The sequence below is a fragment of the Salmo salar genome, chromosome ssa22, assembly GCF_905237065.1.
Source record: "Salmo salar chromosome ssa22, Ssal_v3.1, whole genome shotgun sequence".
In the NCBI taxonomy this organism is placed as follows: Eukaryota; Metazoa; Chordata; class Actinopteri; order Salmoniformes; family Salmonidae; genus Salmo; species Salmo salar.
Genome location: NC_059463.1, coordinates 7,242,504 through 7,530,861, shown reverse-complemented (window position 1 = coordinate 7,530,861; position 288,358 = coordinate 7,242,504). Strand labels below are relative to the sequence as shown.

Genomic DNA, 288,358 nt, shown 5'->3' with positions numbered 1-288,358 from the left:
TGTGACCAGACAACTGGAATGTCATAGGGAAACAGTTGATGATAGTAACACTCCCAGGGTGATGCTGTGTTTGAGTAATGATGGACAGGCACTTCTCATTACACTGGACATGTTCACATAAGTACGGGTGGTGATTCAATGGTCTTATTTACAACAATGCACACAGAATACACTGAGAAGGTATTGCATGTATTATTTCCACTTTCAAAACTGTTCAATTGTGACTCTAAAAGGAATGTTCATGCGCTTTCTTATTCACTTTCTCCAGTCTATGATCCTTTTAGCATGAATTCAGTCATAAAGGTACATCTGTTTGTCCCTGTCAATTGCAACATGGTAAAATGCAGGAGCAGGGAAAGTGTCAGTGAGTGTCGTTCAGTGTGCCAGAGGTAAAGAGTAGTAACCCTGGTCGCTGGTTTGTTTCATGATCAGGGCTCAGTTTCCCAAAAGTTCTTAAGGTTAAGTTCATCGTTAGAACCTTCGTTGGAGCATCGTTAAAGCTCAGAGCTGTTTCCTAAAACCGTCGTTATTAACGTCACACTTGGAATCGTTAGGAATTTAACTCCTGTATGGAACGATTTTAGTGCCAACAGAGATTGTATTTGCATTTTATGTTTAATTTGTGTATTAGGATATTGCATTTAATGTTTTTGAATGTTTAATGCAAAATGTAATCATTGAATTAATAAATGGAACTTGTATTTCATGATTTGAAACTGAATTGAATGAATGTGGTTTCATTATGGTAGATATTGCATTCATTGTTTGTGTATCAAACCATCATTTCAAAGTTTCATATATTTAAATGTCTCAGATGCATTCAGATTCAGTTTTCAAATTCAGATTCAAAACCAACATCTGAGTACTTTTCCAGACTGGAAACCTAGAGGAGAACAGATAAAAACAAAAGCTCTCTGTGGTAAACAGAAGCTTCTGGCAGTTTCTGAAGCCAATGTGGCATGTTGAATTTATTTTCTTCCTATGAATTTAGCTCTAGTGTTTGAACCACTTTTGCTATAAGCTATTGACCCCATTCCTAAAAGCTAATATACTCTGGAACATGGACGTGCTTTCTGTTCTATGATTATCACAGGCTGCATTAGTAGAGAGTGTCACAAAATTTGACCCACAAGAATATATACTGAATTAAAAAAATATAAACACATCCAACAATTTCAAAGATTTTACTGAGTTACAGTTCATATAAGGAAATCAGTCAATTGAAATAAATTAATTAGAAATAAAGAAACCGGCAAAGTTTCTGTTTACCGCAGTGATTATGTTCTCCTAATTTCCTTGCTGGCAGGCAAAGGATGTTGACTGGTTTTGAATCTGAATTTAGAGAACTGAATATATCCAACATTGATAAACTTGAAATTATGGTTTATAAACTTGATACTCATACAATATCTACCATATTGAAACTGAATATATAAATATTGAACTTGAATATTAAATTAAATAGGTAATTTGATAAATTGATCATTTGTTTAGGATTCCGTTTTTTTTTAATTCAAAAATATAACATTCAAATTCAATATCCTAATAAAAATGTAAAATGATGGAAATCAAATACTATATCTGTTGGCACTGAGATCGCTCCTAATTAACGCCTGCCTCAGACCACTCGTAGAACAGCTAAGTGTGCCGTTAGATGTTTTTTTGTGCCCTCCCGCGTCACTTTATACACAGAAGATCTCCGCTAAACATAAAATCACATGGTTTATCTGTCTTTATGTGGCCGCTGTTAACGTCAGAACAAAGTTCTAGAAATACAAAGTTGCCAACGTTTTTGCAATTGATACAGACAAGCGATGTATAAAAATATGCTTTAAAATGAAAACAGAGATGGCTGCATAGAAATATAAACAGTAGGCTATCGGCCCATTTCAATAATATTGGTACATTTCATGTTCAATCAATTGAGTTCTATTTTGCTACTTGTAGGCTATTGTCTGTAATTTGTCTCAACATTTTTCATGATATGTAGCCTAATGTACGCAATGACGTGCCAAATCGGTGATTCAGTGCATTTTCATTGGGTAAGCGTTATAATAAGCTGCCTCAATATTTGCAGCCATAGGTAGTAATATCTCCAGCAGTTGTGAAATAATTCTTAAGTCAAGGAAATATTGAATGGTATGGAAGTCCAGAGCGGACAAATTATATATATATATAAAAAAAAATAGATTGCTACTCTAAGGTACATTTCATGCTAGCATCGTGCTTGGAGCTCATTATCAGTTTATAAGTTAGAATGTTAGCCAGCTAAATACCTTGAGCTAAGAGCTGGTGGGACATTTAAGCCCTAAACAATGCCTGACAGGCAATTTCCACCCAGGCCGTATGCCCCAAGACCACAGCCAATCGCATGCAAGCAACAACGCAGCTAACTGGGCTAGTCTTGTGAGCTAGCTAGCTATCTAGCTTTTTATCTATGCTGGTAGTTAGCTTGATCAGATTCAATAGCAGCCTAAGAGGTTGATAAGTCAGGATGATGCCTTGTAGGCTGTTTTATAGGTAAAGCACATTGCAGACAGATTAGCAGTCAGTGCATTATTTATATGATCAAGAGTGGGTGTGCTCTATTCATGCCAGGCTGATCAGATTCAAAAGCAGCTTCAGAGGCTGATAAGTCAGAATGCTGTATTGTAGGCTGTCTGCAAGGAGCCTTACACATGAAAGAGCCTACAAGGCAGCTTCTTGACTTATCAGCTTCTGAGGCTGAAATTGAAATTGATCAGCCTGTCCCCCATTGTAAATGACAATATTATCGACAAAACATGTAGTGTCCCTTATAATTATACACATGAGTTATGCAAGCTGACAACCATCAATTTGTAAGTCGCTCTGGATAAGAGCGTCTGCTAAATGACTTAAATGTAAATGTAAATGCATTATAGATAACAATCTAGCTTGCTAGCTAGCTAGCAAGACTAAGTAGCCAACTAGCTAGCTCACAAGACTTGCCAACTTACTGTGTTGTTCCTTGCATGTGATTGGCTGTGGTCTTGGGTACGGCACGCAGCCTGGGAGACAGTGCATGTTCAGGGCTTAAATGCCCCATGAGCGCATTGCGATTAACGAAGGGCCCCTTGATGAGGTAGGTGGTTATTTTAGGGCTCCCGAGTGGCGCAGCGGTCTAAGGCACTGTATCTCAGTGCTAGAGGTGTCACTACAGACCCTGGTTCGATTCCAGGCTGTATCACAACTGGCTGTGATTGGGAATCCCATAGGGCGGAATACGTCGTCCGGGTTTGCCCGGGGTAGGCCATCATTGTAAATAAGAATTTGTTCTTAACTGACTTGCCTAGTTAAATAAAGGTCAAATATATATTTTTTAAGTTATCGTATAAATGAAAGATGCATGGTATTTTTGTTATTCTCGTGATCTCAATAAAACTTTAATGTCGTGATCGTGATCTCAAAGTAATGAGGGAATTGTTTTTTTATTATTCGTATGTCCTCTCTGGACTTCCCTAGAAGGAGAAAGCTGATTGAAGAGCAGCACTCCCTTTCTTTAGATCCTATCAGTATCGACACATGCTGAAACGATGCACTTAGCGATCGTTAATTCTCTCTGCATGTTTTGGGAAAGGTATGTTACATCTTCGGACGTTGTAGGAAAGAAGCATGTTAAAACACTGGTAAGCCTAAGTTCCATCACTATCGGGAAACCGGGCCCAGGTATTTATAGCAGGGGAGGTATAAATAGAAGTGGCGACGTGTCATTCATGACTGAAATCGACCGACCGGCCCGCCACAAGGAGTCGGTAGAGCACGATGAGACAAGGATAACCTGTTTTGAGGCTCACCTGTTTAGCTTAAAAAATATAAATTCAAACAAACAATGTACATTTTTTTACAACTCATTGAGTTCATAAAGCCGCATACAAACATGGTCTCTTTTTTTGCTTTCTTGAGTAAGGCAGCTCCAAAATGCAGGTGTTTCAGCCTAGTTCAGTGCTTTCTGTGGTGGTGGGGCAGCCAGCGGAAAATACGGAGCGCAGGGGTTGGTAATGACCTCCAGTTGCGCTGTGATTGGCTCAGTGTTCTGTCACTCATGGGGACACTACGTCACTGCAAAATCTACGGGTAGAGCAAAGAAATTCAAGCCCCTTGGGTGCTGCCATAGACTTACATTAGAAGTGCCCATCCAGGAAGGCTCAAGGGGGCCAGAAAAGTTTGAATACATTGGCAATGCTGTCAGTCTTCCCTGTGGCTCAGTTGGTAGAGCATGGTGTTTGCAACGCCAGCATGGTGTGTCCAACGCCAGGGTTGTGGGTTCGATTCCCATGGGGGGCCAGTACAAAAAAAAGAAGAAAAAAAGAAATGTATGTATTCACTACTGTAAGTCGCTCTGGATAAGAGCGTCTGCTAAATGACTAAAATGTAAAATGTAATCCAGGATGACTTCAGCCGCATAAAAAAAACTGGAAACTCGGATATGGGAAATCTCAGACTTCAGTGAGTTCAAGACAACTGAGAACTTGGAAGTATCCATCCAAGAAGTCTCAAGGTAATTTTCCACAGGTAAAATGTCATCAAATCATGTTATATCTACCTTAGCTTTGATTGAATTGATCATGCCAACATCATTCTTTCAAAATCTTAGCTAGCAAGCTAGACAAGTCAACATAAATGCATCAAGTCGACAATCTATTGGCAAATCCTTGTCATATGAAGAGAAATTATACATAAAACATATCGGTGCTCATCGGCCATTGGACATAAACATTACACAACAAGTTTGAAATTGCAAATTCAACAATGAGTGCTGGGGTGCGACTGCAGCCTTGGGTTCGATCCAAGGCTGTGTCACAGCCGGCCGTGACCGGGAGATCCATGGCCCAGCGCAATTGTCCCAGCGTCGTCCGGGTTAGGGGAGGGTTTGCCCGGCCGGGATGTCCTTGTCTCATCGTGCTCTAGGGACTCCTTGTGGCGGGCCGGTCGGTGGACTTCGGTCGTCAGTTTGACAGTGTTTCCTCCGACACATTGGTGCGACTGGCTTCCGGGTTAAGCGAGTAGTGTATCAAGGAGCAGTGCGGCTTGGCTCTCGACCTTCGGCGAGTCCGTAGGCAAATTGCAGCAATGAGACAAGATCGTAACTACCAATTGGATATCACGAGAAAGGGGGTAACGCCATGGGCCAGAAAAGTTTGAATACATTGGCAATGCTGTCAATCCAGGATGACTTCTGCCACATAAAAAAAAACTGGAAACTCGGATATGGGAAATCTCAGACTTCAGTGAGTTCAAGACAACTGGGAACTTGGATAAAAGTAGCTCCGACTGAGAAAATACGGAAAATATTTTTGAATAATCATTTAGATTTTGGGCCTCTTTCGCTACAAGATTGGTAAACCTGTATTTGTGGAGTTTCTCTCATTCTTCTCTGCAGATCCTCTCAAGCTCTGTCAGGTTAGATGGGGAGCATTGCTTCACAGCTATTTTCAGGTCTCTCCAGAGATGTTCGATCAGGTTCAAGTCCGGGCTCTGGCTGGGCCGCTCAAGGACATTCAAAGACTTGTCCTGAAGCCACTCCTGCGTCGTCTTGGCTGTGTGCTTAGGGTTGTTGTCCTGCTGGAAGGTGAACCTTCGCCCAAGTCTGAGGTCCTGAGTGCTCTGGAGTAGGTTTACTTCAAGGATCTCCCTGTACTTTGCTCCGTTCATCTTTGCCTTGTTCCTGACTAGTCTCCCAGTCCCTGCCGCTGAAAAACATCCCCACAGCATGATGCTTCCACCACCATGCTTCACCATAGGGATGGTGCCAGGTTTCCTCCAGATGTGGTGCTTGGCATTCAGGCCAAAGAGTTCAATCTTGGTTTCATCAGAACAGAGAATCTTGTTTCTCATGGTCTGAGAGTCTTTAGGTCCCTTTTGGGAAACTCCAAGCTGGCTGTCATGTGCCTTTTACTGAGGAGTGGCTTCTGGAAGAGTCTAGGACGAGTCTTGGTGGTTCCAAACTTCTTCCATGATGGAGGCCACTGTGTTCTTGGGGATCTTCAATGCTGCAGACATTCTTTGGTACCCTTCCTCAGATCTGTGCCTTGACACAATCCTGTCTTGGAGCTCTACACACAACCTCATGGCTTGGTTTTTGCTCTGACATGCACTGTCAACTGTGGGACCTTATATAGACAGGTGTGAGCCTTTCCAAATCATGTCCAAACAATTAAATGTACCACAGGTGGACTCCAATCAAGTTGTAGAAACATCTCAAGGATGATCAATGGAAACAGGATGCACCTGAGCTCAATTTCGAGTCTCATAGCAAAGGATCTGAATACTTATGTAAATAAAGTATTTCTGTTATTTATTTATTTTTCAAAAATGTATAAAAACCTGTTTTTGCTTTGTCATTATGGGGTATTGTTTGTAGATTTCTGAGGATTTTTTTTTCATTTATAACACATTTTAGAATAAGACTGTAACGTAACAAAATGTGGAAAAAGTAAAGGGGTCTGAATACTTTCCGAAGGCACTGTATATTATTTGAATGTTTTGTATATTTAAGTATACTTTAGTATACTTGTAATATATTAAAATATAATTTTTTCCCCTCGCTTGGGCAGATATATTGCTCATTACAATCTCAGAGATCTACAGACAATTCATTGGACTTCATGGTATAGTTTCTGCTCTTACATGCACTTCTTCGGTGGAGTTTAACCGGCGGTTGGCATCCAATATGTTGCATTAGCGCCACCAACTGAACTATAGTATAAATCCATTACACTTTGTGATACAAAATGGGAAAACGGAAAAACAAAATAAAAATATTTAATTACCCTACCAACTAACCCTACACTCATTAAAACCTGCTAACCTTTTCCACTACTTTAATCCTATCTGAACCTACCCCATGCCAATGACCTGAGAGGACGGTACACTTCCCCTCAACACATCCTGTAACTCTTCTGAAGTCAAATCTCTTCCCCCAAGTACTTTTCTGAAGCTGCCACCACAACATCTATTTTCTGTGACTCACGTTCCATCTCTGCGGTACAGTTGATAACCATTGCTATGAAAGCTAAGAAGCCAGCCTTACTGAAACATATCACTCATTGGCCTAACCCTCTGTTCTGGCACAGATCTCCTATTCAGAAGGATCCTCTCAGAATCCCTCACCTTTGATCAACCCTCCTCTACTTTCTTCACTGCCTCAGCATACGACATCTTCTGCACTACTCTGACCCTGGCCACCTCAACCTGCCCCTCTCACACCGGACACCTCCGATCCCCAGCAACATGGGCACCCCTGCAGTGAACACACACAACTTTTCCCACCAAAACTACACATTCCTCTGTCCCATGTTCTCCTGCATCTTGAAATCTCCCTCCTACACTCTGCTGCCCATAAACGTGACACCTATAACACCGCAGTGTATTTGGCACATAAGCTCTAACAGAATAACTCATCTATCCTAACATTACTTTGTCGGCTAAAGATTCTGGATCAATGCTTGAAAGAACAGACTGCCCAAAGCAGCTATAGCCTTTAACATATTCTTACCTCTTTGTTGATTGATATCCATTGAATTTTAAAAGGGAGAAAGTGTCAAACAACACAGCCATTTGCACAAATATGAAAAGGCATATAACATTATTACACCCCTACATATATACAATACAACATGTATTGTGTATATATAGGCTTTACTCAAAGCCAGTGGCTTGTCGATAGTAAAGATTGAAAAAAGTAAGGGGCCTAAACAGCTGCCATGGGGAATTCCTGATTCTACCTGGATTATGTTGAAGAGGCTTCCATTAACCTTTTGAAGCGTAAGTTCTAAATATTAATAACGACCCTTAAAGCGTGAGTTCTTTTTGCACGCGTTACCAGGATTATATGCTGCTGTTCTAGAATTTGATTGCTGCATTTTGCTGCTATTCTCTGCACCCCTCATTGTATCAATACCACAATGTCTGCTTCATGAGGCTTTATAAAACATTCTTCCTATAGTAGTAGCAGTGAGTATCTATAGTATTATTGATAATTATATAATTATTATCTGTAAGAGGCTTTGGTATTAATCTGTCTGCGTGTGTGGCTGCGTGTGTGAGATAGGGCGGTACAATAGTGGCATACAAAAAGTGAGAGCGGGGTATGAACATGTATTACATATGCCGACCATGGCTAAGGCCGGGAAAGGCTGGCATCCTAAATACTATTTCTTCATTTTGAAAAATGTTTTTCATTTATCACCACTGGACGTGTAGCCTACAGATGCCTGACTCGTCACCAAGCAAGGAAGATTTCTCATAAAATGCGGTGAGCATTATGGCTTGGATAGGTTTTAGCCTGGTCGAGGCGGAGGATAATGAGAACAGGGTGGTGGACAAAGTCCTGTAAGCAACAAAGTGAGGTAGTTTGTGCGTGCAATCAGACTGACTGGTGTGCATGTGTAATCAGCTATATTCTGTGCAGAGACTGTGGCATGAGTAAAGCGAGGTTGTAGATATAATTGGTTATCAAATACTATGGAGCTACACAGGATTATCTAGGTTTATACTTTGGCGCCATCTACAGGCTGAATGTTACGTTGGTGGACCAGTTATCGCTCTCCTTCCAAAACGTGGTTACATATACACTGCTCAAAAAAATAAAGGGAACACTTAAACAACACAATGTAACTCCAAGTCAATCACACTTCTGTGAAATAAAACTGTCCACTTAGGAAGCAACACTGATTGACAATAAATTTCACATGCTGTTGTGCAAATGGAATAGACAACAGGTGGAAATTATAGGCAATTAGCAAGACACCCCCAATAAAGGAGTGGTTCTGCAGGTGGTGACCACAGACCACTTCTCAGTTCCTATGCTTCCTGGCTGATGTTTTGGTCATTTTTTAATGCTGGCGGTGCTTTCACTCTAGTGGTAGCATGAGACGGAGTCTACAACCCACACAAGTGGCTCAGGTAGTGCAGCTCATCCAGGATGGCACATCAATGCGAGCTGTGGCAAGAAGGTTTGCTGTGTCTGTCAGCGTAGTGTCCAGAGCATGGAGGCGCTACCAGGAGACAGGCCAGTACATCAGGAGACGTGGAGGAGGCCGTAGGAGGGCAACAACCCAGCAGCAGGACCGCTACCTCCGCCTTTGTGCAAGGAGGAGCAGGAGAAACACTGCCAGAGCCCTGCAAAATGACCTCCAGCAGGCCACAAATGTGCATGCGTCTGCTCAAACGGTCAGAAACAGACTCCATGAGGGTGGTATGAGGCATTTGGCATTTGCCAGAGAACACCAAAATTGGCAAATTCGCCACTAGCGCCCTGTGCTCTTCACAGATGAAAGCAGGTTCACACTGAGCACGTGACAGACGTGACAGAGTCTGGAGACGCCGTGGAAAACGTTCTGCTGCCTGCAACATCCTCCAGCATGACCGGTTTGGCGGTGGGTCAGTCATGGTGTGGGGTGGCATTTCTTTGGGGGGCCGCACAGCCCTCCATGTGCTCGCCAGAGGTAGCCTGACTGCCATTAGGTACCGAGATGAGATCCTCAGACCCCTTGTGAGACCATATGCTGGTGCGGTTGGCCCTGGGTTCCTCCTAATGCAAGACAATGCTAGACCTCATGTGGCTGGAGTGTGTCAGCAGTTCCTGCAAGAGGAAGGCATTGATGCTATGGACTGGCCTGCCCGTTCCCCAGACCTGAATCCAATTGAGCACATCTGGGACATCATGTCTCGCTCCATCCACCAACGCCACGTTGCACCACAGACTGTCCAGGAGTTGGCGGATGCTTTAGTCCAGGTCTGGGAGGAGATCCCTCAGGAGACCATCCACCACCTCATCAGGAGCATGCCCAGGCATTGTAGGGAGGTCATACAGGCACGTGGAGGCCACACACACTACTGAGCCTCATTTTGACTTGTTTTAAGGACATTACATCAAAGTTGGATCAGCCTGTAGTGTGGTTTTCCACTTTAATTTTGAGTGTGACTCCAAATCCAGACCTCCATGGGTTGATAAATTGGATTTCCATTGATTATTTTTGTGTGATTTTGTTGTCAGCACATTCAACTATGTAAAGAAAAAAGTATTTAATAAGATTATTTCTTTCATTCAGATCTAGGATGTGTTGTTTAAGTGTTCCCTTTATTTTTTTGAGCAGTATATATAAACTTCAAGTATTACTAACTATACAGTATATTCCTAGGAAAAGTCTATGTAAATTAACAAACCAAATCGTACTCTTCGGACTACAGATTAGGCTAAATTTGTTGGCTAGGGAAAATATTATTTGATTGAAATAATCAAATCATATTTCCACTAGCCAACAACCATTTGGCCAAATGATAAAACATAATTGCTAGAATGCATTAGAAATCAAGTAATAACAAAAGTTGATTACATACTTTTCTTTTTCATTTCAGAAATGTAGCCCAGGAGTCCATTTCCAGGGGTATTATTTTTATTCAGCTTATAAACTTCTCCTGTGTTTGCCTCTCATTTATTGATAAATCCCCCATCATAGTAATATTTCCTCCATCATATCCCCCCACGATACCTTCCCCCATTTCCAGCACTCATGCACCTGAAATGACCCCCCCCCCTAGATTTGTAATATGCTGAAAAGTGGCCAAACTAAATTGATATTTTCTGGGCAATGGGCGGAGCCATCTTTGACTTTGTTTATTTGCCTCTTATGTTGGTTCAAAACAACTGGGAACTCTGAAAAATACAAGGTAAATTCATGACATCAGTGATCTTCAGGTCGGAAAGTTGGAGGTATAGAAAGAGCCCAGAGTTGGAATTCCGAATTGGATTACCGTTCAAATCTATGTTTCCCAGTCTGAGCTCATTTTTTTCAGAGATCACAGTTGTTTTGAAATCACTGAAGTTGGAGATTTCCGAGTTTCCAGTTGTTTTGAATGCGGCATTACATTAGTCCCTTTACATTAGTCTCTTGTGCTCACCAGATATGTGGGATATTGTAAACTGTAAAATCATTCCAAACAATGTCAAAATGACTTTGTAATGTTATCTACCCACTAAATAAAACCCACAGATATTATAGACAATAATTCTGATCATAAAGTACTTTTAAGATCTTCATGGGGGTCATATTGAGGTCATTTTGACCATAATCCAGCGGCTACACAATTTTTGGGGGAACTTTGTGATAGAGCATCACATTTCACACACAACTAGGGCATGTCGAAAGATGTATATTTGGCTTTTGTGTCATTGCAGATTTTGTCCATTACCACCCTGGTGGCCATTTGGGGTTTCCACTAAATAGCACAGCCACAAAGTCAAAATTTATGAAAACAAAGATTATCTTTTTGGTCTTCATTTAAGGTTAGGGTTAGGCGTAAGGTTAGCAGTGTGGTTAAGGTTAGAGTTACATGCTGACCACACCAGCTGCGTTGCGTGCGCGAGCATTGAAAATAAATGTACACATACATGTTATTCAATAATTTCATCCAAACTGCTCATGCGCGTCAACAAGCGCTGCAAATCCCGTATCTCCCATCTCCTCATTGGTTTTTAGGAGCATATACCAACGTGGGTGATTGAAAGATGAATGAGGTCCACACTCCAGTCCAGTTGGTTGCAGTAATGCAACTTAGAGTTGATTGCAAACAGCCATATAAAACCCACAGAAGAAGAAGACTGAACAAGGAGAGATTGCTAGAAACGAACTGTTTTCCATTTTATTTGTAGATTCATTGTTGGAGTAGAGAACACATTTTGTGTGACAAAATGGGTTGATATTCTACAAAGATCCAGCAAAAAAGGACCTTGTACATTTCAGGTAAAATAACAACCAAATGTTTATATTGCAGGACAAATTAGCTAGCAACTGCGAGCTTGCTAGCTAAATATCCATGAATGTTTTAAATGTGTTTCGACCTGTCTGGTGTGGATGGACAAAATCAACATGCGCGCGATGTTGCACTCATGTGGCCGGTGTACTCAGCATGTTGGGTTTAAAATTACATTTTAAGAAGATACATTTTAGAAATAGGCAGGGTTTATAACATTGTGGCTATGGTAACTAGTGACAACCACTGTATGGGGACATATTGGACAGGATTCCAATGGCCATATCTCTCTCTGTGCAGCAAACACTGGACAAGCCAGAAGCTTCACAGATTAAAATTATTTTAAAGCAGATTGACAAACCTCTAAAGTTGATTTCCAAATTGTATAAAGGGTTGATAGAGGCTTTTCCCGATGACACAAAACATGTAAAACAAAAATGTGAGGAAGACCTGGGAGACACTACTGATGATGATGAATGGATACAGATATGTTTGAATGCCTAGCCATGTTCATACAATCTCAGTCATAAATTACTGTAGTTTAAGACCATCCATAGAACGTACTATTTGCCTATGAAACGGAATATCAAGCACTCAGAAATGTAATTCCTCTGCTGGAGGTGTAAAACACAAAAGGGGCCATACAGTGAATTCGGAAAGTATTCAGACAATTTAACTTTTTCCACATTTTGTTACGTTATAGCCTTATTCTAAAATAGATTAAATAAATATTGTTCCTCCTCAATCTACACACAATACCCCATAATGGCGAAGTTAAAACAGGTTTTTATAAATGTTTGCAAATGTATTAAAAATAAAAAACAGAAATACCTTATTTACATAAGTATTCAGACCCTTTGCGATGAGACTCTAAATTGAGCTCAGGTACATCCTGTTTCCATTGATCATCCTTGAGATGTTTCTACAACTTGATTGGAGTCCACCTGTTGTAATTTCAATTCATTGGACATGATTTGGAAAGGCACACACCTGTCTATATAAGGTCCCACAGTTGACAGTGCATGTCAGAGAAAAAAACAAGCCACATGATTGTGTCGAGGCACAGATCTGGAGAAGGGACACCAAAACATTTCTGCAGCATCGAAGGTCCCAAGAACACAGTGGCCTCAACCATTCTTAAATAGAAGACGTTTGGAACCACCAAGACTCTTCCTTGAGCTGACTGGCCGCCCGGCCAAACTGAGCAATCGGGGTAGAAAGGCCTTGGTCAGGAAGGTGACCAAGAACCCAATGGTCACTCTGAAGGAGCTCCAGAATTCCTCTGTGGCGATGGGAGAATCTTCCAGAAGGACATCCATCTCTGCAGCACTCCAACAATCAGGCCTTTATGGTAGAGTGGCCAGACGGAAGCCACTCCTTCGTAAAAAGGCACATGACAGCCTGCTTGGAGTTTGCCAAAAGGCTCTGAAGACTCTCAGACCATGAGAAACAAGATTCTCTGGTCCGATGAAACCAAGATTGAACTCTTTGGCCTGTATGCCAAGCGTCACATCTGGAGGAAACCTGGCACCATCCCTACGGTGAAGCATGCTGGTGGCAGCATCATGCTGTGGGGATGTTTTTCAGCGGCAGGGAATGGGAGACTAGTCAGGATCGAGGGAAAGATGAACGGAGCACAGTATAGAGAGATCCTTGATGAAAACTTCCTCCAGAACGCTCAGGACCTCAGGCTGGGGCGAAGGTTCACCTTCCAACAGGACAATGACACCAAGCACACAGCCAAGACAACACAGGAGTGGTTTTGGGACAAGTCTCTGAATGTCCTTGAGTGGCCCAGCCAGAGCCCAGACTTGAACCCGATTGAACATCTCTGGAGAGACTTGAAAATAGCTGTGCAACGATGCTTCCCATCCAACCTGACAGAGCTTGAGAGGATCTGCAGAGAACAATGGGAAAAACTCCCCAAATACAGGTGTGCCAAGCTTGTAGCGTCATACCCATGAAGACTCGAGGCTAGAATCAATGCCAAAGGTGCTTCAACAAAGTACTGAGTAAAGGGTCTGAATACTTATGTAAATTTCATATTTCAGTGTTTTATTTTTAATAACTTAGCAAAAACATGTTTTTTACATTTGTGTTATGGGGTATTGTGTGTAGATTGATGAGGGGAAATAAACATTTAATCAATTGTACAGTAAGGCTGTAACGTAAAAAAATGTGGAAAAAGTCAAGGGGTCTGAATACTTTCCGAATGGACTGTATTTCAATATGTTATGCTCTTGTAAAGGCTAGCCAAATTCTGGGAAAGAGTATGTTATTTTATCTCAGCATGTCTACAGAATCTCCCTTCTCCCTGTTTTTGTTTGCTTGGAAATGATACTGGAGACTGTTATCAGAAGAAACTGTGTCACCTAGCATTTATAGTGGCTAAGAAATGCATTGCCATTAATTGGAAGATTGGTTATCTTCCCACAATGTCACAATGAATGGCAGAAATGTCATGTTATGTGTCACTAGATTCGATTTATTACAAGATTAAGGGTATACTGTGCAACTTTCATAAGGTCTGTATGCCTTATAAGGAGTCTGTATCGAAAACATGCCCACGTCAGGGGAGATACCTGTTTAGGCAATCCCTAGCTTCTAGCTGCTGGGCTGCTCAGTCCTGGCCCTGGGGGTCTGCCGAACTGTTGGTTGTCACTCTGGCCTCGGCCTAACACACCTGAAACCAACAATAATAAATGTTTCACTAAGATACTAAAGCTGAGTGGGATGTGTTGGGTTGGGGTGTTGCAGAGCAATGGACAGTGCTATTAGGCCTAGGATATAAATTACACTGCCCTCCGTAATTATTGGGACAGTGAAGCATTTTTTCTTCTGTTGGCTCTATACTCCCAAAGTTTGGATTTGAAATCAATGAAGTTAAAGTGCTGATGGTCAGCTTTGTTTTGAGGGTATCTTCATCCATATCGGGTGAACCATTTAGAAATTACAGCACTTTTTGTACGTAGTCCCCTTATTTTAGGGGACCAAAAATATTGGGACAAATTTACTAGTATGTGTATTAAAGTATTAAAAAGTTAAGTATTTTGTCCCACATTTATAGCACGCAATGACTACATCAAGCTTGTTACTCAACACATTTGTTGGATACATTTTCTGTTTGTTTTGGTTGTGTTTCAGATTAATTTCTATCGGGCACAAAATAATGTTAAATAATGTATTGTGCCATTTTGGAGTCACTTTTATTGTAAATAAGAACATAATGTTTCTAAACACTTCTACATTAATGTGGATGCTACCACGATTACAGATCATCCTGAATGAATAGTGAATAATGATGAGTGAGAAAGTTACAGATGCACAAATAAACTCAGCATAAAAAGAAACGTCTCCTTTTCAGGACCCTGTCTTTCAAAGATAATTCGTAAAAATCCAAATAACTTCACAGATCTTCATTGTAAAGAGTTTAAACACTGTTTCCCATGTTCGATGAACAAGCATGGGGCAGCAGGTACCCTAGTGGTTAGAGCGTTGGACTATTAACCAAAAGGTTGCAAGATCAAATCCCTGAGCTGACAAGGTAAAAATATGTTTTTCTGCCCCTGAACAAGGCAGTTCCTAGGCCGTCATTGCACTGTTCCTAGGCCATCATTGAAAATAAGAATTTGTTCTTAACTGACTTGCCAGGTTAAATAAAGGTAAATATATATTTTTTAAATGAACCATTAACAATTAATGAACATGCACCTGTGGAACAGTCGTTAAGACACTAACAGCTTACAGACCGTAGGCAATTAAGGTCACAGTTATAAAAACTTAGACTTAGGCCTTTCTACTGACTCTAAAAAACACCAAAAGAAAGATGCCCAGGGTCCCTGCTCATCTGCGTGAACGTGCTTTAGGCGTGCTGCAAGGAGGCATGAGGACTGCAGATGTGTCCAGAGCAATAAACTGCAATGTCCGTACTGTGAGACGCCTAAGACAGCGCTACAGGGAGACAGGACGGACAGCTGATCGTCCTCGCAGTGGCAGACCATGTGTAACAACACCTGCACAGGATCAGTACATCCGAACATCACACCTGCAGGACAGGTACAGGATGGCAACAACAACTGCCCGAGTTACACCAGGAATGCACAATCAGTGCTCAGACTGTCCGCAATAGGCTGAGAGAGGCTGGACTGAGGGCTTGTAAGCCTGTTGTAAGGCAGGTATTCACCTGGCAACAACGTCGCCTATGGGCACAAACCCACTGTCGCTGGACCAGACAGGACTGGCAAAAAGTGCTCTTCACTGACGAGTCGGGCTTTTGTCTCACCAGGGGTGATGGTCGGATTTGCGTTTATCTTCGAAGGAATGAGCGTTACACCGAGGCCTGTACTCTGGAGCTGGATCGATTTGGAGTTGGAGGGTCCGTCATGGTCTGGGGCGGTGTGTCACAGCATCATCGGACTGAGCTTGTTGTCATTGCAGGCAATCTCAACGCTGTGCGTTATAGGGAAGACATCCTCCTCCCTCATGTGGTACCCTTCCTGCAAGCTCATCCTGACATGACCCTCCAGCATGACAATGCCACCAGCCATACTGCTCGTTCTGTGCATGATTTCCTGCAAGACAGGAATGTCAGTGTTCTGCCATGGCCAGCGAAGAGCCCGGATCCCAGTCCCATTGAGCACGTCTGGGACCGGAGGGTCAGGGCTAGGGCCATTCCCCCCAGCAATGTCCGGGAACTTGCAGGTGCCTTGGTGGAAGAGTGGGGCAACATCTCACAGCAAGAACGGGCAAATCTGGTGCAGTCCATGAGGAGGAGATGCACTGCAGTACTTAATGCAGCTGGTGGCCACACCAGATACTGACTGTTACTTTTGATTTTGACCCCCCCTTTGTTCAGGGATACATTATTCCATGTCTGTTAGTCACATGTCTGTGGAACTTGTTCAGTTTATGTCTCAGTTGTTGAATCTTGTTATGTTCATACAAATATTTACACGTTAAGTTTGATGAAAATAAACACAGTTGACAGTGAGAGTTCTTTTTTTGCTGAGTTTATCATACCAAGACATGCGAACCTCTTAGCATTTTATAGACACACAAATATCATAACCCCCCCCCAAAAAAAAAAGCTAACCTCCATATTAGATTGTGTAGAAACGGCAAAAATTAGCTTTAGATGCCCCAAAAATTCTGAGGGAGGTTATGTCCCCCCAGTTCTAAAACAAACTTGCGCACCTGGATCTGAGGAACCATTTAAGCAGCTACAGAGTAACTTGCTTGGCCCTAACCACTGTTCCATAATGGCTGTGTGTCAACCTCCCTCTCCTCATGGTGTGCCAGTTGGGGTTGGTGCGCTGTCCAACAGTTGCCTGTCGAATAGCCTCCTGCTGCTCCACCGACAGCGCCATGCCAGCTAGGTGCCCTTGTTTTTTATCAGACAGGGATGACAGGGAGGGTAGCGGTTGTTCTGGCTCAAGTTCAAGGAGCCATGCCATTCCACTGAAAATGCCCTTGTAGAGTGTTGACAGCTGTGTAGAACACATTGTATTGCTAAGATGCTCAAACTTAACTTAATAGCTACACTCACTGACACAGGAGAAACTTTATCCCTCATGCTGGCCCTGACCAAACCGGTTAGTTGCCTCTCACTATAGCTGCATTTTCCACATGGCCAGAGTTATAGAGGTCTTCTCCCTTTTTAATGCTCTTATGCTCATCCTTGAAAAATGCCATAAGTTCTGAAATAAACACCAAAGTCAACATACTGTACAAACAATTACAGTATCGAGGCTAAGTAATACACAAATATTTTTTGATCTACTGCTCTGCTAACTAGCTAGCTAAAGTGTAATCAGTGGCTAGATAAGACAGAGAAAGGGGTCGGGAAGAAGTTTCACACTTCAATTCATTTCAATACATCACATGGATTCTGCATGGATTGGGCACAGGTCTCTGATTGCGCTGGTGAACGGTAGCTGACAGTGTCGACTAGAGATAACGTGCAGGAGCTTCCTACAGGAATTCATAGTCTTGATGAGGTCTTCTCTGTCGCTAAAAGTGGAAGCTCCTCAGAGGAGGAAGGGGAGGACCATCCTCCTCAGTGAATTTCATAAAAAATAAACATAGTGAAACATTAAAGTTATCCTTTTTAGGCAAAACTATACTAAATATATTTGCATGTCACTAAATAATTTATTAAAACACATTGTTCTACAATGAAGGTCTACATTAGCCTCACCAGCACTCTGTAGGGTAGCACCATGGTGTAGCCGGAGGACAGCTAGTTTTCGTCCTCTTCTGGGTACATAGGCAATACAAAACCTAGGAGGCTCGTGCTTGTCACCCCCTTCCATAGACTTACACAGTAATTAGAACAATTTATAGAGGACGTCCTCCAACCTATCAGAGCTCTTGCAGTATGAACTGACATGTTGTCCAACCAATGGAATGTATCAGAGAATTAATCAATGGCAGGTATTGCAACCCAAGTTGCAACCCACCATAAGAATGACCATCGGATGTCCTGGTTTGTGGATCAGCATAGCAGTCCCCCCCCCCGGTGGTTTACCCTGGTAGGCTTTCTGAAAGCTGCAAACCACCACAAGAATGGCCAGGGGATGTCCTGGTTGGAGATTGCCGTTGTGGCCCCCCTCTGGTGGTTTACCCTAGTAGGATTTCTGCAAGCTGCCGACCACCACAAGAATGGCCAGGGGATGTCCTGGTTGGTGATCGCCGTTGTGGTCCCCCTCTGGTGGTTTACCCTGGTAGGCTTTCTGCCAACGGAGCAGTCCATCACCAGGATGGGCAGCGGATGTCCAGATTGGGATCGCCGTTCCGGACCCGTCGTCTGGTCGTCCAGGCTGGTAGATCTGGGCAGTAACTTTGGCAGATGTTAACAACACACTCACAAAATATATAATTACATTTCTTTACAAATGAGCGGCATTGTGGCACTAACTGATGGTTGTATGGGGAACTTGTTAATGGCTCTATCACTTCCTAAGTGTCAAAGGAAATTAAATGAAAAGGAATAAAATAATAAACAAAAGATATACAAAATATAGTTACACCTTAATCATCTAATTGGACTGTACAGTATTCTATATACATCCAAGGTCTTGGCAAAATTACCTAATCATGGCATTGTCTAATGTCATTTCTAGGGAATTCCTAATTTGTGGTGTGTTGCTTAGGGTACTATCCTAAGTTGATAACTACATGACAAGCCCACAGCTGTAAGGCACCAGCTTTTATTTGTTAACAAACTATAGGTTTGGCAAGTCGGTTAGGACATCTACTTTGTGAATGACACAAGTAATCTTTCCAACAATTGTTTACAGACAGATTATTACACATATAATTCACTGTATCACAATTCCAGTGGGTCAGAAGTTTACATACACTAAGTTGACTGTGCCTTTAAACAGCTTGGAAAATTCCAGGAAATGATGTCATGGCTTTAGAAGCTTCTGATAGGCTAATTGACATCATTTGTATTTTTTTACGATCCAATACGTAATATGGTACACTTGTCATAATTAGGTTTTAATCCAGAGAGGCTACAATAGTGATCAAGATCTTCAATGAGACTGTGCAGGGATCCAGATTGTGGACTTAAGAAAAAACTAGAGTCATCGGCACACATTGACACTTTTGTTTTTATCCCCCTGGATTTATTGATGGATCCAATTTTAATAGCTAGCATTGCAATGGCCATAATAAATAGATATGGAGACAATGGACAGCCTTGTTTAACTCCTCTTAAAAGCTCAATACTTTCTGATAAGTAACCATTATTTACAATTTTACATCTGGGGTTGCTGTACATAACTTTAACCCATTGTATAAGCGATTCACCAAAATTGAAGTAATCCAGGCATTTATATATAAATTCTAGTCGTACTTTATCAAATGCCTTTTCAAAATCTGCCATGAAGATCAGACCTGTTAAATGTCTGACCCACTGGGAATGTGATGAAAGAAATAAAAGCTGAAATAAATCATTCTCTCTACTATTATTCTAACATTTCACATTCTTAAAATAAAGCGGTGATCCTAACTGACCTAAAACAGGGAATGTTTATAAGGATTAAATGTCAGGAATTGTAAAAAACTGAGTTTAAATGTATTTGGATAAGGTGTATGTAAACTTCTGACTTCAACTGTAAGTTATCCTGTACAAGATTTTGTACCGAATACATTACGTTGTTACAGGTGTCAAGCTTATGGGCATGTGGCAGCAGTGTGTAGGAGGGAGGTTCCTAGGTGTGAGAAGTGTGCAGAAGTGTCCACTTAATTTGAGGGCTGAGGGGATAGGGTGTGGATTTTAAGTGTTTGGAATGCAGACATGGACTTAATGGTCGTTTCTCGCCGAATTGTTCATGTACAGGCCGTCAAATCAAGGGCACTCCTTCGATTTAAAGTTGGGTTTGACGAAAATCTAAAAGTGTAAGTTTGTCACTTTCACGAGGTTGGAGTAATATCATGTTCAACTACATAAGACATTGGCGCGAATGTAGGTTGTGCCTTTAGATTTCAAGAAAATGAACAACTACGGAATCTTTTTTCACTTCTCATATTGACTTCTCAAACCCCGGCATGGTCTGTTTCTCAAGCGTTCCCGGAAGTATCGCGATGTTGCGCCTCTGGGTTTAGAAACTCTGTGGTTTAGCCATAATTATGACTTCGTGGCTGTGGTAACTAGTGACTACCGACCGCTCCAAGTGTGTCTCATATCCGCATGTGGGAGGAGCTGTTTGGGGTGTTGTAGATCTATCTGTAAAGGGGAAAAAATTCAGTGGGAGTGATAGTCAGCGCTTTTGTTTGTTATTGACATATTACAGTTCATATTGATACGACTTGAAATAGCTAGCTATAGCCATGCCTGGAATAGATAAATTACCGATAGAGGAGACATTCGAGGACAGTCCGCAGGTAATATATTTCACGCTATGCTCTGTAGCCTGCTAGCTTTATCTCTCTCGTCTTTGTGCCGTGCAAAAGCGCAGCAAAAGCTAGCCCTGTTAACTCGCTCGAGCAAGCATCAAGAGTTGTCAAATGGCTCAAAAAGTGATAACTGGCCTCGTCATATTTGCCAGCTGTCAATGGTATTATCTATTTATGCAACATTATTAATATCGGCCTTTGCACCACCTGCTAAAAGTATGCACGCTAATGGTTTTCTAGTGAAACACATCACACCCTTGTGTTGATGAACACATAAATGAGCTACTGCCAGGTTACGTAACCATCCTTACTCTAGCTGGCTGGCTACTGTTAGTCTCTGGCAGGGTGCACCACTTTCTCCTGTCTAGGGACGAGGTTGCCTAATAACAAACCACAGAATGTTTAATGAAATTACGTTTGGACATACTCTACCAGTTGTCTGTGTGGTTGGTCCTTCAGCTGGTCGACACTTTTTAAAAATATATATCCACAAGAAACTATTATTCACCCGACTTTTTGGAGCGCATGTACTGAGGTTGAAATTTCTATCACCTGGTACATGCGCAAACATTCCTTACCCCAGGATACTTCAACTGGTGACTATCCGGGAGAATAAAGAAAAGGAGCACTCTGTTGCTGCGTAAATCTGGTAGATTTATTGACGGGACAAGTAAACAATCAGATTTATGCAGCAACAAAGTGCTCCTTTTTTTATTATCCTGGATAGTCACCAGTTGAAGTATCCTGGGGTAAGGAATGTTTTGGGGATTTTCAAGTCCCTCAGTCTAGTACCTGATTTCCCCTTTTTACATTTTAGTCATTTAGCAGACACTCTTATCCAGAGCGACTTACAGTAGTGAATGCATACATTTCATACATTTTTTTTCCTGTGCTGGCCCCCCGTGGGAACCAAACCCACAACCCTGGCGTTGCAAACACCATGCTCTACCAACAGAGCCACAGGGAAGGCCTTTTCATTTAAGCTGGGCTGAATCGTGTTTGGTATACCTTCGTTCCATTGATATACAGTACCAGTCAAAAGTTTGGACACACCTACTTATTCAAGGGTTTTTCTTTATTCTTTACTATTTTCTACATTGTAAAATAATAGTGAAGACAAAACTATGAAATAACACATATGGAATCATGTAGTAACCAAAAAAGTGTTAAACAAATAAAAATATATATGAGATCCTTCAAAGCAGCCACCCTTTGCCTCTATGACAACTTTGCAAACTGGAATGGAATGCATTTCAATTAACAGGTGTGCCTTGTTAATTTATGGAATTTCTTTCCTTAATGCATTTGAGCCAATCAGTTGTGTTGTGACATGGTAAGGGTGTTATACAGAAGATAGCCCTATTTGATAAAATACTAAGTCCATATTATGGCAAGAACAGCTCAAAAAAGCAAAGAGAAATGACATTCCATCATTACTTTAAGACATAAAGGTCAGTCATTCTGGAAAATGTCAAGAACTTTGAAAGTTTCTTCTAGTGCAGTCCCAAAAACCATCAAGCACTATGATGAAACTGGCTCTCATGAGGACTGCCACAGGAAAGGAAGACCCAGAGTTACCTCTGCTGCAGAGGATAAGTTCATTAGAGTTACCAGCCTCAGAAATTGCAACCCAAATAAGTAACAGACACATCTCAACATCAACTTTTCAGAGGAGACTGTGAATCAGGCCTTCATGGTCGAATTGCTGCAAAGAAACCACTACCAAAGGACACCAATAATAATAAGATACTTGTTTGGGCCAAGAAACACAAGCAATAGACATTAGCCTAGTGGAAATCTGTCCTTTGGTCTGATGAGTCCAGATTTTTGGTTCCAACCTCCTTGTTTTTGTGAGATGCAGATCAGGTGAACGGATGATCTCCGCATGTGTGGTTCCAACCGTGAAGCATGGAGGAGGTGTGATGGTGTGGGGATGCTTTGCCGGTGACACTGATTGTGATTTATTTAGAATTCAAGGCACACTTAACCAGCATAGCCTTCACAGCATTCTGCAGGGATATGCCATCCCATCTGGTTTGTGCTTAGTGGGACTATCATTTGTTTTTCAACAGGACAATGACCCAACACACCTCCAGGCTGTGTAAGGGCTATTTGACCAAGAAGCAGGGTGATGGAGTGCTGCATCAGATGACCTGGCCTCCACAATCACCCAACCTCAACCCAATTGAGATGGTTTGAGATGAGAATCTAAAATATATTTTGATTTGTTTTACACTTTTTTGGTTACTACATGGTTTCATATGTGTTATTTCATAGTTTTGATGTCTTCACTATTATTCTTCAAAGTAGAAAATAGTAAAAAATTAAGAAATACCCTTGAATGAGTAGGTGTGTCCAAACATTTGACTGGTACTGTATATTCATGTCACCAGTCAACTCCATTACACTCAAGTTACTTTAACTTCAACCAGTGAATTCTAGCGATGGCTAGCTATGCTAGTTATTCTACCAGTCTGTCTTAGTGAGTGTTAGCATGCTAATAGCACACCCTGCACATGAAGCTGTTATTTTTTAAGGGGTATGCAGTAGGTTGATAACTATGTCACCAACGTGTGTTGTATCAGACATTTCAAACAACATCCCCAGCTAATGCAATTACAGTCAATGTATTTAATTTAAGAGAATGAACAAGATTTATCAAGGCAACCTTCGGCCTTATTTGACTGGGTGCCAACTGCAGATTTCTGTGTTTTTTTTCATCTGTACCCCCAGTATGATCCATGTGAGCGCAGCGAAAGTTCACTCCGTGAGGAACTAATGTGCAGCGCTGTAGTTGGTCTCCACCGCCTAGCTCACGCAGCAACGCTGCTCTAAGAACAAAGGAATGTTTGGCCAAAAAGATGGTCCGACCACTGAGAGTTGAGCTAATTATCACCATCTATATAGGTGTGAATTGCAGTACATTACCACGTCCCATGTGCTCAGGTAGAAGAGCCTAGTCCAAACAAAGAAAACCATGTTTCAGAGTTGACACGTGCATCCAGGTATAATTGTGTGGGTGTGTCAATTTATTTTAACGACATTATTTACCATGATTTAATACATGTTATTAACAGTGTGCTCCATTTGAAGTAGACATTTAAAATAAACTTTATTACATGAAACAAAATGTTTAGCCTAAGGGCATTTCCATCGAAAAGGACCCATGAGCACCAACATGTAAAGTTCCTAGGAGCATATCAAATTGGGTGTTAAATGAAAGCGAAGAGTCTATGTTTTTGGTAAATGAAGACATACAGTGGGGGGAAAAGTATTTGATACCCTGCTGATTTTGTACGTTTGCCCACTGACAAAGAAATGATCAGTCTATAATTTTAATAGTAGGTCTATTTGAACAGTGAGAGACAGAATAACAACAAAAAAATACAGAAAAATGCACGTCAAAAATGCATGTTAAAATGATTTGCATTTTAATGAGGGAAATAAGTATTTGACCCCTCTGCAAAACATGACTTAGTACTTGGTGGCAAAACCCTTGTTGGCAATCACAGAGGTCAGATGTTTCTTGTAGTTGGCCACCAGGTTTGCACACATCTCAGGAGGGATTTTGTCCCACTCCTCTTTGCAGATCTTCTCCAAGTCATTAAGGTTTCAAGGCTGACGTTTGGCAACTCGAACCTTCAGCTCCCTCCACAGATTTTCTATGGGATTAAGGTCTGGAGACTGGCTAGGCCACTCCAGGACCTCTCAGTCATCTGACTCCATATGCTCTTATTCTCTCCCCATTCACAGTAGAAGCATGAAACAACGTTCTAAAGACTTAACATCTAGTGGAAGCCTTAGGAAGTGCAAAATGACCCCACAGACACTGTGTATTAGATAGGCAATCACTTGAAAAACTACAAACCTCAGATTTCCACACTTCCTGGTTGGATTTTTTCTCAGGTTTTTGCCTGCGATATGAGTTCTGTTATACTCACAGACATCATTCAAACAGTTTTAGAAACTTCAGAGTGTTTTCTATCCAAATCTACTAATAGTATGCATATCCTATGCTTTTCATGCGGACGTCAAAATACTGCCCCCTACCCAAGAGAGGTTAAACAGCTTGAAAAATTCCAGAAAATTATGTCATGGCTTTAGAAGCTTTTGATAGGCTAATTGACATAATTTGAGTCAATTGGAAGTGTATCTGTGGATGTATTTCAAGGCCTACCTTCAAACTCGGTGCCTCTGCTTGACATCATGGGAAAATCAAAAGAAATCAGCCAAGACCTCAGGAAAAAAAATTGTAGACCTTCACAAGTCTGGTTCATCCTTGGGAGCAATTTCCAAATGCCTGAAGGTACCACGTTCATCTGTACAAACAATAGTATGCAGGTATAAACACCATGGGACCACACAGCCGTCATACCACTCAGGAATGAGACGCGTTCTGTCTCCTAGAGATGAATGTATTTTGGTGCAAAAAGTGCAAATCAATCCCAGAACAACAGCAAAGGACATTGTGAAGATGCTGGAGGAAACAGGTACAAAAGTATCTATATCCACAGTAAAACGAGCCTTATATCGACATAACCTAAAGGTTGCTCAGCAAGGAAGAAGCCACTGCTCCAAAACCGCCATAAAAAAGCCAGACTACGGTTTGCAACTGCACATGGGGACAAAGATCATACTTTTTGGAGAAATGTCCTCTGGTCTGATGAAACAAAAATAGTGGATATATTGAAGCAACATCTCAAGACATCAGTCAGGAAGTTGAAGCTTGGTCGCAAATGGGTCTTCCAAATGGACGATGACCCCAAGCATACTTCCAAAGTTGTGGCAAAATGGCTTAAGGACAACAAAGTTAAGGTATTGGAGTGGCCATCACAAAGCCCTGACCTCAATCCTATAGAAAAGTTGTGGGCAGAACTGAAAAAGCGTGTGCGATCAAGGAGGCCTACAAACCTGACTCAGTTACACCAGCTCTGTCAGGAGGAATGGGCCAAAATTCACCCAACTTATTGTGGGAAGCTTGTGGAAGGCTACCCAAAACGTTTGACCCAATTTAAACAATTTTAAAGGCAATGTTACCAAATACTAAGTGTATGTAAACTTGTATGTATGTAAGTGTATGTAAACTTCTGACCCACTGGGAATGTGCTGAAATAAATAAAAGCTGAAATAAATCATTCTCTCTACAATTATTCTGACATTGCACATTCTTAAAATAAAGTGGTGATCCTAACTGCCTTCAGACAGGGAATTTTTACTAGGATTAAATGTCAGGAATTGTGAAACTGAGTTTAAATGTCTTTGGCTAAGGTGTATGTAAACTTCCGACTTCAACTGTATGTACATATAGGTAGAGTTATTAAAGAGACTATGCATAGATGATAACAATAGAGAGTAGCAGCGGTGTAAAAGGGGGAAGGGGGGGCAATGCAAATAGTCTGGGTAGCCATTTCATTAGATTTTCAGGAGTCTTATGGCTTGGAAGTAAAAAACTGTTTCGAAGCCTCTTGGACCTAGACTTGTCGCTCCGGTACCGCTTGCCATGTGGTAGCAGAGAGAACAGAGTATGACTAGGGTGGCTGGAGTCTGACAATTTTTAGGGCCTTCCTCTGACACCGCCTGGTATAGAGGTCCTGGATGGCAGGAAGCTTTGCTCCAGTGATGTACTGGGCTGTACGCACTACCCTTAGTAGTGCCTTGCGGTTGGAGGCCAAGTGGTTGCCATACCAGACAGTGATGCAACAAGTCAGGATGCTGTTGATAGTGCAGCTGTAGAACCTTTTGAGGACCCATGCCAAATCTTTTCAGTCTCCTGAGGGGGAATAGGTTTTGTCGTGCCCTGTTCATCACTCTCCTTCTTGGTCAAATAGCCCTTACACAGCCTGGAGGTGTGTTGGGTCATTGTCCTGTTGAAAAACAAACAATAGTCCCAATAAGCGCAAACCAGCATGGCTACCACAGCATTCTGCAGCAATTAAACCATCCCATCTGGTTTGTGCTTAGTGGGACTATCATTTGTTTGAGTAGGTGTGTCCAAACCTTTGACTGGTACTGTATGTATTTTGCGAAATTTGTGTTTTGAGAAGACAACTACATTTTAAAAACACATTTACTCTTTTACAAAAGGCCACAGACTTCTGTGTCTTGTGGACTCTGTTTTGAAAATCGACAACATTGTTCTGAAAAATGCTCGTACACGATTGAGAAAAACTGTAATATCTTATAATCTATTGAAACCTGGGCATCCTGCTTTACTTTTGACATTACTGTTCTTTTACTTTCATTGGAACATATTCTCAAACTTTCCGTCATTGGCTGGTAGGGAAGAATGGGGGAAATTGTTTGAAAGTTGCACACTTACATACATGAAGGGCACATTTTGGCATTTGCTGTATGATTGATGAGAAACTCCATATTGCAAATGTACTAGACGTCCGCGAATGTCTGTAAAATTCGCAGACGGCAGCGGGCCGTGCACCGGGGCCAGATCTTCCGGGAAGTCATCGAACGAATTCTCTCGGACATTCTGTTTCCGTTTTATAAAATGTTCACATTTTGGTCATTTTTCCGCTGTCCCGGTAAATTCCAGCAGATGGCGAATGGAATCTTATTGCAAATGTACAAAACATCACCAATCACGACATGGCCATTTCTCCTAAACGGAAAAGACTTTGAAGACAAAACTTGGTGAGCATAGGTTTGGCATAATGGGTAGTTAGCCCCGAGTTTAGGCCATTTTTCTGGGTTTAAAGGTCAAAAATGAAAATAGAGTGCTAATTTGACCGCTTCACGTCAAAGTACATGAACCTACGGTGTCAGGAAAAAAAGAACCAGACATTTATCTATTGTAATTTAAAAGACATCGTACAATGTACAATTGGTGATGCTCAAAGAAATGTTTTTTTTTTTAAGTTACAGATCCAGTTGCGGCATGTTCAGACGAATCCGTTAAGGTGGGTTTCGGAACTCTACGTGATTTCTGTGATTTTCTGAAATAACACTCAATCATTCAACCCTCTGTAAATAAGTCAGTTCTTAACATAAAGACTTAAAACTCAGAACTCTGTAAAAGCCTACCCCAATGAGGATATGTGTTTACTTTAAGCTTCCTGTGCCAACCGGAAGTGCCTTTAATTGGGGTCACAGGGGCTGTTTCGAAGGGTTAAAAAGTCACATCTTTCCAAAACTTCACGTGTGACTAGGTAACCCTCATGAACTGTAAATCAGTAATTTCTCCCATCAGATTTCCATGAAAAGCTCACACACAAACACAGCAAGGACAGAGTGACATAGTGTGGGGCTTACAGACACACAGAGCCTGCAATAGTTACCTTTGTTCAAACTATCAAAGAACCGTCAGACCTAGAGCTCTGAAACTTTAGAAACCTGTTCTAGAGCTCAAGTCGATAGTGCACAGTGAGTTATGTGGCTCTAGAAGGTTCTCAGACCGAGAAACAGCCTCGTACATTTGCAATAACTTCAATTCATTTTGACCATCACGAAAATGATGACATTTAGAAAAGTCCCAGAGTCGCAAGACTAGGCGCATTGAAACCGCCTCGGCCCATAGAGATGGACCCTAACATTTCTGTCCGATAGCTCATTCATGGACCCCGTAGCAACGCCCAGAAAATGTGGATTTTCAGCACCAATTAAGGTCTCTGCTCGGGCTCCAAATGATGACATGGTTCACTGACTTTTGGGTTTGGAAACTGACTTCCTATGATCGTACATGGCAAATGGACATAACATCCTGATTTGGCACTTTCAATACTTTCATATTACATTTAGACATGTCTTATTGCATTTGGCAATGGTTCACTGACTTTTGACTTCGACTTTTGACTTCCTATGAAATCATATTTCAAATGGACAAAACATATGCCTTATGGACAAATATATTTTTTTTGACAAAATATTACAAAATTATGTTCATACAGATCTTATACATGTATAATTGACAATTTTTTTTAAAAATAATTTCAAAAAACAGTCCAGAAAGCACTTTTTTAAGGGGGTGATAAGTTTTTGATTTTTTTTTTCTTCAAATTTTTTGCAATATGAAAATGTACGGTCGAGCGCGCTCGCCATCTATTGGATTTTTGCTGTGTGACACTTGGCATTTGCCATATGGCATTTGCAATATGTTTTGAATGAAACGGCATCCATTTGAGTGATATTGTACATCGTGTATATGTTTCATACGGTGCCAATAAGATCCCATTCATTTTTATCCATTTCAGGGGGTCTTCCCTTACTATTATTAGGGGAGACCGGGGGAAGTTGTAACATATTTAGTCTTCATCTATTATGGACCTGTTTGGGAATTTTTGTACTTGTTTCATTCCGTTGCATCTGTTTAAGAAACATTTTGCAACAGAATCAGCAGAATGAATACACCCCTGATCACACGCGCACACAGTTCACTTTCATTGCAGTCACATAAAGCATCACTTTTCTCGTTGTATAATTCCTTCTTGCATCTACACGCTCTCCTCTCTTCTTCTCCCTTCACTTGTGGACTTCACTACATAACACAACAGCTGTCTGTGACCAAGCGCAAAAACCTCTCCAAGCCAAACCTTCATACCATAACTGCTAACTAGCCTACATCGTTGTTACCATATTAACTTTATAGTCAACATACTAGAACTAACGCATTAGTAAACACACAATCTAATCCATGTGTACAATCATGAAGTACAGTGTACAGCAAGCAGTTTAACAGTTACAATGGTGGTCCCCGGTGGCAATAAATTAATAAAACCGAAAGCTTACCTTGACTTGGAAGAGTTGCGTTGTTGGATAGCCTTAGCCAGCTAGCTAACATAAATAGCATTCCTCTCTGTTTGAGCCAGGTTGAGTAGGCTAAATTAGCTGCATTAGCGAAGTAAGTGAAAGGTAAGCTAAGAAGAAGAAAAATACAATGAAATATCTCTCTTTTTCTGCTGCTTCTCAATTTTTTAAGAAAATAATTTGTTCAAAACTGTTCAACTATTGTCTTCCTCTCTCTTTGAGTCAACTACTCACCACATTTTATGCACTGCAGTGCTAGCTAGCTGTAGCTTATGCTTTCAGTACTAGATTCATTCTCTGATCCTTTGATTGGATGGGCGAAATGTTAGTTCATACTGCAAGAGATCTGATAGGTTGGAACACGTCGTCATATTTACTCTATAAGTCCATGGAAGAAGGTGTGAACCATGAGCCTCCTAGGTTTTGTATTGAAGTCAATGTACCCAGAGGAGGGTGCTGTTGAGGCTACTGTAGAACTTCATTGCGAAACTGTTTTTAATCGGTTATGTAGTATTTAGTATAATTTAATTTTAAAAGGATAACATTTTTTATGTTCATTATTTCAATTTTTATGAAATTCACTGAGTAGGATGGTCCTCCCATTCCTCAGAGGAGCCTCCACCCGTGGCGTGACTACAATAGTCAGAGGGGTTGGCTAAAGCTACAGATCTGGGACCAGATTAGCCTTGCACAAGGGTGACATAAGTGTGCCATCTAAGCTACCTACTTCAGGTAAGCCTAACCTGAATGTTTCCTGAGTTGAGTGCTTCCTTCATCCAATGTGTTTCTCTGTTGCCAGACGCGCTCCCTGCTCGGTGTGTTTGAGGAGGATGCAGCTGCTATATCTAAATACTCCCAGCAGCTCTTCCAGGCCATGCACAGAATCTACGATGCACAGGTGAGCAATGACCTCTGGGATACGCTCATGCCAGTTAGTGTCCAGGCTTTTAAAAACGAGCAAAAAAATGCAAGCATGCACACGCTCATACTCTCACTCGCACACACACACCTTTTCTTTATATTGCTCCTACAGCTAATTAGATGAAACTGACATGACTCTTTTTTTTTCAGAATGAGTTGAGTGCTGCCACCCATCTCACCTCCAAACTTCTGAAGGAGTATGAGAAACAGGTAGGCCTATGTTCTCATTGTCAACATGCTGGAATGATGTACAGTTTGTTTGTATTTAATTTTCATGCATCTTCCAAGAAACCCTTACGGTTTGAACATTAGTTGAATGCGCTGACTATGTCCCTCCAGATAAGAGCGTCTGATAAATGACTGAAACGCGAATGTAAAATGGATTAGGGCTGACTGGGCTGTCTTTGCAGCGTTTCCCTCTTTGCTGCGATGACGAGGTCATGAGCTCCACTCTGCAGCAGTTTGCCAAAGTCATAGATGAGGTGAGAACACACACAGCAGGTCCGCTGCTCTGCCCTCATTAACTCCTCCTCCTCGCTGTGGCACGCTGCTGCTCAAATAGGATTACACTGTCTTAACCTTTTTAATCTCTACCTTTCTTAATTACACTACACTATACACACTCTCTCACTTTGCACTTTCACCTCTCCCTACTCTTCTTTCCTCCATTCTCTTCAGCTTAACCTCTTTCTTCTCTCCTTTCCTTTTCTTCCTTCTTTCTTTCTCTCTGTGTCTTAACCTTCATTAATTACACTACACTGTAAACACTCACACTATCTTCTCTCTTCCTTTCTCTTTCTTTCATCTATTGCTTCCTCCATTCCGTCCATCTTAACCTCTACATTTCTTCTCTCCTTTCCTTCTCTCTGTCTTAACCTTTTAAGTCCCTCTCCTTAAACTGAGGCTCCCATCATTCACTCCACATAAGCTACTCCCTCACTCTTCACTTCAAGCCATCCCTTTCTTCCTTCTCTCTCTTCATCTCTCTAACCTCCCCCACCTCTCCTCTCCACCTGTCTGATGAGAAACACAAGACAAATTTCCCCGAAGAGATTCAGTAATGTAACTAACCTATCTTCTCTCCCACAGCTGAGTTCCTGTCATGCAGTGCTGTCCACTCAGCTGGCTGATGCCATGATGTTTCCCATCACTCAGTTTAAGGAGAGGGACTTAAAAGGTAATACTCTGAAAGAGTTCCATTCTCATTTTGTATTGTTTATATAGAGATAATGTACATTTATGAGAGATGGAGACAGATTACAGGGATGAGTGGTGAAGAGGTGGGACTGGGGATCGAACCCTGGTCCCCAAGGGCATGTCGTTCGAAGGTGGCTGCGCTTGGTAGTGGCAGAATGTGAGCAGTTTGAAATGGACGTTAACCTTCTCTCTCCCCTACAGAGATCCTGACCCTGAAGGAAGTGTTCCAGATAGCCAGCGATGGTGAGTCAGAACTACAGTGAGGGGGAAAAAGTATTTGATCCCCTGCTGATTTTGTACGTTTGCCCACTGACAAAGAAATTATCAGTCTATAATTTTAATGATAGGTTTATTTGAACAGTGAGAGACAGAATAACAACAAAAAAATCCAGAAAAATGCATGTTAAAAATTTTATAAATTGATTTGCATTTTAATGAGGGCAATAAGTATTTGACCCCCTCTCAATCAGAAAGATTTCTGGCTCCCAGGTGTCTTTTATACAGGTAATGAGCTGAGACTAGGAGCACACTCTTAAAGGGAGTGCTCCTAATCTCAGTTTGTTACCTGGATAAAAGACACCTGTCCACAGAAGCAATCAATCAATCAGATTCCAAACTCTCCACCATGATCAAGACCAAAGAGCTCTCCAAGGATGTCAGGGACAAGATTGTAGACTTACACAAGGCTGGAATGGGCTGGAATCGGCCTGGGGCTCCATGCAAGATCTCACCTCGTGGAGTTGCAATGATCATGAGAACGGTGAGGAATCAGCCCAGAAATACACGGGAGGATCTTGTCAATGATCTCAAGGCAGCTGGGACCATTGTCACCAAGAAAACAATTGGTAACACACTATGCCGTGAAGGACTAAAATCCTGCAGCGCCTGCTCAAGAAAGCACATATACATGCCCTCTGAAGTTTGCCAATGAACATCTGAATGACTCAGAGGACAACTGGTGAAAGTGTTGTGGTCAGATGAGACCAAAATGGAGCTCTTTGGCATCAACTCGCCGTGTTTGGAGGAGGAGGAATGCTGCCTATGACCCCAAGCACACCATCCCCACCGTCAAACATGGAGGTGAAAACATTATGCTTTGAGGGTGTTTTTCTGCTAAGGGGACAGGACAACTTCACCGCATCAAAGGGACGATGGACGGGGCCATGTACCGTCAAATCTTGGGTGAAAACCTCCTTCCCTCAGCCAGGGCATTGAAAATGGGTCGTGGATGGGTATTCCAGCATGACAATGACCCAAAACACACAGCCAAGGCAACAAAGGAGTGGCTCAAGAAGCACATTAAGGTCCTGGAGTGGCCTAACCAGTCCCCAGACCTTAATCCCATAGAAAATCTGTGGAGGGAGCTGAAGTTTTGAGTTGCCAAACATCAGCCTCGAAACCTTAATGACTTGGAGAAGATCTGCAAAGAGGAGCGGGACAAAATCCCTCCTGAGATGTGTGCAAACCTGGTGGCCAACTACAAGAAACGTCTGACCTCTGTGATTGCCAACAAGGGTTTTGCCACCAAGTACTAAGTCATATTTTGCAGAGGGGTCAAATACTTATTTCCCTCATTAAAATGCAAATCAATTTCAAAAATCTTTGACATGCGTTTTTCAGGATTCTTTTGTTGTTATTCTGTCTCTCACTGTTCAAATAAACCTACCATTAAAATTATAGACTGATCATTTCAGTGGGCAAACGTACAAAATCAGCAGGGGATCAAATACTTTTTTCCCTCACTGTATTCAGTAAAACATGAAAACAAATGTTGTGATGTTGGCATGATGTCTTGTTACAAGCCCATGTTGTAAATGTAATAACCACTCTTCACATTTTCTGTCTACAGATCACGACATGGCCGTCAACAGATACAGCCGTCTCTCTAAAAGGAGGGACAATGAGAAGGTAAGGTTTCTTAATATAACATCACATTGTTGTAACAATAACTTCCTCACCAAATAAAACCTGACATTTGTGTGTGCGCATCCGTGTGTATGTCTGTGTACGTTTGGTGTGTGTGTGTGTGTGTGTGTGTGTGTGTGTGTGTGTGTGTGTGTGTGTGTCTTCTCTCCAGGTGAAGGGCGAGGTGATGGAGGATGTGTACACCTCCAGGAAGAAGCAGCACCAGACCATGATGCACTACTTCACAGCCCTCAACACGCTGCAGTACAAGAAGAAGATGTCCCTGCTGGAGCCACTGCTGGGATACATGCAAGCGCAGGTACATCAGCCTTACTTCTCTCTCTCTCTCTCTCTCTCTCTCTCTCTCTCGCTCACTCTATGTCTTTATCTCGCTCGCTCGCTCTCTGTATTTCTTTCTCTCTCTCTCTCTGTTCGAGCATATATTCTGATCAGCATGTCTGTCTCTCTGTATATCCCAGATCAGCTTCTTCAAGCTGGGATCAGAGAACCTCACCCAGCAGTGGGAAGACTTCCTCATCGACATAGGAACCAGTGTTCAGAAGTAAGCTTCATCTCCTAGCCCCCAGCCCCTTGGGAAATGTAGAGATCTGAAAAGATTGGATAGCCTTCAGCAATGGTGGTAGCTCCATCTTGCCCTCTATTAGGCCAAGTGGAATTGTCATATTGCTTACAATGTTTGTAAGGCCGGGCGTGTAATGTGTGTGGTTGTGTCCAGTGTCCGCAGGGAGATGACCGGGGAGGTGGATGTGATGCAAAAGACCATCGAGGATATGGAGCAGGCCAATGACCTCCTCTACATGCCCGACCCTGACCCCAGCCTGGTTCCTGTCAACCGCAACCTCACACGCAAGGCCGGCTACCTCAACACTCGCAAGTAAGAAATGACTGCCTAGCCAAACAAACTGACCTTCCTCAGTCCTGCAACACTGTAGACAAATAAATATTTTAAATAAACACCTGCCTTAGTAAATCAAATATAAAGTCTGTTTTTAAACTGATGGTTTTATTCATTTCTAGTGAAAGTGAATACGGTCTAAAATGCCTTAATCAGAACGACAATATGTTTCTACCATGTTTTTACTCCTAAATGTGTTTCCTAAGTAAAACGGGCTTAGTGTCTTCATCCTGGGAGCGGCAGTACTTCTTCACCCAGGGAGGGAACCTGATGAGCCAGGCGCGGGCGGACGTGGCGGGGGGTCTTGTCATGGATATAGACAACTGCTCCGTCATGGCCGTGGACTGTGAGGACCGACGCTTCTGCTTCCAGATCACATCCTTCGACGGCAAGAAGTAATTGACTGCATATTAAAGCTTTTTTTAAACTAGTGATAACCGCTTTATGAAGTTTTGTTGTTACCTGAGGCTTTCTAACTTAGTCACACAAAAAAAAATTGGATTTCCACAGAAGTTACTGATGCGCTCGGTCTTTGTTTCAGAGTGGCCATCTTGCAGGCAGAGAGCAGGAAGGATTGTGAAGAGGTGAGACAGTAGTTTTAATGAAATGTATTGTGGCTGTGTTTATGTATTGTATGAATGTATAATGTAGCTGTGGTATCTCCTAATAACACTATCCTGTGCTCCTCTTTCCTCCCTCAGTGGATTGCAACGATTAACAACATCTCAAAGAGGATATATCTCAGTGAGAACCCAGAGGTGAGTATCTTGCTATGCTCTGGAAAAGCCTGTGCTTGCATCATCTTTATATTTAGTTCATATTATCATAGATGGAGCAATGCTCCAACACCCCTGTGTGTGTCTATAGTGTGACATTCACCTAGCCAGTGCTGGATGTCTGGGATGGGATGTGGTTAGTGTGAATCTCATCTCCCTTCTTTCTCTCTGTTGCCGAGCTGTTGTCAAGCGCATTTCCTCTTTGCTGAAATGCCCTCTTTCTATTGGCAGGAAATCGCAGCCAGAGTGAACCAATCAGCTCTTGAGGCTGTGACACCGTCTCCCTCATTCCAGCAGAGGCATGAGAGTATGCGGCCGAGCACGTGGGTTTCTGAACTGTCTCTCCTCACACAATCATACACTTCATTATTTGGGCCTGGAGTTTTTCCTGATCTGACTACGAAAATCTCTAGGCTTGGTTATTCACAGTACAGCCTATAACTAGCCTAGGCTAGCTCACCCTGTAACTTGGAGACAAGTGTTTTTCCTGGTTGAGTCACATGGTCTGGAAAAACTCCTGACCCTACTGTAGTGAAAGGTTTCTTGATTTCTTTTCTTATGTTCAATGCAGCTAGCATCCCTCTTTTCCATCTCTGTAACCTCCATCTCTTTTCTGTTCCCTGGGACTCGTCCATCCGTCTCTACATCTATCCGTCCCGTGTAGACAAGGGCGGCCACCGGCAGCGCGGGCCAGCAGTGTGAGCTCGGCAGGCTCTGAGACGGCCTCCCCGGCCCCTTCCGTCCTCTACTTGGACGCACTGGTGGCTCCAAACACGCCCATCCAGTTTGACATCATCTCTCCAGTCAGCGAGGAGGACGCAGGACAGGCCAAGGCTGCCGGACTGGGAAGGTCGGTACTTACCAGGGTTTCCTTAACGTTGTATATGTGCAGCCCATGGTGTGTGTTGAATGGAAAATAGTTCTGAGTCTGCTACACTGTGCCAGTCATGTTCTTAAGATGTGGGTGTGTTTCTTTGCTCCCCATTTTTGAAAGAAGGACCAATCCTTTTGGTGAATCAGGAGGCAAACCAGCTGAGGAGAGTGAAGGTAGGTGTCCTGTGTGTGTGTGTGTGTGTGTGTGTGTGTGTGTGTGTGTGTGTGTGTGTGTGTGTGTGTGTGTGTGTGTGTGTGTGAAATGTATGCATTCACTACTGTAAGTCGCTCTGGATAAGAGCGTCTGCTAAATGAATAAAATGTAAAAAAAAATGTAAAATGCGTATGTGTGTTTCTCAGGTGGTCAGGTTAAAAGCTAAAGAAGAATTTCCGTGAAAAAGAAAATTGACAATATGTGTCTATCCAGGCTCTATCCTGCACCAGCTGTTCATTGCGCGTTTCCTGGGCTGTATGGAGGTGAAGAATGCGGACAGCTCTGACGTCATCTATGAGACCATGAGACAGATCCTAGCAGCCAGAGCCATACACAACATCTTCAGGATGACGGAGTCTCACCTGCTGGTCACCTGCGAATGCCTCAAGTGAGACACAAGCTCTTTGCCCTTATTATACAGGCATGGAAATTCATTCAATTCATAGACTTATCCTGTGTGTTTTGTTTTCAGGCTAATCGATCCTCAGACACAAGTCACACGGCTGAGGGTAGGCATGTGACTGATTGATTGTACAACTGAAGTTCGGAAGTTTACATACACTTAGGTTGGAGTCATTAAAACTAGTTTTTCGACCACTCCACAAATTTCTTGTTAACAAACTATAGTTTTGGCAAGTCGGTTAGGACATCTACTGTGTGCATGACAAAAGTCATTTTTCCAACAATTGTTTACAGACCGATTATTTCACTTATAATTCACTGTATCACAATTCCTATGGGTCAGAAGTTTACATACACAAAGTGGACTGTGCCTTTAAACAGCTTGGAAAATTCAAGGAAATTATGTCATGGCTTTAGAAGCTTCTGATAGGCTAATTGACATAATTTGAGTCAATTGGAGGTGTATCTGGGGATGTATTTCAAGGCCTACCTTCAAACTCAGTGCCTCTTTGCTTGACACCATGGGAAAATCAAAAGAAATCAGCCGAGTCCTCAGAAATAAAATTGTAGACCTCCACAAGTCTGGTTCATCCTTGGGAGCAATTTCCAAATGCCTGAAGGTACCACATTCATCTGTACAAACAATAGTACGCAAGTATAAACACCATGGGACCACGCAGGCCTCATACCGCTCAGGAAGGAGACTGTCTCTTAGAGATTAACGTACTTTAGCGAAAAGTGCAAATCAATCCCAGAACAGCAGCAAAGGACCTTGTGAAGATGCTGGAGGAAACGGGCACAAAAGTATCTATATCTACAGTAAAATGAGTCCTGTATCGACATAACCTGAAAGGTCGCTCAGCAAGGAAGAAACCACTGCTCAGAAACCGCCATAAAAAAGCCAGACTACGGTTTGCAACTGCACATGGGGACAAAGATCGTACTTTTTGGAGAAATGTGCTCTGGTCTGATGAAACAAAAATAGAACAGTTTGGCTATAATGTCCATCGTTATGTTTGGAGGAAAAGGGGGGAGGCTTGCAAGCTGAAGAGCACATCCCAACCGTGAAGCACGGGGTTGGCAGCATCATGTTGTGGGGGTGCTTTGCTGCAGGAGGGACTGGTGACCTTCACAAAATAGATGGCATCATGAGGAAAGAAAATGATGTGGATATATTGAAGCAACATCTCAAGACATCAGTCAGGAAGTTGAAGCTTGGTCGCAAATGGCTCTTCCAAATGGACAATGACCCCAAGCATACTTCCAAAGTTGTGGCAAAATGGCTTAAGGACAACAAAGTTAAGGTATTGGAGTGGCCATCACAAAGCCCTGACCTCAATCCTATAGAAAATTTGTGGGCAGAACTGATAAAGCGTGTGCGAGCAGTTACACCAGCTCTGTCAGGAGGAATGGGCCAAAATTCATCCAACTTATTGTGGGAAGCTTGTGGAAGGCTAGCTGAAACGTTTGACCCAAGTTGAACAATTTAAAGGCAATGCTACCAAATACTAATTGAGTGTATGTAAACTTCTGACCCACTGGGAATGTGATGAAAGAAATAAATGCTGAAATAAATCATTCTCTCTACTATTATTCTGACCTAAGACAGGGAATTTTTACTAGGATTAAATGTCAGGAATTGTGAAAAACTGAGTTTAAATGTATTTGGCTAAGGTGTATGTAAACCTCTAACTTCAACTGAATGTAGTATCATTGTCAAGATACATGAGATTGTCTAGACCTGACGTGACTTCCTGATTTCCTTCTCTCTCTGCCCCTCTCCCTGCTGCCCTCCTCCTTCACCCACCCTCCCCCAGTTCCCTCTCTCCAGCATGGTGTTATGTGCTGCCCACCAGGAGAACAAGCGTCTGTTTGGATTTGTTCTGCAGACAGCAGAAGGCAGGGTGGACGGACAACCGATCATTGTCTGCTACATCTTTGAGTCCAACAATGACGGGGAAAAGGTACATTCTGCTCTGCTGTGTAGCCTTTCTTATTCCATGATATGTAGGTAGAGCCAGTAGTTTAAGGCGGTAACTAGGGCATAGTTACACCACATTTTCCTGGTAAACCACACATGCAAATGTATTTTTATGGTCAGGAACAAGTCCTGGCTAGGAATAAGCATATTGTGTCTGTGTAGTAATGGCACTATCAGTTAAAACAGCTTATAGGTTCCATGTGGAGACAAAATGAAGACATTTGCGTGTGTGTGTACTGTTACCCGTGGTCATTTCTCGTTATCTCTGAGTGTATGTTGTTGTGTTCTCCTTTCAGATCTGTGACAGTGTGGGGCTGGCCAAACAGATAGCTTTCCATTCAGAGATGGTAAGAAATGTGAGAACTAGAGCTCTCTGTTCTAGTGGAATTCATTTGTTAAGATGAACCTTCGTTGCTCATGTGGGACCTTTACTGTTTTCATTTGTTTTGCTGATTCAGGATCGCAAAGCCACGGAGAAGAAGAAGGAGCAGGACAAGGCCAAGGAGAAACAGCAGGAGGAGCTGAGTAAACAGAAACAGATAGAAAAGGTGTCCCAGGAAATCTATCAAAATCACAATGTAGTATCCTATTCTCGTTGACTTATAAATCAACGCCTATCTTGACCAGTTTCTTGTCTGTAATCATAACTGTATTACATTCGGTATTCAATGATGTTACAGAAAACTGAATGATTTGATTGATTAATCAATGAATTTTAATGAACCCACAGGACCTAGAGGAACAGAGCCGTTTGATTGCCGCCTTCAGTCGCCCCACCCCCCTTGCCACTGGCACTGATGGACAGTCCCTGGTGCTGAGCAACAGCCAGTCAGAGGACAGCGATGCAGGAGTGGAGGGGCGGGAGAAGGGTGAGTCAGAGGCCTAACAGAATGGAACCGAGAGATGTTACTGTTGGCTTTCACTGAATACTACTTTGGATGACCAAACCACTGGAAGTCAGTCATTTTCAATGGAGGGAGGCAGCTTGAAGAGGTGACTTGAGGAGACCTTGAGAGATGCAACTGTTGAGGACAATTTCACCAAGTTGAGCCAAAGTTCAACCTTTACGCAAATCATCAGCGATGCAACTGCTGGCTTTGATCCTCTGCTGGATAGGCTACCCCCCCCCATGTGCTGTTCAGAAGAAACACCCACGAGAGACATAGCCTTGTCCCAGATCTGTTTGTGCTTTTGCCTACTCCATTGTCATTGTCGAACCAAACAATTGCATGACAATTCCATAAGGAGTTGGAAGAGAGCAGAAACAGACTCGCACCGAGGCTACAAGGGACAGGTTTGACTATGTGTTACCACAAAGTAGTATCCCATGAAAACAGACAGTTAGAGGTGGACTTGGTTCCTCTCCAGACCCCCACCTTGGCTCCTCAACCCTGGGCCTGCACAGATACAGCCTCTCTCTGGGTTCACCTCTGTCTCCTACTGTTGGTCAATAAAGGACCAGGATTCAGAGTACAGATAGACTTGATCAATAAAGGGCAAAAAAATACTTCATAACATAAAAAAACGAGAGAAAAAAGACCCCACTAGCTAAGAAAAGAAGAGTAGAAAAAGAACCGTGTGACTGAACAATCAAAAGAATCCTTCCGGATTATTCTCCACCTTGTGTAAATGATAATGTATTTTATACTCGCAATTATATAGAAGTATACTGGCAGAAAATATGTAAGAAGAAAAATAATGCTTTTCTGGTTTTGTTTATTTGGAAAGTCAGGTGCAGTTCTGACTGAATACTATGGCTTTCTAAAAATGAGAGATTATAGAGTGTATTAATATGGTTGGAAGACATTGCACATGTTAAAACTGTAATAATAGATTTCTGTATTGTTTATGTAAACAGTATACATATTGTCTAATTTAAGCAATAAGGTCTGAAGGGGTGTGGTATATGGCCAATATACCATAGCTAAGGGCTGTTGTTATGCACGAAGCAACACCAAGTGCCTGGTGTATTGGCCGTATACCACAACCCCCCCCCCCCCAAGGTGCCTTATTTCTATTATAAACTATTTACCGACATAATTATAGCAGTAAAACGTGTTTGTCAAACTCGTGGTATGCGGTCTGATATACCATGGCTGTCAGCCAATCAGAATTCAGAGCTCGAAGCACCCAGTTTATAATCTACAGTGCTGTGAAAAAGTACTTGCCCCTTTATGATTTTTTTCTGTTTTTGCATATTTTTGATACTAAATGTTATCAGATCTTCAAACAAAACCTACTATTATATAAAGGGAACCTGAGTTTACAAATACCAAAAAAAGTAATACTTATTTTATTTATTTAATTAACAAAGTTATGCAATACCCAATTCCCCGGTGTGAAAAAGTAATTGTCCCCTTACACTCAATAACTGGTTGTGCCACCTTTACCTGCAATGACTGCAACCAAATGCTTCCTGTAGTTGTTGATCAGTCTCTCACATCACTGTGGAGGAATGTTGGCCCACTCTTGCCTGCAGAACTGCTTTAACTCCGCAACATTTGTGGGTTTTCATGCATGAACTGCTCGTTTCAAGTCCTGCCACAACATCTCAATTAGGATTAGGTCTGGACTTTGACTAGGCCTTTCCAAAACTTCAAATGTATTGCTTTTTAGCCATGTTCATGTAGACTTGTTTTGGATCATTGTCTTGCTGAATGACACAGCTTCAACTCACAGACGGATGGCCTGACATTCTCCTGTAGAATCATGGTTCCTTCTATTAAGGCAAGTCGTCCAGGTCCTGAGGCAGCAAAGCATTCCCAAACCATCACACTACCACCACCATGCTTGACCGTTGGTATGAGGTTCTTACTGTGGAATGCAGTGTTTGGTTTTCGCCAGACATAAAAGGACCCATCTCTTCCAAAAGGTTGACTCAAGTTTGCCAAAAAGCACCTGGATGATCATCAAGACTCTTTGAAGAATGATTTATGGACAGATGAGTCAAAAGTATGACTTTTTGGATGGCACTGGACCCATTATGCCTGGCGAAAACCTAACACTGCATTCCGCAGTAAGAACCTTGGTTCTTGGTGGAGGTATGATGGTTTGGGGATGCTTTGCTGCCTCAGGACCTTGTCTACACTCAGCCTCTCGTCGTTAGCTAACAGGTTTGCATGTGCTTTGGATCCTCATGAAGATAAATAATTGTCACATACATCCTTGTCAGTTCTTTTTTCATAACATTATTACTACCATTTCAATGAACCATGTTTTGTTTCAAGATGATGATGTTGATCTTGTACCCCTAACACCAATAGTGGTATGCTCATAAATTAATCAATGTATTGCTATACCTTCTTCCTGAGGTGTCAATGTATTCATCTACTAGGTTGAAGCAAGAACAATACTGTATTACAAAGTGCTAAATTAGGGCGGTGGCTATACGTTTTTTTTTTTTTACCCGTTATGTACATTAATCTGTAATGTATTGGAATGGTTTGTATGCTTCCCAGATCATTTCTGTATAAAGAAGTGCACTACATATGTATGCTATGTATGGGACATTTTTCCAGAGGTGTTCGTCAACCTTTACCCATTGCTCAGATGTAAATTTGTTCTGAGCTGTGACCACAAATTGTATCAGCTCATAGAGAAATGTATCAACTCATAGAGAATACAACTATCATATCAACAAAGTGAAATTGATTCGGTTTATATAAATAGAACTGATATCCCAGAAGGGTTGAGAATATGTATTATTTCGATTTTGGGGAAAGGTTTTGGGAGTGGTAAACTGGGTTACCTAGACGTTAATATGGGGGACTGCACTTTAGTACTTTATGCAGTGGGGGATATGAACGTATTTAATGTATATACTTCAGTGATTACTGTTTCGGTGTCCTAAAATAGCTTTCCAACAATAAATATACACTAATTCATGGGTTAGGGTTGTGTTTTATCGCTCCTGGTTCAAAGTGTGCGTGCGTGTGTGTGTGTGTGCGCGCGCGCGCCTATAGACTGCAAATAAGCCCTATTCTTTCTTAGAGTAGCCTATTAAGTATTGCTCTTCTTTCAAAACAAAAAGACTGGGCGCGCCCGTGCACATTGACGTCCCTTGTGTCCAAATCCTCTCCGTTCCATTCAGAGCGAAAAGTAAACAAGTGAGCTATTTGTTTAAAGCTCCCGTTGTTCTGTTCGTTAAGGCGAGCGAGCACTAATCTGCTGTTGAATAGGTCGATTCGAGGAGGAACAAATGTTACACACGGTTTTCCAGCAACACGCCAACCTGCCGCTTTGACGGCTTTTGTTTGTCCCCAACATAATTCACCGTCCTATATGCATCACAACGGCAGGATGAGAGAATATTCATCAGGATTAAACCTAATAGTATTAGAGGATTATTATTAGGATTGGAATTATGTGATACTTGACTGGTCCCGCATAATGATGCCTGCAGACAGTAGGCCTATGTAAAATAGTTGAAAAGGTGCCCAGGTTTGGCGACATGTGGGAATGGGTTTGATTTTCTACCTTGGTAGTTTTGAAGAAAAGGATGGCATAGCTTTTTTGTTTCAGTTATAAAATTAAGTTTGACGAATCCACTGTCCTTAAGAGATAACACCTTTATGCCTAGGCCTATTTACCCCCCCCCCCCTAATCTGAATCCCTGCGACTCATCGCGCCCAGTGGTGGGGGGTATTCGATTCACATGCTAAACTTTTTAGAACCTCTGATTTTAATTTGTGACGTATAAAAATCCCCGATTCGTTAAAGTCGTCACCTGAGCAGCCAGCATTCAGAGGCCAGTAACTTTTCAGAAGAGAGTTGGTTGACAGTATGGCTGCGTCTACCGTTAGTTGCCAGATCAGGCTGGTTGACGCAAAGCCAGTTTTCACCATAGACAGCATCCTTGGGTTGAATTTGGACAGGCCAGGACTACAAAATGTGTCTGTGAAGCTGTATCGACCTTGGACAGGTAAAATACTATTTATTTCTCTCAAGTAAATTCTGACAATGTATGTCATTGTCTGTGGAGTTCGAGGTTTTGTCTGGTGTTTTTCAGAATTGGAACCAACGCAACAGAGAAGTCACACCATAGTCAATAGACCGTCGGAGCCTTCCTCAGAGATAAAGGGGACAGAAGATGAACAGAAGCTCAACTGTAAACAACACTTTACGGAGTCCTACAGGAGAACATTAAACTGGTACATTGGGCGCAGGCCGCGGACGGCTTTCAGTAGCACACAGGTAAAAAAAAAAAAAAAAAATGTTTCATGCGCAGTGTTCACCTCCATCGTGGTGCATCAGTAACAAAACATTTTAATAACATATTTATTGTCGATATTAGCCTATATATCGGCTGAAGTGTAGTTGGTGTTTTATTTTACCAACATTTTTTTGTTTGTATGATGTCATAACTGTGGGATTTTGTTGCAGGGTTACAGTTATCAGTATTTATATGTATTAGTATATACATTTCTGATAAATGTGTATCAATTTGTGACAAATGTTTTCATGGAAATACAATTTGATTGATATGATTTATTGATATGATTTCTTCTTGGGGGACAGATTGAAGTCTTGGAGAGTGTGTTTCTCATCAACTCATATCCGGGTATTGACATCAGAGAAGAGCTGGCTCAAAGGTTACATCTGGATGAGGATAGAATACAGGTAGGCCTAAAATCAACTTTTTTCGAAATTACATTTAAAATGGGGATGTTTTTAACCTAAGGCCTAACAGAGTTAATTTACTGTTCAACAGATGCCCCACATCACATAAAAAATAAAATGCACGTTTTTTAACCATTCATTTTATTCATGTTAATTTATATACAGTTGAAGTCAGAAGTTTACATACACTTAGGTTGGTGTCATTAAAACTCGTTTTTCAACCACTCCACAAATTTCTTGTTAACAAACTACAGTTTTGGCAAGTCGGTTAGGACATCTACTTTGTGCATGACACAAGTCATTTTTCCAACAATTGTTTACAGACCGATTATTTCACTTATAATTCACTGTATCACAATTCCAATGGGTCAGAAGTTTACATACAGTAAGTTGACTGTGCCTTTAAACAGCTTGGAAAATTCCACAAAGTGTTGTCATGGCTTTAGAATCTTCTGATAGGCTAATTGACATCATTTGAGTCAAATGGAGGTGTAACTGTGGATGTATTTCAAGGCCTACCTTCAACCTCAGTGCCTCTTTGCTTGACATCATGGGAAAATCAAAAGAAATCAGCCAAGACCTCAGAAAAAACTGTAGACCTCCACAAGTCTGGTTCATTCTTGGGAGCAATTTCCAAATGCCTGAAGGTACCACGTTCACCTGTACAAACAATAGTACGCAAGTATAAACACCATGGGACCACGCAGGCCTCATACCGCTCAGGAAGGAGATGCATTCTGTCTCCTAGAGATGAATGTACTTTGGTGCGAAAAGTGCAATCCCAGAACAACAGCAAACAGCACCCCTGAACAAGGCAGTTAACCCACTGTTCCCCGGTAGGCCATCATTGTAAATAAGAATTTGTTCTTAACTGACTTGCCTAGTTAAATAAAGGTTAAATATTATTATTATATTTTTTTTTTAACTGGACAGAGGAACTCTGCCTAGAAGGCCAGCATCCCGGAGTCGCCTCTTCACTGTTGACGTTGAGACTGGTGTTTTGCGGGTACTATTTAATGAAGCTGCCAGTTGAGGACTTGTGAGGCGTCTGTTTCTCAAACTAGACACTAATGTACTTGTCCTCTTGCTCAGTTGGGCCTCCAACTCATCTTTCTATTCTGGTTAGGGCCAGTTTGCGCTGTTCTGTGACGGGAGTAGTACACGGCGTTGTACGAGATCTTCAGTTTCTTGGCAATCTCTTGCATGGAATAGCATTGGTTTCTCAGAACAAGAATAGACTGACGAGTTTCAGAAGAAAGTTCTTTGTTTCTGGCCATTTTGAGCCTGTAATCAAACCCACAAATGCTGATGCTCCAGATACTCAACTAGTCTAAAGAAGGCCAGTTTTATTGCTTCTTTAATCAGCTTTCAGCTGTGCTAACATAATTGCAAAATGGTTTTCTAATGATCAGTTAGCCTTTTAAAATGATAAACTTGGATTAGCTAACACAACATGCCATTGGAACACAGGAGGGATGGTTGCTGATAATGGGCCTCTGTACGCCTATGTAGACATTCCATAAGAAAACAGCCGTTTCCAGATACAATAGTCATTTACAACATTAACAATGTCTACACTGTATTTCTGATCAATTTGATGTTATTTTAATGGACAAAAAGTTTGCTTTTCTTTCAAAAACAAGGACATTTCTAAGTGACCCCAAATTGTTGAACGGTAGTGTGTATATGCAATTATATATATTTTAAAAAGTATTCGCTCGATCGCCTCACTTTACAAAATATTAATTTATATAAATTTGTTAAACAGTAAATCAACTTTGCAAGGCCTAACTTAATTGTTTTGGGATTCTACTTTTGATTATTGCATTACAATTGCATTGTAACAGCTTTCAGCAGTTCTTGTTATTACACAGAATGGGGACTCTTTCTACTTGTAACAAACATGAAAGAAAAAATCTGTTAATTACAATGTAACATGTAAAAAAAATTAAATGCCTGAGTAATTACAGCAATAGCCTACTAGACAGGCATCTTCATGCTCTAAAACTAAAGCTCATTTTTTGTTGATAAAATCCACATGATTTACACCATAAAGACTGTTCTTAAAAGCTCTGTTGACACTGTTCCGTTCTCCACAGATCTGGTTTCAGAACCGCAGGGCCAAGCTGAAACGTTCTCACAGAGAGTCACAGTTCCTCATGGTGAAAAAAGCCTTCGCAGATCTCAAGGACAAAGAAGAGGAATAGTCCTGATGATAAACACAGACCTTATAGGGGCCTTAAATACCTTAATTAAGGACTGCTCGCTCTCTCTCTCTCTCCCTCTATATATATATATATATTTAATATATTCTGATGTAAATGTACAGCGTTTCCCAAACTCGGTCCACAAGGTGTGCACGTTTTGCTTTTTGCCTTAGCGCTCCTAACACTACACAGCTGCTTCAAATAATCCAAGCTTGATGATGAGTTGATTATATGAATCAGCTGTGTAGTGCTAGGGCAAAAAGTCAACAAAACGTGCACCGAGTTTGGGAAACCCTGTTCTAGGGTATGTTCATTTTTATAAACAGATAAGACCATTGTCAAATACATTTGTGGGTACGGCGTTTATTGAGCTATATTGGCAAACATGTTTATTTTCTCCAACAATAGAATACATTTCTGAAAGTTTAGATTATTCAATTATTTAGTTTGCAAGCAGCTGCAGGTTGTGGGTGTTTCCAGAACATCCAGAGATAAGCTCTCCTTATTGTTCGAGAAACACCCCGGTATGAACCAATTTGTCTCCTTCAGTAGCGCCTCAGCAAGCCAATTAAGTTTAGGGGAGTGAGAGACAAAAGAGTAGCAGTGAGGCAGCCTGCCCTGCAGGCAACAGGAAGGAGATAGTATAAAGGTTTAGATCGTAGAGAAAGCTTTGAGGAAAGAAAGAAAAGTATATTTAAGATAATTGCATTTATGCTTGGCAGGCACCCGCACCTCTCTTTTCTGACTAAAGAAGTAGGCCCATATATCTCTACTTGTGGTGTCATTCTGTAAAATAAAGATAAGGAACAGGGATTTAAGTTTACAACTCAAACCAATAGGCAACCTCTTGACTAACCCACTACTCTACTAACATGGTATGGCTGCAGTTTCACTGCCTTAACACAGGAGGGTGCTAAAGAATATCAAACGATTCTCTCTGTCTCCCTCTCCTCCCCCATTTCTCTCTGTCTAGTCCTTTGCCCCCTACTCTGACTCTCTGAGTCTATTCTACACCAATAAAATACAATTTCCCACAGAAAGACTGAGTGATTCTGTGTTTTGCCCACATGTAGGCTACTGGACTCGTGTGATAATGTTTCCAATGCTCAGCGTTCATGCAGCAGTAAAGATGATTTTTTTTTCATGATGACTTCAAATGAAACTTTATTTGTCACATGCGCCGAATACAACAAGTGTAGACTTTACCGTGAAATGCTTACTTACCAGTCCTTAAACCTACAGTGCAGTTCAAGAAGAGTTAAGAAAATATTTACCAAGTAGACTAAAATAAAAAGTAACACAATAAGAATAACGAGGCTATATACAGAGGGCACCGGTACCGAGTCAGTGTGTGGGGGTACAGGTTAGTTGAGGTAATTTGTACATATAGATGGGGGTGAAGTGACTATGCATAGATAATAAACAGCAAGTAGCAGCAGTATACAAAAGGGAGCGGGGGTCAATGTAAATTGTCCGGAGGCGATTTTATTAATTGTTCAATGGAGACACCAGATCACCTGAAATGTGTGATGGGTGTAACTACACAGATACTGTCCCACATGCATCACTTTCCCATTAGATTCTGAGTCAATTCCCACTTTGATCTCTACATCTTATTTCTGTAGAAATCAGAGAACCTTGGCCAGCAGGAGTGCCACCATTTTTATGTCTCTGCATCCAGAATGAAGGAAGTTGGAGGTCGTTTCGAATCCACAACTCTGGTGTTGCTAGTGCCATACTCTTACTACACTTTTTTTTTCTCTCACTCTGGTGCAATTTTCACAAGTATGTGGTACATTTTCACAACTCTATGAACAGAAATCAAAACGGATCAAAATGGTTCATGTTTCAAAACTCTAAGCACATTTTCAATTGACTTTTCACTGCACCAAATCACTCTTTAAATTGATACATATTCAATCTAAGTATAGTTTTTCAAACTGCAATATTCCCTTTACTTTGATTTTCTTGTCATGTGTGAATACATTTACACTGTAGTGTCACGTCCTGACCATAGAAAGCTGTTATTTTCTGTGGTAGAGTAGGTCAGGGCGTGACGGGGGTTTTCTAGTTTAGTTTTTCTATGTTATGTTCTAGTTTTGTATTTCTATGTTGGGTTTTGTTTGGGATGATGTCCAATTAGAGGCAGCCGGTCATCGTTGTCTCTAATTGGAAATCATACTTATGTAGGTGTTTTTCCCACCTGGGTTTGTGGGAGATTGTTTTTGAGTACGTGTATGTTAACTCTTCGTCACGGTTTGTTGTTTTTGTTTATTCAGTTTATTTTGTATGTATTGCATAGTTTCACAGTTCAATAAAATATGTGGAACGATAATCACGCTGCACTTTGGTCCGCTTCATCCTACGACAATCGTGACATGTAGAATTTTTAGTTTTACCTCAAATGTATCAATTTGGCATACATTTATGTTGGAAGTTGAAACAAAATTATATATGGATGAGCCTGTAAATACTACATCATTCTCCATCACCCAGTGTGTTACAATAAGACAAAGTGGAAAGAGTCACTATGTCAAATCAAATTTTATTGGTCACATACACATGGTTAGCAGATGTTAATGTGAGTGTAGCGAAATGCTTGTGCTTCTAGTTCCGATAGTGGAGTAATATCTAACAAGTAATCTAACAATTCCGCAACAACTACCTAATACACACAAATCTAAGTAAAGGGATGCAATAAGAATATGTACATATAAATATATGGATGACCGAGCGGCATAGGCGAGATGCAATAGATGGTATAGAGTACAGTATATACACATTAGATGAGTAATGCAGGATATGTAAACATTATTAAAGTGTCATTATTAAAGTGACTAGTGATCCATTTTTTAAAGTGGTCAATGATTTCGAATCTGTATGTAGGCGGCAGCCGCTCTGTCAGTGATGGCTGTGGAACAGTCTGATGGCCTTGAGATAGAAGCTGTTTTTCAGTCTCTCGGTCCCAGCTTTGATGCACCTGTACTGACTTCACCTTCTGGATGGTAGTGGGGTGAACAGGCAGTGGCTCGGTGGTGGTTGTCCTTGATGATCTTTTTGGCCTTCCTGTGACAGGTGCTGTAGGTGTCCTGGAGGGCAGGTAGTTTGCCCCCGGTGATGCACTGTGCAGACTGCACCACCCTCTGGAGAGCCTTGCGGTTGTGGGCAGTGCAGTTGCCGTACCAGGCGGTGATACAGCCCGACAGGATGCTCTCAATTGTGCATCTGTAAAAGTTTGTGAGGGTTTTAGGTGACAAGACACATTTCTTAAGCCTCTTGAGGTTCAAACTGTGGGTTAACTGCCTTGTTCAGGAGCAGAACGACAGATTTTTACCTTGTCAGCTCGGGGATTCGATCTAGCAATCTTTCGGTTACTGGCCCAACGCTCTAACCACTAGGGTACCTGCGGTTCACCACACTGTCTGTGTGGGTGGACCATTTCAGTTTGTCCGTGATGTATACGCCGAGGCCATCGTGAAGCATGTGGTGACAACAGACTGGAATAGGGAGAGATTGAATATGTCTGTAAACACATCAGCCAGCTTGTCTGCACATGCTCTGAGGACGCAGCTAAGGATGCCGTCTGGGCTGGCAGTCTTGCGAGGGTTAACACGTTTAAATGTCTTACACATGTCGGCCACAGAGAAGGAGAGGGGGGCCCTGCAGTCCTTGGTAACGGGCCGCATCGGTGTCACTGTATTATCCTTAAAAGCATGATTTACATTATTCATTATTCATTACCGCACGGCAAGCGGGACCGGAGCGCCAAGACTAGGTCCAAGAGGCTTCTAAATAGCTTCTCCTGAACATCTAATCAAATGGCTACCCAGACTATTTGCATGTCCCCCCCCCCCTTACTCTGCTGCTACTCTCTGTTATTTGGGGCGGCAGGTATCCTAGTGGTTAGAGCGTTGGGCCAGTAACCGAAAGATTGCTAGATCGAATCCCCGAGCTGACAAGGTAAAAATCTGTCATTCTGCCCCTGAAAAAGGCAGTTAACCCACAGTTCCTAGGCCGTCATTGTAAATAAGAATTTGTTCTTAACTGACTTGCCTAGTTAAATAAACAAAAAAATCATAATGTACTGCTTTTATAAATAAACATTGCTGATATGGCTGACTTACTTAAACAAATGTGGTTTCTACTGACAATTGAGATGTACAAACTGTGGCATAAGGGGACGGCGTGCGGATAAGAGGCAATCTGTAATTTTGATTAAGACATCCTTGAGATGTTTCTACAACTTGATTGGAGTCCACGTTGCAAGTTCAATTGATTGGACATTATTTGGATAGGCACACACCTGTCAATAAAAGGTCCTACAGTTGACAGTGCATGTCAGAGCAAAAACCAAACCATGAGGTCGAAGGAATTGTCCTTGGGTACCAAAGGGTACCAAAACATTTCTGCAGCATTGAAGGTCCCCAAGAACACAGTGTCCTCCATCATTCTTAAATGGAAGAAGTGTGAAACCACCAAGACTCTTTCTGGAGCTGGCCGCCCGGCCAAACTGAGCAATTGGGGGAGAAGGACCTTGGTCAGGAAGGTGATTAAGAACCCGTTGGTCACTCTGACGGAGCTCTAGAGATCCTTTATGGAGATGGGAGAACCTTCCAGAAGAACAACCATCTCTGCAACACTCCACCAATCAGGCCTTTATAGTAGAGTGGCCAGACGGAAGCTACTCCTCAGTAAAAGGGACATGACAGCCCGCTTGGAGTTTGCCAAAAGGCACCTAATGACTCTCAGACCGTGAGAAACAAGATTCTCTGGTCTGATGAAAAAAATATTGAACTCTTTGGCCTGAATGCCAAGCGTCACGTCTGGAGGAAACCTGGCACCATCCCTACGGTGAAGCATGCTGGTGGCAGCATCATGCTGTGGGGATGTTTTTCAGAGGCAGGGACTGGGAGACTAGTCAGGATCGAGGGAAAGATGAACTGAGCAAAGTACAGAGAGATCCTTGATGTAAACCTGCTCCAGAGCACTCAGGACCTCAGACTGGGGCGAAGGTTCCCCTTCCGACAGGACAACAACCCTAAGCATACAGCTAAGACAACACTGGAGTGGCTTCAGGACAAGTTTCTGAATGTCCTTGAGTGGCCCAGCCAGAGCCCAGACTTAAACCCGATTGAACATCTCTGGAAATACCTGAAAATAGCTTTGCAGCAATGCTCCCCATACAACCTGACAGAGCTTGAGAGGATCTGCAGAGAATAATTGGAGAAAATCCCCAAATACAGGTGTGCCAAGCTTGTAGCGTCATACTCAAGAAGACTCGAGGCTGTAATTGCAGCTAAAGGTGCTTCAACAAAGTACTGAGTAAAGTCGCTTGGGTTTGGTGGCAGGGCTTGCAAACCATTACAGACTACAAAGGGAAGCACAGCCGAGAGCTGCCCAGGGACATGAACATACCAGAAGGGCTAAATAACTTGTATGCTCACTTTGAGGAAATTAACTTTGAAACATGTCTGAGAGCATCAGCTGTTCCGGACGACTGTGTGATCACGCTCTCCGACAGCCAACTTGAGTAAAACCTTTAAACAGGTCAACATTCACAAGGCCGCAAGGCCAGACAGATTACCAGGACGTGTACTCCGAGCATGCGGTGACGAACTGGCAAATGTCTTCTCTGACATTTTCAAACTCTCCCTGTCTGAGTCTGTAATACCAACATGTTTCAAGCAGACCACCTTAGTCTCTGTGCCCAAGAACACTAAGGTAACCTGCCTAAATGACTACCGACCCGTAGCACTCACGTCTGTAGCCATGAAGGGCTTTGAAAGGCTGGTCAACACCATTATCCCAGAAACCCTAGACCCACTCCAATTTGCATACCGCCCCAACAGATCCACAAATGATACAATCTCTATTGCACTCCACACTGCCCTTTCCCATCTGGACAAAAGGAACACCTATGTGAGAATGCTATTCATTGACAACAGCGCAGCGTTCAACACTATAGTGCCCTCAAAGCTCATCACGAAGCTAAGGACCCTGGGACTAAACACCTCCCTCTGCAACTGGATCCTGGACTTCCTGACAGACCGCCCACAGGTGGTAAGGGTAGGTAACAGCACATCCGCCACGCTGATCCTCAACACGGGGGCCCCTCAGGGGTGCATGCTCAGTCCCCTCCTGTACTCCCTGTTCACTCATGACTGCACGGCCAGGCACGACTCCAACACCATCATTAAGTTTGCCGATGACACAACAGTGTTGATCACCGACAACAACAAGACAGCCTACAGGGAGGAGGTCAGAGACCTGACCGTGTGGTGCAAGGACAACAACCTCTCCCTTAATGTGATCAAGACGATTGTGGACTACAGGAAAAGGAGGACTGAGCACGCCCACATTGTCATCGACGGGGCTGTAGTGGAGCAGGTTGAGAGTTTCAAGTTCCTTGGCGTCCACATCACCAACAAACAAACATGGTCCAAGCACACCAAGACAGTTGTGAAGAGGGCACGACAAAACCTATTCCCCCTCAGGAGACAAAAAAAGATTTGACATGGGTTCTCAGATCCTCAAAAGGTTCTACAGCTGCACCATCAACAGCATCCTGACTGATTGCATCACTGCCTGGTATGGCAACTGCTCGGCCTTCGACTGCAAGGCACTACAGAGGGTAGTACGTACGGCCCAGTACATCACCAGGGCCAAGCTTCCTGCCATCCAGGACCTCTATACCAGGCAGTGTCAGAGGAAGGCCCTAAAAATTGTCAAAGACTCCAGCCACCCTGTTCTCTCTGCTACCGACTGTTCTTTCTGCGGTACTAGAGTGCCAAGTTAGGTCCAAGAGGCTTCTAAACAGCTTCTACCCCCAAGCCATAAGACTCCTGAACATCTAATGAAATGGCAATCCAGATATATTACCTCAATTACCTCAACTAACCGGTGCCCCCGCATATTGACTCTTTACCGGTACCCCCTGTATATACTGTTGCCTCGGTATTGTTATTTTACTGCTGCTTAATTATTTGTTAATTTTATTTCTTACTTTTTTAGGTATTTTCTTTAAACTGCATTGTTGGTTAAGGGCATGTAAGTAAGCATTTCACTATAAGGTCTACACCTGTTGTATTCGCCCATGTGACAAATAACATTTGATTTGATTTACTTATGTAAATGTGACATTTCATTTTTTTTTATACATTTGCTAACATTTCAAAAAAACATTTTGTTGCTTTGTCATTATGGGATATTGTGTGTAGATTGATGAGAAAAAAACAGCAATTTAATCAATTTTAGAGGTCTGAATACTTTCTGAAGTCGCTGTATGGTTTATTATGTGTAGGTCTCTGTGAGTCACATGTTGAATGCAAGAGTCATGACTTTACTTAGGCCTACAAGACTATTTGGTCTGTAAAGCTAAATCACAAGTTAGATGGGTTGTTGTGTGTGATTGATTACAGTAGGGTATAGGGTAGGCTTTTATAATTGAATGATGATTTGGGTGCCCATTTTGGCCCACCTACATTTTTTTGAATGGATGTCTGCCTACGCCACTGCTTTTGTAGTTTATCCCTGGCTGAACATGTTGGGCAACATCAGGAAATAGCGTAGCATTAGCCACCCTAGCATGGGGGTGGAAAATTGTGTTTTATTAAGACAGTATGCATATTTTCCCTGTTTTTTCCACCGACAAGCCATTAAATACATTTTCATGTGTTTTGTATATTTTTCCACACTATGTGGTTGGAATAATACTGTGAAATTGTCAAAAATTATGATAATGCCCTTTAAGTGTAAAATTTTGAAAATACTTGTTCTCATCATGTTTTGTTGGGAGGGAGTTTTGCCCTTCCATGGTGACATCACCATGCGGTAAATTCATTTTAGACCAATAAGAAAGAGAGTTCTAAACCTCTCTGCCAATTTAAACGCATTTTCAGTTTTCCTCTCCACATCAAACCACTCTCAGGCAAAATTCTTACTTGGGAAATTGCTCTTTGCTAAGAAACTATTTTTGTTTATTTCAGACCATTTTATATGAAGAAAAACAAATCACTGTAAGGTACTCAATTGCTACCCAGAAATTATTTTATATTGACATAAATACAGCTGCATTGGACCTTTAAAGTCAGATGTAAGATGACAAACTAGGTAAATGCAGAAGCCCACTCCATCCATTCTATAGTTTTTTGATGAAAAGTAACTCTCTTCTGACGTGTATTTGGGTTATTTGAGATTCCCTGTGAGGGCCTTCGTGTCCAAACCCATGCAGTGTGATAAATGTAAATTATTTGGTTATGTGTCGTGTTAGGGTGCAGGAGACAGAGGTGGCAAGAATAAGGGCTGTCCAGAATGTCTCCTATCCGGAGGCATTGAGAAGAGTGGAAGAAAGGCTTGAAGTTGATGAAGTAATGGTAGTAGGAGTAGAGACACAAGATGATGTTCCTTGTCAACAGAGGGATCCTGACATGTTGCATGTTAAGAAGGTGGACTTTGTAGTGTTTATTGCTTTAGTTATCAACTTCACAGTGCAAACGGAGAGGAATTCTGAGAAAATAGGCATCATTGTGAGTGCGGCGGAGCGTTTTTTGGGACTCAGGATCTTTTCTTTAGAGGCACTACAGGTAATCCTGTCGATGAATGCTCCGTCCTCACAGGCACCTGAGCCTGTGTAGGGATGTGATTTGAATGTGACTGAAGGAGTGGAATGGTTGTTTTGATTTATTTTTGTATTTTGTATTATCTCAAAACCCGTCTAGTAGGTGGTGGCAATACACCAATAGGTGTAGTCTGCCATAAAACTTTAAAGAAGAAGAACAAACATGAGCTGTGTTCGAATAACTATACTAACATACTGTATACTGTACTACATACTTAATGGGTTTGTACTACATACTATAAGTTAATTTTAGTATACTGTAAACGAACTGTATCATTTCAGTTGAGCGTACTAGAGCTTTGCCTGTCTACAGGAAGTTGATGCTGTTTCTCAGTGGCGGATTTAGTTATAGGCGACATGGGCAGCCGCCCATGGCGGGGCACGGGGCGCCCGCACAAAAACATTTGGAATGGTGACATTTGCGCGATCGCTTTTGTATCGCTCATTTGCACGTCACGTCAATTATATCATGTCACCATGTGGGACTGTGGGTCAATTAACCTTATTGGAGTGGGTGCTCTGATTCTAGTTTGTGAGCTAGGCAGGCTACTGCCTGGGAAGGTCTCCCACTCAGAAGTATGAGATGGGCAGGGGCGAGGGTAGGTTGACCTCAGATCTCCCCACTGGAAGTCCAAGAGTAGGGGGAGCGGGGGAATCTATCAAATAGCGCACCTCTAACTTTGTACAGTATTAATGCAATTAGTAAAATCAGTCACCCTACGAAATGCTACCAAATATACCACAATTCATTCATAATACTGTGAATATATAGTTTCACAGACATATATTGTTGCATTTTTTTCTGGTTTGTACGAAGTAGTTAACAGTAATATAAAACTAGTCTGCACACCACCAAGTTGAATTGGTTTAGTCTTGACTCTTGGTTGACAGTGTTGGGTGATGGGTAATGTATTGATGCTCGAGTGCCAAATCAACACAAATTTGTTTCTATTTGTCTTTGTTACTTCTTTTTGATATTTATGTGTCTTATTTTTGCATATATTTGTATATTTATATAGTTTTAAATGTTATGATTATTTATTTGTGTTGTTCCAAATGTCTGAATAAAAATGACAGTTAGTGCAGAATGGTGCTTTTTTTGAGGGGGACGGAGGGACGGGGGGGCGGTTCGCCCAGGGAGCCATACAAGTTAGAACCGCCACTGCTGTTGCTATGCAACCTCTTGCTAGCTTGTTAGCATAACAAATGACTAGGTAAACATTTTACGATTTCGGGTGTGTTCGTAAATTCAATCTGCAGTGCCAGAGTGTGCTCTGGGCGTTCCAGAGCGTTATCAGATTGTAAATTCAGAGCGTTTCGCTCTTGGAGAGTTCAGAGCGCACACTGGACTCTCTGGGCGAGGAGTAGGGTTGATCCGAGCGTTCAACAGCAGTCAAGCATCCAAGCCAACTGGCTAACGTTGGCTAGCTACTTCCAGACACAAATGAGAGAACACCTCACTCTGACCATTTTACTTGCCATAGCAGAGCTGGTTAGGCTGTTTTCATGTTATCTAGAGCGTTGGTGACTGTAACTGTGCTGCTGGCAAAAATGTATTACACTTTGTTCCCCCCGCGTTTACTGACACCGGACATATTCAACGGGGCGCTAGAGTGCTCTGAAATTTAACCAGGAAAAGCACATTGAGACCCAGAGTCTCTTTTTCAAGGGAGACCTGGCCAAGAAGGCAGCAACAATCAATACATTACATAACTAAAACATACAACAATACAATACAACAACATTTTTAAAAAGCATTTACACTCCTCTGTAACAGAGTCTCCCATCCATATTTTTTTATTAATTCAGTGGCAGTAACATATCTATATGAAGCATGGATTGTAGATTATTCCATGCATCTAGTGCACAAGAAGAGAAGGCAGTCTTGCCTAATACTGTGACTGTCCTGGGGACTTTAAGTAGCAACCACCTAGCAGACCGGGTATGGTAACTGCTGGTGGTGAAGGAGACTAGACCCAAAAGTGCTTTGTAGATGAACACATACAAATGTATCTTTCTGCGCATATAAAGTGAGGTCCAACCTACCATTTGGTACAATGTGCAAATGGTGGGTGAGTGACTTGGCATTTGTAATAAAGTGCAAAGATGCATGATAAACAGAGTCCAGTCTCTGTAAGACGGAGGAGGTTGCATGCATGTACAACAAGTCACCATAATCAATTACAGAGAGAAAAGTGGCCTGAATAAAGCTTCTTTCTAGCCATAAGTGTGAAGCAAGCCTTATTACAAAAAATAAAAATCCAATTTAATTTTAAGCTTTGTCACAAGATTATCCACATGAACTTCAAAGGACAACTTGTCATCCAACAAAATACCTAGGTATTTGTAGGTTGACACTTTTTCAACGGATAAGCCACCAGATGTGACAATGCTAACGTTCTCAATGTCCATTGAAACGCACAACGACTATACCACTTAGCTAAGAATGATGTGAATAAGTCAATAAACATTGGTTAGTTAGTTAGATAGCAGATAGTTAATATACTGCCTGGCAAGTTTGATGTATTAGTATCCAACTAATGTTAGGTAACTAGCTAACATACCTGTACATACTGCTGCAATGCTATGCAGGGATAGTGTGGCTAACAAATTGTCAGCCAACATAACGTGTAACATAACTTATTTGAAAAGTCATGCCCACTTTCGGAAGAATTGCATTATGGGCCCTAAAAGTACGAAATAGTGTCCTCTGCATGTATACTTTGTATTTTGGTGAATTTAGTACAACATCCGGGAACTTTTGGCATACTAACTATATCCATACTATGACCAATAAGCATACTATATACTCAATTCACGTCACAAATAGTATGGTTAGTGCGGTGAGTATGAGATTAGTATGAGTATTCGAATGTAGGCTGCAGATACCGGTAGCCCTTATGGAAACTTGAAAATGTAAGGTTTTCAACCCATAGGAGTCAAATGTTCTCTGTATTTGCGTAAGTCAACAGCCTTGGGGTGCTTCAAGACATATTACAGGTTGAAAGGGGGCGTATACCTGAGGAGCTTGTGAGCAGGTGGTGACAATTTAGTAACTTTATTGGAGATTTCCAAGAAGAGGTCTGTGTGATTCCAGAGTGAAAGAACATGATATCACATATTTACGGTGGGCAGATAGAAAGTGACCAAATAGCCTACTAACTTTATGCAAACCAACTTCAAGAGCTGTAGGTAGGCTACTACAGGCCACAGCCCCACTTTGGGGGGGAGACACTACACCACACCAGCATAACAGAGACAACATTCTGGGACGGATCGAGCTCCACAGTAGATAGTCTGCATGGACTAGAGAGGGTATGGCTGCGCGAGCGAGACTATTTAATCTAGCCACAATTGTATTCCTGTTTTCGAACTACTACTCCGCCTCACAGGCACCAGGCACCAAGAAAGGAAACTCGGAAAAATGCAACAATAAGGTAAGAGATTTCTGAAAAAGCTGCAGATTAACGTCGTGTCATGAGTGCGCGTCAAATTCCAAATGTCGTAGTTTGCTGAGTTCTTCTCATGTTCAATTTGACATTTTGTTAAAACCTAAATGTGGAAATGATAGCAATTATAGCTAAACATTTTGGCCGGAAGTTTTTTAAACAAATGATGTGAACACTTCAAGAAGTCCAAGCTTTGGTTGAAAGATATGTATATTCTACTTTACCTTTTTTCCCGTCAGTGATCTTTTCTAATAATAGACTATCCCAATAAACCCACGAAGGATTTACATACAACCATGTTACCAGTGGTGGGAAAAGTACCCAATTGTCCTACTTGAGTAAAAGTAAAGAACTTGTTTTTAATTTATGGATAGGCAGGGTATTTGTGTTTAGTGCGTCCTCCAGGTCAGAGGCGGTAGGGATGACCAAGGATGTTCTCTTGATAAATGTGTGAATTGGAACATTTTCTTGTCCTGCTAAGCATTCAAAATGTAACGAGTACTTTTGGGTGTCAGGGAAAATTGAGTAAAAAGTACGTTCTTTTCTTTAGGAAATGTAGTGAAGTAAAAGTTAAATAGTAAAGTACAGATACTACTTAAGTAGTACTTTAAAGTGTTTTTACACAAGTACTTTACACCTACAAAAAGGTGGAATCTAGTCAGTAGTGGACAGTTTGTAGCCCAACTACAGTTGGAAATGGCTATTAGTTGTAAAAGGTGAAACTGTTGCAGGTGAGAAGTGGTGTGTGTGTGTGTGTGTCAGATCCATTGTCTCCAAAAAGGTGTTAACCATAGTACAGTCCCATTTCACTGCCAATTGTCATTATAATGTTGTGACAGTAGACATGGCACAAGGGGTGTCACGGACCTATTATTTTAGAGGGGGCATGAAGTATAATGATTAGAGAATAATCATTGTCATTATGCCTAATTCTGTGTAATAATAATGAAAAAAGTGCCACGAAACGTTCAAAGTTCTTGAAATTTTCCGGATTGACTGACCTTCATGTCTTAAAGTAATGATGCACTGTCGTTTTCTCTTTGCTTATTTGAGCTGTTCTTGGTCTTTTACCAAATAGGGCTATCTTCTGTATACCACCCCTACCTTGTCACAATACAACTGATTGGCTCAAACGCATTTAGAAGGAAAGAAATTCCAGAAATTTAAATTTAACAAAAATCTATCATGTTTAAAAATGCTTGTTAGAACTGTTTCACCGACGGCACAAACCGTCATTCTGTAATGTCAGCCAAACTATGAAACATATTCGTTTGCAAGTGATCGACAGTTGAAGAATGTAACTTTTTCATAATGGATAAATCTGGGAATTGCATCCTTGGTTTCAGTGGAAGTCTGGAGGAAAAATGCAATCAACACACTTATATAACAGGTCATGTGTCCCAAATGGCACCCTATTCCCTATATAGTACACAACTTTTGACACAGTGAAAGTAGTGCACTATAACGGGAATAAGGTTCCATTTGGGACGCAGGCCAGGTGAAATCACCCCTTTGGTTTCCTTTTGTGCTTACAACCACAAAGTCCCGCCATACTACCTGGGACAACGAGAGTTGTTTGAAGAGGGTCCCTCTCTTACCTCTATGGGCCAGTTAAAATGTTTAAAAACATTGCAGAGAACTCAACACATACTGTAACGTTTCTCTGAACTAAATGTAATAAGGGAAATGCATTAGTCTATTTTGAAGAGTACACGGTCCACACACAATGTGTATTTTGTTGGCATAAAATAAATGTTCTGATTGTAATTTGGAAGACTGCTGCCCAATTGTTTCAATGGTCTGCTGTACTTCCTTTTATGTGGACAGCCATGCGATCAGAGGCAACAATAACATTGATAGCAGCAATAGCACTAATCACAATACGACTCTGTTTTAGGTTCCTTGTTGTGAATAGACTCCAAAAGACAAAACCATAAAACAAGATGTCAATTTGTGTCTGATGTATGAGAAAAGACTGAATTGTGAATTCCTGGAGTGTAACCCTACGTAGTGTGTTTTGCACCCATTGTCAATGTCCTTATGATTCCTAGTCATGCCTTGATTTACAGTGTCAAAGGGATGGAAAGAAAAAGGACAATGTTTTACAATGTCTCCAGACGTACACAAACAGTGGCCTGGCCAAGTCTTTTATTGTGGTGGCCTTGGGATCTCTTACCAGCCCTGGCTTGACTGCACATGTGGGACACATGTTTCCTTCACTTTGTCTTTGTTAATCACAAACTCCAAAGAGAAAACCCGCTCTTGTTCTCTCTTTTCTTATGTCTGTAACATCTGGCTGCAGATGAATGATGTCGGGAAGGGAGGTGCATTTGCTTCATAGGGTTGATGGTGTGTGGAGGGAGAGAGAGTTTGTAAGAGGGAGAGTGTGTGTTCATGCTGGAATTTGTTCTGTGTTTATTTATTTTTTTATTTAACCAGGTAGGCCAGTTGAGAACACGTTCTCATTTACAACTGCGACCTGGCCAAGATAAAGTAAAGCAGTGCGACACAAACGACAACGCAGAGTTACACATGGAAACTGTGTGCTCCATGCTCGCACCTGTGTGTGTATTGTGGTAACAAGGTTTAGAGTTATTCCTCTCCAGCACCTTGAGGGAGCATTGAAAACCACCCAACCAGCTCGTATCCTTGGAGGCAGTTTTGTGTCTGTTCTGTGGGAAAGTTCCTGGTTGGCTAGCTCTGAATCGGGACAGAGCCATCGCCCCGGAGCTTTTCTCAATGAGGAGGCCTGGGCCTTTCAGATGCATGGCTGCCTGCCTTTGACTGGCAGGGAGGGAGGGAATCCTGCTGCTAGGGAAGAATGGCTGCTTGGCCCTGGTAAACGGGAGGTATGTTAAAAGTGAATTAAAAGTCCAGTGTGTCTGTCCACCCTACCAGGGTGCACTGCATTGTTGATGGGCTGCTCAGAAGCTAGCTTTATGAATGAACCCGTGCAAGAAATGAATAAATAATGAAATGGTCAGAGTTAGAAATAAGTTTTGCTTTTGTGTAGAATTGTTTATCTAATTAGATTTTGTAGAAACGTGCGCAGCCGCGCGCGCACACACACTTTCAATGACTGGCCGTGTCCGAATACCCATATTAGCGTATTAAATAGTATGCGAAAAAAAGAATGTGAAATTTGGAAAATAGTACTCTGAATGCGTCATCTAATGCGCGATTGCGTTGAGTCCCGCCATTCGTTCATTTTGGTACAGCGTGTAAATGTATCTGATTATCAACTGTAGTGAAACACGCAAGTCGGGAAAGACCAGTGACTTCTACTATATCAAACGCCGAATTAGTATGCAGTTTAAGTGTGTAGTACGCTAGTATGGGTATTCAGACACAGCGACTGTATGAGTCTGACAGACTGAAGTCATTACCACCAATTATCCAATCTTTCCTCTTTACCTCATCAGTGATCTGCTACCCGGGGCACTTCCTACTTCCTGCCAAAGGCTCAGAGCCCAGAATGAGATTATACAGTGGTCTCTTCAAAAGCTCCAGAGTCAGACATCTCTATGAAGTTACGATACAAGGTACTCTCCTGTGTTTCAATATGACCCGACTGACCAGTATTTTAATTATGACTACTGTGACACAAAGGCGCAGACCCCCAGAGTGAGATTATACAGTGGTCCCTTCAAATGCTAAAGAAACACAAGGTACACTCCGGTGTTCATTGTTAGTCCTCAGTAGTTATTTTATGACTACCACCATACAACGTGAGCATCCACAGAGGTTAGGGTGCTCAATATAGTAGTTTTGTTACCTTGTGTTGCCGTAGGAAGTGTTACTGCACTTTATGTTGATTTGGTGGCTCAATATCCACAATTTTAGATATAATGTATGCATTTATTCAAGTGACAGCTTAATGTGAGCTCTCACATTTTTCAACATGTTTTTTTTTTTTTTTTACAAAAAGATAGATTTGGAGTGAGAGAAACTTGGATTTTTCAGCAGGTACATATGCAAGATGCTACACTCCACAGCATGGCCTTTGCTCCAGATCAATTCCAAACCTACAACTTAATTTTGACCATAATTAACTGGAGAAATTACTGCTTCCAAGTTTTTATTTAATTTTGCAAGCTATACGGAGGGTGTTCTAGTCAACAAACAGCAGAGACCGGAGGACACCATTCTAACCTTGAACTGAGCCAGATACAAATTCAATTAGCACTAAGGTGTGAAGTAAAAGGTATTTGGACCCAACAAGTGTGAGCCTTTGACGTGTCCTCTGAAGCCCCCTCCTACTGTTCAAAGACCATTCATTGGCATCTTCAACAAGAAATCTGCCTCCAGAAATAAAAGCTTCTCCCAAGTGGGTGTGACACCTACTCCCTTTGCCTGCTGCACTGCTGCTTGGATTCCGCCTGGTGATCTGTTTACTGTCTGTCCTGGCCCGTCTCCCCATCTGGTACAGGTGCCCCCACCACACTCCCGCCTCTCTCCTGAGCTTTCACTCGCCTCCAGCACACACGCACTGTTGGGGCAAGTGACTCTGAACTTACGATGGCTAGCTCCAAGTCGTTTTATATATTTAATTTTTTTCTTGTGCATTTTGCTTTTTGCCTCATGACTCCTGCATACTTTGACTAGAAACTTTCTTTACCCAACCGTGGGACAGACTGATTGTTCCCACACTCGGGACGCTGACTCTCTATTGGTTAGACTTTTGGCCTCCACATCCTATTCTATCCACCTCTCGCTGACTTTGTATTCATGTCACCTGATGAAATTGCTGTACAAAATGATCTTGTTTCCATCTGATGCACATTGATGTCATAAATCAACACTGCAGAGCTCTCCCTGTCCTCTGCCGTGCCCTGATTCTATTACTGTTGATATCTGGAAATGGTCCAGGTGTACATGCACATCTACTGTTGCTAGCCCCAATTCTGACTTGTGCTCTATCTGCTTCACTGATTTCTGCTCTTGTAAAAGCCTGTGTTTTCTGCATGTTAGCACTAGATGCTTATTACCTAAAATGGATCAATTGAAAGTGTGGGTTCACAGCTCCAATCCAGATGTTGGTCATTACTGAGATGTGGTTAAGAGTGTTATGAATACTGATGTTAACCTTTCTGTCTTGCCGAAAAAGGTTAGAACCAGATCTTCCAAAGGTGGGTGAGTGGCAGTCTTTACCAAGGATCACCTTCAGTGCTCGGTTGTCTCCACCAAGTCTGTCCCCAAACAATTTGATTTGCTGGTTTTAAGATTTAAACTTTCTAATAGCTCTTTGTTGACTGTTGCTGGGTGCTATCGTCCTCCATCAGCACTGGCCTGTACCCTACCTGCCCTAAGCTCTCTCCTGGTCCCTTACACTAAGTCTGAATTTGTCCTGCTAGGTGACCTAAACTGGGACATGCTTAAACCACCTGACCATGTCCTAAAGCAATGGGACTCCCTAAATCTTTCTGATTGTCACCAATCCCACAAGGTATGACTCCAACCACCCAGAAAAGGCTACTCAACGTTATCCTCACAAATAATCCTTATAGGTATCAGTCTGGTGTTTTCTGTAATGACCTTAGTGATTACTGTTTTACAGCCTGTGTTCGTAATGGCTGCTCAGTGAAACGACCTGTCCTGATTTGTCATAGACGCTTGCTAAAAAAAACTTTAATGAGCAAGCCTTCCTTCATGAACTGGCCCCTGTAAAATGGTATAGAATCAGCTTGATCCCCTCTGTCGAAGACGCTTGGACCTTATTAAAAATAAGAAGATTTTCAGTGGTGTTAACACGCCCCCATAAAGAAAATGAGAATTAAAAACAGGTTCAGCCCCTGGTTTGACCGTGATCTTGCAGTTACTCTACCTTAAGAATTGCATTTGGCGAAAGGCTTGGCACACGCATACTCGGGCTGACTGGCTCGCGTTCAGGCAAATGAGAAATAAGTGCACTCAGGCTATCCAGAACGCCAAAGTTAGTTACTTTAAGGAGCAGTTCTCTCTCTCTGGGTCTAACCCCAAGAAGTTCTGGAAAACGGTTAAAGACCTGGAGAATAAACCCTCCTTCTCACAGCTGCCCATGTCCCTTAATATTGATGTCGTTGTTACTGACAAGAAGCACATGGCTGAGCTCTGTAATCACCACTTCATTAAGTCAGGATTCCTATTTAACTCAGCCATGCCTCCTTGCCCGTTCAACATTTGCTCATCTCCCACCCCTTCTAATGTGACTATCCCCGATGCTTCTCCCCCCCCCCCCCCGCCCCGCTACAAAGTTTCTCCCTGCAGGCAGTTACTGAGTCCGGGGTGCTAAAGGAGCTCCTTATACCCCAAAAAACATCAGGGTCAGATGGTTTAGACCCTTTCCTCTTTACGGTTGCTGCCCCTATCATCGCCAAGCCTATCTCCAACCTTTTTAACTTGTCTCTCCTTCTTGGGGAGGTTCCCATTGCTTGGAAGGCAGCCACAGTTCATCCTTTATTTAAAGGGGGAGATCAAGCTGATCCTAACTGTTATAGACCTATTTTAATTTCCCCTGTTTATCAAAAGTGTTGGAAAAACTTGTCAATAATCAACTGACTGGCTTTCTTGATGTCTATAGTATTCTCTCTGATATGCAATCTGGTTTCCACTCAGGTTATGGATGAGTCACTGCAACCTTAAATTGTCACCATTGCCCTTGATTCTAAGCAATATTTTGTTGCTGTTTTTATTGACTTGACCAAAGCGTTTGATACGGTAGACCATTCCATCCTGTGGGCTGGCTAAGGTGTATTGGTGTCTCTGAGGGGTCTTTGGCCTGGTTTGCTAACTACCTCTCAAAGAGTGCAGTGTATATAGTCAGAAACTCTGCTGTCTCAGCCACTGCCTGTCACCAAGGGAGTACCCCAAGGCTCAATCCTAGGCCCCACACTCTTCTCAATTTACATCAACTACATAGATCAGGCAGTAGGAAGCTCTCTCATCCATTTATATGCAGATGATAGTCTTATACTCAGCTGGCCCCTCCCTGGATTTTGTGATAAATGCTCTACAACAAAGCTTTCTTAGTGTCCAGCAAGCTTTCTCTACCCTTAACCTTGTTCTGAACACCTCCAAAACAAAGGTCATGTGGTTTGGTAAGAAGAATGCCCCTCGTCCCACAGGTGTTAGTACTACCTCTGAGGGTTTAGAGCTTGAGGCAGTCACCTCATACAAGTATTTGGGAGTATGGCTAGACGGTGCACTGTCCTCCTCTCAGCACATATCAAAGCTGCAGGCTAAAGTTAAATGTAGACTTTGTTTCCTTGATTGTAATTGCTCCTCTTTCACCCCAGCTGCCAAACTAACCCTGATTCAGATGACCATCCTACCCATGATAGATTACGGAGACATAATTTATAGCTTGGCAGGTAAGGGTGCTCTTGAGCGGCTAGACGTTCTTTACCATTCGGCCATCAGATTTGCCTCAATGCTTCTTATAGGATACATCACTGCACTCTATTATACTCTGTAAACTGGTCATCTCTGTGTACCTGTCGCAAGATCCACTGGTTGATGCTTATTTATAAAACCCTCTTAGGCCTCCCTCCTATCTGATATCTACTGCAGCCCTCATCCTCCACATACAAAACCTGTTCTGCCAGTCACATTCTGTTAATGGTCCCCAAAGCACACACATCCCTGGGTCGCTCCTCTTTTCAGTTCACTGCAGCTACGACTGGAACGAGCTGCATCAAACATTACATCTGGCGAGTTTTATCTCAATCTCTTCATTCAAAGACTCAATCATGGACACTCTTACTGACAGTTGTGGCTGCTTTGTGTGATGTATTGTTGTCTCTACCTTTTTGACCTTTGTGCTGTTGACTGTGCCCAATAATGTTTGTACCATGTTTTGTGCTGCTACCATGCTGTGTTGTCATGTGTTGCTGCCTTGCTATGTTGTCTTAGGTATCTCTTTATGTAGTGTTGTCTGTTTGTGCCCTATATTTGTTGTATTTATTTATTTTAATCCCAGGCCCCCGTCCCCGCAGGAGGCCTTTTGCATTTTGGTAGGCCGTCACTGTGAATAAGAATTTGTTCTTAGCTGACTTGCCTAGTTAAATTAAAAAAAATATATATATATAAAATAAATATTGAGTCAGAGGAGAGGAGCGAGCCGCTTTCTTGTCATTATCCAGCATTCTTACAGCATGAACCACAGCACTCCAAATCCCACTGTCCCTCACCATGCAGACATTTACTTGCTGTGTGTTTGTGTTGTAACGGTGTGTTTGGTAATGTCATTTTGCAGATTAGCTCTCTCTCTCTCAGCTAAACCTGGCTGGCCAGGACTAGAACAGACAGGAAGCCCTTCAGCTCTTTAGTACCTGGATCACTGGATCAGGCTTTGGATCATCACTCCGCAGTGTCCTGCTTTAGCAAAGCACACATTGAGAAACCACGTTGTTTATTTATAAGGCTCTCTTTCAGCCCACCATAGGGCTACAGTCTTCAAAAAGCCTGAGTCCAAGACTATATTCTTTTCACAATGTCTTCACATATAAGGAAATGTGTTTTATTTTTAATTAAAACAATTAAATTGAATGTTTTATTGGCGTCTAAAGCTTCCCTTTATGGCTTTCTCCCTTTAAAAGGTCTGTCTGAACTTGCCACAGCTTCAAACTTTAATTGAATGTAAAATCCTAATTGACTAAACACAGTTATTGTGTCAACTTTGAGCAGCTGGGGGCAGGTCAGCCCTGCTCTCCCCCTGTCTGCTGGGTGAAACAGAGGAGTCAGCCTTGCTCTGCCCTTGTTTGCTACATGGACCAGGGGGTCAGCCAATCTCTGCCCCTGTCCACTGTGAATACCAAGGGGTCAGCTCTGCCTCTGGCCCTGTCTGCTGGGCTATGTCCCAAATGGCATCCTATTTCCTATATAGTGCACTATGCTCTGGCCCTGTCTGCTGGTCAGGATATGGGGTTAGCGACCATCCTCAACAGGCACGTGTGGTGTGACTGCTAAGGTCAACTGTGCAGAAGCTCCCTAAATCCATTTAACATGGAGAGGGGAGAGAAGAGACTGTGTGTGGTTTCAAAGCTGGAAAAGCCATCAGCTTAGCAGAGAAGCCTGACAAAGTCAAGCTTTCATGGAAGGATAGGACTGTGTCTGGTAAAGGCATGAGTGTTAAAACACGTGTTCACTTGCACTTGGCATCCCTCCTCCTGAGGGTAGTTGGGGCCATTCTTCACTGCCACGGAGATTTGTCTCTCGCGGATACCAAGGAGGCCCACATATTTGTGTGTGTGTGTGTGTGTGATCATTCCTCTGTGTCTAAGCACCTGTTTTTGCCTTTGTGTGAGAAACTTGGCCCCTCCGCAGGTTAAAAACAGGCCCTCTGTTTACAAAAATTATCCAGTGAGTTCTTGCTCAGTAATGTCATAGCATATGGTAATGTTTCAGACCGAGGGTCAGGCATGCAGGCTGGAAACAAAATGCATCCAATTCCCTATATTTAGTGCACTACTTTTATCAGGGCCTATACGCCTCTAGTCAAAAGTAGTGCACTTTGTAGGGACACTGGCGTACCGGACAACGCCGCAGCCATTCATAAACCTTTTTAATTTCCGTATGTACTAGGAAGCTAAATATTTGTTTCTTGGGCTTCAAGAATGTAACTGATCAAAGTGCCTCAGGCCTTGAAAAATAAATAATTTAACTGATTGAATGTAAGGGGATATCGGTAAACAAATTCCTTGGTCAAGGCTACGACGACAGCGCAGTAGGTGGAGCTCCCTCATGTTCAAAAGCGCATATCAGACCGAGAGGCTGATGCTTCTTAGGTAGACCTTTTTAGTTTAGAAGGCGATCTCCTCGCAGAAGTGACAGTTACAAGGATGGTTAAAAACAGCTTGATTGCCATAGCAACATCAGAGAATCAGGGAAGAAGGGAGTGGTGTATGCAGAACTGCTGTATTTGAAGCATCTTTAATTGAGCCCCTCACATTTGAGGGCAACTCGAGGTAAGCAACCTGTATTCGAAATAAAGCTGTGATTTTATAGTTGATCAGAAGCAAATTATAGTTTCATGCATGTTTCAATAGCGTACACAGTTCTTAATGATCGCTACCTGACCTTAGCTAGTTTACGTTAGCTACGTTAGCTTCTAAGTTGGCATGTTTACATTACCACCCGCTTTCCTCAGAACTTTGTTGCCTCCGCTTACTTCACTTCTGTGTAATAACCCACGGAACACTTATAAGCAAGGGAGTAGATTTATAAGCTTGGTTTCTGTATTACGTAGCACAGGTAGGCAGCTGCACAAAAACGGTGTAGGTTGGGGGTGTGACGTTCCAATACTCTAACAATGAATAATGGTGTTTCTCATATCAAAATGAATGACTGAGCACAGAATGCATCCCTATGCGTCCTACAAATAGAATATCAGAGTAAAGAGCGTGATGTCATATCAGAATGAGTGCTTCAACCACTGCCATAGAGGAGCACGGTGACTGTCATGCTTGCACCTTTTACATAACTGAAAACCGCAAGTTTCTAACCCAAACTACTCAAAAGTTACGCTCCATAATACCGGAGCTACCTTACCGCGAATTGGCGCAGATTTTACATTTTATAACCATGTCACCGGCCGTTTCAAACTACTCGCAGGCTGTGAGTTTTTAGTTTATCAAAAACGATCATGTTTAGTCATGTTACCTGGCTAGCTAGCTAACATGGTACCTTGGCTATGCACAAATTTGGATGGTACAGGGAAAAATAGCCTACTCAATGAGATGCTTCAAAGTTAGGATGCATATGCCTAATGTATTCTAAGTTAAATCTGAATTAAAAAGAATCTCTTATGGTGTGAAATTCTGTTGGATGCCTAACTTTTTGAAGCTGTGTGTGTGTTTGCAGTTTATGTATCAACTTTTTTTTGACCCTGAAGTTTGCATCCCTGTAGGGAATAGTGCGTAGCGTGTAAAAAAAATAAAAAAAATAAAACATCTGTCCTCGGTTGCAGCACCCACTACTGAGTTCCAAACTGCCTCTGGAAACAACGTCAGCACAAGAACTATTCGTGGGGAGCTTCATGAAATGGGTTTTGATGGCCGAGCAGCTGCACACAAGCCTAAGATCATAATGCGCAATGCTAAGCGTCTGCTGGAGGAGTGTAAAACTCGCTGCCATTGGACACTGGAGCAGTGGAAACGTGTTCTCTGGAGTAATGAATCACGCTTCACCATCTGGCAGTCCAACAGACGAATCTGGGTTTGGCGGATGCCAAGAGAACGCTACCTGCCCGAATGCATAGGGTCAAGTTTGGTGGAGGAGGAATAATGGTCTGGGGCTGTTTTTCATGGTTCGGGTTAGGCCCCTTAGTTCCAGTGAAGGGAAATCTTAACGCTACAGCCTACAGTTACATTCTAGACGATTCTGTGCTTCCAACTTTGTGGCAACAGTTTGGGGAAGGCCCTTTCCTGTTTCAGCATGACAATGCCCCCGTGCACAAAGCGAGGTCCATACAGAAATGGTTTGTCGAGATCAGTATGGCCTGCACAGAGTCCTGACCTCAACCAAATCGAACACCTTTGGGATGAATTGGAATGCGAACTGACAGCCAGGCCTAATCGCCCAACATGGGTGCCCAACCTCACTAATGAATGGAAGGACATCCCAGCAATGTTCTAACATCTAGTGGAAAGCCTTTGCAAGAAGGCTGTTATAGCAGCAAAGGGGGACAACAGACACTGCCACATCCATTTGGGATATTACAACAACAAACTTATTTTTTATAAAAACAATTCCCCTTGGACATCTATGTATTGCAAAAAAAACATTAACATAGGTGCGGGGCAAACAGTGGTGGCGTTTTCCCCAAATGCAGATTCCATCTTTAAGACGACTTAACTTATTCAACCTTATCCCGAATCCAGAGAGAATTCAGTCTGGATTTCATGTGATGCATGCCTATTCATGTTCTTACCAGTCGAGGCCACATAGGGGAGGACGGCTCATAATATTAACGGAGCAAATGGAATGGCTTCAAACACATGGAAACCATATATTTTGACGTATTTGATACCATTCCAGCCATTTCCACGAGCCCGTCCTCCCCAATTAAGGTGCCACCAACCTTATGTGGTTCTTACATCGTCTGGATGAAATACCAAGTGGAGAATTTTTATTTATCATCTCTGCATATGAATGTGGCGGTTTAAGACGTCCATTACATTTTCATTAATGCTAGTCTGTCAGTGTGAAGAACGTATTGGGTTTTGACATGGGTCTACGGAGCGGTTTCTTGAACCAGAACCCTAGAGAGATGGAACTGGGCCTCCAGTGAAGCATATACCACTCCTGGAGCATACATCCATTCATGCACGTATACACACACATTTGCACACACAGCCGTGGGAAAAGGAGGGGAGTAAAGAACAAGTGATTTAATTAGCGTTAATAAAGGACACAGGCAATTGTCCCAGGAAAAAAGGTTGGGAATGTGAAATTGGAGCCATATGTTGGGGTAATGAGAACCGCATGGTGGATAGGTACTGGAGAGCAGAGCAGGGAGGGAGAACTCTGATTAGTCCAACCCTGCCCTGTTGGAGGACAGCCTGGGATGGGACTGGAGTTAGGGGAAGAACCACAGAGAACCATAGACCACTAGCGTTGGGATAGGGCTGAAATAAAACCGTATAGCCAGGGGAGGGTTAGGGGAAGGACTGAAACCAGCATGGACATCTATGGTAGGGGCTGGGATAAGGATTGTATCATTCATTTTGTTTATTTAACTAGGCAAGTCGGTTAAGAACAAATTTCTTATTTACAATGACGGCCTACCAAAAGGCCTCCTACAGGGGCTGGGATTAAAATAAAAAATATAGGACGAAACACACATCACAACATTTGTAGAGCGGGTCAGGGGTGGAATGATTTTATTAGAAATGGCTTTCAGTACCATAAGTATCTACAATTTGGATCTGTCGTTACCATTCAGCTGTCAAGCCATCAGAATCACATCTGCTGCAGTGAAGCTCTGATTAACTGTCTATAAGACGGATCCTTCAGGCCAACCTTTCTCAGGCATAATCTACTATGATTATTTATACTGCCTCACAGATAAATAAACACTGTTGAACCTTCCATTTAATCAAACAATCCAGGTGTGAAAGTAAGTAGATGTGGCTGCTGCATGTTTTTTCCGTTGTTGTTTTGCTGTTCCTGGTGATTTGTTGGACAAACAGAGGCGTGGTCTAGCGTTTTTGGGTTTGTTCGTTTTTCTTTGATCAGTTCAGCCTTGGACTTAGTCCCTCTGGGAACTGGCTAGCTAAGAATGTCATTATCTGAGCAGACCAATCAGGGCCTGGTTTCCCAAAAGCGTCTTAAGGCTACGTTCGTTAGAACCTTCGTAGGAGCATTGTGAGATTCTGAGTTTCCCAAAACCATTGTTACTAAAGTTGATCTTGAAATCGATCGTTATTTAACGACTGCCTCAGACCAGTGGTGGGAAAAGTATCCAATTGACCCGAAGCTAAACTCTGCCACTGAACAGTGATTGCCCAATCAGAGATTAGCAACCGTAACCAGTCACTTGGACCTCAGACACTTTTTGCAAAAAATCTTCATGGTGTCTATGGGCTGCAGGCAGAAGTCCTTTCTCTGCTACAAGTGAACAGAAAATTTGTAAAACGGTGTGCCTGGGGCACATGTAAAGGCTGGTTTACAGTTCATCTATCAACATGTCTGTAGACAATTGTCATAGCTACATCATGAACAATCTACTGTTGTCCGACATCACTTGTCATTGCAGTTTAAAAAAGTGTAAGTACAAAACGTCAGCCTCTGCATGACATCAGCAGCCCGGTGCTCCAGATAGAAAGTACACTATTTTAATACCAGTAAACTACGCCGTTTTAAAAAGGAATTCAGTAAATGTCAACCTAACAAGCCAGGCAACTAAAAGCAATTTTCTAAGTGTTTTGGTTCGTTCCTAGCTAGCTGGATAGCCAGTTCAAATAAGGACAAGAGTATAGCTGACAATGTCTTCAGCTGCTTTTTTTTAATTATTAATTATTACAGGAAAATACACCCACAACATTATTTACAAGGTAATGGAGAGCTTACAGAAAATAGCTCCACAATGTGACTAAATAAAAGTAGGTCATTCTATCTGAGAATTTTAGAACTCCTGCATCTTGTCACAAGAAGATTTGGTCTGGTTGCTGTGGCAGTCTGGTAACCATGACAACATACCATGACAGTTGCAGAGACTTAGTGGCAATATGTAACTTTTTGGGCGACCTGACCAAATTCACATAGAAATGTGAGTTATAGATCTATCATTTTACTTGAAAGAAAGTCTAAGAAGCGGTAGGTATGTTCTGTGTGCTATTTCTATTCATCCCGTTCCTAAGTTTTGTTTTTGCGTCTTTTACTTTCGATTTTGTACACCAGCTTGAAACAGCTGAAACAACACTATTTTAGTTCATGGAAAATTTATACTGAACAAAAATATAAACGTAACATGCAACAATTTAATATAAGGAAATCAGTCAATTGAAATATATAAAACAGCTCTGGTGGACATTCCTGCAGTCAGCATGCCAATTGCACGCTTCCTCAACTTGAGACTTCTGTGGCGTTGTGACACAACTGCACATTTTTAAAGTGTCTTTTTATTGTCCCCAGCACAAGGTGCACCTGTGTAATTGTGCTGTTTAATCAGCTTCTAGATATGCCAAACCTGTCAGGTGGATGGTGAATCTTGGCAAAGGAGAAGTGCTCACTAACAGGGATGTAAACACATTTCTGCACAACATTTTGAGAGAGATGAGCTTTTTGTGCATATGAAACATTTCTGGAATTTATTTCAGCTCATGAAACATGGGACCAACACTTTTACATGTTGCGTTTATTTTTGTTCAGTGTAGATTGCACAGAGTTAAAGATGGAGTAACCAAGCTCACTGCTACTGTAAAATCAAACTTATTACAACTACAAGTCTACCAACACACTGAAGCCTCTGATAATATGTGATCCACATGACTCAGTTATATTTGCATCCACCCTCTACACAGGATCCATTTCTGACAGAGAAATATTTAAAGTGCAGTAACTCTGATGTTACAAAGTCTGCTTCAATGTGGCTACCTTAAGATAGGTGATGGGCTCATGGCAGACAAGGGGTTTGTCATTGAGAAAGGTGAGGAGGAAATTGGCCTGAGATTGAACATTCCTTCCAACCTACAAATGCCAGAACCAGATGTCAAGATGACAAAGAGCAAAGCATAGGGTGCACATGGAAAGGACAATAGCCAAAATTAAGATTGATTTTTTTTTTTTTTGTTATACAGTATATGGTAAGATTCCAGATTCGAAACATAAACCAGATATGATTTGCGGTTAGTACGCTGTCCAACTTCCAGCCACACATTCTTAAGAAGTAGGTTAGTCCTCACACACCCATGCAGACAGAAATCTGTATAGGTATTCTTCCTAACATACAGTTGAAGTCAGAAGTTTACATACACCTTAGCTAAATACATTTAAACTCAGTTTTTCACAATTCCTGACATTTAATCCTAGTAAAAATTCCCTGTCTTGATGATCCTGAATTTAGGATCACCACTTTATTTTAAGAATGTGAAATGCCAGAATAATAATTATTTAATCTTTTATTTCTTTCATCACATTCCCAGTGGGTCAGAAGTCTACATACACTCAATTGGTATTTGGTAGCCTTGCCTTTTAAATTGTTTAACTTGGGACAAATGTTTCAGGTAACCTTCCACAAGCTTCTCACAATAAGTTGGGTGAATTTTGGCCCATTCCTCCCGACAGAGCTGATGTAACTGAGTCAGGTTTGTAGGCCTCCTTGCTAGCACACGCTTTTTCAGTTCTGCCTACATATTTTCTATAGGATTGAGGTCAGGGCTTTGTGATGGCCACTCCAATACCTTGATTTTGTTGTCCTTCAGCTATTTTTCCACAACTTTGGAAGTATGCTTGGGGTCATTGTCCATTTGGAAGACCCATTTGCGACCAAGCTTTAACTTCCTGACTGATGTCTTGAGTTGTTGCTTCAATATATCCCAATAATTTTCCTACCTCATGATGCCATCTATTTTGTAAAGTGCACCAGTCCTTCCTGCAGCAAAGCACCCCCACAACATGATGCTGCCACCCCCGTGCTTCACGGTTGGGATGGTGTTCTTCGGCTTGCAAGCCTTCCCCTTTTTCCTCCAAACATAGTGATGGTCATTATGATCAAACAGTTCTATTTTTTTTTCATCAGACCAGAGGACATTTCTCCAAAAAGTACGATCTTTGTCCCCATGTGCAGTTGCAAACTGTAGTCTGGCTTTTTTATGGCAGTTTTTGGAGCAGTGGCTTCTTCCTTGCTGAGCGGCCTTTCAGGTTATGTCGATTTATAGGACTCGTTTTACTGTGGATATAGATACTTTTGTACCCGTTTCCTCCTGCATCTTCACAAGGTACTTTGCTGTTATTCTGGGATTGATTTGCACTTTTCGTGCCAAAGTACGTTCATCTCTAGGAGACAGGACGCGTCTCCTTCCTGAGAGGTATGACTGCTGCGTGGTCCCATGGTGTTTATATTTGCGTACTATTGTTTGTACAGATGAACGTGGTACCTTCAGGTGTTTTGGAAATTGCTCCCAAGGATGAACCAGACTTGTGGAGGTCTACAATTTTTCTGCTGTCTTGGCTGATTTCTTTTGATTTTCCCATGATGTCAAGCAAAGAGGCACTGAGTTTGAAGGTAGGCCTTGAAATACATCCACAGATACACCTCCAATTGACTCAAATGATGTCAATTAGCCTATCAGAAGCTTCTAAAGCCATGACATAACTTTCTGGAAATAATTTGTCTGTAAACAATTGTTGGAAAAATGACTTGTCATGCACAAAGTAGATGTCCTAACCGACTTTCCAAAACTATAGTTTGTTAAGAAGAAATTTGTGGAGTGGTTGAAAAACGAGTTTTGATGACTCCAACCTAAGTATGTAAACTTCATACATACATACATGCACACATACATACATGAGGGGACTGAGGATGCACCCTGTGGGGCGTCCCCGTGTTGATAATCTATGTCAGGTAATGTTGCTTATCTTCACCCCCTGTGGTCCAGGACCTAGTTGCATAGGAAGGAGTTCAGACCCAGGGCCATGAGTTTATAGGGCACTATGGTATTGAAGACTGAGCTCTAGTCTGAACAGCATCCTCACATATGCATTCCTTTTTTCTGGGCGGGTAAGAGCATTGTGCAGTGTAATGGCGGTTGTGTTGTCCATAGATCTTTCAGGGCTGTAGGCGAATTGGAGAGGGTTGAGTGTCGGGGAGCGAGGAGGTGATATGGTCTTTGACTAGCCTCTTGAAGCACTTCTTGATGACGGAAGTTAGTACTACTGGTTGGTAGTCATCCAGTTCAGTTACTTTCCCTTTCTTGGCACTGGGATGATCGTGGACATCTTGAAGCAGGTGGGTATAGCGGCCTGAGCTAGAGAGATTTGAATAATGTCTGAGAACACACCAGCCAGCTGGTCTGCACATGCTTTGAGGGCACAGCTAGGGAAGCAGTTTGGGCTGGCAGCCTTGCGAGGGTTAGCACGTTTTAATGACTTGCGTACATCCTCAGTGTGTACCTGAACTGTAGTTTGCACGTTTTGTTATTACTTTGAAGCATTTTGTATCACATTGGCCAGCAAGCAGATTCCCTTTGACAGCTAGGCGTATTACTGAAGAGAAACCTTGCCTGTTTTGAAGACCAGAATTGCATATGGTAACACTACTATGGTAGTACTATAGCTCACTAGCAAGCCAAACTTGTATAGTTAGCGAGTAACTGCTACTTGCTAGCTAGGAAAACTCTTGCTGTAGCACCACCATGCACACGTCTCCTGAAACAAGGCATCCCAGCTGTTTACATTTCACCTATACACTTCCACTCATCAGAATAATATACTGTAGGTCTTTTCTTACTCACCGTTTCACCAGCCCATCCAACATCTCCCAACAGTCGAAGTGCATTGCAGACCGCAGTATGCCACAGTAGCAACAGGTTAACAGGAAATAAGGAGCCCACACGGGTCGTATTTACTTACCAAAGTCATAAACCCCACCTATTTCTACAACTTATTTTCTTAAAATCTGATTTTTAACCTAACCATAAACTTAACCACACTGCTAACCTTAAATAAATCAAGACCAAAAAGCTACTTTTTTTTGTTTTCCTTAATTTGTACTAAATAGCCAATTTGACTTTGTTGCTGTGGTAACTAGTGACAATGCCCACATGTGTTAGCTCTAACATGTTTGTACGTAGGTGGTTCCAAATGAACTAAAGCCAGCCCTATAACTAACACGTAAGTCAGAAAACACTTACACGTACTTCCGCAAAGTTCCTACTTCAGATTTCCGACTTCAAGCATAAATATATCATACTTTTACTAAAAGGTTGAAACATGGTGAAACTGCAACGTCCGTTTGCGGTATTACATCAATAAAGAAGGTACAGCAAACATTGAGCGTCCCCCCCTTAGACGGCATTTCATACGCGATAGAAGAGCACAATGTCATACTGCTCGAAGTTCCTTAGCTCTGCACAAAAAGCAATAATAGTGGTGGGGCGGCCAGTGGCTCTATTTCCCAGCTACTTTAGATGGGTTTAATTTTCTATTTTATTTCTTATTTGTGTTGTCCATTTTTTATTTCTGATTAACAGTCATATTGCTCACACAAACAAGGTCTGCCTGTCCCTTTTCAAAAGTGGGGTGATTTGTAGTTTTAGGACAAGGGGGTTAGTTGAACCTTACAACACACAACCAACAAATGTTACTGATTTTAATTAAGAGCAAGTCTTTCTTTCCTTCCCTCCAGGCAGTAAGATTAGTTGCCCCCCCCTCCCCTTTTCCTGCCTACCTCTCTTCTTCCTGCCCTCTCCTACGCCCCCCCCTCCACCCTCTCCCTCTCCTCCCCTTTCCCTACTCCACAGTGGTGTAAAGTACTTAAGTAGTACTTTAGTATTTTACTTTTTTTTTTGTATCTGTACTTTACTATTTATATTGTCCAACTTTTCCTTTTACTCCACTACATTCCTAAAGAAAATAATTTACTTTTTACTACATACATTTTCCCTGACACCCAAAAGTACTCTTTACATTATGAATGTTCAGCAGGACAGGAACATTTTCTCATTTACACACTTAACAAGAGAATATCCCTGGTCATCCCTACTTCCTCTCCTCTGGCGGACTCACTAAACACAATCTTAATTTGTAAATTAAGTTTAAGTGTTGGAGTGTGCCTCTGGCTATCCGTTAAAAAAAATAATAAGAAAATGGTGCCGTCTGTTTTGCTTAATATAAGGAATTTGAAATGATTTACTTTTGATTAAGTATATTTTAGCAATTACATTTACTTTTGATATTTAAAACAAAATACTTTTAGACTTACTCAAGTTATATTTTACTGGGTGACTTTTAAGTCATTTTCTAATAAGGTATCTTTTACTCAATGACAATTGTGTACTTTTTCCACCACTGCTCCTCACCCTCCATCTCTCCCTCCCTCCTTCCAAGGGTGAAGCTGTAATTTAAGTGTAATTAATCAGTGTTTGGGATTTCTCTCAACGAGGCGTGCATTCTATTTACCAAATGAGAGATGATAGTGTACATGTTTCTTCAAAAAAAAAAAAAAAAAAAGTCTCTGATCTTCAGGAGAAGAAATGGATGGGGGCAGAACATAGGCAGGGGATCAAAGAAATAGTTGCCTTTTTACAGATTTCTCAGTTGCTTTGTGTGGAGTTGTCTCCATATGTTCAGCTGCTAATGGGTGATTTTGAAAGGGAACCATCGCCACCTGTAATAATGCTGGATCTGCTCAGTTCTGCTGTGTTCTCCTCAATTAATTACACGTGTTGTGAGGTTATATCACGCCAGAAAGAAAAAGAAGTTGTCTTTTAATCCTCTTGGCTCTTCTGAACACTTTGCGCAACTGTGACCAACCGATGGAATAATATTCTAATCTTTTTGCTATTAACTACATTCTAATTTTGACCAACTAAACATCTGTCCTTGTGAGTGGATTTAGCATAGAGGCCTGTGTTTTAACGATATCCTAACAGGGTGAGAGACGCTCATGTTTTCCTTAAATGAACAAGCATCTTGAAGGGTTTTGCTGGGCTCGGGGCAGAAGGCTGGTGTGTGTGTTGTGTGTGTGTGTGTGTGTGTGTGTGTGTGTGTGTGCGTGAGAAGCGGCTGTCTCTCAGATGATATAATTATTGTTATTCTGGAGAGAGGAGCAGGAAGGAACACCTGGTTTTGATAGGTCTGGTTCCGGCAGCTAGAGAGGAGGACGCCCATAGCAGACCTGGGTTCAAATTGTATTTGAAATCATTCCAAAAACTTTAGCTGTGCTTGATTTGAGAACTGGAGACAGGCTAATTACAAACGTGAAAGTATTTGAACGCATTCAAACAGTATTTGAACCCAAGTCTGGCCCATAGATAGCAGCCCTCAGCTACTGTCTACCTGCTGCTGCAGAGCTGTATTCAGACAAGTCCCCACTGAGATTTTGCACTCTCCTTATGATCATACGCTGTCCTGGCTACAAAGCTACTGCTGCCCAAATGTCTGTATAGTGGTGCAGGTTGGGTGTAGAATAAGTGCCTTTATGTCTTTATTCCTATTGTGTACAACCACAACTTCCTGTTTTTTGTCTCTTTTGATCTTGGAACTCATTCAGTAGTAGTTAGGAGACCTCTAAAGCACTTTGAGGACCTGTTGAAAAAGCACTATATGAATCAAAATATATATTTTAAATGATAATGATTTTAGTTGGAATTGTGGGCCTGCATTATCAGTTGATCCACAACAACTAACTAAACCCCTTCCCTCCCCTCCCGGCTCCAGAGAGTATGGTATGTTATTAGTCCGGCCCAGCCCCCCTGTGTCCTCTACAGCCCTATAATATTCAGGGAGCAGTGTGACCGGGGCCTGACCCTCCCCTCCATCTACCTCACGCTCAGCCAACAACATGGGACCCCGCTGGTCTGCCACATGGGATACAGCCAGTTAATTGCACCACAACACCACCCCATCCCCTCTCACCCTGAGCTGTTCATTTGAAGTTTTAAGATGCCAGTTGACTCTTGAGGCCATTTGACACACAGGGGGAGAGAAGGAGAGGGAACATCAGAAGGAAGTAAGGAGTGCTGGAGTCTCCCCTGCCTCTCTCAATTCCCCCTCCCTCTCAATTCAACTCAAGGGCTTTATTGGCATGGGAAACATATGTTTACACTGCCAAAGCAAGTGAAGTAAATGATAAACCAAAGTGAAATAAACAATACAAATTAACAGTGAACATTACACACAAAGTTCCAAAAGAATAAAGATGTTTCAAATGTCATTATGTCTATACACAGCGTTGTAAAAATGTACAAAGGGGAAAATAAATAAACACAAATATGGGTTGTATTTACAATGGTGTTTGTTCTTCACTGGTTGCCCTTGTGGCAACAGGTCACAAATCTTGCTGCTGTGATGGTACACTGTGGTATTTCACCCAGTAGATATGGGAGTTTATTCTTTTTATTTATTTTTTATTTCACCTTTATTTAACCAGGTAGGCTAGTTGAGAACAAGTTCTCATTTGCAACTGCGATCTGGCCAAGATAAAGCAAAGCAGTTCGACACATACAACAACACAGTTACACATGGAATAAACAAACATACAATCAATAATACAGTAGAAAAATCTATATACAGCATGTGCAAATGAGGTAGGATAAGAGGTAAGGCAATAAATAGGCCATGGTGGTGAAGTAATTACAATATAGCAATTAAACACTGGAATGGTAGGATGTGCCGAAGATGAATGTGCAAGTTGAGATACTGGGGTGCAAAGGAGCAAGATAAATAAATACAGTATGGGGATGAGGTAGATTAGATGGGCTATTTACAGTGATCTGTGAGCTGCTCTGACAGCTGGTGCTTAAAGCTTGTGAGGGAGGTAAGAGTCTCCAGCTTCAGAGATTTTTGCAGTTCGTTCCAGTCATTGGCAGCAGAGAACTGGAAGGAGAGGCGGCCAAAGGAAGAATTGGCTTTGGGGGTGGCCAGTGAGATTTTCCTGCTGGAGCGCGTGCTACGGGTGGGTGCTGCTATGGTGACCAGTGAGCTGAGATAAGGCGGGGCTTTACCTAGCAGAGACTTGTAGATGACCTGGAGCCAATGGGTCTGGCAACGAGTATGAAGCGAGGGCCAGCCAACAAGATCATACAGGTCGCAGTGGTGGGTAGTATATGGGGCTTTGGTGACAAAACAGATGGCACTGTGATATACTGCATCCAATTTGTTGAGTAGAGTGTTGGAGGCTATTCTGTAAATGACATCGTCGAGGATCGGAAGGATGGTCAGTTTTACGAGGGTACGTTTGGCAGCATTAGTGAAGGATGCTTTGTTGTGAAATAGGAAGCCGATTCTAGATTTAATTTTGGATTGGAGATGTTTAATGTGAGTCTGGTTGAAGAGCATGCAGTTAGTTTACTTGCATTTAAGAGCAGTCGGAGGCCCCGGAAGGAGAGTAAAATGGCACTGAAGCTCATCTGGAGGTTAGTTAACACGGTGTCCAACGAAGGGCCAGAGGTATACAGAATGGTGTCGTCTGCGTAGAGGTGGATCAAATAATCACCAGCAGCGAGAGCGACATCATTGATGTATACAGAGAAGAGTCGGCCCGAGAATTGAACCGTATGGCACCCCCATAGACACTGCCAGAGGTCCGGACAACAGACCCTCCGAATTGACATACTGAACTCTATCGGAGAAAGTAGTTGGTGAACCAAGCGAGGCAATCATTTGAGAAACCAAGGCTTTTGAGTCTGCCAATAAGAATGTGGTGATTGACAGAGTCGAAAGCCTTAGCCAGGTCGATGAATACGGCTGCACGGTAATGTCTCTTATCGATGGCGGTTATGATATCGTTTAGGACCTTGAGCGTGGCTGAGGTGCACCCATGACCAGCTCTGAAACCAGATTGCATAGCGGAGAAGGTACGGTGGGATTCGAAATGGTCGGTAATCTGTTTGTTAACTTGGCTTTCGAAGACCTTAGAAAGACAGGGTAGGATAGATATAGGTCTGTGGCAGTTTGGGTCTAGAGTGTCACCCCCTTTTGAAAGCTGCTGCGGTCATCCCCCTCTTCAATCTATGGGTATCTCAGACGATACAAAAGAGGTCGAACAGGCTTGTAATAGTTGCAATAATTTTGGCAGATCATTTTAGAACGAGAGGGTCCAGATTGTCTAGTCCGGCTGATTTTATAGGGGACCAGATTTTGCAGCTCTTTCAGAACATCAGCTATCTGAATTTGAGTGAAGGAGAAGTGGGGGAGGTTTGGGCGAGTTGCTGTGGGAAGCGCAGGGCTGTTGACCGGGGTAGGGGTAGCCAGGTGGAAAGCATGGCCAGCCGTAGAAAAATGCTTATTGACATTCTCAATTATTGTGGATTTATCAGTAGTGACAGTGTTTCCTAGCCTCAGTGCAGTGGGCAGCACAAAATTGGGTTTGTTTTTGAATTCATCTGTGTAATCTGAGAGAAATATATGTCTGATATGGTCATACATTTGGCAGGAGGCTGGGGAGTGCCCATCTCCCCCTATCCCCCTGGAAGGGAGGCAGGGAGGACCAAACCAACATCCTCTAGCAGCAGGAACAAAGGCATGTATATGGAGGCTGTAAATGGCCATTGTGTAGACAGAGGGGGGGAGGGAGGGTGTTGTAGAGTGCGGTGTTGTCGACCCTCCACACACACACACACACACACACACCCACCCACCCCTCGGCCTGTATCAGAGGTGTGATGCTGTGGTCGGGGCTGTAAGCCTACTGATTGGATACAGGGGTTACTGCAGGTTACTGTGTGTTTGTCGTCTGTGTGTGAGAGTTGTGACCTCCTGCTGAGAGCAGGGTGTTAAACCCCAGGACGGCAGGCCCAGGAGCCCATAAGTACAACCCCAAGGCACCACTTCATTCCCCTGCTAAATGAGAAATTAGGGAGCTACCGCCTTCCTCTCTGTGGCAGTAAACATTTTGTTAGTTAGTAGTTAGCCTTGTAGCTACCTCTGAAAATGTCCCTTTTAAAACTTTGAAAAAGCCGTGAGCAACGTTCATTTGACTCACAATAAAATGTCAGGTCTTTGCTCTGAAGATTTGAATTAAGAGGAGTAAAGCCCAAATCGCACAGATATATGCTGTCAACTGAGTAAAAATGTGCACGCGATAGTAGAGAACGTCAATCCACATACACTACACAGTGTATGCCAATGTAATTGTCACCAGCACCCATAATAAACAGTTGTAATTATGTTCGCTATGTAGTCCTTGTGCATTATTGTTGTGTGTTCCTTTTTGACTCCCCTTACATCCTACGGGAGACCCTACCTGTCTGCTTTAAACAGTATATAAAGAATTTAGCTAGTCTCGTTCTTTCTTCTAAAAGTATTCTCTATTTGAAATTGGACTTCATGGAGTTTCCCAGCCGTAGCCTGCCTCGGCTATATGCCTGTGATCCAATCAACACCGGTAGGCATAACGTTGTTTTCAAATATGTATTATTATTATTATTATTATTATTATTATTATTATCATCATCAACACTAAATAGACACTTTAACTAAACATGTCACAATTCCAGACGTCACAGTGCACAAAGTCTATTTCTCTGGCAATTTATCCTCATATTTTTCCAGCATTGCTTTGCATAGCCGTGAGAATATGCTTGCTTTCTAATTTGACACGCAATGACACTCACGGCCTGTCTATTTTCTGTCCTTTACTACCATGCATTCTAATTCCAGCGTTCACACGCGTAAAAAAAAAAAGAAAAGCTTTTTGTTTGATTTGATTGTTTAATTCATCCACGATGGAAGGGTTACGGTTCAACAAACGCCTTGCAGGCCTGAGGGTTTTCCATGGCTTGTCACATAATGCACTTCAGATTGGTCGGTACAGAACTACCCATACTTCAAATATGGCGTTAACAGAGCGCTGACTGACAAGGTACTTCAAAATAAATGGTTCAAATTGGTCAACAACTCAAGTTTCCTCTCCAGGAGAATGCGTCTTGGTCAGCAACCTTACTACCCAGAATAGGCAGAGCTCGCTTCCAGAAGAATTCCTCTGCGGAGTGGCCCTTTCTAGCACATCCTCACCACAAGTGATGGGTTAAAACGCACACGGTATCTGACATGCCCAGTACTTGAGTTCTCTATAGGGATATACAGTATGTTGGATTAGAATAATTAAGGATAATTTGCTTCAGCTCCTTGTAAAAGACTGAGGTGTGTCTTTAGCCTAAAGTGTGGGATGGAGAGACTGGGAGAGAAAAAAAAGTGTTGAAATGTGGAAAAACCTGTAAGAGCATGGAGCCTCTCCTGTATGACCTTTGGGAAATCTATTGATGAATAGGTAATGGTTGGGTTAAGAACACATGGAAGTGATGCTAATGGTGGTGGAAGGTGGATACCACAGTTAATGGCTTTTCCTGTTCAGCCATGGTGGTCTAGTCTCTAGCCGGTCTCCCTCTTTCTGCTTCACTCCAAACACACGCACACTTTTAATTTATTTAACCTTTATTTAACTAGGCAAGTCAGTTGAGAACAAATTCTTATTTACAATGACTTGCCAAACCCGGACGATGCTGGGCCAATTGTGCACCGCCCTATGGGACTCCCAATCACGGCCAGATGTGATACAGCCTGGATTCGAACCAGGGACTGTAGTGACGACTCTTGCACTGAGATGAGGTGCCTTAGACCGCTGGGCCACTCGGGAGCCCACATCTGGAGGTGCAGGTCGAAATCTGTGGGTGGGGGCAGGGAGAGGTGGGAGTTTGTGTGTATGTTGATGGGAGCGTGTGTATGGGTGTGTGTTGATGGGAGCCGTGTGTGTGTTGGTGGGAGAAAGGTTTGAACTAGTTGGGGGCCTCAACACACATCCTGAGAGGAGGAGAGAAACGGGCAAGTTAAAGACGTGCTTAAATCCTGCATTGTGGAACATTTTTGCAAGAACTCAAGTTCCACATGGGGATCTGAAGTTAGGACTCAGGGTTTTGTCAATTTGATAAGTGAATAAATGAACGGATGCAAATTCCGCTCCATTACATGTATTTACTTAATGCTGTTTAACTACCATAGGCTTCACAGTAACAAGGCTTACTATGGTCTGAATGGTCTGTTATTGTTTCCCAGGCTTTGTATAAATCTATTTCCCTAGTTGGGGTTAATTGTGTGGCATTCTGTCTCAGCGATAAGGGCATCCTTTTCTAAAACAGCATGATGGATAAGATCTTTGATATACTGGCAGTGCCAGCCAGCTATCCAGACTGTCAGTCAGCTATACAGTAGGGACAGGACTCTTTAGTAGCATGGCAAGGAAACAAAACATGAAGCGGATTTAACTTATTTAGGAAAACAGCCCTAATGTTTGAAACGTACATCATGTCATCCAGAGTCATGTATTTATTTTTGACAAGCTATAACACACAATACTTTACATACTGCAGGTTTTTGAAGAACCAGAGTTTGGTCCACTTTATTAGAATTTTTGCCCTGGAAAAAATATTGCGATACTGGAATCTTCCCGGCCCTACTATACAGTCAGCCAGTTATACAGCCAGGTAGCCGATCCCCATCCCTCAACTGTAGGGTCTAGTTTACATTGCGTTTTCCTTTATATTGTAGAATTGTTTTGAGTTTTTACCTTTTAAATTGTAGTAACAGCAGTGGTGTAAAAATACTTTGAAGTACTAAAGTAGTTTTTGGGGGTATATGTACTTTACTATTTATATTTTTAACTACTTTTACATCACTACATTCCTTAAGAAAATAATGCACTTTTTAATCCATACATTGTCATTGACATCCAAAAGTACTAGTTACATTTAGAATGCTTAGCAGGACAGGAAAATGGTCCAATTCACGCATTTATCAACAGAACATCCCTACTGCCTGTTTTTGTCTCCCCCCCCCAGAAACACAAATGAGCATACAAGTATGTTTTAAGCATACATGACTGTTGGGAGTGTGTTGCCATACCTTTTTAGCCCCAGGTGCAGCAGAGCCGACACACTAAAGATGAACTTGCAGCAGATGTCTTGACCAAACCCTGGCTGTTGTCCAGACAGCGGTAGCGCTGGAAGGTGTGTCCATGTCACCTCCCTCAGAACCAGGGAATTATCTCCAGGTTCTTACAGCGAGGCATCAGCATAATCTATAGAGTGCAGAACAATACAGGATATGGAATTAGGTTTAGTCTCAATTTTAAAATCCTTAGACATAGGTAAATAGGTAAACAAATGTAGGGCACTAGAGTTTGAGGAAGGTTGAGCGATTACAGTATGTGCTAAGTTGTGTATGTAAGGCATTAGAAGACTTGGTGATTCACTGGTCCAAACCTGGCGTGCTCTCAGCGCAATGAAGCAGAAGCCTGACTCCACCTGGTCAAGCGTGTTATCTCTACAGAAACTGACCTGTCTCCTGAGAACTGGAGTGAGAGAAAGGAAAATAAGATGTCAGAAAATGTCGGAGTTTAAATGTTTTAACATCTTTAATGTCCAGTCCATTTCAAGACTGCTGTGGCTGTATCAAAGGAGGCAACTATGGATAATCATTTAGTTAAATGAGTGATAACGCGACGTAGGACTGAATCGAGCTGTAGGGCAATTCCATTCCCGTAGAGTTATGCTACATTCAGATTTTTCAAACACACATTTTAAAAGGGAAAAATCTGAGTCTCAGCATCACTCCGTTTATCATGGAATTTCCCTGTACCAATCCACGCCACTTGTCAGTCAGCATGGCTCAGAATTTAACAGCTTGCTGTCCTTTCATGCCCAACCCACCTCGTGGAGAGCTATCCTCCTATAGGTTTTCACTTCATCCCTTACCTACACTACTCATTGCTGTGCATTAGCTAGGTTTCTATCCAACAGGTGACAGATTTTCATGCAAATATTCCAAAATCTGCATTAAGAAAATCTGCATATTTTCCCACCAGTGGTATGTTTCCACCAAACTGATGAGGTAGTGCACACAAAATGTACTTTTTCTGCTTAAGTTTTCATGTACCGAATATTCAATGTGTTAACATCTCATTGTCAACTTGAACGATAGTTTTGTTACAAACTGTTGCCTGTGCATACTCTGGTCTTGGCACGTGCGCTCTAGCCAACAGCTTGCAGAAAGGCCTACAGTGCGGGGTAGGCTAGTCTATATGATGAGATTATTATGGATAATATTTGTATTTGTCAAACGGCATCAAATCATCCATCATGTCACCAGAATAAGACCCTTGACATTTATTCGAAAGGAGCATCAAACTCACACCGAGCACTTTCACCATCCAGTGAAATTATTTATTTTTCATTTTATTTCACCTGTAAATAAATAATCTGTAGCCTAATGAACTGCATGGTTTCCAGAGTCGTAAGTGGGAGGACCACACATTTCATCACATGACTCCCAAGTTTACTTCGATATGATGGTTATTATACAAGATACATTTTTACAGACACAATGTGTCACGCTTGTCGTTGGAAATGGAGGACCAAAACGCAGCAGGTATGTGTATGCTCATCTTGCTCTTTTAATAAATACAAAATGAACACCAAAATAACAAGAACGAACGATCAACAAAAACAGTCTGGTAAGGCACAAGGCTAAACACAGAATAATCACCCACAAATAACAAACACAAACACACCCTCATATATGGGACTCTCAATCAAAGGCAGATAGACAACACCTGCCTTCAACTGAGAGTCCCAACCCCAATTAACCAAACACAGAAACAGACATGCTAGACAAAATCATAGAATACCTGAAAACCAAACAGTGCCCAAAAACCCCGGAATACTTAAACCAAATGCCCCTTAAACAAAACACACCACCCCGAACCACATAAAACGAATGCCCTCTGCCACGTCCTGACCAAACTACAATACCAATTAACCTTATACTGGCCAGGACGTGACAGTACCCCCCCCTTAAAGGTGCTAACCCCGGAAGCACCTTAACAAAAATAACCCCAAGCAACACCAAAAATAAAAATTCCCCCTTACTAAAGGGAGGGTGGCTGCCGTCAACGACGGCACTGTGCTACACCCCCCCTCCCCAACCCACCCATCTCTGGAGGTGGCTCCGGCTCAGGCCGTTCCAGGCTGTCGGGGCAGCCTGGCAACTCGGGGCAGCCTGGCAACTCGGGGCAGCCTGGCAACTCGGGGCAGTCGGGGCAGCCTGGCAATTCGGGACAGTCGGGGCAACTCGGGACAGTCGGGGCAGCCTGGCAACTCGGGGCAGCCTGGCAACTCGGGACAGTCGGGGCAGCCTGGCAACTCGGGACAGTCGGGGCAGCCTGGCAACTCGGGCAGTCGGGGCAGCCTGGCAACTCGGGACAGTCGGGGCAGCCTGGCAACTCGGGACAGTCGGGGCAGCCTGGCAACTCGGGACAGTCGGGGCAGCCTGGCAACTCGGGACAGTCGGGGCAGCCTGGCAACTCGGGAGTCGGGGCAGCCTGGCAACTCGGGACAGTCGGGGCAGCCTGGCAACTCGGGGCAGCCTGGCAACTCGGGACAGTCGGGGCAGCCTGGCAACTCGGGGCAGCCTGGCAACTCGGGACAGTCGGGGCAGCCTGGCAACTCGGGGCAGCCTGGCAACTCGGGACAGTCGGGGCAGCCTGGCAACTCGGGGCAGCCTGGCAACTCGGGACAGTCGGGGCAGCCTGGCAACTCGGGACAGTCGGGGCAGCCTGGCAACTCGGGACAGTCGGGGCAGCCTGGCAACTCGGGACAGTCGGGGCAGCCTGGCAACTCGGGACAGTCGGGGCAGCCTGGCAACTCGGGGCAGCCTGGCAACTCGGGACAGTCGGGGCAGCCTGGCAACTCGGGGCAACTCGGGGCAGCCTGGCAACTCGGGGCAACTCGGGGCAGCCTGGCAACTCGGGGCAGCCTGGCAACTCGGGGCAGCCTGGCAACTCGGGGCAGCCTGGCAACTCGGGGCAGCCTGGCAACTCTCGGGGCAGCCTGGCAACTCGGGGCAGCCTGGCAACTCGGGCAACTCGGGGCAGCCTGGCAACTCGGGGCAGCCTGGCAACTCGGGGCAGCCTGGCAACTCGGGGCAGCCTGGCAACTCGGGGCAGCCTGGCAACTCGGGGCAAGTCGGGGCAGCCTGGCAACTCGGGGCAGCCTGGCAACTCGGGGCAACTCGGGGCAGCCTGGCAACCGGGGCAACTCGGGGCAGCCTGGGCAACTCGGGGCAGCCTGGGCAACTCGGGGCAGCCTGGGCAACTCGGGGCAGCCTGGGCAACTCGGGGCAGCCGGGGCAGCCTGGGCAACTCGGGGCAGCCTGGGCAACTCGGGGCAGGCTCGGGGCAGCCTGGCAACTCGGGGCAGCCTGGCAACTCGGGGCAGCCTGGCAACTCGGGACAGTCGGGGCAGCCTGGCAACTCGGGACAGTCGGGGCAGCCTGGCAACTCGGGACACTCGGGGCAGCCTGGCAACTCGGGACACTCGGGGCAGCCTGGCAACTCGGGACACTCGGGGCAGCCTGGCAACTCGGGACAGTCGGGGCAACTCGGGACAGTCGGGGCAACTCGGGGCAGCCGGGCAACTCGGGACAGTCGGGGCAGCCTGGCAACTCGGGACAGTCGGGGCAGCCTGGCAACTCGGGACAGTCGGGGCAGCCTGGCAACTCGGGACAGTCGGGGCAGCCTGGCAACTCGGGACAGTCGGGGCAGCCTGGCAACTCGGGACAGTCGGGGCAGCCTGGCAACTCGGGGCAACTCGGGGCAGCCTGGCAACTCGGGGCAGCCTGGCAACTCGGGGCAACTCGGGGCAGCCTGGCAACTCGGGGCAACTCGGGGCAGCCTGGCAACTCGGGGCAGCCTGGCAACTCGGGGCAGCCTGGCAACTCGGGGCAGCCTGGCAACTCGGGGCAGTCGGGGCAGCCTGGCAACTCGGGGCAGCCTGGCAACTCGGGGCAGCCTGGCAACTCGGGGCAGCCTGGCAACTCGGGGCAGCCTGGCAACTCGGGGCAGCCTGGCAACTCGGGACAGTCGGGGCAGCCTGGCAACTCGGGACAGTCGGGGCAGCCTGGCAACTCGGGACAGCGGGCAGCCTGGCAACTCGGGACAGTCGGGCACCTGGCAACTCGGGACAGTCGGGGCAGCCTGGCAACTCGGGACAGTCGGGGCAGCCTGGCAACTCGGGACACTCGGGGCAGCCTGGCAACTCGGGGCAGCCTGGCAACTCGGGACAGTCGGGGCAGCCTGGCAACTCGGGCAGTCGGGCCTGGCAACCGGGACACTCGGGGCAGCCTGGCAACTCGGGGCAGCCTGGCAACTCGGGACAGTCGGGGCAGCCTGGCAACTCGGGACAGTCGGGGCAGCCTGGCAACTCGGGACAGTCGGGGCAGCCTGGCAACTCGGGACACTCGGGGCAGCCTGGCAACTCGGGGCAGCCTGGCAACTCGGGACAGTCGGGGCAGCCTGGCAACTCGGGACAGTCGGGGCAGCCTGGCAACTCGGGGCAGCCTGGCAACTCGGGGCAGCCTGGCAACTCGGGACAGCCTCGGGGCAGCCTGGCAACTCGGGGCAGCCTGGCAACTCGGGACAGCCTGGCAACTCGGGACAGTCGGGGCAGCCTGGCAACTCGGGACAGTCGGGGCAGCCTGGCAACTCGGGACAGTCGGGGCAGCCTGGCAACTCGGACAGTCGGGGCAGCCTGGCAACTCGGGACAGTCGGGGCAGCCTGGCAACTCGGGACAGTCGGGGCAGCCTGGCAACTCGGGACAGTCGGGGCAGCCTGGCAACTCGGGGCAGCCTGGCAACTCGGGACACTCGGGGCAGCCTGGCAACTCGGGGCAGCCTGGCAACTCGGGGCAGCCTGGCAACTCGGGACAGTCGGGGCAGCCTGGCAACTCGGGACAGTCGGGGCAGCCTGGCAACTCGGGACAGTCGGGGCAGCCTGGCAACTCGGGGCAGCCTGGCAACTCGGGACAGTCGGGGCAGCCTGGCAACTCGGGACAGTCGGGGCAGCCTGGCAACTCGGGACAGCCTGGCAACTCGGGGCAGCCTGGCAACTCGGGGCAGCCTGGCAACTCGGGACAGCCTGGCAACTCGGGGCAGTCTGGCAACTCGGGGCAGCCTGGCAACTCGGGACAGTCTGGCCACTGCGGCAGTTCAGGGCAGTCTGGCCACTGCGGCAGTTCAGGGCAGTCTGGCCACTGCGGCAGTTCAGGGCAGTCTGGCCACTGCGGCAGTTCAGGGCAGTCTGGCCACTGCGGCAGTTCAGGGCAGTCTGGCGGGCAGCTCCGATGACGACTGTTGACTGGCGGGCAGCTCCGACGACTGTTGACTGGCGTGGCTGGGTTTACGCACTTGAAGGCTAGTGCGGGGAGCGGGAACAGGACGAGTCGGACTGGGTTGACGCACTTCCGGGTCCGCACGAGAGACAGGAGCTGGAAACCCAGGGCTATGGAGGCGCACAGTCGGTCTTGATCTTACCTCCTGCACAACCCGTCTTGGCTGGATGGAACTAGTAGCCCTGTACGAGCGGGGTGCTGGTACAGGGCAGACTGGGCTGTGCAGGGGCCTGATGGTAGCCGTGCATAGAGCGGGAGTTGGGTAGCCTGGTCCTCAGAGGCGTACCGGCGACCAGATGCGCTGCGCAGGCATCCTCCTACCAGGTTGGATGCCCGCTCTAGCACGGCACCTGCGAGGGGCTGGAACAACGCGCACCGGACTGTGCGTGCGTATGGGTGAGAGAGTGCGCTCCTCAGCGAAACATGGCGCTCTCCACCCCATACGCTCCTCCATATAACCACGGGTAGCTGGCTTCCGGCTCTTCCTATGCCTAGCTAAACTACCCGTGTGCCCCCCCCAATAAGGGTGCCTCTCGTGCTTCACCCTCAGTGCGTACTTGGCCTCGTACCTCCGCCTCTCTGCCTTGGCTGCCTCAATTTCCCACTGCGGGCGGCGATAATCCTCAGCCTGGTGCCAAGGTCCGGCCCCGTCCAGAACTTCCTCCCAGGTCCACTTCTCCCGCCAGTCCAACTCGAAGTCCCTCTGCTCCTTCTTCTGCTGCTTGGTCCATAGTTGGTGGGTGATTCTGTCACGCTTGTCGTTGGAAACCTTATACTGGTCAGGACGTGACACAATGTCCCACCATACAGTATAGAACCATCTTTCTAACCAATAGACAGAAGCTGGTCATCCTCTCTACGTGACAAATGTCCTGTGCACAATGTCTTCATAGAGCATCAAAGAAATTGGAGGAACTCTCAGTACCACTAATGATTTAAGTTACGGGATGATTGGTGGATGACAAGGTTACCTACAGGAAGTCCCCAGAGTGCTGTGCATAGAATGGACTCCTGTCTCTGTCAGCTGAGCAGTGAACAACTTCAAATTGTATGCAGCCAGCGGTTTACAATGTTGGCTATCATTTGATTCAGAGCCTGACGTCTGTTGGCTCCCCCTTCTCAGTCACTGACCTCTTCCCTGTCTGTTCTCAACCTGCCTCTCCCCCCTCTTCTGCCACGCAGTCATGCAAATCCTCCTCCTCTTCTAAGCCCCTCCTCGACTTGGGTACAATGCTCTTAGTTAAACCAGAGTTGTATAGAAAACGAAACCACCTTGGCTTTGGTTAAACCACATGGTTAAATATTGGCTAGATAGCTAACATTAACCTCGCTTGCCCTTATCAATAGCCTGCTTTTAATAACAGAAGAACAAATAGCTACTTCAATTTCAATATTGAAATCCATAGTTGATTATCGAGCTAGTTGGTTAGCTAGTTTCTCTACTGGAAAACTACCAAACGTACCTCTTATTGTCAGCCATCATTCACCAGCGTTCAGTGTTTGCCCAACATTTGTGTACAAGGCGTCACTTTCAATCGCCAGAGGTGACTTCTGCATGTCTTTCAACTCTTAGTCACTGGAAAAGTCCCTCGATCTTCGTTCCTGGCATTCCCTTAGGCTTAGGGGTAGTGGTGACGACCGATGCGTCACTCACGGGCTGGGGCGCAGTTTGAGGAAAATGCAAAAAAACAGAGTATGGACCTCATCTCCATATTGCACACACAAATTACCTTGAATTGCTGACAGTGCTTCTTTCAATGAAAAACCTTCTACACTTCCTTCGGAATTGTCACGTCTTGATCAGAATGGACAATACGACTGTAGTGGCGTACATCAACAGCCAGGGTAGCACTCGCTTCCTGTGCTTACACAGACTATCCATCAGGATTATTCTGCTGAGCAGAGCACACCTACTGTCTCTACATGCGACTCATGTCTCGGGCATACTGAACATAGGAGCAGACTTCCCCATCTGGTAGCGATACGGTCAAGCATCTGCAGATCTCTTTGCATCTCAACAAAACATGCACTGCTCGTTGTTCTTTGCGCTAGCGTGAGACGCACCACTGGGGGTGGACGCGCTAGCACACCCTTGGCCAAGGATTTTACTTCACGCTTTTCCTCAGCTTCGTACTCCCCACTCTGGCCAGAGTGAGGGAAGAAGGCTTATCTCTCATCTTGGTAGCCCCTCGATGGCAAGGCAAGCTCTGGATAGCAGAGATGATTCTCCTGCTACACGGTGAGCCTTGGCAACTCCTGTTAGAGGGCTCTGCTGACCCAAGTGAACAAAGCAATTATTTTTTATTTATAAAAATAAATAAATATCCAACCTCACCCGGAAGCCATGGCCCTCTGGGCCTGGCCCGTGAGAGGTTAAATCTGGATGCGACAGGCATGGTTCTCTGGATCATAGAGACTATCCAGAGTGCTAGGGTCCCTTCTACATGCTCACTGTACGGAAATAAGTGATGTATTTTGACAAGTTGTGTGACCTGAAAAGGGGATCATTCCTTACCAATGCTCTGTATGCAAGGTTGTATGCTTCCTGCAGGACCTTTTGGACAGAGGGAAGGCTTTCTCTTCACTGTTAAGGTCTATCTCTGCCTGTCATGTAAGCTTTGGAAAGAACACGGTGGGAACCCTCTCCCACGTTATGTTGTTTCAGGAAGGGGACGTTGCTTACGTCCAGTTCCCAGGCATTTAGTCCTGTCATGGGATTACAGTTTGCCCAGGGCTTTTCCAAGGTTACGTATTTGCCTTGGAGCTTGTGCCGTTCCACCCGCCGACTTTTCTATGCTCATTGCGCATATACTTGGATAGGATGAGAGCTTTGCACAAGTGTGTCTGACTCTTTCTCCTGGGCACCTCCCCTTTCTCGTCAACAATTGTCACATTGCATTGTGAAAGATAATATATTGGCCTATAATAGCAAGGGGTTACTGCCTCCGCAGTGCCTCTGGGCTCACTCCACCAAGGGGTATGGCACTGTTCAAGGTCATCTCCTTACAGGATATTTGCAATGTGGCTTGTTGGGCATCCCCTGTTACTTTCGAGGTTCTACCGACTAGACGTCACTGCACCTTTGTTGGAGCATACTGTCCTCCGTGTCGAGCCTCTGAGGGTTGATACGTTGGATCTACCTGGCTTCAAGCTCATGTGCGATCCGAGAGTTGGCCATATCCCACCGTAAAATTGAAAGAGAACTTAAGGTTACTTGTATAACCCCGATTCTCTGATATAATGAGGGAGACATCTCACCACATTCCCCTACTTGCAAGAGTGTGAGGAAGTTTGGTTTGCTCGATGAATGAAGGTAGGGGCTTCCTCATTCGCCATTCGCCACTGTCTCCGACAGACGTGTATGATTTTGGTTCTTCAAGCTACTTAGGAGATTCTGGTGAATCCCGCTGTAAGATGTCTCACTCATAATTTAAGAGAACTGTGGTCACTCAAGTAACCTTAAGTTTTTCTTTTGGAGTACATTTTTAAAGTGAAAAATCTAGAGTCCTCGCCGTAATTCCATTAACGTGGAATTGCCCCTCTTACTTTCAGTTTGGCTGTCAATACAACAGTATTCCAACTGCTGGGTTATTGTATACAGATCAAATATTTCATGTAAGTACGTAATTCTATGGATTATTGTTCATTTAAGCAGGCTGATTTTCTTCGCATTCCTGTGAGGCTACAGCCTGTCCGTCTGAGCATCGGCAACATGAGGTGGTTGTGTTGTATTGGTATGTATTACTGTCTGCCAGTTGTCCTTGTGGTTTCACCATCTTTCTTTCTTGCAGGGGCTCCAGGTCCAGTCAAGTTCTGACGAGAATGGTCGGAAGCGAGGGGTCACATTCCGAACAGACAGTGAGTCCTTTCTTCTTCTCTCTCGCTATCGCTCTCAATGTGTTCACTATTTCACATGGCCTTGCATGAGAACTGCCTGCCCTTTCCATTCCATACTAAAGTTGACATTTTACCACCTCAAGTTGCCAATTCTGTCTCAGACCCTCCACCAACTAGAAGTTAATATCTCGAGAAGTCAACGTTTTCTCTCCTGTAACAAATCCTGATTTAAAAAAATAAATAAAAAATTCTCCCCAGCAGTCAGCTGCTATTATCCATGACTGTCAGAGGGAACAGCTTTTCTGAAAAGCCCCTCTCTGGTTTAGCATCACAATCGACTGCAGCTCAGAGCCAGGGGGCGTGTGACACAGCCCACTGCTCCTCTTCCTCTACCTCTACCTGAGAGGACATGGGGATCATAGTCAAAAGAGATGGGAGAGGAGAGGACAGCTCCTTGCATGGCTGCACATTCTTGTCCCCAGGCTTGGCTCAGAGAGAATCTCACCCACTCACCCGTCCATCAGTCTTCATCCAGGGAGCCCTGTTCTGAGCTTCCCATCTTAACCACGCTCTGTGATCCATCCTCTTTCTTCTCTTTTTAAGGTGTGATTTTGGGGGTGGTTCTCTGTGCGGTAGAAGAGAGAGTCTAATTTTAGGACTCTAAACACTGTAAACAAGTTTAATTGTGACAGTAAGGTTGTTTTGACTTTAAAAAAAATCAACAACCTCTCCATCATTAGCATACTCTAACTCTGATATCCTCTTTCTTATCGTCTCCTCTGTTCTACTCCGCCAGACTGCTCTGTGAACTGGAGTCCATTGGGGAAGCATGCCATCCATGGGGTGAACAATATGACATTCAGCCACCTCTCCTGTGACAGCCAGGCTGCTGTGGTGGTCCACTGGATGACCAGCCCTCTAGGTATGAACCATATGCCCTACGCATTTTAAATTCTTCCATATGATAAAATAGTCATTATACAGACTAGATCAACAGGCAAAATCGAATCCAGTGTCTGAGGTTAGATTTGAGCAGTCACTCCTAGTGAGCGGAAATCCGTATCCAGAACTTAGTGGTTGACCTACTTTGAATTGTTTAAAATCAAGATTGTTTTGGGTAGATTATATTACATCTGGGAGACACAAACATTTTAAAACCTCGGTATGTGTGCGGGAAGACACGTGTGCTTCCTACACCTGGTTGCACACAGGAGTCGTTTATCTTCAGTATCTCAGGCCAAAGAGTCATTTGTAGAGGTAAGAGGTTTGGGAACAGAGAAGAGAAGGGTAAAGAAAAGGCTCATCTTCAAAGCCCCGTGCTGTGTTGTTGGGCCTGTCCTGATCAAAGACCCAGGGCAGTTTACCTTCCCCCCCCCCAGTAGGCTTACTCTGCTACCCTGACAGTCACAGATCTGGCCCTCAGAGGGGAGGAAGGGATCCATATCTTACACCACAACGAGGGTGTGTGTGTGTGTGTGTGTGTGTGTGTGTGTGTGTGTGTGTGTGTGTGTGTGTGCGCGCGCAAGCACTGTGTGTGTTTGTCTTAACCTCTCTAGGGTAGGTGGCACCAAATCGTCCCACCTACGTAACAGCCAGTGTAATCCCGTGGCGCGTTATTCAAAAACCTCAAAAATGCGAAAACTTCAATTTTTCAAACATATGACTATTTTACACTATTTTAAAGACAAGACTCTCGTTAATCTAACCACACTGTCCGATTTCAAAAAGGCTTTACAACGAAAGCAAAACATTAGATTATGTCAGCAGAGTACCCAGCCAGAAATAATCAGACACCCATTTTTCAAGCTAGCATATAATGTCACATAAACCCAAACCACAGCTAAATGCAGCACTAACCTTTGATCTTCATCAGATGACAACCCTAGGACATTATGTTATACAATACATGCATGTTTTGTTCAATCAAATTCATATTTATATCAAAAACCAGCTTTTTACATTAGCATGTGACTAGCATTCCCACCGAACACTGCCGGTGAATTTACTAAATTACTCACGATAAACGTTCACAAAAAGCATAACAATTATTTTAAGAATTATAGATACAGAACTCCTCTATGCACTCGATATGTCCGATTTTAAAATAGCTTTTCGGTGAAAGCACATTTTGCAATATTCTCAGTAGATAGCCCGGCATCACAGGGCTAGCTATTTAGACACCCAGCAAATTTAGCACTCACCAAAGTCAGATTTACTATAAGAAAAATGTTATTACCTTTGCTGTCTTCGTCAGAATGCACTCCCAGGACTTCTACTTCAATAACAAATGTTGGTTTGGTTCAAAATAATCCATAGTTATATCCAAACAGCGGCGTTTTGTTCGTGCGTTCAAGACACTATCCGAAAGGGTAAATAAGGGTGACGAGCATGGCGCAATTCGTGACAAAAAAATGGTAAATATTCCATTACCGTACTTCGAAGCATGTCAACCGCTGTTTAAAATCAATTTTTATGCCATTTTTCTCATAAAAAAGCGATAATATTCCGACCGGCAATCTGCGTTTAGGTAAACGGATGAAAGAAAATACAGCATTCGGTCGACTCGGGCACGCGCCAAAGCCCATAGTACTCTGATCGGCCACTTGCCAAAAGCGATAATGTGTTTCAGCCAGAGCCTGCCTCGATATCGTTCAGCTTTTTCCCGGGCTCTGAGAGCCTATGGGAGCCGTAGGAAGTGTCACGTTAGAGCAAAGATCCTCAGTCTTCAATAAAAAGAGCCAAGATGAAACACAACTTCTCAGACAGGCCACTTCCTGCATGGAATCTTCTCAGGTTTTGGCCTGCCATTTGAGTTCTGTTATACTCACAGACACCATTCAAACAGTTTTAGAAACTTTAGGGTGTTTTCTATCCAAAGCCAATAATTATATGCATATTCTAGTTACTGGGCAGGAGTAGTAACCAGATTAAATCGGGTACGTTTTTTATCCGGCCGTGTCAATACTGCCCCCTAGCCCTAACAGGTTAAGTGTCTCTGTTTGCATGCTATATGTGCATGTGTGTGACAGAGAGAGCAAGACTGCGAGAAAGGGAGGCTTCCGCTTCTTCCGTCAACTGAGGCACTGCTGAAGCCATGGCTGATCCTCAGGACAATGTAGCCTGTTATTCACCAGGGGTTAATCCCTAAGACAGGGGCACCACTGCTCAGGTAGAGGGTTAAAGAAAGAAGCAGGAAAAATAAACTAAAAGGGCAGTTAGAGAGTAGTTAGAGAGCTGAAGCTACTGACGCCGGGGGGGGGAAACACGCCGAAAGACAGCCCAACCTGTGACAGCTTTTTCCTTCCAGTTTCCCTCTCCTCTGTGTCTGACGTGTTGACAGTGAGGCTGATGGTATCTGTGTGGCGGTAGAGGTAGAAGAGGTAAAGGACGGAGTGGAGGTGGTGTAGAGTTACCACCACCACAAAGAGGAGGCTCTTTCAGCTCCTAAGCGTGCACACACACACACACAGAGCCTCCGCTCCCCACAGTGGTAATAGAAGCCACAGGGAATGTGTGTTTTCTGCCTCTGCTGATGCCTTGGACTGATAAGGCAGAAATGTAATTAACGTGGGAGGTGCGCTGGCACACTTTGAAGGGCACGGGAATACTTCCTTGGCACGCAGACACCCTCCCTCTTGTCCTCTGCATACCTGGATTCAAATACTATTAAAAATATATTTCAAATGCTTAGCTGTGCTTGCTTGAGCTTGCCTGTTGCTATGAACCAATAGAGAAGTTCTAAAAGTGCAAATCCTGCCCACTTGGTACTCCAGAAAGGATAAAACAAACACTCAAATTATTTTAAATTTCAAATGGTCTTTGAACCAAGGTGTGGTCCTCTGCCAGGGCACAGCCTCTCTCTCCTGCCAGCTCAAATTATGGTCTCATAAAAACATGTTTGATACTATGCCCTTACCTCAAGCGTGTGTGAGTGTGACTAGCTAATGTGTGTGGACTCCTACTAACTTCACAAACAACATCCGCTTCATGATTAGGATTTACAGCATCTTAAAAGGTTTCCTCACAATATTTGTACTTTGGTCATGTTTGGCCATGTTTTTATAAATTGTTTTGGGCCCCAGTTAATATTGTTTCTTTGTGCTTTATGGAAGTTATCCTAGAAATTCAATTACAGTTGCTAACGGTAGAGGACATATTGTGACCTTGGATTTTATCTGACATGTTTGCTAAAAAAAAAGTGTTATTCACATAGTTGCAATATTTAGATGGTCCTTTACATGTGAGATACAGTGAGCTCCTAAAGTATTGGGCCAGTGACAGATTTTCTGTTGTTTTGGCTCTGTAATCCAGGACTTTTAATTTGAAATGATACAATGACTGAGGCTTAAGTGCAGCCTGTCAGCTTGCATTTTAGGGTATTTTCATTCATATCGGGTGAACTGTTTAGAAATTACAGCACTTTTTGTACATAGTCCCTCCATTTTAGGGGACCAAAGTATTGGGACAAATTTGATGTATATCACACAGTTGAAGTCGGAGGGTTACATACACTTAAGTTGGAGTCATTAAAACTCGTTTTTCAACCACTCCACAAATTTCTTGTTAACAAACTACAGTCTACTTTGAGCATGATACAATTCGATTCCATACGATTCCAACAATTGTTTACAGACAGATTTCTTCACTTATTCACTGTATCACAATTCCAGTGGGTCAGAAGTTTACATACACCAATTTGACTGTGCCTTGAAATTAACCTCTCTGGGAAACGTCCCACCCTAGTCAACAGCCAGTGGAATCCCGTGGCGCGATATTCAAATACCTTAGAAATGCTATTACTTCAATTTCTCAAACATATGACTATTTTACACCATTTTAAAGACAAGACTCTCGTTAATCTAACCACACTGTCCGATTTCAAAAAGGCTTTACAACGAAAGCAAAACATTAGATTATGTCAGCAGAGTACCCAGCCAGAAATAATCAGACACCCATTTTTCAAGCTAGCATATAATGTCACAAAAACCAAAACCACAGCCAAATGCAGCACTAACCTTTGATGATCTTCATCAGATGACACTCCTAGGACATTATGTTATACAATACATGCATGTTTTGTTCAATCAAGTTCATATTTATATCAAAAAACAGCTTTTTACATTAGCATGTGACTAGCATTCCCACCGAACACTTCCGGTGAATTTACTAAATTACTCACGATAAACGTTCACAAAAAACATAATTATTTTAAGAATTATAGATACAGAACTCCTTTATGCAATCGCGGTGTTTTTTTAAAAATAGCTTTTCGGTGAAAGCACATTTTGCAATATTCTGAGTAGATAGCCCGGCCATCACAGGCTAGCTATTTTGACACCCACCAAGTTTGGTACTCACCAAACTCAGATTTACTATAAGAAAAATTGGATTACCTTTGCTGTTCTTCGTCAGAATGCACTCCCAGGACTTCTACTTCAATAACAAATGTTGGTTTGGTTCCAAATAATCCATAGTTATATCCAAATAGCGGCATTTTGTTCGTGCGTTCAAGACACTATCCCGAAGGGTGACACGCCGGCGCATATCGTGACAAAAAATGTCAAAATATTCCATTACCGTACTTCGAAGCATGTCAAACGCTGTTTTTTTCTCGTAAAATAGTGATAATATTCCGACAGAGTCGTTGTTTTCGTTCAAAGACTGAAAAAGTAACATGGACTCTTCACGTGCACGCGCGCACCCGTCTCATTGTTCTCAGATCGACCACTTACCAAAAGCCCTACTGTTTTTCAGCCAGTAACTGCAGTCATCATCATTCAACGTTCTGGCGCCTTCTGAGAGCCTATGGGAGCCTTAGAAAGTGTCACGTTACAGCAGAGATCCTCTGTTTTGGAAAGAGATGACAAAGAAGGCCAAGAAATGGTCAGAGAGGGCGCTTCCTGTTTGGAATCTTCTCAGGTTTTGGCCTGCCATATGAGTTCTGTTATACTCAGACACCATTCAAACAGTTTTAGAAACTTTAGGGTGTTTTCTATCCAAATCAAACAATTATATGCATATTCTAGTTACTGGGCAGGAGTAGTAACCAGATTAAATCGGGTACGTTTTTTTATCCGGCCGTGCAAATACTGCCCCCTATCCCCAACAGGTTAAACAGCTTGGAAAATTATGTCTTTAGAAGCTTCTGGTACGCTAATTGACATCATTTAAGTCAATTGGAGGTGTACCTGTGGATGTATTTCAAGGCCTACCTTCAAACTCAGTGCCTCTTTGCTTGACATCATGGGAAAATCAAAAGAAATCATCCAAGACCTCCGAAAATGTTTTGTAGACCTCCACAAGTCTGGTTCATCCATGGGAGCAATAGTACGCAAGTATAAACACAATGGGACCATGCAGCCGTCATATCGCTCAGGAAGGAGACGTGTTCTGTCTCCTAGAGATGAACGTATTTTGGTGTGAAAAGTGTAAATCAATCCCAACAACAAAGGACCTTGTGAAGATGCTGGAGAACACAGGTACAAAAGTATCTATATCCACAGTAAAACGGGTCTTATATCGACATAACCTGAAAGGCCGCTCAGCAAGGAAGAAGCCACTGCTCCAAACCGACATAAAAAAGCCAAACTACGGTTTGCACCTGGACATGGGGACAAAGATCGTACTTTTTGGAGAAATGTCCTCTGGTCTGATGAAACAAAAATAGAACTGTTTGGTCATAATGACCATTGTTATGTTTGAAGGAAAAAGGGGAAGGATTGCAAGCCAAAGAACACCATCCCAACCGTGAAACACGGGTGGTGGCAGCATCATGTTGTGGGGGTGCTTTGCTGCAGGAAGGACTGGTGCACTTCACAAAATAGATGGCATCATGAGGTAGGAAAATTATCTGGATATATTGAAGCAACATCTCACGACGTCAGTCAGAAAGTTGATGCTTGGTCGCAAATGGGTCTCCCAAATGGACATTGACCCCAAGCATACTTCCAAAGTAGTGGCAAAATGGCTTAAGGACAACAAAGCCAAGGTGTTGGAGTGGCCATCACAAAGCCCTGACCTCAATCCTATAGAAAAGGTGTGGGCAGAACTGAAAAAGTGTGTGTGTGTGTGTGTGCAAGGAGGCCTACAAACCTGACTGTTACACCAGCTCTTTCAGGAGGAATGGGCCAAAATTCACCCCAAAATTGTGGGAAGCTTGTGGAAGGCTACCTGAAACGTTTGACCCAAGTTAAACAATTTAAAGGCAAGGCTACCAAATACCAATTGAGTGTATGTGGACTTCTGACCCACTGGGAATGTGACGAAAGAAATAAAAGATGAAGTCATTCTCTCTAATATTTCATTTCCTTGACATTTCACATTCTTAATATAAAGTGGTGGTCCTAAAACAGGGAATTTCTACTTGGATTAAATGTCAGGAATTGTGAAAAACTGAGTGTAAATGTATTTGGCTAAGGTGTATGTAAACGTCTGACTTCTACTGTATGTTAAAGTAGTCATAGGTTTAGTATTTGGTCCCATATTCATCAAGCTTGAACCCAGATTATTTTGTGCCCAAAATAATTGAATGGTAAATAATGTATTGTGTCATTTGAGTCACTTTTATTGTATATAAGAATATGATATGTTGCTATACACTTCGACATTAGTGTGGATGCTACCATTATTATGGAAAGTACGGAATGAATCACACATCACCCCCCGTAATCAAAACTTGTTCCTACTTTAATACACATATAAGTGAATTTTCCCAATACTTTTGGTCACCTACTGTTGGCGGTACTATTTACAAAAATGTCTATACGGTTCTCTCGATGTGGATGAAAATGCCCTCAAATTAAAGCTGACCGTCTGCACTTTAACCTCCATAATCATTTCAAATCCAAAGTGCTGGCACACAGAGCCAAAACAACAACACAAATGTAATTGTCCCAATACTTTTGGTACTCAATGCATGTCAGATTTTCTTTTAAAGTAAATTTATGATAAAAAAAGGGAAAATATGAAAGTTCTATCTGTGCAAACACCTTTTTAACTTGGTGCTATTAGATTAAATCCAATCACACAATGCTTGGTTGTCAGTCAAAAATAATTGCATGTAAGGTGATCTACGTATTGAGTCATGAAAGAGGAAGACAAAACTACAGTGCATTCAGAAAGTATTCAGACCCCTTCCCTTTTTCCACATTTTGTTATGTTACAGCCTTATTCTAAAATGGCTTAAATACATGTTTTCCATCATCAATCTACACACAATACCCCATAATGACAAAGCGAGAACAGAGAATGCAAACTGAAATAGCTTATTTACATTTGTATTCAGACTCTTTGCTATGAGACTCAATTGAGCTCAGGTGCATCCTGTTTCCATTGATCATCCTTGAGATGTTTCTACAACTTGATTGGAGTCCACCTGTGGTAAATTCAATTGATTGGACGTGATTTGGAAAGGCACAGACGTGTCTATATAAGGTCCCACAGTTGACAGTGCATGTCAGAGCAAAAACCAAGCCATGAGGTCGAAGGAATTGTCCGTAGAGCTTCGAGACAAGATTGTGTCAAGGCACAGATCTAGGAAAGGGTACCAAAATGTTTCTGCAGCGTTGAAGGTCCCAAAGAACACAGTGGCTTCCATCATTCTTAAATGGAAGAAGTTTGGAACCACCAAGACTCTTCCTAGAGCTGGCCGCCTGGCCAAACTGCGCAATCAGTGGAGAAGGGCCTTGGTCAGGGAGGAGACCAAGAACCCCATGGTCAATCTGACAGCGCTCCAGAGTTCCTCTGTGGAGATGGGAGAACCTTCCAGAAGGACAACCACCTCTGCAGCACTCCACCAATCAGGCCTTTATGGTAGAGTGGGCAGACGAAAGCCACTCCTCAGTAAAAGGTTACATGACAGCCCGCTTGGAGTTTGCCAAAAGGTACCTAAAGGACACTCCAGACTATGAGAAACAAGATTCTCTGGTCTGATGAAACCAAGATTGAACTCTTTGGCTTAAATGCCAAGCGACACGTCTGGAGGAAACCTGGAACTATCCCTACGGTGAAGCATGGTGGTGGCGTTATCATGCTGTGGGGATGTTTTTCAGTGGCAGGGACTGGGAGACTAGTCAGGACCGAGGGAAAGATGAATGGAGCAAAGTACAGAGAGATTCTTGATGGAAATCTGCTCAGGACCTCCGACTGGGGCGAAGGTTCACCTTCCAATAGCACAACGACCCTAAGCACACAGCCAAGACAACGCAGAAGTGGCTTCGGGACAAGTCTCTGAATGTCCTTGAGTCACCCAGCCAGAGCCCAGACTTGAACTGATCGAGCATCTCTGGAGAGACTTGAAAATAGCTGTGTAGCGACTCTCCCCATCCAACCTGACAGAGCTTGAGAGGATCTGCAGAGGAGAATGGGAGAAACTCCCCAATTACAGGTGTGCCAAGATTGTAGCGCCATACCCAAGAAGACTCGGGCTGTAATCGCTGCCAAATGTGCTTCAACAAAGTACTGTGTACTCTGAATACTTATATAAATGTGATTTTTCTACATTTCTAAAAACCTGTTTTTACTTTGTCATTATGGGTTATTGTGTGTAGCTTGATGACAATTTAAACGATTTAATCAATTTTAGAATAAGGCTGTAATGTAACCAAATGTGAAAAAAGTGAAGGGGTCTGAATACTTTCCGAATGCACTGTAACTTTTGTCCCTGTTCTCGCCTAGTAAGCTATAGGCCTACTAAAATGCATTTTTGCTTTTATTGGAATAAACACCATAATATGAATCAAATGAATTAAGCTAAAATATCAGAAATACTTAAGTAATAATGGCCAGAATCGGCTTCTTTTCATAAATGATGTGTGCAAAGAAGCAAGCACCAAGACAGAAAAAAAAAAACACGTGAAAGCTTAATTACATAACGGACTGTTAGTGGGACTATAGCCATATCAACAAGAGAATGGAACGGGAATTGAATGAGTCACATTTCAATTGAAATGACCGATTGTCGGCCTTTGACCATACAAATATTTTATATAATATTCAGCCCATATTTCTATTTTTGAAGGACTTGTATTAACAGATGTTTTAGGTACAGTGAGCTATAGGCCTACATAGGCAAGTGTAAAATGCATTTTGTTATAGAAACACAAATTCATTAATATTATGGAAACACCGTAATATTCATCAATCCAGCTAAAATATCAGAAATAAATCTTAAAGGCCAGGATCATCTTTCTTTTTGTCAAGGGAAGGGAATACATAATCTAACTGCTGCGGACAAATGATGTAGTAGATCGAGTAGATGTGCTCAACGATTCCCTCTGGTGGTTTGAACAAGCATTAACGGTAAGCACGTAAAGTACCACAGCATACCGCACGCTATACTGCTGTATAACTCAACTTTTAATTGAGGAACTTCTGTATGTGTTACGTTGAGGATAGTGTCATGGGTGTGTTAGTGATGTTATGCTGTCATCTGACATGGGTGCATTTTTTTGTCACTGATTGAACGTCCATATTTCTATTCAGGTATTGAACGTGTGTATTGTGTGTTATTCTGTTCAGGTATTGAGCATGTGAAGGGCTTCAGAGTATACCTAGAGGACAAGAACCCAGAGGGCAAACAGTGTCAGCACATGATCCTCAAAGACCCACGACCACTCAACTTCTCCTACAAGACTGTGGTAAGTCACACCGTAGACTCAGCTAACAGTTGTTTTTCTTCTTCCATGCACCTGGAAGTAAGGTGTGCGAATGAGCTTAGCTCAAGTCTTACCAAGTTATGTGTTTGGGTGCCGTAGCCGTTCAAAGAATTGATGACCGAAACGCATCCATTTTTGACGGCTGATCATACATCGAAGCAATACTTAATTTGTGAGTGCTGGCTGACTTTTACCCTGAAGTATGCGCTGTTATTCCCTGACAGAAGATGAGCTCACAGCCCTTCCCTGGCCTGGCCTTTGAGACAGATTACATGGTCCGTGTTGTTCCCTTCCCCACCGTCATGAACGACAGCTTCTTCCCCCCATCCTTCCTGCGCACAAACTGTAAGTGGAATGCAGCTCAAACTGCAGGCCCTAGTTGTAGGCTAGAACTAGAGCTCAGAGTTAAGTCACTACCACCAACTTGGAATATCAATACAGCCAGGACAGGAGTTTTTCTTAACCTGATCGGGAGGAAAACTCTTGGCCCTATTGATAGCGTTGTAGCTAACAATAATTGTAATAGTATTATAACTGTTGTTGAAGACTCCTGTTGTCTTTGTTTGTTTTCAGCCTGCGAAGTTCTACTGGGCCCAGACAACCTGGTCTGCAAACCATGTAAGTTATCAAGTTTCCCATATCTGTTTGCTAATACTGTAATTACTCTCGTAACAGCATTGTGTTAACATGTACTATATTGTGTAACATAGTAATATTATATCCTAATTGTATAGTAATTGAGTTGTGTCCGCTACTGTTTATTGAAATAATGTTATGAAAGAATTATGATTTATGGATGAAACCACCAGAAATTCCTATAATGCTCATATACATCAATTAATCTCTTTCTGTCTCTGTGTGTCTTTGTCTGGTGGTTGTGACCAGTCTGGAAGCCCAAGACTCTCAACATCTCCCAGCTGGGCTCCAAACTTCATGTTGTCTTCGACCACGCCCCCTCCACCTTTGGCTTCACCATCTACTACCTGTACTATAAACTACGACAGGAGGGACCATTCAGACTTAAACGCTGCAAACCGGTAAGAGCATGATTACATTATGATTTGGCCACATCGTTTTTACTGGTAAGGTGTCGCTAAGAGTGCTGATCTGCCCCAAAGTCCGTATAATCTCATTCATTAATATCTAATAGGTAAAGGTGAAATCCGAGATAAGCACTCCCACTCTGAGACATTTTTGTAATATGGACCCTGAGCTGCTTCTAATGTGTTTCCCAGACATTGAGGAGGGTGTAGTACGGTTATGGTATGTTGACGTGTCTTGTCCTCGGCCTCTTTCTACCGGGCCCCTACCGTCTGGGACTCTCTCTGACATCCTGTAACCTCCTGGGACACATCATAGGCTATCCTACTTTCACAGTCAGTCAGTGATAATCAGAATCACTCTGAGGTAGACCACGGTTTAAATAGTATTTAAATCATTTCAATACTTGACCTGTGCTTGTTTAGGTTTACCTGTTGAAATTGAACCATTAGAAAAGTCAAGGTGCAAACCCTGTCCATCTGGCTGGCAAAAGCAAATCACATTTGAAAGGACGTGTTTGATCAGACCCACTGAGTTACTGAAGATATTCCCAGCAGAACATAACATCATTATTCAGGGCTGGTGGAGAGGAGTCTCCTCTCTCTCACTCTCTCTCTCGCTCTCATTCTCTCTCTCGCTCTCACACATGTTGCCAGAACAGACAGCACTTTGTATCCAGGATGCATTGTTTCAGCTGTGGAGAGAAAGAGAAAAATCATATCTCCCCTGTTCCTCTTACTGTCAGTCAAGTCTTCTAGCTGCCCTGCCCTACTTGTTCTGTCTTCGAACAATGATAAAAGCCAAAGCCCTCCTAGCTAGCTGTAGCTCTCATTCAGGTCCCCTCTCTCTCACATACTGTGTTTAGAAACAGGACCTACTTAGGTCATCAACAATATGATTGGTTAAGAGGTGAAAAAATGAACAATTATGATGTCAGTATTCCAAACCCTCAGTCAGACTCCTCAGCTCTGGACATTGTATCACTACAGAAACAGCACAATAATAATGCACCATTTTACTCTATTTTTGCAAAGGAGTTTCATCTGCCCATAACAACATGCGTTCTTCAAGATGTGATACCAGGAACCTATGCGATTGAGGTAAAGAATGATTCTCATGGCGCTGGTTAAAAGTAGTGCACTATAGGGAATAATAAGGTGCTATTGTGGACGCACCACTGACATAAACCATGAAGAAACCCACTGAAGCCATCTCAGCTGACGCATATATTTCCTTCCATATACATCTTTTGTCCTTCAGCTGAGAGATGACACCAACACTACCAGAAGACAGGCCCAGTACCACGTAAGCCAAGGTGAGCTGCCTGCTACTAGCTAACATCAGTCTTGCCTCTGGACTGACACCCTCTTACTAAACTCACATTACATAAGCCTGGATGACTGGGGAGTTGTCCAAGTCTTCCCGGGTGTTTTTGTTCACTTTGCTGAGTAAAAGCACATTTAGAGTTCATTGGAAATGTATTTGCTTGTTATTTAAATGTCTTTCTGTTGTCCGTCTCAGTCCACTCCCCGTGGGCAGGGCCTATCAGAGCCATGGCCATCACTGTCCCGCTAGTCATCATGTCTGCCTTCGCTACACTCTTCACTGTAATGTGCCGGAAGAAACAACAAGGTACTTTTCGTTATTCATAATAATAAAACATTTCACGTTCAGGGCTTTATTTGCAGGTGGTATTAAGCCAGTGCAATTGTCAAATGCAATTTTTGACCTGTTAAAAGCTGTCACTCTTCTATTTTCAAACCCTAGCACCAGGATTGGTAATTTAGCAGTCTTGTCTTAGCAGTCACTTGTGCTGAGGTGGGGATGGGTGGCAATATCTGAGGTGTGTCGTTAAAAACATGCGCCAAAGTGCCAATTTCAGTATTCGCTGGTAGGGATATTTAAGACCAACCAAAATCTGGTCTTAGCGGTAACGCGGTTGGTTATGGTGTGGATTTTGACAACGGAAGCGCAGCCTATCCAGCCATGACGTACAGTGCCCATATACACATGGAACAAGAGAGATGTGCATTTTGTGCCCATAAACCTCGTATTTAGAAACATAAGAAACTAATGTTTTTTCCCTCGTTTTGTTTTGATTATAAAGCATAGCCTCTCCTCTCAATGAAGTCAGTTTTTTTGTTTTTGTCATGCCCACTACATTCGCCAAGTAGTCAAGACTATCGATAAAGGGTTTGGCTTGAGACTGCTTTGGAATAATTCTTAATCACCAAGCTTTTATTAAAAGATGAAGTTTGGCAGCTGCAAAACAGTGAACAGACATCCCCTTTTTGTCGGCTATTACATTATTTTAGCCAGCTCCTGTTATTATTTTGGATGTATGTTAAAGAAATTAAAATAATTAGGCTATATGCCCATCATGGAAGGAGAGATGAGATAATCTGGTATTTATATTTTCCTGTAACAATTGCTTGTTTTCCATTTCGTTTGATTAAAAAAAACAAGCAGTTAGTAGGCTACTATAACAAAAGATGGATCAACAGCAATCCGTCAGGTGTCTCTTATCCTTAACAACAATCCTTATCCAAGTAGCCTATCCATAAAAGCTTTCTAAATGGTCAAGTTGTATGGCTTTTGCCAACACGCTTTTGCATTTATTCACATAGGACTACCTGCAGTGCGTACTCCAATTCGGCAAGGATCCATCCCATTTCCGAAGAGCGCCTCCTTGTTCCGTTACCAACGATGTGCTCCTTCAAACATAGGACTGACATTTGTTTATAGCCTATAACGCCATCTCAGTTGTAGGCCCAGGCTACAGTATCTCTTGCCTATTAAGAACGTTACGTGCCTCACACATACAATAGAATTTACGGGAACCTAGTATTTTTATTTGAGGAGATTCCTAAAGGCCTATACTCGTTGAAGCCAATTACAACAATGTTGACTGTCAACACTGGATTTACATTTTTTGTTTTTTTTTTACTGTTGCTATCACTCGTTACTGTAGCCTGTGCTATTTAATAAACTGTAGTAGCCTTATCAACCCACAATGGACTAGGATGAGAATACTCCGTCCCCCCCGGGCGATTGAAGTTGATGACAATGCAAATACCGTCAATAACCTACAGAACTGGAGACGAATGCATGCAGTATTAAGCCATGAAACGCCTTGATTGGCCAAGCCCTCGTCACACCTACAACTTGTTTATTCATCAAACCCAGCCATTTCGCACCACCGCCAGCTATTGTGCTCATAATAACGGCTGTTAAAATAGCAACAAAAACCAATGTGACACACCCCCGAACCCATAATGATTCTTACCGCCAGCACTTAGATTTACCAATGACTTAGGTTTGTAAAAAAAAAAGTCCCTCAGTCTACATTCTGTCTGTTTACTGAATCTACCTTTAAAAAAATCTGTATCCAACATTTACAAACATTAGTAGACGTTTAGTACAATAGGCCAATGCATTTCCCTTCACCTTTCTTCATTGTCTTCATATTGTATTAATACTGTATATTGTGTTGTAACTTGATTTGTGCAGAGAATATCTACTCCCATCTGGATGAGGAGAGCTCTGAGTCATCGTCTCACACCACAGCTCTGAATGCAGACAGACCCTGGCCCCGGACTAAGGTGTTTGTCTGCTACTCCACTAAGGACTGCCCCAAACACCTCACAGTCATACAGAGCTTCGCCTTCTTCCTCCAGGACTTCTGTGGCTGTGAGGTAGGCACTAAACTTCCAAAATAATGCTCCTTCAAGCACACAACTTTGTAGCTAGGTTATAGCTCCTTAGTTTAGCTCTAATGGTTGGCTCAGGCCAGAGAATTGAATGTGATGGGGTTGGAAATGGAAATCAGGAGTGTGTGTTTTGTGCCACCTGCTGGTGGATCCCATGCAGTGTGTGACTTCATAGTTGAATTAGTAGTAGCTGCATATTTTATAGGAACGGCTCAGTAATAGTCTCGTCCACCAGCCCGACGTGATGCGTTTAGCTCAGTAAATACTCAAAAATAGTTTACTATTCTGTAATATTAATCAATAATAGTAACGATGATGATGATAATATACCATCGGAATCTGACTACGTCTCTCTCTGGTTGTTAGTCCTGGAGGTGATATTATAGTTTAACCTCGCCTCATTCCATTCCCCTGTTCCTATTTTTTTTTTTTTTTATTCCAGGTGACTCTGGACCTGTGGGAGCACCTGCAGATCTGTAAGGAGGGCCAGATGTCCTGGCTGAGTCGGCAGATTGATGAGGCTCACTACATCATCACTGTCTGCTCCAAGGGCCTCAAGTACTATATAGAGAAGAGCAGCAGGGGGGAATCACCAGCCAGAGGTGATTTCATATATCTTTTGGGGGGATGATTGTTTGATTTAATTTGTTTGACAAATGAAAACCAAAAGTGTCCAAAACATTGTCCGACCTCTACTGAATTAACAACGGCAGTTACACCAGGTGTCCTTTTGGTTATGTTCAGTTGAATAAATACATATACAGCCAGTACATGCATTTTAACAAACTATCAAGAATAAACGCAATAAAGTCACTGACTTACTATATGTCCATTGTTCCTTTTGGTGGAGGAGGTGGAGGAGCAGCAGCAGCAGCAGCAGCAAACGGATCAGAGCTCTTCATCGTCGCAGTGGCCATGATTGCGGAGAAGCTCTGTGAGGCGCGCCAGAAAGACCAGGACCTGTCTCGCTTCATGGCCGTCTACTTCGACTACTCCCACGAGAGCGACGTCCCGACCATGCTGAGCCTCGCTCCCAAGTTCAAGCTCATGGATCAGCTCCCTCAGATGTTCGGCCGCCTCCACTCCCGCCAGCTCAGTTTACCGGAATGCGAGCCGCAGCCGCTCAACATCAGCAAGAGGAACTACTTCCGGAGCAAGTCAGGGCGGTCTCTATACGTGGCCATCTGCAACATGCACCAGCACATCTCGTTGGAGCCAGATTGGTTCGAGAGGCAGGTGAAACCCGCTCCACCGGCACCGTCTCTGAAGCAGCGTGACAGTGCCGGAGCGTCATTGTCATCATCGTCGCCTCACATGGAGAAGTTTGACTCTGGGCTGGCGCTCAACGAGGTTCTATTTAAGTTGCCATCAGAAAGCGAGGGTACTCTGAAGAGGAACGTGCTGCTCACGTCTCTCCCTTCCAGCCTGGCCCACTGTTCCCTGGACAGACCCGGAGGACCTGGCAACAGCCTCTCCAGCTCCAGCTTTTCTCAGGGGGAATCTGGGGTCATGTCGGGGGCCTCGTCTGGTTTGGGTCCTCTGGGTCTGGGGTCTCTGAGGCCTGTCGTCCCTCCCCAGGCTGGAGATGGGTCAGCCAGTCCCCCAGAAATGCCCCGAGACTCTGGGATCTATGATTTGTCAGTGCCCTCTTCTGAGCTGTCCATCCCCCTCATGGAGGGCCTGTCACCTGATCAGGCTGACTTCTCCTCCCTGGCCGACAGCGAATCATCTTCTTCCGGACTGGGTAAGAGACCAATGATGTTTTATGTCTAAAAATGCCTACAATTATGCATGACATTTTCACTTGCAAAATAGTAAGTGGTCATGAACCATAAGTCAAATTGAGAATGAGTCAGATTTAAAGCCCTATTCCTAAAATTATGCTATATGACATTTTCACATTTAAGTACAAAAGGACTAATAATGAACCATGAGTCAGATTTAAGAATGAATCATCGGAGATTATCTCATTCTGAGATGATTCAGTCAGATGAGTCAGTGACATCATTTCAGACATATACGGACATCATACCAGAAATATTTCTTAATCCACTCCTCACTCATTTCCACCACTGATTGTTTCTATTCCACCATTAGTACCATTTAGGGTTGCAAAACTACTGTTAATTTACCAAAGTTACCAGAATCTTATGTAATTTTGGTAATTAACAGGTAATCTATGGTAACTCCGGTCATTTATACTTGAATAACTTCAACAACAACAAAAATGTTTGTCCAAATCGTCCACGAGTTTCTAGCGGATAGACCAAATGGTTCAAGAGAAAATTGCCTAATTAAAAAGGCATCTAATCAACAATGGCATTTTCAATTAAGTCTGCAACTCTTCCAACTATTGACTGCCACCAGTTTGGCACCAAAACATTTAAAACAAAGACATATTGATGTAATAAAATAAATAGTGTGTAAAAACAATGTAAAGGATATTTTATGGTGAAACCCTCATATTAAACACCAATGTTATTCACTAGTGAAGTCCTGTGTGTTTGTTGTGCCTCTGAAATTTGTTGAATATCTCTTCATTGTGTGCGTCTGTTATCTCCAGGTGATGAGGAGCCCCCTGCTGTCAGCTCTCTGCACGGCATAGTGCAGTCCATCTGTAAAGCTGAGCTACACAGCCACCACCATCTACAGCAGTCTGAAGGACTGGGACTCGTTCCTGTTCCTCCCTTGTAGTGAACTTAACAACATTACATTACCTGGACATGCATGGTCTGTTCATAAGGAATCATTGGATCCAAGCCCAGTGACCAAGCCCATGGATTCTAGTGATGTCATCTGCTTCAGAATCTCTGTGGACTGTGGGCTGATAAAACACGGAGGAATGATGACAAAGTTTTAGAACGCCGAGGGTGATGTCACTGTTTTGTGAACCTTCTAAGTAGCGGTTGTGTGACTGTGAAGGCAAGGCATTATTTAACCAAATGGTTGTATGTTGTTTTGCAGTGCTCTCCTGTAATTGTTAGTGGTGTAAAGATGTTTAATTCAGACTACACCAGATCTGCCCTTTAAAACACCCCACCCCATATCAGGTCACCAGTTCATCAAATGGCCGACATCAATGTTTCTCAACCTTGGTCCTCTGGTGCATCGAAGAGGTGACACATTTTTGTTCTAGCCCAGCGCAGAAACACATGCTTCAACTCCTCTACTGATAATCAACTCGACTTCAACGATGTCGTTTGTTAAATACTGGGACAATTATGTTTTGAATGAAAGAGCATTTGTTTGTATGTTACTTTATTTTAATTTATTGTCAATTATGAAATATGAAATCACTTTTTAAAGTATTGTACACCAAGACAAGGATACAAGGTGCTGGAACTGGGTGTCAAAGCACTTTTTTACTTGTTAAAAAAAATAATATGTAATTCTCGCACCAATTTGGTTAACTAATAGAAAAGGTTTTGACAACTGTTGTGTAAGAGAGCAGATGGGTTGGGAGTACTCACACATTTCTATCATATTTTTCAAACCAGCAGTTATGAAAATGTTATATCGCACTCACAGTAATGGACAGGGGTTTGATTTTAGGAGCGTTCTCATGTTATAAACTAAATGCCTTTATTTGGAACTTGGGAAATATACTGTTATTCAACTCTTACAGAGCAAAAAGTAACCCCATCTTTGTGGGTCTACTCCAGTGTACGTTCTAACAATGTTTTTCAGTGCCAGTCATTTTGACAACACTTTGTTTTTGGAAATAATCCGTTTTATTCCAGTTTTGTATAGTTTTTAGATCCTTTTTTTTCCCCTATGTTTTTATATATACACTTTGTACTGTTTTATAGTACTCTAATGTAGGAATAAGCAAAAAATGAAATTGTAAGTCTCGGACAACCAAGTCAAGGAGACGAGATTTAGAAGGATGGCTCGGCGAGACAAAACCATTTTCCTGCTCAGTGTGTAACTAAACATGTCATTGCAAGAACACAATCTGTAATATTTACACCCTTTACATGGCAACATGGATGTATATTTGATATCTGTCCAATTGAAGCAGTATTTGAAGTGGCAATCCAATTGAGTGAGCAACTGATTTCACCAGTAGCACTGTGCCAAGTGCTACTGGTAGTTAAAGTACAATGTAACCTATTGCATGTTTTAGTAACTGTCAAATGTGGTGTAATAATTGGTTGGGATAGAAATATTCCCCCCACACACATTTATTTTCACCCAACCCCTACATTTAAGTCACGTTAGTTTGCCTATTGTAAACATGGCTTGCATTAGGACTGACAGTCCATCAGCACTGCTCAAGTTCAGTAGCAATATGGAACGTTTATCCATTATTAATCTACATTTTTTTTTAGATTATGTAGATTACCATCCCACGGTGAATAGACTACTATTCAAAAGAGAAAATCACTGTAAAGAGGGTATTAGAAATCACACCAATGACTACACTTCCTATAGGCCTACTTGGTGCTGAGTAATGTAGTGTGTTACACTCTACACAACTAGAACATAATTACAGATCATTTGACTGCAAACCTTGCTTACATTTGTATACGATCACGTCTCTATTATGCGTGGGAATACTTCAACAGATTTCCAAAATTAAAATCTCTTGAAGCAGATGTCCAACAGTGAAAAATCTATAAAACAAACATGTTTTTATTTATTATGTTTTGCTCAGAAAACTTGGGGGTCCAAATAAAACTATCGGCCACCAGTTGGGGAACCCTGCTGTACTGTATTATCTCACTGTAAAGACCCCTTGGGTCTCTCTTACACACACACACAAGGTAAATCTAGTTCAATATTGGATATTCGGTTTTCTCTCGTCAACAGCAATTGAACCAAGCATTGCAATGACTATGAAAATGTTATATTCTGAATCAGGGTTGAATGGAGAACAATCCACAACTTAAAAACAAATATCAAAAAATGATTTATAAATAATACATTTTTGGATTTCAATCTTCAATAGCTCTTAAAGCGTGCCATGCCTATGAAAATTATATATTCTGAATTGGGAATTAAAATCATACTTTATAATTTAGCTAGGCATGTTGGCAAAAAATAAACGTTCAAATTATGCCCACCTGACCCAGATTGCAATTTATAATGGAACATTTTGGGATAAGTATTGTTGTTTACGCAATCCCAAAATGTTCCATTATAAATTGCAGTCTGGGTCAGGTGGGCATAATTTGTAAAGGTGTGGATGCAGGGCTGTGTTCCAAACAAAACAACTACACGTGTGCCTGGTCTAGTTCCTTGATGGCACAGCTACTGTAGGAGGATTCAAAAAGCATCTTTAAATTGAATACTTTTTAAAAAACGTTTATTTAACTAGGCTAGTCAGTTAAGAACAAATTCTTATTTACAATGAGTCATACAAGTGCATTGAAATTACTTAGGAACTGTACACACTTTGGAGAGGTGTGTGGCCATTGGAAACACCAGTTACACCTCTCACTCAAACCCCTGTCATTTTTTTGTCCATTGTTGCACCTAGCCCACATTTTCCAATAATATTCTTATCATGCTACTGAATGTATCCAGAATATTTTCAGATTTCGTTATCAACAAATGCGGTGAAACGTACAGTAAATATAAAATGCACATGAATCAACAGTGTAATGTTTTTGGATTCGGTCTCGTCAGGTTAAATGTGTCCTCACCTTTTAGTCTAATAATTTTACCATAATCTCCAAACTGTTCCTTTTGAATTGCTACCATGTTTTTTTCCAGTGGTGTAAAGTACTTAAGTAGTACCTTAAAGTATTTTTATTTAAGTCGTTTTTGGGGTATCTACTTTAGTTAACAATTTATATTTTTGACAACTTTTACTTCACTACATTCCTAATGAAAAGTATGTACTTTTTACTCCATACATTTTCCCTGACACCCAAAAGTACTCTTTACATTTTGAATGCTTAGCAGGACAGGAAAATGGTCCAGTTCACACACTAATCAAGAGAACATCGCTGGTCATCCCTACTGCTTCTTATCTGGTGGACACACAAAACACAAATGCTTAGTTTGTAAATTATGTCTGATTGTTGGAGCATGCCTGTGGCTATCTGTAAATGTAAGAAAAGAAAATTGTGCTGTCTGGTTTGCTTAATGTAAGGTATTTGAAATTATTTATACTTTTACTTTTCATACTTAAGTGTATTTTAGCAATTGCATTTACTTTTGATATTTAAGTATATTTAAAACCAAATACTTTTATACTTTTACTGAAGTAGTATTTTACTGGGGGACTTTTTATTAAGTTATCTGTATTTTTACTCAAGTATGACAATTGGATAATTTTTCCACCACTGGTTATTTAACCTGTAAGAAACATTTTAATTTCGTCCTATCCATATAGACTAATTTCCACGAGTCTAAGGGGTCAGACAAAGCGTGCTATGACTATAAAGATTATATATTTTTCTCCATCCTCCCCTGATTCAAAATATAATTTGACATATTACTCATTTATCAGACAGTCTTATCCAGAGTAATTAGGCTTAAGTGCCTTGCTCAAGGGTAAAGACAGATGTTCACCTAGTCAGCTTGGGGATTCGAACCAGCAACTGTTCAATTGATGGTCCAACTCTTTTAACCGCTAGGCTACCTGTCAACTGTGTTTATTTTCAGCCAACTTAACATGTTTAAATATTTGTATGAACATAAGATTCAACTACTGAGACATAAACTGAACAAGTTCCACAGACGTGACTAACAGAAATAGAATGTGTCCCTGAACAAAGGGGGGGTCAAAATCAAAAGTAACAGTCAGTATCTGGTGTGGCCACCAGCTGCATTAAGTACTGCAGTGCATCTCCTCCTCATGGACTGCACCAGATTTGCCAGTTCTTGCTGTGAGATATTACTCCACTCTCCCACCAAGGCATCTGCAGGTTCCAGGACATTTCTGGGGGGAATGGCCCTAGCCCTCACCCTCCAATCCAACAGTGCTCAATGGGATTGAGATCCGGACTCTTCGCTGGCCATGGTAGAACACTGACATTCCTGGCTTGCAGGAAATCACACACAGAATGAGCAATATGTGGCATTGTCATGCTGGAGGGTCATGTCAGAATGAGCCTGCAGGAATGGTACCACATGAGGGAGCAGGATGTCTTCCCTGTAATGCACAGCGTTGAGATTGCCTGCAATGACAAGCTCAGTCCGATGATGCTGTGACACACCGCCTCAGACCATGGCGGACCCTTCACCTCCAAATCGATCCTGCTCCAGAGTACAGGCCTCGGTGTAAAGCTCATTCCTTCGACGATAAACGCGAATCCGACCATCACCCCTGGTGAGACAAAAGCGCAACTCGTCAGTGAAGAGCACTTTTTGCCAGTCCTGTCTGGTCCAGTGACGGTGGGTTTGTGCCCGTAGGCGACGTTGATGCCGGTGATGTCTGGTAAGGACCTGCCTTACAACAGGCCTACAAGCCCTCAGTCCAGCCTCTCTCAGCCTATTGCAGACAGTCTGAGCACTGATGGAGGGATTGTGCGTTCCTGGTGTAACTCGGGTAGTTGTTGTTGCCATCCTGTACCTGTCCCGCAGGTGTGATGTTCGGATGTACCGCTCCTGTGCTGGTGTTGTTACACGTGGTCTGCCACTGCGAGGACGATCAGCTGTCGATCAGCTGTCCGTCCTGTCTCCCTGTAACTTTGTCTTAGGTGTCTCATAGTACGGACGTTGCAATTTATTGCCCTGGCCACATCTGCATTTCTCATGCCTCCTTGCAGCGTGCCTAAGGTACGTTCACGCAGATGAGCAGGGACCCTGGGCATCTTTCGTTTGGTGTTTTTCAGAGTCAGTAGAAAGAAAGAAAGAAGAAAGGCCTCTTTAGTGTCCTAAGTTTTCATAACTGTGACCTTAATTGCCTACCGTCTGTAAGCTGTTAGTGTCTTAACGACCGTTCCACAGGTGCATGTTCATTAATTGTTTATGGTTCATTGAACAAGCATAGGAAAGTGTTTAAACCCTTTACAATGAAGATCTGTTAAGTTATTTGGATTTTTACGAATTATCTTTGAAACAAAGGGTCCTGAAAAGGGGACGTTTCTTTTTTGCTGAGTTGATGTGTTGTGATAATTGCGTTATTTGTTCTACAACCTGTTAGTTCATATGTCTTGCCACAGTGATATATAAGCCTAAGGCTGAGAAAATAAGACCGTGGCAAAATAAATTCAACCACACCTTTGTTTCATCACAAATCCGGACAGCAACATCTGTCTGGTGAATTCCACAAAGCATATTGCATGTAACAAACTGTTACATGACCTATCAATTAATCAAGTTAATATTTCCGATATTTACGGACCACTAAACAACTATTGATTTAGAACACCGGAGAGTTACCGCAAGTCGCAAAGAAAACAAGAGCTGCCTCCACTATTCCAGCACCATTCCAAAAACAAATTAGTCCAATCAACGTAAGCTAAATATCAAGTACTGATTTGTGTGTGTGCGTGCGTAAGTATGAAAAACATGTTGACCCACCCTACTTGTAAAGAAACACCAATGCCATCCTCCTCTCTTTCATGTTGCCGAAACGGTCTATGACTCTGTCATATAGTACCCGATTTTAGTTTTTGTAGTCCCAGGCTACCTAGCTAACATGCTTGCTCGCTTGCCTAATAGGAGCTGGCAGGGTGAAAAATGCACTAAAATAAGGACTGGTTTTTTTCCATGATTACTTCAAAACAACAGCAAGCAGTTGGGAAATATGGTCATCTTATGAAACTAGGTTCAAATAAACTAGTTTGTATCAGAAAAGAACGTTGTTAAAAACTGCAGTATAACTTCCTTTCATGGGCAACGATTAGCCAGGTAGTTAACATTAGCCTACTACATCTAGCTACATATTGATCTTTCATTCTTTCAGGCCAAAGGCACAATGTATGAATTTATGGTTGGATCAGAATCACCATTATTATCATTGGCCAGTACGGAGAACTAAGTAAAGTCCAAATCCTGATCTCCATCCATGGTTAATTTAGGAAAGGGATAGTTTTAGCTAGCTAGCTAGACACCAGAGAACAACAAAACAACAAGATGCAACAATACAAGTTTTTTTTCTGTAAATTACATTTGGCTTCTGATGTGATTGTTGTGAAGCCAAACCACACACATAAATGGTGTGCTAAGACGATTCAGACTAGAGCTCACTCAGTTTTTAGCTCAACACTGATTGGCTATTATTGTATTTTTTTTATCAAGGGAGGCCAAATGCTCGCTGGCTTCCCTTACGTTCAATGCAACGGGCAGCAACAATATCATACTATTTTTGACCAGACAGCATCAGATAGATGGGCTACACATACAGAGACAGAGGGGCGCTGTTTTGCTCGCTCGGATGCTTTCTCCAGCGAGATTCATTCAGTCTCTTGTGAATTGAATGAAAATTAGGAAACACAGAGAGAAGAAATATACATAATTGCTGGGGTTTTTTCATCCTTTTTGGGGGGAAGCCTGGCTTCCCTTGGCATCCCTGAATACACGCCACTGTTTCATCATCATGGCATGTTTGGTTCAATAACTATTGACGAGAGAACCGAATATCCAATATAAAACACATTTTACATTGGTCTCTGGCTCTCTCTCACACACACACAGACACACTGTTGATGGGCGGTGCTTGAAGCGGCGATACAACTCCACAGTGGACCATAGTCTATGTTTCGTGAAGCGTCAACGCATGAAACAACAGTAGCCACAGATTTTTTTTAACCAAAAACCTGATGGTTAAAAAACGAAGCTATGCTACTTAAAGGGCGATGCGTTATGGATGTTGATTTTGGCGAGTCAAAGTGAAAGTTTGCCATTGACGACTTGTTTTATTATAATCGGAAAAACTGTTTTATTCCGATTTTATGATCGGACTGTTTTGAGTTTACAGTCTATGTATGATGACAGAAGATCATAGTCTTGTTTCCTCTTTCCAATAACTTTACCGTTTTGGGGAATAACCTACATCACGTTGGAACACATCTAATCACATGCAAACAGGCGATGGAAACAAAGAAGTTTCAAGGTAAGATGTTTTTTTCTATCATACAAACTTTATTTAGAAAGCTGAAACCCAACCAATAGGACTTGCCATAATTGCTTAATCCATGCAGTCGACACCAACTACGAAATGTTATTATATGCTACTTTTCGTGGGATACATTGTGATGTTGCAGCCTAGTGTCAATAAAAACAGGTTTTCATCATTAAGTATTATATCCATATTCTGATTTGAGCTAAATTATACCTTGCCTGAACCTGAGGAAACTCATCAGCGACACTAAAAATGTACTTCCGGGTCACGGAATTTCAAAACTTTCTAAATAATAGTCCTCTACTTAATAGTACAAGTGTCAATAATATGTATTTAATCATAATATATGAAAAATAATTGTCTAAACACGAATAATGATTAATAATTGTTCATATTTAAGTGACATTTGCATTACATTTATGTTTTAAACCGTCTTCCAAGGAGAAATAAATGCCCCCACTGCAAATAACTGTATATGAAATACATATTGGCTTATAGAGCAAAAACTATTCTAGGTGCCGCAGTAAAAGTATTGTAGGAAATACTCAGTAGGGTCTGTAGAATGCATAGATGGTGTCCTTTCATGGGGCACTGAATAATTAGATCCTCTATACTGGTCTTGACGAGAAGAAGAAGAAAAAAACTTTCAGGGGAGTTTCTCTTTTGCACTGTGGTGGGGAAAAGTACCCAATTGTCATACTTGAGTAAAAGTACAGATAACTTAATAAAAGATGACTCAAGTAAAAGTGAAAGTCACCCAGTAATATACTACCTGAGTAAAAGTGTAAAAGTATTTGGTTTTAAATATACTGAAATATCAAAAGTAGCATTGTTAAAATATACTTAAGTATCAAAAGTAAAAGTATAAATAATTTCAAATTCCTTATTAAGCAAACCAGACGGCACAATTGGCTTGTTTTTTTTTGTAATTTATGGATAGCCAGAGGCACACTTCAACACTCAGACATAATTTACAAATGAAGCATGTGTGTTTAGTGAGTCCACCAGATCAAAGGCAGTAGGGATGACCAGCGATGTTCTCTTGATATGTGCGCGAATTGGATCATTTTCCTGTCCTGCTAAGCATTCAAAGTGTAACAAGTACTTTTGTGTGTTAAGGAAAATGTATGCAGTAAAAAGTACATACTTTTCTTTAGGAATGTAGTGAAGTAAAAGTTGTCAAAAATATAAAAAGTAAAGTACAGATACCCCCCAAAAATACTTAAGTAGTACTTTAAAGTATTTTTATTTAAGTACTTTACACCTCTGCTGTTCAACCAATCCAGTAAATGTATATGAGGAGTTAAGATGGAGTGTCGCCAGAGATACTTTGGAGGAGATCGGAAACAACATTGACATCGTATTAACGGCCATTGTGTATGTTGCCCATGCGTCGTCAATGGGCCATGCCGTGCATTCTGCGATTCTGAGACAAGGAAAACTCTCCTTGGAGTCAATTGGGCGCTAGCTCAAAAACTGAACATGAGCATGAATTTCGTCAACAAGAAGTACAACATTACAAATATTTTATGAGATGTGCGATAATTAACTCTGCAATATCGTAAAGCTTTGGAATCTTGACGTTATGTACTTTTGAGGAAAATCGTCAGGTTTCTCCATTCAAACCCTGACTAGCTTAGCATAACAATGTGAACGCGATTGGTCGATAGTCTGCTGGGCGTTATACGTTCCTCCATTCATTGCCTAATGCGATTCCTATCTCCTCCTTTCTCTAATATCTCTGGTGTCGCAGAGGCTAGAACCTGAGTGACATTGAGTAATATTCTTATTCTTCTGAAGTAACATAGTCATTGAGTAGGTTGGGTAGTGCTATGCCCAGTTAGTATATTGTAGACTCAGTTACTGTGTTGAGGATGATAATGATATAGTAGTTTATAATAGGAAGTGTATCTCAATAAGGCATCTCCATCTCCAAACATTCTCCAATTGTCTTTTTGTCCATCTCTCACATATTGACCAGAGTGAGGTCAGTATGAGCTTACAGTGTATGATGTCACTAAGGAGTTAAAACTGTCAGAACATCTCCTTATTCTACTGTAGCTGATGACTCAAGTTTCCCTAGTCGTCTGTGATTTGCTGTCTGTGTCTGTCTACCTACCCAGCAGAGTCAGTCCTCAGGGTCAGACGCTGGTGGCCTCTGCTACTTGTAATGTTTTGTCACCTTTGTCCTCCTATTCATGGTCTTTAGGAGAGCAAACATAGCATCAAGGTGTTGCCTCTCTGTGGCTTGTTTTTTAATTTGATTTCTTTGTTTAACCTTTATTTAACTAAGCAAGTCAGTTAAGAACAAATTCTTATTTACAATGACGGCCTACACCGGCCAAACCTGGACGACGCTGGGCTAATTCTCCGCCCTATGGGACTCCCAATCACGTCTGGTTGTGATACTGCCTGTATTGTTGGAACCTTCAGGAATTACAGCTACTGCCTGGGAGTTCTGATTCTTCTTCACAATTCCATTTGTTCCAGTTCTCAGAATGCTTTCTGTTCCATTCTGTCTCATCCACGTGCTTATGACTGTCACATGATGACTGAAATGAACTATAAAGGAACTGTATGATTGTTCTTATCAGCCTCTGCCATTCATACACTTTTAGATGTCTTTGATGGAGAAATAGGAATGGTTTCTCTGGCTAAGCTCAGTCGGTATCCTAAACAGTCAAAAGCCATCGTGACAGACGAGGGCGACTGGCTTTTCACCTGTTGTATCTTTCTAGTCAGCAGTTGTTCAGGCCTCAGCTCTTGAGGCAACTGTTAAGTTGAGTTGTAGTAGTACCCTGGTTGTCTACACTGTCTCAGGCTGGTGCATACCAGGATTTGTGTGGTATGTGGGCAAGTCACGTCTTTGGCTGTGAACACATGGTGTGAACTGAACAGAACAGTAGTGGGTGAACCCAGGGATGTGTCCCAGTTAGCACCCTATCTTCGACATAGTGCACTACTTTTGACCAGAGAGAGAATAGGGTGCTATTTGGGACCAGCCGGGCCAGGCCAGGGGAGAGGACCAGCGGAGCGTGCTCATCAGTAATCCCCAACCTAATCCCCTTTCAATGTGTCTGACGAAATCATTTTTTGATATGGACTGATGGCCGCGCTGCTCCTCCGCGGTTCCCACTCCACGTCCCCTTCCCGGGATTAGCTCTCTCGCTTTCGAAGTCTCGCTCTCTCAGAGTCCTTCCCTGTGTTTTCTACAGATGCTAGTAGTTCTCACTCTGTCAGGCTTCCCTCAGCTCAGTCCTCTCACAGTCAGCCTCTACTTATATATGGTTTCTCTCTGTCTCTATTTGCCCCCAGGGTAGATAGGGACTTTCTATCTCTTCCTCACACACAAGTTCACTCACTGAGTTCAGCATGGCCAGTGAGGTAATGGCAGATTTCGGGGAGATTGTGTGCATGCCTGATTGCATAGTGGGAGTCACAGAGTGCTGCTGGAAACCTTCTGCGTAGGACTGGACTCTCTCTCTCTCTCTCTCTCTCTCTCTCTCAGGGCAGAAGGTGGCAGTGTGTTTAGTAGCGTTCTGTTATACAGTATTCCACTCCCCTCTTTACACACAATCCCCATATACTGTAATTATTCATTTTCTGTCACAAATCTCAATGATCGAACCGTTTCTCTCTGGAAAGAAAGGGATATTCTTTTTACAGTGGCAACACTTCTCTATTAGGTTCAGGTGAAAGTGACCGTTCTAACAGTCAGAGACTCAAGGTTATGTTGTCCCTACTATGCCCTGCTGTCCTTAATGAGGAAGAAATTAATTCTGCTTATGTTGCATGCAGTCTCTATGTAGTGCCTCAGTTGATAAGTGTCTTATTACTATGTATTACTATAGTATTATCATTATATAATAGCTCATTTGATGGGGTTGACCTTTGCCCTTGAACCATATGTGTTGTAGAGTGAGTCAATACTGTGTTCCCACAGGAAATGGAGGCAGATGGAGTTCTGAGAACACATTGTGGTGTTTCAATGATATACAGTTTCGTGGTCTGGGGCTTGGGGCTGGTCCTCCTAGCAGTTACAGGGAGGAGGGTGTGGGCAGTGTGAATCTGTCCCTCCCTGCAAACTATGGTACACTGCTACTAACAGAAAGGGGGATACCTAGTCAGTTGTACAACTGAATGCATTCAACTGAAATGTGTCTTCTGCATTTAACCCAACCCCTCTGAATCAGAGAGGTGTGGGGGGCTGCCATAAATCGACATCCACGTTTTCAGCGCACGGGGAACAGTGGGTTAACTGCCTTGCTTAGGGGCAGAATTTCAGATTTTTACCTTGTCAGCTCTGGGATTCGATCCAGCAACCTTTCGTTTACTGGCCCAAAACGCTAACCACTAGGCTACTTGCCACTCAAATACAAGGGCTGCATGATATGGGCAGAAAATCTTATTTGCGATTTTTGTACCAAATATTGCAATTTGTGGTTTTACTTGCGATTATACACTGAACAAAAATATAAACGCAACATGTAAAGTGTTAGTCCCATGTTTCATGAGCTGAAATAAAAGTTCCCATAAATTTTCCATATGCACAAAAAACGTATTTCTCTCAAATTTTCTGCACACATTTGTTTATATCCCTGTTAGTGATCATTTCTCCTTTGCCAAGATAATCTATCCACCTGACAGATGTGGCATATCAAGTAGCTGATTAAACAGCATGATCATTACACAGGTGCACCTTGTGCTGGGGACAATAAAAGGCAACTCTAAAATGTGCAGTTTTGTCACACAATACAATGCCACAGATGTCTCAAGTATTGAGAGAGTGTGCAATTTGCATGCTGACTGCAGGAATGTCCACCAGAGCTGTTGCCAGAGAACTGAATGTTATTTTCTCTACCATAACCCACCTCCAACGCAGTTTTAGAGAATCTGGCAGTACGTCCAACCAGCCACGGACAACCGCAGAACACATGTAACCATGCCAGCACAGGACCTTGATGGTTAAAGTAATTGACCCTAGGGCCTCCTGAGTGGCGCAGTGGTCTAAGGCGTCACTACAGATCCGGGTTCAATCCCGGGCTGTGTCACAGCCGGCCGTAACCGGGAGACCCATGCATGGCCCAGCATCGTCCGGGTTAGGGGAGGGTTTGGCCAGCTGGGATGTCCTTGTCCCATCGCGCTCTAGCGACTCCATGTGGCTGTACGGTGCCAGCTGTACGGTGTTTCCTCTGATATGTTGGTGCGGCTGGCTTTCGGGTTAAGCAAGCAGTGTGTCAAGAAACAGTGCAGCTTGGCAGGGTCGTGTTTCGGTGGATGCATGGCTCTCGACCTTCACCTCTCCCGAGCCCATACGGGAGTTGCAGAGATGGGACAAGACTAACTACCAATTGGGGAGAAAAAAAGAGGTACAAATAAAGACAAATAAAACATAAATTAAAAAAAGTAATTGACCCATTGTCAAATGCACTGTTAAAGATGCACTATGCAGAAATCGCTCCGGGACTTTTTGGTTGCAAATTTTTTTGTTTCAGTTTGTGACAAAACAACCACGTATAGTGTATAGAATCATTGTACCATCTAAACCACTGTGAAATATATTGTCCGTAACCAAAAATATTGTATTTTCAGCTGTTTGAAGCTGGTTACAAAACTGAAAGTAAAAAATGCAAAAATGAAGCTTAAGAACAAGAAGCATAGCATTAACGCACATAGGACAGATCTACTGCTTCTTAGACTTGCTTTCAATGCGAATGACAGATCTATCTATATTTTTTTATTTGAACTGTTTGTGAACCTTTTTCCCATCAGACTCCACATTTTTATTGCAGAGTTGGTGAGGTGGTCGGTTTTCAATTGGCTTACACTTATCACGTGGTTTGTGCAGGCTGAAATATGGTGAGTTGGGATGCTATTGGAAACTTCAACATTTGTAACAAGCATTCATTGTTATACCCCTGTAGTTTCAGACTGCAATTACCACCAGTTACATGTTATTACAGTGTAACTATAAATTGTTACAATTAATTACAATACTTGTTACAGTGTAACACCTAAGTTTAATTCATGAGGGTCCTTTTGCCAGAACTTTATCAGTAGTTCACTATGGTTGTAAGAGTTGGCTTAATCTCAGCAACCAGAAACAAATCACAGAATGTTAAGGCAGTGAGGAAAGACTATAGTTGGCTAAACATACAGTACCAGTCAAAAGTTTGGACACACCTACTCATTCAAGGGTTTTTCTTTATTTGGACTATTTTCTACATTGTAGAATAATAGTGAAGACATCAAAACTATGAAATAACACATTTGGAATCATGCAGTAACCAAAAAAGTGTTACATCAAAATATATTTTAGATTTTAGAATTTTCAAAGTAGCCACCCTTTCTTTGCCTTGATGACAGCTTTACACACTCTTGGCTTTCTCTTAACCAGTCTTATGAGGAATGCTTTTCCAACAGTCTTGAAGGAGTTCCCACATATGCTGAGCACTTGTTGACTGCTTTTTCTTCACTCTGTGGTCCAACTCATCCCAAACCATCTCAATTTGGTTGAGGTCGGGTGATTGTGGAGGCCAGGTCATCTGATGCAACACATCATCACTCTCCTTCTTAGTCAAATAGCCCTTACACAACCTGGAGGTGTGTTTTGGGTCATTGTCCTGTTGAAAAACAAATGATAGTCCCACTAAGCACAAACCAGATGGGATGGCGTATCGCTGCAGAATGCTGTGGTAGCCATGCTGCTTAAGTGTAGCTTGAATTCTAAATAAATCACAGACAGTGTCACCAGCAAAGCACCCCCACACCATCACACCTCCTTCTCCATGCTTCATGGTGAGAACCACACATGCAAAGATCATCCTTTCATCTACTCTGCGTCTCACAAGACACGGCGGTTGGAACCAAAAATCTCAAATTGGGACTCATCAGATCAAAAGGACAGATTTCTACCGGTCTAATGGACATTGCTCGTGTTTCTTGGCCCAAGCAAGTCTCTTCTTATTATTGGTGTTCTTTAGTAGTGGTTTCTTTGCAGCAGAGGTAACTCTGGGTCTTCCTTTCCTGTGGCGGTCCTCATGAGAGCCAGTTTCATCATAGCACTTGATTTTTGCGACTGCACTTGAAGAAACTTTCAAAGTTCTTGAAACTTTCCAGATTGACTGACTTTCATGTCTTAAAGTAATGATGGACTGTCATTTCTCTTTGCTTATTTGAGCTGTTCTTGCCATAATATGGACTTACCAAATAGGGCTATCTTCCGTGTACCACTCCCTACCTTGTCACAGCACAACTGATTGGCGCAAACACATTAAGAAGGAAAGAAATTCCACAAATTCACTTTTAACAAGGCACACCTGTTAATTGAAATGCATTCCAGGTGACTACCTCATGAAGCTGGTTGAGAGAATGCCAAGAGTGCGCAAAGCTGTCATCAAGGCAAAGGGTGGGTACTTTGAATAATCTCATTTGTTGAAGACTTTTTTGGTTACTACATGATTCCATATTTGTTATTTCATAGTTTTGATGTCTTCACTATTATTCTACAATGTAGAAAATAGTAAAATAACTAAATAACCCTTGAATGAGTAGGTGTGTCCAAGCTTTTGACTGGTACTGTATGCGTATACAACAGACCTGAGATTAGGGCAGGCTATAGCCATGCCAGTTTTTGCTGTAGTTGTCTGCCAACACGTGTGTGTGTGTGTGTCTTTGTGCTGGAAGTGTTTGGATGTCAGTTTCCCTCGCTGCAGAACGGAAAGTGTGTGTTGTTGGAAAGTGTGAGAGCAGCACCCTCGGGTCTGGGCTGAAAGGCCTGCTGACACACACACGCATGCATACACCCACTCATGCTCATGCTTACTCAAACACTCACAACATCCAACAGGCTCTACCCACACACACCCACACACATATGCACACTGAGGACTGAAAATGTATATTTTTAAGATACACATTCAGTCAAATTCAGCCATTCAATTCAATTGTATTATTTTACAAAGCCCTTCTATAATTTCTGCTCCTAATCTGACCATGATATTATTGAACCCAGACTGTGAGCGTTGCAGCTATAGGGCTGAGACTGCAGCTATAGGGTCAAGACTGCATCTAATGACTTTAGCAGGTGTAGACAAATAGCCATAGAGCATGATCCTAAAATAAGACGTCTTCTCCCCTGCAGCTCATTTGAAGCCTATGGTCCCAGACACTGGATAGCCCTGTATTGCCGGGGCCGTGGACTGGCCTCTATCCCATAATATGTCATATTCTGCTGCTGTGAAGAGAGACTTTCTCAGACTGAAACCTGAGAGCTAGGCCAACGCTTTGATATGGAGCTGAGGGGCGAGAGGGGAGGGAATGAGGGATAAAGGGATGGGAGAGAGGGGGAGTGTGGAGAGGGAGGGGTGAGGTGAATCTGTGGCATTCTGTCAGATCATAACATACTGCAGACAGGAGCTCTGGCTAACTCTCCTCCTCTCTCTCCCTCTATCAATTCAAGTACATTCAAAGGGGCGTTATTGGCACGGGAGACGTTGTCAAAGCACGTGCAATAAACAATAAACAAAAGTGAAGACACAAAACATGAACAAAAAAATATTTGAATTTAACAGTAAACATTGCCCCTCGAAAACGTTTTAAAAATATAGACATTTCAAGTGATATATTATCAGCTACGTACAGTGTTTTAGCAATGTACAAATAGTTGTAGTACAAATAGTAGGGGAAGTTAAATAAACATACATATTGGTGGTATTTACAATGTTGTTTGTGCTCCACTGGTTGCCCAAGACAACATTTTTCAGTGCCTTTGAAAGGGTTAGGTGCCAGGCTCACCGGTTTGTGTCAAGATCTGCCATGCTGCTGGTTTTTTTGTTTCCTGTGTGTATAAAGAATGGTCCACAACCCAAAGGACATCCAACTCAACATTAGGCCTTCCCTGTAGCTCAGTTGGTAGAGCATGGTGTTTGCAACGCCAGGGTTGTGGGTTCGATTCCCACGGGGGGCCAGCACAGAAAAAAAAAATGAAATTGTATGAAATGTATGCATTCACTACTGTAAGTTGCTCTGGATAAGAGCGTCTGCCAAATGACTAAAATGTAAAATGTAAATGTGTTCCTAATGTTTCGTACAGAATCCATGTCTCAATTTTCTTAAGGCTTAAAAAAATCCTTCTTTAAAAACTCTTACATCTAGATGTTCTGCTAGCGGAACACCGCTCCAATATCCAATGATAGGGCGTGGCGCGAATTACAAATTCCTCAAAAATCCAAAAACTTCAATTTTTCAAACATATGACTATTTTACACCATTTTAAAGACAAGACTCTCCTTTATCTAACCACATTGTCCGATTTCAAAAAGGCTTTACAACGAAAGTAAAACATTAGATTATGTCAGGAGAGTACCCAGCCAGAAATAATCACACACCCATTTTTCAAGCTAACATATAATGTCACAAAAACCAAAACCACAGCTAAATGCAGCACTAACCTTTGATGATCTTCATCAGATGACACTCCTAGGACATTATGTTATACAATACATGCATGTTTTGTTCAATCAAGGTCATATTTATATAAAAAAACAGCTTTTTACATTAGTATGTGACGTTCAGAACTAGCATACCCACCAAATTTACTAAATTACTCACGATAAACGTTCACAAAAAACGTAACAATTATTTTAAGAATTATAGATACAGAACTCCTTTATGCAATCGCGGTATCAGATTTTAAAATAGCTTTTAAAATAGCTATTTTGACACCCACCAAGTTTGGCACTCACCAAACTCAGATTTACTATAAGAAAAATTGGATTACCTTTGCTGTTCTTCGTCAGAATGCACTCCCAGGACTTCTAGTTTACACCCAATGTTGTTTTGGTTCCAAATAATCCATAGTTATATCCAAATAGCGGCGTTTTGTTCTTGCCTTCAAGACACTATCCGAAGGGTGACGCATCGGCGCGTATCGTGACAAAAAAATGCTAAATATTCCATTACCGTATTTCGAAGCATGTCAAACGCTGTTTAAAATAGCGATAATATTCCGACCGGGAGACGTCGTTTTCGTTCAAAGACTGAAAATGTAAAATGGACTCTTCATGTGCACGCGCGCACCCGTTTCATTGTTCTCAGATCGACCACTTTCCAAATGCGCTACTGTTTTTCAGCGAGGGACTGCAGAGTCATCATTCCCCGTTCTGGCGCCTTCTGAGAGCCTATGGGAGCCTTAGAAAATGTCACGTTACAGCAGAGATCCTCTATTTTCCATAAAGAGGCTATAGAAGGCCAAGAAATGGTCAGAGAGGGCACTTCCTGTATGCAATCTTCTCAGGTTTTGGCCTGCCATATGAGTTCTGTTATACTCACAGACACCATTCAAACAGTTTTAGAAACTTTAGGGTGTTTTCTATCCAAATCAAACAATTATATGCATATTCTAGTTTCTGGGCAGGAGTAATAACCAGATTAAATCGGGTACGTTTTTTTATCCGGCCGTGAAAATACTGCCCCCTATCCTAAACAGGTTAACCTATCTCCTCCCCTTCATCTACACTGATTGAAGTGGATTTAAGAAGTGACATCAATAAGGGATCATAGCTTTTACCTGGTCAGTCATGGAAAGAGCAGGTGTTTACTTATTTCACTCACCTCGACATCATCGCGTTCAACGTGTAGTGACGTGTACGAATCCATATCACCAACCAACATAGTGAAAAGTAAAAACCTCTTCCACAGTGAAAAGTTCTGGCCTTCGGCATGATCATTTTTGTGTAATGAAGTGATAAATATATATATATATATCAAATGACAGCATACCCTATTTTCTGGTGGATGACAACAGGTTGTAAGCAAGTTCATTTTGCAATATTGACACAGATATTATTGTTAGAAAAACAAGGCCGTTAACAACTGCTATACTAATCGACAACCGCTATGGGTTTTATTAATCAGTTGTTTATGATCTGATGAGGTGTGGAGTTGGAGTTATATTGTGTACCTCACGAGGTGTATCGCGTGTTCCCAGGAGTTGCAATGCTGAAGAATGTTGGGTGGGGTTAGGAGGGCACACATTGCTAAGGAAGCAGCTGTAAGGGCGAGTGTGTGTGCGTGAGCTGACTTTCCTTTCCTGTCCCAGGTACAGTGAGCGAGATCAGGAAACGGAGCACTGTGAATCTCTCGCATTGCCCCTCCCTTCTCTTGCTCCCTTCTCTCTCTCGCTCTCTCAATTCAATTCAAAGGGGTTTTATTAGCAAGGGAAACATTAGAATCAAAATCAAATTTATGGGTCACATACAAATATTTAGCAGATGTTATTGCGGGTGTAGCGAAATGCTTGTGTTCCTATCTCCAACAGTGCAGTAGAATATAACTATACACACAAATCTAAAAGTAAAATAATTGAATTAAAAAATATATAAATATTAGGATGATCAATGTCGGCGTGGCAAAATACAGTAGAATAGAATACAGTATATACATATGAGATGAGCAGTATGTAAACATTATTAAAGTGACTAGTGTTCCATTATTAAAGTGGACAGTGATTCCATGTCTGTGTATACAGGGCAGCAGCCTCTAAGGTGGAGGGTTGAGTAGCCGGATGGTAGCCGGTTAGTGATGGCTATTTAACAATCTGATGGCCTTGAGATAGAAGCCGTTTGATGCACCTGTACTGACCTCGCCTTCTGGATGATAGCGGGGTGAACAGGCCGTGTGCTCAGGTGGTTGATGTCCTTGATGATATTTTTGGCATTCCTGTGATATCGGGTGCTGTAGGTGTCCTGGAGGGCAGGCAGTGTGCCCCCGGTGATGCGTTGGGCAGACCGTACCACCCTCTGGAGAGCCCTGCGGTTGCGGGCGGTGCAGATGCCGTACCAGGCGGTGATACAGCCCGACAGGATGCTCTCAATTGTGCATCTGTAAAAGTTTCTGAGGGTCTTAGGGGCCAAGCTGAATTTCTTCAGCCTCCTGTGGTTGAAGATGCGCTGTTGCGCCTTCTACACCACACTGTCTGTGTGGGTGGACCAATACAAAATGTCAGTGATGTGTATGTCAAGGAACCTGAAACTTTCCACCACATCGGTCCCGTCGATGTGGATAGTGGCGTGCTCCCTCTGCTGTTTCCTAAAGTCCACGATCAGCTCCTTCGTTTTGTTGAGGGAGAGGTTATTTTCCTGTCACCACTCCGCCAGTGCCCTCACCTCCTCCCTGTAGGTTGTCTCGTCATTGTTGGTAATCAGGCCTACTACTGTTGTGTCATCTGCAAACTTCATGATTGAGTTGGAGGCGTGTGTGGCCACACAGCCATGGGAGAACAGGGAGTACAGGAGGGGGCTCAGCACGCACCCTTGTGGGGCCCCTGTGTTGAGGGTCAGCGAAGTGGAGGTGTTTTTCCCTTCACCACCTGGGGGCAGCCCGTCAGGAAGTCCAGGACCCAGTTGCACAGGGCAGGGTTCAGACCTTTGACCCCGAGCTTAATGATGAGCTTGGAAGGTACTATGGTGTTGAAGGCTGAGCTGTAGTCAATGAACAGCATTCTGACGTAGGTATTCCTCTTGTCCAGATGAGATAGGGCAGTGTGATGGTGATTGCATCGTCTGAGGATCTATTGGGGTGGTATGCAAATTGAAGTGGTCTAGGGTGTCAGGTAAGGTAGAGTTGATATGATCCTTAACTAGCCTCTCAAAGCACTTTATGATGACAGAAGTAAGTGCTATGGGGTGATAGTCATTTAGTTGTGTTATTTTTGCTTTCTTGGGTACAGTAACAATGGTGGACATCTTGAAGAAAGTGGGGACAGCAGACTGGAATAGGGAGAGATTGAATATGTCCGTAAACACTCCAGCCAGCAGGTCTGTGCATGCTCCCAGGACGCAGCTGGTGATGCCGTCTGGGCCGGCAGCCTTGCGAGGGTTAACAGGCTTAAATGTCGTACTCACGTTGGCCACGGAGAACGAGAAGCCGCAGTCCTTGGGGGCGAGCTGCGTCAGTGGCAATGTGTTATCCTCAAAGCGGGCAAAGAAGGTTTTTAGCTTGTCTGGGAGCAAGACATCAGTGTCCACGACATGTTGGTTTTCACTTTGTAATCCGTGATTGTCTGTAGACCCTGCCACATACGTCTCGTGTCTTAGCCGTTGAATTGCGACTCCACTTTGTCTCTGTACTGACGTTTTGCCTGTTTGATTGCCTTATGGAGGGAATAACTACACTGTTTGTATTAGACCGTATTCCCACTCACCTTGCTATGGTTAATTGCGGTGGTTCGCGCTTTCAGTTTTGCGCAAATGCTGCCATCGATCCATGGTTTCTGGTTTGGGTAGGTTTTAATTGTCACATTGGGAACAACATCCCATATACACTTCCTGATGAACTCAGTTACCGTATCCATGTAAGCGTCAATGATATTCTCAGAGGCTACCCGGAACATATCCCATTCCGTATGATCAAAACAATCTTGAAGCATGGATTTCGATTGGTCAAACCAGCGTTGAATAGACCATAGCATGTGTACTTCCTGTTTGAGTTTCTGCTTATAGGAAGAGAGGAGAAAAATGGAGTTGTGATCTGATTTGCCAAAGGCAGGGCGTGGGAGGGCATTATAGGCATTTGTCAATGTGTTGATAGAACTTCGGCAGCGTTTTCCTCAAATTTGCTTTGTTAAAATCCCCAGCTGTAATAAACGCGGCTTCAGGATATGTTGTTTACAGTTTGTAAAAGGTCCAATGTAGTTCCTTGAGGGCCGTCGTGGTATCGGCTTGAAGGGGAATATACACTGCTGTCACTATAACCGAAGAGAATTCTCTTGGGAGGTAATACAGTCGGCATTTGATTGTGAGGTATTCTAGGTCGGGTGAACAAAAGGACTTTCTGTATGTTATCACAATCACATCATGAGTAGTTAATCATGAAGCATACACCCCCGCCTTTCTTCTTCCCGGAGAGTTCTTTGTTCCTGTCTGCACGATGAACTGAGGACAGTATATGGGGACAGTATATCCTGAGAGGCCATGATTCTATGAAACAGAGTATGTTACGGTCCCTGATGTCTCTCTGGAATAAGATCCTCGCCCTGAGCTCATCTACTTTATTGTCCACAGACTGAACATTAGCGAGTAATATACTCGGAAGTGGTGGATGGTGTGCTCACTTCCTGAGTTGGACTAGAAGTCCACTCTGAATACCTCTTCTCCGCCGGCGGCGACTTGGAGCAGCCTCTGGGATAAGTTAAATTACCCTGGGGGGTATGATCAAAGGATCCAATTCGTGAAAGCCATATTCCTGGTCGTAATGCTGGTGAGTTACCGCTGCTCTGATATCCAAAAGATATTTCTGGCTGTATGTAATAACACAATAAACATTCTGGGCTAATAATGTAAGAAATAGCACACAAAAAAACAAAATACTGCAAAGTTGCAAAGTTAGTTGCAGCTAGAAGCAGAGCTGCGATGTCTGCCTGCGCCATCTTACTCTGTTTACATCTTACATATGTTTACATTGCCAAAGAAAGTGAAATAAACAATAAACAAAAGTGTGAACAAACAAAAAACTACATCAACAAAATATAAAATAATGTACAGTTAACATTGCACTCAAAGGTTTCAAAAGGATAAAGACGTTTCAAATGTTATTCACAAATTATGTATTATTTACATTTTTAAATAGTATGGGCAACCGAGAAAAACAAATTGATACAATTTAAGGCCAAGTGGCAAACAATAATGGAGGCACTAGGAATGGGGATGTGATTATGCGGGTCTGGGCAGATGAGATGTTGTCATTGTTTGTGTGCGTCAGTAAGTTGTTTTTCGTATGTATAAGTTGAAATTACCTTTGTCCTGAATATTGTATTCAGGACATAAAGGTCGTTTCAACTTATACATACGAACAACAACTTACTCTTATGTGTGGGGTTAATCCAACACAACACATCACTAAGTACCATTCTTCATATTTTCAAGCATGGTGGTGGCTGCATCATGTTATGGGTATGCTTGTCATCGGCAAGTACTGGGGAGCTTTTTAGGATAAAGAGAAACGGAATAGAGCTAAGCACAGGAAAAATCCTAGAGGAAAACCTGGTTCAATCTGCCTTCCGACATACACTGGGAGCAAATTCACCTTTCAGCAGGTCAATAACCTAATGTAAAACACAAGGCCAAATATACACTGGAGTTCCTTGCCAAGATGACATTGAATGTTACTGAGTGGCCTAGTTACAGTTTTGACTTAAATCAGCTTTAAAACCAATGGAAAGACCTGAAAATGGCTGTCTAGCAATGATCAACAAACAATTTGACAGAGCTTGAAGGATTTTGAAAAGAATAATGGGAAAATATTGTACGATCTAGGTTTACAAACTCTTAGAGATTTACCCAGAAAGACTCACAGCTGTAATTGCTGCCAAAGGTGATTCTAACATGTATTGATTCAGGGGTGTGAATGCTTATGTAAATTAGTTTTTTCTGCATTTGATTTTCAATACATTTTCTCAAATTGAAAAAAAAAAATGTTTTCACGTTGTCATTATGGAGTATTGTGTGTAGAATGGGCTCGTGGTAATGACTGGAGCGGAATAGGTGGAATGGTATCAAATACATCAAACACATGGTTTCCAGGTGTTTGATGCCATTCCATAGGAAAAAGTCCTTAGAAGACAGGAATCTTGGGAGACACTGTGGCCCCATCCAGGGGCTAACCAGACAGAATATAACCCCACCCACTTTGCCAAAGCACACCCCCACACAACTTAAAGGATATCAACAGACCACTTACTTACTACCCTGAGACAAGGCCGAGTATAGCCCAGGAAGAAGTATAGTATGTTTTCCTAGATTGGCTTTTGAAACCTAACAGTCACTTGTGGCCTGTGAGTTTTGTTTTAAAGTTTATCTTTATTTAATTAGGCAAGTCAGTTAAGAACAAATTCTTATTTTCAATAACTGCCTTGTTCAGGGGCAGAAGAACAGATTTGTACCCTGTCAGCTCAGGGATTCAAACTTGCAACCTTTTGGTTACTAGCCCAACACTCTAACCACTAGGCTAACCCTGCCACCCCAAAGTGAAGGGTCATCTTCCCTCATATGCTGTTACTGGGCCAGGAATTGTTACAAGTCAGGTCCCCTGGTTAGAAAAAAAAAACTCTGTTGATCAGGAAAAGTCCTGGCCCTACTCTGTCATAACTGCATAACCATTCAGTGTAGACTAAAAATGCATTAGTTGATGTTGTGCACCTTCTTAACCACTAGATGGCCCCAGAAGTTTGTTTTACTGAGAGGGGATTAACTGCAGAATGGAGGAACATGAGTGAAGTTGTGGCATTTTGTCTGCCCTTTCTAAACAGATGGAAACGGTCACCATATTCTCATCAGGCCTGTTCTAGCCATCCATTTTCAAGATGCATTGTACTGTCATCATTTTATCTAAAAGTATTTTTAAACATCCTTATCTTGCATTCTGAAGTGCTGTTTTGGCAAATGTTCATATTCTGCATGATATTTGTTCATTTTTAGTTATGGAGCTTTCCATTACTTTGCTTTTAATGTATTACATAAAACATGCAAGGGGAATAGGGGAGTGCAGTAGTGTGTATGGAAGAATGGAAGCAGAACTGCCCTGAGAGTTCTGACTGTTGAGTGGACATGGGCTCATTAGACCCCAGTCCATTTATGGTCATTTCCTGCTCAAGGGCTAGGTGTAAAATAACAAAGGTTAAAGGCAAACTCCACCCAAAAACAATCTTTTAGTATTTGTTTCATTAGCCCAATGTTGACATAGTCCCAGAATGTTTTGCTTGTCATTAATCATGTTTTCATATGTAACTTTCAAAGTACAGAAATCATCCCCGTATGATGCGTTTTGAATCATATGATGCTGCGTGTTTTCTACAGATGGAGGACAGGAGAGAGGCTTTGGTTGTGGAGTCATCTGACTGAAAGACAGGTTGATACTGAATTTGGAACTCAGCATAAAAATGAACTTTTTATTGTCTATTGTTATTATTGAATCTAATGGTACTATCAATGGGGGGGTGTAAGGGACACAATACAGGAAGGTATAACGACTGACGTCATTTGGGAAGGTAGCCCCAGCACCACCAGACAAACTGTTGCTATGTACAGTATCTGTATTAGCTGCGAATGACAACTACAGATGAGAGGTGTAATATTTGCGCATTGTTATGTTAGCAGAACACTGCTTCTACCGTTTTATGTTACGGTTGGTTTATTCTATGTGGAAATGATACACTTGAAAGTTATCAAAACACTGTTTAGAATATCTACACAAGTTCAGCAATTGCATTCTTCTCGTATTACTCTGTAGGCTACTCAGTAAGAGAAGTGTGCCATCCTCCTGCATCTCACATCTGCCTGTAGTTATTGAACTCTGCCTGCTGGACCCATGAGGCGAACTCTGTCATATCCAGGATGGAATGTCATGCACTCATGTCCATAACCTGTAATACATTGCATAGATGAAAGGGACTTCATCACCCACTGGAGACATGAAGACAGAACCTCAGCCAGAGAGCTGTGCATGTCAGTATGTTAGACAGAACCTCAGCCAGAGAGCTGTGCATGTCAGTGTGTTAGACAGAACCTCACTAACTAGCTAGTGAGCATAGACTAACAATGGTACCTGCTCCCATAAGAGGAGATCTGCAATTGATACTAATCTATTAGCCCTATAATATATTCTGAAATTTCATCTGATGGTTCTTTGAATCAGTACACCACACACACGATTTCTAGCCAGTGACAGCCACCCAGCTAGAATTGACTCGCCCCTACCAAAATGTAAAAAACTACCTAGCTAGCATTAGCATGAAGCAATAGATTTGTGCTACCTAAGAGGCGGTCAGTAATTTATACTAGCTTTAATCTCTTATCCCTATAATGAATATAATCCCTATAATTTTATTCTGACGTTCCATGGGCTATTTGAATCAGTAACATTCCACCACACAAACGGATCTCTAGCCAGCTGACAGTCAGTTAGACGTGCACCCCATACTGGATTGTCAAAAGCCACGCTCCCTCGTTTTCTGGTTGAGCACACACACAGCATTGCTACCTCATTCATAATATATCTACTGACATGTCCAGGGTTTCTTTTATATTCCAGTATTGAGTGAGTGTCCCGGTCAGGAAAGTTAAAATCCCAAATTTTATCCATTACCTTTGTTGGTGGTGTATGTACAGTGCCTTGCAAAAGTATTCATCCCCCTTGGCGTTTTTCCTATGTTGTTGCATTACAACCTGTAATTTAATTGGATTTTTATTTGGATTTCATATAATGGAAATACAGAAAATAGTCCAAATTGGTGAAGTGAAATGAAAAAAATCGAAGTGTCACATGATCTTAGTATATATACACACCTGTTCTGAAAGGCCCCAGAGTCTGCAACACCACTAAGCAAGGGGCACCACCAAGCAAGCGGCACCATGAAGACCAAGGAGCTCTCCAAACAGGTCAGGGACAAAGTTGTGGAGAAGTACAGATCAGGGTTGGGTTATAAAAAAATATCTGAAACGTTGATCATCCCACAAGAGCACCATTAAATCCATTATTAAAAAATTGAAAGAATATGGCACCACAACAAACCTGCCAAGAGAGGGCCGCCCACCAAAACTCACGGACCAGGCAAGGAGGGCATTAACCAGAGAGGCAGCAAAGAGACCAAAGATAACCCTGAAGGAGCTACACAGCTCCACAACAGAGATTGGAGTGTCTGTCTATAGGACCACTTTAAGCCGTACACTTCACAGAGCTGGGCTTTATGGAAGAGTGACCAGAAAAAAAACATTGCTTCAACAAAAGCCATGTGGTACACTCCCCAAACTTATGGAAGAAGGTACTCTGGTCAGATGAGACTAAAATTGAGTTTTTTGGCATCAAGGAAAACGCTATGTCTGGCGCAAACCCAACACCTCTCATCACCCCGAGAACACCATGTGGGGATGTTTTTCATCGGAAGGGACTGGGAAACTGATCAGAATTGAAGGAATGATGGATGGCGCTAAATACAGGGAAATTCTTGAGGGAAACCTGTTTCAGTCTTCCAGAGATTTGAGACTGGGACGGAGGTTCACCTTCCAGCAGGATAATGACCCTAAGCATACTGCTAAAGCAACACTCAAGTGGTTTAAGAGGAAACATTTGAATGTCTTGGAATGGCCTAGTCAAAGCCCAGACCTCAATCCAATTTAGAAACTGTGGTATGACTTAAAGATTGCTGTACACCAGCGGAACCCAACCAACTTGAAGGAGCTGGAGCAGTTTTGACTTGAAGAATGGGCAAAAGTCCTAATGGCTAGATGTGCCAAGCTTATAGAGACATACATCAAGAGACTTGCAGCGCTAATTGCTGCAAAAGGTGGCTCTACAAAGTATTGACTTTTGGGGGGGGAATAGTTACACACGCTCAAGTTATCCATTTTTTGTCTTGTTTGTTTCACAATAAAAACATATTTTGCATCTTCAAGGTGGTAGGCATGTTGTGTAAATCAAATGATACAAACCTCCAAAAAAATCTATTTTAATTCCAGGTTGTAAGGCAACAAAATTGTGCGTGTCAGTGTGCTAGACAGACAGAACCTCACCCAGAGCTGTGCATGCCAGTGTGTTAGAAGACAAATCCTTAGATATGGGCAAATAAACCATTAAACTAGAAATGCCATTCTAGTTCTGTTTAGATAGCTGAAGTTGTACTCTACACACAACTGATTTGTATTTTGGACGATATGGGTCCCATTATGTCTTGCGAAAACCAAACACTGCATTCCATAGTAAGAACCTCATACCAACGGTCAATGGTTTTGGGATGCTTTGCTGCCTCAGGATCTGGACGACATGCTTTGATAGAAGGAATCATGAATTCTGCTCTGTATCAGAGAATTCTGCAGGAGAATGTCAGGCCATCCTTCTGTGAGCTGTAGCTGAAGTGCAGCTGGGTCATGCAGCAAGATAATGACCCAAAACACACAATCAAGGCTACATGAAAATGGTTAAAAGGCAACAAATTTGAAGTTTTGGAAGGCTCTAGTCAAAGTCCAGAACTAATCCCAATTGAGATGTTGTGGCAGGACTTGAAACGAGCAGTTCATACTTCAAAACTCACAAATGTCGTTGAGTAAAAGCAGTTCTGCATGCAAGAGTGGGCCAAAATTCATCCACAGCGATGTGAGAGACTGATCAACAACTACCGGAAGCATTTGGTTGCAGTCATTGCAGGTAAAGGTAGCACAACCAGTTATTCAGTGTAAGGGGGAAATTACTTTTTCACACAGGGGAATTGGGTGTTGCATAACTTTGTTAATTAAATAAATAAAATAACTATACTTCTATTTTCTTATTTGTAAACTCAGGTTATCTTTATCTAATATTAGGTTTTTGTTGAAGATCTGATAACATTTAGTATCAAAAATATATTTTTTCATGGCACTGTATGTAAATAAGATTTTTCTGTATTTAATTTTCAATAAATTAGCTAAAATTCTAAAAACATGTTTTTACTTTGTTATTTAGGGGTGTTGTGTGTAGATGAGTGAGTAAAAAAATAAATGTAATACATTTTCAATTCAGGCTGTAACCCGACAAAATGTGGAATAAGTCAAGTGGTATGAATACTTTCTGAAGGCACTGTATGTAAAGAAGCACGGACTCTTCTATGAACCAACAACACATGGAATGGTCAGATATACACTCTTGCGGAGGGATTGGGTTCTTCCAAGAACCGTTTTGATCAGAATAACCCTTTCTGGAGACAAGGGTTCTTTGTAAGTCAAAGGTTTCTACTTAGAACCTTTAACATCCTAATAACTGTTTTTAGAAGAAAGGGTTCTTTGATGATTCTTTGGAAGGGAAGAAGGATTGTTTGGAAGGCAAGAAGGGTTATACATAGAACCATATATAATATTTCCCAGCATGCTCTATTACAGGGAGATTTTCAGAATTTTTTGTTTTACTGACAAACCTGTGTTTTTGATTTGTTGATACATTTTATACTACACAAAGGTAACATAGCATATTCTAAACTAATCCAATCTGTTAGTAATTGGATTTATTGCAACCATTACTGAGATGGTTGTTCCAGTTTAGATGACTGGGGTAGTCTTAATAGTCAGTCATTCTGAATGCAGGTTTTTGGGTAATTAACAATTCCACTTGTTGGATAGCCTAACTCTGGATTCCGATAGGAATTACACATCACTTTGCAAGGCAGCATGATGTAACTTGCAGGTGTGATGTGGCCTGTAAACTAGGAGATTCCCAACACCACTGTGTTAGGATATACAGTTGAAGTTGGAAGTTTACATACACTTACATTGGAGTCATTAAAACTCGTTTTTCAACCACTCCACAAATTTATTGTTAACAAACTCTAGTTTTGGCAAGTCGGTTAGGATATCTACCTTGTGAATGACACAAGTCATTTTTCCAACAATTGTTTACAGAGATTATTTCAATTATAATTCACTGTATCACAATTCCAGTGGGTCAGAAGTTTACATACACAAAGTTGACTGTGCCTTTTAACAGCTTGGAAAATTCCAGAAAATTGTGTCATGGCTTTAGAAGTTTCTGATAGGCTAATTGACGTAATTTAAGTCGATTGAAGGTGTACCTGTGGATGTATTTCAAGGCCTACCTTCAAACCCAGTTCCTCTTTGCTTGACATCATGGGAAAATCAAAAGAAATCAGCCAAGACCTCAGAAAATAAATTGTAGACCTCCACAAGTCTGGTTCATCCTTGGGAGCAATTTCCAAATGCCTGAAGGTACCACGTTCATCTGTATAAACAATCGTACGCAAGTATAAACACCATGGGACCACGCAGCAGTCATACCGCTCAGGAAGGAGACGCGTTCTGTCTCCTAGAGATGAACGTACTGTGGTGTGAAAAGTGCAAATCAATCCCAGAACAACAGCAAAGGACCTTGTGAAGATGCTGGAGGAAACAGGTACAAAAGTATCTATGTCCACAGTTAAACGAGTCCTATATTGACATACTGTAAGGGCGCCCAGCAAGGAAGAAGCCACTGTGCCAAAACCTACAGTATGCAACTGCACATGGGGACAAAGATTGTACTTTTTGGAGAAATGTCCTCTGGTCTGATGAAACAAAAATAGAACTGTTTGGCCATAATGACCATCGTTATGTTTGGAGGAAAAAGGGGGAGTCTTGCAAGCCGAAGAACACCATCCCAACCGTGAAGCACGGGGGTGGCAGCATCATGTTGTGGGGGTGCTTTGTTGCAGGAGGGACAGGTGCACTTCACAAAATAGATGGCATCATGAGGAAGGGAAATGATGTGGATATATTGAAGCAACATCTCAACACATCAGTCAGGAAGTTAAAGCTTGGTTGCAAATGGGTTTGACCCCAAGCATACTTCCAAAGTTGTGGCAAAATGGCTTAAGGACAACAAAGTCAAGGTATTGGAGCGGCCATCACAAAGCTCTGGCCTCAAGCCCATAGAAAATTTGTGAGCAGAACTGAAAAAGTGTGTGCGAGCAAGGAGGCCTACAAACCTGAGTCAGTTACACCAGCTCTGTCAGGAGGAATGGCCCAAAATTCACCCAACTTATTGTGGAAGGCTACCTGAAACGTTTGACCCAAGTTAAACAATTTAAAGGCAATGCTACCAAATACTAATTGAGTGTATGTAAACTTCTGAACCCCTAGGAATGTGATGAAAGAAATAAAAGCTGAAATAAATAATTCTCTCTACTATTATTCTGACATTTACATTTTACATTTTAGTCATTTAGCAGACGCTCTTATCCAGAGCGACTTACAGTAGTGAATGCATACATTTCATTTCATGCATTTGTTTTTTGTACTGGCCCCCCGTGGGAATCGAACCCACAACCCTGGCGTTGCACACACCATGCTGGCGTTGCAAACACCATGCTCTACCAACTGAGCCACATTCTTAAAATAAAGCGGTGATCCTAACTGACCTAAGACAGGGAATTTTTACTAGGTTTAAATGTCAGGAATTGTGAAAAACTAAGTTTAAAATGTATTTGGCTAAGGTGTATGTAAACTTCTGACTTCAACTGTAACTAGGCCCTCAAAGAAGGGCCTTATTGTCACGTTCGTTGTAGGAAGGAGACCAAAGCGCAGTGTGGGTATCGTTCCACATCTTTTATTTCAATGTGAAACTTTGAAAGACAAACAATAAACGATAAACAAAACACAAACCATGACGACAGAGGTGTAACATGCACTAACTCAAAATAATCTCCCACAAACACAGGTGGGAAAAACAACTATTTAAAAATGATCCCCAATTAGAGACAACGATGACCAGCTGCCTCTAATTGGGAATCATACAAAAACCCCAACATAGAAAAAATAAACTAGAATACAACGTAGAAAAAATAAACTAGATTTTTAAAAAAACAGTCACACCCTGACCTACTCTACCATAGAAAATAAGAGCACTCTATGGTCAGGACGTGACACTTATGGTATACACTACCGGTCCAAAGTTTTAGAATGTCTACTCATTCAAGGGTTTTCCTTTATTTTTACTATTTTCTACATTGTAGAATAATAGTGAAGACATCAAAACTATGAAATAACAAATATGGAATCATGGCGGAAGCAAAAAAGTGTTACACAAATCAAAATATATTTTATATTTGAGATTCTTCAAATAGCCACCCTTTGCCTTGATGACAGCTTTGCACACTCTTGGCATTCTCTCAACCTGCTTCATGAGGTAGTCATCTGGAATGCATTTCAATTAACAGGTATGTCTTCTTAAAAGTTAATTTGTGGAATTTTTTTCCTTCTTAATGCATTTCAGCCAATCAGTTGTGTTGTGACAAGGTAGGTGTGGTATACAGAAGATAGCCCTATTTGGTAAAAGACCAAGTCCATATTATGGCCAGAACAGGACAGTCCATCATTACTTTAAGACATGAAGGTCAGTCAATTCTGAAAATGTCAAGAACTTTGAATGTTTCTTCAAGTGCAGTCGCAAAAACCATCAAGCGCTTTGATGAAACTGGCTCTCATGAGGACCGCCACAGGAATGGAATACCTAGAGTTACCTCTGCTGCAGAGGATAAGTTCATTAGAGTTACCAGCCTGAGAAATTGCAGCCCAAATAAATGCTTCACAGAGTTCAAGTAGAAGACACATTTCAACATCAACTGTTCAGAGTTGACTGCATGAATCAGGCCTTCATGGTCAAATTGCTGCAAAGAAACCACTACTAAAGGACACCAATAAGAATAAGAGACTTGCTTGGGCCAAGAAACACGAGCAATGTCCATTAGACCGGTGGAAATGTGTTCTTTGGTCTGGAGTCCAAATTGGAGATTTTTTGTTTCAACCTCTGTGTCTTTGTGAGACGCGGTGTGGATGAACGGATGATCTCCGCATGTGTATTTCCCACCGTAAAGCATGGAGGAGGTGGTGTTATGGTGTGGTGGTGCGTGATTTATTTAGAATTCAAGGCACACTTAAGCAGCATGGCTACCACAGCATTATGCAGCGATACGCCATCCCATCTGGTTTGGGTTTAGTGGGACTATGATTTGTTTTTCAACAGGACAATGACCCAACACAACTCCAGGCTGTGTAAGGGCTATTTTACCAAGAAGGAGAGTGATGGAGTGCTGCATCAGATGACCTGGCCTCCACAATCCCCCGACCTCAACGAAATTGAGATGGTTTGGGATGAGCCGGATCGCAGAGTGAAGGAAAAGCAGCCAACAAGTGCTCAGCATATGTGGGAACTCCTTCAAGACTGTTGGAAAAGCATTCCAGGTCAAGCTGGTTGAGAGAATGTCAAGAGTGTACAAAGCTGTCATCAAGGCAAAGGGTGGCTATTTGAAAAATCTCAAATATAAAATATATTTTAACACTTTTTTGGTTATAACATGATTCCATATGTGTTACTTCATAGTTTTGATGTCTTCACTATTATTCTACTATGTAGAAAATAGTAAGAATAAAGAAAAACCCTTGAATGAGTAGATGTTCTAAAACCTTTGACCGGTAGTGTATGTTATGTATTGTCATAAATCATTCAATTTTAAAGTCTAATAAGGCTGGTGGGTTCTACCCGTTCATAGAGGGTTCTCGGAAGAAACCTCCAAAAATAAAAGGGTTCTTGGTAGAACCCTTCATAGACGGTTCTAGGAAGAACCTTCAGATGATAAAATTGTTCTAGGTAGAACCCTTCATAGAGGGTTCTAGGTAAAACCCTCTGCAAAGGGTTCTACACAGCACTTAAAAGGGTGGTTCCCCTATGGGGACAAACCGAAGAACCTTGTATGGTTCTACTTAGCACCTTTTTTTCTAGAGTGTACTGCTCTGTGCAATGATGATGAAAAACAGAGCTAGATGAAGTTAGGCAACAGACTGACATGCAAGGAATCGCACAGGATCAATCTTTTATCCAGGGAGTTAGAAGGAGTATCTAGGAAAATAATATTAGCATTATAAAATTATGTTATACACTAAGATCATATTAATATACACTTACATCACATTATGATTTCATATTTATCTCATAATTAAGTTAACCCTAGGAAAATAAAGCACAAATCTAATCAGCTATACTGACTAGAATATTATTACTGTCAAACAGTGGGTTAATGTTCTTCCTGAGTGACCTAAACTAACTTATATTTGTGTAAGGTGTGCAGTAACGAATGGTTGACCCAGGTTGTCAGTAGGTGATTTTAGTGGAGAGTTTCGCAGGGTGTCAATAGCTCCTGGTCAGAGTTTGGGGAAGAAGCTAAGGTAAAGCTTTTAGTTGAGATACAGGAGTGTTTTCTTCCTGCAGGGGGTGAGGGAGAGAGAGAGAAAGTGTGAATGAGAGAGGTAGATAGAGAGAGAAGAGGAATGTTGGTATGTGGATGATGATTGATGCTTGGTGTTCTCAGACAGAGAACAGTAGTCTACTCTACTAGCCTTGTCCTCAGAGCATGCGCAGACCAGCTGGCTGGTGTGTTCACGGACATATTCAATCGCTCCCTATCCCAGTCTGTTGTCCCCACATGCTTCAAGATGGCTACCATTGTTCCTGTACCCAAGAAGGCAAAGATAACTGAGCTAAATGACTACTGCCCCGTAACACTCACTTCTGTCATCAAGAAGTGCATTGAGAGACTAGTCAAGGATCATATCACCTCCACTTTACCAGCCACCCTAGACCCACTTCAGTTTGCATACCGCCCCAACAGGTCCACAGACGACGCAATCGCCATCACAAAAGGAATACCTATGTAAGGATGCTGTTCATTGACTACAGCTCAGCATTCAACACCATAGTACCCTCCAAGCTCATCATCAAGCTGGAGGCCCTGGGTCTCAACCCCGCCCTGTGCAATTGGGTCCTGGACTTTCTGACGGGCTGCCCCCAGGTGGTGAAGGTAGGAAACAACATCTCCACTTCGCTGACCCTCAACACTGGGGCCCCAAAAGGGTGCGTGCTCAGCCCCCTTCCTGTACTCCCTTTTCACCCATGACTGCGTGGCCATGCACGCCTCCAACGCAATCATCAAGTTTGCAGACGACACAACAGTAGTGGGCTTGATTACCAGCAACGAAGAGACAGCCTACAGGGAGAAGGTAAGGGGACTCGTAGTGGGGTGTCAGGAAAACAACCTCACTCAACGTCAACAAAACAAAGGAGATGATCGTGGACTTCAGGAAACAGCAGAGGGAGAACCCCTCTATCCACATTGAAGGGACAGTAGTGGAGAAGGTGGAAAGTTTTAAGTTCCTCGGCGTACACATCACAGAAACTGAAATGGTCCACCAACACAGACAGTATGGTGAAGAAGGCGCAGCAGCGCCTCTTCAACCTCAGGAGGCTGAAGAAATTTGACTTGTCACCCAAAACCCTGACAAACGTTTACAGATGCAAAATCGAGAGTATCCTGTCTGCAACTGCATCGCCCTCAACTGCAAGGCTCTCCAGAGGGTGGTGCGGTCTGCACAACACTTCACTTGGGGCAAACTACCTGCCCTCCATGACACCTACAGCACCCGATGTCATAGGAAGGCCAAAAAGATCATCAAGGACAACAACCACCCGAGCCACTGCCTCTTTACACCGCTACTATCCAGAAGGCGAGGTCAGTACAGGTGCATCAAAGCTGGGACCGAGAGACTGAAAAACAGCTTCTATCTCAAGGCCATCAGACTGCTAAACAGCCATCACTAACTCAGAGAGGCTGCTGCCTACATTGAGTCCCAGTCACTGGACACTTTTAATAAATGGATCACTAGTCACTTTATACAATGCCACTCTAAATAATGCCACTTTCATAATGTTTACATATCTTACATTACTCATATAACATGTATAAACTCTATTCTATACCATCTATTGCACCTTGCCTATGCCACTTGGCCATCCATATACTTATATGTACATATTCTCATTCACCCCTTTAGATGTGTGTGTATTAGGTAGTTGTTGGGGAATTGTTAGATTACTTGTTAGATATTACTGCACTGTCAGAACCAGAAGCACAAGCATTTCGCTACACTCACAATAACATCTGCTAACCATGTGTATGTGACCAATAAAATTTAATTTGCTTCGATATTTTACTGACATGTGCTTAGCTTGTTGACTTAGGCCTGAAGTCTTTTATCTAACTCTGACTTTACGGTGGAGCCAAGACCTATGGTTGTTGAACTCGGTTATTGTATTTGTGTGCTAGTGACTACTGACTGAACTTATTTCCTATTGTGTGACCCTGACTGTTATTTATTTCAGCTCGTAGCTACTTACTGGCTGGCCACCTTTTGGACTAAGGTCTGAACCCAGAACAAAATCTCCCGTGCGCTGGCCAGTTAACATTTATGTTACAGTGTGTCACAGGAGACTAACCTGGGAGTAGAGGTTGGAATCGTGTCTGCTCTTCAGACCATCCAAGGCACACACTCCACTCATCTCTCCCCCCCAGACATCAAGGCCTTAATGTAACCTCACTGTAGCAGCTGCAGCTGTTTAAACAAAACCATGCTATCTGTCTCTGTCATTCCTACAGTCTGTGACTCAAGCCTGGCTTTCCAGTTTTGAACTCTTTAGCACACTTTAAACACACCATCACATAAATACATGGCTCTGATCGTCACCATCGTCAGGTCTTTGAAGGGTCCTGAATCATCAATGAACCATGTATCATGGCCATCTTCGGACTCTTCAGACAATGCTGCTTCTGTCCATTAGCTCCGACACTCTTAGAAAAAAAGGGTTCCAAAAGGGTTCTTTGGCTGTCCCCGTAGGATAACTCTTTTTGGTTCCAGGTCAAACCCTTTTTGGTTCCAGGTAGAACCCTTTTGTGTTCCATGTAGGACCTTTTTTTTTCTAAGAGTGTACCATAAAGGCACTGGCGTACCACACACCCCTGAACCCCAAACTCTCTGGAGATCTCACCCCCATAGAATTAGGAATTCAAATACTACATAGAAGGGACATGAACCTTCTTATGATGGAATAAAGTTCAGCCATTTTGGTTTGGGAGTTGGTCGACCATGGTTTGCCGGTGCTTTGATAAGATATTGTGTAAAATAATGAATTTGAAGATTTTATCTGCACTCTAAGCTTATGTTTGTTAGCTAGTTAGACAGCCAATTGTAGAGGAATGATTCCATACATTTTTCTAATTAACTGCCAATACATCAACATTCCATTTAAACAATGCAGTCAATCCACAGCCATACACTGGTTGAAATCAGTAGCTGATAGGACTTAGACAAGCTGTAAATGCAACAAGTACTGATATTGCATCATATAATAGCACGCTTAGCTTTCCAGGAAAACAACAATTGAGACATTTATGGTCTGTTTACATATACAGTGTATTTTAGAGGCTATTTATTCAGAAAATCTATATAAAACCTGTAAACACTGCTCTTGCCATTTTTGTATTTTTTTTTTCACCTTTATTTTACCAGGTAGGCTAGCTGAGAACGAGTGCAGAATGCTGTCGTAGCCATGCTGGTTAAATGTGCCTTGAATTCTAAATAAATCACAGACAGTGTCACCAGCAAAGCACCCCTACACCATCACACCTCCTCCTCCATGCTTCACGGTGGGAACCACACATGCAGAGATAATCCGCTCACAAAGACACAGAGGTTGGAACAAAACATCTCAAATTTGGACTCATCAGACCAAAGGACAGATTTGCACCAGTCCAATGTCCATTGCTCATGTTTCTTGGCCCAAGCAAGTCTCTTCTTCTAATTGGTGTCCTTTAGTAGTGGTTTCTTTGCAGCAATTTGAGGCCTGATTCACTCAGTCTGCTCTGAACAGTTGATGTTGAGATGTGTGTGTTACTTGAACTCTGTGAAGCATTTATTTGGGCTGCAATTTCTGAGGCTGGTAACTCTAATGAACTTATCCTCTGCAGCAGAGGTAACTCTGGGTCTTCCTTTCCTGTGGCGGTCCTCATGAGAGCCAATTTCATCATAGCGCTAGATGGTTTTTGCGACTGCACATGAAGAAACATTCGAAGTTCTTGACATTTTCAGAATTGACTGACCTTCATGTCTTAAAGTAATGATGGACTGTTCTTTCTCTTTGCTTATTTGAACTGTTCTTGCCATAATATGGACTTGGTCTTTTACCAAATAGGGCTATCTTCTGTATACCACCCCTACAATGTCACAACATAACTGATTGGCTCAAACGCATTAGGAAGGAAAGAAATTCCACAAATTAACTTTTAACAAGGCACACTTATTAATTACTTTGAAGAATCTCAAATATAAAATATATTTAGATTTTTAACACTTTTTTGGTTACTACATGATTCCATATGTGTTATTTCATCGTTTTGATGTCTTCTCTGTTATTCTACAATGTAGAAAATATTTTTTAAATAAAATAAACTTGAATAAGTGTTTAGGGACCTGCATGGGTGTCGGTTCCGTCAGCTGTGTGTGTGTGTGTGTGTGTGTGTGTGTGTGTGTGTGTGTGTGTGTGTGTGTGTGTGTGTGTGTGTGTGTGTGTGTGTGTGTGTGTGTGTGAGAGAGAGAGTGTGTGCATGCGTGTGTTCAGGTTCCATTAGCTGTTTCCTGAAGTTCAAAGGGCCACTCCACCAGTGCAAGTCCACATTAACAGAGTGGTGATGTCATTTGTTTGGTCTCTGAGGGTATGACTTGAGTGAATGTGATTAGAGGCTGGGGCTGCTGCAGTATCTTCAATGTCTTTGTTTGGACTGTACTGTGGTTTAATGGACAGAGATTTATACTGCTTTTCTTTTCTTTCTCTGACCCTCGCTTACTCTCCTCTCCTTCTTCAGGCAGACACTGCAAAAAAAGAGCTCCTTCTCTCTCCTCCCGTCGCCCGACAGCTGGATGTTCAGAGGGGTAAGTGGTTTACACAATGTTAGAACTATTGTTAGTCAGCATCCGAATGAGACTGTGTGTGTGTGTGTGTGTGTGTGTGTGTGTGTGTGTGTGTGTGTGTGTGTGTGTGTGTGTGTGTGTGTGTGTGTGTGTGTGTGTGTGTGTGTGTGTGTGTGTGCACATGGGTGAATGCATTAACACAGTCATATTCATACTCCCCTGAATCTTCCTCAGAGCAATTTGATTGATTATGATTCCCAATCATTTTGACTACGATGGATCTCTTATCCCCACTTAAATTAAGTAATGTTTGTTTATTTTTTATTTACCAGTAGGACATTGTCATTTTGTCATGCAAATCATGCATGATTTGGGCTCCCGAGTGGCGCAGCGGTCTAAGGCACTGCATCTCAGTGCAAGAGGTGTCACTACAGTCCCTGCTTCGAATCCAGGCTGTATCACATCCGGCTGTGATTGGGAGTCCCATAGGGTGGCGCACAATTGGCCCAGCGTCGTCCGGGTTTGGCCGGGGTAGGCTGTCATTGTAAATAAGAATTTGTTCTTAACTGACTTGCCTAGTTAAATGAAGTTATTTTTTTATCCTCACCCAAGATGCCCTGCAATTGTCTCTCCCCTGTATGTGTGTCTGGAGTTAGATTGAAGGACTGGCTCTGCCTGAGAGAGAGGTGCCTGTATGTTCCCTGGTCAAAATTAGTGCACTCTTATGTATGGAAATGGGTGCAATTTCGGACTCAGCCTAAATGTGTTTTGGCCTATAGAATAATTTTGCTTTCACTCTGAAAAGTGTGAACAAACTGGATTGATCTTTAAAGCATTTGATTACTGTTTATATTTCAAATGAAACTGAAGGGCAGAGGAATTAAGAACTTGCCGGTTTTGCTTTTGAGAGTCTTGAATTTATTACAGCTTCAGGTATTACTGTCAGGCAGGGAGGAAACAAAGACATCAAAATGTATGTTGTATGTTGTGTAACGTTTTAGAACCCAATGGCCTTATGTAAGAGCAGTTATTATTACATTGTAATGATACGATAGGTAGCCCAGAGCCTTCTATTTGGATTGTATCCAAGCCTTCTATAAGGAATATGTTTGGAATATCTAAATGTTAGGCTCTGGGTAAGACTAGTGTCTTTGGAAGTAACATCATCTTTAACACTTACACACTGTGGCTGTATATCAGTTGACTCAGTTCAAAGAACCTATCATCTGAGGTCCTAGTAGCTTGAGGACTCTTGTCAGTCAATATGAAGACATTCCTGTCCTGCCCTGTCCTGTCCTACCTGACAGTCAATATGATAAAGAGAGTGATTCATTGCCCCGCCTTTCCTCTTCCTGCCGTGGCTTTCGGCCTCAGCTCAGCTCGCCCTCCTACACATTGCTGTGACGCAACGCTGGGATCGAGACGTGGTCGGTTGGGCGAGCAGACAGTGAGTATGGTGGTTGGAACGGCCAACATAAACAAGGCCAGGGGCTGGCACCGCTCTGGCAACTCACACTCAGGGATGAGCTCTGGAATCCTGGACTAATTCACCCACTGGAGAACAGAGCCGTGGCCTTGCTTTCTTACTTAGGTTAGGACACAGCGCTATTTGTCTGCTCTGCTGCATCTCTGGTCAGGATGTCGTAGAAGATGAAAGTTTGTTTGAAATATTAGTGTTTTATTGTTAAGCCCAACACATTTTGGAAAATGCCTTCTTTTGGGTTTGAAGCGTCAGAATGTTGTGTTGCACTACAAGGCTTTGAAGTTTTAAACATTCCAGAGATTTCAGTTGGAGCCACAGTGTATACCGTGTCTTTGATATATCAAACACACTTTGACATATTTATTATCTCTTCGGTAATTACTGGCTTGTTACTTATTTGTTAACATATTATTAATGTAACGTGAAAAGAACAATCCTGCGGGTGTCAAGTGGATCTTTAACATTCTTGAGTCCTTTACAACAGCTTTTGAAGCACAGACCAGCACTTTTTCTTGCTTGTATTTCCTTGATTCTCCTCGCAGTTGCATTTTTTTTGCATACAGTTTTCGTTTGGGTTCGTATGATTAGAACAACTTAGCATGACTCTGGTTTACATTGGCAGTGAGTGGATGTTTGATGGTATCATGAGTATGGTATTATTGTACCAGTGACTGTGCCAGTCCATGCCTGGAAAGCACACTGTGTTGTCAGGATAGGAGCAGGGTTTGTCTGGGACTGGGAGGGGGTGTGCCGGAAGAGGCTTGAACACAAATAGGAGTTTCCCCCAAATACGATGCTTTATAGACACAGTAACATCATTTACAGCAGCCAAGTTATCTTAGAGAACATTCCAATCAAAGTTATACAGTTGGCTTTTTCTGTACAACTGTGTTTCTCATAGGATTCCTTCAAATAAAATAATTTAAAAAAAATACATTTATAAATTACCTATCAAATCGTACACAATGTGTAATGGCGGATGGTTGCAAATCTGAGTCCATAGAGGTGTGCTCAGGTGTTCCGCAAGGTTCTATTTTAGGCCCACTGTTGTTCATTTTGTATATCAACAACATTGGGGGTCTTATTGAAACAGCGGATGTTCATTTTTATGCAGATGATACTGTTCTTTATTCAAGTGGTAGTAGTTTATCTTTAGCTTTTGAAAATGCCCAAAGAGCATTTAACATCATACAACAGAATCTGTATGATTTAAAGCTGATTCTAAATTCGGGTAAAACCAAATGCATGGTATTTTCAAATGCCAGGCATGTTACAAATCATGTCATTGCTACATTTGCTGGACATAATATAGAGCAAGTTAAAGTGTACAAATATTTGGGTGTGTGGGTTGATGATAAGCTGAGCTTCACTGTGCATGTAGAGAACTTGATAAGGAAGCTCAAGCTGAAAATAGGATTTTATTACCGGCATAAGGCTTGTTTTTCTTTTGAGGCCAGGAAGGAGCTGGTATCATGTACATTACTGTCGGTTTTCGATTTTAGTGATGTTATATACAGTGGATTTAAAAAGTCTACACACCCCTGTTAAAATGCCAGGTTTTTGTGATGTAAAATAATGAGACAAAGATAAATCATGTCAGAACTTTTTCCACCTTTAATGTGACCTATAACGTGAACAATTCAATTGAAAAACAAACTGAAATCTTTGAGAGGGAAAAATAAAAAATAAAAAACAAACAATAACCTGGTTGCATAAGTGTGCACACCCTTAAACTAATACTTTGTTGAAGCACCTTTTGATTTTATTACAGCACTCAGTCTTTTTGGGTAGGAGTCTAATAACATGACAGATCTTGATGTGGCAATATTTGCCCACTCTTCTTTGCAAAAGCGCTCCAAATCTGTCAGATTGTGAGGACATCTCCTGTGCACAGCCCTCTTCAGATCACCCCAGAGATGTTCAATTGGATTCAGGTCTGGGCTCTGACTGGGCCATTCCAAAACGTTAATCTTCTTCTGGTGAAGCCATGCTTTCGTGGATTTGGATGTGTGCTTTGGGCCGTTGTGTTGCTGAAAGGAAATTCCTCTTCATCTTCAGCTTTCTAATGGACGCCTGAAGGTTTGTGCCAAAATTGCCTGGTATTTGGAACTGTTCATAATTCCCTCCACCCTGACTAAGGCCCCGGTTCCAGCTGAAGAAAAACAGCCCCAATGCATGATGCTGCCACCACCATGCTTCACTGTGGGTATGGTGTTCTTTGGGTGATGTGCAGTGTTGTTTTTGCACCAAACATACCTTTTGGAATAATGGCCAAAAAGTTCAACCTTGGTTTCATCAGACCATAACACATTTTCCCACGTGCTTTTGGGGGACTTGTTTGTTTTTGCAAACTTCAGCCGGGCTTGGATGTTTTTCATTGTAAGAAAAGGCTTCCGTCTTGCCACCCTACCCCATAGCCCATTCATATGAAGAATACGGGAGATTGTTGTCACATGTAGCACACAGCCAGTACTTGCCAGAAATTCCTGCAGTTCCTTTAATGTTGCTGTAGGCCTCTTGGAAGCCTCCCTGACCAGTTTTCTTCTCGTCTTTTCATACATTTTGGAGGGACGTCCAGTTCTTGGTAATGTCTCTGTGGTGCCATAATTTCTCCACTTGATGATGACTGTCTTCACTGTGTTCCATGGTATATGTAATGCTTTGGAAATGATTTTGTACCCTTCTTCTGACTGATATCTTTCAACAATGATCCCTCTGATGCTTTGGAAGCTCTCTGCGGACCATGGCTTTTGCTCTGAGATGCAACTAAGAAAATGTCAGGAAAATCCTACTAGAACAGCTGAACTTTATTTGTGATTAATCAGAGTCACTTTAAATGATGGCAGGTGTGTAATGACTTCTATTTAACATGAGTTTGAATGTGATTGGTTAATTCTGAACACAGCCACATCCCCAGTTATAAGAGGGTGTGCACACTTATGCAACCAGGTTATTGTAAGGTTTTTATTTTTCATTTTTCCCCCTCGAAGATTTCAGTTTGTTTTTCAATTGAATTGTTCACATTATAGGTCACATTAACAGTAGAAAAAGTTCCGACATAATTTATCTTTGTCTCATTCTTTTAGGGGTGTGTAGACTTTTTATATCCACTGTATATGCAGGCCTCAGCCACTACCCTGAGAGCACTTGATTCAGTGTATCACGCAGCCCTCAGGTTCATTACAAATCAGAAACGTCTAACACATCATTGTGATCTCTACAGCGCTGTTGGCTGGTCGTCATTGACCTTCCGTAGGCTTAAACACTGGTATACACTGATTTATAAGACCATATTGGATAAAATGCCATTTTATCTCTGTTCTTTTTTAGTTAGGTCAGTAAATAAGTATCAATTACGGTCCCATTCTGATTTGCTTCTGACAGTACCAAAAATTAGAACAGGTCATGGTAGAAATAGATTTAGTTACTCAGCTCCGTGGTCCTGGAATTCTCTCCTGAACATTTTAAAATGTGATGATCTAGTTTCGTTGGTGGAGTTCAAACACTTGATCGATGTATATATCATAGAAGAGTGTAATTGTTTTTAGGCCAGCTGTTTTTAGTCAAGATGTTTGTGTTTTTAAATGTAATATGTTTTTGTTGTACTGCATGTGTGTTCATAGTTTTGTTTAATGTTGTGTGAGTGTATGTAATTTGGTTTGTCTGAAACGTTGTTCCCCTTGCTGCTATTGGACCAGGTCTCTCTTGGAAAAGAGATATTTATCTCAATGAGAATAAACCTGTATAAATAAAGGTTAAAAAAAAATAAAAAAAAGGTTTTCATTAGATTTGTTTTATCTAGCTAAAGAATAAGAGTTTTGGACATTTGGAGCACATTGCAAATTTGTCAGTTTTTGATCACAAGTCATTAACGCTTGCCTTAGACTTGGGCCTCCTTAATCTATCTAGGCCTATACGTCTTTGTCATTGCTATTCACTGTCAGGATATATATTTTTTTGCTTGTCAATGTCTCACTTGGCAGAGTTCTCTCTCAGTTTTGTGATAGTCAGGAACAGGAGATCAGAACAGGGCAGTAGGGCGGGCCTTCTCTGGGCCTGGACCGGGACCTAGTCATGCTGCTGCAGCGTTTTCTGTCTGGTCAGCTCCTAACGGACAGGACAGCGTGACCACTGACCATTTCTCCTACCTGGCTCCTCATCAAAGCCTTTTGTCTTCAACACACACACACACACACACACACACACACACACACACACACACACACACACACACACACACACACACACACACACACACACACACACACACACACACACACACACACAGCAAACGGACCAATATGACTTTGTTTTTTCCCTACTCCAAGGCAGGCAAAGCAGCCAAGTTGAGTATGAAGAGAATAGAAAAGCAATAGCCTCTACTCTTTGAGATGTCGTATCCATCTCAAAGAAAAGGCCATGTCCTGACTAGATAAGAGGCCTGGAGGCATGCTACATCTAAACCATGGTAACCAGAACAGCTTCTCTCTAACTGTTTCGATAGCTGAATAATAGAGGAGGAGTGAATGAAACAACGTGTTTCAGTGTGAATCCTTCATCAGAGTGTTATTGTCTGATATTTTAGGGTCCCATCACATTGTCAGCTGCTATAAGTGCTTGATCTGAAGGATGTACGTCATTGTATACAATAAGTATCCTTGCTTGAAGACACAGAGTGGGGAGAAGACTATTGTATAGGTGACTGACTAGTATGTACCTCCTTAGAGACTGGCAGGGTATTCTTGGTTTATTTCAGTCTTTCCTGGTACATAACAGCACAGAACTTGGGAGTAGTCCTGCCTCCCCGTCTCCTCCCTGCCTTATTCTGCCTGTTATGTCATAGCAGGGAGAGCTGGAGGGGAGTTGATGCCGTTTTCCACTCAACTCAGCCTTTATCCAACTCAGATGATTTATCCCTGCTTACTGAAGAGGTTTCATTTGTCTTCTGATTTGTTCATTTTTGAATGACCTGGCTATGTGCCCAAAATTAGAATGGCACACATAGCAAATGTTCATCCAAATTCATTAGTGCATAGTTCATACACTAAATAGGCCTGCAAATGATTATTCATGATATACTGTAACGTTACAACAAATCATTCTAAAGGGCAGCCATGTTCTTTGTTGTGTTAAGTCCCAAGACAACACTATCTTTCTCCAGGGCATGAATGTCCTGTTCCCGAAACCAGGAGCTCAGCCAACCAGGGCTGTGTCCCAAATGGCACCCTACTCCCTATATAGTGCACTAGGGGAAAGGGAGCCATTTGGGACATGCCCTAATGATTTCTATTATTATTATTTAAGTTCACTGCTGTCCCCTCCACCATTTAGACTGACACAGAGTTAAAAGGAAACCTGTTCCGGCTAAATGTTGCTCCATTTCCCCATAAATAGTTGAGTCTGTGCTTTTAATAATTTTCCTCTTACACTTCTTAGTGAGATGTGTTGTTTTCTTGACCTCTCATTTTAGTGTTATTGGAGCTGGAGCTGTCTGATACATTGGTTTGCCCTGTTCCTAAGAGTGCAATAGACACTATTGAATGCTCCCATATTCTTAATTGCAACGCTTCAACCAGAGACGTTAGTTAGCTGGGCACAGTTATCTATTTCTCTCTGAGGATTTCTTTCCCCAAGGAGAGTGGAATTACGCTCTGGGACATGTGTAGTCCGTGTTGACAGCAGCACCAGTAGACCAGACTCTACCTGGCACCTTCTGAAATGTTTTGCACCCTCTGCACCTGGGTAATTGGTGACTGTGTGTACACTACAGACGAACTGTGTGCGCTGACGTGTGCCCTGTTCTTAACCTTCAGAGTAACGTGCAGCCTCCTACCCTGCGGCAAAGAACAAGATCGTAAATCTGGAAAGTATTCTTGTAATCTCGAACCACAAGATTATGACAAGACTATAACATTTGGTTTCCAGTGAGGTTATCTAATGTTTTTATAACATCATGTCTATGTTGTAGTATTTACGCCTGCTAGGCTAGGGCCTCTATTTAATCTGTATTGTTGAAGCGTCACCAATTCCCAAGATATAAATGTGAAGGTAATCTCTGATTGAGCCGACATATGCAGCGTTTTACTGTGAATGCAGTCTCCGCTAACGCGGGCATATTGCCTTTACATTTAAAATCACGCTGAACTTCCGCGATACAGACTGTATAGAGCCCTTTGTCTAGCGTCAACTCAAAATGCTACGTTTCTCATATTGATGTGATGACATCATTAATGGTAAATACAGTTGGAGTTATTCAAATGTGAACCTGTACTGCAGCACATAAAACACTTGCTTTAAAGTGGATGTAACTCCACCTTCAGGGGCATCTTTCAGAAATGTATTTTCTAAGATGAGTTATTGTAAGATTGTTGCTACTGACCTTGGCGCATGGCATCACCATCAATGTTACCTTGCTGCAACCGTAGAGCTGAAAATATATGTACTTGTTTTCTCGTTTCAACATGGTTTATTTTGGGGTGGCAGGTAGCCTAGTGGTTAGGGCGTTGGGCCAGTAACCGGAAAAGGTTGCTGGATGGAGTCCCCGAGCTGACAAGGTAAAAATCTGTCGTTCTGCCCCTGAACAAAGGCAGTTAACCCACTGTTCCTAGGCTGTCATTGTAAATAAGAGTTTGTTCTTAACTGACTTGCCTGGTTAAATATATTTTATTTAATCCCACATACTTTAGTAATGCACAGTTACACGGGTTGTTTTTCTGACAGACTTGCTTTATTCAAGTTTAAAAGCCCAGTGTAGTCAAATGTGATTTTCCTGTGTTTTATATATACACATTTCCACAACATGAGGTTGGAACAATACTGTTAAATTGTAAAAATTATGATAATGCTCTTTTAGTGTAAGAGCTGTTTGAAAAGACTGCCTGAAATTTCAGCCTGTTTTGGTGGTTTGGCCTGCCTTGTGACATCACCAAGAGGTAAATTAGTTAATCGACCAATAAGTGTGACGTAGTAAGGTTGGACCCAGATGCAGAGAAGAGACCAGACAAAGAAACAGTGGTTTAGGATAAACATAATACTTTACTGAGAAACGGTAGCCACAGGATCACAGTACACTTGAGGAGGAGGAGGAAAAAAACCCACTAAGGTTTAAAAAACTCACTCTGGAAACAACCACATGTTAAACAATTCAAACTTCAGCAAAGGACAACAGAAAACACACCTCTTTTAACAGGGAAATCATAATGAGTACATTGGACACACCTGAGTGTAGTTAATGTCTCTAGGACGGTCTCTGCTGCCCTCTGGTGACAGGTGGAACCATGACAATAACAAAGAGATTTCCAAACCTCTGCCAGTAACAGCTAGTTTTCAGTTTTGTGTATGATTGACTAAATACTTTCCCATCCACTGTACAGTATGACGTTTGTTTTATATGGCCTCGCCCTGGTAAGTGTATTTATGTCATCAGGGTTAGAATGACAAATTATTGAATAAACTTTATTTCCCCAAAGGCAGTGATCAAATTGATCGTGAGGGTAAACATTGATTTGCAGGATATAAAAGTATTTCATACTATCACGCATTTCCAACAGCATGGATTTTTTCTGTGGAAATAGAGATTTTAAGGCCTGTACTACTTCCAGATCATTATTGACCCCCAGTAGTGGCCTACTTAATGGATGCATTGTACTAGTCATAGGGAGAGGGCAGAAGCATGGCACCACAGGGCTTTTCACACTACTGAACCAATCAGAACTGAGCCAAACCAAGCTGTAGTTACTGGAACTGTGCTCGAAAGGACAATGTGAAAACAAAACAACGAAGCCATTACATTGCGGTTCAGGTTAGCAAGATAGTGTGATAGGGGTATCTCTGTGACCGGGGACAGAACTGTCTGTCTGTGTGTCCGAGAGGTTGCAAGTCAGGCAGTGCACAAACTCCCCGGGACAACGAAAATAATTTTAAAAAACAAGGTTGTCTACCGGCCATTGTGGCTCCACAGGCCGATATAGCATCAGCTCAGTTTCCCCTCTCGCTAACACATCCTGTTGCGAAGCAGCACAACTCGGCCTCTCTCTCACATACACTCATACAGATACAGACACACACCTCAGCGGACCTTGTGTGTGAAGAGCAAGCTGGATGTGAGACCTTGTGTCCTTGGCTAGCAGAGGAGCAGACTAGATTTGAGTCTGTGTGGCCTGCGCTAATGGTGGTAGAAGCCTGGATCTAAATGTGTGTGTCCATGGGCTAGCTGAGGAGCTGGATCAGAGTGTGTGTGACCCGCACTATCTAAGGAGCGGGCTGGATCCGGGCTAGCAGTGGCCCTTACTGTGGAGGGAAAGCATTGCCGTGACTTTGTGACTCTGGGGAGCAAACCGGCTCAGGGGTCCCTCATGATGGGGTGCTGTCTATTTGTGCATCAGAAGGTGAGTGAGAGGATAGGTCCTATATGTACCAACCATGCTGTGAAAGATATTTATGGTGAGAGAGTCCTACCAGAGCTGCTCTGTTGTTGAGTACAGTTATTGTCCTACAGTAGTCTGCCAACGCTGGTAACCCTAACAAAATGGTACTCTTGATGTTTGAATCAGAGCATAGCATGTAATTACCATGTATTTTCTAGATTTCTGTTTCAGGCTGCATTATAAGGTCAGCGGTAGTTGAGTTGCATAACTTGTTAGTAGTAGTCAGGCAATGTTAGTACATGATATGCATAAATGCATAAACAAGCATGTCTCAAAATAATAGATTCTTTATTCAACCTTGAATTCTGCAATGTTCTATTGGTAGGTTATCCAATTTTAGCTGACCTTTTTGTTTTTTTGCTGCATCATCCAATCACATACTTACCACCTTTTAGGACAGACCCGGTCACATATTAGTGAGACAAACAGTTGTGCTCAACATCCTCTGGTCTGGAGGGAACAGATGTAGTTTCACTGTACAGATGTAGGATCTTAATTTAAGCAAGTTTGTTACAGCAGGAAAATAATGTGTAGGGGTTGACATTTCAAAGTGGAAGTTAAACTTCAGAAGCCTTTTTTAAATCTCAAATACACTACAATTTTAACATTTTCCTGCATTGCAGGAAAGTTCTCCTGCAACAGGGTGATCAAATTAAGATCCTACATCTGCATAGTGAAACAGAGAGCTACAGTAGTCACCATCTGTTGTGTCCCCATGCACTCGGTGCCCTGTGTGTGTGTGTGTGTGCGTGTGTGTGCGTTTGTGGAGGAAGGCTCTTGTCGCCTGTTACTCTGCACAGGAAGTGTTGTTGCATGTTCCCTGGGGCGGCTGCACCTGCTGTGCCTCTGCAGCAAAGACCTGAGTTACTATAAACTAGGCTGAGTAAAAGTTTTGAAATTAAGTCAGGTGGACAGTTTCTATGTGTATGATTTCTTTAAAATATTGACTGCCGAGTTTCCTACTGGATGAAAATTATGTTAAATTGTCTTTTTACCTAGCGATGGGGAGATGGGGGCTGGGCGTTATAGGGCTGGGGAAGTTGCACTGGAGAAGAAAAGGGGGTTGGTGATGGAGATGCTGAATTGTTTCCAGGCTTCATCATATTCTCCATGTCAGAAAGTCTCTCAGCTAACTAACTGCAGAAAATAATGTGTGTAGGGGTTGATACATTTTTTGCAAGGGAAAATCAAGTCTGACATTTCAAAGTGGAAATTGCATACCGGTAAATATCAGATACAGAGCTCTGACTAAGGATCCGACCCATTTTTTCCATTTTCGCCTAAAATGACATACAGGCAGTTAGATTTGGGTATCTCAGGACCTGAAGCAAGGATGTGCATATTCTTGATACCATTTGAAAGGAAACGCTTGAAAGTTTCTGGAAATGTGAAATTATTGTAGAAGAATATAACACATTACATCTGGTAAAAGATAATACAAACATTTTCAAGTACATAACTATAGAGAACATACAAAAATTCTATGGTAATACAATATACATGATGGATCATTAGCTTATACACTAACTTTCACACATCTCGATGGCCGGGCGGGGTGGGTGTGGAGCCAGAGACAGCAGGGGTTCAAACTGTAGAACCCAGTTCCTACATTTAAAATATAAAAATAGATTTTATCAAACAAAACGATGCTATATTTTATCTCTGGGACCCTCAGGATGACAAATCAGAGCAAGATTACTGAATGTAAGTACATTATTTACCTTCAGAGGTAAATGTATCAAACCAGTTGCCGTGATAAGTTTTTGTTGTTGTGCACTCTCCTCAAACAATAGCATGGTATTTTTTCACTGTAATAGCTACTGTAAATTGGACAGTGCAGTTAGATTAACAAGAATTTAAGCTTTCTGCCCTTATAAGACATGTCTATGTCCTGGGAAATGTTCTTGTTACTTACAACGTCATGCTAATCACATTAGCGCACGTTAGCTCAACCGTCCCGGTATAGGGACATCGATCCCATAGAGGTTAAAATATGAGCAGGAAATGTTAATCATAAGGAAATATCTCTGATGCAGATGATATTTAAACCTTCAGAAATGTATTAAGACAGTGACCCTTTCTTCCATGAACTATTACTAATTATATTTTCAGTCTGACTGACCAGTTGTTTTTCTCTGAATGCTCAATATCATAGTTAAAGGATGATCTAGAATAGTCTGATTACAGGAAAACATTTACTCCAGAAACCACAGTAGGCCTATGGGCACCAGTCCTTCCCTGTTAATCCCCTGTGTATTTCCAGAGCAAAATAAATAGACCAGAATCACAGGTTGTTGGTGGAACCTTATTGGGGGAGAACGGGCTTGTGGGAATGAGTGGAGCAGAATCAGTGGAATGGTTTCAAATATATCAAACACATGGTTTCCAGGCGTTTGATGCCATTCCGTTTGCTCCTTTCCAGCCATTATTATGAGCCTTTTTCCCCCGTCAGCAGCCTCCTGTGACCTACATTTAGAACCTGATTTGTTTTGGTCTGTTGGATGTTGTGTTCAATCAGCAAAAAATTGAATTCTGGAATGAGTTTTTTGGCCAGTCTTCAGCGATCAGAGAAATGAATGTAGCTTTATCTGGACTTCAGAGTTCTTTGAGTTCACATGCGTTAGGGAAAAGTGTTTACATCATATGTAACGTAATTGTAACAATGCCCTTTGCGTAAGGGTTCCATACGTAACAACTCCAACCAACACATCTGTGTTGAGCTCCACTTGCCCGATTGTTCGGTCTGGAAGATCCGTTGGAGTGTGCTGTGGGAGTTCTGTTGTAGTAACGATGTGTCATTGTTGTGTTCAGCTCCATAAGATGTGTGTGGGTCAGCTCTCCTGTTAGAAGGCTATGTAATGTTGTGTTCCGTTATAGAAGGACTTCTATCTGTGTCATATAGAACATAGTCAGGCCTCAGAAATATGCAGATTTATCGCAGAGTTGTTCTGGGCTCATATTCACCAAGAGTAGGACTGCTGTTTTAGGATACATTTTGCCTTCTTGTTTGCCTATTCATTTTAATTTTTTTAAATCATACTGAATACGATTATATGGACAGAGGGGACTCAGGGGAGCTGATCCTAGATCAGTGCTTCTAGTCTAAGAGATTTTTTTTAAACACAGGCTTGAGTTCATACTGTATACATAACGCACCTCAACACAACTCTCTTTCTGACACAACCCTTTGCTTCCCATGTCCCATTGTTCAACTCCTCTCCCTGACCTCAGAGAAGCCTCCCGGTAGCCAGGCAGGAGAATTCTTGTTGTCATGGGAATTAAACTGTTATACGGCAACAATAATAACACACTACCGCTTGTGTAGAATACAATGCCAAGTAGAAGGAAACAGTGGACGGAATCCATTTAGATTGACTGCTGCTAGGCCTGTAAATATAGCATCCTAGTTTATCTACTCTCCTGGTTGGAGACGAGCCAAAACTATTAAGTGCTCCACTGATTGGCTTATTATATGTTGGATTTATGTTAGCCTAAAGGCATCAGCATGCTTCAGTTCGGCTGGCGGCTAGCCGAAGTCGGCTAGGCAAACCGAACGAGTGTGCTCGCATACTCCCTTAAAAGACCATTTCTTGAAAAACCTCTTTTGGTTTTCACAGGGCAACCTGTCGTTTAGCAAACGTATTGAGTGTGTGCCAGTAAATTACTTTTATTCAGTTCCTCACATGTTACCTAGCTTCCATGTTCTCAATAAAAACTCACCCTTTGTGTTGTTTTTGTTGTGTGTTTACAGAAGAAGAGGAAACAGAGGAGGAGGGATGTGGACTCTCTCAGCCTGTGCAGCCTGGACATCAACGTGAGTACAGCTCATTCTCAGAATTCTGGCTTTTCCCTTGCCCCTTTCTCCTCACTCTCTTCCTTTCTCTATCGTTATTGCTATCTCGCTCTCTCACTTTCTGCCCCCCTCTCGCTGTTCCTAATGCCTCTGACATAAACTTGTAACGACCATCTTAGCGTCCATCTTTGACTTATGGTCCCTCCGGTTTTTTTTCTGTTTTTAAACTTCGTACGGTTACCCCCTTCCCCTCCTCTTACCAATAAGTGATAACTGAGGAACCTGCAGAAAGTACGATTGTACAACACTGATCAGAGGGAGAACACTGTCTCAATCAACCCCCTCTCCCCTCTCTGTTTCGATGGGCTGTGTGATTGATACAAACAACAACTTACATTACGAGACTCTCTGCTTCCCTAAAGGTCAGGCCATTTCCACGCTTATTTCTATCTCCTAAGGTCCGTGCTATGAAGACCCTTCCCAGTCCTATAGTACATTGTGGTAGGCAACCTGTCTGTCTAGGCTAGGGAGATTAGTAAATAGCAGCAGTAATAGCTGGATACTTATTTCACTATTTGGTTCTCCTTGGTTGGGCCTGTGTGTATGAGTGCTGTGTATGAACCACTGAAGGCTGATCTACTGTGTGTCTTGTACTGAAGTACCTTACAATACTACACAGCAAATTCTCCATTGTTAAAAAAGGGCCTCCCAAGTGCCGCAGCGGTCTAAGGCACTGCATCGCAGTGCTAGAGGCGTCACACGGATCCGGGTTCAATCCCGGGCTGTGTGACAGCCAGCCGCAACTGGGAGACCCATGAGGTGGCGCACAATTGGCCCAGCGTCGTCTGGGTTAGGGGAGGGTTTGGCCGGCTGGGATGTCCTTGTCCCATCGCGCTCTAGCGACTCCTTGTGGCGGCCGGGTGAATGCACGCTGACTTTGGTCACCAGCTGAACAGTGTTTCCGCCAACACTTTGGTGCGGCTAGCTTCCAGGTTAAGCGAGCAGTGTGTCAAGAAGCAGTGTGGCTTGGCAGGGTTGTGTTTTGGAGGACGCATGGCTATCCACCTTCGCCTCTCCCGAGTCCATATGGGAGTTGCAGCGATGTGACAAGACTAACTACTGTACCAATTGGATATAATGGAATTGGGAAGAAAAAGGGGTAACAATTACAAAACAATATATATGAACACTGAAAACCACTGGAACAGTGTTAAATTAACACACTGCTTAGTGTAAAGCCTTATTCAAATATTTCCCTGAGTTTTTCCCATTTTCAGTCCTATGGACCAAGTGAGAACTTAAGCGAATATGTTATCATGAAAAAAAAACATTATTTAACACAATACATATTTCAGAAATACTTATTTTGAGGGCCTAGTTTTACCCTATTTCAGAAGCCTGAAACTCATAAACATCACTTTGAATCAAAACCACATCCATCATTATCATATTTCCCAGCATGCTCTATTGCAGGTAGATTTTTAGAATGGTTTGTTTCAATTTAGTTTGATTTTCTGCACCCGTTTCTGAAATGTTTGTTCCAGTTTAAGGTAGTCCTCACAATGTTCTGAACCTTGGCACTCATTCGGAATAGAGAACGACTGATATGGATTTTGTTTTAGAACCAATAACGATTTTTGGGGGGTCAAGGAGGCCAATATTCAATATCTTTCAATTATAAAATGTTGACAAAATTTCCCAGAGACAGCCATGTATGCATTAATGCATACATTTTTTCAATCAAACAAAGATTTGACTTTACCAATCTAACTACATAAAAACATAATGGTAATAATTGTATTTTAATTATACATTTTTGATAAACTGGGTAAATTAAGATGGCATAGGCCTACTCACAATACAGGTGAATACATATTCAATAGGAGTGTGTGCATGCATTGAGTTATTGAGCTTGTTTTGGCTGATCAGTGGAGTCTATGTTGCCACTGATGACAAACAATGAGTTTGCCTTCCATTTGGGACAGCTGAAAATGGTTGTGCTGATTTAAAGAAGCAATAAAACTGGCTTTCTTCAGACTAGTTGAGTATCGGGGCGGCAGGTAGCCTAGTGGGGCGGCAGGTAGCCTAGTGGGGCGGCAGGTAGCCTAGTGGGGCGGCAGGTAGCCTAGTGGGGCGGCAGGTAGCCTAGTGGGGCGGCAGGTAGCCTAGTGGTTAGTGTGTCGGACTAGTAACCGAAAGGTTGCAAGATCGAATCCCTGAGCTGACATGGTAAAAATCTGTCGTTCTGCCCCTGAACAAGGCAGTTACCCACTGTGCTTAGGCTGTCATTGAAAATAAGAATTTGTTCTTAACTGACTTGCCTAGTTAAATAAAGGTAAAATAAATTACAGGCTCAAAATGGCCAGAAACAAAGAATGTTCTTCTGAAACTTGTCAGTCTATTCTTGTTCTGAGAAATTGAAACTCAAGATCTCGTACAACGCTGTGTACTACTCCCTTCACAGAACAGCAAAACTGGCTCTAACCAGAATAGAAAGAGGCGTGGGAGGCCCAGGTGCACAACTGAGCAAGAGGACAAATACACTAGAAGGCCAGCATCCCAGAGTTGCCTCTTCACTGTTGACATTGAGACTGGTGTTTTGCGGGTACTATTTAATGAAGTTGAGGACTTGTGAGGCGTTCCTGAAGTACCATACAATGCTGTTGGCTCTTTGGCTGCTTGTGTTGACGTGGACATTAATTAGCAGCCATTTCCACATTTTTTGAAGTAAGAGAACTCTACTTAGCTAACAGCATAAAAACCACAACAACAACATTAATTTGCTCAAAGGCTGTACTTTTAAAGCCCAGACTGAATAAGCCTTGCTTTCCATCTCAGGCAACAGCAGAGTCAAATAACAAAATAGCTTTGGGTGGTGTCAGAAAAATGCTTCCAAAGCATTGGTGCTAAATTATATGCCTTGAAGTTGTTGGCTGTTTCCACAGAGTACATTCAGCGTGTCCTAACACATAACCAAGCTGTGGAATCTGGTTCAAGGTGTTTTGCTACTTAGGTTTTTAAGTATTAAGGCAGTAGGGTGATAAGGGAAGATGTGAGCATCTCTGAGTGGGGTGGCAGTTGATTGACAGGTCCAGAGCTGGGTAAGACAGATCTGGGTATTTTACTGACACAATGAGGTCAAATCTGAGGTGGAACTATGGTGTTTAAATGCAGACCATTGTGATGAGTACCGTCCGATCATTGTTTTTAAAACAGCACTCCTCCCCTTACCGATTCTAATGACTCAAGGGTGTAAACTCAGACAGAAATAGGAAAAAAATATATACATGGAATAAATTGTTTATTTAAGATCCAAAATTCTATTAGAAAGTTTGTATTATCTTGTAAACTCTTCAACGTGTTATTATCATCAGCTATAGATAGGATTGACAGCCAAGCCAGGTCCTGTGTACTGTAATCTATAGGCCCAGTGTTAGTTTGACTGGAGTCCAGGGCACACAGAGTGACTGTAGAGCCAGGGCAGGGCTAGAGCCAGGGGTAGGGGGAAAGGTGGTGTCACATGCCTGCTTGGCGTGTGTTCAGCAGGGTGACTGACTGGCTCACACAATGGCCGGGCTCATACCCCGCTGCTGGCGGGGACCACTGGAAAAGGAGGCTAATCCCATTGTTTCTCCCCCTGCTCCTTCTGATGAGGGAAATAGCCTATTGATTGATATCAAACGACTCAAGAGTAAATCCACGTGTATAGTCTATGTAGGACTCAGGACTCTATAAAGCTCCACTCTCCAGGTCGTCATTGTACATACAAAGTTGTTTTTAACTGACTAGCCTAGTTAAATAAAAGGTTAAATAAATAAACATATTCTGGACTACACTTTTTTTGACAGGGTTCAACATGAGTATTCATCCACTCTTTGAGGACAATTGAACAATTCTGTAGCTAAATTGACCCTAGTCTTGTGCTTCCATTTTTTCCAAGTCTCGTTTTTGCTCGGCTATTGGAACAAACTTGAGAAAGTGGGAAATTGAGGTTCATTTGACTCGAACTGGTGTTTACCGGTCTTGGGGCAGCAGTAAGTAACAACCATTTATTTTTTCTGTCTAAATCTGTCTAATCCTCTAAAGCATTTGACCATGTGAAGTGGTCTTACTATTCTGTGCTCTGACTAAATTTGGTCTAGGAGACAACTTTATAAAATGGGTTAAAGTTTTATATGATGATCCTCAGGCTGCTGTCCTTACTAATGGGGCGGCAGCGTAGCCTAGTGGTTAGTGTTGGACTAGTAACCGAAAGGTTGCAAGATCGAATCCCTGAGCTGACAATGTACACATCTGTCGTTATGCCCCTAGGCAGTTAACCCACTGTTCCTAGGCCGTTATTGAAAATAAGAATTTGTGATTAATTGACTTGCCTAGTTAAATAAAGGTAAAATAAACGAATGGGCTGAGGTCAAATAGCTTCTCTATACACAGAGGTACCAGACAGGGCTGTCCTCTCTCCTATTTGCACTCGCTATGGAACCACTGGCCGAGGCCATCAGAGTAACTGCTGCTCATTGGTGACATTCACCATAAAATAAGCTTGTATGCTGATGATGTCCTGATATTCATCTCTAGTCCCGAGACTTCAATTACATCTCTTGTTAATATTATTGAATTATTCAGTGAATTCTCAGGCTACAAGATTAATTTAACTAAATCAGAGGCCATGCAACCTCATTCTGTACCTAATACTTCTCCCCCCTTTCCTTTTAAATGGTCTCCCTCAGGTTTTACGTATCAGGGTATATTCGTAACTCCTACATTCCAGCAAATGTACAAAGCCAATTTTGTTCCCTTATTTGATACAATAAAGACGCGATCTGTAGCACTGGAACTCTTCCGATTTCATGGTTGGGTAGAATATCCCTCTTGAAAATGAACATTTTACCTAGACTACTTTACCCAATCCAAATGATCCCAGTATCACTCTCCAATAAGGTAATAAAGGATGTAAATGGATGGCTAAGTTCCTTTATATGGAGTAAACGCAAGCCAAGATGGCAATATTGCAGCTGCCAGGTTCTATGGGCGGCTTGGATCTGCCCGATATTAGGTTCTATCAGTAGTGAGTTATATTTCTGACTGGATCACAAATGATGACTCCTCTATTTAGTTAGACATGGAGACTTCTTTTTCAAAATACCCCTTATAGGATCTTTTATTTTTCACAAGTTTCAAGTCTGTAAAATAACACTGCAATAAACCCATTACACTTAACACACTCAAAGTATGGAGGTCAGTTCAAAGTTTTTTGGGAAGGTCCAAACTAACCTCTGCTCTTACCCCAATTCTTAACAACCCAGATTTTGGTCCAGGATTGCTGGATGCTGGCTTTAACTTTTGGCTTAATAAGGGCGCAGACTCAATGATTTATTTGCTGATAAGATTTTGTCATTTGAGCAGATAGTTGAGAAATTCCAACTCCCAAAGCAGGACTTTTTCCGCTTTTCCGCTTGCGTAAGACATTATATTTTGAGGAGCACCACCATAATTGACAACCCTGATGTGTCATTGAAAGAATGCTTTTTTTCCCCACAAAGAAAAATGTCTGTAAATGTGTTTTATGATGCTTTAAGTTCCTTTTCTACTGTTGAAACACAGAGCGTGAAACAAGTGTGGGAGAAAGAACTGTCTGTTACTATTGACGAAGAGATGTGGGAGGACATTTGGAGATATGCAAAAACAATATCTGCACATACAAAGACAACAATGCAATGGTCCTTAAATCCAGATTAAACTATTCTCACGCTGGATTAGACAGAGGGGAAGATGGTGTATAAATGTCTGTATGTATGTATTTCTGTATGTATGTATGTATGTATGTATGTATGTATGTATGTGCTGTTTTTGCTTTTTGTCTTTGTATCTCTTAATATGGGTGAAAATTGTGAAATTTCCCCCAAAAAAATATCGTTACAAAAAAAAATAATCTGTCGAATCCAGCGGGAGAATAGTTTAATCTGGATTTGAGGACCATGGCATTGTTTCTATGAACTAGCTTCCCACAGACCTGTAGAAGGTAGTGGGGAGAATGTGTGCAGGACTTCCATCACCACACAAACAAGACTAATGAGACGTTCAAAGTATTCAATCTGGACCAAGCACGATCCCTATATTCTTAGCTACAAATATCCTTTTAAGACAACTACTGGAGTTTCACGTGAGAACGTTGTTCTGGGCTGTTAGTCAAGTTTATGCATCTACTATTGTGTACATTTACGAGTTGCTGTGTATCCCTCTGGTGTATCCAAGATTGTCTATTTTTGTTTGCAATGACAATCTATGCTCTGTGTGTGTGTGTGTGTGTATGTGTGCGTATGCATGTGTGTGTGTGCGTGTGCGTGTGCGTGTGTGTGTGTGTGTGTGTGTGTGGTTAGATTCAGGAGTGTGAAGAGCTGACTATTTAACAGGAGACAGGGGAATAAACACAACCGAAACAACCTTCAACTGTCTAGACCATTTATACAAACAGAACAGTCTCTCTGTCACTAAAATATATGGATGTGTGCGAGAGGGAGACAACAGATTAAATTTATACGAGTTGAACCATTTACAGTGTGTCATATTGTATACTCTATCCAAGTTGGTCCAAGCCTTCTGTAACAGACTCCCTTGGTATCACGACAAACAACAAAGACACCTCACATTGTAGCAAAGTGTAATTTCTTCAGTGTTTTCACATGAAAAGGTATACTCAAATATTTACAAAAATGTGAGGGGTGTACTCACTTTTGTGAGATACTGTATATTTTATGGAAAAGAGAAGTATGTTTCTGGATGATGCACCATGCTGCCTTGTTGACAACATGACCGAGCAGCGCAGATTACTGTTCGATTTGAGACGGGTGCTCCTCCCTCACCGCTTTTGCCCGTTCACATCACCCCGTGGCTCAGCATAATCAAATCCGCACATAGTGTTAGGCTTAGCTACTAACTCTTTTAGTAACATCAACCTCCTTCTCCAGAGGGGTTGGGTTAAATGCGGAAGACACATTTCAGTTGAAGGCATTCAGTTGTACAACTGACTAGGTATCCCCCTTTCCCCTAACCTGCCACGCTAATTCACCTAATCTGCCACGTTAATTATCCTAACTTGCAACGTTAGTTATCCTAACCTGGGCCCAGTTTCCCAATAGCACTGGAACTTAGACTTACAAGTGTTTTAACGATGCATCTTTCCTACAAGGCCAAAGATGTAACACAAAGTAAGTAAGTAAATCAGTAGCCTTGCATGAGCGAGTTGGAACAGCTCATAGGAGCAGGACCCAATCTCCTGTTTCAGTAGCTTGAGGCAGCTTGATGTACAAGTACACCCCATGGACAGGGCACTAGTCTATCGCAGGGCCTTACCCCAAATCTATGCTACCGGTCAAAAGTTTTAGAACACCTACTCATTCAAGGGTTAACCCCTCCCCCCCAAAAAGCACTATTTTCTACATTGTAGAATAATAGTGAAGACATCAAAACTATGAAATAACACATATGGAATCATGTAGTAAACTTAAAGTGTTAAACAAATATATTTTAGATTTTAGATTCTTCAAAGTAGCCACCCTTTGCCTTGATGACAGCTTTGCACACTCTTGGCATTCTCTCAACCTGCTTCACTTGGAATGCTTTTCCAACAGTCTTGAAGGAGTTCCCACATATGCTGAGCACTTGTTGGCTGCTTTTCCTTCACTCTGCGGGCCAACTTATCCCAAACCATTTCAATTGGATTGAGGCCGGGTGATTGCGGAGGCCGGATTATCTGATGCAGCACTCCATCACTCTCCTTCTTAGTCAAATAGACCTTTTTTAAAATAAAATATTGAACCTTTATTTAACTAGGCAAGTCAATTAAGAACAAATTCTTATTTACAGTGACGGCCTACACCGGCCAAACCCGGACGACCGGGCGACGTTTCATTTTCTGCAAATAAATGCTCTAAATGACAATATTTTTATTTGTAATTTGGGAGAAATGTTGGCAGTAGTTTATAGAATTAAACAAAAATGTTAATTTTACCCAAACACATACCTATAAATAGTAAAACCAGAGAAACTGATAATTTTGCAGTGGTCTCTTTGTTTTTTATATACAGCTCTGGAAAAAAATTAAGTGAAATGTCCCTTCCCCCATTTTAACACCAAAGTTGTGACTACAAATAGCCAGGGGCGCATTTGTTTTGAAGCTATCGGCTGTCACAGGAAGACAGCTAAACATCTTGATTTTGTGTTTAATGGAGATCTTCTGTGTATAAAGTGATGCGGAAGGACAAAAAAAGCATCCAACTTCCCCGGGACTGCCGCACAGAACAAATATTCGCCCACAGAGAGAAGCAGGAGATTCAACTTAACTTTCTAGAGCAGTGGTCACCAACCGGTCGATAGCAATCGACTGGTCGAAATCCAAGGCATTCCTAGATGATAGCTAAACATTTTTGTAAAAAAAAAACAAAGATAAAGCCTTGTGTTCCTATTTGTTTTTATTTGTCTAGGGCTGTTAACGGTAGGTGCACCCGATTCAGCTGCCCTGCGTGCCGGGTACATATGCAACTGTTGCTATTTTGAACCATTTCATGTGTCTGAAGGTGCAAACTCTTCCTTCCCGGCGGGCCAGGAGAGCAAATCAAGTGCACTATAGGTTTACCGCTGGCCAATCGGATGTCTCAGATAACCGTGTATGCAGTAACGTAGCAGGCATAAAAGAAAGCTACAGCAAAGTTCATACGGTGAAATTTCAAAACATTTAAAACCATGACTAGAGAGAGACTCAATGAATACAGCAAAGTGATGTCAACACTTCGTATTCAACACTTTTATAAGCCATAAAATGTGCGTTCTTCCTATTTCCACTCAGCGCCACAACAAGCACTGCAGAAGTGATGAATGAGTAGGAAAGTGTATCCATAGGATTGCGTTGTTATTATTAGCGACTTGGGTCTTTTTTAATGTCGAGGAATATTTCACTTTGCTCTGTTCATCGGAGTAACAACATGAATTTGTGCATGAGGCAGAAATAATGCAGTGTGACTCCAATTTCGCCATCAGCTGGAAGACTGATCCTTTTTGGTCAGTGTCAGTGGAGGAAAGGAAGAGCTGAGACTGACCATCAGATGCAGGCACCATAAGCCCAGTAAAATAAAAATAAAAAGCAAATTATTTAAATGTATGCTCACTCAGCTGTGCTTTATAAGTAATACAACAACAGATCTGTTGCCGGTGTGATCATAAAGCCTCAAACTTTTAAACATAATTTTTTTAAATTGCCGAACAACAATTCATTGGCAGGGCAATTCAAGCAATATGTGGTGATAATGTATTGGGCTTATAGCTTACTGCACAAACATCATTGCTACAGTACTGTTTTTAATTGGTTAATGTTGGATAGGCTCACGTTTTTTAAGTCGCGTTAACAAGAATTCTGAGCGGTAGATCTCAGCTTGCATTTTGACTCAGAACGTGATCTTGACCAGAAAAGGTTGGTGATCACTGTTCTAGAGATTTCCCTGTTAACACTATCAACGTTTCCCTTTACTGTGGCAATTGTGATCGAATCAATGCAATTTTAGGCACTTTCATTACAACATACCGAAACAAAATAAACTATGCAAGAGATTTTGTTGTAAGCAGAATGCTTCGAAGTAGGATTCTATTGCATTGACACGCACGACTCAGCCCGTACTCTACACAGACTGGTGCAGCATAACCAATCAGAGCTGCAGTAGGCTTATATGCAAATAGTTCATTGCCATATATGGATCTGTGCCATTTACTTTGAACTGGACTGTGTTTACAATATAGTATTAGCGGTCATGAGTAGATGCGCTTGTTTTGAGATCAAAGTGTATGCTGCACGTAGCCACGTGTGCACATTTTGTTCATATCCTTTGTTAGTGAGTTATTAGCCCAATTACAGGACATTTGTAGTCAGCAATAGGGGCGTGATTGCTTCCTACAAGAGCACAAAAGGTGTCGATTTCTAGACATCTTTGAAAAGCGGGTCAGGTAAAGAGCTTTTTTTTTGTCATAAAGGGGCAGTGTTGTATTTTGAGACAGGCTTGAATAACCTAATTAGCCAATAGGCAGAGGGTAGCATCATTTGTCTGATTCTCTGTAATAATGGTATGGGAATAATTATGGATTTTATTTTGTTAAGTGGTTTCTTGCATCAAACAACACAACAACATTTTCAGATACCTCCTTGTCCGAAGGACAAGTGGATAAACAGGTTAACGTCAAACCCTCTATGTTTTTTTCAAAAGTCTCATGGAATGGAGGCCTACATTGAACACCACACATTGGCTGCTACTGTAGGCTGAATGATAGAAGAGCTATGTCCATATAAAAATCTTAAGGGATGCATTTTCACCATTGTTTTTGATGGTAGGCCACTCTGGTAGGCCTACATTATGATCAAATAGCCACAGTAGCCTACTTGGCCACTGTTAAAACAAACTTAAACTGGGTACTGTAAACGCACGCTGGTAGTTGCACAGAATTTTCCTAACTTTCAAGTTTGCGCTCAGCAGACCTGTAATTTGCTTAGTGTCAAAAGAAATTTGAGGGAACATTGCTAACAACGCTGTTTTACAAGTGGTCTGAAGCGGTTGTTTCAAGTGCAACTTTAGTAAAGATAGTTTTGGGAAACAGCTCTGAGATTTAACGATACTCAGGTATAGCAGGTATCAGTGGACTGACCAATGGTAGGAACCAATGGGAGTTTCCTGATATCAAGGAATGCCCACATCAAGAAACGCCCCGAATTGCTGTCTGCTATTATACCATATTGTGTATTAGGGTAAAGCTATGCCTTCAAAATAAGGCCTTATGAAATACGTATGGTATTGGGAGGGGTGTGGCTGTGTGACATCACAAAATCAGCCGCTCACTGATTTGACAGCTCATAATTCAGTTGTCGCCGGAAAACACTTGATCTGATTGAATCCCAGTCTCAGTGTAAAACAAGTTTAACACTGGAACATTTTCTGTGTAAAATAATGAAAATGATCACACTTCTTCAATTGAAATATTATGGGGACATCTATACATTTGGCAGCCAAGCACGAGTTATCATTGTAGCCTTTCATCATCAAGACATGATGTTGAAATATCTTCACTCCTAGAATAAAACCCTCCAGCCTTCCATCATAGAATTACAGGGGGCACTTTGGAAAAACTAATCCTGTGCGAATTATCCTCTGGAATAAAGCACATGCTGGGCTACAACATCTCTAGTAATAACAAAATATGAAATGGCATTTTACGTTCCCCCAGGCTAAATGCCTGGGGGAACAGTAATTTCAGGACAGGTGGGTTTGTAGTTTACCTTCCCCGTGACCCTCAGGCCAGACTATAGAGACCCCTGGTTGGCATCTGGAGACCATTAATTGGCATCTTATAAATAACCTTCGTATGGCGCTATCCCCTCTTTCCACTAACAATGCAGCATAATATAGTCCTGAAGGCATGGTTCAGGTTTGTGTCAAGGCATTTAGGTATATAGGTACTACTTATGTACATAACATTGAGCTGCATTGAACCATATACATTTGCCAGTTAGATGAAGTTCATGTCTGGCGTGGCTTTTATTCACTACACCCAATAGAAAACAACAACACAAACAACAACACACAGTGTGATGATTAGGTGGTCATTGGATATGTAGTCCTAGAGGACCCAGTCATCAGTAGACCTAGAGGACACAACTAGCAGTAGTCCTAGAGGACCCAGTAATCAGTAGACCTAGAGGACACAACTAGCAGTAGTCCTAGAGGACCCAGTCATCAGTAGACCTAGAGGACACAACTAGCAGTAGTCCTAGAGGACCCAGTCATCAGTAGACCTAGAGGACACAACTAGCAGTAGTCCTAGAGGACCCAGTCATCAGTAGACCTAGAGGACACAACTAGCAGTAGTCCTAGAGGACCCAGTTATCAGTAGACCTAGAGGACACAACTAGCAGTAGTCCTAGAGGACCCAGTTATCAGTAGACCTAGAGGGCCCAGTCATCAGTAGACCTAGAGGACACAACTAGCAGTAGTGCTAGAGCACCCAGTCATCAGTAGACCTAGAGGACACAACTAGCAGTAGTCCTAGAGGACCCAGTTATCAGTATACCTAGAGGACACAACTAGCAGAAGTCCTAGAGGACCCAGTTATCAGTAGACCTAGAGGACACAACTAGCAGTAGTCCTAGAGGACCCAGTTATCAGTAGACCTAGAGGACACAACTAGCAGTAGTCCTAGAGGACCCAGTCATCAGTAGACCTAGAGGACACAACTAGCAGTAGTCCTAGAGGACCCAGTCATCAGTAGACCTAGAGGACACAACTAGCAGTAGTCCTAGAGGACCCAGTCATCAGTAGACCTAGAGGCCACAACTAGCAGTAGTCCTAGAGGACCCAGTTATCAGTATACCTAGAGGACACAACTAGCAGAAGTCCTAGAGGACCCAGTTATCAGTAGACCTAGAGGACACAACTAGCAGTAGTCCTAGAGGACCCAGTTATCAGTAGACCTAGAGGACACAACTAGCAGTAGTCCTAGAGCACCCAGTCATCAGTAGACCTAGAGGACACAACTAGCAGTAGTCCTAGAGCACCCAGTCATCAGTAGACCTAGAGGACACAACTAGCAGTAGTCCTAGAGGACCCAGTTATCAGTAGACCTAGAGGACACAACTAGCAGTAGTCCTAGAGGACCCAGTTATCAGTAGACCTAGAGGACACAACTAGCAGTAATCCTAGAGGACCCAGTCATCAGTAGACCTAGAGGACACAACTAGCAGTAGTCCTAGAGGACCCAGTCATCAGTAGACCTAGAGGACACAACTAGCAGTAGTCCTAGAGGACCCAGTTATCAGTAGACCTAGAGGACACAACTAGCAGTAGTCCTAGAGGACCCAGTTATCAGTAGACCTAGAGGGCCCAGTCATCAGTAGACCTAGAGGACACAACTAGCAGTAGTGCTAGAGCACCCAGTCATCAGTAGACCTAGAGGACACAACTAGCAGTAGTCCTAGAGGACCCAGTTATCAGTATACCTAGAGGACACAACTAGCAGAAGTCCTAGAGGACCCAGTTATCAGTAGACCTAGAGGACACAACTAGCAGTAGTCCTAGAGGACCCAGTTATCAGTAGACCTAGAGGACACAACTAGCAGTAGTCCTAGAGGACCCAGTCATCAGTAGACCTAGAGGACACAACTAGCAGTAGTCCTAGGGGACCCAGTTATCAGTAGACCTAGAGGACACAACTAGCAGTAGTCCTAGAGCACCCAGTCATCAGTAGACCTAGAGGACACAACTAGCAGTAGTCCTAGAGCACCCAGTCATCAGTAGACCTAGAGGACACAACTAGCAGTAGTCCTAGAGGACCCAGTTATCAGTAGACCTAGAGGACACAACTAGCAGTAGTCCTAGAGGACCCAGTTATCAGTAGACCTAGAGGACACAACTAGCAGTAATCCTAGAGGACCCAGTCATCAGTAGACCTAGAGGGCCCAGTCATCAGTAGACCTAGAGGGCCCAGTCATCAGGAGACCTAGAGGACAAAACTAGCAGTAGTCCTAGAGCACCCAGTTATCAGTAGACCTAGAGGACACAACTAGCAGTAGTCCTAGAGGACCCAGTCATCAGTAGACCTAGAGGACACAACTAGCAGTAGTCCTAGAGGACCCAGTCATCAGTAGACCTAGAGGACACAACTAGCAGTAGTCCTAGAGGACCCAGTCATCAGTAGACCTAGAGGACACAGCTAGCAGTAGTCCTAGAGGGCCCAGTTATCAGTAGACCTAGAGGACACAACTAGCAGTAGTCCTAGAGGACCCTGTTATCAGTAGACCTAGAGGACACAACTAGCAGTAGTCCTAGAGCACCCAGTCATCAGTAGACCTAGAGGACACAACTAGCAGTAGTCCTAGAGGACCCAGTTATCAGTAGACCTAGAGGACACAACTAGCAGTAGTCCTAGAGGACCCAGGTATCAGTAGACCTAGAGGACACAACTAGCAGTAGTCCTAGAGCACCCAGTCATCAGTAGACCTAGAGGACACAACTAGCAGTAGTCCTAGAGCACCCAGTTATCAGTAGACCTAGAGGTCACAACTAGCAGTAGTCCTAGAGGACCCAGTTATCAGTAGTCCTAGAGGACACAGTTATCAGTAGTCCTAGAGGACACAGTTATCAGTAGTCCTAGAGGACACAGTTATCAGTAGTCCTAGAGGACACAGTTATCAGTAGTCCTAGAGGACCCAGTTATCAGTAGACCTACAGGACACAACTAGCAGTAGTCCTAGAGGACCCAGTCATCAGTAGACCTAGAGGACACAACTAACAGTAGTCCTAGAGGATCCCATTATCAGTAGACCTAGAGGTCACAACTAGCAGTAGTCCTAGAGGACCCAGTCATCAGTAGACCTAGAGGACACAACTAGCAGTAGTCCTAGAGGACCCAGTTATCATTAGACCTAGACGACACAACTAGCAGTAGTCCTAGAGGACCCAGTTATCAGTAGACCTAGAGGACACAACTAGCTGTAGTCCTAGAGGACCCAGTTTACATTTACATTTAAGTCATTTAGCAGACGCTCTTATCCAGAGCGACTTACAAATTGGTGCATTCACCATATAATATCCAGTGGGACAACCACTTTACAATAGTGCATCTAAATCTATTAAGGGGGGGGGTTAGAAGGATTACTTTATCCTATCCCAGGTATTCCTTGAAGAGGTGGGGTTTCAGGTGTCTCCGGAAGGTGGTGATTGACTCCGCTGTCCTGGCGTCGTGAGGGAGCTTGTTCCACCATTGGGGTGCCAGAGCAGTGAACAGTTTTGACTGGGCTGAGCGGGAACTGTGCTTCCTCAGAGGTAGGGAGGCGAGCAGGCCAGAGGTGGATGAACGGAGTGCCCTTGTTTGGGTGTAGGGCCTGATCAGAGCCTGAAGGTACGGAGGTGCCGTTCCCCTCACAACTCCGTAGGCAAGCACCATGGTCTTGTAGCGGATGCGAGCTTCGACTGGAAGCCAGTGGAGAGAGCGGAGGAGCGGGGTGACGTGAGAGAACTTGGGAAGGTTGAACACCAGACGGGCTGCGGCGTTCTGGATGAGTTGTAGGGGTTTAATGGCACAGGCAGGGAGCCCAGCCAACAGCGAGTTGCAATAATCCAGACGGGAGATGACAAGTGCCTGGATTAGGACCAGGCACTTCCTGCGCCGCTTCCTGTGTGAGGCAGGGTCGTACTCTGCGAATGTTGTAGAGCATGAACCTACAGGATCGGGTCACCGCCTTGATGTTGGTGGAGAACGACAGGGTGTTGTCCAGGGTCACGCCAAGGCTCTTAGCACTCTGGGAGGAGGACACAAGGGAGTTGTCAACCGTGATGGCGAGATCATGGAACGGGCAGGCCTTCCCCGGGAGGAAGAGCAGCTCCGTCTTGCCGAGGTTCAGCTTGAGGTGGTGATCCGTCATCCACACTGATATGTCTGCCAGACATGCAGAGATGCGATTCGCCACCTGGTTGTCAGAAGGGGGAAAGGAGAAGATTAATTGTGTGTCATCTGCATAGCAATGATATGAGAGACCATGTGAGGATATGACAGAGCCAAGTGACTTGGTGTATAGCGAGAATAGGAGTGGGCCAAGAACAGAGCCCTGGGGGACACCAGTGGTGAGAGCACGTGGTGCGGAGACAGATTCTCGCCACGCCACCTGGTAGGAGCGACCTGTCAGGTAGGACGCAATCCAAGCGTGGGCGGCGCCGGAGATGCCCAGCTCGGAGAGGGTGGAGAGGAGGATCTGATGGTTCACGGTATCAAAGGCAGCAGATAGGTCTTGAAGGATGAGAGCAGAGGAGAGAGAGTTAGCTTTAGCAGTGCGGAGAGCCTCCGTGACACAGAGAAGAGCAGTCTCAGTTGAATGCCCAGTCTTGAAACCTGACTGATTAGGATCAAGAAGGTCATTCTGAGAGAGATAGCAAGAGAGCTGGCCAAGGACGGCGCGTTCAAGAGTTTTGGAGAGAAAGGAAAGAAGGGATACTGGTCTGTAGTTGTTGACATCGGAGGGATCGAGTGTAGGTTTTTTCAGAAGGGGTGCAACTCTCGCTCTCTTGAAGACGGAAGGGACATAGCCAGCGGTCAAGGATGAGTTGATGAGCGAGGTGAGGTAGGGGAGACGGTCTCCGGAAATGGTCTGGAGAAGAGAGGAGGGGATAGGGTCAAGTGGGCAGGTTGTTGGGCGGCCGGCCGTCACAAGACGCGAGATTTCATCTGGAGAGAGAGGGGAGAAAGAGGTCAAAGCACAGGGTAGGGCAGTGTGAGCAGGACCAGCAGTGTCGTTTGACTTAGCAAACGAGGATCGGATGTCGTCAACCTTCTTTTCAAAATGGTTGACGAAGTCATCCGCAGAGAGGGAGGAGGGGGGGAGGGGGAGGAGGATTCAGGAGGGAGGAGAAGGTAGCAAAGAGCTTCCTAGGGTTAGAGGCAGATGCTTGGAGTTTAGAGTGGTAGAAAGTGGCTTTAGCAGCAGAGACAGAAGAGGAAAATGTAGAGAGGAGGGAGTGAAAGGATGCCAGGTCCGCAGGGAGGCGAGTTTTTCTCCATTTCCGCTCGGCTGCCCGGAGCCCTGTTCTGTGAGCTCGCAGTGAGTCGTCGAGCCACGGAGCAGGAGGGGAGGACCGAGCCGGCCTGGAGGATAGGGGACAGAGGAAATCAAAGGATGCAGAGAGGGAGGAGAGGAGGGTTGAGGAGGCAGAATCAGGAGATAGGTTGGAGAAGGTTTGAGCAGAGGGAAGAGATGATAGGATGGAAGAGGAGAGAGTAGCGGGAGAGAGAGAGAGCGAAGGTTGGGACGGCGCAATACCATCCGAGTAGGGGCAGAGTGAGAAGTGTTGGATGAGAGCGAGAGGGAAAAGGATACAAGGTAGTGGTCGGAGACTTGGAGGGGAGTTGCAATGAGATTAGTGGAAGAACAGCATCTAGTAAAGATGAGGTCAAGCGTATTGCCTGCCTTGTGAGTAGGGGGGGGAAGGTGAGAGGGTGAGGTCGAAAGAGGAGAGGAGTGGAAAGAAGGAGGCAGAGAGGAATGAGTCGAAGGTAGACGTGGGGAGGTTAAAGTCACCCAGAACTGTGAGAGGTGAGCCATCCTCAGGAAAGGAACTTATCAAGGCGTCAAGCTCATTGATGAACTCTCCAAGGGAACCTGGAGGGCGATAAATGATAAGGATGTTAAGCTTGAAAGGGCTGGTAACTGTGACAGCATGGAATTCAAATGAGGAGATAGACAGATGGGTCAGGGGAGAAAGAGAGAATGTCCACTTGGGAGAGATGAGGATTCCAGTGCCACCACCCCGCTGGCTCGATGCTCTAGGGGTATGCGAGAACACGTAGTCAGACGAGGAGAGAGCAGTAGGAGTAGCAGTGTTATCTGTGGTAATCCATGTTTCCGTCAGCGCCAGGAAGTCTAGGGACTGGAGGGTAGCATAGGCTGAGATGAACTCAGCCTTGTTGGCCGCAGACCGGCAGTTCCAGATGCTGCCGGAGACCTGGAACTCCACGTGGGTCGTGCGCGCTGGGACCACCAGGTTAGAGTGGCAGTGGCCACGCGGTGTGGAGCGTTTGTATGGCCTGTGCAGAGGAGAGAGAACAGGGATAGACAGACACATAGTAGACAAGCTACAGAAGAGGCTACGCTAATGCAAAGGAGATTGGAATGACAAGTGGACTACACGTCTCGAATGTTCAGGAAGTTAAGCTTACGTTGCAAAAATCTTATTGACTAAAATGATACAGTACTGCTGGCTGGTGGAGTAGGCTAGCTAGCAGTGGCTGCGTTGTTGACTTTGAACGTGTAGCTGGCTAGGTAACCTCGGTAGTTTCAGTACTACACCTTGTCATGATACAAAGCAACTTTGTAGCTAGCTAGCTAACAGTTATCAGTAGACCTAGAGGACACAACTAGCAGTAGTCCTAGAGGACCCAGTTATCAGTCGACCTAGAGGACACAACTAGCAGTAGTCCTAGAGGACCCAGTTATCAGTAGACCTAGAGGTCACAACTAGCAGTAGTCCTAGAGGACCCAGTTATCAGTAGACCTAGAGGACACAACTAGCAGTAGTCCTAGAGGACCCAGTTATCAGTAGACCTAGAGGACACAACTAGCAGTAGTCCTAGAGGACCCAGTTATCAGTAGACCTACAGGACACAACTAGCAGTAGTCCTAGAGGACCCAGTCATCAGTAGACCTAGAGGACACAACTAACAGTAGTCCTAGAGGATCCCATTATCAGTAGACCTAGAGGTCACAACTAGCAGTAGTCCTAGAGGACCCAGTCATCAGTAGACCTAGAGGACACAACTAGCAGTAGTCCTAGAGGACCCAGTTATCAGTAGAGCTAGAGGACACAACTAGCAGTAGTCCTAGAGGACCCAGTTATCAGTAGACCTAGAGGACACAACTAGCTGTAGTCCTAGAGAACCCAGTCATCAGTAGACCTAGAGGACACAACTAGCTGTAGTCCTAGAGGACCCAGTCATCAGTAGACCTAGAGGACACAACTAGCAGTAGTCCTAGAGGACCCAGTCATCAGTAGACCTACAGGACACAACTAGCAGTAGTCCTAGAGGACCCAGTCATCAGTAGACCTAGAGGACACAACTAGCAGTAGTCCTAGAGGACCCAGTTATCAGTAGACCTAGAGGACACAACTAGCAGTAGTCCTAGAGGACCCCGTTATCAGTAGACCTAGAGGACACAACTAGCAGTAGTCCTAGAGGACCCAGTCATCAGTAGACCTAGAGGTCACAACTAGCAGTAGTCCTAGAGGACCCAGTTATCAGTAGACCTAGAGGACACAACTAGCAGTAGTCCTAGGGGACCCAGTTATCAGTAGACCTAGAGGACCCAGTATTCAGTAGACCTAGAGGTCACAACTAGCAGTAGACCTAGAGGACCCAGTAATCAGTAGACCTAGAGGACACAACTAGCAGTAGTCCTAGAGGACCCAGTTATCGGTAGTCTTAGAAGACACAACTAGCAGTAGTCCTAGAGGGCCTCTTTCCTGTTTAATGTCTGTATGGGTGGGTAGTGTTGAGGGAGCTCTTTTCAGGAAGGTATCCGGGTCTGGGTCAGAGACTCGGAGGCAGAGATATGGAGATACAGAGGCTAAAAGGGGACAGAGAGAGAGAAAGAGAGAGGAGCGGATCGGAGGCTATTTTCACATTGACGAGGATTAAGGAGATTCTCGTGAGATCTTCGAGAGACATCACTACAATGTAAACTTGCAAATTTCTCATGTCTCTAACACTACCTCCAGAGGTCGTGCATGACACTCGAGACTGTTTTTAAAACAGCTCAAATGTATAGACATTTACATTATATTTGAGACTTGTTTTATTGAGTTTTCACCTGAAATTGCAGTAACAGTCTGTTACATTCTGAAATTGTCGCCAAAGAGAATCTCAACTGTATTTTTTCTCCCTTGGCTGCTCTGAGCCACCGTGTAGGCAAGAAGCCATCCAAGCTAGCTAGCTATGCAAGCTATTTGTGTTAACCTCATATAATGACGTTCATGATATTGATAAAATTAATCCAGGTTTGTTTTAAGGTAACAGTAATACGCTGAAATTGTAATGTAGGCCTCAGAGCTAGCTATCCAGCTATGGTTCAGCTAATGTCAGCATTCTGCCAACTAGTAGACATAGCCAACTAGCTAGCTAGCTAAGGAGAAGGCAGAAATCATTTTGTTTAACTTGTTACCTAGCGAGCTCTGTACTATATTATGAATGACACTATGATAACATTACTGTACTTTTATATTTGTATGTTTGATATGCAGTAGCTAGCTAGCTCTGTGCTGTTTTATCTTGCAAGCTAGCTAACTTACATTTAATATCTGTACGAAAGAGAAAATAAACCATTGAATTGTCTGCACATGCTTGTGAATTGTTGCATTATTTAAAAGTGCAATATGGTTTGTTTGCATTATTCAAGAGTGTAGTTAATACGTTTTAGAGGAAAAGTTGTTCACATTGTTGAATAATGCTTACTGGCTAGTAGCTACTGTGATGCTGACATTTCCGGTAAATTTGGAGGTGCAGGGCAAGAATGTCTCGTTGCCAACCACAACGATAGGTAAGGCAAGGATGTAATGTAAATTGGAAATTCTATATACATTTTATATCAATTGAAATCTCGTTGCGTGCCTCTCCTTAAACATTCGTCAATGGGAATAGCCCATAGAGAGAGGGGGGGGGTTGTGGTTGTCGTTGCTCAACATGTACAGGGTCATGTGCAGTAGGCACCAAATGGAAGAAAACTGAGCAAAATGTGTAGGGACTATTTACATTTTCCAGTAACAAATGTAAATGTTCGTTTTCCTTTGACATTTTGTAACACAACCTGGTATGAGCTGTCAGACAGGTGTGCGTTTAGGTAAACCCTGGGTTAGCTGGCTTGCTAGCTGGTTTAGGTGAGGCCAGCTGTGTGCTTGGACCTGTGATATCTGGTCTCTGGGGGAGTTGCTGGGAAATTGAAGGTTATAAAAGCAGAGTGCCGGGCAGGCACCATTCCTTGGTCTGCCTAGCATGTGTGTGTGTGTGTTGCTCATTGAGGAGCAGATGGCTAGTTCTAGTTCTCCTCAGTGGAAATAATCTGACTGAGGCCTGTTACAGCAGGAAGCTGTGCCCAGTCACACACAAACCCATGTTCCCTCAGACCTGTCTGACCAGTGGAACATCACTGATGGACAGTGTGGTCATTAGGTCAAAATTCCTGTTCTAAAATCACTTCCCTGCTGAAAAAAACAGCATATACCAGTATAGGCTGGTGACCAGCCTTTGTTGTGTTTATGTCTGTTACCCACAAACAAGCATCAAGTCACATGCTAGTTCACAAGGTGATGTCTAATTCCTATTGTAATGTAGCCTGAGTGGAGATATCTAACAATGTGGTATTGTACTGCCAAGGTTAGAATAATAAATAAATGAGACCTAAACCATCTAAACTGGAACAACCATTTCAGTAAGGGGTGCAATAAATCCAATTAAAAGTTGAATTTGTTTAGAAAAAAATTGTTATTTATCTTTGTGTAGCATAAGATTAATTAATGTATTAATTAATCAATCAATGTACACGCAAAAACACATATTGAAACAAACAATTCTAACAATCAAACTGCAATAGAGCATGCTGGGAAATATGATAATGATGGGCGTGGTTTTGCAGACCATCTTGACCAGCGCTACATCATGCTGAACCAGCATACACTTTGTCAGGGCTGAGGGTGATATGTGTAAGCACTATTTTTTTATTTTTTTTATTTTGCATTTCAGGAAGGGTTCTTTACTGCTGTGATGGTTGTAAAGAACCATCCTGTTCTTTCCCTCCCCACCATGTTTTCCTTTTATGCCATGAAATGCTACATTGTTAAGAAGTTCCTGTAATTTTAGGGTACACTACAGGATACTGGTTGCAGTGAAAGTAAGGTAAACAACAAGTTAATGAATTTTTACAGCTGAATTAAGGTGTTATTGCTGTAAAGGGGCAGTATGCTGCTGAATGCTGGTTACTTGAGACTATACCTCACTTGGGATTTGAACTCACAACCTCTTAGTTGCTAACAACCTGAATTTCCTGGTATGCCACCAAGTCTGTGGGCATGATAGAGATCGGCCACAGATTTAATGGCAATAATACATTTCTGGACTTTGCTAAAAGTGGCCCAGAATCAAGTCAATAATTGACAGATTACCTGACAACACCAATGTAAAAATAACAGTGCTCAGGGACACTTGATGTAAAGGGTACATAAACACTTAGGGGATTTGAACTTGCAAGCTTTTTGGTGGAAGTGCATTACTGTTTCAGCAGTGCCACCAGGTACATCTTTATTACCAAGAACATATATCCACCCACTCTCAAAATTAGGGCACGGTTATTGTACATTGTTGTTCCCTGGGGTACAAAAAGGTACACATAAGGTACCTTCAGAGGTATACATAGGAACTCATTGGTCGGTTCCTTTTAGGGTACATGTGCGAATAATCTAGTATAATGGTACATTTTTCTACCCAATATTTTTAATATAAGGTACAATCATCACTGTGCTTTGAAATGTAGGTGGGGGCAATGTACCTGTGGGGCTCATTAACATATTTGGGGGCATGATCTAATATGTGTGTACTTGTGCCGACCATCAGTGGAAGTGTTGTACCAGTTTAAGTGGTTGATGGTTATGTTGTCAAAGGTTGAGCACCCCCCTTTTAACACTGTGAATTATACAGGCTGAGTAAGGGTATGTGATGTTAAAGAGTTGCACCATTAAGAGGTGACTGTGCATTTCACAGTAACTTAATAATGGTTAGTTGCCTGAAAGTTGTTGTGAATTTTGTGTTAATAAGCTAGCAACACGTTGTCAGTAAGTTATTGTAAAATTCACAGTAACTTAATTGCTAATAACTAACTGGCAACCAGATGTCAGTAAATTACCTTAAAATACACAGTGATGTACTTGCATTTAGCTGCCAGTAGCTCACTGTACCTTCACTTAACTTTTCTGATTACAAGAAAGCTTATAATATTAATAAGTGACAACCATTAAGCACACTTGGGACCTGTCCTCAACCTGGCAGCAAACTGACCTTCCTGCCACTATAGATGTTACATTTAATACCAGAGCTCCGAGGCATGCGTCGAAATCATTAACCAACCAACTTCAAAGCAGTGTGGCATTGCGTGTATCACTTTATCATTAGTACGTCATCTATGATGTACGTGCTTATTCAAACCTTGTGTTGCAAAATGCAAGATCCCACTGATTTCGCTGTGGTTCCGTTGCTTTCTTCTATTCCAAGCTGTTTTCAAACACCAACCTCTACTGGACACCCTAATTAAAAATATGTGACCGACCAGCTCGATTTGGTCTTATGTTTACATTGGATAAAAGTAGAGACTCGGAGTTAGAAAATGGTATATCATACACTACAATTGAGGAACAATGGGTAAGTAATTCTGCTTTGAAAGTTTATAAACTTGTAACATCACTTTTGAGAAAATGGCCCTTGAATGTTTTGGTGCCTACTGGAGAGCTCTTCTTTGTCTACACCCATTCAGCATCGTTCACACCCTTTTAAGCTTTAGCCACACCCATCTCTTTAAGGATTCACATGTGAGGCTATGTACTAAACAACCAAAGATTTCAAGACTAAACGCTGGTTTATACTACGGGTGTGTTCATAAATTTAATCTGGAGTGCCAGAGTGTGCTCTGGGCGTTGTCAGATTGGCCGTTCGTAAATTCAGAGTGTTTCCCTCTCGGAGAGTCCACTGGACGCTTTGGAACAAAAGTAGGGTTGATTCGAGCGTTCCTACCTAACAACAGCAGTCAAGCACCCAAGCTAAATGGCTAACATTGGCTAGCTTGCTAGCTATTTCCAGACACAAATGAGAGAACAGCTCACTCTGACCATTTTACCTGCCCTAGCAGAGCTGGTTAGGCTGTTATATTATCCAGAGTGTTGGTGACTGCAGCTGTGCGCTGGCAACAATTTAATCACAATGTTTTTTGCCAACGTTTACTGGCCACGGGTGTTCAGCGTTCGTAAATTCGTCAGTTATTCTGCGCTCGAATTTACAAGCTATGTCTATCGACAGTTGTCGCAGTGACATCATAAACATTCTATTGAAATAGTTACTTGCATAGTGGAGTCTTTTGTTTAGACATGTAGCTAACTAGCTAAACAATGAACCATAATCCCAACTCATAATCTTACTACCGTGCATGAATCTGCATATAGACTTTTTCTACTGTATTATTGATTGTATGTTTGTTTATTCCATGTGTAACTCTGTGTTGTTGTATGTGTCGAACTGCTTTGCTTTATCTTGGCCAGGTCGCAGTTGTAAATGTGAACTTGTTCTCAACTAGCCTACCTGGTTAAATAAAGGTGATATATATATATATATATATATATATATATATATATATTTTTTTTTTTAATTTAGCTAACCCACCAGGTTCAATGTTAGCTAGCTAACATTAGGCTATAACTAGCAATGCAAATGGCTCTGAGATATGAATAATATTACTACACAGATCATACGCGTAATGTTAGCTAGCTAGCCAGCCAACTAACATTAGCTAGCTAGCTAACAGTACACTTTAACTTGAAATGAAACGACTTTCTGACAAAATTAGAAACGTGTAATATATGAAAATGTAGCGAGCTAGACTCTCTTACACATATACAAGGATGGACGCTTCTCCCTCTCTGTCACGGATACCATGGTTGCCCTTAGTTTGAAGATGTAATCCAGAGCCTTCTGTGTTCTCTTTTCAACTCTGTTTGCATATTTGCAAACAAATGCCAGGATTTTCTCCATATCCTTAGCTATCAAGTGGAGAGCAACACTTATGCAGTTCTACTACGTGATATCTTTAAAAAAAACTGTGTAAGAAAGGATTAACTACACATACTGACCAGCTCATATTGTAGACAGAAGCGTGCTACATGGCAGACCAATCCAAACTCAACTCTTGGCATGTCCACTCATTATCTCAGCCAATCATGGCTAGTGGGAAGGTTGCTCACTTTTTCCATGGCTAAACCAGCTAGGCTCGTAATTTAGTTAGGATTTTGTGCCAGCAATTTCACTTGACTGGTGGATTATCAGGTAGAGTAGAGAGCTATGGAACGTTCAGTTACGTGAGGATATGAGGTCAAATCCCATTGAAGGGACACTATTTTGAAAATACTTGAATGTGAAAGCACACTTTCTGCACCGTTGTTCAAATAATTTGTACATTTATTCCAACTGATTGTAGGGTATTAAAACTAACGATTTACTGCTGGGCCATGGAGTTTTGATAAACTGAGGACCACAAAAAAGATGCCTATCTGTTAATCACACATTGCTATTTATTTGTGACCAGCAGATGTCGTTAATGTGCATTGTGAACAGATAATGAAGCTCAGAGTAATGAACCTATCTTCGACACAATTGGCTGGAATTCCTCAATGTTTCAGGAACCTTAATTTCCCCATCACTACCTGCCACACCATCAGGTCAGTGAGAGTGAGCGTAACAGAGATCAGCCACAGTAAAATACTATGAATTTTACAATAACTACTTGCAGCAAGCTGACAGCAACTTATTGAACATTTTACATAAAATTCCCAGTGAGCAACTGCCATTAACCTGTTAGGGCTAGGGGGCAGTATTGACACGGCTGGATAAAAAACATACCCGATTTAATCTGGTTACCACTCCTACCCAGTAACTAGAATATGCATATACTTTTCATATGGATAGAAAACACCCTAAAGTTTCTAAAACTGTTTGAATGGTGTCTGTGAGTATAACAGAACTCAAATGGCAGGTCAAAACCTGAGAGATTCCTTTACAGGAAGTGGCCTGTCTGACCATTTCTTGAACTTCTTTTCCATCTCTATCTTTTACTAAGGATCTCTGCTCTAACGTGACACTTCCCACGTCTTCCATAGGCGCTCAGAGCCCGGGAAAAAACAGAATGTCGTCATCCCAGCCCCAGGCTGAAACACATTATCGCCTTTCTCAAGTGGCCGATCAAGGGACTCTGGGCTTATGCGCGTGACCCGACCGCCCCCGCCTTTGTGATTTTTTCCTCTGTTTGCCGAAAAGGAGATTCCCTGTCGGAATATTATCGCTTTTCTACGAGAAAAATGGCGTAAAAATTGATTTTAAACAGCGGTTGACATGCTTCGAAGTACGGTAATGGAATATTTAGAATTTTTTTGTCACGAATTGCGCCATGCGCACGACCCTTCTTTACCATTTCGGATAGTGTCTGGAACGCACGAACAAAACGCCGCTATTCGGATATAACGATGGATTATTTTGGACCAAACCAACATTTGTTATTGAAGTAGCAGTCCTGGGAGTGCATTCTGACGAAGACAACAAAAGGTAATCAAACTTTTATAATAGTAAATATGATTATGGTGAGTGCTAAACTTGCCGGGTGTCTAAATAGCTAGCCCGTGATGCCTGGGCTATGTACTTAGAATATTGCAAAATGTGCTTTCACCAAAAAGCTATTTTAAAATCGGACATATCGAGTGCATAGAGGAGGTCTGTATCTATAATTCTTAAAATAATTGTTATGTTTTTTGTGAACGTTTATCGTGAGTAATTTAGTAAATTCACCGGATGTTTGCGGGGGGTATGCTAGTTCTGAACGTCACATGCTAATGTAAAAAGCTGGTTTTTGATATAAATATGAACTTGATTGAACAAAACATGCATGTATTGTATAACATAATGTCCTAGGGTTGTCATCTGATGAAGATCATCAAAGGTTAGTGCTGCATTTAGCTGTGGTTTGGGTTTATGTGACATTATATGCTAGCTTGAAAAATGGGTGTCTGATTATTTCTGGCTGGGTACTCTGCTGACATAATCTAATGTTTTGCTTTCGTTGTAAAGCCTTTTTGAAATCGGACAGTGTGGTTAGATTAACGAGAGTCTTGTCTTTAAAATGGTGTAAAATAGTCATATGTTTGAAAAATTGAAGTTTTTGCATTTTTGAGGTATTTGAATATCGCGCCACGGGATTATACTGGCTGTTGAGTAGGTGGGACGCTTGCATAGAGGTTAAGGAACTCCCCTAGCCTGGTTGTCTAGGTCTTAATTGAAAGGAAAACCCCAAAACCCGCAGACACTAGGTCCTTCTTGGAATGAGTTTGAACCCCCCTGTCCTATAGGGACAAAACGAAGAACCCAGGAGTGTTCCTTGTGAGAGAGTTCTAAAAAATCAAAAGGGTTCTACATGGCACCCAAAAGGGTTCCCCCATAGGTACAAATTACAGAATGTTTATTAGTTCTAATCTTTTAACAATCTTTATCATACCCACAGATCCAGTGGCATAGCAGGAAATTGAGGTCGCTGGCAACCGAGAGGTTGTGAGTTTAAATCCCTAGTGAGGTTAACCCCCAAGTAATCAGAATTTTGCTGGTCTGCAAAACCACACCTATCATTATCATATTTCCCAGCATGCTCTTATGCAGTTACATTTTTTTTTTAATTGTTTGTTTCAATATCTGTGTTTTTGCATGTACATTGATTAATTAATCAATGCATTTATCCTATGCTACACAAAGATAAATAACATACATTTTTCAAAACTAATCCAATCTGTTGGTTGGACTTAGTTATACATGTTACTAAATGGTTGTTCGGTTTTATTTAAGTATTCTCATTTATTTATCTATCTATCTAACTCTGGCAGTCATTCTGAATGCAGATTGTGGGAATCCACTCTGACTGAAGTCCAATAGGAATGAAATAGCACTTTGCAAGCCTGCATGTGACTTGATGCTGGTTTTGTTTTAGTTTTATACTGGTCAGTGTCCAAAAACACAACTAAGGCTGGTCACAAGCGAAAACACAATGACGGCTGGTCACCAGCGAAAACAAAATGAAGGCTAGTCACAAGCAAAAACACAACGAAGGCTGGTCACCAGCAAAAACACAACGAAGGCTGGTGGCAACCGTGGCAACACAATAAACATTGGTCACCATCGAAAACACAACAAAGGCTCGTCTGCCAGCATAACCAGCTAGTCCATGCTGGTCCGACCAGCTTGACCAGTTAGCCCATGCTGGTCTGCCAGCATAACCAGCTAGACCATGCTGGTCAGACCAGCATAACCAGCTAGACCATGCTGGTCAGACCAGCTTGACCAGCTAGTCCATGCTGTTCAGACCAGTCCATGCTGGGTTTTTTTTAGCCGGGATTAATGTACTACTCAGATTCTTCCTTGGCAGCTCTGTGTTTGTAGTGGTTGTGAGTTGCCTCTCTCTCGCTCTCGCTTTCTCTCTCACACTCTGTCTGTCATCTAGACAAACTGTAAACTGTATGTGTATACTCTTAGAGATGTTTTACATATCCAGATGTTTGGGCTTTCAAGAGCTTTCCATTCAAAGTCTGTGTTATCAACCCAGTTGAACAGATTGTCAATCCTGATTTGAGTTCTAACGTCTGTGTAATTAGACACAGAGAGAAAAATCTCTGGTCCTCGGTTTTAATCAGCTATGCTTCTGATTCCTTGACGGGTTGTAGTGTCTAGCGCTATCTCGCTGTTGGAATAAAGCAGTGTTTTTCTGAAAGAAATAAACAATAAACAAATTCACACAAACACGTGTGTGCACGTACATATGCACACACACACATTTTGTTCTTCTGTCCTTGTGGGGTCTTAAAATTGATTTCCATTCAAAATACTATTTTCCCAAAACCTAACCCTAACCGTAACCCAAACTCTAAACCTAACTGCTAACCACTAACCCCTAACTAATTCTAACGCTAACCCTAACTCTAACATTAACCCTAAACCTAACCCCTAATCATGAAATAGCCTTTGTAATCATGGGGATGTGGGAAATGTACCCACGAGGGAGCATTTTCCTTGTTTTACTATCCTTGTGGGGACAAAATAAAAGAACCAACCCACACAACACACACACACATGCACACAGCTATGTCTTACTATACTTGTGAGGAGTTTTAGTGGACCATCAATTGATTCCCATTCAAAATCCTGTTTTCCCTAACCCCTAACTCTAACCCTAATTCTAACCTAAACCCTAAGCTTAAAATAGCCTTTTTACAAGTAAGGACCGGCAAAATGTCCTCACTTCTCAGATTTTTGGTTTGTTTAATATTCTTGTGAGGACTTTTGGTCTCTTTTACTCTGACCATGGCCTGTACCCTACTGCCTAGTACTCTACTGCCTAACACCCTACTGCCTATACCCTACTGCCTGTACCCTACTGCCTAGTACCCTACTGCCTAGTACCCTACTGCCTATACCCTACTGCCTGTACCCTACTGCCCAGACCCTACTGCCTGTACCCTACTGCCTAGTACCCTACTGCCTAATACCCTACTGCCCTTACACCACTGCCTAATACCCTACTGCCTAATACCCTACTGCCTAATACCCTAATGCCCATGGCCTACTGCCTATAACCTACTGCCTGTACCCTATTGCCTAGCACCCTACTGCCTAGCACTCTACTGCCTGTACCCTACTGCCTTACCCTACTGCTTAGCACCCTACTGCCTAGTACCCTACTGTCTGTACCCTATTGCATAGTACTCTACTGCCTACCACCCTACTGCCTAGCACCCTACTTCCTGTACCCTACTGGCTGTACCCTACTGCCTGTACCCTACTGCCTGTACCTTACTGCCTAGGACCCTACTGCCTGTACCCTACTGCCTAGCACCCTACTGCCTAGCACCCTACTGCCTAGTACATTACTTTCTGTACCCTACTACCCTACTGCCTAGTGCCCTACTGCCCTACTACCTAGTACCATACTTCCTAGTATCCTACTGTCTAGTACACCCACCAGCTCCTGACCCAGATTCTAACAGGTTGTTTGATAAAACAGCAAAGCAAGAGCTGTTTTTACTGCTCTTTGAAGGCCACTTTACTGAGCTGACTGAGCTGAGCCATATCAAAACAACTGTCAACCTAGATATCTTCTGAAGAGCTTATTTATCCATTCCTTTGCTCAGAGTCACTATCCATCTCTTTTATCCTCTCATCTCATTTCTAGTTCACAGAGATGGTTACAGAGCATGATTACAATTGTGAATTAAATACAATTACTTGTGAGCTACAGCGAGCTCTTCATTAATGTCCCCATCAAAACAGATGTGTACCTGACAAGATGAGCATGAGAGTTGATGTTGGACCGATAATTCAAATCATATCAAATCAAATTTTATTGGTCACATACACACGGTTAGCAGATGTTATTGCGAGTGTAGCAAAATGCATGTGCTTCTAGTTCCGACAGTGCAACAACATCTAACAAGTAATCTAACAATTCCATAACAACTACCTAATACACACACATCTAAGTAAAATAATGGAATGAGAATATATAAATATATGGATGAGCAATGACAGTGGCAATGGCAAGATGCAATAGATGGTATAAAATACACTATTTACATATGAGATGAGTAATGCAAGATATGTAAACATTATTAAAGTGGCATTATTAAAGTGACTAGTGATCCATTTATTAAAGTGGCCAATGATTTCAAGTCTGTATGTAGGCAGCAGCCTCTCTGTGTTAGTGATGGCTGTTTAACAGTCTGATGGCCTTGAGATAGAAGCTGTTTTTCAGTCTCTCGGTCCCATCTTTGATTCACCTGTACTGACCTCACCTTCTGGATGGTAGCGGTGTGAACAGGCAGTGGCACGGTTGGTTGTTGTCCTTGATGATCTTTTTGGCCTTCCTGTGACATCGGGTGCTGTAGGTGTCCTGGAGGGTAAGTAGTGTGCCCCCAGTGATGCATTGTGCAGACCGCACCACCCTCTGGAGAGCCCTGCGGTTGTGGGCAGTGCAGTTGCCGTACCAGGTGGTGATACAGCCCAACAGGATGCTCTCAATTGTGCATCTGTAAAAGTTTGTGAAAGTTTTAGGTGACAAGCCACATTTCTTCAGCCTCTGAGGTTGAAGCGGCTCTGTTGCGCCTTCTTCACCACACTGTGTGGGTGGACCATTTCAGTTTATCCGTGATGTGTACGTCGAGGAACTTAAACTTTCCACCTTCTCCACTGCTGTCCGGTGGTTGTGGATAGGGGGATGCTCCCTCTGCTGTTTCCTGAAGTCCACGATCATCTCCTTTGTTTTGTTGAAATTGAGTGAGAGGTACTTTTCCTGACACCACACTCCGAGTGCCCTCACCTCCTTCCTGTAGGCTGTCTCGTCGTTGTTGGCAATCAAGCCTATTACTGTTGTGTAGTCAGCAAACTTGATGATTGAGTTGGAGGCATGCATGGCCACGCAGTCATGGGTGAACAGAGAGTACAGGAGGGGACTGAGCACGCACCCTTGTGGAGCCCCAGTATTGAGGATCAGTGAAGTGGAGATATTGTTTCCTACCTTCACCACCTGGGGGTGGCCCGTCAGGAAGTCCAGGACCCAATTGCACAGGGCAGGGTTGAGACCCAGGGCCTCAAGCTTAATGATGAGTTTGGAGGGTACTATGGTGTTGAATGCTGAACTATAGTCAATGAACAGCATTCTTACATAGGTATTCCTCTTGTCCAGATGGGATAGGGTAGTGTGCAGTGTGATGGTGATTGCATCGTCTATGGACCTATTGGGGCGGTAAGCAAATTGAAGTGGGTCTAGAGTGACAGGTAAGATGGGGTGATATGATCCTTGACTAGTCTCTTAACCTCTATGGGCTAACAGCCAGTGTAATCCCGTGGCGCGATATTCAAATACCTCAAAAATGCAAAAACTTCAATTTTTCAAACATATGACTATTTTACACAATTTTAACCTCTTGGGGCTAGGTGGGACGCTAGCGTGCCACCCGTGGTGCACTCCATCAACAGCAGGTGCATTTCAAGAGCGGCAAATTTGAATCCAAATAAATGTCAAAATTCAAATTTTTCAAAAATACAACTATGTTACACCATTTGAAAGATAAACATCTCCTTAATCTAACCACGTTTTACGATTTCAAAAAGGTTTTACGGCGAAAGCATAAATTTAGAGTATGTTAGGACAGTACATTTACAAGAGTTGTGTGTAATGTTTTGTCAAGTCAAAGACAGGGTCACCAAAACCATAAAACCAGCTAAAATGATGCACTAACCTTTTACAATCTCCATCAGATGACACTCCTAGGACATTATGTTAGACAATGCATGCATTTTTAGTTCTATCAAGTTCATATTTATATCCAAAAACAGCGTTTTACTATGGCATTGATGTTGAGGAAATCGTTTCCCTCCAATAACCGGCAGTCAAGTCAGCGTCACAAATTAAATAATTAAAATTAGAAAACATTGGTAAAATATTATATTGTCATTTAAAGAATTATAGATTTACATCTCTTGAACGCAATCAACTTGCCAGATTTAAAAATAACCTTACTGGGAAATCACACTTTGCAATAATCTGAGCACTGCGCCCAGAAAAATACGCGTTGCGATACAGACTAGACGTCATGTTGGGGAGATCTAAAATCGAAAATACTATGTAAATAATCCATTACCTTTGATTCTCTTCATCAGATGTCACTTCCAGGTATCACAGGTCCATAACGAATGTAGTTTTGTTCAAAAAAGCTCATCATTTATGTCCAAAAATCTCCGTCTCGTTAGCACATGATGTAAGCCAGCCGGACTTCTCGTCATGAACGAGGGGAAAAAATATATTTCCGTTCGTTCAAACATGTCAAACGTTGTATAGCATAAATCATTAGGGCCTTTTTTAACCAGAACATGAATAATATTCAAGGTGGACGAATGCATACTCTTTTATAACGTATTGGAACGAGGGTACCCAACATGAACTCGCGCGCAAGGTGTCTAATGGGCCATCATCGTTCCATGGCTCTTGTTCGGTCAGATCTCCCTCCAGAAGACTCAAAACACTTTGTAAAGGCTGGTGACATCTAGTGGAAGCAATAGGAAGTGCCAAAATATTCCTAAACCCCTGTGTTTTTCAATGGGATAGGTTTAAAGTCAATACAACACATCAGGTATCCACTTCCTGTCAGAAAATGTCTCAGGGTTTTGCCTGCCAAATGAGTTCTGTTATACTCACAGGCACCATTCAAACAGTTTTGGAAACTTTAGAGTGTTTTCTATCCATATATAATAAGTATATGCATATTCTAGTTACTGGGTAGGATTAGTAACCAGATTAAATCGGGTACATTTTTTTTATCCAGACGTGCAAATGCTGCCCCCTAGACCCAACAGGTTAAAGACAAGACTCTCGTTAATCTAACCACACTGTCCGATTTCAAAAAGGCTTTACAACGAAAGCAAAACATTAGATTATGTCAGCAGAGTACCCAGCCAGAAATAATCAGACACCCATTTTTCAAGCTAGCATATAATGTCACATAAACCCAAACCACAGCTAAATGCAGCACTAACCTTTGATGATCTTCATTAGATGACAACCCTAGGACATTATGTTATACAATACATGCATGTTTTGTTCAATCAAGTTCATATTTATATCAAAAAACAGCTTTTTACATTAGCATGTGACTAGCATGTGACTAGCATTCCCACCGAACACTGCCGGTGAATTTACTAAATTACTCACGATAAACGTTCACAAAAAAACATAAATTATTTTAAGAATTATAGATACAGAACTCCTCTATGCACTCGATATGTCCGATTTTAAAATAGCTTTTCGGTGAAAGCACATTTTGCAATATTCTCAGTAGATAGCCCGGCATCACAGGGCTAGCTATTTAGACACCCAGCAAGTTTAGCACTCACCAAAGTCAGATTTACTATAAGAAAAATGTTATTACCTTTGCTGTTCTTCGTCAGAATGCACTCCCAGGACTTCTACTTCAATAACAAATGTTGGTTTGGTCCCAAATAATCCATTGTTATATCCAAATAGCGGCGTTTTGTTCGTGCATTCAAGACACTATCCGAAAGGGTAAATAAGGGTGACGAGCATGGTGCATTTCGTGACAAAAAAATTCAAAATATTCCATTACCGTACTTCGAAGCATGTCAACCGAGGTTTAAAATAAATTTTTATGCCATTTTTCTCGTAAAAAAGCGATAATATTCCGACCGGGAATCTGCATTTAGGTAAAAAGAGGAAAGAAAATAAAGCACGGGGTCGACTCGTGCACGCGCCTAAGCCCATTGTCCTCTGATCGGCCACTTGCCAAACGCGATAATGTGTTTCAGCCAGAGGCTGCCTCGATATCATTCAGCTTTTTCCCGGGCTCTGAGAGCCTATGGGAGCCGTAGGAAGTGTCACGTTACAGCAAAGATCCTCAGTCTTCAATAAAAAGAGCCAAGATGAACAACAACTTGTCAGACAGGCCACTTCCTGTTCAGAATCTTCTCAGGTTTTTGCCTGCCATATGAGTTCTGTTATACTCACAGACACCATTCAAACAGTTTTAGAAACTTTAGGGTGTTTTCTATCCAAAGCCAATAATTCTATGCATATTCTAGTTACTGGGCAGGAGTAGTAACCAGATTAAATCGGGTACGTTTTTTATCCGGCCGTGTCAATACTGCCCCCTAGCCCTAACAGGTTAAAGCACTTCATGATGACAGAAGTGAGTGCTATGGGGCGATAGTCATTTAGTTCAGTTATCTTTGCTTTGTTGGGTACAAGAACAATGGTGGCCATCTTGAAGCATGTGGGGACAGCAGACTGGGATTGGGAGAGATTGAATATGTCCGTAAACACACCAGCCAGCTGGTCTGAGCATGCTCTGAGGACTTGACTAGGGATGCCATCTGGGCGGGCAGCCCTGCAAAGGTTAACACGTTTAAATGTCTTTTGTCGTCCATGGAGAAGAAGAGCCCACAGTCCTTGGTAGCGGGCCGTGTCGGTGGCACTGTATTATCCTCAAAGCGGGCAAAGAAGGTGTTTAGTTTGTCTGGATGCAAGACATCAGTGTCCTTGACGTGGCTGGTTTTCCTTTTGTAGTATGTGATTGTCTGTAGACCCTGTCACATATGTCTTCTGTCTGAGCCGTTGAATTGCATCTCCAATTCGTCTCTATACTGACATTTTGTTTGTTTGATTGCCTTGTGGAGGGAATAACTATACTGTTTGTATTTGGCCATATTCCCAGTCACCTTTCCATGGTTAAATTCGGTGCTTCGCGCTTTCAGTTTTGCGCGAATGCTGCCATCTATCCACGGTTTCTGGTTAGGATAGGTTTTAATAGTCACAGTGGGTACAACATCTCCTATGCACTTCCTTATAAACTCACTCACCGAATCAGCGTATACAGTGGATTTAAAAAGTCTACACACCCCTGTTAAAATGCCAGGATTTTGTGATGTAAAATAATGAGACAAAGAGAAATCATGTCAGAACTTTTTCCACCTTTAATGGGACCTATAACGTGAACAATTCAATTGAAAAACAAACTGAAATCTTTGAGGGGGAAAAATAAAAAACTCACAATAACCTGGTTGCATAAGTGTGGACACCCTTAAACTAATACTTTGTTGAAGCACCTTTTGATTTTATTACAGCACTCAGTCTTTTGGGGTAGGAGTCTATTAGCATGGAACATTTTGATGGGGCAATATTTGCCCACTCTTCTTTGCAAAAGCGCTCCAAATCTGTCAGATTGTGAGGACATCTCCTGTGCACAGCCCTCTTCAGATCACCCCAGAGATGTTGAATTGGATTCAGGTCTGGGCTCTGGCTGGGCCATTCCAAAACGTTAATCTTCTTCTGGTGAAGCCATGCTTTCGTGGATTTGGATGTGTGCTTTGGGTCGTTGTCGTGCTGAAAGGTGAACTTCCTCTTCATCTTCAGCTTTCTAACGGATGCCTGAAGATTTTGTGCCAAAATTGCCTGGTATTTGGAACTGTTCATAATTCCCTCCACCCTGACTAAGGCCCCAGTTCCAGCTGAAGAAAAACAGCCCCAATGCATGATGCTGCCACCACCATGCTTCACTGTGGGTATGGTGTTCTTTGGGTGATGTGCAGTGTTGTTTTTGCGCCAAACATACCTTTTGGAATTATGGCCAAAAGTTCAACCTTGGTTTCATCAGACCATAACACATTTTCCCACGTGCTTTTGGGGGACTTGATGTTTGTTTTTGCAAATTTCAGCCAGGCTTGGATGTTTTTCATTGTAAGAAAAGGCTTCCGTCTTGCCACCCTACCCCATAGCCCATTCATATGAAGAATACGGGAGATTGTTGTCGCATGTAGCACACAGCCAGTACTTGCCAGAAATTCCTGAATTTCCTTTAATGTTGCTGTAGGCCTCTTGGAAGCCTCCCTGACCAGTTTTCTTCTCGTCTTTTCATAAATTTTGGAAGGACGTCCAGTTCTTGGTAATGTCTCTGTGGTGCGATATTTTCTCCACTTGATGATGACTGTCTTCACTGTGTTCCATGGTATATGTAATGCTTTGGAAATTATTTTGTACCCTTCTTCTGACTGATATCTTTCAACAATGATCCCTCTGATGCTTTGGAAGCTCTCTGCGGACCATGGCTTTTGCTCTGAGATGCAACTAAGAAAATGTCAGGAAAATCCTACTAGAACAGCTGAACTTTATTTGTGATTAATCAGAGTCACTTTAAATGATGGCAGGTGTGTAATGACTTCTATTTAACATGAGTTTGAATGTGATTGGTTAATTCTGAACACAGCCACATCCCCACATCCCCAGTTATTTAACCAGGTTATTGTAAGGTTTTTATTTTTCATTTTTCCCCCTCGAAGATTTCAGTTTGTTTTTCAATTGAATTGTTCACATTATAGGTCACATTTACAGTAGAAAAAGTTCTGACATGATTTATCTTTGTCTCATTCTTTTACATCACAAAAACCTGGCATTTTAACAGGGGTGTGTAGACTTTTTATATCCACTGTACGTCAATATTATTCTCTGAGGCTACTCGGAAAATATCCCAGTCCGCGTGATTAAAACAATCTTGAAGTGTGGATTCCGATTGGTCAGACCAGCGTTGAATAGTCCTTAGCACAGGTACATCCTGTTTGAGTTTCTGCCTATAGGAAGGGAGGAGCAAAATGGAGTCATGGTCAGATTTGCCTTGTATGTATCGCGGAAGTTAGATTAGCAGTGATCCAGTGTTTTTCCAGCGCGGGTGCTACAGTAAATATGCTGATGGAATTTCAGTAGCCTTAGGATATATGGTTTCCAGTTTGCATAAAGTCCAGTGAAGTTCCTTGAGGGCCGTCGTGGCATCGCCTTGAGGGGGGATATACACGGCTGTGACAATAACCGAAGAGAAATCTCTTGGGAGATAATGTGGTCGGCATTTGATTGTGAGGAATTCTAGGTTCAGTGAACAAAAGGACTTGAGTTCCTGTATGTTGTTACAATGAGTCGTTAACCTCTCTTGGGTAGGGGGCAGTATCCTCTCTTAGGCAGGTGGGACGCTAGCGTCCCATTCACGGTTCACACTATTCAACAGCCAGTGAAAAATCAGAGCGCCAAATTCAAAACCACAAAATGTCCATAATTCAAAGTTCTCAAACATACGACTATTTTACACCATTTTAAAGATACACGTCTTCTTAACCTGTTGGGTCTAGGGGGCAGCATTTGCACGTCTGGATAAAAAAAATGTACCCGATTTAATCTGGTTACTAATCCTACCCAGTAACTAGAATATGCATATACTTATTATATATGGATAGAAAACACTCTAAAGTTTCCAAAACTGTTTGAATGGTGTCTGTGAGTATAACAGAACTCATTTGGCAGGCAAAACCCTGAGACATTTTCTGACAGGAAGTGGATACCTGATGTGTTGTATTGACTTTAAACCTATCCCATTGAAAAACACAGGGGTTTAGGAATATTTTGGCACTTCCTATTGCTTCCACTAGATGTCACCAGCCTTTACAAAGTGTTTTGAGTCTTCTGGAGGGAGATCTGACCGAACAAGAGCCATGGAACGTTGATGTCCCATTAGACACCTGGCGCGCTAGTTCATGTTGGGTACCCTCGTTCCAATACGTTATAAAAGAGTATGCATTCGTCCACCTTGAATATTATTCATGTTCTGGTTAAAAAGGCCCTAATGATTTATGCTATACAACGTTTGACATGTTTGAACGAACGGAAATATATTTTTTCCCCTCGTTCATGACGAGAAGTCCGGCTGGCTTACATCATGTGCTAACGAGACGGAGATTTTTGGACATAAATGATGAGCTTTTTTGAACAAAACTACATTCGTTATGGACCTGTGATACCTGGAAGTGACATCTGATGAAGAGAATCAAAGGTAATGGATTATTTACATAGTATTTTCGATTTTAGATCTCCCCAACATGACGTCTAGTCTGTATCGCAACGCCGTATTTTTCTGGGCGCAGTGCTCAGATTATTGCAAAGTGTGATTTCCCAGTAAGGTTATTTTTAAATCTGGCAAGTTGATTGCGTTCAAGAGATGTAAATCTATAATTCTTTAAATGACAATATAATATTTTACCAATGTTTTCTAATTTTAATTATTTAATTTGTGACGCTGACTTGACTGCCGGTTATTGGAGGGAAACGATTTCCTCAACATCAATGCCATAGTAAAACGCTGTTTTTGGATATAAATATGAACTTGATAGAACTAAAAATGCATGCATTGTCTAACATAATGTCCTAGGAGTGTCATCTGATGGAGATTGTAAAAGGTTAGTGCATCATTTTAGCTGGTTTTATGGTTTTGGTGACCCTGTCTTTGACTTGACAAAACATTACACACAACTCTTGTAAATGTACTGTCCTAACATACTCTAAATTTATGCTTTCGCCGTAAAACCTTTTTGAAATCGTAAAACGTGGTTAGATTAAGGAGATGTTTATCTTTCAAATGGTGTAAAATAGTTGTATATTTGAAAAATTTGAATTTTGACATTTATTTGGATTCAAATTTGCCGCTCTTGAAATGCACCTGCTGTTGATGGAGTGCACCACGGGTGGCACGCTAGCGTCCCACCTAGCCCCAAGAGGTTAATGTAACCACGTTGTCTGATTTCAAAAAGGCTTTACGGCGAAAGCATAAAGTTATATTATGTTAGGACAGTTCCAACACAAGAAAAACCACACAGCCATTTTCCTAGCAAGGACAGACGTCACAAATACCAGAAATTCAGCTAAAATTATGCACTAACCTTTGACGATCTTCATCAGATGACACTCCTAGGACATCATGTTACACAATACATGCATTTTTTGTTCGATCAAGTTGATATTTATATCCAAAAACAGCCTTTTACATTGGCGCGTGATGTTCAGAAAATATTTTTCCTCCAATACTCCCGGTGAATCAGCACAACGAATTATAGATGAACATCTCCTTTATGCAACCGCTGTGACAGATTTCAAAAAAGCTTCACGGGGAAAGCACACTTTGCAATAAGCTGAGTACTGCGCTCAGAAAAATACACTAGGCAATACAGATACCCGCCATTTTGGAGTCATCTAAAATCATAAATAGCATTAGAAATATTCACTTACCTTTGATGATCTTCATCAGAAGGCACTTCCAGGAATCCCAGGTCCACAATAAATGTTGTTTTGTTCAATAAAGTCCATCATTTATGTCCAAATAACTCCTTGTTGTTTCCGCGTTCAGTAAGCTACTCCAAGTGTAGGAAGCGCGCCGAAAATTTTATGACGAAAAGTCAAAAAACGTTATATTTACATTCGTTCAAACATGTCAAACGTTGTATAGCATCAATCTTTAGGGCCTTTTTAACTTAGAACTTCAATAATATTCCAACTGGACGATTCCAGTGTCTTGAAAAACGTTTTGGAACACAGCTAACTCTCACGTGAATGCGCACCAATGAACTCATTTGCTTTCCTGAGTCAACAACTTCCAACTTCCTCTGTTCGCTCTCTGTTCATCATAGACGCCTCAAACAACTTTCTAAAGACTGTTGACATCTAGTGGAAGCCTTGGGAAGTGCAAAATGAACCCTAAGTCACTGTGTGTTCGATAGGCAATGACTTGAATGGACTACAAGCACCAAACTTCCCACTTCCTGGTTTGATTTTTCTCAGGTTTTTGCCTGCCATAGGAGTTCTGTTATACTCACAGACACCATTCAAACAGTTTTAGAAACTTCAGAGTGTTTTCTATCCAAATCTACTAATAATATGCATATTCTAGTTCCTGGGCCCGAGTAGTAGGCCGTTTAATTTGGGTAAATTTTTCATCCGGCCGTGAAAATACTGCCCCCTACCCTAGAGAAGGTATTTTGATGTCTGGATGAAAAGCGTGCCCAAAGTAAACTGCCTGTTACTCAGGCCCAGAAGCTAGGATATGCATATAATTGGTAGATTTGGATAGAAAACACTCTAAAACTGTTAAAAGTATGTCTGAGTATAACAGAACTGATATGGCAGGCGAAACCCCGAGGACAAACCACCCCCAAAAAAAGAAATTCAGCCTACCACAATTTTCAATGGCTATCACTTTTATTAAAAAGGCCAAGTCCTCCCAGATTGCAGTTCCTAAGGCTTCCACTAGATGTCAACAGTCTTTAGAAAGAGTTTCAGGCTGGTTTTTGGAAAAATGAGCCAGAAATTGTATTTTTTCTAGGTGGCTCCCATTTTGGCTGTAGTGTTTCCAAGCGCGTGGAAGAGAGCGCGTTCTTTAGTATTTTTCTCCGGTAAAGACAGTAACGATTCTCTGTCTTAAATTGTATCATTTATTTACGTATTAGGGTACCTAAGGTTTGATTCTAAACGTTGCTTGACTTGTTTGGAAAAGTTTATTAGTAACGTTTGGGATTCATTTTGTATGGATTTTGATGGAGGGAAACTGGGTGGATTATTGACTGAAGCGCGCCAGCTAAACTGAGTTTTTATGGATATAAAGAAGGACATTATCGAACAAAAGGACCATTTGTGATGTAACTGGGACCTTTTGGAGTGCCAACAGAAGAAGATCATCAAAGGTAAGGCATTTTTAATATCGCTATTTCTGACTTTCGTGTCGCACCTGCCTGGTTGAATGATGTTTTTCATGTGTTTGTATGCGGGGCGCTGTCCTCAGATAATCGCATGGTTTGCTTTTGCCGTAAAGCCTTTTTGAAATCTGACACTGCGGCTGGATTAACAAGAAGTTAAGCTTTATTTTGATGTATTTCACTTGTGATTTTATGAAAGTTAAATATTTATAATACTGTCATTTGCATTTTCGCGCTCTGCAATTTCACCGGATGTTGGCCAGGTGGGACGCTACCGTCTCACCTGTCCATAAGAAGTTATTCATGAAACATACACCCCCTTCTTCTTCTTCCCGGAGAGATGTTTATTCCTGTCGGTGCGTCGCACAAAGAATCCAGTTGGCTGTATCGACTCCGACAACATATCCCGAGAAAGCCATGTTTCCATGAAACAGAGTATTTTTATTTTTTTATTTCACCTTTATTTAACCAGATAACTTGTTCTCAACTAGCCTTTCATTTGCAACTGCGACCTGGCCAAGATATAGCAAAGCAGTTCGACACATACAACAACACAGAATAACACGTGGAATAAACAAACATACAATCAATATTACAGTAGAAAAAGTCTATATACAGCATGTGCAAATGAGGTAGGATAAGAGAGGTAGGCAATAAATAGGCCATGGTGGCGAAGTAATTACAATATAGCAATTAAACACTGGAATGGTAGAATGTGCAGAAAATGAATGTGCAAGTAGAGATACTGGGGTGCAAAGGAGCAAGATAAATAAATAAATACAGTATGTTACAATCCCTGATGTCTTTCTGGAAAGCAACCCTTGCCCTGATTTCGTCGACCTTGTTATCTAGAGAATGGGCATTAGCGAGTAATATACTCGGAAGTGGTGGGTGGTGTGCACGTTTCCGAAATCTGACCAGAAGACCGCTCCATCTTCCTCTTCTCCGGCGGCGTTGTTTTGGGTCAGCCTCTGGAATCAGTTCAAATGCCCTGGGTGGTTCGGACAAAGGATCCACTTCGGGAAAGTCGTATTCCTGGTCGTAGTGCTGGTAAGTTGACATCGCTCTGATATCCAATAGTTCTTCCCGGCTGTATGTAATAACACTTAAGATTTTCTGGGCTAACAATGTAAGAATTAATACATAAAAAAACAAAATAGTGCAAAGTTTCCTAAGGACTAGAAGCGAGTCTTCCCTCTCTGTCGGCGCCGTCTTGATCTCAGTTAATGATTTTTTTTTTATCAAATATTGCACATTTTCAGAAGAATGCTTATTTCTAAATGTGTAAAGTGACATTTGGGTTCACAGTGGGCATAGAGAAACAATGTGTAGGGAATTTAAATGAGATCAGACTGACAAAAAATGAATACCCTTTTATGATGATCAAATTGTCTTTCTCACCTTCTTAATTTCCTCTCTGAAATTGTGACATAATCAGTAAAATGTCACAGAGACCTTTATGGTTAGTTGATGAAAACGGGCCTCACTCAACCCCATTCATTCTACATTCACAGACTGTCACAACGTTGGAAACTAGACAAATATAGCCTGTTTTTCTGTTAACTCTATGTGCAGGTGGGTTTGTGCAGGCTTTAGCCCTTAACGTTACATCCAGCATGACCTCATATATAGTGTTTTCATGAAGGGAGATTGATGTTCAAAGGAAAATTGAACACTTACTTGATATAGATTTCCAATCAGCAGTGAGGTAGAAAGAGGCCTCCCTCCTTTGTAGTGTTGATGTGTATGAAGTGTCAGGTTTGCATTTCATTTCTGACATCAAAGAGCTGTTTTTCTCTTTTTTAATCACCCTGTGCCCCTTTCCTGCAGTCAAATAACCAAAAGAGCCCTCTAATGCCCTCATGGGTGGAATGTTTTTGATCTTTTTCATAATTAATTTAAAAAAAAAATCAAAAATACACAAAAAATCTATTGTTTTTATGTTAAACAATTTTGTTATATTTCAGTCTTCTATGATGTACTGTATGAAAGTGTAATATTAGAATGCAAACTCAAAATTGAATACATTTCAACTCTATATCTGATGCAGTACACATGTTTTCATTTTTTCCCAAGACACATAATATCTAATACCTTTGTCATCTGGAAAGGGGGGTCAGGGGGTGTCTTTGGGAGTCAAGGCTGCAATAGCTTAGTCACCCAAACACTTTCAAACCACATTGAAGCAAAGGTGTGGTGTATTATGTTGGCAACAAGATACTGTAGATGACATGTGGTGCGATGTGGTATGAGAATGAAAACGTATAATTTCTGTCATATTTCACTAGAGAGCATTGATACAATTTCGACCAATCCATTGGTCGAAATTTTAAAACATGTATTTTTCTATAAAGCCACACCCTATGTGTTTGAATAAAATCAACTATATGTACTTAGCTCATCTGATGCGTTAAGCGCACTGTTCGATTAAATAATTAAAGCACACAAATGGCTCAAGAGGGAGCCCGATGGCAACGCTGTGTTAAAAAAATGACAGCGAATAGGCCTCTGTGACTGGCACACATTGTCTCTCCTCCCTTCTGCAGCGAAAAGGTACCACAGCACAGCAAGTTTTGATCGCACTGTCAGTGCTGAAGCTGCAACATAATTTCAGACATTTACGGTAGTTTCTTACTTCTTCCTCTGACTGAAAAGTTCTGTTACCGGAATCCCTAATTTGTTGAGGAAAAACATTCCCTATTCCCTCAACCCTTGCTCTCTTTATGTGAAATGTTTGCATCGCATGCACGTGACCAATACAGCCTGACCTATAGCCTATTATAATCACATAAATAAATTGTGTAAAAAAAAATAAAAACCAAACTCTGAACACCGTAACACATGGCAGTAAAATGGAAGTGGAGGACATGAAAAATAAACTTGAAACAGGTGAATGTTTACCGGTTGCTCAGGAGGGAAAGGGGAAGTCAGATCTGTGGAAGACATTTTACTTAGTTGTGGAAACTACTGAAAATCAAGAAAAAGCTACCGTTGCATGAGTATTATGTGTGACAAACAGGTGCTGTTAGATTACAAGATATTTTTTTGTGAACATTTGGAACAGTGTAAACACTAAAAACATAAGTGTACCAGAGAGTCTGTTCTAACAAGAAAATATATATATAAAGCCTTTATTACAGCAAAGAAAAGTAAACAACAAAACAACTTGGAAGATGGCGAATAATAGCGATGCTTCTGCGGTGGAGTCCAAATGTAAGTAGTTTTTGTTCTTCTTAAAATGATCACAACTATTTCATCGTAACGTTACATCTTTGAAAACAGATTTGCAGCCTGCTGCCTGCTGTGCCTTTTAGCTAGCTACGTGCTTCAGTAGGGCTCAAGGGTGAAAGTAGATTTAATTTCTTCCCAGTACGGGACCTCCAAATAATTTTATGGTCGTAATCAAAGAATTACATATAGAATCTCTATTAATTCAATAGGATCTCTGTGGGCCTAGTCGTAAAGATGTGTGATTTAACTTTTAAAATGTGTTACCTTTTATTGTGGCATAAACACAACCAGTCATGATTTTTTCATCTGATTGTCAAACAACTACTCAAACAGTGGTGAATGGAAAGAGACATCTCCACAAAACACCAACAAGTGTAATGACATTTGGCGATTTTCATTAGGCCAGAATTTATGTCCACTGCTGTATGCAGTGTCGGGCACTTATCTCTGCCTTGGCAAAATGTAGGTGTTATTGTCGAACCACATCGTATTTTGGAGCATTTTCAAGTCCATTCTGCCATAATGGTGTAATAGCCTAGAGTTTTCTTGACCTTCTGCTGTAATTATTGTGATGGGCTCATGTTTTACCAGTACGGCGTACCTCCAACTATTTATTTTGCCGGGATTCCGTACCGGACCGCCTTACTTTCACCCTTGGTCGGACTAGAAGTTAACTGTTCGAACAGTAATGTTAGCTACAGGGTTAACGGTAACGTTACTTGCTGTTGAGCGACAACTCAATTTTTAACATTAGCCTAGCTTGCTAGCTAGCTACTTGTTGTAAATACCATTGCTTGTGTTCAAAACTATGCACTGGATATAGTGTTAGTAACGCGGTAGCCTATATTCCTATTTTCCACAGCGGTGCTGGTCCCAACACTTCTCTTTTCTTCTAGATCTCCTGATTTGTCACTTCATTTTATCTGTGATGAGCTGATTGTAATGTCCATGCTGAACGGTTACAGTCTGAATGGGTCTTGATATTTTCATTGCAGATAACCTGTTATGGTGAAAGTAACGGTAAGCTGCACTCCTTACTGTTTCACCTTGGTACTCCAATTTGATAAAGTATGTGGCAGTCTAGCTATCTACAGAAAGTTCACACACTCTACTTTGCTCATGTTTTGGTTAATGTTGTACATCTTGTGTCTTTTCAGGATCTATGGTAAGGAGTGTGAGCTGGAGGGGCAGCTGTCACCTGTATGGGTGAAAAAGAAGTAAGAGAACCTTTAGCAAAAATACACAGTACGCTGCTGTATGTTATCTTGACATTTATTGCTGTACTTGGCTAGTAAAGTTATCCTTTTCGTGCAACAACACTTTCCCATCTATTTCTTATGTTTCACCAGAAAATGAATGTACGTGTGAAGACACACTTGCTAGAAAGGTGCAAGTATTCCAGAGAAATGTACTGCAATTGGCATAATACCTTTTATGGGGCTTTACATGTACTATCCTTTTCCATATTTTTTTAGCAATTAAAAGCTCTCCCCACCGGAGTCAGCACGGAGGGACTGGAGGCCGTAGACGCATCCTGGAAGTGGTATGCGGTGATGGATGAGGTGCTAGCAGGCTGCCACTTCATCGCCCCATCGGTCATCATCTCCTCATCCTCCCAAGGTGCAGCTATGGGCACCCCTCCTTCCCAGAATGGCCCAAATGTGGGCAGGAGCGGGAGAAGGAGGTGACTGCCAGGGAGGCATGCCTTATGGCCATTTTAGAGGCCATGATTAAGAAGTAGTTTTACGTATTTTGTACGTACAGTATTGTATTTCTTTTTTTAAACCCAAAGTGGATTTTTCTTTTTTTTAAAGTGTTTTCTTGTTTGTAATAAAAAAGAAAAAGTGATACCGGTACATCTACTGTTGGTGTATTTTACTTAAAACAAATTCTACATAAAAAAATGCACTTCCACATCTGAGCTATCTTGTTGCAGGTGCATGGTAACAATTAGATAAGTTAAAAGAAACCTGTACACTGCTCTTGCTAGTATCACTTTTTTTATTGAAGCTTACTTGTCAGGCCTCTTGGCCTTCATCAGAGCTTTTTTGCTCTACTAAACTAAATAAACCATCTGTGGCATAATAATAATTGATGACATTTTTATAGCGCTTTTCATAACAATCTCAAAGCGCATCAAAAATATAAAAAACATAAGCAATACATGATCACAAGTAGCCTAACTATAGTTGGCTAGGTCAACCACTAGAGGCCAAGTCTGAGTGCATGCATCCTCCAGAGATGGAGAGGGACAGTTCATGGCTTGATCAGAGGAAGGTGGTCAGGGAGATGGTTGATGAAGATGGAATTTGGTAACGATCTTGTAGAGGGCTGCTCTGGGAACCAGCCTGATTCGTGTAGCCACTGGACTTCTCCTTCACAGTGTATGGCACCTACTTGGGTGATGCCTCAGCAGCTTTAGACACCAGAAAGCTCGCCACTCAGTTCAGAGTTGTAGCCAGTCTTACTCATTACGAGCCCTCTGCCTCAGCACTGCATTCCGCTACTGCATCTCCCATTACTCTCAAGCTTCAGGTGACTCTTCAGTTGATATATGCGTAGGCCTACGGTACACTCAAGTTTACTCCAAATATATAATTCCAAATGCAAGCTACTTAGCTAACATTAGCCCAAAACAACAACACTCTGACGAATGGAAATGTCAGTGGGTGGGGCTACAGACAATCCTTTCCAGTCCATGTGAAGCTGTTACTGATGTTGTGTTCAAGACATTGAGGTATAAAATAACAAGACAGCTGGGAATTTGGGGAAAAAACATACTTTGAAATTGATGGGGGGGTTTTTTACGGCCAGCCAACTCGGAATTACAAGTGACAAACTCTGCATCTTCCTAGAGCTCCGATTTTGCCGACCTGAAGATCACCGACGTCACGATTTTTCACTGTCTCAGCTCGTTTTGCTTTTGAGTTCCCAGTTGTTTTGAATGCACCAAAAGTAATACGTTTCGGCTGTGGCATACTGCGTACAGTATTTGCTAAAAAGTACGTAGTACGATTAGTAAACAGTATGCAGTTTAAGTAAGTAGTATGCAAGTGTAACGTAGACGCTGGGAGGCGAGAAGCAGGTGGTAAGTTTAATATAACAAACAACATGGAGCGAAACAACGTAGGAGTAACGTCTAGACATTAACAACATAAACAATACCACCTGGGGAAAGAACCTAAGGGAGTGCCAGATAAAGGGGAGGTAATGAGTGAGGTAATGGAGTCCAGGTGTGCCAAATGATAAAGCGCAGGTGCGCGTAATGATGAATGCCAGGTGCGCGTAATGATGGTTCTCAGGACCGGTGGTTAGTAAACTGGCGACGTCAAACGCCGGAGGGGAGGAGCAGGAGTAGACGTGACAGCAAGCCAGATTTCATACACTGCCATTGTATCACATTCCCTAAATACCTTTATGGCTTGAAAATTATGCAATTCATGCATTCAATTAAAAGTGTCAAATAAATGATAAATGAAATAATTCCTAAATAGCAAAGGCGCATCGGCCCAATGTTGGGCAGCCTACATGGGGTCAATATTTTAGCCCGCATTGGACCCACATCGTGCCAATGTGGGCATGTTTGATGGGAAAAGACGGGCTTATTTCTGGCAAAGTGAGGGCGGCCTTCACCAGAGGGCTGCCTATACTGGGCCACACTGGGCAAATGCCTTGGGGGCCAACGTGCGGGGGGGAATTCTGAACTGTGTGTGAACTGAGGACAGGCAGTGTGTGTGTTTGGACAGCCTTGTGTTTATAGCCCACCTATTACTACTTATCTATTTTGAAACTGACAATACATCAGGTAGAATGTGAAATCAAACAAAGTACATAAAGACATTGTGAAGCTAAACATTCTGTTACAATACATGCTGGTTGAACAATGAGTGACTATGATTAGCAATTGTTCAGTAATGGGGAAAACACACAAATGTGTTTGTGTTGAGATTGGGTTTCTCTTTGGATACTAAATAGGTTATTTGTTCCAGAGCTTAAGAAACCCACTGATCTAAACTAAAGGCTTTGGTTGAATTCATTTGTGCATACCGTTGCAAAACATTTGGAACTGAAAATGAAAAAAAGCATTTCTTATTGGACAGGTCTCTCCATGCTTGCCTGTTTTCTTCCATTTGGTGCCTAATGAACATGACCCTGTTGTGATAAAGAAACGAAGGTCCTGACTAAGAGCCCTCCTCTATAACACTGATCTACTGTGCGAAAACAAATACCATGCCCTAGATTAGGTATGGGCAACTCCAGTCCTCGGGGGCCTGATTGGTGTCACACTTTTGCCTCAGCCCCAGCTAACACACCTCCAATAATCAACTAATCCTGATCTTCAGTTTAAAATGCAAATCGTTTAGCTGTGTTAGCTAGGGATGGGGAAAAAGTGTAATACCTACCACTCTGGTTCCGAGGACTGGAGTTGCCCATCCCTGCCCTAGATGTACTAGAAAAGCCAATATGGACATGGCTACAACGCTGAAGGGCTGTTGACATGATGAGACGGTGAAAAGAACCCAATGCAGAGTAGCACGCACACATGCAGCATTCACTGAAACATAAGCATAACGACAATAAATTCTGAAAGGCACTTGCCCATCGAGCAAGTCAGGAGTATTTTATCGTTACCCAAAGATTATGATCACTTGCCCAAACATTTCAATGAACTATTTACACGCAGAAGTGCAATATACTGTATTGCCTGCCTTTCACCTACATATATTTAGTAGGGGAGGAATCAGAAAGATCAGTACTGGAATTCTTTGTATTTTGGTTGCTACCAGAAAAAAATTCTCAGAGTAAGCTCAACTTGCCCAACTGCCGCAAATGATCTGTATTTCACTTAAACAATGGGGATGAACCAGAAATATACTTTGTAGGCTAGGAATTCTTTGCAGTTTGGTTGTTTTCATAAAACTTTCCCAACTGCTCAGTTCACCTGCCCCAGGCAATAGGACAACCCTTAATGTCAATCACTGGAACTGATAATGACAACCGTGATGAGAGGGAGTCAGCGAGGAGGGTGGGGTGGGGGTTTCATTGTATTGTATTGCATTGTAGTCATGTGCCACATGAATAGTAAAATAGCAGGCTGTTGGACATGGACAGGGAGAACAGAGAGAACACCCAGTCAGTCAGTCCTGTCATTTGCACTACGGTAAATCGACATACTGGATGTAACAGACTATAATTTGATTTTCGGGACGCAGAGCTGCTCTCCTGGTGTGAGCCTTGTTTGTAGAACACCAAGCCTGCCTACACACACAAACACACATCTTTGTTTCAGACACACACACACACACACACACACACACACACACACACACACACACACACACACACACACACACTGCCACACGTTGCCTCTAATTAAATTAATGAACAATGAAGAATTAAGCATCTTTTATATGGTTCAACGAGTCTTCCTTTCCGCCCAACAACACCCACACAATGCCATCTAAAACACATACACACACGCAAAAACACACACACACACACACACACTCCTCTCAACACCACGGGACTGTGTGAGTCCCTAGCTAATTAGCACAGTCTCTCATCTCCACTCATCAGAGCATCAGACCAATGTAATATGCAGGAAGTTCAGTCGACTGCTTCACTCTGCACTTCATCAGGCTCAAAGGATTACTCAACCCTGCCAGACAAGCTTGACTGAGCTGAGCTCCCTCAGCGTTCAGAACTCAGACCATAGAAATGACATCTATCGGACTCACATCCAGGTTTCCAATACTTTCTATAGAAACGTGAATTTGTCTTGTGTTCCCTCATTCCATGTTGTTTGAAAGTCACTTTCAGATGAATACAGGTGCCAGAGGGCAGGATTTTGTACAGGCATGGGGTGTGAGGAGTTATCATGGTCTGCTCTGACTGACATGGATCTGCAGAGCTGCCATTTGATCTCTCTGGTGGGTGGAAGGTTATCATAAAGGTCATGTATTAATAGTGTACCTTCAGAACACCATCAGATCAGATTTTCCTTTCTCACCGTTAACAAACTGACACAGGGTTCAATCAGGACCAGAAAGCCTGACTGACTGACTGACTGACTGCTCTAGTATGTTGTTTAATAAAGGGGGGGGGGAACATCACACGCTAAAAATAGTCTTGGAATATCTAATAGATCTTTGTTAACCCTGATGAAGGCTGGAAAAAGCCACAAAAGGCTATTGGATAACATACTGTAATCATCACACATCCTTCCTGCTATTCACACTTATTTTTTTAATCACACATAATTTACCCACTTTGGGGGAAATCTGGTTAGCAGACGTACATAAAGAAATATATATATATATATATATATCAAATAAATACGGCTTTGCTTATAACCATTATGTATAATGAATGTTGTTTTTTGAAATATAACAGCTGAGGTCAGATGTTTATCAGCAGTGGGCCTGTAGGATGCTTGAGAAGAGTATAAACAATATATCAAAGTCTCTGAGATATCACATATATTTGCCAACAATCATACAATTCTTTTTTTTTTTTTTTGATTAGCTGTATTAACATAACTTGATTTGTGTATTGATTGTCCATATTGACACTTTAGAGTTCACACTGACCAGCTAGTCGAGTCAAGTCCTATTGAAATGTGATACTGAGAGCTGGATGGATACTATTCTGCCTTTAAACAGAGTCGTTGACCCGTGTAGCAGTCCTGACATCTGACCGACACACAAACAGACACAGCCCCCCCCGGCTTGTCTATTTTGCAGTCTACTCATCATCAGCTTCCTCTTCTCCTCTCATCTCAACTCTTTCTCCACCTGAAAACAGGATGTAATCGCAGGCTGAATCTAGCACGTCACCTCAGCACGTCATTTCCTGTCACAAACTCCTGTCACGAACTCAGATACCTCCTGCGCCTCTACCTGTTGTTTTCGGCCTGTTGTTTCCGAAATTGTATTTATTGTTATTCTGTTCATAAGAGTTTGTGTCAACACCTGCTACCAGATAGCTAGCTAGGTTGTAATGGAGCCCGCTTTGCCTGGAATAGACAACGAACATTTCCAGCGCTGTAGAAGCTATGTTTATTACGTTCTCGTCCGGGACAATATTGACCATCTGGAGTTCCCTTGTGGCTATTGTTTGCTTGCGGAGGATTTTAGGAATGAGGTGGCTATCCTGAGCAAGCAAATTTCTATTCTGCACACACTTATGGAACTTTCTTGTTCTCAACTCCTGTACCTATGAACTAGAGTTGCAGTGCATTCGGAAAGTATTCAGACCCTTTGACTTTTTCCACATTTTGTTACTTTACAGCCTTATTCTAAAATGTATTGTTTTTTTCCGTCATCAATCTACACACAATACCCCATAATGACAAAGTAAAAACAGGTTTTTATACATTTTAGCAAATATATCTTAAAAACACAGTGCAGTCAAAAACTGGATTTCCGGTTTTTTTATCTACATTCAGTGGCCAATTTATTACGTCAATCAAAATGGTTCGCTCCTACAGGCAGTGAGTCACGTGGCCGTGGCTTGCAAGCAGGCAGACAGTCGTCAAGGCATTCAGTTACTGTTCGATTGAATGTTAGAATGGGCAAAACGAGTGACCGACTTTGAGCATGAAATGAGCGTCGGTTCCAGTATCTCAGAAACGGCCGGCCTCCTGGGCTTTTCACACACAACAGTGTCTAGGGTTTACAGAGAATGGCGCGAGAAATGAAAAACATCCAGTCTGCGGCAGTCCTGTGGGCGTAAAAACAGCTCGTTGATGAGAGGTCGAAGGAGAATGGCAAGAATCGTTCAAGTTAACGGGCGGGCCACAAACAGGCAAATAACGGCATCTCAGAACGCACAACTCGTCGGTCCTTGTCACGGATGGGCTATTTGCAGCAGACGACCACACTGGGTTCCTCTCCTATCAGCTAAAAACAAGAAGAAGCGGCTCCAGTGGGCATGCCATCACCAACACTGGGAAAACATCGCCTGATCCGACGAATCCCGGTTACTGTTGCGTTATGCTGATGGCAAAGTCAGGATTTGCGGTGAGTCCATGGCCCCATCCTGCCTGGTGTCAACGGTACATGCTCTACCAACTGAGCTACACAGGACCATAATGCTCTTTTAGTGTAAGAGCTGTTTGAAAAGACCGCCTGAAATTTCAGCCAGTTGTGGTGGGATGGGGTTTTGGCCTGCCTGGTGACATCACCAGGCAGTAAATTAGTTAAAGACCAATAAACCTCTGCCATTAACAGTTTATTTTTCCCCATTACACCCTTCCCACTCAGACCACTCCCAGACAGTCCTAGCTTAGTTCTAGCTTGAGAAATTGCTCACTGCTAAGAAGTTATTTTTGTTTCTTTTTGACCATTTTTAATTGAAAACAATCACAGTAAGGTACTTAATTGTTACCCAGAAATGGTTTGATACTGTGATAAAAATGGCAGCAAACGGCTGCATTGGACCACACTTCAGGTAGGAGAATGGTTAAGCAAGAAATTACAGAAAAAGTGACTCAAAAAGGGATTGACATGAATACCCTGTAGTTGTTATGAATATTAAGAAACTGCAAGTTCCCAGCAGATGTAGTTCTACTACTGTATGGTGATGCAAAGAAAAATGTCAATCCTCGGGTGGACAATAAAGTGATATTATATTCTACTCTATTTTACTCATGTAGTGTGCTTCAACACCATGCTCACAGTGATGCCAATGACTGCCAGAGGGCTGGTCCATTGTAGAAGTACACTAATTAGAACAGGTCCCCATGTTGATCTTTTATTAGATGGAACACCATCACAACAAGTTCAACTGGGTCACTAGGCACTGGCACAATATGACACATGAATAGTATAGTTCTAATTCTTGGTAGTTGTACCTATTCTTTCCTCTCGAGCTCCTTTTGAGTTATCATATCACCTACTGTATATCATGTTTGTATTTGTGCCGTCTGACTGTACCTGCGTTTTATCTATTGACCTATTTATTAGACTGATTGCAGAACAAACAGGAAGCTGTAGATTGGACAAAAACAGTTTGGACCGAGACATAATCCAGGGGTCAGTGAGTTATCCTATAAAGTCCCCAGCCAGGCAGCCAGGTCAGGATAGACCGACTATTTTCTTTTGTCTGATTTTGGGTACCCTGAGGAAGGCACAGTGATGCCGAAACGTTGGTAAATACCCATGAAATTGCTGGGAGATTATACATGGAGTGTGCGACTTTTTTTATTTTGATAGTTTATAGTTTATTCGCCGTTAGTCAGCACCTCCACACAAACTATCATTCTGGGTGTGCGCCAACTCGTGTTTTTCTTTTCTTTTTTATGATGCTGATAAAGACAGCAAGGCCCAGATTCACAAAACACTTCTTATGCAAAAACTTAAGAAGCTTCTTAAGAGAGAAAAAAAAAGATAGTTTGTAATTGCAATACCTCAACAATATCTTAGGATTTAATGATTTTCCTACGAACTTCTCAAATATCTTCTTACAAATCTTCTTAAGATGTTTGTTACTAGGCAACCGTTTTAGCTATCTACAGTTGAAGTCGGACGTTTACATACACTTAGGTTGGAGTCTTTAAAACCACTCCACAAATATATTGTTAACAAACTAGAGTTTTGGCAAGTCGGTTAGGACATCTACTTTGTGCATGACACAAGTAATTTTTCCAACAATTGTTCCAACAATTGTTTAATTATTTCACTTATAATACACTGTATCACAATTCCAGTGGGTCAGAAGTTTACATACACTAAGTTGACTGTGCCTTTAAACAGCTTGGACATTTACAGAAAATTATGTCATGGCTTTAGAAGCTTCTGATAGGCTAATTGACATAATTTGAGTCAATTGGAGGTGTACCTGTGGATGTATTTCAAGGCCTACCTTCAAACTCTGTGCTTCTTTGCTTGACATCATGGGGAAATCAAATGTAATCAGCCAAGACCTCAAAAAAAAATGGTAGACCTCCACAAGTCTGGTTCATCCTTGGGAGCAATTTCCAAATGCCTGAAGGTACTACGTTCATCTGTACACACAATAGTATGCAAGTATAAACACCATGGGAACACGCAGCTGTCATACCGCTCAGTAAGGAGACGCGTTCTGTCTCCTAGAGATGAATGTACATTGGTGCGAAAAGTGCAAATCAATCCCATAACAACAGCAAAGGACCTTGTGAAGATGCTGGAGGAGACAGGTACAAAAGTATCTATATCCAAAAGTAAAACGTGTTCTATATAGACATAACCTGAAAGGCCGCTAAGCAAGGAAGAAGCCACTGCTCCAAAACCGCCATAAAAAAGCCAGACTACGGTTTGCAACTGCACATGGGGACAAAGATCGTACTTTTTGGAGAAATGTCCTCTGGTCTGATGAAACAAAAATGTGGTGATCCTAACTGACCTAAGACAGGGAATTTTTACTCAGATTAAATGTCAGGAATTGTGAAAAACCGAGTTAAAATGTATTTGACTAAGGTGTATGTAAACTTCATACTTCAACTGTATCTAGTGAGAAATGGCAATCTTGTTTGCAAATGTCTTACTAAGATTACTGTTCTAAAATATGTTCTTGGGTTTAAAATAATCAATACGGAAACTTTCAGATGAAGTTTGTGAGTGAATTAAACATGTTAAATTACACTTCACTGAGTGACAATATGAAAGCCAGTGTTTGTTTACAGGCAGGCAGTACCTTTAGGGGTGAGAACTGCTAGGGCCTGGGCTCGTCCACACATGCACACTCTTACACACACACACACACACACTTTCCTCACCACTGGCTTTGTCCCTAGCCTACACACTTCCCTGGTCTGTTAGGAAAACACAAAGCCAGGAACTCCTCAGCCCTCCAGAACAAAGACTTAAAACTGGGATCAATTTCTTGTTGGCTGGAACAAGAGCTGCATATGTTTTGTGCTTCAGGGGAGCCACTTGCGATTGACTAATAGTTGTTGTTTTCCGTCCTTTAATACAATCATTACTTAACCAAGTCATAAAATGCAACATGCAAGGGAAGGCAAGGCACCCCACCTCTGCTCACTGAAACAGAAGCTGCTGCTGTTCATGGCGAGCTACTAGGGGATTGAATTAATACATGTTGTTGTCTCTGCTTTTATCTCAAAAATAATTACTGTACCAAATCATAAAAGGAAACATGTAAGACAAGGAACCCTATGTGGAGGCATCAGATTTAGGTTTATCTCAAGACTTTGAGACAAGTATTTGACTCTGATGTGTGCCACAGAAAGTATTTGACTCTAGTGACAAAATTAAGGAAATTAAAAAGGGGGGGTGGGGTTCGGCAAGGCCATTTTCTTGCCTGCCAAAGTGCCCCCCCTTCTAATTTCCTTAATTTTGTCACTAGAGTCAAATACTTTGTGGCACACATCCGAGTCAAATACTTTCTATAGAACAAACTTCTTGTCAGGATAGGCTACCGAAATGAATAATTAATGTATGTGTGTTATATTAAACATAGAGGAGGGAGTAAAATTTAGGCAAGCAATAAACATTTCAGAACAACTACTAGTCGAATAAGACATGGGGGAGATGCCGATTTTTGGCAAAGAGATTTATTGCTATACTAATGCACTTGAATCAAATAGCCAAACCGAAAACTGCAGACATTACGAGTGGCACCCCCGCGATCAAAACGCCATAAAAAATACAATGAAACGCAGCCTAACGTGATCATTGACAGCTGCCTTGAAGAACACAAATTTAAAAAATGCTTTCTGCTACTAAGATCAGTGAAATGTTGGCTAAACTGAACGGAGTGAAGAGCAAAAATCTCAACGAGCAAGCAAATCGCAGCAATGAAGAATTGAGTGTGTGCGCGTTCAGGTGAAAGGGGATTGTGGCAAGGGGGGAGATTTTCTGCACAATACCTGTTACTTGCAAAGAGAGAGGGTGGAGCTCTTCATTCTGCTTCTGATCCTTGTTCTAACTTTTCGCTTAACAGGTATGGACCCGGAATTTAATCGAGCGTCTGACCAATTACACTAGACTTTAGTTCTGGGTTAACCGACATTACTCTTAATAGGATAGCTGGCTTTCCCATAGTGCACAGAACACACTGAAGTTATTAGAACAGGGTAGCGGAGAGGTGTGCGTGAGAGTCTATCATGACAGAGGATATGTTCCAAATGGCGCAAATTGAAAAACGGATGCACCTGCAGAGCATTTAAAAGTATAAGCACATTGGCCTAACGCATGGCTGGGCACATTCTGCAGCTAGGGTTGAGCTCTATTCAGATCGGATGTGGGTAAGGAGATATTTCTCTCCAATGCGCGACGCCCTCACTCGCTCTCTGATCCTGAGTGCAATTTACACACTGAGCGCATATAGTAGGAGGATTTCGCTCCTGGCAGTCGCAGTTTCCACAACAGCGGAGTAGGCGCGCACAACTCGCCTGGGATGAGTTGGCAGTTTACACTACTTGAACTTTACTTCTCGTAGCCCTGGCGAGCACCGTAACTGCTGGAAGACGTGCATGTGACTGCCCTGCTGCGTTTATAACCTCCGTGGACTGGGAAGGTGACAGCAGCATGGTGGCCAAGGATTACCCTTATTACCTCGTCGTGAAGAGGATGAACTGCTCACTGGAGGTGCAGACAGTTAGCAGAAACATCCATCCGGCTAAAGAAGTGGAGGTAGGGAGTTTAATTTGCGATATAATTTATCGATTGCATTCAATTGTTGCAGTTTGTACACGGTGAAAATGTATTTTCGCGCATGTATGTACTTGCACACTAAGTGGAGGCAGACAGTTTATAGGACATACACTGCAATACTACTTTGTTGCGCGTTTGTTGTGGATATTTAATCAAACTGTTTAAAAAATGTGGAGTCCTAAGGAATACATTTAATCTTTTATGAAATGTTGACTAAACAATATAGTGAAGTACCACGATAGAGCACATTTAATGCCACGCTGCACTGGTTTGGAAGATTTCACAATTTTTCAAGTAAAACAAATAAATACATAAAGGAAATGTCATGATATAGGAGTAAATTACATGAATCGCATTGGTAGTGTTATTATTGCTTTTTAAGTATGGAGTATTTTTTTGTGTGTGTGTGCCAGTCAAAGTTTGGACACACCTACTCATTGAAGTGTTTTAGTTTATTTTTACTATATTCTACATTGTAGAGTAATAGAAGACATCAACACTATGAGATGACACATGGAATAATGTAGTAACCAAAAAAGTATTAAACAAATCAAAATATATTTTAGATTCTTCAAATAGCCTCCCTTTGCCTTGATAACAGTTTTGCACACTCCTGGCATTCTCTAAACCAGCTTCACCTAGAAGGCTTTTCCAACAGTCTTGAAGGAGTTCCCACTTATGCTGAGCACTTGTTGGCTGCTTTTCCTCTCTGCAGTCCAACTCATCCCAAACCATTGCAATTGATTGTGGAGGCCAGGTCATCTGATGCAGTACTCCCTCGGTGAAATATTTACATTTCCTTGGTGAAATGGACCATACACAGCCTGAAGGTTTGTTGGGTCATTGTCCTGTTGAAAAACAAATTATAGTCCCACTAAGCGCAAACCAGATGGGATGGCGTATCGCTGCAGAATGCTGTGGTAGCCATGCTGGTTAAGTGTGCCTTGAATTCTAAATAAATCACAGACAGTGTCACCAGCAAAGCACCCCTACACCATCACACCTCCTCCTCCATGCTTCATGGTGGGAACCACACATGTGGTGATAATCCGTTCACCTACTCTGCATCTCACAAAGACACAGTTTTTGGAACCAAAAATCTAAAATTTGGACTCATCAGACCAAAGTCCAGATTTCCACCGGTCTAATGTCCATTGCTCATGTTTCCTGGCCCAAGCAAGTCTCTTCTTATTGGTGTCCTTTAGTAGTGGTTTGTTTGCAGCAATTCAACCATGAAGGCCTGATTTCATGCAGTTTCCTCTGAACTGTTGATGTTGATGTGTCTGTTACTTGAACTCTGAAGCATTTATTTGGGCTGCAATTTCTGAGGCTGGTAACTAATGAACTTATCCTCTGCAGCAGAGGTACCTCTGGGTCTCCCTTTCCTGTGGCGGTCCTCATGAGAGCCAGTTTCATTATAGCGCTTGATGGTTTTTGCGACTGCACTTGAAGAAACTTTCAAAGTTCTTGGAATTTTTCCGGATTGACTGACCTTCATGTCTTAAAGTAATGATGGACTGTTGTTTCTCTTTGCTTATTTGAGCTGTTATTGCCATAATGTGGACTTGGTCTTTTATCAAATAGGGCTATCTTCTGTATACCACCTCTACCTTGTCACAACACAACTGATTGTCTCAAATGCATTAAGAAGGAAATAAATGAACTTTTAACAAGGCACACCTGTTAATTGAAATGCATTCCAGGTGACTACCTCATGAAGCTGGTTGAGAGAATGCCGATAGTGTGCAAAGGTATCATTAAGGCTACTTTGAAAAATCTCATAAAATATATTTTGTTTAACACTTTATTTTTTTTGGTTACTACATGATTTAATGTGTTATTTCATAGTGTTGATGTCTTCACTATTATTCTACAATGTAGAAAATAGTAAAAATAAAGAAAAACCCATGAATGTGTAGCTGTGTCCAAGCTGGTGTTGTATCTCTCTAGAGCCTCGTCTATCTACACAACGGGAACAAAAGTATGTGGACACCTGCTCGTCGAACATCTCATGTCAAAATCATGGGCATTAATATGGAGTTGGTCCCCCCTTTAATCTTATAACAGGCTCCACTTTTCTGGGAAGGCTTTCCGCTAGATGTTGGAACATTGCTGCGGGGACTTGCTTCCATTCAGCCATGAGCATTAGTGAGGTCGAGCACTGATGTTGTGCGATTAGGCCTGGCTTGCAGTCAGTGTTCCAGTTCATTCCAAATGTGTTCGATGGGGTTGAGGTCAGGGCTCTGTGCAGGCCAATCAGTTTCTTCCACACTGATCTCGACCAACCATTTCTGTATGGACCTCGCTTTTTGCATGGGGGCATTGTCATGCTGAAACAGGAAAGGGCCTTCCCCCAACTGTTGCCACAAAGTTGGAAGCACAGAATCGTTCTAGAATGTCATTGTATGCTGTAGCGTTAAGATTTCCCTTCACTGGAACTAAGGGGCCTAGCCCAAACCATGAAAAACAACCCTAGACCATTATTCCTCCTCCACCAAACTTTATAGTTAGCACTATGCATTGGGGCAGGTAGTGTTCTCCTGGCATCCACCAAACCCAAATTCGTCCGTCGGACTGCCAGATAGTGAAGCGTTTTTCATCACTCCAGAGAACGAATTTCCACTGCTCCAGAGTCCAATGCAAGCAAGGTTTACACCACTCCAGCCGACACTTGGCATTGCGCATGGTGATCTTAGGCTTGTGTGTGGCTGCTTGTCCATGGAAATACATTTCATGATGCTCCTGACGAACAGTTCTTGTGCTGACGTTGGAACTCGCTGAGTGTTGCAACCTAGGACAGACGATTTTTATGTGCTACCACTTCAGCACTCTGCGGTCCCGTTCTGTGAGCTTGTGTGGCCTACCACTTAGCGGCTGAGCTGTTGTTGCTCCTAGACATTTTCAATTCCCCACAACAGCACTTACAGTTGACCGGGGCAGCACTAGCAGGGCAGAAATTTGACTAAAGGACTCGTTGGAAAGGTGGCATCATATTGCATGACTGTGCTACCTTGAAAGTCACTGAGCTCTTCAGTAAGGCCTTTTGTACTACCAATGTTTGTCTATGGAGATTGCATGGCGATGTACTCAAATATATATACCTGTCAGCAACAGGTGTGGCTGAAATAGCCGAATCCACACATTTAAAGGGGTGTCCACATACTATGTGCGTAATATATATATAGTGTATCTAATCTACAGTTGTGGCCAAAAGTTGAGAATGACACAAATATTAATTTTCACAAAGTCTGCTGCCTCAGTTTGTATGATGGCAATTTGCATATACTCCAGAATGTTATGAAGAGTGATCCAATGAATTGCAATTAATTGCAAAGTCCCTATTTGCCATGCAAATGAACTGAATCCCCCCAAAACATTTCCACTGCATTTCAGCCCTGCCAAAAAAGGACGAGCTGACATCATGTCAGTGATTCTCTCGTTAACACAGGTGTGTGTGTTGACGAGGACAAGGCTGGAGATCACTCTGTCATGCTGATTGAGTTCGAATAACAGACTGGAAGCTTCAAAAGGAGGGTGGTGCTTGGAATCATTGTTCTTCCTCTGTCAAACATGGTTACCTTCAAGGAAACACGTACCGTCATCATTGCTTTGCACAAAAAGGGCTTCACAGGCAAGAATATTGCTGCCAGTAAGATTGCACCTAAATCAACCATTTATCGGATCATCAAGAACTTCAAGGAGTACAGTTCAATTGTTGTGAAGAAAGCTTCAGGGTGCCCAAGAGTCCTGGCTCTTGCTGGACTTTGTCTCCTAAAGTTGATTCAGCTGCGGGATCGGGGCACCACCAGTACAGAGCTTGCTCAGGAATGGCAGCAGGCAGGTGTGAGTGCATCTGCACGCACAGTGAGGCAAAGACTTTTGGAGGATGGCCTGGTGTCAAGAAGGGCAGCAAAGAAGCCACTTCTCTCCAGGGAAAACATCAGGGACAGACTGATATTCTGCAAAAGGTACAGGGATTGGACTGCTGAGGACTGGGGTAAAGTCAATTTCTCTGATGAATCCCTTTTCCGATTGTTAGGGGCATCCGAAAAAAAGCTTGTTCGGAGAAGACAAGGTGAGCGCTACCATCAGTCCTGTGTCATGCCAACAGTAAAGCATCCTGAGACCATTCATGTGTGGGGTTGCTTCTCAGCCATGGGAGTGGGCTCACTCACAATTTTGCCTAAGAACACAGCCATGAATAAAGAATGGTACCAACACATCCTCCGAGAGCAACTTCTCCCAACCATCCAGGAACAGTTTGGTGACGAACAATGCCTTTTCCATCATGATGGAGCACCTTGACATAAGGCAAAAGTGATAATAACTAAGTGGCTCGTGGGAACAAAACATCGATATTTTGGGTCCATGGCCAGGAAACTCCCCAGACTTTAATCCCATTGAGAATTTGTGGTCAATCCCCAAGAGGCAGGTGGACAAACAACAAAAACCCACAAATTCTGACAAACTCCAAGCATTGGTTATGCAAGAATGGGCTGCCATCAGTCAGGATGTGGCCCAGAAGTTAATTGACAGCATGCCAGGGCGGATTGCAGAGGTCTTGAAAAAGAAGGGTCAACACTGCAAATATGGACTCTTTGCATCAACTTCATGTAATTGTCAATAAAAGCCTTTGACACTTATGAAATGCTTGTAATTATACTTCAGTATTCCATAGTAACGTCTGACAAAAATATATAAAGACACTGAAGCAGCAGACTTTGTGGAAAGTAATATTTGTGTCATTCTCAACTTTTGGCTACGACTGTACTATCAGTTGATTTTTAAGGCAGCCTTCCGCACCTCTCTGATTCAGAGGTGTTGGGTTAAATGCGGAAGACTCATTTCATTTACTGCATTCAGTTGTACAACTGACTAGGTATCCCCCTTTCCCTCATCTCTCCCCTGTAAAGATCAACAACTAAGTGACTGGCATTTCACTGATGGGATGCTGCTGATGATGATATTGATTGGCACATGAACAGATTGCAGAGCCCGAGGTCCTATCGCTAATATCAGTTAGTCTATGGTGGTCTATGGTGGTTGGATTGCATAAGAATAATTTTTAAACAACATATTGAGTTCACAGTAATGAATCTCTGCTGAAGTCATATTCCCTACATAGTGCAAATAGGGGACTTAGGTGCCATTTGGGATTCAGCCTAAGTAAGCAAGTAGTGTTTGATTAAACTGGGAATGGATCACGTTTTGAGTAGATGATAGATACTGTTCAAATTGACACCATTTGTAAAGTCTGATTTGTACTGCCACTCACTTCTCTCCAGTTGAAAGAATATAAGGGATGGATATACATGGATGGATGGATGGATGGATATACCAACATAGTGTCTTAATCGGCCCGAACAGCTTCAAAGCACCCCTGCATAGATTCTACAAGTGTTTGGCACTCTATTGGAGGGATGCGACTCCATTCTTCCACCATCCTTTGGTGTTTTGTTGATGGTGGTGGAAAATGCTGTCTCAGGCACTGCTCCAGAATCTCCCATAAGTGTTCAATTAGGTTGAGATCTGATGACTGACACAGCCATGGAATAGGGTTTACATCGTTTTTCATGCTCATCAAAGCATTCGGTGATCACTCGTGCCCTGTGGATGGGGGCATTGTCATCCTATGGGGCCATAGCCATGGTAGCCAAAAGAATGGCCTGCCCAGCATTTTTATACATGTCCCTAAGCATGGTGGGATATTAATTGCTTAATTAACTCAGGAACCACACCTCATTTACTCAAGAGTTTCCATTATTTTGGCAGTTACCTGTATCTTGTAAGAGTCCCAATGGTCCTGCTTTTTTGCTGCATAGCCAGACCGCGTGTGTGTGTCTGTAAACGTGTGAAGCAGGCATGTGTGAATTGTGACGAGAGGGTACCCAGTCTGAAAAGACTGTGTTCCCAGAATACTGATCAAATAGTGACGTCACAAGGAGAAGGGAGAAATGGAGGATGGGAGAATAGTGATAATGCTGCTGCCAAGGTGGTTTTGCAGGTTGCAGATATTTTCTGACTGACTGCAGCAACTGGAGTTCGGATCTTATCTTCTAATGTTATCCTGATGGAGTGCTGCGGAAGGAAACAAAGGCATTCTAAACCTCTTCTCCCTGCTGTAAGGTCAAATCATCTGTCGCGATACGAACAGGACACTGAAGCCAAGGCACAGCCTGAGAAACCTGCAGAGGTGACGACGAGGGAGGGAATGAAGAGGGGATGGGGAATCATAGAAAAAGGGGAACGTGCACATCTCACTGGTTAAGATGCTGGAGTTGCGGGCAAGACATCCTTCATTTCTCGCTCACCTACCGGCAACCTGTGTCTGTGTTCTGATTACAGGAAACCTTGTACGTTTGACTGACTCTGTATACTGTAATCTTGAGGGGCACCGAGGAGAGAAGACCTTACATGTTTTTGGATGTGTGTAGATGGGACAGGGGTAACCCCTGGTTGACGGTGCAACAGCTGGTCAGGAAGGCTGAGGCTCCGTGGTCGTGGCGGGGGGGGGGGGATGGAGAGAGGACTAGGTGCGACGAGGATTAATATTATCCTCTTAGTCTCAGATCTGGTCAGTACTGCTGGTTCACCTAAACTGGCTCCAGTCTTGAAGATTTGGTGTTGATGGGATCCAATGGAGATTGTGACGCAGAAGGTATTAACTACTGTGACTCCACAAACCTGCATGTTTAATCTGCACCACCTTTTCTTTCTTCATCTTTCCTGTTTTTTTATTTTATTTTTATCTGCTGTCTCCCCACTGCCATTTTAACACAGTCAGATACAAACAATCACAAAGTGTCTTTGGTCTCTCTAGGAGCCCTGTAACAAGCGGGTGAAGCCTCTTTCTCGGGTTACATCGCTGGCCAACCTCATACCCCCAGTCAAGGCTGCACCTCTGAAGCGGATCGGACAAACACTGCAGGTATAACACTACACCACCATTATGGTCTACTGAAATAACTATTCTGACAAATACGAGCACAGGACAAAACACTACAGATAAAGTGTTAAATATCATTGGTAACTTTTTTTAGCCTGAAGGTATGAGGCATTATGATGCAGAAATAATGCATTGTTAGACTTGTCATGAGTACAGTTCCTTCAGAAAGTATTCATACCCCTTGACTTTTTCCAAATTTTCTTTTGTTACAGCCTGAAATAAAAATGGATTAAATTTAGATTTTTGGTCCCAGGCCTACACTTGATACCCTATACCCTCAAAGTGGATTTTTTTTTTTTTTTCTTTTCAAAATGTTTACAAATGAAATACAAAATGAAAAGCTGAAATGTCTTCAGTCTAAGTATTCAACCCTTTGTTAGGAGAGCCTCAATAAGTTCAAGATTACACATTTGCTTAAAAAGTCAGTGCATTCGGGAAGTATTCAGACCCCTTGACTTTTTCCACATTTTAAAATGGATTGTTTTTATTCCTAATCAATCTACACACAATACCCCATAATGACGAAGCAAAAACCGGTTTAGACATTTTTGCAAATGTATTAAAGATACAAAACTATCACATTTACATAAGTATTCAGACCCTTTACTCAGTACTTTGTTGTAGGACCTTTGGCAGCGATTATAGCCTTGAGGCTTTTGTATAACGCTACAAGCTTGGCACACCTATATTTAGGGAGTTTCTCCCATTCTTCCCTGCAGATCCTCTCAAGCTCTGTCAGGTTGGATGCGGAGCGTTGCTGCACAGCTATTTTCAGGTCTTTCCAGAGATGTTCAAGTCCGGGCTCTGGTTGGGCCACTCAAGGACATTCAGAGACTTGTCCTGAAGCCACTCCTGCGTCGTCCTTGCTGTTTGCTTCCTGTTCGAAGGTGAACCTTCACCCCATTCTGAGGTCTTGAGCGTTCTGGAGCAGGTTTTCATCAAGGATCTCTCTGTACTTTGCTCTGTTCATCTTTCCCTTGATCCTGACTAGTCTCCCAGTCCCTGCCTCTGAAAAACATCCCCACAGCATGATGCTGTCACCACCATGCTTCACCGTAGGGATGGTGCCCAGTTTCCTCCACACGTGATGCTTGGCATTCAGGCCAAAGGGTTCAATCTTGGTTTCATCAGACCAGAGAGTCTTGTTTCTCATGGTCCAAGTCCTTTTTAGGTGCCTTTTGGTGAACTCCAAGTGGGCTGTCATGTGCCTTTTACTGAGGAGTGGCTTTCGTCTGCCCACTACCATAAAGGCCTGATTGGTGGAGTCCTTCTGGAAGGTTCTCCCATCTCCACAGTGGAACTCTGTCAGAGTGACCATCGGGTTCTTGGTCACCTCCCTGACCAAGGCCCTTCTCCACCGATTGCTCAGTTTGGCCATGCAGCCAGCTCTAGTAAGAGTCTTGGTGGTTCCAAACTTCTTCCATTTAAGAATGATGAAGGCTACTGTGTTCTTGGGGACCTTCAATGCTGCAGACATTTTTTTGGTACCCTCCCCCAGATCTGTGCCTTGACACAATCCTGTCTCGGAGCTCTACAAAAAATTCCTTCGACCTAATGGCTTGGTTTTTGCGCTGACATGCACTGTCGACTGTGGGACCTTTTACATAGACAGGTGCCTTTCCAAATCATGTCCAATCAATAGAATTTTCCACAGGTGGACTCCAATCAAGTTGTAGAAACATCTCAAGGATGATCAATGGAAACAGGATGCACCTGAGTGAGCGCAATTTCAAGTCTCATAACAAAAGGGTCTGAATACTTATGTAAATAAGTTATTTCTGTTTTTTTTTAACAAATTATCAAAAATGTCAACCTGTTCACTTTGTCATTGAGGTATTGTGTGTAGATTGATAAGGAAAACAATTAATTTAATGCGTTTTAGAATAAGGCTGTAACGTAACAAAGTAAAGGGGTCTGAATAATTTCCGAATGTACTGTAAGTTGCATGGACTCACTCTGTATGCAATAATAGTTTTTAACATAGTCATTAAAAAAATTCTCATCTCTGTACCAATCACATAGTTCTATCTGTAAGCTACCTCAGTTGAGCAGTGAATTTCCAACACAGATTCAACCACAAAAACCAGGGAGGTTTTCCAATGCCTCGCAAAGGGCCGCTCTTGGTAGATGGGTTAAAATAAAAAGCATACATTGAATATCCCTTCAAGCATGGTGGAGTTATTAATTACACTTTGGATGGTGTAGCAATAGACCCCGTCACTACAACGATACAGGCGTCCTTCCTAACTCAGTTGCCAGAGAGGAAGGAAACCGCTCAGGGATTTCACCATGAGGCGAATGGTGACTTTTAAAACAGTTGGCGTTTAATGGCTGTGATAGGAGAACTGAGGATGGACTCCACAATACTATCCTAAATGACAAAGTGAAAAGGAAGCCTGTACTGAATACAAATATTCAAAAACATGCATCCTGTTTGCAATAAGGAATTAAAGTAAAACTGCACATAATGTGGTAAAGAAATTAACTTTATGTCCTGAATACAAAGCGTTGTGTTTGGGGTAAACACAACTGAGTACCACTCTTCATATTTTCAAGCATAGTGATGGGTGCATCATGTTATGGCACTAGGGAGTATTTTAGAATAAAAAGAAACGGAATAGAGCTAAGCACAGGCGAAAACCTGGTTGTCTGCTTTCCAACAGATACTGGGAGACAAATTCACCTTTTGAGCAACACAATAAGCTAAAATGCAAGGCTAAATATACACTGGAGTTGCTTACCAAGACAACTTTGACTATTCCTGAGTGGCCTAGTTACAGTTTTGACTTAAATCGTCTTGAAAATCTATGGCAATACTTAAATGGCTGTCTAGCAATGATCAACTTGACAGAGCTTGAATAATTTTTCGAAGAATGTGCAAATATTGTACAATCCAGGTGGGCAAAGCGAGAGACTTGAGACTTTTCCAGAAAGACTCTCAGCTGTAATCACTGCCAAATGTGATTGTAACATGTATTGACGTGAATACTGTAAATGAGGTATTTAATTTGTACATTTGCAAAACGTTCTAAAAACACTTTGTTCACTTTAATTACAGTGTATTTGTGTGGATGGGTGAGAGGGAAAGAAATGAACTTAGGCTGTAACATAACAATGTGGAATAAGTCAAGGGGTATGAATACTTTGTGAAGGCACAGTATGTATTAATGTCTTATCTCATAATGACTAAAAGACAGCCATTTGAGTCAATGCAATTGAAATTATACCACGTGTCTACAAAAACATGAATGGCGTGATTGGCCGACCTAGAAGGCCCAGCCATAGCCAGCTTATCTGTTATGTTCTAAGTCCAAATCAATCACTTTCCCAGACCATCATCCACTAAGTACGCCAGCCCTCATCTGACCTGTGTATGATGTCTGCTGTAATGTGTTGTGTTCTGGATTATTCTGACCTCACTATCGTCACACAGTGTTTGAATGGAATAGCATTACAGAAAGGATAATCTAGACAATAGTACAGTAACATACAGATATCAGACACAAGGTAAGTGGCATATGAGAACAAATGTGTTGGTATGGTCTTTTTTATATCCTTCCTAGTTGGTGGTATCCTATGAAGGACAATTTTTCTAATATTTGTCTTTTCATACTCTTCACTCACACAGGACCACTCACCTTCCTGTGTGTCTCTCTCTCTCTATTCCGCAGCGTTCCATCAGCTTCCGCAGTGAGAGTCGGACAGAGTCGGTCATGCCTCCCAGACCATGGACGCGGCCGGCCCCGCCTGCCAACACCAAGCGGCGTGACAGCAAGCTGTGGAGCGAGACCTTTGACGTGCGACTTGGACACCAAATGCTGTCGTCCAAGGAGATCAATCGCCAAGAGGTGAGGAAAGCTTTTCAACAGGGGTAGTACGGGAGGTTACTATGTAAGAGCACTGCTACTAACACTAGGGTAACCTTGTCTCCAGAGAGCCGGCTTATGGACGAGACTATCAGGGTTACAAAAGGAGTACACAGTTACTATCAGAGGAATAGAAATACTGTCAGACTTGTATATGCACCTGTATAGTTTATTGCATAGTTTTGGCTGGAAGGTTTGTCTGGCTTTGACTTCAACTGACATTAAAATGGAGGCCATGTCATAAACATTTAGAATAGCATGGCTATTGCAAGGATGTGCGTCTCCTAGAATGCATGGAGACCTTAGATTGAGGGCCCATAGCAAAATCCAAAACCAGAGAGGGAAAATCCCTAGATCCTAGTCCAGGGATGGGCAACTGGCGGCTTTTTATAGGCCCATGGATCAATTTCCAAAAACCCGACCCCAAAACAATTTAAATATATATTTTTAGGAACTCAGTCAGTCTCTCAACTTACTGTTGAGAGTTAGAATGGTAGTATACACAAGGTGACATTTTAATCAGTAGTTTTTCTCATTATGTAAGTCACTCAATAAGCTATGTCGGCTAATGATTTTTTTGCCAGCTATCTAAACTTGTAGTAATGATGTCTGAATACCGTCTGGGCAATCAATCAGGACATGTGACCAGGGGCAATGACCTCGAGGGGGCCCCCATTGATATCATATTAACATGGCATAAGTCATGGCAATATGTGTAGAATTGTAGAAAATTTGCTTTAAAATGGCAACATTTTCTCTCCGTCCCATAGCAAAATGTGTAGAATTACCGGAAATTAACATTTTAAAACAAAACAAATTGCATTGCACGCAAATCTCACTTAGGGCCCCCAAAAGGCCAGGGCTGGCCCTGGCTACTGGTATAATGCATTTAGTTAAAGGTCTAGTGCAGCCGTTTTTATCTTGATATCAAATCATTTCTGGGTAACAATTAAGTATCTTACTCTGCTTTCAAGTAGCCCTTTACACTGGTACGGGTCGAAAATGGCAGATTTGGGCATTAATAGCCGTGTACATTGGATTATAGTGGCTGTACAGTAACATGCTATACATGACGTCAGAGGTCTGGCCCTGCACTTCCAAGCGCTGCATGGGTTTTGACTGGCAAACGTACTGAATTTGAGCACCGCATGCAACAAGAAGTTGACCCCATCCCTCCCGGTAACTGGGCAACTTTTGCAACAAAAAAATGTCAGAGGGAAATGCTGTAAATTTAAGAACATTTTATTTTGAAAGATGAGACTTTGAGGATTATAATAAATACCGATTTGATGTCGTACAAGCTAGCGAAAAACATGTGCGCTTCCCGTATCCAAATCATCATTGTCACCATTTATGATCACTATGTCTGATGTACAGTTGCAAGATTACATGTCGTCATAACCTGGGTTGTTCCGAACAGAATGAGCCTATTATTATTTTTATTTGTGAAGAACATTTTCCTTGGCACATGCAACTGAAGGCACTGATGACTCCTTTCTATGCGCACCAAAGTTACCATCTGTTTCTCTGAATTGCCTTGTGATAGCCTAACACTGTAAGATCATATTTTATAATTTAGCTAGTCATGTTGGCAATAGAGCAAGCTTTCAAATCATGCCCAACTGACCCAGATTGTGATTTATATTGGTCTGTTTTTGGATTGCGTAAACAACAGTAATTGTGTACAAGTGTGCTTGCTAGGAGAGCTCAAAAAATTACCTTTTATAGTTGAAGACTATTCTTTGAGTCATAAAAGTGCATTGAAATTGCTTCGGAACTGTGTACATTTTGGAGAGGTGTGTGTGTGGCCACTTGGGAGACACCAGTTAGTCCTCTCACTCAAACCCTTGTCATTTTGTTTGTCTTATGTTGCACCTACCCCACATTTTCAGATTTCGTTATCAACAAATACGGCAAAGTACAGTAAATCTAAAATGCACATAAAATCAACAGCGTAATGTTTTGGATTCAGGGCTCCATTGAAATGTAGACTATCTAAATAGGCCAATTCCCACGAGTGTAAAGTGGTCAAAAATAGGTTCTTAGCAAAGAGCAATTTCTTGAGCAAGAATTTTGCTAGGATTGTCTGGGAGTGATCTGAGAAGGGAAAACTGAAAACTAGTTGTTATTGGCTGAAAGTTTGGAACAAATGTTCTGCCTAGTGATGTCACCAGGCAGGCCAAAACTCCATCCTACCAAAACAGGCTGACATTTCAGCCTGTCTGAAATGTTAGCTAGCTGCCTATCAAGCTAGTGGGGTTTCTTGAGGGCTTGAAAGCAGCCCGCGACACGGTTAGCCATTGTGGCTGGGACCGTGGATTGTCCTGGGTTTGTGGCTGTCTAAATCCCTGCTGTTTTTTTGTTGTGTTCAATCTTCCCTGTGACCTGCCCTGTCTCTAACTGCGAGGGGTAACCGCGTAACCTACGTTGCCTGCTACCATGACAAAGACCAAAGCCAGCGGGAGTACTGTTGAGGACAGTGGGGTCTCTATCACAGTTGAAGGATCTTTTAAACTAATAACAATTGTTCTACAAGCAGAATCGACAGTGTTTTGACGATTCAAATAATAGATGACCTGACTAGAGAGATCCAGGACCTGAAAAACAGGACAAAGTGAGGGAAATTCTCTGAGAAATTGAAGATTGACCACCAAAAGATTGAGGTGGAATGCGCCCACAGGACTGGAAAAATCACCACCGGCCCAGGTGACAGGCCCAGGCCGATAGTGGTCAAGTTCCTGAGGTTCAAGGACAAGGTAGCTGTTCTGGAAAGAGCCAAGAACTTAAGATCAAATCAAATGTATTTATATAGCCCTTCTTACATCAGCTGATATGTGAGAAGTGCTGTACAAAGTGATGTACAGAAACCCAGCCTAAAACCCCAAACAGGAAGCAATGCAGGTGTAGAAGCACGGTGGCTAGGAAAAACTCCCTAGAAAGGCCAAAACCTAGGAAGAAACCAGGCTATGAGGGGTGGCCAGTCCTCTTCTGGCTGTGCCGGGTGGAGATCATAACAGCACATGGCCAAGATGTTCATAAATGACCAGCATGGTCAAATAATAATATTCACAGTTGTCGAGGGTGTAACACGTCAGCACCTCAAGAGTAAATCTTTTCATAGCTGATCATTGAGAGTAACTCTGCCAATCCTGCTGTCTCTAGAGAGTTGAAAACAGCAGGTCTGGGACAGGTAACACGTCCGGTGAACAGGTCAGGGTTCCAAATCCGCAGGCAGAACAATTGAAACTGGAGCAGCAGCACGGCCAGGTGGACTGGGGACAGCAAGGAGTCATCATGTCAGGTAGTCCTGAGGCATGGTCCTAGGGCTCAGGTCCTCTGAGAGAGGACACCGGATAAGAGATATATATATATATATATATACACACACAGACTGACCCTAGCCCCCTGACACAAACTACTGCAGCATAAATACTGGAGGCTGAGACAGGAGGGGTCAGGAGACACTGTGGCCCCATCCGACGATACCCCCCGGACAGGGCCAAACAGGAAGGCTATAACCCCACCCACTTTGCCAAAGCACAGCCCCCACACCACTAGAGGGATATCTTCAACCACCAACTTACCATCCTGAGACAAAGCCGACTATAGCCCACAAAGATCTCCGCCACGGCACAACCCAAGGGGGGCGCCAACCCAGACAGGAAGACCAAGTCAGTGACTCAACCCACTCAAGTGACGCACCCCTCCTAGGGACGGCATGGAAGAACACCAATAAGCCAGTGACTCAGCCCCTGTAATAGGGTTAGACGCAGAGAATCCCAGTGGAGAGAGGGGAACCGGCCAGGCAGAGACAGCAAGGGCGGTTCGTTGCTCCAGAGCCTTTCCGTTCACCTTCACACTCCTGGGCCAGACTACACTCAATCATAGGACCCACTGAAAAGATGAGTCTTCAGTAAAGACTTAAAGGTTGAGACCAAGTCTGCATCTCTCACATGGGTAGGCAGACTATTCCATAAAAATGGAGCTCTATAGGAGAAAGCCCTGCCTCCAGCTGTTTGCTTAGAAATTCTAGGGACAATTAGGAGGCCTGCGTCTTGTGACCGTAGCGTACGTGTAGGTATGTACGGCAGGACCAAATCGGAAAGATGGGTAGGAGCAAGCCCATGTAATGCTTTGTAGGTTAGCAGTAAAACCTTGATCAGCCCTTGCCTTAACAGGAAGCCAGTGTAGGGAGGCTAACACTGGAGTAATATGATCAAATGTTTTGGTTCTAGTCAGGATTCTAGCAGCCGTATTTAGCACTAACTGAAGTTTATTTAGTGCTTTATCCGGGTAGCCGGAAAGTAGAGCATTGCAGTAGTCCAACCTAGAAGTAACAAAAGCATGAATAAATTTTTCTGCATCAATTGTGGACATTAAGTTTTTGATTTTTGCAATGTTACGTAGAGGGGGAAAAAAGCTGCCCTTGAAACAGTCTTGATATGTTCTTCAAAAGAGAGATCAGGGTCCAGAGTAACGCCGAGGTCCTTCAGTTTTATTTGAGACGACTGTACAACCATCAAGATTAATTGTCAGATTTAAAAGGAGATCTCTCTTGTTTCTTGGGACCTAGAACAAGCATCTCTGTTTTGTCTGAGTTTAAAAGTAGAACATTTGCAGCCATCCACTTCCGTATGTCTGAAGAGGAATGTATATCTTCCACAACAAGGACTATCCTGAAGCTGTGGGCTAGAAGAGGAAAGAACTGATCCCAGCCATGAAAGCTGCCACTGCACGTGGGGACATTGCTTACATCCACTATGACAGGCTCATTGTCCACCCTCGCTTCCAGAAGCCTGGAAGGGATGAGAAAGCCAAGCCTATGGGTTCGTAGCTTCAACCCAGCAGCGCACGCACACACACAAATATATATTAATCAAATAGTATCTCTTTGTTTGCTCTTGTGTGTTCCTTCCAAACACCACAACTTTAGTTTCATCTGTCCACAGAATATTTTGCCAGTAGCGCTGTAGAACATCCAGGTGCTCTTTTGTGAACTTCAGACGTGCAGTAATGGATTTTTTTTAGACAGCAGTGGCTTCTTTCGTGGTGTACTCCCATGAACACCATTCTTGTTTAGTGTTTTACGTATCGTAGACTCGTCAACAGAGATGTTAGCATGTTCCAGAGATTTCTGTAAGTCTTTAGCTGACACTCTAGGATTCTTCTTAACCTCATTGAGCATTCTGCGCTGTGCTCTTGCAGTCATCTTTGCAGGACGGCCACTCCTAGGGAGAGTAGCAACAGTGCTGAACTTTATCAATTTATAGACAATTTGTCTTACCGTGGACTGATGAACGTCAAGGCTTTTAGAGATCCTTTTGTAACCCTTTCCAGCTTTATGAAAGTCAACTATTCTTAATCTTAGGTCTTCTGAGATGTCTTTTGTTCGAGGCATGTTTCACATCAGGCAATGCTTCATGTGAATACCAAACTCAGATTTTGTGAGTGTTTTTTATATTGCAGGGCAGCTCTAACCAACATCTCCAATCTTGTCTCATTGGTTGGACGCCAGGTTAGCTGAGTCCTGACTCCAATTAGCTTTTGGAGAGGTCATTAGCCAAGGGGTTCATATACTTTTTCCAACCTACACTGTGAATGTTTAAATTATGTATTCAATATAGACAAGAGAAATACAATCATTGGGGTGTTATTTGTTTAAGCACACTGTGTCTATTGTTGTGACTTTGAGGAAGATCAGATAAAATTGACAAATTTATGTAGAAATACAGGTAATTCCAAAGGGTTCATTCTTTTTCATGCAACTGTATTTTAGCCATTTCTGAGACTCTCACTTAAATAATTAATTTGATGATACAGCAGTAGCAATACAAGGATATAACATCTATAGAAGAGACAGAAATGCTTATGGGGCATGCATTTTATTGCATGACATAAGTATTTGATACATCAGAAAAGCAGAACTTAATATTTGGTACAGAAACCTTTGTTTGCAATTACAGAGATCATACGTTTCCTGTAGTTCTTGACCAGGTTTGCACACACTGCAGCAGGGATTTTGGCCCACTCCTCCATACAGACCTTCTCCAGATCCTTCAGGTTTCGGGGCTGTCGCTGGGCAATACGGACTTTCAGCTCCCTCCAAAGATTTTCTATTGGGTTCAGGTCTGGAGACTGGCTAGGCCACTCCAGGACCTTGAGATGCTTCTTACGGAGCCACTCCTTAGTTGCCCTGGCTGTGTGTTTTGGGTCGTTGTCATGCTGGAAGACCCAGCCACGACCCATCTTCAATGCTCTTACTGAGGGAAGGAGGTTGTTGGCCAAGATCTCGCGATACATGGCCCCATCCATCCTCCCCTCAATACGGTGCAGTCGCCCTGTCCCCTTTGCAGAAAAGCATCCCCAAAGAATGATGTTTCCACCTCCATGCTTCACGGTTGGGATGGTGTTCTTGGGGGTTGTACTCATCCTTCTTCCTCCAAACACGGCGAGTGGAGTTTAGACCAAAAAGCTCTATTTTTGTCTCATCAGACCACATGACCTTCTCCCATTCCTCCTCTGGATCATCCAGATGGTCATTGGCAAACTTCAGACAGGCCTGGACATGCGCTGGCTTGAGCAGGGGGACATTGCGTGCGCTGCAGGATTTTAATCCATGACGGCGTAGTGTGTTACTAATGGTTTTCTTTGAGACTGTGGTCCCAGCTTTCTTCAGGTCATTGACCAGGTCTTGCTGTGTAGTTCTGGGCTGATCCCTCACCTTCCTCATGATCATTGATGCCCCACGAGGTGAGATCTTGCATGGAGCCTCAGACCGAGGGTCATTGACTGTCATCTTGAACTTCTTCCATTTTCGAATAATTGCACCAACAGTTGTTGCCTTCTCACCAAGCTGCTTGCCTATTGTCCTGTAGCCCATCCCAGCCTTGTGCAGGTCTACAATTTTATCCATGATGTCCTTACACAGCTCTCTGGTCTTGGCCATTGTGGAGAGGTTGGAGTCTGTTTGATTGAGTGTGTGGACAGGTGTCTTTTATACAGGAAACGAGTTCAAACAGGTGCAGTTAATACAGGTAATGAGTGTAGAACAGGAGGGCTTCTTAAAGAAACCAACAGGTCTGTGAGAGCTGGAATTCTTACTGGTTGGTAGGTGATCAAATACTTATGTCATGCAATAAAATGCAAATTAATTACTTAATCATACAATGTGATTTTCTGGATTTTTGTTTTAGATTCCGTCTCTCACAGTTGAAGTGTACCTATGATAAAAATTACAGACCTCTACATGCTTTGTAAGTAGGAAACACTGCCGATTTTGCAGGTTATCAAATACTTGTTCTCCCCACTGTATATAGAGCCATTATTGCATGGAACTCCATTCCATCTCAAATTGCTCAAATGGACAGCAAACCTGGTTTCAAAAACAGATAAAGCAACACCTCACGGCACAGCGCCTATCCCCTATTTGACCTAGATATTTTGTTTCTATTGATACGTAGGCTACGTGTGCCTTTTTTTGTAGATTTTTTTAAATTTTTTTTTATTTTTTATTAATGTAGTTCTGTCCTTGAGCTGTTCTTGTCTATTAATGTTCTGTATTATGTCATGTTTTGGGTGGACCCCAGGAACAATAGCTGCTGCTTTTGCAACCGCTAATGGGGATCCTAATAAAATACCAAAATCATCCTCTGAGGTAATGGCAAGCAATTTTTAAACTGTCTGTTTGAGATACAAGTTTTGAGTTTGTGTTTTTGTGTGTGTTCTCTCCAATTTATGCTTTGGCCACATACGAGTATAGGGTGAGTCAACAAGATTATTTGGGTATGAGTTAACCTCACTTTTAAAAGTTAGTATTCTGTTTTCACTGGACAGTTACTGTAAAGAGGAGCAGCAGGAGTGGGTGGAGGGGCTCCATTGATTCTCCATCTGGTTCACCACTCTACCAGGGCAGAGCATAGTCAGAGGGGAGAGTCTAGACTACAGGATCAAATGCTATATAACTCCACCGTTTTCACAGTTCAAATTAGTTAGGCCTGTCTGAAAAAACATGCCCTCCACACAAACTGGGACTCCACCTCCCAGGCCACGCAGAGTAGACATCAAAGGACAGTGGAAATGGAATAGGGTGTTTTTTTTTTTTTAAATAATCCATCTGTTCACTAGGATGTATTCAGGGGTCAGTGGGGTCCTGTGTTTTCTTCTGTGTGCGCACAACAGAAGTCTGGTGGCGAAGTCTTGTGGCTTTAGAGAGGTGACGCGTTGAGCGCTTTAGATTAGTCTGTCACTGTTGTGAAACGCATATTTCATATTGACTCCTTTTTCTAGAAAAAGATTGCATTTTTTATTTTTTTTTATCTTTGAAGGTGATGCATGAATTGTTGTTTCTCACAGATGTTTGTCTACGTGGAGACCCTTGTTTCACCGTTCTCTCGTTATCTTCTGTCTTCCTCTTTGTGTTTTGCAGGCGATCTTTGAGCTTTCTCGAGGGGAGAAGGATCTCGTTGAGGATTTGAAGCTGGCCAAGAAGGTACAATCTGCTTTTCCAATAAAGATAATTTCCCTTTTCGTTGAGCGTGTCACAGCTGAGTTATTCTACCCTGCTGATCAGCCAGGCTCCAGTTTCCCCTGCGCGCTGACAATCACACACTTGAGACCCCTGTGGAGTGTGTGTGTGTGTTTTTGACCATTACAGTAGATGTACAACAATATGCCAACAGATGTTTAGTCTATTTTTAAGTCTAATACTGTTGCGAAAATATATTTTGAATCTGATGGAGATGTCCCATTTTATTAAACATTTATTTAACTAGGCAAGTTAGTTAAGAACAAATTCTTATTTTCAATGACGGCCTAGGAACAGTGGGTTAACTGCCTTGTTCAGGGGCAGAACGACAGATTTTTACCTTGTCAGCTCGGGGATTTGATCTTGCAACCTTTCGGTTACTAGTCCAATGCTCTAACCACTAGGCTACCTGCCGCCCCATTTGACGTCCGTTGCCTTTTCTTTAGTGCTGTTTTGTCAAGGGGACAAAAGTTTTTTTCCACTAATATTGGACGTGTTGTTTTATATTACGTCTGAGCTATGATCAAGTAGCTTATCAAACACTTGTTTATGCGTAACTTATGACATGGATGTCTACATTTTGAAAAACACCAACGGTTTATCCATCTTCAGGGCTCACACTTGATTCACGTTTTAATGCTTCTAAAACTTGTTTTAATGTAACAAGTGAGAAAAATAGTGTTGGGTTGCATTGTTACTGTTCTAACTTAACGTTCTCCTTTCTCTGTACCTGTAGGCGTACCATGACCCAATGCTGAAACTGTCCATCATGACAGAACATGAGCTCAACCAGATCTTCGGAACCCTGGAATCTCTCATTCCGCTGCATGAAGGTGAGAATGAACGCTTACAAAAGGACAGAACCACAAGATAGGGGAATTGCAAAGAAACACAGTTGCTCACACACACAGAAGTCAACACGCGGTCATACACACACACACACACACACACAAACACCCAAATGAGCCGTTAGGCAGAGGTTGAGACCGCTCCTTCTACTCACTATTCAGATCTGCTGAGTCGACTGCGAGAGGCCAGGAAACCAGACGGCTCCACAGAACATGTGGGACACATCCTAGTGGACTGGGTAAGACCATCCGTTATGATCATATGTAGGGGATGAGGGTTTTCCTCACCATGTGACCTAAACAGGAAAAACTGATGGATCAACTTGATTTATATAACAGTTTTCAATGCTGATTATACTTTGCAATCAGACAGTTGTATGTTCACACTACACATGCCCGAGGTGGGACTATCTAACAGTAAACAAGTTAGACATACTGACAAATTTTCTAAAACAATGTTGGAGGTAGGTTATGGTAGAGAAATAAACATTAAATTCTCTGGCAAAGCTCTGGTGGACATTCCTGCAGTCAGCATGCCAATTGCACGCTCCCTCAAAACTTGAGGAATCTGTGGCATAGTGTTGTGTGACACAACTGCACATTTTAGAGTGGCCATTTATTGTCCCCAACACAAGGTGCACCTGTGTCATAAACATGCTGTTTAATCAGCTTGTTGATATGCCACACTTGTCTGGTGGATGGATTATCTTGGAAAAGGATAAATGCTCCTTAACAGGGATGTAAACAAATTTGTGCACACAATTTGAGAGATTCGTTTTGTGCTTATGGAAAATGGATGGGATCTTTTATTTCGGTTGATGACAAATGGGACCAACACTTTACATGTTGCGTTTATATTTTTATTCAGTTTACATATGAAATGGGTAAAACAGTATGTAAACATTATTAAAGGTACCAGTGTTCCATGTCTAGTCCTTGCCAATGATAAGCATACCCATAACATTATGCAGCCATCACCATGCTTGAAAATATGAGAAGTGGTACTCATTATTGCATCCATGCAACTTATCATGTGACTTGTTTTAGCACATTTTTACTGCTGAACTTAATTAGGCTTGCCATAACAAAGGGGTTTAATACTTATTGACTCAAGACGTTACAGCTTTTCATTTGTAAAGAATTCTAAAAATATAATTCCACTTTGACGTTATGGGGTATTGTGTGAAGGCCAGTGGCAAAAAAAATCAAAATGTAGTCCATTTTAAATACAGACTAACAGAACAAAATGTGGAAATAGTTAATGGGTGGTGTTTTGGTGGCAAATCAAAAACAGTAAACTGAACTTGCCTGTGGGGAGAGAGGGAGCTAGATTTGTCCTTGCATCACTGCCAAAATAAGTGGTTTTGTGTCACTTCACTTCAACAGCATCAATTTACTCAAGACTTTTCTGGGGATGGATTCAGCCATTGAGAACCCCCAAAACGGCTAGTTCATGAGGCAGCCTGAGATGTTTGTTTTTCGTAGCATAGCTAGCTTATGAAAACAGAGTCATCCTGTGTCTTATTGACCTTTTGGCCCAGTGTACTTTTTCAACTACCAACAATCCCTCTGTGTGTGTGTGTGTGTGTGTGTGTGTGTGGTGTGTGTGTTGTGAGATCAGAGCTCTGTATAGGGTGTGCACTCCAAGCTCGGTCAGTTGACATCTGGGGTTCACACACCCACAGTAGCCGTTGTTGCAACACCCAGAGAAATCTCCTACTGGTGTGGAGTTTGGTTACCCTGTGGGGAGGTTAAAGGCTCTTAGGTAACATGTCATGATAACTTCCTCAGAATGTGTGCAGTGACACTTTAGCTGGACACCTTAGCAAAGAGCTGGAATCAGCTTAGTTCTGCAGTGCTGTGAAGTGTGTTAGTGTGTCCAAGGCTCTTAGTGTAGGGATGCTGAGTGGCTCCTCTCCATCCCTCCTTCCCCTCATCACTACTTCCTGTTTACACTAGGTAGTTATGGGGAACAATGTATGCCTGACAAGGATGCGGAGAGCCTCCCCTGCTTCTCAGGGGTTTACTTGCCCTTCTCCTCTGAACTCTGCTCCACCACGGAAAGATGTCAATGTGGTTGCGTAATAGAGTAAAGATTTCCCAATTCCACTTAATCTCCAAATCATTACATTTACATTTAAGTCATTTAGCAGACGCTCTTATCCAGAGCGACTTACAAATTGGTGCATTCACCTTATGATATCCAGTGGAACAACCACTTTACAATAGTGCATCTAAATCTTTTAAGGGGGGTTAGAAGGATTACTTTATCCTATCCTAGGTATTCCTTAAAGAGGTGGGGTTTCAGGTGTCTCCGGAAGGTGGTGATTGACGCTGCTGTCCTGGCGTCGTGAGGGAGCTTGTTCCACCATAGGGGTGCCAGAGCAGCGAACAGTTTTTGACTGGGCTGAGCGGGAACTGTGCTTCCTCAGAGGTAGGGAGGCGAGCAGGCCAGAGGTGGATGAATGCAGTGCCCTTGTTTGGGTGTAGGGCCTGATCAGAGCCTGAAGGTACGGAGGTGCCATTCCCCTCACAGCTCCGTAGGCAAGCACCATGGTCTTGTAGCGGATGCGAGCTTCAACTGGAAGCCAGTGGAGAGAGCGGAGGAGCGGGGTGACGTGAGAGAACTTGGGAAGGTTGAACACCAGACGGGCTGCGGTGTTCTGGATGAGTTGTAGGGGTTTAATGGCACAGGCAGGGAGCCCAGCCAACAGCGAGTTGCAGTAATCCAGACGGGAGATGACAAGTGCCTGGATTAGGACCTGCGCCGCTTCCTGTGTGAGGCAGGGTCGTACTCTGCGAATGTTGTAGAGCATGAACCTACAGGATCGGGTCACCGCCTTGATGTTAGTGAAGAACGACAGGGTGTTGTCCAGGGTCACGCCAAGGTTCTTAGCACTCTGGGAGGAGGACACAATGGAGTTGTCAACCGTGATGGCGAGATCATGGAACGGGCAGTCCTTCTCGGGAGGAAGAGCAGCTCCGTCTTGCCGAGGTTCAGCTTGAGGTGGTGATCCGTCATCCACACTGATATGTCTGCCAGACATGCAGAGATGCGATTCGCCACCTGGTTATCAGAAGGGGGAAAGGAGAAGATTAATTGTGTGTCCTCTGCATAGCAATGATAGGAGAGACCATGTGAGGATATGACAGAGCCAAGTGACTTGGTGTATAGCGAGAATAGGAAAGGGCCTAGAACAGAGCCCTGGGGGACACCAGTGGTGAGAGCACGTGGTGCGGAGACAGATTCTCGCCACGCCACTTGGTAGGAGCGACCTGTCAGGTAGGACGCAATCCAAGCGTGGGCCGCGCCGGAGATGCCCAACTCGGAGAGGGTGGAGAGGAGGATCTGATGGTTCACAGTATCAAAGGCAGCAGATTGGTCTAGAAGGATGAGAGAGAATTAGCTTTAGCAGTGCGGAGAGCCTCCGTGACACAGAGAAGAGCAGTCTCAGTTGAATGACCAGTCTTGAAACCTGACTGATTTGGATCAAGAAGGTCATTCTGAGAGAGATAGCAGGAGAGCTGGCCAAGGACGGCACGTTCAAGAGTTTTGGAGAGAAAAGAAAGAAGGGATACTGGTCTGTAGTTGTTGACATCGGAGGGATCGAGTAGTTTTTTTTCAGAAGGGGTGCAACTCTCGCTCTCTTGAAGACGGAAGGGACGTAGCCAGTGGTCAAGGATGAGTTGATGAGCGGGGTGAGGTAAGGGAGAAGGTCTCCGGAAATGGTCTGGAGAAGAGGGGGGATAGGGTCAAGCGGGCAGGTTGTTGGGCGGCCGGCCGTCACAAGACGCGAGATTTCATCTGGAAAGAGAGTGGAGAAAGAGGTCAAAGCACAGGGTAGGGCAGTGTGAGCAGGACCAGCGGTGTCGTTTGACTTAGCAAACGAGGATCGGATGTCGTCGTCAACCATTTTGAAAAGAAGGTCAAAGTCATCCGCAGAGAGGGGGGGGGATTCAGGAGGGAGGAGAAGGTGGCAAAGAGCTTCCTAGGGTTAGAGGCAGATGCTTGGAATTTAGAGTGGTAGAAGTGGTAGAAAAGTGGCTTTAGCAGCAGAGACGGAAGAGGAAAATGTAGAGAGGAGGGAGTGAAAGGATGCCAGGTCCGCAGGGAGGCGAGTTTTCCTCCATTTCCGCTCGGCTGCCCGGAGCCCTGTTCTGTGAGCAATGAGTCGTCGAGCCACAGAGCAGGAGGGGAGGACCGTACCGGCCTGGAGGATAGGGGACATAGAGAGTCAAAGGATGCAGGAGAGGAAGGTTGAGGAGGCAGAATCAGGAGATAGGTTTGAGCAGAGGGAAGAGATGATAGGATGGAAGAGGAGAGAGTAGCGGGAGAGAGAGGGAGCGAAGGTTGCGACGGCGCAATACCATCCGAGTAGGGGCAGAGTGAGAAGTGTTGGATGAGAGCGAGAGGGAAAAGGATACAAAGGTAGTGGTCGGAGACTTGGAGGGGAGTTGCAATGAGATTAGTGGAAGAACAGCATCTAGTAAAGATGAGGTCAAGCGTATTGCCTGCCTTGTGAGTAGGGGGGGAGGTGAGAGGGTGAGGTCAAAAGAGGAGAGGAGTGGAAAAAGGCGGCAGAGAGGAATGAGTCAAAGGTAGACGTGGGGAGGTTAAAGTCACCCAGATCATCTATTGGTCACTTTTAAACAATGAAAAGTGAAACAAAGCAAGTTCTCTGTCCTATATTTCTTCATGCTAGAACTTCAGATCAATCCACCATTAAAATGACCTTCAAAGATTAAATGATCATCCTAAGCCTTTTTTTTTTTCTCCACGAAGAACGAGGTGATTGTTAGTGGTGTTCCTATGAAAAAGGGTTGTGAGGCTAATGCTGCCTTGGGGTTAGTCATGTGGATGTACGAATGTGAACATGCACCCATCAACCCCCTCTTCCATCGACATCACCTCCCAATACACTGCACAGAATGAAGCACCAAAAATATATAAGTACTATTTTAGATTTCTTCTTGCCTCTGACTGTATTAGAGGAGGTCCAACGTCCTTCCCTACTCCAAATCAGTTTTAAAAAGGAGGTGGAGAGATTATTCGAGGAATCAAGGAAAGATTAATAGGGAAAGAGCCTATCCTGGTCAAACTCTTGGCTCGATAATAGATGATACCAAGAAAGCTTATCTGATTTATTTACTTGAAAGAGCGTGATCGATGTCAGGGCCTATGTTATCGTTCTCATCAGGCCTCTCCCCCTAGCTTTGTATGAGTGTGTTCAGTATTAGTTGAGTGATTGTTTTGACTGTACATTCTTGCCTGCCTCCAGAGTTGGGCTCTGGACATACTTCACCTACTGTAGGTAGTATTAAATACGCTGTACAGTTTAGTGGCGGCGGGATGGCCTGCTCCCCCTCCCTAATGTCCTTGTTCTCAGAACTGGCTGATTGGGAATGGGGGGTGGTGTGTTAGTGCCTTCTCCGTCGGACCTGGGATTCGAACTGGCAACTCCGGCTGCTGGCTCGCCTGTAACCGCTAGGCTACCTGCCGCCCCTTCAGATAAGGGGAGGTGCTAACAAAATTAACGAATGGTTGCTTACTGCATACATGTTTACTAAACCGTATGTTCGAAATGGTATGAGTAGTACACAGAATGTAGTAGGCAAGATATTTCATTCCCACACCCACTCACTTAGCCCCCCCCTCTCTCTGTACTTCTGTTCATCTTCTGTGCTCTGGCTGCACATGCCCAGTTACAGTACATTCCTAAAGCTTTCAAAGTGATGTAGTCCAGGTATATGGAAGAGCAGTTTTGACAAAAACTCTAGCACACTGGTACTCCATTCTTGTATTCTTCTCAATATATAAAGACTTGGGAGTCGTTGGTCACATGGAAATGCTACACAGAACTAGACCAGGAACGTATGGAGGCCTAACATCTGAAACATTTGCACACTAAATAAGAGATACTTTGCAAGTGTGCACTTATCTGAAGCAGAAACACCATTACTGACCTCTTCCTCGATCTACCTCCTCCTCTCTCTCTCTCTCCCTCCAGCTTCCCTGTCTAGACTCCTACAACTCATACTGCAGTAATCAGGTGGCAGCCAAGGCTCTGCTGGACCATAAGAAGCAGGACCACCGGGTGCACGACTTCCTGCAGCGCTGCCTGGAGTCGCCCTTCAGCAGGAAGCTGGACCTGTGGAACTTCCTGGATATACCCAGGAGCCGGCTGGTCAAATACCCCCTGCTGCTCAGGGAGATCCTCAAACACACGCCTAACGACCATCCGGACCGCCAACACCTGGATGAGGCAGTGAGTAGAGGAGGAGACCCACATATTCGCAAACACACACATAAATCACAAATTCTCCCTCACACCCCCCCCCCTCTCTCTCTAGATCAACATGATCCAGAGCATCGTGGCAGAGATCAACACCCAGACGGGCGAGTCAGAGTGTCGTTTCTACAAGGAGCGTCTCCTCTACCTAGAGGGCAGCCAGAGAGACCTGCTCATTGACAGCTCCCGCATCCTCAGCTGCCACGGGGAACTGAAGAACAACAGGGGTGCTGTGAGTAGTGCTCTGTCAATCATAATAACACAATACTTAGGAGTGGGATAAGGTAGGGAGGGATACAAAAGGATAGGATGGACATTTGCAAGGATGGACATTTGCCCGAATAATAACATGCACGCTGTGAGTGCCTCTGTCCATTTACTTTTCAGTGTCACTCACAAAAAGCAGAAACAGTACTATAACACTGCACTGTAACATCCACTGACAGTAAATGAAAATGCTTACTGACACGCCACTGCTAGCTATGTCCTCTGACATAAGTAAGGTCAATGGTGAGGTGTTTTTTAAGAGAGGTGGCAGTGTCTTCCTCTAATAGATTTACCTTACTGCCATTTAGATATATGAAGAGCCTCTAAATCCACACAGACCCGTGATGGTACGAGCAAACCCTTTGACCATGACCCCTGAAGCACCTCTCTCACCACATATCAATCTGTCTACTGGAGGTTATGAGTCAGCTCTGAGAGAGTAGGTTCACCTCTCGGCCCTCGCTGGGGTCATCTTTCCTACTGCGATAACAACCGAGTAGAGGGGAGGCGTCCTGACCTGGGTTCAAATACTATTTGAAATCCATTTTAAATGCAGGGCAGTCCATAAGTGCAGATGATGGACATTAAGGATCTGGAAAGATTCTGTATGGAGGAATGGTCTAAGATCCCTCCCAATGTGTTCTCCAAGCTCAGAGGGTGGCAGGTAGCCTAGCGGTTAGAGCGTAGCGCCAGCATCCCAAAGGTTGCTGGTTGGAATACCCGAGCTGTCAAGGTGAAAAATCTGTTGATGTGCTCTTGAGCAAGGCACTTAACCCTAATTTGCTCCAGGGGTGCCTTACAACTATGGCTGACTCTGTAAAACAACACATTTCACTGCACCTATCCGGTGTATGTGACAAAATAATAAGTAAATCATTTAAAAAAAAGGCCGTTTTTAGTCTTTTTGCTTATCTTTATCAAGGGCGCCAATAATTTTGGACCTGACTGTATCTCTGAGACTTGTGTATGACATACAGCATAGCAACTGGAGTGTATTTAAAGTAAAAAATACCTTCCACACTGGTGTTAACTATTTTCTAGTCTGAGGAGTATAGAACAGTTGATATATTAAAAACTAGCTTGATCTGCTGCTGAAATGCATGCATCTGTCCCTGTTTGGTCCAATTACATTATCTCCAATGCCGTTCTTAATTGTTTTGTATTATGATGCGTTGCATTTTATTTTGGGATCGCTTACTGCTGCCTCCAAGGCTCCCTTAATCTCTTGTGGACAGACTACTACGTAAATGAGCATCTGACAAATTACGCAAGATCTTAGTTCTGGGTTAACTTCCTACCTCGATGAGAAACCTTGATGAATATATGTTTTAAATTAGGCAAAAACATTATACCCTAACACCTTCCTCTCCTCGTTCTCCAGAAGCTGCACGTGTTCCTGTTCCAGGACGTGCTGGTCATCACTAGAGCCATCACCCACAACGAGCAGCTGTACTACCAGCTGTACCGCCAGCCCATCCCCGTCAGAGAGCTGCAGTGGGAGGACCTGCAGGACGGGGTGATACGCCTGGGAGGCTCCATCAGAGGAGCCTTCAGCAACAACGAGAGGAGTGAGTGTTTACTCCATAGAATTACATCTAGAACATTTTTTATATGAATTCTAGGATTTCTTTGGTTTATCACTAGCGGATAAGGACTGTTGCCGCTGATGACTGGCACTTGGCACCCCCTGGTCTATTAATGCTGTGGTCATTAACTTGCAATCTGCTTGTATCGAATTTCCCCCGTCTAACCTCGTCTCTCCTCTCCTCAGCCAAGAACTTCTTCAGAGTGTCGTTTCATAGCAGTAGCCAGTTCCACTCCCACTCCTTCCAAGCCAGTGATGCCTTCAACAAACAGCAGTGGCTCAACTGCATTCGACAGGCCAAAGGAGCTGCTGAGTCGGTCATGGGGGTAGTGGGGGTGGAAACCAGTAGCAGTGACCCAGAGCCCCCTCCAAGCCTACTCAGCCCTCTGAGCCCTACAACACCTCCCCTCTCAGGACCACTGGCCCCCCAGCCAAAAAGCATGGACCATTGCGACAGTGACTCGTCTGTAGACTCTCCAGGCTGTAGCATGGACATGGACACAAGCGAGGCGTTGGCCTCCCCCACAGGCTGCCCTGATGGACCAAACAGACTCTAGTAGTAGCAGGCCATCAGAAGTGTGACCTTTGGGGTGTCATGGCCTCTCTGGGTTAGAGAGGCTAGAGGCTAAACCTTGGCAGTATTGGTGGCAACATGGCAATGCTCCCTATATACAGGAGGGAAGAAAAACACTGTGGACATTGGAGCACTTTTTTATTCTACCCATTTTTTCATTTGTTAGTTTTCTTTGTTGCTGAACTTGGACAAAAAAAACTCTCATTCTCTCTCTTGGGCATCCTTCTATGAGGCTGTGGTGTAGTCTGTAGCAGTGACAACCATGTAACTTAGCTGTGACTGTCAGGTCTACTATGGATGTCTACCTGGAGAGGAGAGAAGGCAGACATGACAGGGACCTCAGGACTGTTTTTTTTTTTTCTTCTCCTGGTCAGACTCTGGGCCTCTAGAGACACTGCCATCACACGTTATCCCACTGCAGTACTACTGTGGCCTCCCAGAGCTAAGAGAATACACTGATATTCTCTTTGTGTTGAACTAAAAATATAAATGCAACATTTAATGTTCCATACGCACAAAAAGCTTATTTCTCTCAACTTTTGTGCAGATATGTGTTCACATCCCTGTTAGTGAGCATTTCTTCTTTGCAAAGACAATCCATCCACCTGATAGGTGTGGCATATCAAGAAGCTGATTAAACAGCATGATCATTACACAGGTGCACCTTGTGCTGGGGACAATAAAAGGCCACTCTAAAACTTGCCGTTTTGTCAGACAACACATTGTCACAAGTTGAGGGAGTGTGCAATTGGCATGCTGACTGCAGGGAATGTCCACCAGAGCTGTTGCCAGCTAATTAAATGTCAATATCTCTACCATAAGCCGCCTCCAATGTTTTAGAAAATTTGGCAGTACGTCCAACCGGCCTCACAACCGCAGACCATGTGCAACCACGCCAGCCCAGGACCTCCATATCAGGCTTCTTCACCTGCGGGATCATCTGAGACAAGCCACCAGGCCTGCTGATGAAACTGAGGAATATTTGTGTCTGTAATAAACACCATTTGTGGGGGAAAAACCTGTTCTGATTGGCTGGGCCTGGCTCCACAGTGGGTGGGCCTATGCCCAGTCATGTGACATCCATAGATTAGGGCCTAATGAATATTTCAATTGGCGGATTTCCTTATGTACTGTAACTCAGTAAAATCGTTAATTCTTGCATGTTGCGTTTTATATTGTGTGTTGTGTGTGTGTGGATGTAAGAATCTAGAGAACAGTGTTTGCAATACCCAGTCAAAATGACCAGCAGAATGTTTTCAAAGACAATCAATATGATGTTATTATTGTAGTACTTGGCATGGGGTTGCAGGGTGGTTCGTTAAGGACAGGTTACCACAACGCTGTAAAAGAGGTTAAAGGTGTTCACGACAGAATCTTCCCACATCTTGGCCAGAATTGAAATCTATGGTGTTCCATAAGTCAAGAACTGGCAATTCTAGAACAGATGCTAAAGTAGAGAGATTTCCCCTCCCCGTCTTGCCTCTTCGTTATGTAACCTAGTATAAACGCATGTCACTCAGAGGGGAGAGCTGTTAGTGGGGTTTGATTCATTTCATAATCGATTGTGTTTATTTAAATCTCCTCTAAAGTAAATTAGTCTGAGTAAGCGCAACATTAAATTACTACACGAATTTCCAAATTATGTAGAAAGACCTGAACAGATTCCATAGTTGGGCAGTTTGACCACGTCTATCTCTACTAAATTCTGCAAGAAGTGGGAAACTTATTTTACAGCAAGTAAAGAACCCATCCTGGAGGAAGCAGGATTTTCTGTGATGTTAAGAGTCAATGTCTTAAAGATACGTTTTGGATTAAAGCCAGTATTGAATTAATTACTGTTGGTGTGTTTAATGGTCACGTTTATCACCCACAAAGTCACTCACTGGTCGCTCCTGTAAAACGCGAAGCAGAGACCTTTATTGTTTAAAAGAAGTAGTCACTTATGTATTTATACTCTGACCAGTCCTCTGTCACTGGGTGCTCTGTGTTGAACCGACTAACTACTAAATTGTTGCCAAAACTGCGTGTGTGTCAGGTAATTCTGACCTTGTGAAAGTTTACTTGTGGGGCCTCATGTGCGCTCTCATTTGTATAGAAATTCACGCATTTAAAAGGAATCGGTTTGACCAAGTAAACACTAAAATAAATATCCCAAAACAGTATTATTGTTTGTTTTCTAAAGAAAATGTATTAATCTATGATTTAGGATGTCTATTTGTAGTTTATTTTTCCACTATGAATTAGTTCTATATGCTTTTATTTGGTTCATGTTGGAGACTGGATGTGAGAAGGTTGCACAGGGAGGTATTGGAATGGGAGGGGCCTAACGAACAAGACCGGAAAAAAGAAGGGTTTCAGAACGAGCTACTGCATGTTGTTGTAGGCTATGTACTGTAAGCCAAGCCCTCAGATAAATGGAATTGAAAGGAAAATACAGGGGTGAGTTTGAACCCTTTAGGTCAAATTTATGCAGAAAATCCTCAAAAGTCCTAATAATAAAGTGAACTTGATATAACAAAAATAATTGTGCTTTTTTTGTTGTTGAGGAAACTGATCCAACATTCAATGGATTTGTCAGAAAAAGTATGAACCTCAAGAGTAATCAGCAATTAAAGTATTTGGTCCCATAATACAAAAAATTCGAAAGGGTTCAAACTTTCTCTCACCACTGTAGATACTTGACATTGTAAGATGATGGCTATATGAACTGACTGAGAAAGATGGACATGAAAAGACTGGACCAAGTCATATTTGTCACTTGTATTGTGGTCTGTTGTGATAGAGCTACAGTGCCTTAAGGAAGTATTCACAACCCTTGACTTTTACCACATTTTGTGTTACAGCCTGAATTTCAAAAGGTATTACATTTAGATTGGTCACTGGCCTACATGCAATACCCTATAATATTAAAGTGAAATTGTTTTTCAAAATATTTCAATTAATACATAATGAAAAGCTGAAATGACTTGAGTTATAGTATTCAACCCCTTTGTTAGGGCAAGCCAAAATAAGTTAAGGAATAACAATTTGATTAACTCACTTAAGATGCATGGACTCACTCTGTGTGCAATAATAGTTAACATGATTTTTGAATGACTACCTTATCTCTATACCCCTCACAACCACAAAGACCAGGGAGGTTTTGCAATATTTTGCTAAACTGGGCACCTATTGGTAGAAGGGTAAAAAAAGTTATTAATTACACTTTGGATGGTGTATCAATAACCCAGTCACTAAAACTCATAGACTTTTCCCACATTTTGTTACGTTACAGCCTTATTCTAAAATGTATTTAAATTGTCACCCCCCCTCAATCTACACACAATATCCCATAATGACAAAGCAAAAAAAAAAAATTGAATTTTTTGCTATTTTTATATATTTTTTTAAACTTAGATTCAATTTACATACAGTACAAGTCACAAATGTAGACACCTACTCATTTAAGGGTTTTAATTTATTTGTACTATTTTCTACATTGTAGAATAAAAGTGAAGACAAACTATAAAATAACACATATGGAATCATGTAGTAACCAAAAAAGTGTTAAACAAATCTAAATATATTTGAGATTCTTCAAAGTAGCCACCCTTTGCACACCATGACAACTTTGCACACTCTTGGCATTATCTCAACCAGCTTCATGAGGAATGCTTTTCCAACAGTTTTGTTCCCACATATGCTGAGCACTTGTTGGCTGCTTTTCCTTCACCCTGCGGTCCAACTCATCCCAAACCATCTCAATTGAGTTGAGGTCGGGTGATTGTGGAGTCCAGGTCATCTGATGCAACACTCTATCACTCTCCTTGGTAAATAGCCCTTACACAGCCTGAGAGGTGTGTTTTGGGTAATTGTCCTGTTGGAAAAAAATGATAGTCCAACTAAGAGCAAACCAGATGGGATGACGCATCGCTGCAGAATGCTGTGGTAGCCATGCTGGTTAAGTGTGCCTTGAATTGTAAATAAATCACAGACAGCGTCACCAGCAAAGCACCCCCACACCATAACACCTCCTCCTCCATGCTTCACGGCGGGAACACACATGCGGAGTTCAAATACTTTGCGTCTCACAAAGACATGGCGGTTAGAACAAAAAAAATCTCAAATTTGGACTCATCAGACCAAATTAAAGATTTCCACCGGTCTAATGTCCATTGCTCGTGTTTCTTGGCCCAAGCAAGTCTCTTCTTATTGGTGTCCTTTACTAGTGGTTTCTTTGCAATTCGACCATGAAAGGCCTGATTCACGCAGTCTCCTCTGAACAGTTGATGTTGATATGTGTCTGTTAGTTGAACTCTGAAGCATTTATTTGGACTGCAATTTCTGAGGCTGGTAACTCGAACTTATCCTCTGCAGCAGAGGTAACTCTGGGTCTTCCTTTTCTATGGCGGTCCTCATGAGAGCCAGTTTCATCATAGCGCCTATAGGCAGAAACTCACAGGATTTACTGTTGACTAGAGCCATTCAATGCTGGTCTAACCAATCTGAATCCACGCTTCAAGATTGTTTTGATCACGCGGACTGGGAAATGTTCCGGGCAGCCTCAGAGATTAACATTGATTTATACGCTGACTCGGTGAGTGAGTGAGAAAACCTACCCAAACCGGAAACCGTGGATAGATGGCGGCATTTGCGCAAAACTGAAAGCGCGAACCACCGCATTTAACCATGGAAGGTTGACTGGGAATATGGCCGAATACAAACTCTGTTGTTATTCCCTCCGCAAGGCAATCAAACAAGCAAAATGTCAGTATAGGGACAAAGTGGAGTCATAATTCAACGGTTCAGACACGAGACGTATGTGACAGGGTCTACAGGCAATTACGGACTACAAAAAGAAAACCAGCCACGTCACGGACGCCGACGTCTTGCTTCCTGACAAACTAAACACCTTTGCCTGCTTTGAGGATAATACAGTGCCACCGACGCGTCCCGCTACCAAGGACTGCAGACCCCCCCTTCTCCTTCTCCGTGGCTGACGAAAGACATTTAAACGTGTTAACCCTCACAAGGCTGCTGACCCTGATGGCATCCCTAGCCACATCCTCAGAGCATGCGCAGAACAGCTAGCTGATGTGTTTACAGACATATTCGATCTCTCCCTATCGTAGTCTGCTGTCCCCACATGCTTCAAGATGGCCACCATTGTTCCTGTACCCAAGAAAGCAAAGATAACTGAATTAAATGACTATTGCCCCGTAGGACTCACTTCTGTCATCATGAAGTGCTTTGAGAGACTAGTCAAGGATCATATCACTTCCACCTTACCTGCCACCCTAGACCCACTTCAGTTTGCATACTGCCCCAACAGGTCCACTGACAATGCAATCGCCATCACACTGCACAATCCCATCTGGACAAGAGGAATACCTATGTAAGAATGCTGTTAATTGACTCCAGCTCAGCATTCAACACCATAGTACCCTCCAAGCTCATCATCAAGCTGGAGGCCCTGGGTCTCAACCCCGCCCTGTGCAATTGGGTCCTGGACTTTGATGGGCCGCCCACAGGTGGTGAAGGTAGGAAACAACATCTCCACTTTGCTGATCCTCAACACTGGGGCCCCACAAGTGTGCGTGCTCAGTCCATTTGTGTACTCCCTGTTTACCCATGACTGTGTGGCCATGCACACCTCCAACTCAATCATCAAGTTTGCAGATGACACAGCAGTAATGGGCTTGATTACCAACAACGATAAGACCGCCTACAGGGAGGAGGTTAGGGCACTCGGAGTGTGGTGTCAGGAAAACAACCTCTCACTCAACATCAACAAAACAAAAGGAGATGATCGTGGACTTCAGGAAACAGCAGAGGGAGCACCCCCCTTTCCACATTGACGGGACAGTAGTGGAGAAGGAGGAAAGTTTAAGTTCCTCAGCGTACACATCACAGACAAACTGAAATGGTCCACCCGCACAGTGTGGTGAAGAAGGCACAACAGAGCCTCTTCAACCTCAGGAGGCTGAAGAAATTTGGCTTGTCACCTAAAACCCTGACAAACTTGTCCAGATGCACAATTGAGAGCATCCTGTTGGGCTGTATCACCGCCTCTGGCTCTCCAGAGGGTGGTGCGGTCTGCACAACGTTTCACTGGGGGCAAACTACCTGCCCTCCAAGGACACCTACAGCACCTGATGTCACAGGAAGGCCAAAAATATCATCAAGGACAACAACCACCCGAGCCACTGCCTGTTCACCTCGCTACCATCCAGAAGGCGAGGTTAGTACAGGTGCATCAAAGCTGGGACCGAGAGACTGAAAAACAGCTTCTATCTCAAGGCCGTCAGACTGTTAAACAGCATTCACTAACTCAGAGAGGCTGCTGCCTACATACAGATGCAAATCATTGGCCACTTTAATAAATGGAACACTAGTCACTTTAAATAATGTCACTTTAATCATGTTTACATATCTTACATTACTCATCTTATATGTACAGTACATACTGTATTTTATACCATCTATTGCATCTTGCCTATGCCACTCGGCCATCACTCATCCATATATTTATATGTACATATTCTTATTCCATCCCTTTAGATTTCTGTGTATTAGGTAGTTGTGGAATTGTTAGATTACTTGTTAGATATTACTGCACTGTTGAAACTAGAAGCACAAGCATTTCGCTACACTTGCATTAACATCTGCTAACCATGTGTATGTGACCAATAAAATTTGATTTGATTTGAGCTGTTCTTGCTATAATATGGACTTGGTCTTTTACCAAATAGGGCTATCTTCTGTATACCACCCCTATCTTGTCACAACACAACTGACTGGCTCAAAAGCATTAAGAAGGAAAGAAATACCACAAATTAACTTAACATGGCACACCTGTTAATTGAAATGCAGTCCAGGTGACTACCTCATGAAGCTGGTTGAGAGAATGCCAAGAGTGTGCAAAGTTGTCATCAAAGCAAAGGGTGGCTACTTTGAAGAATCTCACATGTAAGATATATTTTGATTTGTTTAACATTTTTTGGGGTTACTACGTGATTCCATATGTGTTATTTAATAGTTTGTCTTCACTATTATTCTACAATGTAAAAAATTGTCAAAATAAAGAAAAACCCTTGAATGAGTAAATGTGTCCAAATGTATATTCAGACCCTTTACTCAGTACTTTGTTGAAGCACCTTGGGCAGCGATTACAGCACTAATTCTTCTTGGGTCTGACACTACAAGCTTGGCAACCTGTATTTGGGGAGTTTCTCCCATTCTTCTCTGCAGATCAACTCAAGCTCTGTCTGGTTGGATGGCAAGCATTGCTGCACAGCTATTTTAAGGTCTCTCCAGAGATATTCGATCAGGTTCAAGTCTGGGCTCTGGCTGGGCCACTCTAGTACATTCAGAGTCTTGTCATGAAGCCACTACTGCGTTGTCTTGGCTGTGTGCTTAGGGTCATTGACATGTTGGAAGGTGATCCTTGGCCCCAGTCTGAGGACCTGAGCGCTCTGGAGAAGGTTTTCATCAAGGATCTCTCTGTACTTAGCTCCATTCATCTTTCCCTCGATCCTGACTAGTTTCCCATTCCCTGCTGCTGAAAACAACCCCCAAGCACGATGCTGCCACCACCATGCTTTTTCGTAGAGATGGAGAATCTTTAGGTGCCTTTTGGCAAACTCCAAGCGAGCTGTCACGTTCCTTTTACTGAGGAGTGGCTACCGATTGGCCACTTTATCATAAAGGCCTGATTGGTGGAGTTCTGCAGAGATGGTTGTCCTTCTGAAAGGTTCTCCCATCACCACAGAGGAACTCTGGAGCACTGTCAGAGTGACCATGGGATTCTTGGTCACCTCCCTGACCAAGGACCTTATCCCCCGATTGCTCACTTTGGCCGGGTGGCCAGCTTTAGGCAGAGTCTTGGTAGTTAAACGTCTTCCATTTCAGAATGATGGAGGCCACTGTGTTCTTGGGGACCTTCAATGTTACAGAAATTTTTTCATACCCTTCCCCCTCGACACAATGCTGTCTCGGAGATGGTGCCAAAACCCAAAACCCTTATGGTAAAACCTCGGCTGCGTTTCAAACTCTATACAAGACACCATTGGCCTACCCTCCCCTAATGCCCTTGGGGGAATCCCCGCGGGCAACTTTGTCGTTTGTCCAAATGATTAGCCAAGCAAGGGAAATTGGCAACGTACGCCTCTGAGCCCTCGTTTTGATCAATTGTGTACAATTATGTTTACTCCGGCCCTGAAACGCCCCATAATTCAATTCGCGATGATTGTACTAAGAAACGTCCGTCAAAACTTAAAACCAACATTAATATGGAGAAGTCAACGTAGAAGTGTAAGTAAAAACGACTGTAAATAAGTTAGAAATGGTGTTACTAATGATCATGACGGCTCAAATACGTATCATAAAAGTAATGATGTTTTTGTTTGATTAGCTTTTGGAAACGTTAACTTGCGCACATAACTTTTCCTGACATCACACTAATACATTGTAATTGTCGATTTACCTGATATAGTAGGATGGCTAACATTCGATGTCTGCGGATGCAGCAATATAAGGCACACACAACAGTTCCATGATGACTCAAAACACAACGGTGGTATGAACGCGTTTCCGTGCATTAGCGGTCCATTTAAAAAACAATTCATTCTTCCCTCGTCCTGCAAGTGTCAACACGTCAGACGTCATCAGAAGTGTACACTTCATTTGAGGGCTGAGGGTATAACTATTTTAAAGAGTTTGAAACGCAGCCCTCGATTGTCTGATCCAGAGTCCATCCGTGGTGGATGGAGGAGAGTCTGAGCGTCGAATACGTACGTTAGTGAAACAGAACGGCGGAGATTTTTTAGTGTCTGCGCTCAGAGTGTACAGGAAACCAACACTCAGCCGATTTAAAAAATAAATATAGCTACGTGTTGGTTACATTTGTAGACAAATTGTTTATCTAAGATGGAGAGCCACAGTGGTGACAACATCCCTGCATCGAAATACAGCTCAGTGGAATATTACACAACGTTACCCTCCGAGACTACACCAACTGAAGATGGCGAGCAAGCTGGTGGTACTGAGACGAGACCGAGAAGTGGAACGTCGACGCAATATATTCCAAAAGCGGGGTACCACTTCGACTTTCAGATACCGAGAAAGAACAAAGAAAAGAGAGGTACTTTCTCAATGGCTAAATTAATTTTTGAATGAGCTGTAACAGTTGGCTCCCGAGTGGCGCAGCGGTCTAAGTCACTGCATCTCAGTGCTAGAGGCGTCACAACAGACCCTGGTTCGATTCCAGGCTGTATCACAACTGGGAGTCCCATAGAGTGGCACACAATTGGCCCAGCGTCGTCCGGGTTAGGCCGTCATTGAAAATAAGAATTGGTTCTTAACTGACTTGCCTGGTTAAATAAAATAGATACCCATGTTGTCTGGAAGCAAACTCTGGGGCGGCAGTTAGCCTCATTGTAAATAAAAATTAGTTTTTAACTGAATTGCCTAGTTAAATAAAGGTTAAATATTTAACATTCCAATGGCTATATGTTTTACATTCCAATGGGGATATATATTACTTACTTACTTGTAAACTGTTTCAGCTGTCAGATCATTGAATTTGACCCGGGTCACTGTTCAGGTAACTAATAGCTAGACTATTTAGCATGTTCTCCGTTTGCTTAGTTAGGCCACCTGCTTTTATTGCACCTGGAAGTGAAAGATGGTTTACTTGGCCAGGTAGGTAGCTAGATAGCCATTGGAATGTGGAGTGGTGGTGAGCATTGTGTACAGTAAGGTTAGACGTGTTGTGTGAAATGTGATATGCTGGTAGATCAGCACACTACTGTAGGCTAGCCTACATCTTGCACACTGTTTCTGCAGGTTGATAACAGTGTAAATCTCTCTAGGACAAGGTGATTTTCATCAATATATTTGCCTGTATTCCCCCCCCTCCAAAAAAAAAAGTATGCTGATGTTGCTATCATAAACAACTATAAATGCCATAATGATTTGGACGAGACTGCCAAATCGAGGCAAAGGTAAGAATCTCTGGATTATAACTACCTGTTCGCAATTTTTTATATGTTGTATATTATATATTGTGGTATGTTTTTTTGGGGGGGGGTTTCCACTAGAACGATAGACAAATCAGGGAGCTACCACTCTCCATGATTGCTGTTGCATATCCTTCCCGACAAACTCTGTTCTACAGGACACAATTTATGCAGATGTGTACATCTCTTGAGCCCCAATGTCGTAAATGAGTACACTGCCAAAATGTTCTTGATGGATCTATGAATGTTGTAGAGGAGGTGTTATTCTTGTCAACCAACACAGAAGATACGGCGTTTCATAATGTGGTTTAATTTGTGTACGGCCTGCATCCCAGCAAATCATACATTGTGGTGCACAGTGGAAGATGTTACCACATTGAGACAGGCTTCCTGTTATTTGTGTCACTTTTGAGAGTCAGAAGTGTGGTTTTTCTCACTTCTGTAAAAGTGTCTCGTCAGAAATGTTCCCCGGTAGTCACATTTTCCTGTTATTTTGGGCCGATGTAGCTTTTTATAAGCCTAGCATCTGTAGTTGCATTTCTGGGAGAGAGAAAAATGGGTGAAAAAACATTGACTTGCAAACACTTGAGGGGGTGTTCTTTGTGTTGCGTGATGGCTTACATGGAACCAAGTTTGTTTTTGTGTGTGGGTCAACATTCTGACTGAGCATAGAATAGATTGTGCATTATTTTGTCTCAGAAGACAAATATGTTTAGATTGGGATTTGGGAAAGAACTGAACTGACCAACCTGACTGTCTCTCGTCTCTGTCCCTGTAGCGTTGTTCCAATATGTGTCCTCAGAGTCCAGGGAGTTTGAGGACATCTTGACTATTCTGTCTTCCAGCTACATAGAAGCCAGCTCCAACGGGACGTTCACGTACACCAAGCTAAGAATCGTCCACAGCGAACTGCTGGAGAAGAATGTAAGCAATGCTCTAGGGTGACATTTTCGTTACACAAAAATACCACTCATCTGCAGCACTGATGGTTCATCTTTTTGATCATTGTTTGATTGACAGTTTGTAGAGAAAAGGAGGGAGCTGAAGCTGGATGGGAGGACAGAGAAGGAGCTGGAGGAGACCCACTGTTTCCTGACTGCTGACACCATCAAGGTGAAGGACCTATAGTATCTGCACATTTTATATGTATATTGAATGTTCATATTACATGTAATAATACTGTTACACGCCTGGTTATAGCTACCATGGATCTGTGAGAATGGCCTTCTTGTGGGGCACAGCTGGATCACAGCTCTGGGTAACCCAGCTAAGGGTAAGGTTGTCATTCAAGCAATAGTGGGCTATTTAAACCTGAGTGTTGAAGTGTTGGCAGATGCTAGTTTATCTTTGGTGTAGTTATTGTTTGTATGTGTATATAGGGAGATCTAAACTGAAGTGAGGATTATTGTTGAAACATTGTATTTTTCTGGAGAGTAAAAAGTAGTGATGGGGGATGTATACATTTACATATCGCAATATTATTTTGGATGTTATTGTATCGGTACTTTGACTCCCAAGTATCGATTTGTAAAAAAAAAACGAAAATAATTTACAACAATTCTAGGTAGCATTAGCCAGCGCTAGTCTGCACCAAAACTCCGGTATTTTTTATCCTATAGCTTGCTCTCAATCTTATATTTTGTTTTACATGGTGATCTAAAATGTTTTCAGTACTTTTATTTCCACAACTGATCAAAACTCATTTTCTCATGCTCTCTCTTGTCTCGTGAGCAATATCTAGTGAGCATTATGTTTTGAATATCAAATCGTAATAAAATCACAGTATAGAATTTCAATACATGTAGAATCGTGAGATTCGCAATACATATCGTATCGGCACCTAAGTGTCGTGATATCGTATTGAAAAGGTCCCTGGCAATTCCCAGCCCAAGTTAAAAAAAAAATGGTTATGAGGAGGAATAAGACTGAATTGTTTCCGTTGTATCTTTCAGGTGTTTATTTGTCTAAATACTCAGACTTACTGCAGGTCAATCCTTTTAACCCTGGAGTCATGGGAGAGATCATCATATTCAAGGTCATCAAGGTAAAAAAAAACGTGTTGTTTTTCGTAAAAAAGTGGTCCGAATATGAATGAAAGTAAACAAGCAAATTTCTCTCTCCAACAGGGTAAAGTAAAGAGCGTCTATGATAACATGTCTAAAAACCTTTTGGACCCCACACCCAAGTTTGACAGCCATTTATCCAAGAATGCCAGCATAGTCACATCTCTCACCTCCTATAGAGCCTATGAGCTCACTCAGGTACTGGTACTAACTACATTGCATGTAGAGGATAGGTCTCTCATTTGGATTATATTCGATTATTATACCGGCAATATTTGTAAATATTAAGAGGTAAAATCTAACTCAAATGCAAGTGTGGCATAGAGGTTTCTTGTATTTACTGTACGTCTCATTCTGGCCTACCCCCCCACACAGCAATACTTCTATGAGTATGACTTTGATGAGCTGAAGGCTCGGCCGAGGCATGTGTGCCCGTATGCAGTAGTCTCTTTCCAGTTCAAAGGCAAAGATGCTCCGTTACAAGCCAAGCCCATGGCTCCCCTGAGGTACAGGTCTATGTTAATTATGTATGAGTGTTGATGTAGAAATGTCAATCAATCCACAAATTATTTTGTTTGGGTTCTCTAACAGGTCAAACAGCCAAACATCTGCAGGAAGTAAAGGTAATGTCATAATTTGTTATGTGGAAGTAGGATTATGATATTATTACCATGTGTAATTTACATTTGAATCATTAAGCAGATGCTGTCACTCAGAGCAACGTACCAGGTAAGTACTGTCATTGTGTTCATGTTATCTACTGATGGATGTTTTTGACTGTCATGCCCTTGTCTGTGTCTACAGGCAGGAGTAAATATACAGTGTGGAGTGGAGAGCTTGTGAATGAGGGTAGAGCAGTATCCCAGGTCTCCTTCTGCTCCTTCTCTCCCCCCTTTCTGCCTTTCAAACTGTGAGTCATGTGACCTTTTTACATATCAATGTCAACTTGATAATGAAGTCACTATTTTATTGTTTAAAAAAAAAAAAAATCACCCACACTTCTTCGTTGCCCATGCTATTTCAATAAAAAAATCATTCGATTTTTCCATTGTGTTAATGATGGCAGATTCATTGATTTCCAAGTTTTAAAATACCTTTTTTTAAAGATCAGTGATGAGAAGAGAATCATCCAGCCTATTGGGTATCTCACTACACCCCCATATGCCATGTCTTGAAATATGTAGACAGACGGATTAAAAATATGTTTACATTGTACAGTGCATTCGGAAAGTATTCAGACTCCTTCCACTTTTCCAAATTTTGTTACGTTACAGCCTTATTCTAAAATGTATTCAATTATTACTTTTCCTCAATCTACACACAATACCGCATAATGACAAAGCGAAAACAGAAAGAAAGACAGTTTAAGAAATGTTAGCAAATGTATTAAACATAAAAAAACATAAGTATTCAAACCCTCTGCTATGAGACTTGAAATTGAGCTCAGGTGCATCCTGTTTCCATTGATCATCCTTGATGTTTCTACAACTTGATTGGCATCCACCTGTGGTAAATTCAATTGATTGGACATGATTTGGAAAGGCACACACCTGTCTATATAAGGTCCCACAGTTGACAGTGCATGTCAGAAAAAAACAAGCCATGAGGTCAAAGGAATTGTCCGTAGAGCTCAGAGACAGGATTGTGTTTGAGGCACAGATCTGGGGAAGGGTACCAACAAATGTCTGCAGCATTGAAGGTCCCCAAGAATAGTGGCCTCCATCATTCTTAAATGGAAGAAGTTTCGAACCACCAATACTCTTCCTAGAGCTGGCTGCCCAGCCAAACTGAGCAGTTGGGGGAGAATGTCCTTGGTCAGGGAGGTGACCAAGAACCTGATGGTCACTATGACAGAGCTCCATAGTTCCTCTATGTAGATGGGAGAACCTTCCAGATGGACAACCATCTCTGCAGTACTCCACCAATCAGGCCTTTATAGTAGAGTGGCCAGACAGAAGCCACTCCTCAGTAAAAGGCACTTGACAGCCCGCTTGGAGTTTGTCAAAAGGCACCTAAAAGACTTTCAGACAATGAGAAACACGATTCTCTGGATGCGAACAGTGACGCCTGAATGCGAAGCGTCACGTCTGGAGGAAGCTGTGCACCATCCCTACGGTGAAGCATGGTGGTGGCAGCATCATGCTGTGGAGATGATTTTCAGTGGCAGGGACTGGGAGACTAGTCAGGATCGAGGGGAAAAATAAACAGAGCAAAGTACAGAGTGATCCTTGATGAAAACTTGCTCCAGAGCGCTCAGGACCTCAGACTGGGTCAAAGGTTCACCTTCTAACAGGACAATGACCCTAAGCACACAGCCAAGACAACGCAGGAGTGGCTTCAGGACAAGTCTGAGAATGTCCTTGAGTGGCCCAGCCAGAGCCCGGACTTGAACCGGATCGAGCATCTCTGGAGAGACCTGAAAAAAGCTGTGCATCGACACTCCGCATCCAACCTGACAGAGCTTGAGAGGATATGTGGAGAAGAATGGGAGAAACTCCCCAAATACAGGTGTGCCAAGCTTCTAGTGTCATACGCAAGAAGACTTGAGGCTGTAATCGCTGCCAAAAGTGCTTCAACAAAGTACTGAGTCAATGGTCTGACTACTTATGTAAAAAACAGTTTTTGCTTTGTCATTATGGGGTATTGTGTTTAGATTGATGAGGGATTGGTCCTATTAGTCACATGCATGCGATGCTTACATGTTTCACGTAAAGAGGGTTGAGGGAATAGCTTTTCGCTGGAGTAGGGAGTAGAGCGAGACAACGTGCGCCATAAAACTAAAATGCTTGATTGCATTTCAAAGCATGAATGTCTCGTATGCTGTGTAATTGCATGAAAGAATTAAGGATTGATTGATTGATACAGTATCCTGTATATTGAAATATAGACCTAAGTTCGTTACGGTATTAAGACTGAACCGGACGAACTCTTAGGCCTACAGCTCTCGATGGTGGTTATACAAGGATACTATACAAAGCCTACTAATGATAGACATTACTTATTACTATAATGATGATCATAATAATTGTAATAATAAGAAGGAGATCAAGAAAAAGGAGGGTAAAGGAGCAAGCGCTGCGTGCATATTATGTGTGGCAAACCGGTGCTTTAGATTACAATATAATTGTTCTGCCTGTTTGGAACAGTGTATACGGCACTAAATACATTAGTAATACCACTGTTCTAACTATTTTTTGTTGTTGTAAAGCCTTTATTAGACCATAGCAAAGAATAAAGGCAGCCAAATCTGTGAAATTGCTTTATCTGACATTTTGCTGTTGCATGAGGCTTGGTGCTCACGGAATCAGTAGGCTATTAAACAAACACTCAAACAGGCAACAGAAGCAAGAGCTGTCTTATTTCTGTAGATATATAATTGGATGATTTATAAAGCAAGGCACACTTAAGTTAGGCTATTGATTATAGACCTAGTTAAGTTGGTTTCCTCTCTCCTCAATTTTCTTAGACAATTAGGCTAAGGCAAGGGCTGTTTCCTACGTCTCTGCTGCTACCTCCGCCGCATTGTTCTCCATCCCAATATGCTGGTTAATTGAGCTATTATGCACATAGCAACATAGGGAAAGGCGCCATTTCTACAGCCCACTGAAGATTGTTTCAGAACTGCGGACAGCGACCGCATCGAACGCGGGAGAAAGCACGTTTGCTATAGTATTAGATTTAGATTTTTTGTTGTTGTGTTGCACCATTATTTTTGCATCACACAACCTTATATCATTTCAGTATCACATGTCAGAGTGATGGACTGTGCCATCCCCATGGCCTCTGCAAAGGATTAGTCCAGTGGTTCCCAACCTTTTTTAGTTACTGTGCCACCAACTGAATTTTGCTCTGCCCCGAGTACCCCTGAAGTACCCCCTCATGTGGATTTTACCAGGAAACCTATGGTCTCATGAATCTTCTCAAGTACCTCCTGTGGATAGGCCAAGTAGGGGTCCTAGTACAACTGTTTGGGAACCACTGCATTAGTCTACTGAGACCTGCGGCAAATCAGACGGCTGCACCTTGAAAAAAAATATTGTGACTGCTCGACTAAAGAAATCTCGGTCGACCAACAGCCTATCGACCAAACAGTAGATCACTCGACTAAATGGGGTCAGCCCTACACACACACAACTTTTGGACTTTATAGGGTTCCCAGAAAGCATGGACTACTGAATCATTGTTAGTTTTCCACTTATGACATGACTCTGCCGTTGTGCTGTAGAATTTGTCAATTTTGTCTCTAAATTCGATACCTTTTGTTTATACTGGATTAAGCATACATTTTCTTTAACTAATTGAATTAGTTATGTTCCAACTTTCTTTCCATCTTGTACCAACAAGTCATTTTTAAGTTTTAATTCCAATAGTTAATATTTTTCTAAGACAGTGGTTCCCAAGCTTTTTATAGTCCCGTACCCCTTCAAATATTCAAGCTGTGTACCCCCTCTAGCACAAAGGTCAGTGCACTCTAATGTTGTTTTTTGCAATCATTGTAAGCCTGCCACACATACACTATACGATACATTTGTTAAACATAAGAATGAGTGAGTTTTTGTCACAACCCTGCTCATGGGAAGTGACAAAGGGCTCTTATAGGACCAGGGCACAAATAATATAATCAATAATTTTGCTCTTTATTTAAACATCTTACATATAAAACCTTATTTGTTCATCGAAAATTGTGAATAACTCACCACAGGTTAATGAGAAGGGTTGCTTGAAAGGATGCACACGACTATGCAATGTTGGGTTTTCTTTTTTTATTTAACCTTTATTTAACCAGGAAGGGCTCATTGAGATTTGAAATCTCATTTTCAAGAGCGTCCTGGCCAAGATAGGCAGCACCAAGTCATTACACAATTACAGACAGACAACATGAAAAACTACAAGTAATCTAGTAAAAACCATAAATTCACAAGAGTATAACAAAATCATAAAACAGTAACTTAAAAACATTAACAGGTCAGAGAATCAGTCTCAAAATCCTTCATCAGTGATTTAAAAACACCAATCGGGACAAGAGGCTTGGAGGTATTGGAGAGGGGCTCAGTCTTAAATTATTTTCCACACAGGCTGTGCCTGTATTTAGTTTTCATGCTAGTGAGGGCCGAGAATCCTCTCTCACATAAGTACGTGGTTGCAAAGGGCAACAGTGTCTTAGCAGCTTGATTGGCCAAGGCAGGATACACTGAGCGCAGCCCAATCCAGAAATCTGGCAGTGGCTTCTGATTTAAATTACATTTTCACATAACCGCTTGTTGCAATTTCGATGAGGCTCTCTTGTTCAGATATCGGGAAGTGGACTGAAGGCAGGGCATGTTTGTGTCACCCGTTTTAGGAAAGTACCTGCGTAATTGCGCACCCAACTCACTCAGGTGCTTCGCTATATCACATTTGACATTGTCCGTAAGCTTGAGTTCATTTGCACACAAAAAATCATACAATGATGGAAAGACCTGTGTGTTGTCCTTGTTAATGCAGACAGAGAAGAGCTCCAACTTTTTAATCACAGCCTCAATTTTGTCCCGCACATTGAATATAGTTGCGGAGAGTCCCTGTAATCCTAGAATCAGATCATTCAGACGAGAAAAAACATCACCCAGATAGTCCAGTCTTGTGAGAAACTCATCATCATGCAAGCAGTCAGACAAGTGAAAATTCTGGTCAGTAAAGAAAACTTTAAGCTCGTCTCTCAATTTAAAAAAAATGTGTCAATACTTTGCCCCTTGATAACCAGCGCACTTCTGTATGTTGTAAAAGCATTACATGGTCGCTGCCCATATCATTGCATAGTGCAGAAAATACACGAGAGTTCAGGGGCCTTGCTTTAACAAAGTTAACAATTTTCACTGTAGTGTACAAAACTTCTTTCAAACTGTCAGGCATTCCCTTGGCAGCAAGAGCCTCTCGGTGGATGCTGCAGTGTACCCAAGTGGCGTCGGGACAAACTGCTTGCACGCGCGTTACCACTCCGCTATGTCTCCCTGTCATGGCTTTTGCGCCATCAGTACAGATACCAACATGAGCAGCAGCTATGTTTGGCTACATACAGACCATTAGTGGAATTCCCACAAGAGAGAGTAACTGTTAATGTGATTGGATGTTAATTATTTGACAAGGCTACCTGTATTTGACATTGTGTTGTTATTTCGCTGAACACTAGATGGTTTAATTTTATTTTTAGCAGTGAAACGAGGCTACTCAGGTGAACCTCACCCAAATGTATAGCCCCGTTGGAAAATATAAATGGACTGTTTGAAAATGGGAAGAAAAAAATTTGTTAATTATAATTTTAACTGTGAATCACATTTTTATATGGCGTACCCCTGACGGCATTGCGCGTACCCCAGTTTGGGAATACCTGCTCTAAGATTGTCAGCTGGATATGCTCTCAGTAAGGTTTTGTATATCTTCTCTATGATATGAACGTTCTTTTCTGACTCAAGTAAGATTCCCTCAAGGTTGCTCTGATGTCCAAAAGATTTAAAATAAAAATGTTGTGATATGTAACTTTTTAAGTTGCATGTATTTGAAACTATGAGGATGAGATTGCATCCCCCTAATGTACGCTTTAAAGGCATCCCAAATTAGTTGAAGTCGGAAGTTTACATACATTTGGTTGGAGCCATTAAAACTAGTTTTTCAACCACTCCACAAATTTCTTGTTAACAAACTATAGTTTTGGCAAGTCGGTTAGGACATCTACTTTGTGCATGACACAAGTAATTTTTCCAACAATTGTTTACAGACAGATTATTTCACTTATAATTCACTGTATCACAATTCCAGTGGGTCAGAAGTTTAAACAGCTTGGAATATTCCAGAAAATTATGTCATGGCTTTAGAAGCTTCTGATAGGCTAATTGACATAATTTGAGTCGATTGGAGGTGTACCTGTGGATGTATTTCAAGGCCTACCTTCAAACTCAGTGCCTCTTTGCTTGACATCATGGGAAAATCAAAGGAAATCAGCCAAGAGAAATAAATTCATTAGGCCCTAATCTATGGATTTCACATGACTGGGCAGGGCTGCAGCCATGGGTGGGCCTAGGAGGGTATACGTCCACCCACCCACTGGAGAGCCAGGCACAGCCAATCCGAATGAGTTTTTCTCCACAATAGTGCTTTATTACAGAAAGAAGGTAACCTGTGTCATTGTGTGTCCGTTCTAGGCCAGAGAAGCTGGAGCTGAGTCTGGTGATGAGTATGGACCAGGTAACTCAGATGATCCCCTCAGCTCTGTTCTCCTGGAACCTGTACGCAGACAGCCACCAAGGTACACATTACAAGGGGATCACATTACGCAAGTGCTTGAGATCAAAGAATATTTACGCAGTACTGTATGCTCAGCGAAAAGTATAAGACTGCATAGTCACACTGCGATCTATGCTCCCATGTTGTACGACATGGGTACCTTTTGTCATTCTTACTTGTGACTACACTGGCCACACGTGCTTGTATGCCATCATGCACATATTGATTGATGTTGATTATTTTCACCAGGTGTGATCATGACACGCATGTTAAAATACCCAAATCAATTATGTTAATTTCGTGGCAGGTTGAAACACACATGGACCATTCATGGACATTTAGCTAGCTAGCTGTTGCTAGCTAGTTTGTCCTGGGAGATGAACATTGGGTTGTTATTTTACCTGACATGCATATGGTCCTCTTTTTAGCTGGTTCTTTGTGGAATTTTGACCCGGAGTCATACAAAGTCGTGTTTCTCTACACTGACAATTAATCCAATTAGATTTCATATGTCTATACATGTGCCATTTTCTGCGATTTGAAGAAGACTCATACTGATACTGATACAGGGCTACAAACGTCTCTAATGTATGTGTGTGTGTGTGTGTGTGTGTGTGTGTGTGTGTGTGTGTGTTATTGTAGTGTTGAAGAGTGGGACACACTGCAGTCTGCTGGAGGTGGTGGATAAGAGCAAGTCAGGAGACTGTCTGGCAGCACTGCTTCAAGGCATGGAGACACAGAGGCTGGTAGGTCCAGGTCCAGCACATCTTAATTAGACAAACCCTCCTCCTGGAGAGCTATTGGGAATGCAGGCTTTTGCTCCAGCCCTGCTCTAACACCTCTTCTATGTGCAGGTTCTTGTCCACATGTTGGCTGACAAAGGATTCCTGTTCCTCCTGTCTTCAGTTCAGATGGCCACTCCAACTGGTAAGTCAAATCACTTTACATTAAGTTGTTCTATGCCTGTGTAGTAACTATGTAATAACATAGTATTAACCTGTTGCATAGTCATTCACTAATTATTTACTAACTATTTTTTATTTTTCAGAAAGAAGAGATGGGTTGAAAAAATGCCTTCAAGCGCTATTTGTTTTTCAAGAGTCCAGGGATGTGGCAAAATACAGTTCAAGGTGTCCAACTACCCAGGAGCCTTTACAACCCATGCCCCAGCTGAACAGCTTTGTCCCGGCCCTGCATCACGCCCTGGTCAAGGTGCGCTGCAACCCGCCCGCTGACCTCTCGGCCGGGGTTGAGCGCCAGGCCAGGGACTACCTCAGTGGACTCTACCATGGAAAGGTATAAATGTGTGATTATATGATAATATAAGCATATTAATGACGTGTTTTGACTAGTCAAACTTTTAACCCAATTTTGACTAACCATATGTGTTCGTTATTGACATGTGTTTTGTGATGATGGGTTGAATGTTATGTGGTGTTTTACTTTGTACCTTTTTGTGTGACATGGAGCTTATTTCCATTCAAGAATACAGTAAAGTACTGTATCATCTCCTCTCTAGCAACGCCACATCCCCATGACTGAATACGACGCCAAGCTGGATGACTGGGGGAAGCTGTTCCCGGCTCCCAAACACCACAAACTCAACATGGAGGGCTACCTGCGCTCCTACATCTACAACCCCAACCTCTACACCATGCCTGTGGTCCAAGCCAAGGAGATGGTAGAGAGTTACTGCACTGTGCCTGATGACAACAGCCCAGTAATGGACTGGGAGGGCAGTGGAGCCAGCAGTGACAAGTCAGTGGTAGGGTCAGAGGTAAATCCTTACGGTGCCACTGCTGCCCAGTCCCCGGGGGTCCAGGTCAACCACTCTCCCTCTCAGTTTCCCACTGACGCCAACACTCAGAAGTTGAAGGAGCTGATTAACCTGATACTGTGTCGGAGGAACACAGAGGGGGACGTCTGGAAGAAGGGAGTGCCGCGGGGAGGACGAAAGCAGGGGGCAGGTGGGTTGGACCCCCGAGGACTGAAGAGGAAGACTGCAGAGAGGACTCTGAACTACCGGAAGAAGGCCTTACAGGAAAGAGGCAGAAGGGACAGGAGAAGAGGTATGGAAAGCCTTACTGAGGATTGGGGCCTTACACGGAACCCAAACCAGCTGCGCGCGTGCGCCATCGTGCATAGATTTATTTTGTCCCCCCACACCAAACGGGATCACGACACGCAGGTTAAAATATCAAAACAAACTCTGAACCAATTACATGAATTTGGGGACAGGTCGAAAAGCATTAAACATTCATGGCAATTTAGCTAGATAGCTTGCACTTGCTAGCTAATTTGTCCTGTTTAGCTAGTTTGCTGTTGCTAGCTAATTTGTCCTGGGATATAAACATTGAGTTGTTATTTTACCTGAAATGCACAAGGTCCTCTACTCCGACAATTAATCCACACATAAAACGGTCAAGCGAATCGTTTCTAGTCATCTCTCCTCCTTCTAGGCTTTTTCTTCTCTTGACTTTATATTGCCATTGTCAACTTTCATAAATTAGGTGCATTACCGCCACTGACCTCATTCATCTTTCAGTCACCCACGTGGGTACCTGCTTCTATAAACCAATGAGGAGATGGCACGTGGGTACCTGCTTCTATAAACCTATGAGGAGATGGGAGAGGCAGGACTTGCAGCGCGATCTGCGTCAGAAATAGAACTGACTTCTATTTTAGCCCTTGGCAACGCAGACGCTCGTTGGCGCGCGTGAGCAGTGTGGGTGCAATAATTGAATAACATAGATTTCTAAATTTATTTTGCAATGCTCGCGCACACGACGTGAGCGGTGTAGTCAGCCTGTTAGGTATAAGTAGTGGAAACAAGATTAAATTAACTTGAAATCCAGTATTTCAGATGTTCAATCCAGTTCCTCAAATGTGTTTCATGGATAATTTGCTGGCTCACCTAGCAAAAGAGATCCACAAAGTGTATGGAAATTAATGCAGTAAATGTCTTTTTTTTCTCTTTTCTTTTCTCTCTTCCTCCCAGCAGCAGCTGCTGAAAAGGGCCAGAGCCCTTCTTCTCTGTCCTCCGTGATGCTGCAGAGTGTTGGTCTGAGAGACGTGGACCTGAGGAGAGACCGCTCGGAGGCTGCTTTCAACTTCTCTGAGGGGAGAGGAGGAGGAGGATGGTCAAGAGAGGGGATGGAGCAGACTAAAGCTCTGCTGTTTGATAGGATGATCAAGCTGGGCCTGCCGCCCAATCAGGACATTGACCTGAGGAAACGACCTCCTGAGGGCCTGCAGGTCAAGGCTGACTACTTGGAGGTAATAAATCGATACCTTTGTTTCCTAAACCTTTCCTCTGCTCAAGCCATACCACTTAGTTGATCTATTCTAGAACCAGTTCAATGACTGTGAAAGTGCGGTAGAACGGCATCGGAGGTGAAGGCTGATGTTTTTTTGCGTTGTTTGTAACTTATTTTGTACATAATGTTGCTGCTACCATCTCTTATGACCGAAAATAATTATGGACATCAGAACAGCGATTACTCACCACGAACTGGTAGAAGCTTTTTCCTTTAACAAGTCTGACAGATATACTGCTTTCCCGGGAACAGGCCCAAATCCCCGTCATTTGCGTGAAGAGAAGACTGAAAAAAGGTGGGCGGAGGTCGGGCTGGCTTCTGAGAATTCGTAGGCGAGCGAGTAAACCACCACTGCCATCCATTCAATTGGCAAACATGCAATCATTGGAAAATAAAATTGATGACCAACGAGCAAGATTAAACTACCAACGGGACATTAAAAACTGTAATATCTTATGTTTCACCGAGTCGTGGCTGAACGAAGACATGAAAAACATACAGCTGGCGGGTTTTACACTGTATCGGCAGGATAGAACAGCAGCCAACTGGTTAGGCAAGGGGTGACAGTCTATGTATATTTGTAAACAACAGCTGGTGCGCAATATCTAAGAAAGTCTTGACATTTTGAATCCCCTTGAGGTAGGGTTTCTCATGATAAGCTGTTGACCAAACTATCTACATAGAGAGTTTATATCTGTATTTTTTTCTAGCTGCCTTACATACCACCACAGACCGATGCTGACACTAAGACCGCACTCAATGAGCTGTATACCGCCATAAGCAAACAGGAAAAAGCTCACCAAGCGGCAGCACTCCTAGTGGCCAGGGACTTTAATGCATGGAAACTTAAATCCGTTTTAACAAATTTCCACCAGCATGTTAAATGTGCAACCGGAGTGAAAACAACTCTAGACCACCTTTACTCCAAACACAGATGCGTACAAAGCTCTCACTCGCCCTCCACTTGGCAATACGTACAGTGACTGTACGTACATACCCCAACCAGAAGCCATGGATTACAGACAACATCCCCACTGAGCTAAAGGGTAGAGCTGCTGCTTTCAAGGAGCGGGACCCAGAAGCTTATAAGAAATCCGCTATGCCCTCCAACGAACCATCAAACAGGCAAAGCGTCAATACAGGACTAAGATCGAATCGTACTACACCGGCTCCAACGCTCGTCGGATGTGGTAGGGCTTGCAAACTATTACAGACTACAAAGGGAAGCACAGCCGCGAGCTGCTCAGTGACACGAGCCTACCAGACGAGCTAAATTACTTCTATGCTCGCTTCGAGGACGACTGTGTGATCACGCTCTCTGCAGCCGATGTGAGTAAGACCTTTAATCAGGTCAACATTCACAAGGCCACAGGGCCAGACGGATTACCAGGACGTGTACTCCGAGGATGCGCTGACCAACTGGCAAATGTCTTCAATTACATGTTTTACCTCTCCCTGTCTGAGTCTGTAATACCAATATGTTTCAAGCAGACCACCATAGTCCCTGTGCCCAAGAACACTAAGGTAACCTGCCTAAATGACTACCGACCCGTAGCACTCACGTCTGTAGCCATGAAGTGCTTTGAAAGGCTGGTCATGGCTCACATCAACACCATTATCCCAGAAACCCTAGACCTACTCCAATTTACATACAGCTCTAACAGATCCACAGATGATGCAATCTCTATTGCACTCCACACTGCCCTTTCCCACCTGGACAAAAGGAACACCTATGTGAGAATTATATTTATTGACTACAGCTCAGCGTTCTACACCATAGTGCCCTCAAAGCTCATCACTAAGCTAAGGACCCTGGGACTAATCACCTCCCTCTGGAACTGGATCCTGGACTTCCTGACGGGCTGCCCCCAGGTGGTAAGGGTAGGTAACAACAGATCCGCCACGCTGATCCTCAACACGGGAGCGTGCTCAGTCCCCTCTTGAACTCCCTGTTCACTCATGACTACATGGCAAGGCACGACTCCAACGCCATCATTAAGTTTGCCGATGACAACAGTGGTAGGCCTGATCACCGACAACGACGAGACCGCCTATAGGGAGGAGGTCAGAGATCTGGCCGTGTGGTGCCAGGACTACAACCTCTCCCTCAATATGATTGTGGACTACAGGAAATGGAGCACCCGAGCATGCCCCCATTCTCATCGATGGGGCTGCAGTGGAGCAGGTTGAGAGCTTCAAGTTCCTTGGTGTCCACATCACCAACAAACTAACATGGTCCAAGCACACCAAGACAGTCGTGAAGAGGGCACGACGAAACCTATGGGGACTGAAAAGATTTGGCATGGGTCCTCAGATTCTCAAAAGGTTCTAAAGCTGCACCATCGAGAGCATCCTAACTGGTTGCATCACTGCCTGGTATGGCAACTGCTTGGCCTCCAACCACAAGGCACTACAGAGGGTAGTATCTTTCGGCCCAGTACATCACTGGGACCAAGCTTCCTGCCATCCAAGACCTCTATACCAGGAGGTGTCAGAAGAAGGCCCAAAGAATTGTCAAAGACTCCAGCCACCCTAGTCATAGACTGTTGTCTCTGCTACCGCACGGCAAGCAGTCCCGGAGTGCCAAGTCTAGGTCCAGGAGGATTCTAAACAGCTTCTACCCCCAAGCCATAAGACTCCTGAACATCTAATCAAATGGCTGCGCAGACTATCTGCATTGCCCCCCCCCCCCCCTTTTTTTTTTACACTGCTGCTACTCTGTTTATTATCTATGATAGTCACTTTAATAACTCTACCTACATGTATATATTACCTCAAGTAACTGGTACCCCCTGTATTTAGCCTCACTATTGTTATTTTACTGCTGCTCTTTAATTATTTGTTACTTTTATTTCTTATTCTTATTTTTTTTTAAACTGCATTGTTGGTTTGGGCTTGTAAGTAAGCATTTCACTGTACACCTGTTGTATGTGACAAATAAAATTTGATTTGAATATGTGTACATAACTTTGTATTGTTCTGTCCCTCTCTCTGTGTCTGTGTGTAAGAGCAGACAGCAGGGAGCACAAACAGTCTGGAGGGCTTCAGCCCCAGTTTCAATGGTGAAATGCCCAGAAGATCACAGTCCCAATATCAGGGGGAAGAACAGATGCCATGGGTCTTCATCCCCATCACAGGTATGGACCGTCACTGCACGTACAGTAGAACTCGAGCCGGGCAAAAGTTTTTCCAATTAAGATCACATAGTTAAAGCTGTATGTTCCCATAGTATATCCCCACTGGAATGGACTATCACATAACACATAGGCTTTCCCTGTAGTGTGCACTTGTTCAGTGAAATATGTTTGAAGAAATATATGCACATACAGTACCAGTCAAAGTTTGGACGCACCTACTCATTCCAGGGTTTTTCTTTATTCATACTATTTTCTACATTGTAGAATAATAGGGAAGACATCAAAACTATGAAATTGCACATATGGAATCATGTAGTAACCAAAAAAGTTAAACTAATCAAAATGATTTATATTTGTAGCCACCTTTTGCCATGATTACAATTTTGCACACTCTTGGCATTCTCTCAACCAGCTTCACCTGGAATGCCATAATATGGACTTGGTCTCTTACCAAATAGGGCTATCTTCTGTATATAACCCAACCTTGTCACAACACAATTGATTGTCTCAAATGCATTAAGAAGGAAATAAATTCCACAAATGTACTTTTTAACAAGGCACATCTGTTAATTGAAATGCATTCCAGGTGACTACCTCATGAAGAGATTCTCTCATTGAGAGAATGCCAAGAGTGTGCAAAGCTGTCATCAAGGCAAAGGGTGGCTACTTTGAAGAATCTCAAATATGAAATATATTTTGATTTAACACGTTTTTGATTACTGCATGATTCTATAGGTTATTTCATAGTGTTGATGTCTTCACTATTATTCCAGAAAAACCTTACAATGAGTAGGTGTGTCCAAACTTTTGATTAGTACTGTATATTTTCATTTCCGTGAGATAATTTGGCTGATATGTGAAACTATTATGATATTTACTAATACCTTTTACTCCTGTGCAGGGCTGAAGTCAAACAAGTACTGCCTGAGCGAGAAGGACAACCCTCAGGACCCACGCTTTGTTCACCAGATCCCAATGGCAAACAGCAGCTACCCCCCCCTGTGTCCCGGAACGACAAGAACGAAGCAACAACTCTACGCTAGAGGAGCTCCCACAGCATAGCCTCAGTACTTCCCTAGAGGTGTCAGAAGAGCACAGCCACTACCCCAGTCCCTGCCCAAGCCCCTGCTCTTGCCCCAGTCCCATGGAGGATGAGCAGCAATTAGCTGAAACCCCCTGTGACCCCGCAGAAATAAGCGACAACCATAAGACGAGCACAGACAAGAAGACAAGCACAAACCAGAGCTTCCTTCAAATCCCTGGTGCTCCAGCGAGCACCAGGCTACTAGACAAGTGCCGCAGCCCCTCACCTGAGCCAAAGCCAGCTGGAGAACCAACCCCTACTATCCCTAGCCCTGTGGAGGCTGGGCAGGAACAGGCTGAAGGCAGCACAGGAAAAGTTATATCTGGCGTGGTTGCTGAAGATCCAACCACAATGGATGTTGGACAAGAAGAGGGGGAGGAGGTAGGGGAGGAAGAAAAAAGAGTTGGAGGAGGAGGACGATGTGATTGAAGAGGTGGAGATGGAGACGGTTATAAAGCAGACAGAAGAGGTGTCACCACCCTCTCTTGACCTCAGTTCTCCTGAGCAGATTCCCGTCCAAAATCCTCCTCCCGTCCAGAACACTCCTCCCGTCCAGAGGCCCGTGCTGAGCAGAGTGAACTGTGTCCTGGACCAGCAGTTCAGTGACTTCTCTACAGAGATGCAGATCCTCCTGCTCAGAGAGAGTGTCCACTACAGCTCCCCCCTGATCCCTAGCCAGAGTCCTCCAGGCCAGCCCCCTATCCTGCCCTTCTCTGAGTATGTCTCCTTCTACAACTCCTCCCCTTCTATGCAGGCCTACGTCAGCTCCCTGAGAGACCGCATGGGCACCGTCATAGATACACAGAAGCAATGGATTCCTAGCATGGTGGCCACTGACTCTCCCCTGGTCTTATCGAACAATAACCACCACCATGCTAACCACGTTCATAGAACTACATACAGCTGGTACCCTTCTTCCCGTGGCCCTGTTTCTCACTCTGTCCCCAGCCCTCACCCTCCTTCCCCTGGTCCTGCTAGTTAAAACTCTTAGTTCTCTACCTGTGTCTCATTCTGTCCCCAACTGCCACTCTCCTGCCTCTCCTTCTGACCCTGGCCTTAACCTTGCTAGTTTAAACACTTACAGTCCTTTAGCAGTTTATCAGTTTCCCTCAGCTGTGTCTCAGTTTAATAGTACTAATAACAATAATGTTATTATTCGCTCTTCATCCTTCCCCGGTCCTGGCACTGCCTGTCTTTTTACCACTCCCCTCTACAACAACCCACCTCAGACAGAGCTGCCTCTATCTCAGCTGCACTCTAGTCTAGCGCCCCTCCCCATCCAACCACTGGCACTGGGCAACCAGTGGATAACAACAGCGCAAACGACAACAGAGAACCCTGACTCAGACTGCCGAGAGCAACTGGGAACGTGCGAGCCAAGTGCTATGTCAACCACAACAAAGAACACTGACTTAGATGCGCGAGGGCTATACGAGGAAGTGTGAGCCACAAGCGTGTGCAACGTTTCAATCAAAAGACAAATGTCATAATCGTTAATCCTCTGGTTTCAGAAGCCACCATGGAGGCTCCACATCATCTCACTCAGATGATTGAGAGTTCCTCGGGGGGCCTTTCCCAAGCTCAGGGCCGGATCCACCTGCAGCCATCAGTAGTGTGATCAGCCAGCTGAAACCTGAGCTGTTCAGTAACCTGGTGAAGATGATTAAAGATGTCCAGAAGAAGTCTTGTCCAGTTCTACATCCACCATATCAAGGAACTAAACATTTGGGGTTATTGTAAAGCACTTTATGACAACTTCTAATGTTAAAAGGGCTTTATAACTACATTTGAATAATTGAATGGGGGTGCACACATGCAGTCACACACACCAACCTCTCTTTTCGTTGCATGTTTATGTGCAGTGTCACTGTATGAAACAGACCTTGTTTCTCTCTCATTGTCCTACCAGGAGTACCTCCAGAGATTGGGGAACATAGAACACAGTCCTGAGAGTTTCTTGGAAAGAGACGAACCATTTGGAAATGTATGGTTCTAATGCAGAACAAGGAAATCACAGCTCACGTTCGTAAGGTCCTTTACAACAATATCAGTCATTCCACGAAATGAGTACCTTTTGTGTCCCTTTGATATTTTAAGTAGAAATTGTGCACCGATGTTGGATTTTAAAAGCCTGTTAAATTATATGAAGTGCCCTTAATTCAACACATTTTTGTGTGAATAAAGACTTCTACTTTGAAGAATCTCAAATATAAAATATTTTGATTTAACACAGTTTTTTGGTTACAAGATGATTACATGTGTTATTTCATAGTTTTGATGTCTTCACTATTATTCTACAATATAGAAAATAGTAAAAATAAAGAAAAAGCCTGGAATGAGTAGGAGTGTCTGACTGGTACTGTGTGTGTGTGTGTGTGTGTGTGTGTGTATATATTTATATATATATATTTTTTATGACACATTCAATATATTAAGAGTATTTTACTGTTGTCATTGTCGGAGTGGACATGTTTGCGGAGCGCACAAGCTATGCTACACTTGTGAGAAACAAGTTTTGGTTAATTTCATTCCATTTATGAGTTTTGTCAATTTCTTGTCTTTTTGTTTGAAGCGCTCATGTCAGTGTTAAGTATGGACACGCACCTGATTACGCATTGAAGTAGGCCTAGGCTACCTGGCCTGCGTGCTAATGTACGCCTATGAATGTGCCCATTTGGGGATCTGATTGTCCTAACTCACCACCAATGAGCTGTGGAGCTTCTCAAAGTAATTGTTTACTTGCTGTTTGAGGTGAAGAAACAAGGTCTGTTTACATCCATGGAGAATGACAATAGTTCCTCAATGTAGCCTATTAGAAAAATCTTGCCAGCTCTCTACTTTTCGATAACCACTCCACATGGAAGGAGAGAAAAATGTAATGGTCTGACCCAGTGGAAACATAATAAAATAGGCCTACCTGGTTACTTCTTATCTGTTGCGCAAATAGCCTACAGCTGTGTCTGTCAGGAGATGGAAATCACTGGTGTGGAAAACTGATACCCTAGTAGGGCTGGACCAAGTTGATAGTTGATACAATGTTTCAAGTTCCTTGCAGACAGATCATGCGAAGCATAGGATATTTATTTTTATCAGGATATTTTCTGCCTGCAGGGAGCAATGTTTTTGTTGGCTTTGCACTGAGTAAACCAAACATTACATAAGCATTAAACTACACCTGCAATAACATCTGCTAAACACGTGTATGTGACAAATAAAATTTGATGAGGAACACCTCCTTCCTATACTGTTAAGTAGCACCCCCCCCCCATTTTGCCCTTAGAACAGCCTCAATTCGTCGGCGCATGGACTCTACAAGGTGTCGAAAGCATTCCACAAGGATGCTGGCCCATGTTTACTTCAATGCTTGCCACAGTTGTCAAGTGGGTGGACCATTCTTCATATACACAGGAAACTGTTGTGTGAAAAACCCAGGAGCATTGCAGTTATTGACACAAACCGGTACGCCTGGAACCTACTACCATACCCTGTTCAGAGGCACTTAAATATTTTGTCTTGCCCGTTCACCCTCTGAATGGCACACACACAATCCATATCTCAATTGTCTCAAGGTTTAAAAATCCTTCTTTAACCTGTTTCCTCCCCTTCATCTACACTGATTGAAGCGGATTTAACAAGTGACATAAGGGATAATAGCTTTCACTTGGATTCACCTGGTCAGTCTGTCATGGAATGTGCAGGTGTTCTTAATGTTTTCTATACTCCGTGAACATGTTATTTTTATATAGTTGGCAATGGCAATAGAAGTTATTTTCGATTTCTAGAATTTTTATTAACCACATGACAATGATTTTAAGATACAAAGATATTATAAATTAAACTGTTCCATGCATGTTAAAACCTCAACTGGCATGCAGGTTGGTAGAAATGGTAAGATAAACTGGCACTCGATATGAAACAAGTTGCCGACCCCTGGTTTAGCCTATTTCCGGCAACTTCAGGAGCTTAAAGGCAGAATCTGTGAAGGCCAGCAGGAGCGGGAGGAGGATGGTCAGGTTGGTTACAGTTTTTTTTCTTCTTCTAGTTAACTTGATCTCTGGCTCCCTCTTGAGTCATTTGTCTCAATTATTTCCTCAAACTGTGCCCTTAAAGAATCAGACAAGCTAAGTTCATATAGTTAATTTTATTAAAACATATACAATACATATATATATATATATGTGTATGTATATATGTATGTATATATGTGTATGTATATGTGTGTGTATGTATGCATGCGTATGTATATATACATATACACTTAAATATACTGCTCAAAAGAATAAAGGGAACACTAAAATAACACATCCTAGATCTGAATGAATGAAATAATCGTATTAAATACTTTTTTCTTTACATAGTTGAATGTGCTGACAACAAAATCACACAAAAATAATCAATGGAAATCCAATTTATCAACCCATGGAGGTCTGGATTTGGAGTCACACTAAAAATTAAAGTGGAAAACCACACTACAGGCTGATCCAACTTTGATGTAATGTCCTTAAAACAAGTCAAAATGAGGCTCAGTAGTGTGTGTGGCCTCCACGTGCCTGTATGACCTCCCTACAACGCCCGGGCATGCTCCTGATGAGGTGGCGGATGGTCTCCTGAGGGATCTCCTCCCAGACCTGGACTAAAGCATCCGCCAACTCCTGGACAGTCTGTGGTGCAACGTGGCGTTGGTGGATGGAGCGAGACATGATGTCCCAGATGTGCTCAATTGGATTCAGGTCTGGGGAACGGGCGGGCCAGTCCATAGCATAAATGCCTTCCTCTTGCAGGAACTGCTGACACACTCCAGCCACATGAGGTCTAGCATTGTCTTGCATTAGGAGGAACCCAGGGCCACACGCACCAGCATATGGTCTCACAAGGGGTCTGAGGATCTCATCTCGGTACCTAATGGCAGTCAGGCTACCTCTGGCGAGCACATGGATGGCTGTGCGGCCCCCCAAAGAAATGCCACCCCACACCATGACTGACCCACCGCCAAACCGGTCATGCTGGAGGATGTTGCAGGCAGCAGAACGTTCTCCACGGCGTCTCCAGACTCTGTCACGTCTGTCACATGTGCTCAGTGTGAACCTGCTTCCTAAGTGGACAGTTTGATTTCACAGAAGTGTGATTGACTTGGAGTTACATTGTGTTGTTTAAGTGTTCCCTTTATTTTTTGAGCAGTGTATATACATACACATATATACATACATGTATATATACGTATATATACATGTATATATACACACATGTATATATTTATATATACACATATATATATATACATACACACACGTATATACACACACACACATATACATATATACAGAGACACACATATATATACACATATATATATATACGTATATGTGTATATGTGTATATGTATATATATGTATGTATATATGTATATATATATATATATGTATACGTATATATATATATATATATATATATATATGTATATATATACACATATATATATATATATACATACATACATATATACATATATACATACATATATATACATACATATATATACATACATATATATACATATACACATATACACATATACATATATATACACATATACACATATATATATATATACACATATACACATATACATATACACACATATACATATATATACACATATATACACATATATATATACACATATATACATCAATATATATATATACATACACACATATATATATATACATACACATATATATATATACATACACACATATATATATATATATATACATACACACATATATATATATATATACACACACACATATATATATATATATACACACACACATATATATATATATACACACACACACACTACCGTTCAAAAGTTTGGGGTCACTGAGAAATGTCCTTGTTTTTGAAAGAAAAGCTAAACATTTTTGTCAATTAAAATACCATCATATTGATCAGAAATACAAGACAGTCATTGTTAATTTTGTAAATTACTATTGTAGCTGGAAACGGCTGATTTAAAAATAAAAAAATAATGGAATATCTACATAGACGTACAGAGGCCCATTATCAGTAACTATCACTCCTGTGTTCCAATGGCACGTTGTGTTAGCTAATCCAAGTTCATCAAGCTTATAATTTTAAAAGGCTAACTGATCATGAGAAAACCCTGAAAACGGTTGTGCTGATTTAAAGAAGCAATAAAACTGACCTCGTATATATGTGGAGTGGAGTGGTTGAAAAATGAGTTTTAATGACTCCAACCTAAAGTTTATGTAAACTTCCGACTTAACTGTATGTGTGCATGTGTATATATGTGTATGTATACATATGTGTCAGTGCGTGTATATATACAGTTGAAGTCGGAAGTTTACATACACTTAGGTTGGCGTCATTGAAACTCGTTTTTCAACCACTCATGTTGTGGGGGTGCTTTGCTGCAGTGGTGCACTTCACAAAATAGATGGCATCATGAGGCAGGAAAATTATGTGGATATATTGAAGCAACATCTCAAGACATCAGTCAGGAAGTTAAAGCTTGGTCGCAAATGGGTCTTCCAAATGGACAATGACCCCAAGCATACTTCCAAAGTTGTGGCAAAATGGTTTAAGGACAACAAAGTCAAGGTATTGTAGCGGCCATCACAAAGCCCTGACCTCAATCCTATAGAACATTTGTGGGCAGAACTGAAAAAGCATGTGCCGAGCAAGGAGGCCTACAAACCTGACTCAGTTACACCAGCTCTGTTAGGAGGAATGGGCCAAAATTCACCCAACTTATTGTGGGAAGCTTATGGAAGGCTACCCAAAATGTTTGACCCAAGTTAAACAATTTAAAGGCAATGCTACCAAATACTAATTGAGTGTATGTAAACTTCTGACCCACTGGGAATGTGATGAAAGAAATAAAAGCTGAAATAAATCATTCTCTCTACTATTATTCTGACATTTCACATACTTAAAATAAAGTGGTGATCCTAACTGACCTAAGACAGTGAATTTTTACAAGGATTAAATGTCAGGAATTGTGAAAAACTGAGTTTACATACACCTTAGCCAAATACATTTAAACTTCTGACCACAACTGTATAATGCATGTTAGAACCAGGTATAAACGGGGCTAAATAGAGGTAAGAAGGGCTCAAGGAAAGGGTGTGATGTGTGAGTATGTGCGTGAGCGAGCAGGTGTAGCGCGTATGTGTGAGTGTGTGCGCGAGTGTGTGAAACAGAAGAGGCGTGCTTGAGAATGGTGGAGGGGGAGGTAAGGGTCGGCCATGGTGAAGAGGTGGGTTTTTAGGCAGGACTGAAAGATGATGATGGACTCAGAGTCACGGATGGCTGTGGGGAGGGAGTTCCAGAGCCTAGGAGCAACCCTGGAGAAGGCCCTGTCACTGAAACTCTGGAGCTTGGACCTGGGGATGACAAGGTGGCCAACTGTGGTTGAGCTTAGAGAGCATGAGGGCTGGTACTGTAGGAGAGAAGAAGGTCAGAGAGGTAAGGGGTAGCCAGGTGGAGGAGAGCTTTTTAGGTCAGGAGGATCTTGTAATTAATGCGGTGGGAGACAGGGAGCCAGTGGAGTTCACAGAGGATGGGGGTGATATGCTGCCAGGATGATTTAGTGTGGGTTAGAAGATGGGCTGCTGAGTTTTGAACCATTTGGAGCTTATCAAGGGAGTTTGTGTTAGTGCCGGGGAGTAGTGAGTTGCAATAGTCTATTCGGGAGAAGAGATGAAAGCATGGATGAGAGTTTTGGCCGGCAGGACAGGAGAGGGAGGGGCTGACTTTGGCGGATTTGCGTAAGTGGAATAATTTGTTTTTTACAGTCTGACGGATGTGGTGGTTGAGGGATAGGGTCTTAAGGTAGACAAACATACATATTTCTGTCCAAATACCTTTCACAATTGCCTCATACAACCTTTGGATTGCTGCCATTGAGGTCTGATTCATCATACCAGTGTGAGGACAGTGCAGTTGACGACAAAATGTTATCCCTCTTCCTCTTGCTGAGGAGTAGCAGGAGGGTACACTCCTACCTTGTGGAACCTATGTACCTGGAATCATTAATGACAAAATAACTTTCAGAAACACAACAAATACCAGTCAGTAATGACATATAGATTTACAGTCTTAAATGAGACAACAACAATGAGACAACAACAAATAAGTGCATAGGGCCTATCATTTCCCTAAGGTAGAAATGCATTCATCTTTTTAAAGAAAAACATAATAAAGCTTACCAGCTTGTTTGCTGCATTAACCAAGGTTGCATATCTTCCATGTTTCATTGCCTTATTTGCCCATTCACCTGTTGCCTTCATTTTCTGGGCCTCTAACTTTACATTTAGCTGTATTTTTACACCACAGATCTTCCACTTGTTTGATGCTCCTCCTATTGATGTTTTACAACTAGGACACAGCTTACGGCTGGAGCCAGGAGCCAATCTGCATGAAAGTGTCCGAACAAATAGCCCTATACACATAACTTTGACTGATGGAATGCACCAGGGAGGTCCACTCTGGCATGGGGCTTGAATTGCCAAGGGGAACTAGAGATTGTGAGATAAAAACTATACTAACAATAGCAATTAATAAAGAGAGTTTGGCCAACTAAGGAGCTGACGACGAGTTCACATTAAACTTCAAGCCCTGACCCTTCTCAAACCCATTATAGAAGTGCTATGTGTGTGTTTGAAGGTAACATGGAAGGTAACATAATGACTCAATCATATGGGTTAGATCTGATAATGGACCTCGCCTGGTACTAAAACAAAGCCTGAGGCTTTAACATTACCCCACATGCCACACTGTAATGTAAAAATGTGTCATACTAACTGTTGACTACTATTGTAACCTAGATGTAGGCTACCTGCCATAGCCTCAGGACCACAGTGCAGTGAGTGTCGTTAGTTGACAGATGAAACAGTACCTGGGCCAGTGAGATTCAGTTACTTATTTTAAGGTACACATTTTGAATAACCTCCTCCAGTTGGTTTGCATTTTTAAACTACAACCTGGTTTGGTTTTTGAAAACAAAAGAAATGGCAAGAAAGATGAATTCATTAAAAGAGAAAAAGTCTCCACTTACTTAAAATGCAGCCAGAGGATGGATCAAGAGATCTGTATCAAGAGGATGGAGAGAAAGAGAGCAAGAGGGAGAGAGACTAAAGGTGTCAGCTGTAGGTCTGAGTGGTCTGAATAGAAGGGTGATAGGTGTGGGTCTGAGTGGTCTGAAGAGAAGGGTGGTAGGTGTGGGTCTGAGTGGTCTGAAGAGAAGTGCGTTAGGTGTGAAGGATCTTTATTTGGAGCTGCAAAGTAAACAGAATAGAACAGGTTTAGAATTGTATTTGACCACTGTATATGTAGGATACTTATTTTAATAAAAATTTTTATTTGAGCATTAAGATGTACTTAATTTGAAAGTGGATTACATCACAAAAACTACAGGTGATGTAAAAAATGTAAAGAATGTGAATGATGGCTAATAAGATGACCATTGGATAGATAACACATTCACTGTGGATGGGAGCATTGCAGTCTGGTGGTCCCAATTCATCCATTGTTTGGAATTGTTTGCTCCACAAGATCTAAAACTTTCTTTAGAAAGGCTTTGCAAAGACAAGTTGAACTCGCTCTATTAGACAAGGGGTGTCAAACTCATTCCACAGAGGGCCGAGTGTCTGCGGGTTTTCGGTTTTTTATTTAAATTAACACCTGGACAACCTAACCAGGTGAGGGGAGTTTGTGACCTTTATTTATCAATCAAGGGTGGAGCAAAAACCTGCAGACACTCGGACCTCCCATGGTAGGAGTTTGACACGTGTGGATTAAAGTAATTAACCACTCAAACGAGTTTAATCAGGTGTGTAGATTTTGCCCAGAACAAAACCCTGCGCCCACCATGAAACTCCATAGACTGTAGCCTAGCTCGCTGGCTAGCTAGCTAGCTGAAACTGTTGAGTAGGCCTATGGCTAAGATTTTCATTGAAAACCTTGATAGATCAGTGAAAATGCATAGTGGTTTGAGAAATTTCGTAAAAATCTATAAATCAATCTCCATGACATTACATGCTAGCGATTACAACCACATTGTTTTATTGCATACTTCACTTACCGGGAAAGAGAATGATCGCATGGGAGGATCGGGTACGTTCCAAGTTGCCTTCTTTGTTGAAGTCATGATGCGCATTTGTGTTGCAGGTCAACATACACAGATTCTCCACAGAATAAGAATATACATTCATACTGCCTGCAAATGCGTTTATTAGATTAATTTAATTTGATATTCTTATATTCCGAACAACGCAAAAAGTAACCTCCCTTGCAGCCGACTGTGTTGACGAGCTGGAACGCGCTCCGCATTCCATTGAGTTGAAGTTGCCTATGTACAGTACTGATCTTAGGTCAGTTTTCCGTTATTTTCTCGTACGACTTGGGGAGAGAAAGCAACATATGATCGGCCAACATGTGTTTTCTGACTGCAATGAGCGCAACAACACCCACAAATATTAAGTAAAATCAAGAATAGAAAACAGTATTTGCCATTGGATGTAGCTAAACATTGGAACCGCTCCAATATTATTGTGTAGATATGACTTATTAGTCTTAAAGCAACCAAACATTTGTTAATGTTTTTGAATTTTTTGAATTTATTTCATTATTACTTTAGTTTCTTAATTATATAGTTATATTGTTTGTTGTATTGCCTGTGTAACTGATGTGAAATGGCTAGCTAGTTTGCGGGTGCGCGCTAATAGCGTTTCAATCGGTGACGTCACTCGCTCTGAGCCCTTGAAGTAGTTGTTCCCCTTGCTCTGCAAGGACCGCAGCTTTTGTGGCGGGATGGGTAACGATGCTTCGAGGGTGGCTGTTGTCTGTGTGCAGAGGGTCGCTGGTTCGAGCCCTGGTAGAGGCGAGGAGAGGGACCGAGGCTAAACCGTTACACCTCTATCTCAGACGAGCAGAACCTAAATAATAATCACCATACTTACTTCACAAATAATAATTATACTAGTTGACTGCACGGACACATAGTAGGATACTGACCCTCACTCCGCCGGGGAAGTGAATGGGTATGAGGGCTGGACATGTCGCGACCCAGACCCTACTACTATTACACATACTTAATGCCTCGTTCAGATGCTATCGGAGTTCTTGAAAAATCCTAGTTCCGACTAGTAAGTTTCACTTGAATGACCCTCCAAATAGGAATTACAAGTGGGAAATTAGAAAATGATGTTGCCAATCTTATTGGTTAAGAATTGTTCCGACTTCAAAAGCACTTGAACACAATCACGTCGGAGTTACAACTTCCCATTTTTCCATTTCCCACGAGAATGTGAAGTCAGCATAATACTACATTCAAGTGCTAGTCGGTACTAGGAAACTGACATTTCTGACTTGCTAACTGGTTGAACGCGTTACAGTATCCTAAGTATATAACATGATTGACATGACCGTAATTCCTTATTTTACATTAACCTGTTTAACATGTAATAAATGCATTATGAAGACAATTGTGTATTTAGGTTCCATGAAATACGAAATGGGTTATGAAGAAATTCGTGTACTGTTGCCTACACGACAAAATGGCCTTTCTGATTACAAGTGCAACAGTATACCAAAGTATTAAGCGAAATCAATCATAGAAAACAGTATTGGCATTAATAAAACCATTTTCCCCACGAATTAAGTCGCACGTAAATGTGTCTTTTCTCAACAATTCTGTTCAGCAAGCCTAAAACAGTACATATTGGCATACAACGAGTCATTTTAAAACAAAGACAACATTTCTGTATATTCATAACGTTGAATTAGCCATAAAGAACAAAATGAAATATAGACTATCGCGTCTATGGTTGTTGCAAACGCTTGTGTCGCCTACTGGTTAAATTTGTCATTTTGCACGAATTAAGAAGCACATAAATTCGTGTCTTTTCCCACGAATTATGCCACACCAAAACGCACGAAATATGCTGAAATGTATTATGTACATATATGCACGAATTGAATGTGAGACTGTTGGCTCTACAGACGACATTAAAAATATATATATTTGAGGTCCATCCAACAGCAAATAATGTTTCATTACACGATT

At 42.6% G+C, this 288,358-nt stretch overlaps 5 protein-coding genes and 1 long non-coding RNA gene across 23 annotated transcripts; all 6 read left to right on the top strand.

Annotated features, from left to right (window-relative positions):
* The first annotated feature begins 11,618 nt into the window (after nt 1-11,618).
* Nucleotides 11,619-42,502, top strand: appl1 (adaptor protein, phosphotyrosine interaction, PH domain and leucine zipper containing 1). Of its 5 annotated transcripts, XM_045705338.1 has the most exons (23): nt 20,476-20,667; nt 27,550-27,590; nt 30,233-30,331; nt 30,505-30,564; nt 30,765-30,836; nt 31,444-31,531; nt 31,753-31,794; nt 33,401-33,459; nt 33,629-33,775; nt 33,936-34,018; nt 34,193-34,351; nt 34,579-34,767; nt 34,914-34,956; nt 35,074-35,130; nt 35,380-35,471; nt 35,813-35,998; nt 36,143-36,195; nt 36,449-36,623; nt 36,708-36,744; nt 38,455-38,601; nt 38,915-38,965; nt 39,077-39,166; nt 39,349-42,502. In XM_045705338.1, exons 3-23 carry the CDS (start codon nt 30,308-30,310, stop codon nt 39,502-39,504), a joined length of 2,010 nt encoding a protein of 669 aa, XP_045561294.1. In that variant the 5' UTR covers nt 20,476-20,667; nt 27,550-27,590; nt 30,233-30,307; the 3' UTR covers nt 39,505-42,502. The 5 variants fall into 5 exon arrangements, with proteins under 5 accessions (XP_014021491.2, XP_014021489.2, XP_014021488.2 ...); XM_014166016.2 differs by lacking the exons at nt 20,476-20,667; nt 27,550-27,590 and adding an exon at nt 11,619-11,765; XM_014166014.2 differs by lacking the exon at nt 27,550-27,590 and having other exon boundaries at nt 20,443-20,667; nt 36,146-36,195.
* A 717-nt stretch (nt 42,503-43,219) lies between these two features.
* On the top strand, nt 43,220-47,480 carry hesx1 (HESX homeobox 1). Its single transcript, XM_014165842.2, has 4 exons — nt 43,220-43,539; nt 43,627-43,811; nt 44,136-44,237; nt 46,337-47,480. The coding sequence occupies exons 1-4, from the start codon at nt 43,401-43,403 to the stop codon at nt 46,442-46,444; spliced, it is 534 nt and encodes a 177-aa protein (XP_014021317.1). The 5' UTR covers nt 43,220-43,400; the 3' UTR covers nt 46,445-47,480.
* A 10,461-nt stretch (nt 47,481-57,941) lies between these two features.
* il17rd (interleukin 17 receptor D) lies at nt 57,942-114,816 on the top strand. 6 transcript variants are annotated; one of them, XM_045705188.1, is made up of 14 exons: nt 57,942-58,498; nt 94,663-94,729; nt 95,505-95,630; nt 105,227-105,345; nt 105,591-105,708; nt 105,937-105,981; nt 106,249-106,400; nt 107,439-107,504; nt 107,665-107,719; nt 107,926-108,036; nt 109,915-110,099; nt 110,557-110,716; nt 110,962-111,858; nt 112,678-114,816. In XM_045705188.1, exons 1-14 carry the CDS (start codon nt 58,379-58,381, stop codon nt 112,806-112,808), a joined length of 2,352 nt encoding a protein of 783 aa, XP_045561144.1. In that variant the 5' UTR covers nt 57,942-58,378; the 3' UTR covers nt 112,809-114,816. The 6 variants fall into 6 exon arrangements, with proteins under 6 accessions (XP_045561144.1, XP_045561146.1, XP_045561145.1 ...); XM_045705190.1 differs by having other exon boundaries at nt 57,943-58,498; nt 105,588-105,708; nt 110,977-111,858; XM_045705189.1 differs by having other exon boundaries at nt 57,943-58,498; nt 105,588-105,708; nt 110,968-111,858.
* Nucleotides 114,817-119,759: 4,943 nt separating this feature from the next.
* On the top strand, nt 119,760-251,570 carry arhgef3 (Rho guanine nucleotide exchange factor (GEF) 3). 6 transcript variants are annotated; one of them, XM_014166000.2, is made up of 12 exons: nt 119,760-120,126; nt 150,395-150,461; nt 164,101-164,163; nt 227,329-227,436; nt 231,126-231,302; nt 239,746-239,808; nt 240,581-240,677; nt 240,855-240,931; nt 246,701-246,958; nt 247,044-247,214; nt 248,631-248,817; nt 249,021-251,570. In XM_014166000.2, the coding sequence occupies exons 1-12, from the start codon at nt 120,092-120,094 to the stop codon at nt 249,389-249,391; spliced, it is 1,674 nt and encodes a 557-aa protein (XP_014021475.1). In that variant the 5' UTR covers nt 119,760-120,091; the 3' UTR covers nt 249,392-251,570. The 6 variants fall into 6 exon arrangements, with proteins under 6 accessions (XP_014021475.1, XP_014021477.1, XP_014021480.1 ...); XM_014166002.2 differs by lacking the exons at nt 119,760-120,126; nt 150,395-150,461 and adding an exon at nt 159,966-160,310; XM_014166005.2 differs by lacking the exons at nt 119,760-120,126; nt 150,395-150,461; nt 164,101-164,163 and adding an exon at nt 219,776-219,795.
* On the top strand, nt 205,690-209,708 carry LOC106582695 (uncharacterized). The gene is made up of 3 exons (XR_001323374.2): nt 205,690-208,872; nt 209,010-209,069; nt 209,328-209,708. It is a non-coding gene; the product is annotated as an uncharacterized lncRNA (long non-coding RNA).
* Nucleotides 251,571-257,611: 6,041 nt separating the features above from the next.
* On the top strand, nt 257,612-276,363 carry LOC106582693 (protein TASOR). 4 transcript variants are annotated; one of them, XM_045705594.1, is made up of 17 exons: nt 257,612-257,700; nt 260,185-260,330; nt 260,427-260,519; nt 260,607-260,679; nt 261,359-261,450; nt 261,533-261,667; nt 261,845-261,975; nt 262,061-262,092; nt 262,274-262,379; nt 268,645-268,748; nt 269,369-269,472; nt 269,581-269,653; nt 269,775-270,022; nt 270,246-270,795; nt 271,725-272,002; nt 275,057-275,180; nt 276,082-276,363. In XM_045705594.1, exons 5-17 carry the CDS (start codon nt 261,418-261,420, stop codon nt 276,240-276,242), a joined length of 2,079 nt encoding a protein of 692 aa, XP_045561550.1. In that variant the 5' UTR covers nt 257,612-257,700; nt 260,185-260,330; nt 260,427-260,519; nt 260,607-260,679; nt 261,359-261,417; the 3' UTR covers nt 276,243-276,363. The 4 variants fall into 4 exon arrangements, with proteins under 4 accessions (XP_045561550.1, XP_014021473.1, XP_014021471.2 ...); XM_014165998.2 differs by having other exon boundaries at nt 257,618-258,529; nt 275,052-275,180; XM_014165996.2 differs by having other exon boundaries at nt 257,620-258,529.
* The last annotated feature ends 11,995 nt before the right edge of the window (nt 276,364-288,358 follow it).

Coding starts and splice junctions, on each gene's coding strand:
- appl1 (XM_014166013.2), top strand. CDS start 20,614: ATGCCTGGAATAGATAAATTACCGATAGAGGAGACATTCGAGGACAGT. Junction 31,795..33,400: donor GTTCCAGATAGCCAGCGATG/GTGAGTCAGAAC, acceptor TTCTGTCTACAG/ATCACGACATGGCCGTCAAC. Junction 39,167..39,348: donor AACAGAAACAGATAGAAAAG/GTGTCCCAGGAA, acceptor ATGAACCCACAG/GACCTAGAGGAACAGAGCCG.
- hesx1 (XM_014165842.2), top strand. CDS start 43,401: ATGGCTGCGTCTACCGTTAGTTGCCAGATCAGGCTGGTTGACGCAAAG. Junction 43,540..43,626: donor GCTGTATCGACCTTGGACAG/GTAAAATACTAT, acceptor GGTGTTTTTCAG/AATTGGAACCAACGCAACAG. Junction 44,238..46,336: donor TGGATGAGGATAGAATACAG/GTAGGCCTAAAA, acceptor CGTTCTCCACAG/ATCTGGTTTCAGAACCGCAG.
- il17rd (XM_045705187.1), top strand. CDS start 58,379: ATGGCTGCGCGAGCGAGACTATTTAATCTAGCCACAATTGTATTCCTG. Junction 105,709..105,936: donor ATCCTTCCTGCGCACAAACT/GTAAGTGGAATG, acceptor GTTTGTTTTCAG/CCTGCGAAGTTCTACTGGGC. Junction 106,401..107,438: donor GACTTAAACGCTGCAAACCG/GTAAGAGCATGA, acceptor ATTTTTGCAAAG/GAGTTTCATCTGCCCATAAC.
- arhgef3 (XM_014166000.2), top strand. CDS start 120,092: ATGCAAACAGGCGATGGAAACAAAGAAGTTTCAAG. Junction 150,462..164,100: donor ACAGCTGGATGTTCAGAGGG/GTAAGTGGTTTA, acceptor GTGTGTTTACAG/AAGAAGAGGAAACAGAGGAG. Junction 164,164..227,328: donor TGTGCAGCCTGGACATCAAC/GTGAGTACAGCT, acceptor TGGTCTCTCTAG/GAGCCCTGTAACAAGCGGGT.
- LOC106582693 (XM_014165996.2), top strand. CDS start 258,316: ATGGAGAGCCACAGTGGTGACAACATCCCTGCATCGAAATACAGCTCA. Junction 262,093..262,273: donor AACATCTGCAGGAAGTAAAG/GTAATGTCATAA, acceptor CTGTGTCTACAG/GCAGGAGTAAATATACAGTG. Junction 262,380..268,644: donor CCCTTTCTGCCTTTCAAACT/GTGAGTCATGTG, acceptor TGTCCGTTCTAG/GCCAGAGAAGCTGGAGCTGA.